The sequence below is a fragment of the Staurois parvus genome, unplaced genomic scaffold (assembly GCF_062004578.1).
Source record: "Staurois parvus isolate SC_StPar_1 unplaced genomic scaffold, SC_StPar_1.0 ptg001692l, whole genome shotgun sequence".
In the NCBI taxonomy this organism is placed as follows: Eukaryota; Metazoa; Chordata; class Amphibia; order Anura; family Ranidae; genus Staurois; species Staurois parvus.
Window position 1 is genome coordinate 124088 of NW_028319488.1, and position 288358 is coordinate 412445.

General features: G+C 44.7%; 3 protein-coding genes and 1 pseudogene across 4 annotated transcripts in view; all 4 read left to right on the forward strand.

Moving 5' to 3' along the window:
- Positions 1 to 48667, forward strand: part of LOC149434728 (interferon-induced very large GTPase 1-like) — an 83149-nt gene extending 34482 nt beyond the window's left edge. For both annotated transcript variants that reach the window (XM_089663463.1, XM_089663464.1), the window contains exons 3-4: positions 22608 to 22897; positions 41295 to 48667. In XM_089663463.1, coding sequence (XP_089519589.1) covers positions 22627 to 22897; positions 41295 to 46006 — 4983 coding nt within the window. In that variant the 5' untranslated portion in view covers positions 22608 to 22626 and the 3' untranslated portion in view covers positions 46007 to 48667. The remainder of the gene's footprint in view (positions 1 to 22607; positions 22898 to 41294) is intronic.
- Positions 48668 to 83825: 35158 nt separating this feature from the next.
- Positions 83826 to 202430, forward strand: LOC149434729 (interferon-induced very large GTPase 1-like). Its single transcript, XM_089663462.1, is given in 6 exon segments — positions 83826 to 84117; positions 86419 to 86675; positions 86677 to 90101; positions 90103 to 90815; positions 181401 to 182453; positions 202408 to 202430. Coding segments are annotated over 6 exon segments (5763 nt in total).
- Positions 202431 to 204587: 2157 nt separating this feature from the next.
- Positions 204588 to 209460, forward strand: LOC149434730 (up-regulator of cell proliferation pseudogene; annotated as a pseudogene).
- A 63439-nt stretch (positions 209461 to 272899) lies between these two features.
- On the forward strand, positions 272900 to 285599 carry LOC149434731 (interferon-induced very large GTPase 1-like). The gene is made up of 3 exons (XM_089663465.1): positions 272900 to 273202; positions 275421 to 275645; positions 278193 to 285599. Exons 1-3 carry the CDS (start codon positions 272911 to 272913, stop codon positions 282899 to 282901), a joined length of 5226 nt encoding a protein of 1741 aa, XP_089519591.1. The 5' UTR covers positions 272900 to 272910; the 3' UTR covers positions 282902 to 285599.
- Positions 285600 to 288358: the final 2759 nt, after the last annotated feature.

Genomic DNA, 288358 nt, shown 5'->3' on the forward strand with positions numbered 1-288358 from the left:
ATGTGTCGGGTAATGGGACTTGGCACGGGGGTGGCGGCTGAGGACACGGCGGAAAAAGAGGTGGTAGAGGCGGACATGTTTGCTGGACCAAGGACGTGCAAACGTGGAGGCAAAAGCGTCGTGACCTGTCCAAGTTGCTGGTGCGGCTGTGCCGGCACCACGTTCACCCAGTGGGCCGTAAATGACATATACTGTCCCTGACCGTAGTTACAGCTCCACACGTCGGCGCTGCCGTGCACTTTGGCAGAGACCGACATGCTCAAAGACTGGCCCACCATCTCTTCTACATGTGAATGCAGGGCTGGCACTGCCTTTATGGCAAAGAAATGACGGCTTGGCACTCTCCACCGCGGCGCGGCACAAGCCATCATTTCTCGGAAAGGTGCTGAGTCCACCAGTTGGAAAGGGAGGGACTGCAGCACCAGCAACTTGGACAGGAGGACGTTCAGCTTTTGCACCGTCGGGTGCGTGCTCGCAAACTGTTGTCTCTTGGAAACGGATTCCAAGAAAGACTGTTGACGGAATCCGAGAAGAGGAGTAGCAGGAGAAGGAGCATCTGAACGAGCGGAAGATGCCAACGAGCGACAACTCCCCTCAGCAGAGGTGTTGGAGCCTTGACTGGCTGATAGAGGGTGATTGACGACGTCGGGTGACGGAGCAAGTAACGGAGCGGGTGATGGAGCAGGGGCTGGGGCAGGCAGAACCCCCGTATCTTTATCACGGTTTTCCCAGGCCACCGAATGGTGACGCTGCATATGCTGATGCAACGCTGTAGTCCCAACATGGGCCCCCTGGCCACGCTTGCATTTCTGGCCACATAGTCGACATACGGCTACGTTTACTTCCTCGGGCGGCTTGACGAAAAATTGCCACACCACCGAGTAGGAAACTTTGCCCCCGCTACTCCTCACTGGCTGACTGCTACTTCCTCCGTGCACACCAGCACCACTACTGGCCGTGGTGGTAGGCTGCAGTGGAGCTGGTGCTCTACTCCGTGGACGTTTGGCTCCACTGACACTGATGCGACCCTGCTGCCTCCTGGGCAACCCACCGACTGTTTCGCTCGCTGCCAAGCTGGCACCCTCTTCTCCTGATGATGCGGAAGAAATTGCCTGATGACGACGAGGCAGCCAAGTGCGATCAACCTCCTCATCATCAAGTACGGTCTCCGCCTCACTACTAGCCCCCTCGGCTGCGTGTGGGTCAGGAGACAGACATGTCTCTAGACTGGCTACCGAGCCACTCTCCTCGCCAGTACTTGTTCGCCTGGCTGCTGAAAAGGCCGATGTCTCCCCCCGTTCCTGACCGCCCTCTGTTAGCTCTTCCTCACTGTACAGTGGGGCTGAGCCCACAGCATGCGATACTTCGCTTGGTGAGGGAACAGCAAAGGACAGGGGCAGGTAGAGGACATGTGATTTCAGTGGGCTTGCTCCCGGGCCATGCCAACTAACGGTTGTGTCTGACGTACCCACCGACCGTTGGCTGTAAGTGTCAGAGGTGACCTGGGAAGAGGAAGATGACCGAGCCAACCAATCAATGACGGCAGGGTTGTCGGTGGAGACACGACCGCTGGATGACACCGGGAGCACTGGCCTCTGGCTGCGAATAGTGCTGCCTCGACCCCTTCCTCTGCTGCCACGTCTGCTCGCTCCTAAAACATTGCCTCCTCTGCCACTCCTCTGCATGTTGTCTGACATACTCTTTAATTCAACGATTATGTGTCCCTGAGTAACAATTCTGTGTCTGTCCGAGTAACAATTCTGTGGCCCTAAGTAACAGTTCTGTGGCCCTCAGTAACAATTCTGTGTCCCTGATTAACGTTTATGTGGCCCTAAGTAACGGTTCTGTGGCCCTCAGTAACAATTCTGTGTCCCTGAGTAACAATTCTGTGTCTGTGCGAGTAACAATTCTGTGGCCCTAAGTAACGGTTCTGTGGCCCTCAGTAACAATTCTGTGTCCCTGATTAACGTTTCTGTGGCCCTCAGTAACAATTCTGTGTCCCTGATTAACGTTTATGTGGCCCTAAGTAACGGTTCTGTGGCCCTCAGTAACAATTCTGTGTCCCTCAAGAAACAATTCTGTGTCTGTCCCTGAGTAACAATTCTGTGGCCCTAAGTAATGGTTCTGTGGCCCTCAGTAACAATTCTGTGTCCCTGATTAACGTTTCTGTGGCCCCAAGTAACGGTTCTGTGGCCCTCAGTAACAATTCTGTGTCCCTGATTAACGTTTATGTGGCCCTAAGTAACGGTTCTGTGGCCCTCAGTAACAGTTTTGTGTCCCTGAGTAACAATTCTGTGTCTGTGCGAGTAACAATTCTGTGGCCCTAAGTAACAGTTCTGTGGCCCTCAGTAACAGTTCTGTGTCCCTGAGTAACAATTCTGTGTCTGTGCGAGTAACAATTCTGTGGCCCTAAGTAACAGTTCTGTGGCCCTCAGTAACAATTCTGTGTCCCTGAGTAACAATTCTGTGGCCCTCAGTAACAATTCTGTGTCCCTGTGTAACAATTCTGTGTCTGTGCGAGTAACAATTCTGTGGCCCTAAGTAACGGTTCTGTGGCCCTCAGTAACAATTCTGTGTCTGTGCGAGTAACAATTCTGTGGCCCTAAGTAACGGTTCTGTGGCCCTAAGTAACAATTCTGTGTCCCTCAAGAAACAATTCTGTGTCTGTCCCTGAGTAACAATTCTGTGGCCCTCAGTAACAATTCTGTGTCCCTGAGTAACAATTCTGTGTCTGTGCGAGTAACAATTCTGTGGCCCTCAGTAACAGTTCTGTGGCCCTCAGTAACAGTTCTGTGTCCCTGAGTAACAATTCTGTGTCTGTGCGAGTAACAATTCTGTGGCCCTAAGTAACAGTTCTGTGGCCCTCAGTAACAATTCTGTGTCCCTGATTAACGTTTCTGTGGCCCCAAGTAACGGTTCTGTGGCCCTCAGTAACAATTCTGTGTCCCTGATTAACGTTTATGTGGCCCTAAGTAACGGTTCTGTGGACCTCAGTAACAATTCTGTGTCCCTGAGTAACAATTCTGTGTCTGTGCGAGTAACAATTCTGTGGCCCTAAGTAACAGTTCTGTGGCCCTCAGTAACAGTTCTGTGTCCCTGAGTAACAATTCTGTGGCCCTAAGTAACAGTTCTGTGGCCCTCAGTAACAATTCTGTGTCCCTGAGTAACAATTCTGTGGCCCTAAGTAACGGTTCTGTGGCCCTCAGTAACAATTCTGTGTCCCTCAAGAAACAATTCTGTGTCTGTCCCTGATTAACGTTTCTGTGGCCCCAAGTAACGGTTCTGTGGCCCTCAGTAACAATTCTGTGTCCCTGATTAACGTTTATGTGGCCCTAAGTAACGGTTCTGTGGCCCTCAGTAACAGTTCTGTGTCCCTGAGTAACAATTATGTGTCTGTGCGAGTAACAATTCTGTGGCCCTAAGTAACAGTACTGTGGCCCTCAGTAACAGTTCTGTGTCCCTGAGTAACAATTCTGTGTCTGTGCGAGTAACAATTCTGTGGCCCTAAGTAACAGTTCTGTGGCCCTCAGTAACAGTTTTGTGTCCCTGAGTAACAATTCTGTGTCTGTGCGAGTAACAATTCTGTGGCCCTAAGTAACAGTTCTGTGGCCCTCAGTAACAGTTCTGTGTCCCTGAGTAACAATTCTGTGTCTGTGCGAGTAACAATTCTGTGGCCCTAAGTAACAGTTCTGTGGCCCTCAGTAACAGTTCTGTGTCCCTGAGTAACAATTCTGTGTCTGTGCGAGTAACAATTATGTGGCCCTAAGTAACAGTTCTGTGGCCCTCAGTAACAATTCTGTGTCCCTGAGTAACAATTCTGTGGCCCTAAGTAACGGTTCTGTGGCCATCAGTAACAATTCTGTGTCCCTGTGTAACAATTCTGTGTCTGTGCGAGTAACAATTCTGTGGCCCTAAGTAACAGTTCTGTGGCCCTCAGTAACAATTCTGTGTCCCTGAGTAACAATTATGTGTCTGTGCGAGTAACAATTCTGTGGCCCTAAGTAACGGTTCTGTGGCCCTCAGTAACAGTTCTGTGTCCCTGAGTAACAATTCTGTGTCTGTGCGAGTAACAATTCTGTGGCCCTAAGTAACAATTCTGTGGCCCTCAGTAACAGTTCTGTGTCCCTGAGTAACAATTCTGTGTCTGTGCGAGTAACAATTCTGTGGCCCTAAGTAACAATTCTGTGGCCCTAAGTAACAGTTCTGTGGCCCTCAGTAACAATTCTGTGTCCCTGAGTAACAATTCTGTGGCCCTAAGTAACGGTTCTGTGGCCCTCAGTAACAATTCTGTGTCTGTGCGAGTAACAATTCTGTGGCCCTAAGTAACAGTTCTGTGGCCCTCAGTAACAATTCTGTGTCCCTGAGTAACAATTATGTGGCCCTCAGTAACAATTCTGTGTCCCTGTGTAACAATTCTGTGTCTGTGCGAGTAACAATTCTGTGCCCCTAAGTAACAATTCTGTGTCCCTCAAGAAACAATTCTGTGTCTGTCCCTGAGTAACAATTCTGTGGCCCTCAGTAACAATTCTGTGTCCCTGAGTAACAATTCTGTGTCTGTGCGAGTAACAATTCTGTGGCCCTAAGTAACAGTTCTATGGCCCTCAGTAACAGTTCTGTGTCCCTGAGTAACAATTCTGTGTCTGTGCGAGTAACAATTCTGTGGCCCTAAGTAACAGTTCTGTGGCCCTCAGTAACAGTTCTGTGGCCCTCAGTAACAATTCTGTGTCCCTGATTAACGTTTCTGTGGCCCCAAGTAACGGTTCTGTGGCCCTCAGTAACAATTCTGTGTCCCTGAGTAACAATTCTGTGTCTGTGCGAGTAACAGTTCTGTGGCCCTAAGTAACAGTTCTGTGGCCCTCAGTAACAGTTCTGTGGCCCTCAGTAACAGTTCTGTGTCCCTGAGTAACAATTCTGTGTCCCTGAGTAACAATTCTGTGGCCCTAAGTAACGGTTCTGTGGCCCTCAGTAACAATTCTGTGTCCCTCAAGAAACAATTCTGTGTCTGTCCCTGAGTAACAATTCTGTGGCCCTAAGTAACGGTTCTGTGGCCCTCAGTAACAATTCTGTGTCCCTGAATAACGTTTATGTGGCCCCAAGTAACAGTTCTGTGGCCCTCAGTAACAGTTCTGTGTCCCTGAGTAACAATTCTGTGTCTGTGCGAGTAACAATTCTGTGGCCCTAAGTAACAGTTCTGTGGCCCTCAGTAACAGTTTTGTGTCCCTGAGTAACAATTCTGTGTCTGTGCGAGTAACAATTCTGTGGCCCTAAGTAACAGTTCTGTGGCCCTCAGTAACAGTTCTGTGTCCCTGAGTAACAATTCTATGTCTGTGCGAGTAACAATTCTGTGGCCCTAAGTAACAGTTCTGTGGCCCTCAGTAACAGTTCTGTGTCCCTGAGTAACAATTCTGTGTCTGTGCGAGTAACAATTCTGTGGCCCTAAGTAACAGTTCTGTGGCCCTCAGTAACAGTTCTGTGTCCCTGAGTAACAATTCTGTGTCTGTGCGAGTAACAATTCTGTGGCCCTAAGTAACAGTTCTGTGGACCTCAGTAACAATTCTGTGTCCCTGAGTAACAATTCTGTGGCCCTAAGTAACAGTTCTGTGGCCCTCAGTAACAGTTCTGTGGCCCTCAGTAACAGTTCTGTGGCCCTCAGTAACAATTCTGTGTCCCTGAGTAACAATTCTGTGTCTGTGCGAGTAACAATTCTGTGGCCCTAAGTAACAGTTCTGTGGCCCTCAGTAACAATTCTGTGTCCCTGAGTAACAATTCTGTGTCTGTGCGAGTAACAATTCTGTGGCCCTAAGTAACAGTTCTGTGTCCCTGAGTAACAATTCTGTGTCCCTGAGTAACAATTCTGTGTCTGTGCGAGTAACAATTCTGTGGCCCTAAGTAACAGTTCTGTGGCCCTCAGTAACAGTTCTTTGTCCCTGAGTAACAATTCTGTGGCCCTCAGTAACAGTTCTGTGGCCCTCAGTAACAGTTCTGTGTCCTTGAGTAACAATTCTGTGTCTGTGCGAGTAACAATTCTGTGGCCCTAAGTAACAGTTCTGTGGCCCTCAGTAACAATTCTGTGTCCCTGAGTAACAATTCTGTGTCTGTGCGAGTAACAATTCTGTGGCCCTAAGTAACAGTTCTGTGGCCCTCAGTAACAGTTCTGTGTCCCTGAGTAACAATTCTGTGTCTGTGCGAGTAACAATTCTGTGGCCCTAAGTAACAGTTCTGTGGCCCTCAGTAACAGTTCTGTGGCCCTCAGTAACAGTTCTGTGTCCCTGAGTAACAATTCTGTGGCCCTAAGTAACAGTTCTGTGGCCCTCAGTAACAATTCTGTGTCCCTGAGTAACAATTCTGTGTCTGTGCGAGTAACAATTCTGTGGCCCTAAGTAACAGTTCTGTGGCCCTCAGTAACAGTTCTGTGTCCCTGAGTAACAATTCTGTGTCTGTGCGAGTAACAATTCTGTGGCCCTAAGTAACAGTTCTGTGGCCCTCAGTAACAGTTCTGTGTCCCTGAGTAACAATTCTGTGTCTGTGCGAGTAACAATTCTGTGGCCCTCAGTAACAGTTCTGTGTCCCTGAGTAACAATTCTGTGTCTGTGCGAGTAACAATTCTGTGGCCCTCAGTAACAATTCTGTGTCCCTGAGTAACAATTCTGTGGCCCTAAGTAACGGTTCTGTGGCCCTCAGTAACAATTCTGTGTCCCTGTGTAACAATTCTGTGTCTGTGCGAGTAACAATTCTGTGGCCCTAAGTAACAGTTCTGTGGCCCTCAGTAACAATTCTGTGTCTGTCCCTGAGTAACAATTCTGTGGCCCTAACTAAAGTTTCTGTGGCCCTAAGTAACAATTCTCTGGCACTCAGTAACAATTCTGTCTGTCCCTGAGTAACAATTCTGTGGCCCTAATAACGTTTCTGTGGCCCTAAGTAACAATTCTCTGGCACTCAGTAACAATTCTGTCTGTCCCTGAGTAACAATTCTGTGGCCCTAATAACGTTTCTGTGGCCCTAAGTAACAATTCTCTGGCACTCAGTAACAATTCTGTCTGTCCCTGAGTAACAATTCTGTGGCCCTAACTAGCGTTTCTTTGTCCCTAAGTAACGATTCTGTGGCCCTCATTAACAATTCTGTGTCCCTGAGTAATGGTTCTCTGTCCCCAAGTAACGTTTGTCTGTCCCCAAGTATCGTTTCTGTGGCCCTAACTCTGTCCCTAATACAGAGCGGTCTGCCTCTGTTCAATGACTGCAGGCAAATGAAGAATTCCAAAATGGCCGCTATTTATAGCTCGACCATTACACAGTGCTGGCTGGCTGGCTGCTGATTGGCTGATGCGATCACATGTCATTGAGGAATGCATTATGGGTCAGCGCGCCTTGTCTGCGCGCCTTCCTAGACATCCCCGCTCCGTTGCCTCACATGTCCGCCGCCATTTTCTGAAAAAATTTTCCGATATTCGACTCAAATTCCACTTCGGCTACTTCGATTCGCTCATCTCTAATCATCACACCTGAGAAGTTGATTCATTGCATCTGCTCCCAGAGCAAAAAGGGTTTTTTGCTGATCTAGAGATTGATCAGCATGGAGCTCTGGTGAGTTACCCATCTTTACTTTGGTGGTGGATTTTGGCACAATTTCTTTGAGAGCACCTGAATTTGAAAAGGATTTGTTTGGACATTTGAAGAAATTCAAAATTGGACAATTTTTATATTCACAATATTTCATTATTTAAATTACTTATGCACTAAAAAATAGTTTTGCACATAATTTTGAGATTTTTTGATATTAATTGAGAATAGATATATATATCTTTTGCACTAATGTTTCTACACTAAATTAGGAATAGTTTGTGGTTTTAGCGCATTCCTTCATTTAAGTTATAGCACTAAGAAATGTATTTGGTTTCTTTGAGGTGGAATTGCTGCTTTAAAGTATTAAGGGTGTGGCGCTTTTATTACATTTGTGATCCTATTCTAACTGAACCCAGAGCAGTTTGGCTCATCACTAACTAAATTCTATAGAGTAGGGCTTGGTACCCAACAAGACAGTATATCCATACAGGTTATAGTAAGAAAGAGCAGAAAGCAATCAAAAGCCCTCACTCTGGTTAATGCACAATACCATAAGAACGTCTTAGAACAGAAAGTATTCATATATCTCAATCCATCACTTATCCCAAAATTAAAAGGACTATTTTTCATACTAGACAGTGGAAAGAGCCATTCAATATATACAATTTGTGATAAATGATTCTATAATATTTGGTTATATTTGCACTATACACCCATGGCTCTAGATGTACGTTTGTCCTATAGGGTTACATAGTTGATCTTGCTGAAAAAAGACAAAAAGTCTATTCAGTTCAAAAAAAAAAAACTTATATAGTCCACTGTGCTTCATTAAGTCCAGGGTCAACGCAGCCGTCTATCAGGAGATTTTGGAGCACTTCATGCTTCCTTCCACAGTCGAGCTTTATTGGGATGCTGACTTCATTTTCCAGCAGGACTTGGCACCTCCCACACTGCCAAAAGCACCAAAACCTCTTTCAATGACCGTGGGATTACTGTGCTTGATTGGCCAGCAAACTCACCTGACCTGAACCCCATAGAGAATCTATGGGGCATTGTCAAGAGAAAGATGAGAGACATGAGACCGAACAATGCAGAAGAGCTGAAGGGCGCTATTGAAGCATCCTGGTCTTCCATAACACCTCAGCAGTGCCACAGGTTGATAGCTTCCATGCCACGCCGCATTGAGGCAGTAATTGCTGCAAAAGGGGCCCAAACCAAGTACTGAGTACATATGCAGCTTCTACTTTTCAGAGGTCCGATATTGTTCTATGTACAATCCTTGTTTTATTGATTGCATGGAATATTCTCATTTTCTGAGATTGTGGATTTGGGGTTTTCATGAGCTGTAAGCCATAATCATCACAATGATGACAAATCACGGCTTGAACTATCTTGCTTTGCATGTAATGAGTCTATCTCATATATTAGTGTCACCTTTTAAGTTGCTGCACTGAAATAAATGAACTTTTGCACCAGATTCTAATTTTTCGAGTTTCACCTGTATACCCACAATTGATCCAGAGGAAGGCAAAAAACCCAGCAAAGCAAGATCCAATTTCCTACTGCAGGGCAAAAAAATTCTTCCTGATCCCCCAAGAGGCAATCAGATATTTCCTGGATCAACTTTACCTATGAATGTTATATTCTGTGTATCTAGGAAACAATCCAGGACTTTTTTTTAAAGTAATCCACTGAGCTGGCCAGAACCAAGTCTTGCGAGAGTCTATTGCACATTTTCACAGCTCTTACTGTGAAGAGACCTTTCTGTATTTGGAGATCACATTTCTTTTCCTCCAGACATAGAGAATTCCTCCTTGTCCTCTGTGATGACCTCAGGGTGAATAACTCTACACCAAGTTCACTATATGAAACACTGATTTATTTATACATGGTGATCATATCCCCCTTATATATTATACATGCAGATCATATCCCCCCTTATGTATTATACATGGAGATCATATCCCCCTTATGTATTATACATGGAGATCATATCCCCCCTTATGTATTATACATGGAGATCATATCCCCCTTATGTATTATACATGGTGATCATATCCCCCCTTATGTATTATACATGGAGATTATATCCCCCCTCATGTATTATACATGGTGATCATATTCCCCTTATGTATTATACATGGAGATCATATCCCCCTTATGTATTATACATGGAGATCATAACCCCCCTTATGTATTATACATGGAGATCATATCCCCCCTTATGTATTATACATGGAGATCATATCCCCCCTTATGTATTATACATGGAGATCATATCCCCCCTTATGTATTATACATGGTGATCATATCCCCCTTATGTATTATACATGGAAATCTTATCCCCCTTATGTATTATACATGGAGATCATATCCCCCTTATGTATTATACATGGAGATCATATCCCCCCTTATGTATTATACATGGAGATCATATCCCCCCTTATGTATTATACATGGAGATCATATCCCCCCTTATGTATTATACATGGAGATCATATCCCCCCTTATGTATTATACATGGAGATCATATCCCCCCTTATGTATTATACATGGTGATCATATCCCCCCTTATGTATTATACATGGTGATCATATCCCCCCTTATGTATTATACATGGTGATCATATCCCCCCTTATGTATTATACATGGAGATTATATCCCTCCTCATGTATTATACATGGTGATCATATCCCCCCCTTATGTATTATACATGGAGATCATATCCCCCTTATGTATTATACATGGAGATCATATCCCCCGCTTATGTATTATACATGGAGATCATATCCCCCCCTTATGTATTATACATGGAGATCATATCCCCCTTATGTATTATACATGGTGATCATATCCCCCCCTTATGTATTATACATGGAGATCATATCCCCCCCTTATGTATTATACATGGAGATCATATCCCCCCCTTATGTATTATACATGGTGATCATATCCCCCCCCCCCTTATGTATTATACATGGTTATCATATCCCCCCCCCTTATGTATTATACATGGTTATCATATCCCCCCCCCTTATGTATTATACATGGTTATCATATCCCCCCCCCCTTATGTATTATACATGGTTATCATATCCCCCCCCTTATGTATTATACATGGTTATCATATCCCCTCCCTTATGTATTATACATGGTTATCATACCCCCCCTTATGTATTACACATGGAGATCATATCCCCCTTATGTATTATACATGGAGATCATATCCCCCCTTATGTATTACACATGGAGATCATATCCCCCTTATGTATTACACATGGAGATCATATCCCCCCTTATGTATTACACATGGTGATCATATCCCCCCTTATGTATTATACATGGAGATCATATCCCCCCTTATGTATTATACATGGAGATCATATCCCCCCTTATGTATTATACATGGAGATCATATCCCCCTTATGTATTATACATGGAGATAATATCCCCCTTATGTATTATACATGGAGATCATATCCCCCTTATGTATTATACATGGAGATAATATCCCCCTTATGTATTATACATGGAGATCATATCCCCCCCTTATGTATTATACATGGAGATCATATCCCCCTTATGTATTATACATGGAGATAATATCCCCCTTATGTATTATACATGGAGATCATATCCCCCCTTATGTATTATACATGGAGATCATATCCCCCTCCCTTATGTATTATACATGGAGATCATATCCCCCTCCCTTATGTATTATACATGGAGATCATATCCCCCCCCCCCTTATGTATTATACATGGAGATCATATCCCCCCCCCTTTGTATTATACATAGTTATCATATCCCCCCCCTTATGTATTATACATGGTTATCATATCCCCCCCCTTATGTATTATACATGGTTATCATATCCCCCCCCTTATGTATTATACATGGAGATCATATCCCCCCCCTTATGTATTATACATGGAGATCATATCCCCCCCCGTATGTATTATACATGGTTATCATATCCCCCCTTATGTATTATACATGGTTATCATATCCCCCCCTTATGTATTATACATGGAGATCATATCCCCCTCCCTTATGTATTATACATGGAGATCATATCCCCCCCCCCTTATGTATTATACATGGAGATCATATCCCCCCTTATGTATTATACATGGAGATCATATCCCCCCTTATGTATTATACATGGTGATCATAGCCCCCTTATGTATTATACATGGAGATCATATCCCCCCCCTTATGTATTATACATGGAGATCATATCCCCCTTATGTATTATACATGGAGATCATATCCCCCTTATGTATTATACATGGTGATCATATCCCCCTTATGTATTATACATGGAGATCATATCCCCCCTTATGTATTATACATGGAGATCATATCCCCCTTATGTATTATACATGGAGATCATATCCCCCCTTATGAATTATACATAGAGATCATATCCCCCTTATGTATTATACATGGAGATCATATCCCCCCTTATGTATTATACATGGAGATCATATCCCCCCCCTTATGTATTATACATGGAGATCATATCCCCCCTTATGTATTATACATGGAGATCATATCCCCCCTTATGTATTATACATGGAGATCATATCCCCCCTTATGTATTATACATGGAGATCATATCCCCCCTTATGTATTATACATGGAGATCATATCCCCCCTCTTATGTATTATACATGGAGATCATATCCCCCTCCCCTTATGTATTATGCATGGTGATCATATCCCCCTTATGTATTATACATGGAGATTAGAGATGAGCGAATCGAACATGACGAAGAGGAATTTGTTTCGAAGATTTGGAAATATTCGATTCGCGACGAATCAGAAGATTAGCAAACTTCGGATGCACGAATCTAATTTTCCCAAAAATGGCGGCGACATGTGTGGCGACGGATCGGGGATCTCTGGGAAGGCGCGCAGACAAGGCGCGCTGACCCATAATGCATTCATTCATGACATGTGATCGCATTAGCCAATCAGCAGCCAGCCAGCCAGCACTGTGTAATGGTGGAGCTATAAATCGCGGCCATCTTAGAATTCTCCATTAGCCTCCGGTCATTCAAGAGAGACAGACCTGTGTGTATGAAGGGACAGAGTTAGGGCCACAGAGACTTTAGGGCCACAGAATCGTTACTCAGGGACACAGAATCGTTACTCAGGGACACAGAATCGTTACTCAGGGACACAGAATCGTTACTCAGGGACACAGAATCGTTACTCAGGGCCACAGCTATCAAAGAATCGAAAATTTAAAGTGACATACACCCTTTTTTTTTTTGGTGGCTGTCGTGCACAGTTGGTGCTGCAGTTTGCCGATTGTGCAAAATAAACTGACTTTCTGCTTCACAACCACTATTGTACGTTCAAAGAGTTAGATCCATTTACACGCCGGGTGGCGGTAATATTTTTTGGGTGATTAGTGCATTCCAGTGACATAAACGTACAGTTTCCAGCCAACGGCAAGCTGCAATTGACCGATTGTGCTAAATAAACTGACTTTCTGCTTCACAACCACTATTGTACGTTCAAAGAGTTAAATCCATTTACACGCCGGCTGGCGGTAATATTTTTTGGGTGATTAGTGCATTCCAGTGACATAAACGTACAGTTTCCAGCCAACGGCAAGCTGCAATTGACCGATTGTGCTAAATAAACTGACTTTCTGCTTCACAACCACTACTGTACGTTCAAAGAGTTAAATCAATATACACGCCGGGTGGCGGTAGTATTTTTTGGGTGATTAGTGCATTCCAGTGACAGAAACGTACAGTTTCCAGCCAACGGCAAGCTGCAATTGACCGATTGTGCTAAATAAACTGACTTTCTGCTTCACAACCACTATTGTACGTTCAAAGAGTTAGATCCATTTACACGCCGGGTGGCGGTAATATTTTTTGGGTGATTAGTGCATTCCAGTGACATAAACGTACAGTTTCCAGCCAACGGCAAGCTGCAATTGACCGATTGTGCTAAATAAACTAACTTTCTGCTTCACAACCACTATTGTACGTTCAAAGAGTTAAATCCATATACACGCCGGGTGGCGGTAATATTTTTTGGGTGATTAGTGCATTCCAGTGACATAAACGTACAGTTTCCAGCCAACGGCAAGCTGCAATTGACCGATTGTGCAAAATAAACTGACTTTCTGCTTCACAACCACTATTGTACGTTCAAAGAGTTAGATCCATTTACACGCCGGGTGGCGGTAATATTTTTTGGGTGATTAGTGCATTCCAGTGACATAAACGTACAGTTTCCAGCCAACGGCAAGCTGCAATTGACCGATTGTGCTAAATAAACTGACTTTCTGCTTCACAACCACTATTGTACGTTCAAAGAGTTAGATCCATTTACATGCCGGGTGGCGGTAATATTTTTTGGGTGATTAGTGCATTCCAGTGACATAAACGTACAGTTTCCAGCCAACGGCAAGCTGCAATTGACCGATTGTGCTAAATAAACTGACTTTCTGCTTCACAACCACTATTGTACGTTCAAAGAGTTAAATCCATTTACACGCCGGCTGGCGGTAATATTTTTTGGGTGATTAGTGCATTCCAGTGACATAAACGTACAGTTTCCAGCCAACGGCAAGCTGCAATTGACCGATTGTGCTAAATAAACTGACTTTCTGCTTCACAATCACTATTGTACGTTCAAAGAGTTAAATCCGGTTTTATTTTTGGGGTGCTTATTGAATTAAAGAGTATGTCAGACAACACGCAGAGGAGTGGCAGAGGAGGCAATGTTTCAGGAGCGAGCAGACGTGGCAGCAGAGGAAGGGGTCGAGGCAGCACTAGTCGCAGCCAGAGGCCAGTGCTCCCGGTGTCATCCAGCGGTCGTGTCTCCACCGACAACCCTGCCGTCATCGATTGGTTGACTCGGTCGTCTTCCTCTTCCCAGGTCACCTCTGACACCTACAGCCAACGGTCGGTGGGTACGTCAGACACAATCGTTAGTTGGCATGGCCCGGGAGCAAGCCCACTGAAATCACGTGTCCTCGACCTGCCCCTGTCCTTTGGTGTTCCCTCACCAAGCGAAGTATCGCATGCTGTGGGCTCAGCCCCACTGTACAGTGAGGAAGAGCTAACAGAGGGCGGTCAGGAACGGGGGGAGACATCCGCCTCTTCAGCAGCCAGGCGAAGAAGTACTGGCAAGGAGAGTGGCTCGGTAGCCGGTCTAGAGACAGGTCTGTCTCCTGACCCACACGCAGCCGAGGGGGCTAGTAGTGACGCGGAGACCCTAATTGATGATGATGAGGCTGATCGCACTTGGCAGCCTCGTCGTCATCAGGCTATTGCTTCCGCATCATCAGGAGAAGAGGGTGCCAGCTTGCCAGCGAGCAAAACAGTCGGTGGGTTGCCCAGGAGGCAGCAGGGTCGCAGCAGTGTCAGTGGAGGCAAACGACCACGGAGTAGAGCACCAGCTCCACTGCAGCCTACCACCACGGCCAGTAGTGGTGCCGGTGTGCATGGAGGAAGTAGCAGTCAGCCAGTGAGGAGTAGCGGGGGCAAAGTTTCCTACTCGGTGGTGTGGCAATTTTTCGTCAAGCTGCCCGAGGAAGTAAACGTAGCCGTATGTCGACTATGTGGCCAGAAAGTCAAGCGTGGCCAGGGGGCCCATGTTGGGACTACAGCGTTGCGTCAGCATATGCAGCGTCGCCATTCGGTGGCCTGGGAAAACCGTGATAAAGATACGGCGGTTCTGCCTGCCCCAGCCCCCGCTCCATCACCCGCTCCGTTACTTGCTCCGTCACCCGACGTCAATCGCCCTCTATCAGCCAGTCAAGGCTCCAACACCTCTGCTGAGGGGAGTTGTCGCTCGTTGGCATCTTCCGCTCGTTCAGATGCTCCTTCTCCTGCTACTCCTCTTCACGGATTCCGTCAGCAGTCTTTCTTGGAATCCGTTTCCAAGAGACAACAGTTTGCGAGCACGCACCCGACGGTGCAAAAGCTGAACGTCCTCCTGTCCAAGTTGCTGGTGCTGCAGTCCCTCCCTTTCCAAGTGGTGGACTCAGCACCTTTCCGAGAAATGATGGCTTGTGCCGAGCCGCGGTGGAGAGTGCCAAGCCGGCATTTCTTCGCCAAAAAGGCAGTGCCAGCCCTGCATTCACATGTAGAAGAGATGGTGGGCCAGTCTTTGAGCATGTCGGTCTCTGCCAAAGTGCACGGCAGCGCCGACGTGTGGAGCTGTAACTACGGTCAGGGACAGTACATGTCATTTACGGCCCACTGGGTGAACGTGGTGCCGGCACAGCCGCACCAGCAACTTGGACAGGTCACGCCGCTTTTGCCTCCACGTTTGCACGTCCTTGGTCCAGCAAAGATGTCCGCCTCTACCACCTTTTCTTCCGCCGTGTCCTCAGCCGCCACCCCCGTGCCAAGTCCCATTACCCGACCGGCATATCACATGTGCAGGGCGCAACGGTGTCACGCTGTGCTGCACCTGGTATGCCTTGGCGAACGTAGTCACACAGGGGAGGAACTTCTGAGTGTAATGAACAGAGAAATCGACAGATGGCTGTCTCCGCGCAAACTGAAAATCGGAACCATGTTGACCGACAACGGAAAGAACATGGTGTCTGCTCTGCGTCAAGGAAGGTTGTGCCATGCGCCATGCATGGCTCACGTGTTCAATCTGGTTGTCAAGCGGTTCCTAAAATCCACCATCCCACTGCAAGACATCCTTAAAATGTCACGTAAACTTTGCATGCATTTCAGCCATTCCTACACCGCAAAGCACACCCTCCTTGAGCTGCAGCGGCAGAACGGAATTCCACAGCATCGCCTGATCTGCGACGTTGCAACAAGGTGGAATTCAACCCTACATATGTTAGACCGCCTTTACAAACAGCGAAAGGCCATCACCGATTTCCTGATGTTACAAGCGGATAAAGGTACTCCCCTGTGTAACTTCGATGTCAGCCATTGGCAGCTCATGCGTGACACCTGCCGCTTGCTCAGGCCCTTTGAGGAGGCCACGCTATTCGTGAGTCGGCAGGACTATGGGATGAACGACGTCATTCCTCTGTTGCACGTCCTGGAACAAATTCTGTTAACAATGGCTGGTCAGGGTGCGGTAGACGTGGTGCACAGATCTCAACGCCACATGACCCCTGTGGGGGCAGGACAGGAAGAAGAGGAGGAGGTAGAGGAGGACATTGGTGCTCAGGAATTATTGAGTGAAATGGGTGGTTTTTCCACTCAGCGGACAGGAGTGGAGGAGCAGGAGCATCTGGTAGAGGAGGAGGAGGAGACAGAGGACCCAGACGCACCGTGGCAGTATGCTGTGGAGATGGAGGCAGGGAGTCCCTCGCATTCCTTGGCACAAATGGCCCATAGCATGCTCGGTTGCTTGCGTAGTGACAGCCGAATAATAACCATCAGACAGAGGGATGACTTTTGGCTGTCCACCTTGTTGGACCCTCGCTACCGTTCAAAAATGGTGGCCTTTTTCACACCTGCTGAGAGGGAGGCCAAAATAAAGTACTATAAAAACCACCTATGTAGTCAGTTGGTCTCTGCCTTTCTGTGCCAACGTCCATCCTCAGACACTGTGGGCCCTGTGCGCTCGCGTTCCGCTGCCATGGCAGCAGGGGAGGGGTGGGGTGGTAGGAGCAGTGGCAGCTCCACCAGCAGCGGCTGCCTCAGTCTGCAGTCGATGATGAGTAGCTTTCTTCACCAGCGCAGTGAGGAAACTACTAACCAGCCGCAGCAGCAGCAGCATCAGGTGGACCTGGAGCAGGACCTCAAACAACAGGCTTGGGCCTACTTGGACAGCACCCTGCCAACCGAGGTAGACAATCCCCTTGACTACTGGGCAACGAAACTTGACCTTTGGCCCCAACTAGCTGAATTTGCCCTTGAAAGGCTGTCATGCCCAGCCAGTAGTGTGGCATCGGAGCGCGTGTTTAGTGCGGCAGGAGGTATTGTAACTCCGCGGAGGACACGACTGTCCACCCAAAGTGTGGAGAGACTCACGTTTGTGAAAATGAATCAGGCGTGGATTAGTCTGGATTTCAAACCACCAGTTCCTGACACAACTGACTAAATCCGCCATGAATCATGCCCCAAACATGTTATTAGGGACAAATGGAAGACCTCCACCTGATCCGTACATTTGTATATATATTTTATTGAGAGGCTGCTGGTCGGCCGACTCATGTTTTGCACATTTTTAATGACTTATACTCTGCAGGTCGGGCCCCTCATGAATTGGGGTTTGTTTGGGGCATGATTCATGGCGGATTTAGTCAGTTGTGTCAGGAACTGGTGGTTTGAAATCCAGACTAATCCACGCCTGATTCATTTTCACAAACGTGAGTCTCTCCACACTTTGGGTGGACAGTCGTGTCCTCCGCGGAGTTACAATACCTCCTGCCGCACTAAACACGCGCTCCGATGCCACGCTACTGGCCGGGCATGACAGCCTCTCAAGGGCAAATTCAGCTAGTTAGGGCCAAAGGTCAAGTTTCGTTGCCCAGTAGTCAAGGGGATTGTCTACCTCGGTTGGCAGGGTGCTGTCCAAGTAGGCCCAAGCCTGTTGTTTGAGGTCCTGCTCCAGGTCCACCTGATGCTGCTGCTGCGTCTGGTTAGTAGTTTCCTCACTGCGCTGGTGAAGAAAGCTACTCATCATCGACTGCAGACTGAGGCAGCCGCTGCTGGTGGAGCTGCCATTGCTCCTACCACCCCACCCCTCCCCTGCTGCCATGGCAGCGGAACGCGAGCGCACAGGGCCCACAGTGTCGGAGGATGGACGTTGGCGCAGAAAGGCAGAGACCAACTGACTACATAGGTCTTATGGATGGAAGTACGTCGGTATATGATCTTCTTCGCACCCACGGCATTACCTCATAAAATTTCTGCATTGCATCTGCAATCACAACGCTGACTTCCCGGATCGCCACTCAGCCATTGGACTCTTGATAGTCGTCTCCCCACGCTGCTGCTGGGGGGACTTTTTAACATAGGCCTCTGTATGGCCTTCAATTTTAGCTGCTTACGCTCCGCCACTCTGCCATGGGCCCCTGTACCGCCTCCTCATGCTGCTGCCAGGCCCGTAATCTGTCATGGGCCCCTGTACCGCCTCCTCATGCTGCTGCCAGGTCCAGAGTGTGTCATGGGTCCCTGTACGGCCTCCCATTGCTGCTGTCTCCATCGCCACACTCTGCCATGTGCCACTTTCAGGTCTCCTCACACTGCTGGTGGGTTCCATTTTGTCATAGGGTGCTGTATGGCCTCCCATTGCTGCTGCCTCCACCGCCACCCTGCACCATGTGCCTCTGTCGTCTGCTCACGCTGCTGACGGCTTCCACTTTTTAACCGAGGCCTGTGTTTGGCTTCCGAATACTGCTGCATCCACCGCCACCCTGCGCCATGTGTCTCTGTCGTCTGCTCACGCTGCTGACGGCTTCCGCTTTTTAACCTAGGCCTGTGTATGGCTTCCGAATACTGCTGCCTCCACCGCCACCCTGCGCCATGTGCCACTTTCAGGTCTCCTTACACTGTTGGTGGGTTCCATTTTGTGATAGGGTGCTGTATGGCCTTCCATTGCTGCTGCCTCCACCGCCACCCTGTGCCATGTGCCTCTGTCGTCTGCTCACGCTGCTGACGGCTTTCGCTTTTTAACCGAGGCCTGTGTTTGGCTTCCGAATACTGCTGCATCCACCGCCACCCTGCGCCATGTGTCTCTGTCGTCTGCTCACGCTGCTGACGGCTTCCGCTTTTTAACCGAGGCCTGTGTATGGCTTCCGAATACTGCTGCCTCCACCGCCACCCTGCGCCATGTGCCTCTGTCGTCTGCTCACGCTGCTGACGGCTTCCGCTTTTTAAACTAGTCCTGTGTATGTCTTCCGAATACTGCTGCCTCCACCGCCACCCTGCGCCATGTGCCACTTTCAGGTCTCCTTACACTGTTGGTGGGTTCCATTTTGTGATAGGGTGCTGTATGGCCTTCCATTGCTGCTGCCTCCACCGCCACCCTGCGCCATGTGCCTCTGTCGTCTGCTCACGCTGCTGACGGCTTCTGCTTTTTAACCGAGGCCTGTGTTTGGCTTCCGAATACTGCTGCATCCACCGCCACCCTGCGCCATGTGTCTCTGTCGTCTGCTCACGCTGCTGACGGCTTCCGCTTTTTAACCTAGGCCTGTGTATGGCCTTCAATTGAAGCTGCTTCTGCTCCGCCACTCTGCCATTGGACTCTTGATAGTCGTCTCCCCACGCTGCTGCTGGGGGGACTTTTTAACATAGGCCTCTGTATGGCCTTCAATTTTAGCTGCTTACGCTCCGCCACTCTGCCATGGGCCCCTGTACCGCCTCCTCATGCTGCTGCCAGGCCCGTAATCTGCCATGGGCCCCCGTACCGACTCCTCATGCTGCTGCCAGGCCCGTAATCTGTCATGGGCCCCTGTACCGCCTCCTCATGCTGCTGCCAGGTCCAGAGTGTGTCATGGGTCCCTGTACGGCCTCCCATTGCTGCTGTCTCCATCGCCACACTCTGCCATGTGCCACTTTCAGGTCTCCTCACACTGCTGGTGGGTTCCATTTTGTCCTAGGGTGCTGTATGGCCTCCCATTGCTGCTGCCTCCACCGCCACACTGTGGCTCCACACTCTGGTTTTGGCCCCGTGACTGCCCAAATGAGTGAAGTGTGCGGTGATTCTAAGATCGACGGCACTCATCTGCATGTCATACTGACTGACAGTATTATTTCTCTTCCCCAGCAGACTCCAAGGGCATTTAAATTAAAGGTACAGTGTTCTGCACTAATATAAAGGCTCTCTGAAGCCTAGAAACACCCTTTTTATAAGTTAAATTTGCAGCGAATATATTCGCCTCGAATCAAATTTATTCCGCGAATTCGGCGAATCAGCCAAATCGAATTTTTGAATAATTCGCTCATCTCTAATGGAGATCATATCCCCCCTTATGTATTATACATGGAGATCATATCCCCCTTATGTATTATACATGGAGATCATATCCCCCCCTTATGTATTATACATGAAGATCATATCCTCTCTTAATATCCTCTATAGAGAATTCAGTTCCCCTAATCTTTCCTCATAGCTGATCTCCTCCATGCCTCTTATCAGTTTGGTTGCCCTTCTCTGTACTATCTCCAGTTCTCCAATGTTCTTTTTGTGAATTGGAGCCCAAAACTGAACTGCATATTCCAGATGAGGTCTTACTAATGATTTGTACCGGGGGGGGGGGGGGGGTAATATCATCTCTCTCTGGAGTTTATACCTCTCCTAATACAAGAGAGAATTTTGCTCACTTTAGAAAATGCAGCTTTGCATTGCATGCCATTATTAAGCTTGTGATTTACCAGAACCCCCAGATCCTTCTCCACCATTGACCCCCCAGTTGTACCCCTCCTAGTATGTATGATGCGTATTCTTAGCCCCCAACTGCAGAACCTTACATTTATCAACATTAAACCTCATTGGCCCCATAGTCCCCCAATTACACAGAGCATTGAGGTCGGCTTGTAAGTTGGAGACATCCTGTAAGGACGTTATTCCCCGGCACAGCTTGGTGTCATCTGCAAAGACTGAAATGGGATTTATAATCCCAGACCCTATATTGTTTGTAAATATATTAAAAAGTAAGGGTCCCAACACTGAACCTTGGGGTACCCCACTAATAACACTGAACCTTGGGGTACCCCACTGACAACCCTAGACTATACAGAGTATGAATCATTAACCACTACTCTCTGAATACCATCTTTTAGCCAGTTTTATATCCATTTACATTCAGATTTTTCCAGCCTGTAGACTTTACCTTACACATTAGCTGGGTGGGAAACTGTGTCAAATGCTTTTGCAAAATCCAAGTATACCACATCCACCGCCACCCCTCTGTCCAAGTATACCACGTCCACCGTCACCCCTCTGTCCAAGTATACCACGTCCACCGCCACCCCTCTGTCCAAGTATACCACGTCCACCGTCACCCCTCTGTCCAAGTATACCACGTCCACCGCCACCCCTCTGTCCAAGTATACCACGTCCACCGCCACCCCTCTGTCCAAGTATACCACGTCCACCGCCACCCCTCTGTCCAAGTATACCACGTCCACCGCCACCCCTCTGTCCAAGTATACCACGTCCACCGCCACCCCTCTGTCCAAGTATACCACGTCCACCGCCACCCCTCTGTCCAAGTATACCACGTCCACCGCCACCCCTCTGTCCAAGTATACCACGTTCACCGTCACCCCTCTGTCCAAGTATACCACGTCCACCGTCACCCCTCTGTCCAAGTATACCACGTCCACAGCCACCCCTCTGTCCAAGTATACCATGCCCACAGGCACTCCTCTATCCAAGGTTTTCCTCACCTCCTCATAAAAAGAAATCAGATTTGTTTGACAACGTCTGTCTTTCATGAATCCATGCTGGCTGTTGCTTAAAAGAACCATCTGAATGGCTCCGCCTACTTTCCTGAAATTAGGAATAATGCCTTGTGACTGTTTAAGAAGTCTTTACTGAGCTATGCACTGATTAGAATGAATGTAAAAGTGTGAAAATTACATCAGATTTAAAATCCACGTATAGGCCAAACTTTGTTTTATTTCTTGGATAGAAAAATGGAGGATTAAAAATTTTAGGGTTTTTTTCGTGTTTCTTCCCTTTCAGGTAGATATCCCTTAAATTCCTGTCCTCGGAGCAAAAACAGGAAGTGAGTGAAAATTCCTACCAAGTCACAGTTATTCCCCTTTTTTTACAGTTGTCACCAGAACAGATGACCCTCATTGGAAGATTAATTAGCACCTTTTGTTCCTGTGATAATTTAAAAATCTTTTGACTCCCCCTCAATTTAAAGGGTGACTCTCCATAGTGGGGACACAGATCGCAATAAAAACCCAGCAAAGGGCCCAACCTTTCCTTACACCATCCAAAATTGTTTTGCATTTACATACACTTTACAGGTATAATAGGGTCAATTGTGTGATCATCAAAAAATACACTATATGTTCAGTTAAAAATTAATAGTTGCAGAATAATTATCTATGTTATTTATTTCTTTTTAGATTTTGAAACCAAGGAATCATGACTTCTGCCACAGATGCCACAAAGATGATAAAACGTCTTAGATGGAAATTAACAAAAGTGTTTGAGGAGGACGCAGACGGTTTCTGTGATGAGATGGGATCTCAAGGCTTCATAACCCTGGGTGAGATGATTCAACTTCAACATGATGAAGATCCAGGAGGGAGAGTTGAAACATTGATGAGCATTATAGTTCAGAAAAAAGAACTCTGTCAGAAATTTCTGTGTCATCTTGAGAATCTGATCCCCAGATTTCCAGCACTGAGTGAAAGTAAGTTATCTGAGCTATAGGAGTATTTTAGGCTGGGGGATCTCATCCTACCTATCCCACCGCACCTTCAGTTCACTTACAATTCTACTTCCTCTTCTTTTCTCCATTTGGGTCCCCCAAGGTGTTGTCTTATCATTTGAGGTCCACACAGAAATAGTTCATAAGACAAATCTGTTGTCTTCTAACAATGATGGAGGACGTATGACCCATGTATATTTATAAATGTACTTTTCCCGCAGCAACTAACAGTTCTTTTCCAGAGAGATGCATTTAATCAGTTCAGCAACAGTTCATAAGACAAAAGTACAGACAAGTCAGATGACAGGATACTTGGAATATTCATGAAATTATTAGAAACCGTCAGAGAACCCCTTTCTCCTGTGACATTTTATCAAAAAGAAGCTTCCTTAATGCACATTTTTCCCATGTACAATGGCAAGCACTCTGATTGGCCACTTTTAGGAGCCCCTTTGATCTTCTGGGTGACAGGTAATGCCTTTTGGGGTTGGACAGATGCAGTCATAATTCTAATCAAAGTTGTTCAGATATTTCCTAAACTGCATTCTTTTACTATTAATTAGATAAGCAAGTTACCCTTTGAAGAATGCTAATTATCATACTTAACCAATTCAATACCGGGCACTTTTACCCCTTCCTGCCCAGGCCATTTTTCAGGTTTCAGCGCTCTCACACTTTGAATGACAATTGCGCGGTCATGCAACATTGTACCCAAACTAAAATTTAATAATTTTCTTCACACAACTAGAGCTTTCTTTTGGTGGTATTTAATCACCGCTGGGGTTTTTATTTTTTGCTAAATTAACAAAAAAAGACTGAAAATTTAAAAAAAAAAACAACAAGTTTTTCTTTGGTTCTGTTATAAAAGTTTACAAATAAATAATTGTTCTTCATAAATTTAGGCCGAGATGTATTCTGCTACATGTCTTTGGTGAAAATAACCCAAAATAGGATGTATTATTTCGTTTGTAAGAAAGTTATAGAGTTCACAGACTATGGTATAGATCTGAATATTGATCAATCCTGAAGTACTGACAGCCAATCTAATTTCCTGAGGTCCAAGAAAGTCAGAATAGTACAGATATCCCCAAATGACCCCTTTTTGCAGAGTAGACAGTCCGACGTACTTCATAAGAGGAATGGCGAGTTTTTTGAAGTTGTATTTTTTTTGTCATAATTTTTCGGAAAATGAAAAAATGAAGAAAATTATTTTCACAATTTTTTTTTTTTTGTACATACTGTCACCAGTTCAGTACAGCGTCATCATATAACTGGCATAGCGGCATAACTGGCATAGCGGTGATCAGGGACACTGACTGGTGACAGTATTGAAAATATATATATTTTTTAATTTATTACATTTTTTTTCTTTTTAAGATTTTTTTTTTTTCACATTTCACTATGACCAAAGTAGTATGTTACCATAGTAACATTGTACTACTTTGGGGAAGTGATCAGTATTTTTCTTTTTTTTTTTACACAATTTGCTTATAGCAAAGAATTACTTTGCTATAAGCAAGTATTTACCTGAATTATGAATGAATGAATTGACATTGATTCATTCAGGGCTTTTTTTTTTTTTTTTTGTGCTTAGCTGTGATTTGGCCACAGCTAATCACATGACATGTGCATGTGATCGCTGTGACCATTCACAGCTACAGTTGCAAGAAAAAGTATGTGAACGCCTTAGGATTACGTGGAATTTTGCATGAATTGGGCATACAATGTGCTCTGAACGTCATCTAAGTCACAACAATAGAAGAACACAGTCTGCTGAACATAATACTACACAAACATTAGATGTTGCCATGGTTTAATTGCACATAACATGTAAACATTCACAGTGCAGGGAGGAAAAAGTATGTGAGGCCCTAGCTTAATGACTTCTCCCAGAGCTAATTGGAGCCAGGAGTGAGCCAACCTTGACTCCAATCAGTGTGATGATATTGGATGTGTTGCTGACAGCTGTCCTGCCCTTAAAAAACACACACCTGTTTTGGGTTTACTGGTTTCAAGAAGCACTGTCCGATGTGAACCATCCCTCGCAGAAAAGAGCTCTCAGAAGACCTACGATCAAGAATTGTTGACTTGCATGAAGCTGGAAAGGGTTACAAAAGTATCTCCAAAAGCCTTGATGTTCATGTGTCTACGGTAAGACAGACTGTCTACAAATGGAGAAAGTTTAGCACTGTTGCTACTCTCCCTAGGCGTGGACGTCCTGTAAAAATGACTGCAAGAGCACAGCGCAGAATGCTGCATGAGGTAAAGAAGAATCCCAGAGTGTCAGCTAAAGACCTACAGAAATCTCTGGCACATGCTAACATTTTTGTTGACACATCTACAATAAGGAAAACATTAAACAAGAATGGAGTACATGGGAGGACACCACGGAGGAAGCCATTGCTGTCCAAAAAGAATATTGCAGCACGTTTGAAGTTTGCAAAAGAGCACCTGGATGTTCCACAGCACTACTGGCAAAATATAGTGGACAGATGAAACCAAGATTGAGTTGTTTGGGAAGAACACACAACACTATGTGTGGAGAAAAAAAGGCACAGCACACCAACATCAAAACCTCATCCCCACTGTGAAACATGGCGGAGGGAGCATCGTGGTTTGGGGCTGCTTTGCTGCCTTAGGGCCTGGACGGATTGTTGTCATTGATGGGAAAATGAATTCCAGAGTTTATCAAGACATTTTGCAGGAAAACGTACGACCATCTGTCCGCCAACTGAAGCTCCGCAGAGGATGGGTGATGCAACAGGACAATGACCCAAAGCATACAAGTAATTCAACAAAACAATGGCTGCAACAGCACAGAATACGCCTTCTGGAGTGGCCCAGTCAGAGTCCTGACCTCAACCCCATTGCAATGCTGTGGCATGACCTTAAGAGAGCGATTCACACCAGACATCCCAAGAATATTGCTACACTGAAACAGTTTTGTGAAGAGGAGTGGTCCAAAATGACTCCAGATCGTTGTGCAGGTCTGATCTGTAACTACAGGAAACGTTTGGTTGAGGTTATTGCTGCCAAAGGAGGGTCAACCAGTTATTAAATCCAAAGGTTCACATACTTTTTCCTCCCTGCACTGTGAATGTTTACATGTTATGTGTGTAGCGATACCCCCGAAGGGGCTGCTTAAGTTTGTTTACTCCGCCACTCTGCCTCTCAACCCCAAGAACTGTCTCAGCCCCAACTGACACCCCTGACAATAGTGTAAGTACAAGGACCAATGAAAAGCACACACGGTATAATAAACACAGAGATCAGCTTTACTGTAAGACCTCTATGGGAAGTAATAAACAATAACAACAGGTATACGTTCGGTGACAAGAGATCAGCAAATACTGTGACTGAAAGCAATATAGCTCACTTTTACACTGTCTGCTTTCAGGGGATTCCAACCGTGAATAACCCCAAGAGCAGAGGAAACACATGGCAAACTGAAAGTGGGTTTACCTCCTCTACATAGATTCAGCTCTATGATGTCCAAGCAGGAGGAGAGCAGAAGGATGACTCTCTGTGGTGTCAGACTTCTCCCTTCTAACCCCTGACACCACAAGCCCAATAGGCCAACACTGCGCCCAACTGATGCTTCATAGCTGCTTTCCAAGGTAGAGCTATTCCCTCCCACACCATGCAATATAGAGGCCTGAATACGCATGCGCGTGCACGTATGGCACCAGTAACTTCAGTCTCTTAGTAACAGGATGAATGTTGGGATCTTCAGCGAGACTCTTTCATTGGTGCACTTACACTCCTATGGTAAAGTATCATTGTAATCCTGTGACAGTATTTGTATAGCAAAGCAAACACTGTGTCTGTATAGCAGAGCCATCTACATAACCCAGTGCCTGGTGAGTATGGGAGAAGTGTCATGTCTCTGTGTGCCGTGTTCCTGCATCTGACAGTGGGAAAAATCCCTCTCACCAGATCCTGTGACAAAGGCCCAAACCATCGTCCTGGAAATGACCGGCTCCTGTGGTCACCTCACGATGAGCACTTCACACTGTCAGGGTGGGCACTGTACTGTAGACCACTTCTCTCAGTTTGGATGTTCCCTTGGCTGATGCAGATAACTCAGCATGCAGTGCACTGCCCAAAAGCACGTCTTTGCCAGGTCCAATCTCTCTGCTGCCACATGCAGTCTCTTTTCCTCAGGAGAAACCCCCAAGATCCCTCCCTTCACTCTCCTCTCCCTAAGCATGATGGCTTTCGTAGTTCTTTTGTAATTCTATCTCCATATCAGCCTATAAGGCTGTTTCTGTTCAAGACTACATCGTCCACAATGCTTTGCAGCTGCACTTCCTGTTTGACAGAGTCCTTGTCATTGGCTCCTTTTAATGGCTCTTATAATTGGCTCTCTCTCTCTATTACAGTCTGAGAGGAGAAAGGGGGGGGGCTGAAATCCCTCACTGCTTTGTCTGTGTCAGGGCAAGTGTCAGGTTACACAGGAGAGACCAGTCAGCAGATCACAGCCATGAGACAGGATTAATCTCTCCTGCTATATGTGCAATTAAACCATGGCAACGTCTAATGTTTGTGTAGTATTATGTTCAGCAGACTGTGTTCTTCTATTGTTGTGACTTAGATGACGTTCAGAGCACATTTTATGCCCAATTCATGCAAAACTCCACGGAATCCCAAGGGGTTCACATACTTTTTCTTGTAACTGTAGACACTAGTATACAATGGATGGCATGAATGAAGCCATCCATTGTATACAACTGTCATGTGACCAGCTGTGATTGGTCACAGCAGATCACATGGTACCGGTAACTGGGGCCGGTACTCAGATCTGTCATCGGCCGTGTCCGAGGTGCACGGCCGGTGACAGATCGCGCCGCTGCGCAGCTCTGCAAGCATGCAGACTGAGCATGCCTGGGAGCACACCATATAGCGTACATCCTGAAATCTACAGCATTTTTCCGGCCGCCAAACGGCTATTGGCCAGGCGGCTAATGGTTAATACCCCTTTTAGCAGATGTTGACCAACTCTATTCAAGTCTGACTGAGCTATCTGCATTTTATCACCCTTGCAAATTTGCAAATTACCTACTTTGAGATGTAACAAGTTGGCCCCTGAATGTCCAGGTTATCTTGCATAAAATTAACATAGCAAAGGGTTCTTGGCTGCTTTTGTTGTGTAAAATACATCTAGCTCAGTCATATTCTGGCTTGGTCAATAACATGACAATACACAACATAAAATATATATATACACACACACACAATTACAATATTTCTACATATTCCCCCACTTGAATCTGTTTTTACTCAAAACCGATTCATAAATAGTGAACATATATTATCAACTAGAAGGGTTGCATTGTGATTTGAGGTATTGAATGGCTCATATATAAAATATGAAATTGAAACCGGTTACATCTCTCTAAACCAGCCTCTAAAATATCCCCGTGATTACTGGAGTGATAACTTTCACTCACCCTCTTATAAATTTTAAAGAAAGCCTCCCAAAGTAATATATTCTCAATTTACCGTATTTTTTGCTCCATAAGACGCACTTTTTCCCCCAAAAAAGGGGGGAAAATGTCAGTGCGTCTTATGGAGCGAATATAAAGCGGCCGGTCCGGTATTTCCGCCGCCACCATGTCAGAATACCGGGCGGACCGCTCAGTTGTTCTCTGCGGCAGGAACTCACCTGTTTCTCAGTCCAGCGCTGTAGTCTTCCCGCCTCGGCATCTGTGACAGCTGGGTGCCCACTGCGCATGCACGAGAAGTGCTGCTCTTTGTGAATGGTCCGGCACCTTCTGGGACACATGACAGGTCCCAGGAGACGACGGGGCCATTCACAAAGAGCAGCGCTTCTCGCACATGCGCAGTGGGCACCCGGCGCCCAAAGTATGGGAAGGAGAGCTCTGCGGAAGTGTCAGTCAGGTACCCGCTCCCCCTCTGTCCCTAAAGGTCCGCAGTCTCTGGTCATCTCCTGTACTGTGTCCGCAGTCTCTGGTCATGCCCTGTACTGTCTGCAGTCTCTGGTCATCTCCTGTACTGTGTCCGCAGTCTCTGATCATCCCCTGTACTGTGTCCGCAGTCTCTGGTCATCTCCTGTACTGTGTCCGCAGTCTCTGGTCATCTCCTGTACTATGTCCACAGTCTCTGGTCATCTCCTGTACTGTCCGCAGTTTCTGGTCATCTCCTGTACTGTGTCCGCAGTCTCTGATCATCCCCTGTACTGTGTCCGCAGTCTCTGAGCATCCCCTGTACTGTGTCCGCAGTCTCTGGTCATCCCCTGTACTGTGTCCGCAGTCTCTGGTCATCCCCTGTACTGTCCGCAGTCTCTGGTCATCCCCTGTACTGTGTCCGCAGTCTCTGGTCATCCCCTGTACTGTGTCCGCAGTCTCTGGTCATCCCCTGTACTGTGTCCGCAGTCTCTGGTCATTCCCTGTACTGTGGCCGCAGTCTCTGGTCATCCCCTGTACTGTGTCCGCAGTCTCTGGTCATCCCCTGTACTGTGTCCGCAGTCTCTGGTCATCCCCTGTACTGTGTCCGCAGTCTCTGGTCATCCCCTGTACTGTGTCCGCAGTCTCTGGTCATCCCCTGTACTGTGTCCGCAGTCTCTGGTCATCCCCTGTACTGTGTCCGCAGTCTCTGGTCATCCCCTGTACTGTGTCCGCAGTCTCTGGTCATCCCCTGCACTGTGTCCGCAGTCTCTGGTCATCCCCTGTACTGTCCGCAGTCTCTGGTCATCCCCTGTACTGTGTCCGCAGTCTCTGGTCATCCCCTGTACTGTGTCCGCAGTCTCTGGTCATCCCCTGTACTGTGTCCGCAGTCTCTGGTCATTCCCTGTACTGTGGCCGCAGTCTCTGGTCATCCCCTGTACTGTGTCCGCAGTCTCTGGTCATCCCCTGTACTGTGTCCGCAGTCTCTGGTCATCCCCTGTACTGTGTCCGCAGTCTCTGGTCATCCCCTGTACTGTGTCCGCAGTCTCTGGTCATCCCCTGCACTGTGTCCGCAGTCTCTGGTCATCCCCTGTACTGTGTCCGCAGTCTCTGGTCATCCCCTGTACTGTGTCCGCAGTCTCTGGTCATTCCCTGTACTGTGTCCGCAGTCTCTGGTCATTCCCTGTACTGTGGCCGCAGTCTCTGGTCATCTCCTGTACTGTGTCTGCAGTCCATTGGTTCAGAATATTTTTTTAATTGTTTTTCTTCTTTAAAACTTAGGTGTGTCTTATGGAGCGAAAAATACGGTATTCTGCCCAGTCTGAGCATCCTTGTGCAAATACTCACATCCCATAAGTTATGCAAAGCCATTTTGTAGCATCTCACCTCGGGAATTACATATATACAGATGGTACAGGATATACAGGTTTTAAAATGATTATCAGGTTTGAATGTCTTTCTCTGGTTTTAAGACAAAAAAACTAAAGATAAAAGATAATGAAAATAAGGAGAAAAAAAATGATGGTCTTGATAAGTTCATTAGTTTAAAGTCTTTGTAATTCATGTACTGTATGTTGGTATCAACACAACAGAGCTTTTCATGGCATCCTGTTCTTCACTTGCAAATGAGCATTTCCAGTCACACAGATTCACATGTCTCCAACATCTGAAAGACAATAACTTCTCAAAGGTTCAGTAACCAAGTCCTTAAACATTGTGCTTGAAGATAAAACAAAGTCTTACTTTAAAAACAAAAACCCAACTGAATGCGGCTTTCAACCTTTTCTCTCTATTCTCATTAAGAGCAAAGAGCATGCAGTATAACTTATTAAACCAGCCATAGTACATTTACTGCAAAATCACGTAAATAAAAATATATATATTTTTAATTTAGGGTAGGGGGCAAACGACTGGCCTACCCATGCCACCGATCGAGGCCGCAGGTGTCAATCATTGGGTCCCAGCAGGTGATTACCAGTCGGAACCCGGAAATTGCCAGCAAACACTGACAGGGAGCACGGCTGCAGTGTTTACACTGCAGCTCTCCTCTCTGTCAGTTTGATCACACTGATCCGGAACGCTGAGCAGAGCCGTCCGGATCAGTGTGTTACTGTGAAGTACACCCCCCCCCCCGCCCCTAGTGAAACACTCCCCTCACACAGTTAACCCTTTGCTTGCCTTTTAATGTTAACCCCTTCCTCCTCAGTGCCATTAGTACAGTGTCAGTGTTTTTTTTGCACTGATCACTGTATTTGGTGTCACTGGGGATGTCAGTGACCCCAAGTCAGTCCCCCCCCAGTGTCAGAATGTCCACCGCAGTCCTGCCATAAGTCACTGATCGCCACTATTATTAGTATTAAAAATGCTATAACTTTCATGTAAACCAATTAATTTACACGGATTGGAATTTTTTTAAGCAAAGACATGGAGCAGAATACATTTTGGCCTAAATTTATGATGAAATTTTATTTTTTTATTGGACATGTTTTATAGCAAAAAGTCCAAATTATTGTTTTTTTTTTCTCCAAATTGTCAGTCCTTTTTTTATAGCACGAAAAATAAAAAACGCACAGGCGATCAAATACCACCGAAAAAAAGCTCAATTCGTGTGAAAAAAACGTAAATTTAATTTGGGTGCAGCGTTGCATGACCACGCAATTGTCAGTTAAAGTAAAATAGCTTCCTGACCGCCCTATAGTAGAAATACTGCTACAGGGCGGCATGGGTACACAAAATCATTCATATATACACGTGATTCGCGCTCCCGTTGTTCACACACCCCTCCCAGATGGCATCAGTTTGCCCATCAGTACACCAGTCATCACATTTAACCCCTTGATTTCCAGGAAGACGCTCATAAACAATAAACCTCCATTGCTAGTATAGAGTCTGAACAGGTCAATATCTTTAATCAGATCAGCACTATACCAGTGTTCACATTAGTATAGCGTCCCCAAAAATGCAGCGTTAGCGGGATCAGCACCGGCACCTGCCAGCACCTGCGTTTAGCCCCTACGCTTACTCCCCCCCACCACTTCTCCTCCAGCAAGTGCAGTGTCAGTAGGTCACTGTCACTTGATACATTGCACACAAAACCGCAGTGTTCGCAGAATCAGGCCTGATCTCTGCTAGCACATGCCGGTAAATTTTGATGACTCTCATATGCAGCAGAGAGCCAGTACTAGTGCCTCACTACCTTTTGGTGAACGGGCGAGCACCAGCAGCCTAGTACATCCTGGTCTTTCACATACCAGCACTGCAGTATGACTTGGTGACGTCGCGAGTCCCATAAGTGCAGTACAAGCTGGTGCGATGGCGAGCTAAAGTATTGTCCCACAACCACCAAGAATTCACACACAGGCCCATAGAGCACCTTGTGTCCTTCCAGATGTGCTTGCAAATCCCAATTGGCAGCCCACAAATTCTTCAGCACCCGTACTTCCCCCATTCACTGCCCAACCCAGAATTCAGGCGGAAACAGCAAATTTAACTACTCCTCTTGATTTTTTGGAGCTGTTTTTCACGGAAGATCTGTGTGCATTGATTGTGGATCAAACCAGTTAATATGCACAACAATTTATGGCCAACCCAAATTCAAACCTTGCCAGACCATTCGCATAGAAATCCATTGCGGTTTACGAATTTACATTTTTTATGGGCCCAACCCTCAATATAGGCATTACTATAAAAAATTAATTGCGGTTGTATTGGTCCACAGACCCGATTCTTCATATCCCGTGTTCTCTGCTGCCATGGCCAGGCATAGATATGAGAGTATAATGTGTTTTATGCATTTCAGGGGTGACCCTGAATTTGACCGGCTCCACAAAATTCAGCCCCTCGTAAATCACCTTACCCAAAAATTTGCAGATGTCTATGCTCCCCAGCAAAACATCTGCGTTGCTGTGTCCCTCATTAATCTTTCTGGGCACCTTGCATTCAAACAATTTCTCCCCAGCAAGCGTGCCAGATATGGGGTCAAGATGTAGAAGACCTGTGAGAGGGCAACAGGCTATACTTGTAAGTATAGGATTTACAAGGGAAAAGATAATCACGTGGAGCCCCCCGGATGCCCAGACTACATGGGGAGCAGTGGCAAGATAGCTTGGGACTTGGTGTCATCCTTTTTCCATACGGGGTACCACTTATACGTGGACAATTTTTATTCAAGCGTGCCACTATTTAGACGTTTGTACAATCTTGGAACTGGCGCATGTGGCACCGCGTGACCTAATGTGTGCCCACCATTAGAAGTGGGTGGATGTAGGGCAGTATATTCTAATGGTGGGCATACCACACACTTTTCCTGGCAGAGATTTATTCTCTTTTTTTTATTCAGCCCACAGGCTGCATACAAAAATAAAAAAAAGAACGTAGCATATATAACCAACAAGGATCAGCGACGTCACTGGACTTTGAATGGCTATACCAGGATGATGCCTACAGCTGCAGGCATCATCCTGGTGTTGTTTTTTTCAGCGAGCGATCGGCTTTCATGTAAAAGCAATCCTTTTGGCTAATTAGCTGCAGAATTTCTTTTACAAGCAGCAGGATATGATGCCCCCCTCCCCCGCTGCCTTCCACAGCCTTCTCGGGCAGTCCTGTTCCATCGGGGGAACCTGAAAATCCAGCAGGTGTTTCTGCCAGCTGACCATAGAGCTGATTGGAGACCAGAATGGTGCCAATCTCTATAGTCTGAGAAATTGGAAGCTACAAGCATTTCATCACTGCAGTTTTGCAGGATATAAACAGCGCTATTTGTAAATTGGGAAAGCGTCTGATCACACTGATTTTGGTTTGATTAGATAATGTAAGGGCAGAGGAGATATCTAGAGTCTGATAGACCCCAGATTTCTCAAAAAAGAATATATGACATTGCCCATTGAATTTATAGGGGATATTTGCATTCCTGGTGATACCTTTAAAAGTGATAAAAAAAATAAAATGGAAAGGACAGTGTAAAATTAATTTAAGATAATCCAAATAACTAAAAAAAAAAATTACCCTCCCCCCACCCGCACACCTCTGTGCGCGAGTGTTGACCCTGTACCGGTATGTGACCAGCGGTTGCACCGTGCCTGTGAGGTATCACCGCGAATGTCAGATCAAGGGCAGTAATTCTAACACTAAACTTCCTCTGTAAATCTAAAATGGTAGCTTTTAAAGGCATTTAAACGTTGCCTATGGATATTAAAAACATATGCAGTTTTTCGCCATTGCACGGGGCATGCACAGTTTTACAGCATGTCATGTTTGGTATCTATTTACTCGGCATACCATCATCTTTTATATTTTACCAAGTAATTGGCCAATATGTGCATTAAAAGTAAAAAAATGTATTTAAAAAAATGCATTTGCCAAATCGCTGCGCGAGTACTGTGTAACATAAAAACATTGCAGCACCCACCATTATATTCACTAGGGTGTTTGCTTTAAAAATTTATAAATAGTGTTTGGGGGTGTAAATTAATTTCCTAGCAAAAAATACTGATTTTTTTTATGTTAGCAAAAAGTGTCAGAAAAGGCTTGATCTTTTTTTACAAAGAATTTTATTATAGAATAGGAAACAGCAGAGAATCATTCAAAAATAGATGCAATGAACAGCAGGAATATAACATACAAAGGATTTGATGAGTAATACAGAATATGTACTTATGAAAATAAACTGTGTACACAAGTGCTGTGTGTGTGTGTGTGTGTGTGTGTGTGTGTGTGTGTGTGTGTGTGTGTGTGTGTGTATATATATATATATATATATATATATATATATATATATATATAAACAAAAAAGGAGAAAACACAATAAATTGCAGAAATGATAGACATTTAGAGACCAATAACGTAATAAACTCTAAGGAAAAATTGTTACTGTATCAGCATACAGAATGCGAGAAAGATAGGAGATGGCGCCTCTCTGAATACAGATAGGTACTTAACACGCAGGGCTCTCAAAGGAGTCCAGCATATGGATGTAATGTTGCTGGTACTCAAAGCAGAAATCACAATCAGCATAAATAGCATAAAAAACAGACTAGACAAAAGGAAAGAGAGGAGCGAAGAGAAAGAAGACAGACAAACAACAAAAAAAAAACAAAGAAAAGGGCTCCAGGGGGACCTCAGCAGAGAAGAAAAAATAAACTGATATGTAAATTTTATATTGACAAAAGGGACTGGTCGAATCTCGACGATTGAGCTATATCAAGCCAAGGACGCCATGTCTGTAAAAATTTTGTGTGGATGTCTAACAGTATAGCTGTCAGCTTTTCGTTGACCATTATAAAGTTCATCCAGTTTTTGACAGCCTCGAAGCTGAGGAGGGGAGTCTTCCAAGCCCTTGCGATCGTCAGGTTGGTGGCCATGATTAGGTGCGATGCCAGCTGCCGTTCGGGATGAAGTAGGCCCACTAATGGTTTAAATAAAAGCGCTTCGTACGGGTTGCGCTTAATGTCTGTGTGAAACATAATGCGGAGAAGGGCGTAAACTCTGATCCACAATCTGCACACTTTGGGGCAAGTCCACCAAATATGGACCATAGTACCCATTTGTTGACAACCCCGAAAGCAAGTCGGGGAATATGTGGGGATAAAATGAGCCAGATGCGCAGGCGTGTAATACCATCTATAAAGAACCTTATATGCATTTTCTAGAATGATAACATTCCTAGAACAAATAGATAATGCTTGGGTCATGGACCGCCAATCCTGCTGATCTAGAGTACCCCCGAGTTCCGACTGCCAACGCTATTGATAAGAATGGACTGGAGGAATTCTATGAGAAAGAATGGACTGGAGGAATTCTATGAGAAATAATAGAGTAGACCAGGGAGATTAAGCCTGGAGCATGGAGTCTATGTCTACATTGACTTTCAAAGGGGGTCAACCTGTAGGGTCCCGAATGTGTCTGTATTAATGTATTGATAAAGTGGAGGAGTTGAAGGTATCCAAAATGTTCCCACAATGGGATATTGTAAGAAGAGCGCAGAGTTTCAAAGGTGAGTATCTGAGTAGGAGAGAGCATGGAATGTATATCATGGAAGCCATTTGCTTGCCACCAAGCAAACTGTCCAGGATTGTCACGACCTGGGGGGAATAATGGGTTGTGTAGCAACCGTAGTAACAGTAAATGGGCAGAAATGAGGTCAGCTGAATATTTAATAGAATCCCAAAGATGAAGCGTTAGCATCAGCATCGGACTAAGGGATGAGGGTCGATGAGTAGAAAGAAGCCATGGCAAAGAAAAGAGTGGAATCGGGTGGGAGTCCATCAAGTCTACAGTAGCCCACAAGGGAAAATGATGAGATGCATGGAGATGGGCTAAAGGGGCAATATTGGCCACCAGATAGTAAGACCGAACATAGATAACTTGTGTTGGGAACCAGCTACATCTATTCCCTTAATATCAGGATGCATATGAATGGCTTCTGCCAAAGGTTCCAAAGCCAAGATAAATAGTATGGGAGAAAGTGGGCAACCTTGTCTAGTTCCCCTGCCAATCGGAAACGTTGAGGACTCAAAACCATAATATTTGAGCTTTGCTTGAGGAAATCCAAACGCAAGAACGAGGCACCAAAGCCAAAATGATGAAGGATCGACATGAGATAAGACCAGGACAAGGTGTCAAAGGCCTTGATATCTAGAGATAGGAGCATCATAACAATTTTGCGAGTATGGGCCAAATGTTGTAACTGTATAATGTGTCTGTGGGGGACGAAACCCACCTGGTCCTTCTTAATCAGGTGAGACAGAAAAGAATTCAAACAAGTGGCTAAGATCTTAGTGAGGATTTTCATGTCAATGTTAATAATAGAAATTGGTCTGTAATTTGCCCAAGAGGAATGGTCTCGATCCGGTTTGGGAATCATAACCACATTAGCAGTCAAAGAGTCAGGGGAAAAGTTCGAACCTCCCTTGACCACATTGAACATAGCGGCAAGGTGAGGGGCAAGCACATCAGCCAATTTTTTGTAACATAAAGCAGTGTATCCATCTGGACCTGGGCTTTTGCCCGTCTTCAGATCTGCGAAAAGGCTTGATCTTCAGGTGGTTAGAAGAGTGAGTGATGTGTGGCATAAACCTCTAATGCTGGCTATAAAATTCCCCCACCCCCCAAAACTACCCCTTTTTGGAAAGTAGACACCCCAAACTATTTGCTGAGAGGCATGTTGAATCAATAGATGAATTTCTTTTTTTACCACAAGTTTTTGGAAAATGACAATTTTTTTTTTTTTACACAAAATTGTCACTTAAATGATTTATTGCTCACACATGCCATGGGTATATGTGGAATTACTCCCCAAAATACATTCTGCTACTTTTCCCGAGTATGGGGGTACCACATGTGAGAGACGTTTTGGCAGTTTAGCCAAGTACAGGACCCCAAAATCCAATAAGAACCTTCAGGCTTTTAAAGGGATTTATTTCCTCATTACACTTCCTGACTATCTATCACAGGTTTCCTGGGACAGCTGATAGCCTCCCATGGCTTTCAATACCATTTCTACGCTGCTGAAACCCAAATCTATCCCTCTACCCCTCAGCTCACAACATCAGTCTCCTCACACATCACTAAATTACTGACCAATATATCAGACTGGATGTCACACCACTTCCTAAAACTCAATCTATGCAAAACCAAGCTCATAATATTTCCTCCCCTGTGTGCCTCTTCCCCTGACTTTTTTTGTCAAGATCAATGACCCAGCTATTACCTGTCGCTGCAAGCCAGGGGACAAGGTGTAATCCTGGACTCTGAATTCTCCTTTTAAGCCCCACATCCAATCACTTTCCAAAGCTTATTGTCTCAACTAGAGATGAGCGAATTATTCAAAAATTCGATTCGGCTGATTCGCCGAATTTCAGGAAGAAATTTGATTTGATGCAAATTTATTCGCTACGAAGTTAACTTATAAAAAGGGTTTCTAGGCTTCAGAGAGCCTTTAAATTAGTGCAGAACACTGTACCTTTAATTTAAATGCCCTTGGAGATGAGGAAGGAGAAGGAGAAGGATGAGAAGAAGGAGAAGGATGAGAAGAGGGAGAAGGATGAGAAGAAGGAGAAGGATGAGAAGAAGGAGAAGGATGAGAAGAAGGAGAAGGATGAGAAGAAGGAGAAGGATGAGAAGAAGGAGAAGGATGAGAAGATGGAGAAGGAGAAGGATGAGAAGATGGAGAAGGAGAAGGATGAGAAGATGGAGAAGGAGAAGGATGAGAAGAAGGAGAAGGAGAAGGATGAGAAGAAGGAGAAGGAGAAGGATGAGAAGGAGAAGGATGAGAAGAAGGAGAAGAAGGATGAGAAGAAGGAGAAGGAGAAGAAGGATGAGAAGAAGGAGAAGGATGAGAAGATGGAGAAGGATGAGAAGAAGGAGAAGGAGAAGGATGAGAAGAAGGAGAAGGATGAGAAGAAGAAGGATGAGAAGAAGGAGAAGGAGAAGGATGAGAGGAAGGAGAAGGATGAGAAGAAGGAGAAGGAGAAGGATGAGAAGAAGGAGAAGGATGAGAAGATGGAGAAGGAGAAGGATGAGAAGAAGGAGAAGGAGAAGGATGAGAAGAAGGAGAAGGATGAGAAGAAGGAGAAGGAGAAGGATGAGAAGAAGGAGAAGGATGAGAAGAATGAGAAGATGGAGAAGGAGAAGGATGAGAAGAAGGAGAAGGAGAAGGATGAGAAGAAGAAGGATGAGAAGGAGAAGGAGAAGGATGAGAAGAAGGAGAAGGAGAAGGATGAGAAGAAGGAGAAGGAGAAGGATGAGAAGAAGGAGAAGGATGAGAAGAAGGAGAAGGAGAAGGATGAGAAGAAGGAGAAGGAGAAGGATGAGAAGAAGGAGAAGGAGAAGGATGAGAAGAAGGAGAAGGAGAAGGATGAGAAGAAGGAGAAGGATGAGAAGAAGGAGAAGGATGAGAAGATGGAGAAGGATGAGAAGAAGGAGAAGGATGAGAAGAAGGAGAAGGATGAGAAGAAGGAGAAGGATGAGAAGAAGGAGAAGGATGAGAAGAAGGAGAAGAAGGATGAGAAGAAGGAGAAGAAGGATGAGAAGGAGAAGGATGAGAAGAAGGAGAAGGATGAGAAGAAGGAGAAGGATGAGAAGAAGGAGAAGGATGAGAAGAAGGAGAAGGAGAAGGATGAGAAGAAGGAGAAGGAGAAGGATGAGAAGATGGAGAAGGAGAAGGATGAGAAGAAGGAGAAGGATGAGAAGAAGGAGAAGGAGAAGGATGAGAAGAAGGAGAAGGATGAGAAGATGGAGAAGGAGAAGGATGAGAAGATGGAGAAGGAGAAGGATGAGAAGAAGGAGAAGGAGAAGGATGAGAAGAAGGAGGAGAAGGATGAGAAGAAGGAGGAGAAGGATGAGAAGAAGGAGGAGAAGGATGAGAAGAAGGAGAAGAAGGATGAGAAGAAGGAGAAGGAGAAGGATGAGAAGAAGGAGAAGGAGAAGGATGAGAAGAAGGAGAAGGATGAGAAGATGGAGAAGGAGAAGGATGAGAAGTGGAATAAATAAATGGAAACAAATAGATACAATGTTTCAACCGCTGTATGGAGGGAATGTCAGAGAAGTGTCAGAAATAGCGGAGCTCTGCAGATACACTTATTGCCGGCTTGGAATTCTTCTTATTTTCATCCTACTTCTTCTTCTTCATCCTCATCCTCTTCTTCTTCTTCTGAGGATGAGGATGATGAAGAAGAAGAAGAAGAAGTAGGATGAAAATAAGAAGAATTCCAAGCCGGCAAAAAGTGTATCTGCAGAGCTCCTCTAAGTGTATCTGCAGAATAGAGGAGCTCTGCAGATACACTTTTTGCCGGCTTGGAATTCTTCTTATTTTCATCCTACTTCTTATTCTTCTTCTTCATCCTCATCCTCTTCTTCTTCTTCTGAGGATGAGGATGAAGAAGAAGAAGAAGAAGAAGTAGGATGAAAATAAGAAGAATTCCAAACCGGCAAAAAGTGTATCTGCAGAGCTCCGCTAAGTGTATCTGCAGAGCTCCTCTATTTCTGACAGTTCTCTGACTTTCACATTTACAGCGGTTGAAACATTGTATCTGTTTCCGAATAAAAACATCTGTATCCTAAATGGAAACAAATAGATACAATGTTTCAACCGCTGTACATGTGAAGGAACTGTCAGAGAACTGTCAGAAATAGCGGAGCTCTCTGCAGGGACACTTTTGCCGGCTGATCGGGAAAAATCCGATTCGCGCACCCGAAGTAGGCTAATATTCGGATTCGACGCGAATCGAATTTTTCCTGAAATTCGTATCGAATTCCACTTCGCCTGGTTCGATTCGCTCATCTCTAGTCTCAACCTCCGAAACATTTCAGAAATATACCCCTTCCTAACCAATGACATCACAAAGCTCCTAAACCACTCCCTGGACATCTCGACTACTGCAACTTCTTTCTCATTGGATTACCTTTACATAAGCTAGCCCCCCTTCAGTCTATCATGAATGCTGCTGCCAGACTCATCCACCTTACCCAACCCTTCAGTGTCTGCCATCCCTCTCTGCCAATCCCTCCACTGGCTTCCACTCACCCCAAAAAATAAATTCAAAATACTAACAACAGCTTACAAAGCCAACCACAACTCGGCCCCCAGCTTCATCACCAACCTAATCTCAGAATACCAACCAAATCGCACTCTTCGTTCCTCCCAACGCCTCATGCTCTCAACTCCCTTTTTGCCTCCTCCAATGCTTGTCTGCAGGACTTCTCCTGAGCCTCTCCCATCCTATGGAATTCCCTATCCCAATCTGTCCAACTCTCTTGCTGTGACCACGTTTAGATGATCCCTGAAAACATTTCTCTTCAGAGCCTATCCTGCCTCCACCTAACAACTGTACTTTTATTTTCTCCATCAGCTCATCCCCCACAGTTATTACCTTTTGTATCACTTGACCCCCCTTTTAGATTGTGAGCTCTAACTAGCAGGGCCCTCTGATTCCTACTGCATGAAATTGTATTGTCACTGTCAACACTGACACCTCCAGCACTAAATGTATGGGGGGGGGGTCTATTGCTGCTGGCTTTGGGGGAACTATTGTATTGCTTTTCTTGATATCATTAATAAATTCCATACAAATTACTTAGCACCACAAAATGATACTTGGCTCTGTATTCTCTAAAAGGAGCGGTACTGGGAGGTTAGTAGGGGGTGGAACCAAGGGACGGTGCTCAGAGGTGGGGGAGGGCGGAGACAAGAAGTGACTCAGAAGGGGGGCATTTCTGCACCTATTTCATGAGAAAAAAAGCTCCGGTAACTGTACTGTCTGCCCTCATGTTGTAAAGTGCTGCACAGACTGTTGGCGCAATATAAATCCTGTATAATAATAATTCACTAAGAATTAAGCACTTCATGCATTTTTGCCTTAGAATAACTCATGGGCTATTTATCTCACAAGCAGTCAATTCACTAAAACATGATATACTGTATACTGGTAATGCTTAACATAAGGTTATATATTAAAAACATTCTTCTCTTTTTACAGATAAATTGAAGATTTTCCAGGAACTTCTTGCCAGATTAAATATGAAGCATTTAAATGATTCCAAACTGACATTGAAACACATCCTAGAAATCGGAGCAGAGACTCTGAGTGACGTCCATCCCCAGACCATTCAAGATGTTCCGTGGCATTTTTTGAGAAAGCTGATGGCCTTGAACAGAACTGCATTTAATACTCAGTATGGAAAAGATACACAAATAATCAATTCAATTGAAAACATGTTTGAGTCAATGTCTGAAGGGGAAAGTAGTTCAATGGAATCCATTCACCCCCTGGATGTCCTCTGTGCTCTCCTCCATTGTTCAGACAGTTTTCTACAACAAGAGATTGTTTCTAAATTGTCCATGTGTCAGTTTGCTGTCCCACTCCTTCTCCCTGCTGCTGATGGGTCACACTGCACCCTCATGCTTTGGGCAATGAGGGACATTGTGAAGAAGTGGAGACCTCAGTCACTAGCTGACAGTAAAGGGTTCAATGAGGAAAATGTGGTGAATATTTCCATGCCTATTTTCTCCTTCATCAGACTGGGTAACAACAAACTATCCAAATCTAAAATCCTGAATCAAGTTCTTAATCCAGCCCAACAACACCAACACTTCTTCATACATGATGACATGGAGGGAGGAAATATTGAGAGGAAAATATCTGATGGCCTTGTGGAAATGTCCTGGTATTTTCCCTGTGGGAAGTCTGATGTTTTCCCAGAACCCATCGCAGTGACCAACCTACGAGGGGACCTGGAGACCAACATGAATCAATTCACATTTCTGACTCGAGTCTCATCAGCTGTATTTATATTCATTGAAAGTATTTCTGAAATACAATTCAGATTGTTATCATCCTTCAGTGACACTGACTCCCAGTTTTATTTTATTGTTACTCCAGAAAAGGGGAAAAAATTAAGAAAGGAGACCTCAAAGCACATAACAAATCTAACGACAATTTTAAAGATGAGTGCAACAAATATTATTCTGAAAACCAGCACAGACAATGATGCAGCACTGGTGAAAAAAATTCAGAATGGAATTGAGAGTGTTTTTAAAAATAGTCAGAAAAAAAGACAAAACCTGTGTAGTGCTACAAATATAACTGTAGGACTTCATATCGTTGTTGATGAGAATTCCGCTGAATGTCAGAAAGCAAAAGTAAATGCAAATAAAATTACTTCAGAAATAAAAGATGTGGAAGGGTATAAAAAGGAAACATTGAAATTACAGGGAGATCTGTGGAAGGAATTGTCTAAAGTAGAAAAAGAAATTTGCAGAATGGCGAAACAAGGGGAAAAAGATGCACAAAAATATCAATCTGAGCTCAAACAACAGATCAGATCACTCCATGAAAAACAATACAAACATGACATTCCTGTAGGCATAGTGTATTTTACTGCAGCAATTACTGACCTCTCCAAGTCTGAAAAACATTTTTTCTTGAAATGGATGAAATTTGCACTGGACTCAGTTGCAAGAAATAACACTTCAAAGTTGCAGGCTAAATACAAGGCAAAATGTAACAGTAAATCAGATACTTCAGAACTTAAGCAGCTGGATAAAAAGATTTCAGACAGTTCTTTAGGAATAGAACATTTCCTACGTGAACTGGGACAGTTTTATGAGGCTGAGTATTCCACAGTTGTTAACAAACAGAATAATGAAGCCACAAGACAATTCACCAAACTCCCAGGAATTGCTGCTGATCTCCTACTAGATGGGTTCCCGTTAGAGTTGATTGATGGTGACGCCTCTAATATTCCTTTACAGTGGATAACTGATGTTCTGACTGAGTTAGACAATAAGACAGGAGGACAATGCAAAATGAGAGTAATCACAGTGCTGGGAGTGCAGAGTACAGGGAAGTCCACCCTTCTGAACACCATGTTTGGTCTGCAGTTCCCGGTGGCCAGTGGACGATGCACACGAGGAGCCTTCATGACTCTTCTGAAAGTAAAAGAGAACTTTCAAGAGGAGCTGGACTGTCACTTCATCTTGGTGATTGACACTGAGGGGCTGAAAGCTCCAGAGTTGGCCTCTTTGGAGGATAGCCATGAACATGACAATGAACTGGCCACACTGGTGGTGGGGCTGAGTGATATCACCATCATCAACATGGCCATGGAGAACACATCAGAAATGAAGGATATTTTACAGATTGTGGTCCATGCTTTTCTTCGGATGAAAGAAATTGGGAAGAAGCCCAGCTGTCAGTTTGTACATCAGAATGTGAGTGATGTATCTGCTCATGAAAAGAACATGAGAGACAGGAAGAAATTTCTAGAACAACTAGATGAAATGACAAAAGTAGCTGCAAATATGGAGAAGAAACATGGAATTACCTGTTTCAGTGATGTGATGGATTATGATCCTGAGAAACACAACTGGTACATTCCTGGACTGTGGCAAGGGGACCCACCAATGGCTCCGGTAAACTTTGGCTACAGTGAAAATGTTTATGAGTTAAAGAAATATTTGCTGGGATTTTTAAAATCTCAAAACTCTAACAAAATTCAATGCAAAATCCCCAAATTCGGCGCATGGATAAAAAGTTTGTGGAGCTCAGTGAAACATGAGAAATTCATCTTCAGTTTCAGAAACAGTCTGGTGGCAGAAGCTTATACCAAGCTGTCTATGCAATACTCTCTGTGGGATTGGAAATTCACCAAAACGATCCATAGCTGGATGATCACCAAAGAAACTTACATCAGAAATCAATCTGCAGCCAGTCTCACTGCTGAGATGTACTTGCAGTTTAAAGATGATCTTCAGAGATTACTGTCAGAAGAGGAAGATGCAATGCTGAAGCTGCTGAAAAAATATTTTGACAGCAAATGTGAGAATGTTCATCTCATTGAACGATACAAAGAGCATTTCTTCTTAAGTGTGAGATTCCTGAAGAAAGAACTGGAAAGGAATGCGATTAATAAACTCAATGAGGCCATTTCAATCCAGAAAGGCAAATTCAAGATTCTGGATATTCAGAAGACATCTCAGGAAGTGATAGAGAAAGAAATAACAAATCTCCTAAAAAACTGCAGAGAAAGAAATTGTGAACTTGGTGACATGGAGGCAAAGCAAGAATTTGAAGAGATGTGGAAGAAAACCCTCTCTGATTTACAAATAGAGGAACTGACAAGACGTAACATTGGACAAATGATTCTTCAGCAGCTTAAGAATGAAATGGGTGTAAAGGGAGGCGGTATTAATGAAAACCTAACCAGTGTGATGAGCTTTGATGACTATGGGATCAATCCATTTGTTCCTGACAAAAGCCACGTTGAAAGGGTAATTTTTTCCTCACATCGCAATGTATTCTATATGAGTCAGGCACACCTGGACAAGATAGAAGGTCTTGTAATGACTTTGCTAGATATGTGTAACTTGTACATCAAAGAGAAGGCAGGCACCACAGGGGATTATGATGATACTTACTTTCAGGAGTTGCTACACTTTATCAATGATAAACTCCAAGACAAAACTACTCAAAAATATCACCTTTCTCCTAAGTTTGAGCTAGATGTAAAACTTTTTATCTTTGGAATAGCATCTAGAGCATTTCAGGGCATACATGACAGGTTCATTCAAGAAAATGACCCCAAAATTTGCCTTGAAAAATTAAAACCTCGATATTTGGCCACATTTGAGAGTATATTCCATGAGAAAGATGAGTGTCAGATTCGGGCAAAAAAATTCTGTGAGCTCTGCCTGAAGCCGGCGCTAACTGATTATATTCTGCGACATCTCGGCAAGGAAATCATTGACATCATTCTATATAGTTCTGATGGCCATATATTTAGTAGCAGAAGTGATTTTCAGTTAACTGTGCTGGAGGACTTACTGAAGAAAAAAGACTTTAAACAATATAATTCCTACATTAATGATTATAAGACCTTTTTGAAAGACTGGATCTCTCAGTACATTACTGAGAAATACCGGAATCCAGCAACGCTAAAACCCTTAGAAGAAAAAATGTTATCTCCAATTACTGAAAAAATTGAAGAAGTCCTGAAGAGCGAGGAATGTGTGAAAACAGAAACCATTGTAACATTTCTGGAAAGTTTCTGCAAGTCACTAGACAAAGAAATAGTGATCTCACAGAATGAAATGACAGTGATTACTTTCCACAATACAGCAAATGTCAGCCAGTTCTCTGAGGCCATTCTTTACTATCTTCCCAGCATAATGGAGCCCATTTTATCAGATACAGAATTGTTGGACATTGAACACCTTCTCTCCACAGTCACACTGAAGCCTCAGGAGGAATTGATGCATAAAGTGATTGGTTGCGGTAAGCAGTGTCCATTCTGTAAAGTCCCCTGTGAGAATGCTGGAGGTGATCACCAGGAGCACGCTGCATCCCTCCATAGACCCCAGGGACTGGGAAGATACAGATGGGTCAAAGATGAGACTTTAGTCACTGACATCTGTTCCACTTCTGTGGTATCTAACACTAGATTTAGAAATTCTGACACAGAAGGAAAATATCACCCATACAAAGACTATCGTACATACTATCCAGATTGGCTAATTCAGCCTGACGCCAGCTTCAAATCCTCAGATTACTGGAAATACATTTTTGTTTATTTTAACAAGGACTTTGCAGATGAATATTCTGCAAAACCAGCTGAACTTCCAAAAGACTGGATGGAAATCACAGAAGAACAGGCTCTTGCAAGTTTACAGGAATCTTTTACAATCAAATGAAAATGACATGACTGTATTTGTGCCATCACTCACATATACAATATATATGTTGGTTTTGAACATTACTGATTTATTTTTCTGAATATAGTTTTAGTATGGTGACTCTCATTAGCCTGAGGCTGCATTCACATTTGAGCGATTTGTAGCTTTGGAGCTCCAAGCTCCAAAAACACTCAAATAAAAAATCAATTGTTCTCTATGGTGCCTGTTCACTCCTGATTGCATGGACAGGCACCATAGGGAACAATTGATTTTTAAGTTTGAGCATTTTTGGAGCTTCACGTTTCAGGCTTTAAATCACCCAATTGTGAATGCAGCTTAAGATCTTCATTTTTATACTTTGACATTTGCACCAAAAAAAGTCTCCTGCAATTAGAAAGGGCGATGCTATTGAACAAAAAATAAAAAATCTGGTATGGGAATATCATTATTATTATAGAGGATTTATATGCCAACAGTTTGCTCAGTGCTTTACAACATGAGGGCAGGCAGTACAGTTACAATACAATTTAATACAGTAGGAATCAGAGAGCCCTGCTCCTTAGAGCTGACAATCTAAAACAATATGGCTGGATTGTGTGCATTGAGGCTGCATTCAGGTCATTGTGATGCATTAATGCGTGTGTGTTGATGCACTTTATGCCACGTGTTAATGTGCATTGTATTAAGGCAGCACTTTCATTTGAATGAGCTCCCTAGTGAACCAGAATGCACCAAACATGGATATGATCTTTTTTGTAATGCAGGACACCACAACACATGGTAGTACATTACTGTGTATTGCAGTGCAGTACAATGTAAGTCCATCAGCAAGTTGGGCTAGGAAGACATTCCAAATGATTAGCACTGCATGGCACCAACATGGACCCCACCACTGCCACTCTCCATCTGCCTAAGCAATGCCAGACCCTGCCATTAGTTCTCTCACTGGTTCTGTAAGTGTCCTCCTCCTTCCGGCAATCTTGGTCTCTGCCAGTCTCTCTCTCTCCTCTCAGGACTGGACCTGCTCACTCCATCCTGCCTTGTCCTCCCAGGAGCCTCTGATGGGTCAGTCCATTCTTGCTCACCAGGTCCCATCTTCTGGTAAATGCCTTGTTTGCCTGGCGCCATATACGCCACTGATTACCACAACGCCACAGCGTGGATGAACCCCAAGTTCCAAGAGCCTTGTGAATACTGCATTGCATTGTGGAGGAGAGCATTAAGATCTAAGGAGTCATTCTAATTGTTCTACCAGTTGTAACAACCACCCCAAATGTTTGCACATTTTAATAGCTACCGTACAAAAATGAGAAAGAAAAATGACCAGGAAAGCAATGACCAAGGAAAACATTCTATGCAAAAGGATCTTACATACACCCTTACAACATACAATCTTCCATCACCCAACACCACCTATCTGATAACCATAGTGCCATGTCAGTGTGGAGTTCTTTTCTCACTTCAAAAAACACAAAATGATCCATGTGATCTGCTGAAGAGTCTCTTTTTTTGTACAAGCAGGTGATTTTAGTATGAAATATTTTATGGCTTTTGCTTACTTAAAAGCTTCATAATTAAACTGAAAAAAAAAAAACATCTATCAGGTTTAACCTCCGACTAAAAACCAAGCACCTTACATCTTCACAAAGATTACTTGATGTAGACAATGGAAAAAATCATCACATGCAAAGAACAGATCCCTTCCAAATCCCTAGTTTTGAGTTGTCAATGGAACAGGAATAGAAAGGAGTCATTCAAGGTGACACTTTTTTCAGGAACAGCCATCTCATTTTGCAGAGTTTCTTCATTTCCTGTTGTGTCCATGAGGAAGGATGTGAAAGTGGACCTCCATAATGCGGAAGGAATGGCCAAAAAAAACCTTACATGGATTTGAACGCTATAGTAATACTGTTTTCCACTTGATTATATGGAACATTTTCATGTTTACACAAGGTGTTCATACGCTTTTAGCCCATTAAAATCAACATTAGTCTTTCATAAATCCATACTATCATTAATGTTACTCATTTCTAGCTAGCTTCCATTTATGAAATTATTTTATACCACATCTTATAAATGTCTCTTATCAATGCTGCAGATATCGTTCCAACACGGGAAGCAAATATTACAGCTCTATGCTTACAGCGCCTTTTAAAAAATGATACAATGATGGCTTTACATCAGTCTATTGATGCTGTATCATTCATTTATAAGTGTGTAAATGGCTACGAAGACTTAGAAATGATCAAGCTTAGCAATTCTAGGACTCATGAATGCAAACATTCTGGTCTAGGTACATCAATCACAATTATTTTGTGTAGTTGTTTCTGCACTATATGACTGTTAAGCCACAGCGGAGCATTTGTCTTTGTGCCAGAGACGTCATCATACTTTATATCAGTACCACCATTTTCCTTTTGATCACTGAGACCTTCAATGAAATTGATCTCCTTTGTCTGTAATGAAAAGTCCAGCATTGTAATTTTTCAAATATTTGTATTTTGTTATATTTTTTGTAATGGTATTGGCTAACGATCATTAGCAATGTGCCTTCCATGTTACGCTTTTTCCAGCCTGATTTCCCTATGCTATTTTTTCTAATCTGTGTATCTGTGGAACTTGTGGAATAATAAAAGTTTTTAGAAAGTGTTCACAATAAATGGATTTGGAACCTTCTAATTGATGTCGGGTCATTTGTTTGCAATTTTAACTCCTTATCTATGTGCTGAAGTGCGCTTCTGAAAACGGGTAATTACGGAACGCTATTCATTTATAATGCAGTTATGTAGTCAATAAAAGAAAGCATTTAATTAAGTTTAATTCACAAAGCTGACTGTTGGATTTTAGATACATATAATACTTCTTTTAGTGTCTTGAGGCGATTATGAATGAAAGAGCCATTGAAATAAAAAATGAAGTGTGATTTTATTCTATCACACAATGGTGTAAAATAACAATGTAAAGCGTATTATGAACAGTTCCATGTAGATAAAACTACTGTAGAAATATCAAGCAAGAGTTTAAAGAAAATGTCACCATTTATGTCATAAATGTCCGGCCATGTGCTGTTCTGTCCTTCAGGCTCTCCTTGTCTCGAGACTTTGTGAAGAAACTGGAAATAGACGGAAGCGACGATCTTGTGGTCAGAATACACCTGTTGGATCTTCTCAGAAAGTCCTAGACGTGTGTGTGTGTGTGTCAGAGTGTCAGTGTTAGCGTGTGAGTGTGTATGAAAGAGTGTCCTTGTGTCCGAAGTCTCATGGTCTTTTATGAAGCAAATTTACGTCATAGCTTGAGATCTGTAGACCTTTTATGGAAATCAATACTGCTAACAAAGCAATATCATAGAAGACAGGGGACGCTATATATATATATATATATGATGTTTGATGGACAGGTACAGATGCTGATATACATTATACTGTAAGCCGATGATGTAACCTCAGCTATTCATATGACAATATAACTTAAGAATGTATCTTTACAACATATCAATGTATAATCACTAATTTATATATGTATCAATGTTAGAAACATATACTAAAAACACACAGCTACTATTAAAATACATAATGTAATAGTAAGTCTATAATGAGTACTCCTAATACCCTTGACATATTACTACCAGAGACTTTTAACCAGCTATGCCTAAATATAGTCTTCAGCTGGTTTAGCTGGTCTCAGCTAACTTACCCATATCTTTTCAGTCTCAGCTATATCTGAAGAATTGTAATACTATCATTTGTCAAAAGGCCATTCACACATATTAATATTAATTATGATTAATCATAAAAACCAAATATTTTGCAAGCTTGCCATCAATATAAGTGCCGAATCATAAATTTGATTTCTTACACTGACGCAACAGGATAAAGATACTTATTTTCAAATAAATGACAGTTATTTTTATTTGAGTCTAATAATATTTGAAAACAAGACATGCTGCTAAAATAATTATTCTTATCCTTATGTTAAAACATAATAAATTGAGTTTCATGTATTTTACACGCAACTAGTTTCATTAATATTATTATCATCACTTTTGTTTAGTTGTTTTATTGCGGGGGTTTCCTAGGTGCTGACTATATGTTATATTGTTAGTGTTCTTTTCTTCAGGGGAATAAGTAAATATTCTAGCTGCCAGGATAGTTAATTTTGTGGATTATTTAAAGTGTTTTACATATTTTTTCTTGTTTTTTTTTTGCAGTGAGGATTAACATGACGGAGGTTTTTGATTTTGTCAGAAATAGAGAAGTCAATTTGAGTGATGTGTTTAATGTTGAAGTGAGGGAAACTCACAATAATTTAAAGGGTGCTTTTAGGAATGTAGGACATGCTATGGAGAATCAAGTCTCTGTGAAGCAGCACAGTGGCTAAATGGTTAGCACTTCCGCCTGGCAGTACTCAGGTTGTTGGTGAGAATCCCAGCCATGGCATCTCCTGCCTGGACTTTTCATGTTCTCACTGTGCTTGTGTAGGTTTCCTTCGGGTACTCCAGTTTCCTCCCACACTCCAAAGACATGCTGGTAGGTGAATTGGCTCCTGTCTAAATTGTCCCTAGTATGTGTATGTATGAATGTGAGTTAGGGACCTAAGATTGTACGCCCCTTGAGGGTTAGGGACTGATGTGAATCTACAATATACAGTATATGTAAAGCGCTGTGTAAATTGACAGCGCTATATAAGTACCTGGAAAAAAAAATAAGTCCATTTATGGTGGGGCAGAGTCACATTGGAAAGATATTTTGCAAAAAGTATCACACCTACACTCCCTTGTGGAATGGAAAGAATTTTTTAGTACCTGTTAGAAGGAGAAGTTATTACAACTACTTATCCAGAAGAAAAATAGAAAATTGAATAAAGTGGAAAGTAATATCAAAGAATTCAAAGAAAAAATTAAAACTGTTTAAGGATTTGCAATAGTATTTGGAATCCGAACAGTTGCAGGAACATCCTACTAAAAGGACCTAGAAGTTAAGAAAAATAAGAAACTGAAAGGACTGGTCTTGGGGAGGATTGGCAGGTCAGGTGAGTATTTCTTCGTTGTCCTCTCCCCTAGAACAGAAAAGCATTTAACTAATGCAGTGTGGACACAGCCCCACTGCATGGGCAATAAAATATTTTTCCCAGATTTCTGCTAATGACTATAAAACAAGGACGGTATACAGGTGACAAGCAAATAAGGTGGAAATTTGTAATTCAGAAGTCTTCCCCCAAGGGGAATATTTCATTGGGGAATAGTTCTGTAAAAATAGGTTCCAGAGAGCTTCAGCCCATTTATGAGAACATTGAAACAATTAACATTAATCAACAGAGTAATTTGAGAGATAGTCCCATTACTAACAGAAATAGAATTGGGTCTTCTGGATACAATGTTCTAATCTACAACAGGAACATAAATAAGAGAGAAGAGGGCATCACCATCTAAGTGTAGATGATTATCTATCATGATTATCGTTACAACCATCATCATCATCATCTGAGGTGTCAGTGTGGAATAAATTGTGGTGACTAAAGCCCAATAGCAGAGATCGCCAAGGGAAGCTTCTGGAAATGCCTAAAAGCAGAGATCGCCAAGGGAAGCTCCTGGGGATATGCAGAGTTGCACCAGTAAGCGGCTGTGGGATGGGTGGCAGCAGACATATGAATAAATAATGGATTGGTGCCGCGTTACTCAGTGCATAAATGAATAATAAATGGACATATAAATTAAAATATAAATTAATATAAATAATAATAAATGGACATATAAATAAATAACATAATAAATAAATAATAATAAATAATAATAAATGGACATATAAATTAAAAAATAAATTAATATAAATAATAATAATAAATATAAATTAATCTACCCCGCACCCAAATGTGGAGATAAAGAACTGCTGAAAACAACAGGTGCAAAATCGTGACCAGAACAATTAGACAAACAATATATTAATATAGAGCATCTACATAACACAAAGTGTAATCAAATGACCAGTGATAAGCAGGTGGATATGTGATCAAAAAATATATATATATACTAATGTAATGAACTTAATAGTAGCACAATGTGACGCAATATATGCGTCCCAAAACTGAATATGGTGTAAAAGTCCCAAAATGAAGAGCACAGTGAATCTTCAGCACAAGCTGTGAACCATCCAGTGATCACTGCAAACAATCAATCCTCCACCAGCTAGCGTGCACACTCACCTTCAGACTGCGACCAGCACGGGGTCATAGGGCATACATTTCAGTCAAACAATGATCTCAATGTGTATTGCCCTCTATAGTAATCAAAGGACTCCTCTCAGGTGAAAATGGCGAGCACTCGCAGGCATAACTCAGATGTCCTTACAAGGATATGGCCATAGAACTCTCTCATCTCCAGTATCCTCACATGGAATATTTAAACAAAAAAGACATCCCATAGTGTAGTAAGTCAAAACGTTTATTGTAAAAAGCACACAAAATGACTACTCACATTTTAAAAACGGGGCCCGCAGACCCATACAGGCAAAGAAAACTGCAACAAACTGCAGAAAAGGTGTATGTTCTTGGGAGTACCAAGATGGCGGCTGCCATCCGTACCAGAAATGACGTCACCACGCTTCTGTCCTGCGCATTGCGTCACGAATCACGTGACTTCCTCAGGGCTCGGAAGGTGGTGATAGAAGGCTCCATAAATAAAGAGCCCACAGCTGAAACTTAGGCGGCCATTTTCTTGGAGTCCAAGAAGGAAGACTTCAGACTAAAAAAAACATCGCTACCCAGAGAGAAAAAAAATGAGCATGGAGAGCAAATGTAAATTCTATGATAGATCTGACTGCCGTGGTGCATATATCCCACAAAGGGGGACATGGTCAGACCCAAGTAAAATCTAGACATAATAAAATAATACAATAATACCACAATAAATGTACATGAAACCCCCAGATGGACAAGGAAGGAGGGTGAAAAATATGAGCCAGTTTCCTTAAAAAATAAAATTATAAATAAAATTATGAATCCACATAAACTACATGAAAACATATATTGATCAATATATAAAGTGCATGATGATGGAATGATTATAGATAAAAGCTGCAGGGGGTACCTACATAGATGAGAGTGAATATGAGAGTGAATATGGCCATAAAGACAGAAACCCCCTAAAAGACAGACACCATGAAGGAGAAAGTAATAATAAACTGCGGAGAAAAAAATATAAAAATAAAAATACCAAAGGAAATAAAAATAAAATAAAAATAAAGGGGAAAGTAGCAAGCTAATGGATCACTGATGAAACAATTAATGTCAAACTCAATATTAAGTCCTAAGGGGGCCAAGGTTTCCATAGTATAAATTCACCATGATTCAGCCTAACTCAGAACCCGAATCTTATTGTTACCACTTCAATCCCCCAAAAAGACAAAGAAGGGGGATCCTTATGATGAGTGGCAAAATGTTTTGAAAGACTATGTTTGGGATAACCTTTTTTTAATGTTTTGAACATGTTCCCTCAGTCTTTTCCATAGTGGTCTTTTAGTTCTCCCAATATATTGTAAGCTACAGGAGCATTGGAGAGCATAAACTACTCCCACTGATCTACACGTGATAAAGTTCATGATTTTGAATTCTGACCCATTAGTATGTGACATAAAAGTATTCCTTTGGACATTCCGGCCTTTGGTCGCTACACAGGCATAACACCGTTTACATGGAAAAAAAATTCCTATTTAAAAAAGTGACCTGTTTATTTTTCTTTGGGGGGTCCACCACATTTTTTACCAATTTGACCCTTAAGTTAGGGGCCTGCCTATAGACAAACTTGGGTTGGGCTGGTAGAACCTCTTTCAGTTGTCTATCTGCCCTAAGTAATGGCCAATATCTTTTAAAGATTTTATCATCTTATGATGTGCATTATAATCCACAATGATAGGCATTTGGTCCCAAAGTCCATCCTCCTTCTTCCTATCTTCGATTAAACTTTTCCGGTCAAGTTTCATTACCTCTTGTATTACTTTCTCAATAGAACTAAGTTGATAACCTTTCTTAACGAAGCATCCTCCTATTAATTTGGCTTGATTTTGGAAATCATCTTCATAGAACGCAGTTTCGTCGTAACCAAAAAAAAGGTCTTTTCGGAATATTCAGTAACCATGGTAGGTGATGGCAACTGTCAAAATGTAACAATTTCTGTTTTTTTTGGTTAGACCGCCATTTCTCAATAGGATCTCAAGGTCGAGAAAATTGATCTTCATCTCATCAACAACCCAGGAAAAATGAATGTTCTTAATATTTGTATTGAGGCAATTCAAAAATTCCTCCAGTTCGGCTTTTTCTCCTTCCCAGACTATGATCACGTCATCAATGTAACATTTAAAAAGCTTTAATTCATTTGGAGGGTTATTATAAATAGTTTCCTGTTCCCAAAGGGACATAAAAAGATTAGCCAGACTGGGAGCAAAATGTGTTCCCATGGCAATTCCCTTAATGTGTCGATAATAGTCTTGATTATGCCAAAAATAGTTGTGTTTCAGTCAATATTCCAGACATTCCAGCAAATTTTTTCTTTGGGTCCATTGTAAATTTCCCAACTCTCTCATGGCCCAACTTGCAGCCTCAATGGCATCCTGATGCTCAATAATGGTGTATAGTAAGGCCACATCGGCAGTAACTATAAAAATCGATTGGGGGCCTTGTGACGATCGCGGCGTCAGACCCCAGCCCTCCTCACCAAGCTCGTGACCGAAGGACTAGCCAATCTAAAACCGAGATGTCACGTGCGTAACAATGCCACGCCCAGCTGCACCCTGCACAAAGATTTTCCAGCTCACTGGACTACAATCGATGTACCGGCAGCCTGAGAGCGATTGTTACTGGGTCAGGTTAATTATGCAATTAACCCCTCACACTGCCACCACCTCCTTTTTATACAGAGAAAGAGGAAGCTCGGCAATATCAGCAATAACACTATGAAGGTTGAAATAATCGTCTGTATACCACTGTCACCGCAGGCAGGTTATACAGAGGGTTAAACACACACAGTAGCGCTCTTCAGGAGCAGGAATTCGTAATTTGCATTAAAGAGCTTTAGAAACAGTTCAACACTTTCAGAAAGTAAGATTTATTACTAAAAGGTCAAAAGGGTGCAATAAAAATATTTACAGAAAAAGATGTAGCCAATATATATATATATATATATATAAATATACAGAGAACAATAGCACAGCAAAGAGATAACAGAAAGGAATTTAGAGGGTTAAAGTACTTGCCAGTTAGCCTTGGTTTATGCAGCTTCAAGTTTCATAAGCCAAAAGGATTTTTCTTGTCTCCCACTGTCAGTTTCTATGTTAAAATAGGAGACTCTTCCACTCCCCTTAACTCAGCTTAGCTTTTCTAGTATCTCCACCGGGTGCCTCCCTGGAGCAGTAAAGCAATTGTCTCCTTTTGGGGAGGGAGGTGTAGGTGGAGCCCTAAGTTATGACTGGAAACTCTCATAGCTGCTATTATGATTCATAACTTATTCTCGGGGCATTTGGCAGCCTGGGCACTAGTATATTAACACTCAGCAGCATCTGCGGAATGGTTAGAGATGAAACATGTCATATACACTTGAATGGTTCAGGAGATATACTTTCCTGCCCTCCTATATATGCCAGCTAGGGGGTGTAAAATATCAGGAAACTTGGATCAAAGTGCCCAATCTGAATATATGCCTGGTTTTTATAAAGTCTCTCATATTCCAAGATATGAAATCATAGGGGAAAATGGATGTTGAATGTGGTGTCTAGTTTATTACTTCTCTGGAATGTCTTTGAACTCCTGTGAAGGACTTGGTTTACGCTTATCCCAGATTGCACAGCTACTAGACAGCTAGGCCCCAGCTCCGTTGGGGGTTCTATAGCTCTGGAGCTCTCCTGCTGTGCTTTGGCTGCCTGTGACCTCTGTCATCACCCAGACCACTTGTCACTCCACAGCGAGGGAGGGGGGTGATTGGAGGAGGCAGCCTGCTTTGGGAGTGAGAAATTGTACAACATGGAAAATTCTTAACAAAATGGAGGTCCGCATCCATCTCTGTGGGCACGATTGCTACAGGCCTAACTGCAGGTCGTCAAGTAGTTGTATGAGACGTTTGGTATCTCTAAAATAGGATCTAGTCGTCTGTACCAAAGGCTGTAAGAAATAGTCAATATATTGGCCTAACCTCGCTGCTACCCACTGAAACCCATTAACAATGGGCCAACATGGTGGTTTAAGACTATCTTTGTGTATCTTAGGTAGCATGTAAATAACCGCAACAAGTGTCTAGGACCAGATACCTAGATTCCTTATCATTAAGGACCTTCTTTTTCCACTCCTATTTTTATTGGGTGATACAACCCCTTCTTATATTTAGTGATAGGATTAGTCAATCTTTCATAAGTATTCGTATCCAGCAATTGATCTTGTAGTTCCTTCAGATAATATTCCTTAGATAGAATCACAATCCTCCCACCTTTGTCAGCTGGCCGAATTACAATATCCTTTCTTTTCTCCAGTCTCTTCATACCAATCTCCATCCCCTTATTCTGTGTAATCTGAGCAGACTCAGATCCTGAGTAACCATCCTCCTGAAAACTTCTACATAGCCGTTATCACTAATCTGAGGATTAAACAAGGATTTTTTCCAAAAACTAGTGTGTTATATTCCTATGGGAGATGTACTCGATCTAACAGCTCTCCCTTCAGGCTGATTCGAAGTGTATTTCTTAATATTCAATTTCCTAACATATTTCTGTAGGTCCACATATACATCAAATTTATTAGCAGGCTTCTTGGGGGCACATTTTAAACCTTTGTCGAACACCTTCAACTCTTCTTTGGTCAAGGATACCCCACTTAGGTTGAAGACCCTTTCACCAATCACTCTCTTTCTCTTGTTTCTTCCTCCCGCCTCTGCACCCCTGCTCTGTTTGGACTTCTTTTTCTCCATCCTTCTCTCTCCAGGGTTCTCTCCTGTTTCCCTCTGTCTAAAAAACCCCTCTGGTAGTGATCATATGGGGCTCCATAGTCTTCTCTCAACTGTTCATAGCTATTGTAAGTCGGCACAGGACTCCTCCATCCAAAACTCACTTATCCATGTCTTTATAGACCTTGCTTTGTGCACTGGTGCACAGTCATGTTGGAACAGGAAGGGACCATCCCCAAATTGTTCCCAAAAAGCTGGGAGCTTGAAATTGTCCAAAATATCACCTTAAGAGTTCCCTTCACTGAACTAAGGAGTCAAGTCCAACCCCTAAAAAACATCCCCACACCATAACCCCCCTCCACCAAACTTTACACTTGGCACAATGCAGTCAGCCAAGTACCGTTCTCCTGGCCACCGCCAAACCCAGACACGTCCATCGGTTTGCCAGACAGAGAAGCGTGAATGGTCACTTCAGAGAATATGTCTCCACTGCTCTAGAGTCCAGTGGCGGCGTGCTTTACACCACGGCATCCGACGCTTTGCATTGCACTTGGTGATGTAAGGCTTGGATGCAGCTGCTCGGCCATGGAAACCCATTCCATGAAGCTCTCTACGCACTGTTGTTGTGCTAATTTGAAGGCCACACCAAGTTTGGAGGTCTTTAGCTATTGACTCTGCAGACAGTTGGCAATAGGGGACCATGGGACCTCTGTGTCCTCACCCACACTCAAACCACACCCAAAAAAGCCTATGAAAAGGTACCAGGGGCATCTCATGGGGCCCCCTACTGACCCCGGGCCCTTGGGCAGTGCCTGAGTTCCCAAATGGTCAGTCCGCCCCTGTGCCCGTTCTATCTACCCGATCTATTATGGACAAAAATTCCCCCTCACTCGTTGTTGACCCATAATTCATTTGTTGCCCACTCATTGATGCTTTGTCCCTTTATAAACTTAAATAAAATCTTGTCTCCTCTGTCTCACCGGGTTCATCATTTTTTGGAGACCCAAATTTTGTCACGGCATTTTCATCTCCACAGGCATTCCGCTGGTGATATGATCGATCCTTTTTCAGATTATCTGATTTTCAAAGAGGAGGGTCTCATATCGCTTTTGAGACATTATGTACACTTTTCGATATCCCACTCCTCGAATACTATCATTATCAGCAAATAAGACTTTTTTTTATTCACATTTTGGCTTGATACCTTTGTCACCGATTCCATTTTTTTAATGTATTAGCTGTGACCCTAGAGGTAGGGGTCTTATTTCAGATTTGTATCTATCTTTCCTTCACCCACCTTGTATAGACAGAAATGGGAGGCTGATAGAAGTGTCACCGTAACTGAAGAGGACTGGGATTCCATGGTGGATAACATAAGTAAGAGCTCTAGATCTCTTTCTGTCCGTGAGACAGCCCTTAGAGCAGGCATGTCCAAAGTCCGGCCCGCGGGCCATTTACGGCCCGGGGGTTGGTTTAATACGGCCCTCCAACAGCCCTCCCTGCTCTGTGTAATGTGGCCCTCCCACGGCCCTCCCTTCTATGGCAGACAGTCTTCTGCTTGAGAGCAGAGGGCAGTGCGCATGCCTGACTGCGGCGCGTTCTCCCTGGTCTGTGTAAATGCGGCTGTCGCACGGCCCTCCCTTCTGTGGCAGACAGTCTTCTGCTTGAGAGCAGTGCGCATGCGTGACTGCGCCGCGCTGGGAGCGACAGAGGGCGGTGACGTCAGGGCCGGGCTTCCAGCGTGAAGTGTGTTTCTCTTCCCCTCCCGGCTGCCGAGCAGAGACTTCAGCTCCAGCTGCCTTTTTCACCCTTCACATTAGTGCAGGTAAGTTTTTTTTAAATTTATTTTCAATACATTGTGAAAACTCAGCTGTCAGTTGATCTTAATGTTATGAAATGAAAAGTATGTCGTTTGCAATTAACTTGGCATAAAATAATTTATTTGCATTTAATTGTAATGGTTCAAAGAATGTTCGGAAAAATGTTCGGCCCTCCACCATGTTCACTTCATCCAATCTGGCCCTCTTTGAAAAAAGTTTGGACACCCCTGCCTTAGAGTATTAACCCGTTGGTATTATACCCCCTCTAGACTGCATGTCATGTTTCCAGGAATGTCCCACCTTTTGCTTCCAGGGTTGTGGCCTTGCTGGTACCCTTGTGCATATATTTTGGGCCTGTCCAAGCCTTTAATGGGTATGGCACAAAGTCTCTGAAGTGGCCTCTGCTGTGGCAGACGCCCTGGTGCATCTGTCTATGCAGTGTTGCCTACTGGGAGCCATGTCTCAGGATTACAGACTGAAGCTATGAGGCTAATCTACATTGGAAATCACCTTCATTGGAAATCACCCACGGTACCATTGGCCTCAGTTCTACGAAGAATGAATGCGATGATACTCAAGGAACAAATTCATTATATGTTACTGGATAGGATGCATGTATTTGACAGAAAATAAGATGTTTGGAAAACTCAGACATTTACTATCTGACCAATGAATACTCATGGTTTAATTGATAGTGTCTCTCTGTTGGAACCCTCATTGGTCTGCCTACCTTCCTACCTACCTTGTTCATGTACTTAATTTTTATGTCTTACATGATTGTACCTTACTGGAATGAATATTACAGACGTGCCTGTTTCTGTTGTACATTCTATGTGATATGGGGTAGCTCGGGAATGATCGCCAGCCAGTTTGATAAAAGCAAAACAGTTCATTTATTTGGTTCATGAAAAAACAAAAAACAGCTTACTTCAACAAAAGTCCATAAACAGTCCCAAAAGCTGGTTTCAGAAGCTAAATCATAAGTTCACCACAATCTCAGTCCCATACAGGGGGTAGGCTCCCCCATACAAGGGTGCCAGGCAGGCCGCATTAGGGGATCAACAGCCCATGTCTCAGTTTGTCCAGGAGCTTCCACTTGCCTCAAAGCCTGTGAGTCTCTCTCTCTCCGCTTCTTTCACACACCTGCCAATTTCCCTCTGCTGCCATTTAAGCCATTTAAGCCTCCCTCACCTGGGATTTAACCCCCTTGGGACCAAAGGTCTCTGCAATGGTCTCCCTTAAAGAGACCACGCCGCAAATATCGGGGAAATGTACCTACCATCCAGGACAAACTCCTGGTGTCCTGTACATCTATATAAGGCTGTTATGATGTTCTTGCAGCCTATTTCTTATAAATAAAAATGTTTGTAAAAAGAAAAAAGAAATCTCTATCCTTCATGACAAATTAGCTAAAAGCCATTATACGCCCCATTTAACACATATGACCCGTGTTACAGGACCTTTCAAATGCAATCATCAAATGTAACCTCTGCCCCTGGGTCAATTCAGGTACATCATTTTCTTTACCTAATGGGAAGATCTTCCGTCCCAAATTTTATGTGGATTGTAATACAGAGGGTGTTGTATATCCTATGACCTGCAAATGTGGGGCGTTTTATGTTGGCAAGACCGTTAGGAAGTTACGACAAAGATTAAATAATAATATTTATTATTCTGTCAATGGGAAAATGACTACTCCAATCAGCAGGCATCTTGATCTATACCACAGATTTGACATCACTATGGTTCCATTCATGGTAGTGGAAGTTATCCCCAAGGATCCCAGAGGTGCTAATTGGGATAAACGCATGTTACAAAAAAGTGTTATGGATTGAACACTTAAATGCAATACACCCTCCGGGCATTAATGAAACACTGTCTTACAAACCATTTCTGTAATATAAAAATCCCTGCTGGGTAGAATGTCATATGTTGGGGGCATATGCAGTATTTCCTTCATTAGGATGTTATTGTAGTTTAGTCTCTTATGGGCACAGCTATGTTTACATTCTTTTCTGCCTGACTAGTACCCGTCCATTCTTGTCTACAGGGCTGTGATATATTTGAGTATGTACCATTGAATCTGATTGATACAACCTTAATGATTCTGGAACATGTATATCTATTTCTGCCTATTTTTGTCTATTTTGATTTATTGTCTGTATTAGTACATAGCACAAGGATGTGGATGAGTGGCGTTTGGTCGCTGCATGCAGGCCCTTTGACCAATGGGCGGCTGGTGGCATTGGTCCTTGTGGTATTGCATGGGGGCTCAGCTTTGCTGTGGTATGCCCAATATGGCCACCATGTGTCACCAGCTAGCATGCTCTCCACCATGAATTTGGCCAGGCCCAGGGGCATCACACGTCATCTTCGAAGGCGCTGACATCCTGGGTTGGGATCCCTTCATAGGGAGGGGTGAAACACAGACCATGTTAGCATGGCGTCCACAGCCCATAGGAGGCCCAGAGGCTCATATACCCAGTAAACCTTCAATAATAAGCAGGAATATGATATCCTAAATGCACAATAGGATACTGATTCATGTTACCTACCAGTGTTTACCCAAGAGGTATTGATTCTTTTATAGACAACTAGACAGCTGGGGGCTTGCAGCGTACTACATAGGAGAGCCCAGTTATGCGATATATATACCCTATTTTGGAAGGAACACAGTTCAGTTATGTGGACAACAGCAGGGGGTCAATTGAGCCTTTTGTGCTCTTTGCTATCACCTTGTGAGGTAAGGTTCCCCTTGTTTCTCCCCCTCTACCTTCTCCTTTTATTCGTTGAGCTAATAAAAATGGGGGTGAAGTTTACATGTCGTTGAGGCTTATTTATCTGTCTTATAACCTCTTGTTACAGAATAACATACATGTGATAGTGGCCTCCCGAGATTGTATGAAGGTGTAGGTCATTAGGCCTGATTATATATATATATATACACCCAGTGGGGAGGTGAGTACTCTGTTACTATGGGAATGTAGTAGTGTATACTTACTCAGTTAAGGGGACATTTGCCCCCCCCCCCCAAAAAAAAAAAAGTTTTAAATGAACTCTTATACAGTGATGTAGCAATATATTGCCCTGATTTATGCTATTTCCCTCAGATAGCCGGGCTTCATCCCCCCTTTTACTAACATACAGTATATGTGTATATTAAATGCCACTTTAGGGTTCCACTGGAGAAGAGAAGGGAGGAGGACAGCTGGAGGAGATGAGGTGGGGGGCCGCTGGAGTAGACGAGGAGGGGGACAGCTGGAGGAGATGAGGGAGGGGGTCACTGGAGGAGATGAGGGAGGGGGCTGCTGGAGTAGACGAGGAGGGGGACAGCTGGAGGAGATGAGGGAGGGGGTCACTGGAGGAGATGAGGTAGGGGGCCGCTGGAGTAGACGAGGAGGGGGACAGCTGGAGGTGATGAGGGAGGGGGTTGCTGGAGGAGATACGAGAGGGACAGCTGGAGGAGATAGGGAGGGGGCCACTGGAGGAGATGAGGGAGGGGGCTGCTGGAGGAGACAGGAGGGGGGGCCGCTGGAGAAGATGATGGAGTGGGCCACTGGAGGAGATAAGGAGGGGGGGGGCGGCTGCGGTGGGAGGTGTTGCCCTGCCTCCTCTCCTATCCAAATATAGTCCGGGCCTGCCTATGGCCATAGAGGTAATTGAACACTTGAATCCAATTATTTGAAGGGACGTCCCAATACTTTTGGCAATATAGTGTATTGTTGCATAGAACATTTTTTTTGTGGCCTGTTGTGTGTATTGTACCATTGGAGGTATATAAGTCCCATTTTATAAAACTGTTATACACATATACTATGACAGGGATGATACATCCAGGGGCTTGATTTGTTGCAACATCCCACCCCCACATATAATATACACCCTTTATCTTCAATGTATGGGTACTGCTATGGGAAGTAAACTGGCACCCCAGCATGCAAACTTATTAATGGCTGACCTGGAGGACAAATTCCTGAACAGCATACAACAAAAGCCATACAGATACTATCGCTATAATGATGATATTTTCATCATATGGATCATATGAAGAAAATCTAAAACAATTTTACTCATCAAGTAACACCTTTCCCCCATTAATCAAACTACAAATGGACCATTCAAACACCCATCAGCTTCCCAGACACCCCAGTATACATCAGGGATGACAATCTTCACACCTCAATATACAGGAAACCCACCGACAGATGCAACTATCTCCATAGTTCCAGTTTTCACCCCCAACATACTAAACGGGCCTCATACACAGCCAGGCCATCCGATACCACCGAATATGCTCCAGAAGACAGAGATAAACATCTCAGAACACTAGTAGACTCCTTCCATAAGGAGGGTTGCAAGGACAAAACCATCGAAACCATAAAAGAGGATGAAACTCTGAAAGAAATATTCCAGCAACCCCCAATACTGGCCTTCAGACAACCCCCCAACCCAACACATAGACTAATCAGCATGAAACGTCATTCTTATTCATATAATGGAAGCCAACCCTGCAACAAAAAACAATGCAACCTGTGCAACCAAATCTATCAAATAAAAAGTGTCACACACACACAAAAGGAACCTTCAATATCTCCGGATCATACAGCTGCACCTCCAGTAATGTTGTGTACCTCATCCAATGCAAAAAATGCAGCAAAGGATCTTATGTTGGTGAAGGACAGAAGCTACAAACAAGAATGAACTTACATACAGGGGACACACCATCAAGGAGCATAATGAAGATAGGTTCTGCACACCTGTGGGACATCATTTCTCACAACTGGACCACATTATGGAAGACCTTAAAGGGTAATTCCACTTTTGTGGGAAAAAAGCAAATAAAAAAATATTATAGCGTATACAATTGCGAAAAGCAGGGCTTTTTTCAGCGGTTCCGGCACCTCCAACTCTGAATGTATTTAATGGCAAGGGGTTCTGGGGTGTGCTGGAAGGGCTATTGATGCTGGCTGCTGGGGGATCTGTTGTCACTGGAGAGAATCCAGGTTTGCATTGTGATCTATTGTTTCTGGGGATCTATTGTTGCTGGGAGGTCTATTGTTGCTGGGGGGTCTATTGCTGCTGGGGGGTCTATTGTTGCTGGGGGGTCTATTGTTACTGGTGGGAGGTATATTGTTGCTGGGGGTCTATTGTTGCTGGTGGGAGGTATATTGTTGCTGGTGGGAGGTCTATTGTTGCTGGTGGAGAGTCTATTGTTGCTGGCTGCTGGAGAGTTCAGGCTGGCTTCTGAGAGATCTGTTCCTGCTGCTGGGGTCCGTTGTTGCTGGGGTGATATTTTGTTGTGTTGTGTCTATTATTGCTTGCGGGGGATCATTTGTTGCTGAGGGGGCGTCAATTTTTGCTGGAAGGGGTCTACTGCTGAGGGAGGAGTCTATTGTTGCTGGTTGCTAGAGAGTCTGTTGATGCTGGATTCTGAGAGATCTGTTGCTGCTACTGGGGGTCTATTGTTGCTGGGGTTCTATTTTGTATATCTCTTGTTTCTGGGTGAGAGTCTATTGCTGCTGGCTTTGGAGAAACTGCTTTCTGTTTATCATTAACAGATTCTATGCACATTACTTATCTCCACAAAATAATTCTTGGCTCTGTATTCTCTAAAAGCAGCAGTACTGGGAGGAAGGTAGGGGGGTGGAACCAAGAGACAGTGCTTGAAGGTGGGTGGGGGTAGGGGGGGTGGGGGCGGAGACAAGACGTGGCTTAGAAGAGGGAGGTTCCCGTACTTATTCTCTGAGAAAAAAAATCCCTGGTGACAAGTCATATTTTAGCTGAATGTGATTACAAATGACTTTTCCTTTTCAATCTGCAGCTCTGTAATTTTCTGTAAAATGCAATATGGCGACCTGGAGGTGATCTGTACACAGATGGTGTAAACGCTCCCAGAAATGTCATTTCCTGCTCGTGTGATTGGCTCACTGATTTTCCCAGAAGTCTGCACTAGGATACAAGTCAGATTTCAGACATCCCCTGCAACAAAAAGTTCATTTTTTGGTGATATACTCCCAGTGAAATATCACATCTAATAAGATGCAGACCCTGCCACTTTCCTCATTACAGCCCCGCAGTGCAACAGCTGATTGATAATTAGCAAACCACTTCCATTCCATTCACTCAGCACATGGACACAGACAAACACAAGTCTTTCTTCAGAATAACAAAAGGTAGGAATCTGATGCAAAGTTTGTTACAATCCCTGCAATGTACAGAGATCACCCAGAGGGAAATGTTTTTGCTCAACAAAAGTGAAGTTACACTTTTTAATGTCTTAGTTCTTAAATGGAATTTTAAAACTATTCAGGAAAGGAAAACTTCTGAATTAAAGCCAAGTACACACAAATTGGTGAAAAATACCGCTTTTGAAGTGATCGTATGATAATAATCGGTATTATTAGTACACAACTTTCGAGAGCTGATCACAACAGTTTACCAAAATTATCTAAAGGGACAAAAACCAAAAATGTTCTCCTACAATACAGTATATTAGAGGAGCGAAACTACGCATGCTCAGAAGTAAAAGAATTACAATACATGACATCTCTTCTGAAGGTGTATTCTGTCGTAGGAGAATTTCCATAAGTCGAGTAACCTCTTCATTTTCAATATGATATTCTCATTCTCAGGCGTAACTCCATTCCGCCACCTCCGGCACTGGCCCTGTGCTCACCAATATCTACTGTCGTCTATAAACACAGGAGCACGTTTTTCTCGTACTGCTGCCTAATGCATGGAAGCTGATGCCCCAGGGGTGATCATTGGCCAGTGGGGAAGAGGTGGAGCTGGGGATGAGTGCGCTTGGTGCAATGTGTGGAGGATAGGAACCAACACTGGAGTTACTATAGAGGGGGGCCGGCTGGTGACACCTGTGTGTTGCAAAGCTAGCTAACCATATGACGGCAGTGGAGGGTGCAGAGGTGAGATGCAACACCTGACTGCAGCTTAACTTCCCCCTCCCACATCCCCCCTCCCCTTCCACTGCCCTCGTATGGTTAGCTAGCTTTGCAAAACACAGATGTCATCAGCCAGCCCCCCCTCTATAGTAACCCTCATGCACAACTGCCTGCAGCTCACCTTTGCACCCCCTGTCCACAGCTCACCTCTGCACCCCCTGTCCACACCTCACCTCTGCACCCCCTGTCCACACCTCACCTCTGCACCCCCTGTCCACAGCTCACCTCTGCACCCCCTGTCCACAGCTCACCTCTGCACCCCCTGTCCACACCTCACCTCTGCACCCCCTGTCCACACCTCACCTCTGCACCCTGCCATCCACAGCTCCTCTCTACACTTCCCTCCATAGCTTACCTCTGAACCTCCCATCCATAGCTCACCTCTGCACCCCCTGTCCACACCTCACCTTTGCAACCTCTGTCCACACCTCACCTTTGCACCCCCTGTCCACACCTCACCTTTGCACCCCCTGTCAACAGTTCACCTCTGCACCCTGCCATCCACAGCTCATCTTTTTATTTATTTCAGGTACTTATATAGCGCCATCAATTTACAAAGCACTTTACATATATATTGTACATTCACATCAGTCCCTAATCCTCAAGGGGCGTACAATCTAAGGTCCCTAACTCACATTCATACACATACTAGGGCCAATTAAGACAGGAACCAATTCACCTTTGCCTTTGGAGTGTGGGAGGAAACCCGAGTACTCGGAGGAGGAAACCCATGCATGCACAGGGAGAACATGCAAACTCCATGCAGGTGGTGCCGTGGTTGTGATTTGAACGACCCTAGCACTGCCAGGCAAAAGTGCTAACAATTTAGCCACTGTGCTGCTCATCTTTCCACTTCCCTCCACAACTTACCTCTGCACCCTCATCTACAGCTGTATGCACTTCACCTCTGCACCCCCATTCCACAGCTCACCAATGCACTCTCTGTCCACAACTTACCTCTGAACCTCCCATCTGTAGCTCACCTTTGCACTCCCCTGTCTGCAGCTCAACTCTGCATCAGGGATTTGGGGCCAGGAGATGCAGAGGTGAGCTTAGTTGGGGCCAGGGGATGCAGAGGTGAGTTTAGTTGGGGCCAGGGTTGCAAAGGTGAGCTGTGTACAGTGGGTGTAGAGGTGAGCTGTGGGCAGGGGGTGCAAAGGAGTGCTGTGAGCAGGGGGTGCAGAGGTGAGCTATGGACAGGGGGTGCAGAGGTGAGCTGCAGACAGTTGTGGATGGAGATGCAGAGGTAAGTTGTGGATGGGAAATATAGAGATGAGCTGTGTACAGGGGGTGAAAAGTTGAAGTTGAAACAGAGGGTGCGGAGGTGAGCTGAGACAGTTGTGGATGGCAGTGCAGAGGTGAGCTGTAGACAGCGGGTACAGAGGTGAGCTGTGGGCAGGAGGTGCAGAGATGAGCTGTGGGCAGAGGATGTAGAGGTGAGCTGCAGATCGTTGTGGATGGAGATACAGAGGTACGTTATAGACAGGAAATATAGAGATGAGCTGTGTACAGGGGGTGAAAAGTTGAAGTTGGAACAGAGGGTGCAGAGGTGAGCTGAGACAGTTGTAGATGGCAGTGCAGTGGTAGATTGTGGATGGGAAATGAAGAGATGAGCTGTGGATGGGAAAGCAGAGTGAGCTGTGGATGACGTGGTGCAGAGGTGAGCTTTGGACTGGAGTTTAGTGGTGGGCTTTGGTCAAGGGTGCAGGGGTCACTTGTGGACAGAGGGGTGCAGAGGTAAGTTTTGGAGGGTGTAGTGCAGAGGTGAACTTTGGGTAGGGTACAGAGGGGAACTTTTAGATAGGGGTGCAGACATGAGCTTTGTCCAGGGGAAGAGGTGAGTTGTGGACTTCTAAACTCTGCATTCTGTGTTATGGAATCCTGGTTTTATTTAACAATGCCCCTTCAAAACCCTCAACTGCGCAATTTGGCCACAGCCACCCTATGATGTAGCGTGCACGATGCGCTGCATTGCTACTTTCCCCCGCGTGTGGGAACAAGTTGGCGGGCCAGTGCCTGCACCTATTTTCTGAGAAAAAAAGCCCTGCGTAAATCTAAACCTGGATATTGTGTAATTTCTTACTCAATATCTAACAGTTTTACAACCTACTCTGTGACTTTCTAGCTAACCCAACCCCCCAAACCCCCCCCCATCCCCCCCGCAGTCTCTTTCTCATTGTCTTACCATAACATTCTGCTAAAACTTTGTGTATTAATACTGCTTGGACATTGAAGAAGGGGGTACACCCCAAAAACTCCCTGAAAAATTGTATGTTGGTGCAAATAAAAAAAGTGTCACCAACAGCACCCAACTGTTCCTGTGACAAGTGCACTAATAGGGCACATTTTTATATTTAAAATGATAACGTGTAGTATAGTAGAGCGAGAGATAATGAAAGTGAAAGCAGCATTCAGCATTCTTTTCATTTATTGTAAACTGTTTGAATCCTGGAAAACCTGCCCTGCCCAGCTCCCTTTATAGGTCTGGTAAAACCTGATTGCAGTATCAGCCCCGAGCAGACAACCAAGACACTGCGGAGAGCAAACAGGTCACATTCCTGGAGTAGGAGGTAGGTACCCTGAAGGGATACGTACTAAGACTAGAACAGATAGGATATGGAGTAGCCGTTCCATGGCATCCAATCAGCTTCCAGTTTTCTATTTTAAAAACTTAATTGAGCGGCCTGGAGATAGATGCTGATTAGTTATAAGTGATACATTGTAATTAATTATCAGCTCCACCCCCTGTGAAGGATACATTGAGAGGAATTCAAATTGGAACAGCTGTGCATGGCAACCAATTGGCTTCTATCTTCAGCTTGTCCAGTTAATCTTTGAAAATGAAATCTAGAAGTTGTTCCAGATTCAGTAAATTCTGCAATATATTTTGTATGATTATGTAGCGCTGTAATGCTGTAGTATATTGCTTACATTTAGTATGTTAGGATCAGGGGCGGACTGACAACTCATGGGGCCCCCGGGCAATAGGGGATCATGGGGTCCCTGTGTCCTTGCCCAAACTCAAAAAAGCCTATGAAAAAGGTAGCAGGGGCATCTCATGGGGCCCCCTACTGACCCTGGGCCCTCGGGCAACGCCCGAGTTTCCAAATGGTCAGTCCGCTCCTGGTTAGGATGTGATGCAAGCCTACATGTGCTGAGCAGAGAGATTGTTCAGCGTAACATATTGTTACAATGTATAGAATTCTCATTTTCTATAGAAATTATCCTGACGTCTGCCCATGTGTTGTCAGGAACACAGATCATACAAACAATCACTTTGGGAAAAAAAATCGGAAATGTATAAGAGATATAAAAAAGTATATACAGCTAGAGCAGATAGAATGACAAGGATACATCATCCTGATAAATACACCATGAAATAAATAACAAGAAGCAAAAGAAGGAAAGGAAAGGCCTTTAGGCATAGTAACAAAACATTTTTGTGTTAAAGGGAGGAAACAGAACAGAAGACATTTTAAATGGGTGAAAATCCGAATATATATATATATATTTAATACACAAACACGTATAGTATGGAGGAGAATAAACAAGTTTGTTTTTAGACATGCACAGTGGTTTAAGGGTCAATGACTGGAGGAGGAGTACATTGTATGGGCGGCACCTGCAGCTCTTTTTGATAAAGGTTGTTGGTACAAAGTTCAATAGAGGAGCCGAAAACTGCACAGGTGTGGAGAGAATGTTGTTTCATGATGGCGGAATGGGAGAAGGGCGGGGCAGAGAGGTCTTCAACTGCTGAGAAGTCAATAAACTGCCATTATGACTATGTAGGGATTGTATTTAGCTCAAAAACCCATTTGGTTTAATTTTTGGAATATATATATATATTTACCATGGTGAGAATCCCTGGGTACTCAAACAGAGTTTCTTTTCATTCCCCCTAAAGGTATCACAACCCAAACAATAGAGACACTCATCTGCCTTCCAGGACTCATCCCTGGCATCCTGTACAGCAGTCAGTGACCCCTACCGATTGATTGAAAGCTGTTATAGCCATTTAGCAGTTAAAGCTAGCCATACACTGCTAGATATCTCTTGTTCATTATCAAGGGCGGAACAAGAGAAATCACTTGGTCTCCTCCTTTCATAATAAACAACACAGATGGAGGAATCTCCTGCAGGCAATTGTACTCTGACAGCCGCACCTTCACATCTAAATACCTGAACAGTGACTGCATCTGATTGAATTTAGTCACTGCTATTTAGTCAAGAGATTTCTGCCTGACTCCTTTTATTTTTATCAAGGTGGAATTACCCAACAGGGCCACCCACAGCTCAAATCTTAGTTGATTTAGCAAGAATTTGCCAAAATGACAGCAGTATATGGATAGCCTTAGACAGGAACCTCCTGCAATTATAACTGACACTTTGACTGAACTATTTGGTCTATTATAGGATGTGAAAGAGTAACGGATATCCTGGCAGGATCAACAAATAATACAATGATATGACAGACCTCGTAAAAACAAACACAGCAGTGTTAATTCTATTGACAGTCTATATAATATTTGCCTTTTTTAAATTTTCTCAGAGTTCAACTTTATCACCAATAACACAAGGTTTGGGGGATCATTTGAAAATGTTTAACAGACTAATTTTTGCTTGTAACAGACTCATTTTAGATGGAAATCTGACCTGGGCAGAAAATGGCTGATACATGACGATAGATTCCCAAAGCATTTTGGGTTGAATAAAGAAAGGGCACAGATGAATATGGTCCCTGCTTTCAGTCTGGCTTTATCTAAATGAAACTTTTTTTTAATCATAGAGAACCTTTATTGAACATTTGGAAGCATACAGGTTTCACAAATTCTCAAAACATAGCACCCACTACATCAAGTCATATAAAAGTAAATAATTACAATACAATGTCCAGCACTATATAGCCTGAGGCAAATCCAGGGCCTTCAGTGTTAACTTCAATGGGCCCACCAGTGGGCCGAAAGAGCAGGTATGAGAATGGTCCCACAGCGTGTTAACAGCTACATAATATACCTCGATTATGGATATAAAAACAATATTGCAAATGTCAACCTTCCCCAATATCGTGTTCATGACTAGGTCAACCGGAGCCAAACTAGGAATGTCAAGCCACCTCTCCAAACTCTGTTAAATTGAGCAAAGCTTCCTCTGTGTTCATAGATAACCCGCTCATGTCAAAGTGGTAAACATATGCGTAAGCCATTCCTTAAAGGAGGGAGGGGAAGCACTTTTCCAGTGGAGTAGTATAACTTTACGTGCCTGGAATACGGCCCTAGAAACAGCTTCCCTAATAAAGGAATCCGGAACAATATCTTCTAGAATACCCAATATAGATCACTTGGGGTTAGGGGGAATACCTGTGCAGTTTAGGGCATCTCCACAACATATGTATTAGATCCCCATAATCTCTACTAGGACAAGCTGGATCAGACAGAAGTCCCACCTTAAACAATTTAACCGGGGTGTAATGAACTCACAGCAGAATATACAATTGTGTCAGTCTCTTAGATATATTTAAATTCCAATAATTTCATATTGAACATTTTTTCAAATAACAGGTAACACTAATGAACAATGTCCTGTCAAAAATGATAGATTACAGGACAACGCAAATAGCAAAGGTTATCGACCATAGAACACTGAACAGGAGATTAAGAACTCTGTAGAGTAGCTATTGGGCCATCTAGACCAAGGTCCACAACCCTTATCTGCCGTATATAGGGGGCTGGCACAGTGGTAGAGAGGGGAAGAGGGAAGGAAGCCGGGAGAGGGGAAGATAGGAAATGTAGTGAGAGGGAAAAGGAAAGAACCACTTTTCATGGAACTGAATTACTTAATTGTCATTTAAGACAGGACAAATATTGTAAAACACATAAAAATTTATCATAATTCACACTGATAGACAAGGAGAGGATGAAAGGAATAGAAAAAGGAGAATAGGAAAGGAGGAGAGGGTCACGTTGGGAGACATTAAGGCACAGAAATATATTGAATCCACGGGTCCCAAGTTTTGTCAAATTTTCTAGTATTATTGTGTAGTATACAGGTGAGTTTGTCAATAATCATAATCCAGTTCAATTTATTCTTACCATAGTCAAGCAGGATAACCGATTTCTTCCAATGTCTAGCTATAGTTATTCTCGCTGCCAACAACATTTAGGTGATCAATTTATGGGAGTTTCTGGGAATATTATCCGGGAATTTATGAAAGAGGGCTGTCTCCAGGGATCTGCAAATATTTACCCCCATCAATGAATTGATGAAATTAAACATGCAAATCCAAAATCTGGTTGCTATCGAACATTGCCACCAGATGTGATACATAGAACCCGCCTAGTTGCAACGCCGGAAACATATTGCAGAAGCAAATGGATACATTCTCGCAGTTCAAGAAGGGACCAAGGACCATCTTAACAACGTTTTATAATTTGCTTCAATTAGGGTAGTATTGAAGGAAACTTTAAATAGTCAGGGCAATGTCTTGACATTCCAATAGGTCATAATTGATATTCAGGTCCTGTTCCCAATGCTCCATATAGAGAAGCTTACAGTTCATCAGATCAGTGAGGAGACCACACACTATGGAGACACGGCCTCTAGGGAAATCCCTATTCTGACAGGAGAGTTCAAAATTAGTAAGGGCGGTTCATCCAATAAAGTAAGCTTCGAGGGAATAAATGAATCAATCTGATTATATTTGAAGATTTCGACAGCGGGCATTTGCAACTTATCTTTAGAATACTGTAAAGAGTGCATTTGGTCACCCTTAAGGTAGTCACCTATCTGCAACAATCCTTTATTGATCCACCATTGAGAAGGGGCAAGTACTAAACTAGGTACAAATTCAGGGTTACAAAAGATTGGAGCGAAGAGTGTATGTAGAGATGCCAATGATTTGTGATGGCATACTCTGTCCCAGACTGTCAAAGAATGCAACAAAGTAGGCCATAGTATAGGAGGGTGTGATCGATTAGGAAGCCAAAGTAATGAGCCGACTGCTAGGGAATAGCAGAAAAGAGCTTTGATAGAAACCCAGAGAGGGGTAGGTCATTTAGTAGCGGGTAGTCCAGCTGAGCAATTTGAGTGGCTTGGAAATATGCATGAAGATTAGGAAGGCCAATCCCACCTCGTGGTTTAGAGGCATAAAATGTCTTTTGGTTCATCCAAGGTCTTCTATTGTTCCAAACAAATTGGAGAACCTCAGCTTGTAAATGTTGCATCTCCCATCTAGGAATTGGTATCAGCAAGGTTCTAAAATAAAATAAAATATATATAATACATATATATAATACATATATATATCCCAGCGCCCAAAGACAAAACCTGAGTGATTATGCAGTTGTGCAACAGTGAAAAACACCAATAAATAACATCAGAAAAAACAGCGCAAAACCAAAATTTCCAAATATATATTATATGAGTGAACAAACACAAAATCAAATGTCCATGTGAAGAAAAGTCCTTATTCCCATTGAATTCAGTGTGTAAATTATTCAAAATATGCTGCCACCTTCCACCACGTGCAAAATAATATCAACCGCACTCACCAGATGGAGGTGAGTAATGAGCCTTATAGGATATAAGGGATCCTATACCCCCTCTAAACAAGATCAAATCTTCTTTTTCACCCTTTATGGGTATATATCGCCTCCACTTTATTGCTCCATGAATTCCTCAATAGTGCAGAGAAAAAGAAACTACATAGTGTAATACTGCCAAATTCACATTAAATAAAAAGATAAAGTCAGGCCACTCACATGGTCAAATATAATCAAAAGCCTTGTTTAATAGCCTAGATGGCTTAAAAATATCCAAATTCCACAGTAAAAAATAGGGATCTCATGCTTCTGTTGGATTGCAGAGAATGAACAGCCTTCCACCCCTAAGATGGCCGCTTGGAACGTTCCCCTCGGCGTGCGTTCCAAACACCGGAAGTGACGTAGACCAAAATGACGGTGGACCGGAAGTGCGTCAACGCGTTTCGCCCCACCCACAGGGCGTTCTCGAGAAGCAGCCTGATGAGCCTCCTGCAGCTGCAGCTGTTACAAAATCCCAGCATTGTGGAGCGGGAGGAATGGCAGGGTGCACTCCTCTTCTGTGTGACCTGTCCTGCTGTCATTGCTGCTGAACTCACAGCAGGAAAAAGGGCGGGAGGAATCACAGGGTGGACGGCTCTTCTGAATGTACTCTCCTGCCGCAGTTGAACTCACAGCAGGAAAGAGGGTGGGAGGAATGGCAGGGTGGACTCCTCTTCTGTGTGACCTGTCCTGCTGCCTCTGCTGTTGAAGTCACAGTAGTGAAGAAAGCGGGAGGAATGGCAGGGTGGACTCCTCTTCTGAGTGTACTTGTTGCTGCTGCCGCTGAACTCACTACAGGGAGGAGGGCGGGAGGCACTGAACGTCTTCAGGGGGAGTGGCAGCTGCCCAACCTTTATTATTAACAAGTGGGTCACTCGTCTTTTACCAAGAACAGTTGGGCAGCTCCCATCCTCAGTGCAGACCTTCCATGCCTCCCGCCCTCCTCCCTGTAGTGAGTTCAGCAGCAGCGACAAGCACACTCAGAAGAGGAGTCCACCCTGCCATTCCTCCCACTTTCTTCCCTACTGTGACTTCAACAGCAGTGACGGCAGGTCAGGTCACACAGAAGAGGAGTCCAGCCTGCCATTTTTCCCACCCTCCACCCTGAAGTGAGTTTAGCAGAGGCAGAGACGGCGACAAGTACATTCAGAAGAGGATTCCACTCTGCCATTCCTCCTGCCCTGCACACTATTGAGTCAAGGTAGGGGGAAGATTAAGGGAGGGCTTTGATGTCAGAGGGGGGGGCTGTGATTTGGGGGGCTGTGAAGTGAGGGGGGGGCTGTAAAATAGGGGGCCATGAGGGGGGAGATGTGATGTGGCGGGCAGTAAGAGGGGAGAGCCGTGATTTGGGGGGCTGTGAAGTGAGGGGGGGGCTGTAAAATGGGGGGCCATGAGGGGGGAGATGTGATGTGCGGGGCAGTAAGAGGGGGGAGCTGTGAAATGGGGTGTAATTGGGGGGAGCTGTAATACTGGGGGCTGTGATATGAAGGAGAAGCTCTGATATGGGAGGGGGCTGTGATATGATATTGGGGGCTGTTTGTGATAAGGGGGAGCTATGATATAGTAGGCTGTAATGCGGGGAGCTGCAATGTGAGAAGGGGGGGCTGTGATGTGAAAGAGGGAGCTGTGAGTTGGAGGGGCTGTGATGTAAGGGGGAGCTGTGATGTGAGAAGGGGCAGCTCTGATATGGGGGTCTCTGATGTAAGGGGGGGCTGTGATGTGAGAGGGGGTGCTCTGATATGGGGGGCTGTGATGTAAGAGGGAGATGTGATATGGGGGGCTTTGATGTAAGAAGAAGCTGTGATATGGGGGGGCTGTGATGTGAGGGGGGAACTGTGATATGGGGGAGGTTGTGATGTAAGGAGAAGATATGATATGGAGGGGCTGTGATGTGAGAAGGAAACTGTGATATGGGGGACTGTGATGTAAGGGGGAGCTGTGGTATGGGGGCCTATGAAGTAAGGGGGAGATGTGATATTGGGGGGCTGTGATGTGAGAGGGGTGAGCTGTGATATGGGGGGCTGTGATTTAAGGGGGAGCTGTGATGTGTGAGGGGGGACCTGTGATATGGGGGGCTGGTATGTGAGAGGGGGGAGCTATGATATGCAGGGTCTGTGGTGTGAGGAGGGGGACTGTGATTGAAAGGGGGGGACTGTGATGTGGGGATTCTGATTGCAAGGATTGTGATGTAAGCAGGGCTTTAATGTTGGGGGGCTCTGATGGGAGAATTGTGATGTAAGGGGGGCTGTGATGGGAAAGCCGCGAGTCACAGAAGAAAAATGAGATTCCGGACCTCCGTGAATTTTAATTCAGTATCCCTGCAATAAAACAAGAAACGTAGGACCAAATCTGAAGGCCTGGCTAAGGTAGTAAACAAATACTCCCAAGTTAAGCCTTATGAAGGTCTATAAAGAGAAGCATAAGTTCCCTTGAGAGAGGAGCATCCCAGTGAGAGCAGACAACTGAGACCAGAGTGATAGACTGGCGAATCTGATCCAATGTTTGATGACCCACGATGAAACCCGACTGGTCCTTATGAATATACTGCATCAAAAAGGAATGAAGGTGCAAAGCCAGAAGTTTTGTTAGAATTTTCAGGTCACAATTAATTAATAAAATGGGGGAATGATTGTGAACATCAGTAGAGTCTTTATTAGGTTTGGGAATGACACTGATAATGCTTTTTTCTAGTCTGAAGGAATCACACCCTCCTCTCTTAAAGAATTAAAATAAAGAGTCATATGGGGGAGAAGGTGTTTGGAAAAAGTTTTATAATAGTTATTTGGAAGACCGTCGGGGCCCGATTTATGTGATGATATCAATTTAATGACTTTACTAAGCTCTGCATCAGTAACAGGTTGCTCTGTAAGTTCTCTATGGGCCTAGGTGAGTGATGAAAGACGCAAAATCTCCAGAAAATTTTGAATTGAGGAAGGCACAACAGGCTGAGGTTGACCCTATAGCGTAGCATAAAAGTCATGAAATTCCTGAAGGATCTTCTGAGGATCTTGTGTGATATGACTCCCTGTTAGCCTAAGTTAGGGGTAAGTTTATGTGCTGAAAGGGAACCCGGTCTATCCCGCCATGTGAAAATTTATGATTCATCCATAGTAGCTGTTTTTCTGCTTTTGTGGTGAGACAGGTTAAGTTCTAAATGAACATGCTCTACTTTAAATAATAGGTCTAAATTACCCCCTAAATAGCCCTTAACTAAAAGGAATCGCCCTTGCTTGTCCTTTACCACTTTAGTTTCAGTGAACGGTAGCCGTCTGGAAAGACAAAGCGAAGCTCCTAGCTTTTTTTCAGAAGCATTAGCAAAATAACAGACTGGAAAATCTCTATGGATATACCTCAGTGTGAAAGAAGGAGCAAAATGTGTTTCCTGCAGAGCAACAATATCAGTTCGGAGGGACTTGTAGTGGGAAACATTTTTTAGAAGCTTAGAAGGGGAACCTAACCCTTGAACATTATGGGAAAGCAATTGGGCCGTGCCACTATGGTGTCTTAAGGGAGCCATGGAAAGCAAGCGATATAGTTATAATTAGACAAACTCACCCACCAGCTCATGATATTGAGTATCCAAGATCTTGGGAGTCCTGGGTTGACCCTCAAATAGAGATAGTAAAAATGATTAAGAAAGTAACAGAGGCAGAAAAAAGGAAACAAGAGATGCCGAAGCAGAGGAATGGCCAGCGTCCAACCAACTAACAAAAAGTAGTATATAACAAATATCTGAGACACAAGGTCAAGGGATGGAAGAGTCTCCACCAAGACCAAGTAATGGGGAGAGCCTTTCGATTAGGGAGAGCGCATAGACTCTTCCCGGCACCTCGGGGTCCACATGAAGCATACATAAGAGGCTAACGATGTGTGCGTTCACCTTTGCATGGTGGGATGGGGCACTTTAAAATGTTCTAAATTATTTAATTATTTATTTTGTGTTATTTTTTCCCCTGCCGCTTTTTTTTTTTTTAAATCACCTTTGTTGCAGTCACAAGAAATGTAAACATCCCCTGTGACAGCAATAGGCATATGACAGGTACTCTTTATGGAGAGATCTGGGGTTTATAAGAACCCAGATCCCTTCTCTGCCCTTAAAGGCATTTGATTACACCAAGATCGGTGTGATTAAATGCCTTTCATTTTAAAAAATGGTGCCATTTACAACGTTTAAGGTCATTGCTTCCAGTTCCCTATATCATAGAGACAAACAGAGCAGTTCTGGTCTTTCTTCATCTCTATGAAGCACCGGCTGGTCTGTTCGGTGTCTGGTGGGATGGGACAGCCTGATGGAGCCGTGGAAGGAGGCTGACGGGGGGCATCCCCTCCTGCTGATTTTAAAAGCAGTCCAGCAGCTAGTACTTTCCCTCCACTCTTTAATTCTCTCATGCTATACACACCTGCAAACCCTCCACCATTCATTAGAAATGGTCCTAATCTAATGGTCCTAGGTAGATTAGGACCATTTCTATTGAATGGAGGAGGGTTTGCAGGTGTGGATAGCAAGAGAGAATTAAAGAGTGGAGGGAAAGGAAGTACAAGACCTCTGGAGGACAAATCCATCCATCCTGATCAAATACAGGGATCAGCAAGCCTAAGAGATCAAAAAATTGAATTACTACAACTTGCAACTCATCATTCCTGGAATTAAAACTACCATTGGAAAATACCTCATCTGTCCATTTTAGGACAAAAAGCTGTTTTAGCCTAATTTTCAGTTAGGCTAAAATTAAAGTGAGCGCATAAGAAAATTATATCCAGTTTTTCAGAATATAATCACGGAGTGAACACAGTATTGGATTTTATGTTAATAATTGGACATTTTTTGGATTTGATTTCAATATTTTTTATATATTTTATATATTTTTATAAAGTATAAATGTATCACAATCACATGCTGATATTTATATTGCTTATATCATTTGCTTATTCCATTATATAGTTTATGTCTTTTGTGGAGCACATATTAAACTTTATAAACACAATTTATTCAGTGGAGTGCGGCACACAATTATTATTTAAATTTATTTATACACACAATTATTATTTAAATTTATTTATACACACAATTATTATTTAAATTTATTTATACACACAATTATTATTTAAATTTATTTATACACACAATTATTATTTAAATTTATTTATACACACAATTATATGAGTTAGTGTTAAGTGTCAGTGAACCACGTTTGTTTTAAGTATAGTAATTTTACTTAATTAATTATTTAATTAATTAATGCACTACAATTACTTATCATAGTAGCTCACAAGCACCCATATATATTTTAAGAGCATAAAGTCATCACTGCCTTTGCCGGTGATGCTGGATCTGCTTTCTCAAGACCAATTTTGCCATTCAGACCCCAAAAGACGTATATTTGATGGCATGAAGTTAAAAGACGGAGGCTGCTAAGTCAGGGATGCTCAGGGGAGGTAGTGGCTACCTTGCTTTAAGCCAAAAAGATCTCCATGAATAAGACCACAGAATTTGGACAACATTTTGTAGATCTTATGGAGCAAAAAGCCTGGAATCCTTTAACGCTGGAAGCAGGCAAGGTTCTGTAATTCTAAAGACTGGGGCTAGACAAGTACCTAGGTTCAAATATGTTAAAAGTTCAAGTTTCAACCTTGTCCACACTTACAGTAGTTAAATTGTCCCTTAACCCTTTAGTGATGCAATTCATAAAGGCTTGCATGAAGTTAAGACCTCCCAGAAAGCATTGTTCCCATATGGAGATTTACCTCTGGTCCTTGAAGCTCTATAAAAACCTCCTTTCTATGCTATAGAAATGGCTACACTCTGAAATCTAACCCTGAAGACTGAGTTTCTGGTTGCCCCAACCATTGCGAAAAGGGGTTTCAGAGCTGCAGGTTTTTGTACCCGAGGAGCCTCACCTAACATTCTACTCAGACAGAATAGTTATAAAACCTTCAGAAAGTTTTATACCTAGTTTTCTTTTTCATTCCACTTTAACCATGTAGTCAATTTACCATCTTTCCTTGGATGTTGGCTTAACTCTGAAGGACTACTTGGCAACCACCTCTTCAGTTAGGCAAGCTGAAAATCTGCTCTTGGTGCCACATGGCTTAAGGAAAGGACAGTCAACATCCCGTACACGTACAATCGCCACCTGGACAACATGGTCCTCCTGAAACACCTTTATTACGCATTATAAGGTGGACCGATAAGCTCAAGACAGTATAATTTGTAAAATCTTATGCTACTGATCATTAAAAAAAAATTGTCTTCCTTGCACTGATGAGGTAACTCTCAGTGTATGTTGCCGTGATGCACTAGAAAGATGGCAATGGTATATTCATCTTTCCATAATTTTCCTTTCCTGGTGCATCTTTATGGCAGTATACGGACCCTTGCCCTATTGGTGTTAGTCACATAGAATGCTGCAGGTAGAATAAGCCTCAAACCTAACCTATAGCTAACTAGTCTGACCAGATGGAGGGGGCTGAGCTACAATTCAGTGTATACTGCCATAAAAATACATCAGGAAATGAAAATTATGGAAAGGTGAGTATACGATTTTCCATTTTTTGCATAAGTACATGTTCCCCAGGGCAGTGCCCACCCTGTGCTTTTTTTTTTTTTTACACACCCTTGTCTATTAGCCTGAAAAATTGGAATTTTTTTATTTGACAGATTCAGCTCCTATTGATTTCACTAGGTTTCAGGTTCAGCATCCAAACTTCTTTGAAGTTCAACAAACCCTGTTCTAACTGAACACAGAGCAGTTTGGCTCATCACTAACTAAATTCTATAGAGTAGGGCTTGGTACCCAACAAGACAGTATATCCATACAGGTTATAGTAAGAAGGAGCCAAAGCAATCAAAAGCCCTCACTCTAATTAATGCACAATACCATAAGAACATCTTAGAACAGAAAGTATTCATATATCTCAATCCATCACTTATCCCAAAATTAAAAGGACTAATTTTCATTCTAGACAGTGGTAGGAGCCATTCAATATATACAATTTGTGATCACTGATTCTATAATATTTGGTTATATTTGCACTATGCACCCGTGGTTCTAGATGTATGTTTGGCCTATGGGGGTTACATAGTTACATAATTAATCTTGCCAAAAAAGACAAAAGTCCATCCAGTTCAACAAAAAAAAACAATTTCTAATCTTATACCCACAACTGATCCAGAGGAAGGCAAAAAAAAAACAAGCAAAGCAAGATCCAATTTGCTCCTGCACGGGAAGAAAATCCTTCCAGATCCCCCAAGAGGCAATCGGATATTCCCTGGATCAACTTTCCCTATAAATGTTATATCCAGTTATATTCTGTGTATCCAAGAAAGAATCCAGGACTTTCCTACAGCAATCCACTGAGCTGGCCACAACCAACCCCTGAGGGAATCTATTCCACATTCTCACAGCTCTTACTGTGAAGAAACCTTTCTGTGTTTGGAGATTAAATCTCTTTTCCTCCAGACATAAAGAGCGCCCCCTTGTCCTCTGTGATGATCTCAGGGTGAATAACTACACCGAGTTCACTATATGAACCAATGATGTATTTATACATGGAGATCATATCCCCCCTTATGTATTATACATGGAGATCATATCCCTCTTATGTATTATACATGGAGATCATATCCCCCCTTATGTATTATACATGGAGATCATATCCCCCTTATGTATTATACATGGAGATCATATCCCCCCTTATGTATTATACATGGAGATCATATCCCCCCCTTATGTATTATACATGGAGATCATATCCCCCTTATGTATTATACATGGAGATCATATCCCCCCCTTATGTATTATACATGGAGATCATATCCCCCTTATGTATTATACATGGAGATCATATCCCCCCTTATGTATTATACATGGAGGTCATATCCCCCTTATGTATTATACATGGAGATCATATCCCCCCTTATGTATTATACATGGAGATCATATCCCCCCTTATGTATTATACATGGAGATCATATCCCCCCTTATGTATTATACATGGAGATCATATCCCCCCTTATGTATTATACATGGAGATCATATCCCCCCTTATGTACTATACATGGAGATCATATCCCCCCTTATGTATTATACATGGAGATCATATCCCCCCTTATGTATTATACATAGAGATCATATCCCTCCCTTATGTATTATACATGGAGATCATATCCCTCCCTTATGTATTATACATGGAGATCATATCCCCCCTTATGTATTATACATGGAGATCATATCCCCCCCTTATGTATTATATATGGAGATCATATCCCTCCCTTATGTATTATACATGGAGATCATATCCCCTCTTATATATTATACATGGAGATCATATCCCCCTTATGTATTATACATGGAGATCATATCCCTCCCTTATGTATTATACATGGAGATCATATCCCCCTTATGTATTATACATGGAGATCATATCCCCCCTTATGTATTATACATGGAGATCATATCCCCTCTTATATATTATACATGGAGATCATATCCCCCCTTATGTATTATACATGGAGATCATATCCCCCCTTATGTATTATACATGGAGATCATATCCCCCTTATGTATTATACATGGAGATCATATCCCCCTTATGTATTAAACATGGAGATCATACCCCCCCCTTATGTATTATACATTGAGATCATATCCCCCTTATGTATTATACATGTAGATCATATCCCCCCTTATGTATTATACATGGAGATCATATCCCCCCTTATGTATTATACATGGAGATCATATCCCCCCCTTATGTATTACACATGGAGATCATATCCCCCCTTATGTATTACACATGGAGATCATATCCCCCCTTATGTATTACACATGGAGATCATATCCCCCCTTATGTATTACACATGGAGATCATATCCCCCCTTATGTATTACACATGGAGATCATATCCCCCCTTATGTATTATACATGGAGATCATATCCCCCCTTATGTATTATACATGGAGATCATACCCCCCCTTATGTATTATACATGGAGATCATATCCCCCTTATGTATTATACATGGAGGTCATATCCCCCCTTATATATTATACATGGAGATCATATCCCCCCTTATGTAGTTATGTTCCAAGACTTTAGACTTTACCTTACACATTAGCCGTGTGTGGGGAACTGTGTCAAACACGTTTGCAAAATCCAAGTATACTACGTCTATTGCCACCCTTCTGTCCAAGTATACCACGTCCACCGCCACCCCTCTGTCCAAGTGTACCACGTCCACAACCACCCCTCTGTCCAAGTATACCACATCCACCGCCACCCCTCTGTCCAAGTGTGCCACGTCCACCGCCACCCCTATGTCCAAGTATACCACGTCCACCCCCACGCCTCTGTCCAAGTATACCATGTCCACAGCCACCCCTCTGTCCAAGTATACCATGTCCACAGCCACCCCTATGTCCAAGTATACCATGTCCACAGCCACCCCTCTGTCCAAGTATACCATGTCCACTGCCACCCCTATGTCCAAGTATACCACGTCCACCCCCACGCCTCTGTCCCAGTATACCACGTCCACAGCCACCCCTCTGTCCAAGTATACCATGTCCACAGCCACCCCTCTGTCCAAGTATAATATGTCCACAGCCACCCCTCTGTCCAAGTATACCACGTCCACCCCCACCGCTCTACCCCAGTATACCGCGTCCACAGCTACCCCTCTGTCCAAGAATACCATGTCCACCGCCACCCCTCTGTCCAAGTATACCACGTCCACAGCCACCCCTCTGTCCCAGTATACCGCGTCCACAGCCACCCCTCTGTCCAAGTATACCACGTCCACCACCACCCCTCTGTCCATGTATACCATGTCCACCGCCACCCCTCTGTCCAAGGTTTTGCTCACCTTCTCATAAAAATAAATCAGATTTGTTTGACAACTTCTGTCTTTCATGAATCCATGCTGTCTGTTGCTGAATGGCTCCGCCCACTGCCCTGAAACTAGGAATAATGCCTTCTGTCTGTTTAAGAAGACTTTACTGAGCTTTGCACTGATTAGTACGAAAGTAAAAGTGTGAAAATTAAATCACAGATTTAAAATCCCTGTATAGGCCAAACTTTGTTTTATTTCTTGGCTAGAAAAAGGGAGGAGTAAAAAATTCAGATGAGTTTTTTTTTTTTGTGTTTCTGCCCCATCAGGTAGAAATCCCTTAAATTCCTGTCCCCGGAGCCACAACAGGAGGTGAGTGAAAATTCCTACAAAGTGAGAGGAATTCCCCTTTTATACAGTTGCCACCTGAATAAATGACCCTCATTGGAAGATTAATTTTCATCTCTTGTTCCTGTGACAATTTAAAAATCTTTTGACTCCCCCTCACTTTAAAGGATGAATCTCCACAGTGGGGACACAGATAGCAATAGAAACCCAGCAAAGGGCCCAACCCTTCCTTACACCATCCAAAATTGTTTTGCATTTACATACACTTTACAGGTAAAATATAGTAAATTGTGTGATCATCAAAAAATACACTATATGTTCAGTTAAAAATGAAGTCGCAGAATAACTGTCTTTGTTATTTATTTTTAGATTCTGAAACAAAGAAATCATGACTTCTGCCACAGATGCCACAAAGATGATAAAACATCTTAGATGGAAATTAATAGAAGTGTTTGAGGAGGACACAGAGGGTTTCTGTGATGAGCTACGATCTCAAGGCCTCATAACCGCGGATGAGATGATTCAACTTCAACATGATGAAGATCCAAGAGGGAGAGTTGAAAAAATGATGAGCATTATAGTTCAGAAAGAAGAACACTGTCAGAAATTCCTGTGTCATCTTGAGAACATGATCCCCAGATTTCCAGCACTGAGTGACCTGTCCCACCACTTTCCAGAAAGTAAGTTATCTGAGCTATAGAAGTATTTTAGGCTGGGGGATCTCATCCTACCTATCCCACCGTACCTTCAGTGTCACTTACAATTCTACTTCCTCTTCTCCTTTTCTTTTTTCCGGATGAGTCTCCCAAGGTTCTGTTTTTGGTTCTATTCTCAATCTACTCCTCCTCCCTGGGTCAGCCTTCCATGGCTTTCAATACCATTTCTATGCTGATGAAACCCAAATCTATCCCTCTACCCCTCAGCTCACAACATCAGTCTCCTCACGCATCACTAAATTACTGACCAACATATCAGACTGGATGTCACATCACTTCCTCAAACTCAATCTATCCAAAACCAAGATCATAATATTTCCTCCCCCGCGTGTCCTTTCCCCTGACTTTTTTTGTCAAGATCAATGACCTAGCTACTAATCTGTCCCTGCAAGCCAGGGTACAAGGTGTAATCCTGGACTCTGAACTTTCCTTTTGGCCCCACATCCAATCACTTTTCAAAGTTTATTGCCTCAACCTCCAAAACATTTCAGAAATATACCCCTTCCTAACCAATGACATCACAAAGCTCCTAATCCACTCCCTGGACATCTCTTGCCTTGACTACTGCAACTTCCTCCTCCTTGGATTACCTTTACATAGGCTAGCCCCCCTTCAGCCCATCATGAATGCTGCTGCCAGACTCATCCACCTTACCAACTATTCAGTGTCTGCCACCCTCTCTGCCAATCCCTCCATTGGCTTCCGCTCACCCAAAAAAATTAAATTCAAAATACTAACAGCTTACAAAGCCATCCACAACTCGGCCCCCAGCTACATCACCAACCTGGTCTCAGAATATCAACCAAATCACACTCTTCGTCCCTCCCAACACCTCCTGCTCTCTATCTCCCTTTTTGCCTCCTCCCATGCTTGTCTCCAGGACTTCTCCTGAGCCTCTCCCATCCTATGGAATTCCCTACACCAATCTGTCCAGCTATCTCCTACTGTGACCACTTTTTGATGATCCCTGAAAACATTTCTCTTCAGAGCTTATCCTGCCTCCACCTAACAACTGCACTTTTATTTTCTCCATCAGCCCGTCCCCCACAGTTATTACCTTTTGTATCACTTGATCCTCCCCTTTTAGATTGTGAGCTCTAATGAGCCGGGCCCTCTGATTCCTACTGCATGAAATTGTATTGTAACTATCAGGGCTTTTTTTCCCGCAGGGGAACGCTGACACCTCCAGCACTAAATGTATGTGATGGCAAGGGGTGATGGGGTGTGCTGGAAGGTCTATTGATGTTGGCTGCTGGGGGATCTATTTTTGCATGGAGGTCTATTGTTGCTAAGGGGGGGAGGTTCTATTGCTTCTGGCTTTGGGAGAATTATTGTATTGCTTATCTTGTTATCATTAATAAATTCCATACAAAGTACTTAGCACCATAAAATTATACTTGGCTCTGTATTCTCTAAAAGGAGCAGTACTGGGAGGTGGGTAGGGGGTGGAACCAAGGGACAGTGCTTGGAGGTGGGGGAAGGCGGAGACAAGAAGTGACTCAGAAGGGGGGCGTTTCTGCACCTATTTTATGAGAAAAAAAACCTCCGGTAACTGTACTGTCTGCCCTCATGTTGTAAAGTGTTGAACAAACTGTTGGTGCAATATAAATCCTGTATAATAATAATTCACTAAGAATTAAGCATTTCATGCATTTTTGCCTTAGAATAGCTCATGATGTAGTCAATTTAATAAAAACATGTTATATTTTAAGAATGAGTTAGATGTTTCTATTTTGCAATATTTAGCACTTCATTTAGTATTATTTTTTGTTGCTTTATCTCAATTTTTATAACATTGTACAACAGTGAGTAGAATGTATTTTGCGGTTTTTTCCATGTGTATTTGGCCATGCATTTTTGCCCATGCGTTTTTGATGTGTTTTGCAGGCTTTTTTAAGGATTTTTTTCAAACTGGACAGATTAAAATGCAAAAAGCATCAAAATCGTATCAAAAACACATAAAAAACACACTACATGCATTTCTGCAGTGTCTATTGTACCAAAACGCAGCGCTTTGCGTTTAAAAAAGTCCCTGCACTTTTCCAAAAAAGGCACAGGTGAAAACTCGAAGATGTGAATGTGTCCCATAGGAGATCATGTTAAATGGACTGCAGTGCGTTTCTGCAAAATGCAAAATGCACTGCAAAACACTTAGGTGTGAACCTAGACTGTTGTATTTATTGTTTTATTTATTGTATTAAACTATTTATACCAGTAATGATTAACATAAGGATATATATTAAAAACATTTTACTCTTTTAACAGATAAATTGAAGATTTTCCAGGAACTTCTTGTCAGATTAAATATGGAGCATTTAAATAATTCCAAACTGACATTGAGTAACATCCTAGAAATCGGAGCAGAGACTCTGAGTGATGTCCATCCCCAGACCATTCAAGATGTTCCGTGGCATTTTTTGAGGAAGCTGATGGCCATGAACAGAGCTGCATTTAATACTCAGTATGGACAAGATACACAAATAATCAATTCCACTGAAAACATGTTTGAGTCAATGATTGAAGGGGTGTAGTTCAATTGAATCCATTCACCCCCTGGATGTCCTCTGTGCTCTCCTCCATTGTTCAGACAGTTTTCTACAACAAGAGATTGTATCTAAATTGTCCATGTGCCAGTTTGCCGTCCCACTCCTTCTCCCTGCTGCTGATGGGTCACACTGCACCCTCATGCTTTGGGCAAAGAGGGACATTTTGAAGAAGTGGAGACCTCAGTCACTGACTGATAGGAAAGGGTTCAGTGAGGAAAATGTGGTGAATATTTCCATGCCTATTTTCTCCTTCATCAGACTGGGTGACACCAAACTATCCAAATCTAAAATCCTGAATCAAGTTCTTAATCCAGCCCAACAACACCAAAACTTCTTCATACACGATGATATGGAGGGAGGAAATATCGAGAGGAAAATATCTGATGGCCTTGTGGAAATGTCCTGGTATTTTCCCTGTGGTAAGTCTGATGTTTTCCCAGAACCCATTGCAGTGACCAACCTACGAGGAGACCTGGAGACCAACATGAACCAATTCACATTTCTGACTCGAGTCTCATCAGCTGTATTTATATTCATTGAAAGTATTTCTCAGATACAATTCAGATTGTTATCATCCTTCAGTAACACTGACTCACAGTTTTATTTTATTGTTACTCCAGAAAAGGGGAAAAAAATAAGTAAGGAGACCTCAAAGCACATAACAAATCTAATGACAATTTTACAGATGAGTGCAACAAATATTATTCTGAAAACCAGCACAGACAATGATGCAGCACTGGTGACAAAAATTCAGAATGGCATTGAGAATGCTTTAAAAAACAGTCAGAAAGAAAGACGAAACCTGTGTAGTGCTACAAATATAACTGAAGGACTTCATATATTTGTTGATGAGAATTCCGCTGAATGTCAGAAAGCAAAAGCAATTGCAAATAATATTACTTCAGTAATAAAAAATGTGGAAGGGTATAAAAAGGAAACATTGAAATTACAGGGAGATCTGTGGAAGGAATTGTCTAAAGTAGAAAAAGAAATTTGCAGAATGACGAGACAAGGGGGAAAAGATGCACAAGAATATCAATCTGAGCTCAAACAACAGATCAGATCACTCCATGAAAAACAATACAAACATGACATTCCTGTAGGCATAGTGCATTTTACTGAAGCAATTACTGACCTCTCCAAGGCTGAAAAACATTATTTCTTGAAATGGATGAAATTTGAACTGGATTCAATTGTAAGAAATAACATTTCCTTGTTGCAGTCTGAATACAAGGCAAAATGTAACAGTAAATCATATACTTCAGAACTTAAGCAGCTGGATCAGAGAATCTCAGACAGTTCTTTAGGAATAGAACATTTCCTACGTGAGCTGGGACAGTTGTATGAGGCTGAGTATTCCACAGTTGTTAACAAACAGAATAATAAAACCACAAGACAATTCACCAAACTTCCAGGAATTGCTGCTGATCTCCTATTAGATGGGTTCCCCTTAGAGTTGATTGATGGTAACGCCTCTAATATTCCATTACAGTGGATAACTGATGTTCTGACTGAGCTAGACAATAAGACAGGAGGACAATGCAAAATGAGAGTAATCACAGTGCTGGGAGTGCAGAGTACAGGGAAGTCCACCCTTCTGAACACCATGTTTGGTCTGCAGTTCCCGGTGGCCAGTGGACGATGCACACGAGGAGCCTTCATGACTCTCCTGAAAGTAAAAGAGAACTTCCAAGAGGAGCTGGGCTGTCACTTCATCTTGGTGATTGACACTGAGCCGCTGAAAGCTCCAGAGTTGGCCTCTTTGGAGGACAGCTATGAACATGACTATGAACTGGCCACACTGGTGGTGGGGTTGAGTGATATCACCATCATCAACATGGCCATGGAGAACCCATCAGAAATGAAGGATATTTTACAGATTGTGGTCCATGCTTTTCTTCGGATGAAAGAAATCAGGAAGAAGCCCAGCTGTCAGTTTGTACATCAGAATGTCAGTGATGTATCTGCTCATGAAAAGAACATGAGAGACAGGAAGAAATTTCTAGAACAACTTGATGAAATTACAAAAGTAGCTGCAAATATGGAGAATAAACATGGAATTACCTGTTTCAGTGATGTGATGGATTATGATCCCGAGAAACACAACTGGTACATTCCTGGACTGTGGCAAGGGGTTCCACCAATGGCTCCAGTAAACTTTGGCTACAGTGAAAATGTTTATGAATTAAAGAAATATTTGCTGGAATTTTTAAAATCTCCAAATTCTAATAGAATTGAATGCAAAATCCCTGACTTCGTCACATGGATAAAAAGTTTGTGGAGCTCAGTGAAACATGAGAAATTCACCTTCAGTTTCAGAAACAGTCTGGTGGCAGAAGATTATACCAAGCTGTCTATGCAATACTCCCAGTGGGAATGGGACTTCACCAAAAAGATCCATAGCTGGATGATCACCAAAGAAACTTACATCAGAAATCAATCCTCAGCCAGTCTCAGTGATGAGATGTACATGCAGTTTAAAGTTGATCTTCAGAGATTACTGTCAGAAGAGGAATATACAATGCTGAAGCTACTGGAAATGTATTTTGACAGCAAATGTGAGAATGTTCATCTCATTGAACGATACAAAGAGGATTTCTTCATAAGTGTGAGATTCCTGAAGAAAGAACTGGAAAGGAAAGCGCTTAATACACTCAATGAGGCAGTTTCAATCCAGAAAGGCAAATTCAAGATTCCTGATATTCAGAAGACATCTCAGAAACTGATCGAGAAAGAAATAACAAATCTCCTAAAAAACTGCAGAGAAAGGAATTGTGAACTTGGTGACATGGAGGCAAAGCAAGAATTTGAAGAGATGTGGAAGAAAACCCTCTCTGATTTACAAATAGAGGAACTGACAAGACGTAACATCGGACAAATGATTCTTCATCAGATTAAGAATGAAATGGGTGTAAAGGGAGGCGGTATTAATGAAGATCTAATCAGTGTGATGAGCTTGGATGACTATGGGATCAATCCATTTGTTCCTGACAAAAGCCACGTTGAAAAGACTTTTTTTTCCTCATATCGCAATGTATTCTTTATAAGTCAGGCATACCTGGACAAGATAGAAGGTCTTGCAATGACTTTAATAGATATGTGTGACACATACATCAAAGAGAAGGCAGGCACCACAGGGGATTATGATGATACTTACTTTCAGGAATTGCTACACATGATCAATTATAAACTCAAAGACAAAACTACTCACAAATGTCACTTTTCTCCCAAGTTTGAGTTAGATGTAAAACTTTTTATCTTTGGAAGAGCATCTAGAGCATTTCAGGGCATACATGACAGGTTCATTCAAGGAAACGACCCCAAAATTTGCCTTGAAAAATTAAAACCTCAATATTTGGCCACATTTAAGAGCATATTCCATGAGAAAGATGAATGTCAGAGCACTAACTGATCATATTCTGTGACATCTCGGCAAGGAAATCATTAATGACATTTTACAAAGTTCTGAAAGTCATATATTTAGCAGCAGAAGTGCATTTCAGTTAACTGTGCTTGAGGGCCTGCTGAAGAAAAAAGAATTTGAATGCTTTTTGTTGTACATTAATCATTAGAAGACCTTTGTGAAAGGCTGGATCCGTCATTACATTATTGAAAAATATCAGAGTCCAGAAACTCTAAACTCCTTCGTAGAAAAGCTTTTATCTCCAATCATTGAAAAAATTGAAGAAGTCCTGAAGAGTGAGGAATGTGTGAAATCAGAGACCATTGTGACATTTCTGGAAAGTTTCTGCAAGTCACTAGACAAAGAAATAGTGATCTCACAGAATAAAATGACAATGATTACTTTCCACAACACAGCAAATGGCAGCCAGTTCTCTGAGGACATTATTTTCTATCTTCCCAGCAAAATGGAGCAAATTTTATCAGACGCAGAATTGTCAGACATTGAACGCCTTCTCTCCAGAGTCACACTAAAGCCTCAGGAGGAATTGTTGAAGAAAGTGATTGGCTGGGATAAGCAGTGTCCATTCTGTAATGTCCCCTGTGAGAATGCTGGTGGTGATCACAAGGAGTACGCTGCATCTCTCCATAGACCTCAGGGACCGGGAGGATACAGATGGGACAAAGATGAAACTTTAGTCAATGACATCTGTGGTCACTATATCCGCTCTCCCCAGACCCCGCATTCTCTATATCCGCTCTCCCCAGACCCCGCATTCACTATATCCGCTCTCCCCGGACCCCGCATTCACTATATCCGCTCTCCCCAGACCCCGCATTCACTATATCCGCTCTCCCCGGACCCCGCATTCACTATATCCGCTCTCCCCAGACCCTGCATTCACTATATCCGCTCTCCTCGGACCCTGCATTCACTATATTGGGTCACCCCGGATCCTGCATTCACTATATCCGCTCCCCGGACCCCGCACTCACTATATCCGCTCTCCTCGGACCCCGCATTCACTATATCCGCTCTCCTCGGACCCTGCATTCACTATATCCGCTCTCCTCGGACCCTGCATTCGCTATATCCACTCTCCCCGGACCCTGCATTCACTATATCCGCTCCCCGGACCCCGCATTCACTATATCCGCTCTCCTCGGACCCTGCATTCACTATATCCGCTCTCCTCGGACCCTGCATTCGCTATATCCACTCTCCCCGGACCCTGCATTCACTATATCCGCTCCCCGGACCCCGCATTCACTATATCCGCTCTCCCCGGACCCTGCATTCACTATATCCGCTCTCCCCGGACCCCGCATTCACTATATCCGCTCTCCCCGGACCCTGCATTCACTATATCCGCTCCCCGGACCCCGCATTCACTATATCCGCTCTCCTCGGACCCTGCATTCACTATATCCACTCTCCCCGGACCCCGCATTCGCTATATCCACTCTCCCCGGACCCAGCATTCACTATATCTGCTCTCCCCGGACCCCGCATTCACTATATCCGCTCTCCCCGGACCCAGCATTCACTATATCCGCTCTCCCCGGACCCAGCATTCACTATATCCGCTCTCCCCGGACCCAGCATTCACTATATCCGCTCTCCCCGGACCCCGCATTCACTATATCCGCTCTCCCCGGACCCAGCATTCACTATATCCGCTCTCCCCGGACCCCGCATTCACTATATCCGCTCTCCCCGGACCCTGCATTCACTATATCTGCTCTCTTCAGACCCCGCATTGACTATATCCACTCTCCCCGGACCCCGCATTCACTATATCCGCTCTCCCCGGACCCTGCATTCACTATATCCACTCTCCTCGGACCCCGCATTCACTATATCCGCTCTCCCCGGACCCGGCATTCACTATATCTGCTCTCCCCAGACCCTGCATTCACTATATCCGCTCTCCCCGGACCCCGCTTTCACTATATCCGCTCTCCCTGGACCCCACATTCACTATATCCGCTCTCCCCGGACCCTGCATTCACTCTATCCACTCTCCCCGGACCCTGCATTCACTATATCCGCTCTCCCCGGACCCCGCATTCACTATATATGGTCTCCTCAGACCTTTCATTCACCAAATCCGCTCTCCCCGGACCCCGCATTCACTATATCTGGTCTCCCCAGACCTTTCATTCACCAAATCCGCTCTCCCCGGACCCTGCATTCACTATATTTGGTCTCTCCAGACCTTTCATTCACTAAATCCGCTCTCCCCGGACCTCGCATTCACTATATTTGGTCTCCCCAGACCTTTCATTCACTAAATCCGCTCTCCCCGGACCCTGCATTCATTATATCCGGTCTCCCTGGACCCTGCATTCACTATATCCACTCTCCTCGGACCCCGCATTCACTATATCCGCTCTCCTCGGACCCCGCATTCACTATATCTGCTCTCCCCGGACCCTGCATTCACTATATATGGTCTCCCTGGACCCTGCATTCACTATATCCGCTCTCCCACAGTACACAGAACACGGAAATGCAATTATTTTAGTAAATATAAACTGCTAAATACCATTTCACATCAGCAGTATATAGCGGTCTTGTAGCAATACACACTAAACTGAGCATGTGCAGAGTGTCTCCACACAATATGTCTTATCAGGGGAACACTGAAAGAAGGGGAGGATCAGAAAAGACAGGACCAAACAGCATTTGTACACAATGCAGAGGATTAACCCCTTAGGTTCCACAGTGAGTATAACAAGCACGCTTTACTGCATCTACAGACTGATTGTACTGTTGGGGGTTTAGTAACACTTGAAGCATTAATCGCTCTGAATTGCACCTATATTATTATTATTATTATTATACAGGATTTATAAAGCGCCAACAGTTTACGCAGTGCTTTACAACATGAGGGCAGACAGGACAAACACAATACAAATAATACAGGAGGATTCAGGGGCCCGGCTCGTTAGAGCTGATAATCTAAGAGATGCATAATATGCCTTTCTGTGCATTGTGACAATGTATGCCGTAACTGTCGTATTACCGCAGGGCACCAGTGTGGACGGGACCTGACTTCTAAGAGTCTTGTGACCACAGGCTGCTTTGTGGAGGAGAGCATTAGGATTAGAGATGAGCGAATCGAACATGACGAAGTGGAATTCGTTCCGAAGATTTGGAAAAATTCGATTCGCGACGAATCCGAAGATTAGCAAACTTCGGATGCACGAATTTTCCCAAAAATGGCAGCGACATGTGTGGCGACGGAGAAAATGGACAGAGAAGATGGGGCGGGGATCTCTGGGAAGGCGCGCAGACAAGGCGCGCTGACCCATAATGCATTCATGACATGTGATCGCATTAGCCAATCAGCAGCCAGCCAGCACTGTGTAATGGTGGAGCTATAAATCGCGGCCATCTTAGAATTCTCCATTAGCCTCCGGTCATTCAAGAGAGACAAACCTGTGTGTATTAAGGGACAGAGTTAGGGCCACAGAGACTTTAGGGCCACAGAATCGTTACTCAGGGACACAGAATCGTTACTCAGGGACACAGTGTCTCTGTCGTCTGCTCACGCTGCTGACGGCTTCCGCTTTTTAACCTAGGCCTGTGTATGGCTTCAGAATACTGCTGCCTACACCGCCACCCTGCGCCATGTGCCTCTGTCGTCTGCTCACGCTGCTGCCAGGTCCATACTGATTCATGGCCCCCTGTACCGGCTCCTCATGAACGTGGTTCAGCGGGTTTGCATCACTTAACGGCAAATCGTTGACAAACGCTGGGACGTTCAGTGTTGTGCGCATTAAGCCAGACACCAAAGGGCAGCACAGACCTGTTATTACTCGCTCAAGCATGGCTGAACAAAACCAGTCTCTACCACAAATTGGACCCAGACCTGCCCAGGGTCTCGTAAGTAGATTGCACGGAGGAGTAGAGTTCGTTATTGGAATTAACTGTGAGGGACTTTTAAACCTAGGCCTGTGTATGGCCTTCAATTGAAGCTGCTTCTGCTCCGCCACTCTGCCATTGGACTCTTGATAGTCGTCTCCCCACGCTGCTGCTGGGGGGACTTTTTAACATAGGCCTCTGTATGGCCTTCAATTTTAGCTGCTTACGCTCCGCCACTCTGCCATGGGCCCCTGTACCGCCTCCTCATGCTGCTGCCAGGCCCGTAATCTGCCACGGGCCCCCGTACCGACTCCTCATGCTGCTGCCAGGCCCGTAATCTGTCATGGGCCCCTGTACCGCCTCCTCATGCTGCTGCCAGGTCCAGAGTGTGTCATGGGTCCCTGTACGGCCTCCCATTGCTGCTGTCTCCATCGCCACACTCTGCCATGTGCCACTTTCAGGTCTCCTCACACTGCTGGTGGGTTCCATTTTGTCATAGGGTGCTGTATGGCCTCCCATTGCTGCTGCCTCCACCGCCACACTGTGGCTCCACACTCTGATTTTGGCCCCGTGACTGCCCAAATGAGTGAAGTGTGCGGTGATTCTAAGATCGACGGCACTCATCTGCATGTCATACTGACTGACAGTATTATTTCTCTTCCCCAGCAGACTCCAAGGGCATTTAAATTAAAGGTACAGTGTTCTGCACTAATATAAAGGCTCTCTGAAGCCTAGAAACACCCTTTTTATAAGTTAAATTCGCAGCGAATATATTCGGCTCGAAGCGAATTTATTCGGCGAATTCGGCGAATCAGCCGAACCAAATTTTTGAATAATTCGCTCATCTATAATTAGGATCTAAGGAGTTGTTTTACCTATCATAACAACTACCCAGGGGCGGACTGACAACTCATGGGGCCCTCAGGCAATAGGGGAACATGGGGCCCCTGTGTCCTTGCCCAAACTCAAAAAAGCCTATGAAAAAGGTACCAGGAGCATCTCGTGGGGCCCCCTACTGACCCCGGGCCCTCAGGCAGTGCCAGAGTTTCCAAATGGTCAGTCCGCCCCTGCAACTACCCCAAACTTTTGTTCATAGTTACTGTACAAAAATGAGAAAGGGAAATGGCCAGGGAAGCAATGACCAAGGAATAAATTCTTAATGAAAAGGAAGCTCACATACAGTATGAACCCCATCACCAAACACTGCCTATCCAAAAGCCATAGCACAGTGCCAGTGTGGGGTCCCTCTCTAATTTCAAGCAATAAAAAATGATCACGATTGATGAAATAATTCATGTGATCTGCTGAAGAGTCATTTCTTTGGTACAAGCAGGTCAATTTAATATGTAATATTTTATTATTTTTGATTATTTAAAAGTTCCATAATTAGGCTGAAAAAGTGATGTATAAAATGGACAAAAAGAAAGCAAAAGCAAATAAAAACGTGCAAAGAAGATCCGTTCCTGATCCTTAAGTAAGCAATCTTTTATACTTTTTTTTTTCAGGATGACAACCCTTTTTTTCCAAACTACTGATTTCAGTAAACGTAGCTCCTGAAGAAACCGTTCTATACAGTAAGGGGCACTGTATAGCTTGAAATTAAACTTTTCCTCCAATCAAAAGGGGGGATAATTCATGTCACATGGCCATTTAAAGGGCATCTAAGATCTAATGCCAAAACCTTTTTTTTTTTTGAGTTAGCAACTCCATCATTAGAAGATTATTTGTCCTAGTGACAACCGGCATTGGGCCTGAAATTGAGGAAAAATCCAAAATTTGAGTTGTCAATGTAACAAAATAGAAAGGAAGTCATTCAAGTTGACACTTTTTGCAGCAACCCCCATCTCATTTCACAGTGAATTCCATCATGAGGAAGGAAGTGAAATTCTCACTAACAGGATATAAATGACCAAAAAAAAAATATGGTAGGTTTTAACCATTTCCTACTCTATACAAAACTCAGAAGTGGCTTTATATATACTTAAAAGTAAGTGTTTTTCACTTGATTTTGTGCGACATTTTTATATTTAGGTGTTTAGTTATCCAACATCAGTTTTTCATAAATCCATACTATAATTTGTGATATTCAGTTCTAGCTAGCCTCCATTTATGAAATGATTTTCTACCACATCTTGTACTGTTTATGACCATTACCATCTCCTCACATATCTCTCCCACATTGGGAGTAAAATCTATAGCTCTATACTTACAGCACCTTTTAAAAATTGCTAACATGATGGCTCTACGTCAGTCTATTGATACCATATCAGTCATTTACAAATGTTTAACAAATGGAAAGAAAGTCTTAGAAATGACCGAGCTTAACTCTTCCACAACTCATGGATGTAAAACGTTCTGAGAACATCAGTCACAATTATTCTGTGTAGTTGTTTCTGAACTTTATCACTGTGAGGTCACAGCAGAGCATTGACCATCATCACCCTTTATAGTACCAGTACCAGCATTGTCCTGAAATGAAATGATATCCTGTGTCTCCAGTGAACTGCCAAGCACTGACATTTTTCAATGTTTTATTCTTTTAATCTGATTTGTCTTACTGTCTCTAGCAAAGTGCCTTCCATGTAAAATTTGTGTAAGCCTAATTTCCTATGCAATTTTCCAGTCTTTGTAACTGTTGAACAATTTATTATTACTTCAAAGTGAATATGTTTTTGCATTATTATTTGTATTATACGTATCCCTGAATAATTCCTTAATACTGCACTTGTTACCCCGAGCAATACATCATGCAATGTGTTCACAATAAATTGATATGGAGCCTTCTAATTAATGTCGGGTCTTTTGTTTACAATTTGAACTCCTTATCTGTGTGCTGAAATGTGCCCCCCCCCCCCCCAAATGGGGGTAATTAGTCGCTTCCCGGCCGCCCTATAGCAGAAATACTGCTACAGAAAGGAACGGGTGTGCAAAATCACATATATATATATATATATATGTGTGATTTTGCATTTCCGGGTAAGGGGCGTGCAAGAGTTACAAGGATCTCCTACGGGGATGAGGACTGTTTTGTTTACTAACAGCCCTCCTCACTGTCAGCTCGGACACACTGCACAACACAGCCATCCAGAGCAGTGTGCTTACAGTGAGCATCAACACACCGCCCCATGGTAAAACACTCCCAGCACACAGTTAACCCATTGATCACCCCTCATGTTAACCGCTTCCTGCCCAGTGCCATTAGTACAGTGTCAGTGCTTTTTTCTAGCACTGATCACTGTATTGGTGTTGCTGGGGATGTCAGTGACACCAAGCCAGTTCCCTTCAGTGTAAGAATGTCTGTCCCACAGTCCCACTATAAGTCGCTGATTGCTGCCATTACTAGTAAAAATAATTTTAAAAAAATCCCAGTATATATACTGCCATTTGTAAACGCTATACCTTTCACGTAAACCAATTAATTTACACATATTGGGATTTGTTTTTAGCAAAGATGTCACAGAATACATTTTGGCATAAAGTTATGACAAAATTAGATTTTTAAAATTTTTTTACTGGACATGTTTAATAGCAAAAAGTCAAAAATATTGTTTTTTTCTCAAACTTGTCAGGCTTTTCTTTTATAGCACGAAAAATAAAAAAAAACACAGGCAATCACATACCACCAAAAGAAAGGTCTATTCATGGGAATAAAAGGACGTAAATTTAATTTGGGTGCAGCGTTGCATGACCATGCAATTGTCAGCTAAAGTTAAGCAGTGCTGTAATGCAAACTATGGCCTGGTCAGGAAGGGGGGGCAATCCTCTGGAGGGCGAGGGGTTAGAACACTGTTCGTTTATAAAGAACACCATGTAATGTAATTACTGTATGTGGTCAATAGAAGAAAGCATTTATTTGTGTTTAATTCACAAAGCTGACATATCAGGATAGGGATAAGTATTTCCAAAAACGTGACAGTTATTTCTATCCAATACTTTTGGAGTCAAATCCAACTCACAATATGACATATTCCTGATTCGCCACCAATTGTTGGAGATCCAATCAAAAAAATTGCAAGCCAGATTAGCAAAATGGCAACAGTGACCTAAGAGATCTGAGAGACTTAATTGGTTATCAGGGTTTCTTATGAAGGCAATCTGACAAAATGCACACTGGTACACCTAGAATCCAGGCCGTGGAGTTCCTGGCAATAAGAAGTGACTACGCAATACAGGGGAACTACCTAAATGGCCAACAAAGGAGTTAGATGTATTTTACATGCAACTAGTTTAAGTACCTGACTTTGTCTTAATAGCCTCCTGTAACCCCTTCTAGAGCACCAGTCAGACTGTGAGAGGAAGGGCAGCACTGCAAACCAATCAGGTAAAGCCACTCATACTTGTATTGATGGTTAATACGCTTACAGAAAAAGAATGAAGAATGAGTAGAGGGATGAGCTCATTTATGCACTGCTGCTCCTTCACTGCCCAGTCAGCAGGCTGAGGGTGTCTCTGACCAGTGTCCTTGATTACACTGTTCTACTGCTGCAGTGGTTGACGATCAGGCTACGCTGTCTGGCAAGGGTACCTGATCCACAAGACTGGTTGCACTAAACTGCAAATTTATTAGCAAGTTGCCACCCTTGGTGTCACGGTCTGGGATCAGGCTCAGATGCCAGTAGCTATAGTAGTGGAAAAGTTCACACAGACAATAGCAGCACAAACAGGTCCTCCTGGCACACGGGCTCACCTGAACTGTGTGGTCTAAGCACTAGCTGGTCATCACCAAGGCACCTGATGGTGGATATGGGTTTTGCTGCATACTAGTACCAGGTTACAGTCCTCAGTATCACCTCACCAGGAAGTGAACAAGCCAGGGTCCAATAGTAGATGCAACAAGTAGGGATTAAGAAGATGTGTAGTCAGTAAACAAGCCAGAGGTTGCTAACAAGTGGTTGCAGGTTGGGATCAAGCAGAAGCATAGTCAAGGAATAAGCCAAAGTCAGTACCAAGTGGTAATGAAGATAGAGACAACAGCAGGAGCTTAACCTCCCTAGCGGTATTCCCGAGTGTAGCTCGGGGTAAAATGTCAGTACCAAAAGCTGTAACCCCGAACTACACTCGGGTTTACCATGCGGCGTTGCTCAGGGAGTCCCTGCAGAGCTTACCTTGTCCTTCGCTCCCACGATGTGTCCCCTGCAGCGTCCCCGGCCATCTCCTCCGGCCGATGCCGGCATTCGGCTTCCGTGTTCCGGTCCCTGTGACGTCGGGATGTACGGGCGCAGGCGGCGGCAGGAAATTTGAAAATTTTAAAAAATGTCATTTTTTTCCAAACAAATTTTACATAGCAAAACATTGCTGTTTCAACCCATTTCACATACATTTTGTCCCGAGTGCTTTGTCCGACGCCCTGCCTGCATTTTGCGTGTTCTTTCTGCCTGGAAACTGAGAAAAGTCCATGGCATCCAAAAAGCGTCCCTTTAGGTCAAAAGCGGTTTTAGACCGGCTAGAGAACAGCGATAGTAAATCAGAACCACTTGCAGAATTGAGTGATAATGATTCGTGGGGGAAATTCCTCATCAGACACTGAAAATGATTCTGCGACTGAGCTCAGTGATGTGCGAACTTGGCGCTATATTTCACATTTCAGTGTTTTTGGTTTGATTAGATTATTGAATTAAATGTATTATTATATTATTATTTTTTATGATTATTTATAGAGATGAGCGAATCGAAGTAGCCGAAGTGGAATTCGAGTCGAATATCGGAAAAATTTTGATTCGTGCCGAATCCGAAAAATAGCCTAATTCGGACGCGCGAATCGAAATTTTTCAGAAAATGGCGGCTGACATGTGCGGCGACGGAGCGGGGATGTCTGGGAAGGCGCGCAGACAAGGCGCGCTGACCCATAATGCATTCCTCAACGACATGTGATCGCATCAGCCAATCAGCAGCCAGCCAGCCAGCACTGTGTAATGGTCAAGCTATAAATAGCGGCCATTTTGGAATTCTTCATTTGCCTGCAGTCATTGAACAGAGGCAGACCGCTCTGTACTAGGGACAGGGACAGAGTTAGGGCCACAGAAACGATACTTGGGGACAGAGAAAAGTTACTTAGGGACAGAGAACCATTACTCAGGGACACAGAATTGTTAATGAGGGCCACAGAATCGTTACTTAGGGACAAAGAAACGCTAGTTAGGGCCACAGAATTCATACTCAGGGACAGACAGAATTGTTACTGAGTGCCAGAGAATTGTTACTTAGGGCCACAGAAACGTTATTAGGGCCACAGAATTGTTACTCAGGGACAGACAGAATTGTTACTGAGTGCCAGAGAATTGTTACTCAGGGACAGACAGAATTGTTACTGAGTGCCAGAGAATTGTTACTTAGGGCCACAGAAACTTTAGTTAGGGCCACAGAATTGTTACTCGCACAGACACAGAATTGTTACTCGCACAGACACAGAATTGTTACTGAGGGCCACAGAACTGTTACTTAGGGCCACAGAATTGTTACTCGCACAGACACAGAATTGTTACTCAGGGCCACAGAACTGTTACTGAGGGCCACAGAACTGTTACTTAGGGCCACAGAATTGTTACTCGCACAGACACAGAATTGTTACTGAGGGCCACAGAACTGTTACTTAGGGCCACAGAATTGTTACTCGCACAGACACAGAATTGTTACTCAGGGCCACAGAACTGTTACTGAGGGCCACAGAACTGTTACTTAGGGCCACAGAATTGTTACTCGCACAGACACAGAATTGTTACTCGCACAGACACAGAATTGTTACTGAGGGCCACAGAACTGTTACTTAGGGCCACAGAATTGTTACTCGCACAGACACAGAATTGTTACTCAGGGCCACAGAACTGTTACTGAGGGCCACAGAACTGTTACTTAGGGCCACAGAATTGTTACTCGCACAGACACAGAATTGTTACTCAGGGCCACAGAACTGTTACTGAGGGCCACAGAACTGTTACTTAGGGCCACAGAATTGTTACTCGCACAGACACAGAATTGTTACTCAGGGACACAGAATTGTTACTGAGGGCCACATAACCGTTACTTAGGGCCACATAAACGTTAATCAGGGACACAGAATTGTTACTGAGGGCCACAGAACCGTTACTTGGGGCCACAGAAACGTTAATCAGGGACGCAGAATTGTTACTGAGGGCCACAGAACTGTTACTTAGGGCCACAGAATTGTTACTCGCACAGACACAGAATTGTTACTCGCACAGACACAGAACTGTTACTGAGGGCCACAGAACTGTTACTTAGGGCCACAGAATTGTTACTCGCACAGACACAGAATTGTTACTCAGGGACACATAATCGTTGAATTAAAGAGTATGTCAGACAACATGCAGAGGAGTGGCAGAGGAGGCAATGTTTTAGGAGCGAGCAGACGTGGCAGCAGAGGAAGGGGTCGAGGCAGCACTATTTGCAGCCAGAGGCCAGTGCTCCCGGTGTCATCCAGCGGTCGTGTCTCCACCGACAACCCTGCCGTCATTGATTGGTTGGCTCGGTCGTCTTCCTCTTCCCAGGTCACCTCTGACACCTACAGCCAACGGTCGGTGGGTACGTCAGACACAACCGTTAGTTGGCATGGCCCGGGAGCAAGCCCACTGAAATCACATGTCCTCTACCTGCCCCTGTCCTTTGCTGTTCCCTCACCAAGCGAAGTATCACATGCTGTGGGCTCAGCCCCACTGTACAGTGAGGAAGAGCTAACAGAGGGCGGTCAGGAACGGGGGGAGACATCGGCCTTTTCAGCAGCCAGGCGAACAAGTACTGGCGAGGAGAGTGGCTCGGTAGCCGGTCTAGAGACAGGTCTGTCTCCTGACCCAGACGCAGCCGAGGGGGCTAGTAGTGAGGCGGAGACCGTACTTGATGATGAGGAGGTTGATCGCACTTGGCTGCCTCGTCGTCATCAGGCAATTTCTTCCGCATCATCAGGAGAAGAGGGTGCCAGCTTGGCAGCGAGCGAAACAGTCGGTGGGTTGCCCAGGAGGCAGCAGGGTCGCATCAGTGTCAGTGGAGCCAAACGGCCACGGAGTAGAGCACCAGCTCCACTGCAGCCTACCACCACGGCCAGTAGTGGTGCCGGTGCGCACGGAGGAAGTAGCAGTCAGCCAGTGAGGAGTAGCGGGGGCAAAGTTTCCTACTCGGTGGTGTGGCAATTTTTCGTCAAGCCGCCCGAGGAAGTAAACGTAGCCGTCTGTCGACTATGTGGCCAGAAATGCAAGCGTGGCCAGGGGGCCCATGTTGGGACTACAGCGTTGCGTCAGGATATGCAGCGTCACCATTCGGTGGCCTGGGAAAACCGTGATAAAGATACGGCGGTTCTGCCTGCCCCAGCCCCCGCTCCATCACCCGCTCCGTTACTTGCTCCGTCACCCGACGTCGTCAATCACCCTCTATCAGCCAGTCAAGGCTCCAACACCTCTGCTGAGGGGAGTTGTCGCTCGTTGGCATCTTCCGCTCGTTCAGATGCTCCTTCTCCTGCTACTCCTCTTCTCGGATTCCGTCAACAGTCTTTCTTGGAATCCGTTTCCAAGAGACAACAGTTTGCGAGCACGCACCCGACGGTGCAAAAGCTGAACGTCCTCCTGTCCAAGTTGCTGGTGCTGCAGTCCCTCCCTTTCCAACTGGTGGACTCAGCACCTTTCCGAGAAATGATGGCTTGTGCCGCGCCGCGGTGGAGAGTGCCAAGCCGTCATTTCTTCGCCATAAAGGCAGTGCCAGCCCTGCATTCACATGTAGAAGAGATGGTGGGCCAGTCTTTGAGCATGTCGGTCTCTGCCAAAGTGCACGGCAGCGCCGACGTGTGGAGCTGTAACTACGGTCAGGGACAGTATATGTCATTTACGGCCCACTGGGTGAACGTGGTGCCGGCACAGCCGCACCAGCAACTTGGACAGGTCACGACGCTTTTGCCTCCACGTTTGCACGTCCTTGGTCCAGCAAACATGTCCGCCTCTACCACCTCTTTTTCCGCCGTGTCCTCAGCCGCCACCCCCGTGCCAAGTCCCATTACCCGACCGGCATATCACATGTGCAGGGCGCAACGGTGTCACGCTGTGCTGCACCTGGTATGCCTTGGCGAACGTAGTCACACAGGGGAGGAACTTCTGAGTGTAATGAACAGAGAAATTGACAGATGCCTGTCTCCGCGCAAACTGAAAATCGGAACCATGTTGACCGACAACGGAAAGAACATGGTGTCTGCTCTGCGTCAAGGAAGGTTGTGCCATGCGCCATGCATGGCTCACGTGTTCAATCTGGTTGTCAAGCGGTTCCTAAAATCCACCATCCCACTGCAAGACATCCTTAAAATGTCACGTAAACTGTGCATGCATTTCAGCCTTTCCTACACCGCAAAGAACACCCTCATTGAGCTACAGCGGCAGAACGGAATTCCACAGCATCGCCTGATCTGCGACGTTGCAACAAGGTGGAATTCAACCCTACACATGTTAGACCGCCTTTACGAGCAGCGAAAGGCCATCACCGATTTCCTGATGTTACAAGCGGATAAAGGTACTCCCCTGTGTAACTTAGATGTCAGCCATTGGCAGCTGATGCGTGACACCTGCCGCTTGCTCAGGCCCTTTGAGGAGGCCACGCTATTCGTGAGTCGGCAGGACTATGGGATGAACGACGTCATTCCTCTGTTGCACGTCCTGGAACAAATGCTGTTAACAATGGCTGGTCAGGGTGCGGTAGACGTGGCGCACAGATCTCAACGCCACATGACCCCTGTGGGGCCAGGACAGGAAGAAGAGGAGGAGGTAGAGGAGGACATTTGTGCTCAGGAATTATTGAGTGAAATGGGTGGTTTTTCCACTCAGCGGACAGGAGTGGAGGAGCAGGAGCATCTGGGAGAGGAGGAGGAGGAGGAGACAGAGGACCCAGACGCACCGTGGCAGTATGCTGTGTAGATGGAGGCAGGGAGTCCCTCGCATTCCTTGGCGCAAATGGCCCATAGCATGCTCGGTTGCTTGCGTAGCGACAGCCGAATAATAACCATCAGACAGAGGGATGACTTTTGGCTGTCCACCTTGTTGGACCCTCGCTATCGTTCCAAAATGGTGGCCTTTTTCACACCTGCTGAGAGGGAGGCCAAAATTACGTACTATAAAAACCACCTATGTAGTCAGTTGGTCTCTGCCTTTGTGCGCCAACGTCCATCCTCAGACACTGTGGGCCCTGTGCGCTCGCGTTCCGCTGCCATGGCAGCAGGGGAGGGGTGGGGTGGTAGGAGCAGTGGCAGCTCCACCAGCAGCGGCTGCCTCAGTCTGCAGTCGATGATGAGTAGCTTTCTTCACCAGCGCAGTGAGGAAACTACTAACCAGCCGCAGCAGCAGCAGCAGCATCAGGTGGACCTGGAGCAGGAGCTCAAACAACAGGCTTGGGCCTACTTGGACAGCACCCTGCCAACCGAGGTAGACAATCCCCTTGACTACTGGGCAACGAAACTTGACCTTTGGCCCCAACTAGCTGAATTTGCCCTTGAAAGGCTGTCATGCCCGGCCAGTAGCGTGGCATCGGAGCGCGTGTTTAGTGCGGCAGGAGGTATTGTAACTCCGCGGAGGACACGACTGTCCACCCAAAGTGTGGAGAGACTCACGTTTGTGAAAATGAATCAGGCGTGGATTAGTCTGGATTTCAAACCACCAGTTCCTGATACAACTGACTAAATCCGCCATGAATCATGCCCCTGCCATGTGCCACTTTCAGGTCTCCTCACACACTGCTGTTGTGTTGAATTTTTTGAAATAGGGTGCTGGCTGATTACGGGCCTCCCATAGCTGCTGCCAGGCCCCTAATCTGCCATGGGCCCCTATATACCGCCTCCTCATGCTGCTGCCAAGTCCAGAGTCTCTCATGGGTCCCTGTACGGCCTCCCATTGCTGCTGTTTCCATCGCCACACTCTGCCATGTGCCACATTCAGGTCTCTTCACACTGCTGTTGTGTTGAATTTTTTGACATAGGGTGCTGGCTGATTACGGGCCTCCCATAGCTGCTGCCAGGCCCCTAATCTGCCATGGGCCCCTATACCGCCTCCTCATGCTGCTGCCAAGTCCAGAGTCTCTCATGGGTCCCTGTACGGCCTCCCATTGCTGCTGTTTCCATCGCCACACTCTGCCATGTGCCACATTCAGGTCTCTTCACACTGCTGTTGTGTTGAATTTTTTGACATAGGGTGCTGGCTGATTACGGTCCTCCCATAGCTGCTGCCAGGCCCCTAATCTGCCATGGGCCCCTATATACCGCCTCCTCATGCTGCTGCCAAGTCCAGAGTCTCTCATGGGTCCCTGTACGGCCTCCCATTGCTGCTGTTTCCATCGCCACACTCTGCCATGTGCCACATTCAGGTCTCTTCACACTGCTGTTGTGTTGAATTTTTTGACATAGGGTGCTGGCTGATTACGGGCCTCCCATAGCTGCAGCCAGGCCCCTAATCTGCCATGGGCCCCTATATACCACCTCCTCATGCTGCTGCCAAGTCCAGAGTCTCTCATGGGTCCCTGTACGGCCTCCCATTGCTGCTGTTTCCATCGCCACACTCTGCCATGTGCCACATTCAGGTCTCTTCACACTGCTGTTGTGTTGAATTTTTTGACATAGGGTGCTGGCTGATTATGGGCCTCCCATAGCTGCTGCCAGGCCCCTAATCTGCCATGGGCCCCTATATACCGCCTCCTCATGCTGCTGCCAAGTCCAGAGTCTCTCATGGGTCCCTGTACGGCCTCCCATTGCTGCTGTTTCCATCGCCACACTCTGCCATGTGCCACATTCAGGTCTCTTCACACTGCTGTTGTGTTGAATTTTTTGACATAGGGTGCTGGCTGATTACGGGCCTCCCATAGCTGCTGCCAGGCCCCTAATCTGCCATGGGCCCCCGTACCGACTCCTCATGCTGTGACGTTGCAACAAGGTGTAATTCAACCCTACATATGTTAGACCGCCTTTACTAACAGCGAAAGGCCATCACCGATTTCCTGATGTTAAAAGCGGATAAAGGTACTCCCTGTGTAACTTAGATGTCAGCCATTGGCAGCTCATGGGTGACACCTGCGCTTGCTCAGGCCCTTTGAGGAGGCCACGCTATTCGTGAGTCGGCAGGACTATGGGATGAACGAGGTCAAATCTGCCATGGGCCCCCGTACCGCCTGGTCACACTGCTGCTGAGCCCACAGTGTGACCTGGGTCCCTGTACCGCCTCCCATTGCTTCCACTCTGCCATGTGCCACTTTGAGGTCTCCTCACACTCCTGTGCTTTTCCATTTTGACATAGGTTGCTGGCAGATTACAGGCCTCCCATAGGTGCCGCCAGGCCCCATATCGGCCAGGGGCCCCCGTACCTCCTGGTCACGCTGCTGCTGGGCCCACAGTGTGACCTGGGTCCCTGTACGGCCTCCCATTGCTTCCACTCTGCCATGTGCCACTTTGAGGTCTCCTCACACTCCTGTGCTTTTCCATTTTGACATAGGTTGCTGGCAGATTACAGGCCTTCCATAGGTGCCGCCAGGCCCCATATCGGCCATGGGCCCCCGTACCGCCTGGTCACGCTGCTGCTGAGCCCACAGTGTGACCTGGGTCCCTGTACGGCCTCCCATTGCTTCCACTCTGCCATGTGCCACTTTGAGGTCTCCTTACACTCCTGCGGTTTTCCATTTTGTCATAGGTTGCTGGCAGATTAGCGGCCTTCCATAGGTGCCGCCAGGCCCCATATCGGCCAGGGGCCCCCGTACCTCCTGGTCACGCTGCTGCTGGTCCCACAGTGTGACCTGGGTCCCTGTACGGCCTCCCATTGCTTCCACTCTGCCATGTGCCACTTTGAAATCTCCTCACACTCCTGCGGTTGTCCATTTTGACATAGGTTGCTGGCAGATTACAGGCCTTCTATAGGTTCCGCCAGGCCCCATATCGGCCATGGGCCCCCGTACCGCCTGGTCACGCTGCTGCTGGGCCCACAGTGTGACCTGGGTCCCTGTACGGCCTCCCATTGCTTTCACTCTGCCATGTGCCACTTTGAAATCTCCTCACACTCCTGCGGTTGTCCATTTTGTCATAGGTTGCTGGCAGATTACAGGCCTTCCATTGGTGCCGCCAGGCCCCATATCGGCCATGGGCCCCCGTACCGCCTGGTCACGCTGCTGCTGGTCCCACAGTGTGACCTGGGTCCCTGTACGGCCTCCCATTGCTTCCACTCTGCCATGTGCCACTTTGAAATCTCCTCACACTCCTGCGGTTGTCCATTTTGTCATAGGTTGCTGGCAGATTACAGGCCTTCCATTGGTGCCGCCAGGCCCCATATCGGCCATGGGCCCCCGTACCGCCTGGTCACGCTGCTGCTGGGCCCACAGTGTGACCTGGGTCCCTGTACGGCCTCCCATTGCTTCCACTCTGCCATGTGCCACTTTGAAATCTCCTCACACTCCTGCGGTTGTCCATTTTGTCATAGGTTGCTGGCAGATTACAGGCCTTCCATTGGTGCCGCCAGGCCCCATATCGGCCATGGGCCCCCGTACCGCCTGGTCACGCTGCTGCTGGTCCCACAGTGTGACCTGGGTCCCTGTACGGCCTCCCATTGCTTCCACTCTGCCATGTGCCACTTTGAAATCTCCTCACACTCCTGCGGTTGTCCATTTTGTCATAGGTTGCTGGCAGATTACAGGCCTTCCATTGGTGCCGCCAGGCCCCATATCGGCCATGGGCCCCCGTACCGCCTGGTCACGCTGCTGCTGGTCCCACAGTGTGACCTGGGTCCCTGTACCGCCTCCCATTGCTTCCACTCTGCCATGTGCCACTTTGAAATCTCCTCACACCCCTGCGGTTGTCCATTTTGTCATAGGTTGCTGGCAGATTACAGGCCTTCCATTGGTGCCGCCAGGCCCCATATCGGCCATGGGCCCCCGTACCGCCTGGTCACGCTGCTGCTGGTCCCACAGTGTGACCTGGGTCCCTGTACGGCCTCCCATTGCTTCCACTCTGCCATGTGCCACTTTGAAATCTCCTCACACTCCTGCGGTTGTCCATTTTGTCATAGGTTGCTGGCAGATTACAGGCCTTCCATTGGTGCCGCCAGGCCCCATATCGGCCATGGGCCCCCGTACCGCCTGGTCACGCTGCTGCTGGTCCCACAGTGTGACCTGGGTCCCTGTACGGCCTCCCATTGCTTCCACTCTGCCATGTGCCACTTTGAAATCTCCTCACACCCCTGCGGTTGTCCAATTTGTCATAGGTTGCTGGCAGATTACAGGCCTTCCATTGGTGCCGCCAGGCCCCATATCGGCCATGGGCCCCCGTACCGCCTGGTCACGCTGCTGCTGGTCCCACAGTGTGACCTGGGTCCCTGTACGGCCTCCCATTGCTTCCACTCTGCCATGTGCCACTTTGAAATCTCCTCACACCCCTGCGGTTGTCCATTTTGTCATAGGTTGCTGGCAGATTACAGGCCTTCCATTGGTGCCGCCAGGCCCCATATCGGCCATGGGCCCCCGTACCGCCTGGTCACGCTGCTGCTGGGCCCACAGTGTGACCTGGGTCCCTGTACGGCCTCCCATTGCTGCTGCCAGGAGCCAGCAGGGTCGCAGCTGTGTCAGTGGAGGCAAACGGCCACGGAGTAGAGCAGCAGCTCCACTGCAGCCTACCACCACAGCCAGTAGTGGTGACGGTGTGCACGGAGGAAGTAGCAGTCAGCCAGTGAGGAGTAGCGGGTGCAAAGTTTCCTACTTGGCGGTGTGGCAAGTTTTCGTCAAGCCGCCCGAGGAAGTAAACGTAGCCTAATGTCGACTATGTGGCCAGAAAGTCAAGCGTGGCCAGGGGGCCCATGTTGGGACTACAGCGTTGCGTCAGCATATGCAGCGTCGCCATTCGGTGGCCTGGGAAAAACGTGATAAAGATACGGCGGTTCTGCCTGCCCCAGCCCAGGGTTCCATTTTGTCATAGGGTGCTGGCAGATTAGCGGCCTTCCATAGGTGCCGCCAGGCCCCATATCGGCCAGGGGCCCCCGTACCTCCTGGTCACGCTGCTGCTGAGCCCACAGTGTGACCTGGGTCCCTGTACGGCCTCCCATTGCTTCCACTCTGCCATGTGCCACTTTGAGGTCTCCTCACACTCCAGTGCTTTTCCATTTTGACATAGGTTGCTGGCAGATTAGCGGCCTTCCATAGGTGCCGCCAGGCCCCATATCGGCCAGGGGCCCCCGTACCTCCTGGTCACGCTGCTGCTGGGCCCACAGTGTGACCTGGGTCCCTGTACGGCCTCCCATTGCTTCCACTCTGCCATGTGCCACTTTGAGGTCTCCTCACACTCCTGTGCTTTTCCATTTTGACATAGGTTGCTGGCAGATTACAGGCCTTCCATAGGTGCCGCCAGGCCCCATATCGGCCATGGGCCCCCGTACCGCCTGGTCACGCTGCTGCTGAGCCCACAGTGTGACCTGGGTCCCTGTACGGCCTCCCATTGCTTCCACTCTGCCATGTGCCACTTTGAGGTCTCCTCACACTCCTGTGCTTTTCCATTTTGACATAGGTTGCTGGCAGATTACAGGCCTTCCATAGGTGCCGCCAGGCCCCATATCGGCCATGGGCCCCCGTACCGCCTGGTCACGCTGCTGCTGAGCCCACAGTGTGACCTGGGTCCCTGTACGGCCTCCCATTGCTTCCACTCTGCCATGTGCCACTTTGAGGTCTCCTTACACTCCTGCGGTTTTCCATTTTGTCATAGGTTGCTGGCAGATTAGCGGCCTTCCATAGGTGCCGCCAGGCCCCATATCGGCCAGGGGCCCCCGTACCTCCTGGTCACGCTGCTGCTGGGCCCACAGTGTGACCTGGGTCCCTGTACGGCCTCCCATTGCTTCCACTCTGCTATGTGCCACTTTGAGGTCTCCTTACACTCCTGCGGTTTTCCATTTTGTCATAGGTTGCTGGCAGATTAGCGGCCTTCCATAGGTGCCGCCAGGCCCCATATCGGCCAGGGGCCCCCGTACCTCCTGGTCACGCTGCTGCTGGGCCCACAGTGTGACCTGGGTCCCTGTACGGCCTCCCATTGCTTCCACTCTGCCATGTGCCACTTTGAGGTCTCCTTACACTCCTGCGGTTTTCCATTTTGTCATAGGTTGCTGGCAGATTAGCGGCCTTCCATAGGTGCCGCCAGGCCCCATATCGGCCAGGGGCCCCCGTACCTCCTGGTCACGCTGCTGCTGAGCCCACAGTGTGACCTGGGTCCCTGTACGGCCTCCCATTGCTTCCACTCTGCCATGTGCCACTTTGAGGTCTCCTCACACTCCTGTGCTTTTCCATTTTGACATAGGTTGCTGGCAGATTAGCGGCCTCCATAGGTGCCGCCAGGCCCCATATCGGCCAGGGGCCCCCGTACCTCCTGGTCACGCTGCTGCTGGGCCCACAGTGTGACCTGGGTCCCTGTACGGCCTCCCATTGCTTCCACTCTGCCATGTGCCACTTTGAGGTCTCCTCACACTCCTGTGCTTTTCCATTTTGACATAGGTTGCTGGCAGATTACAGGCCTTCCATAGGTGCCGCCAGGCCCCATATCGGCCATGGGCCCCCGTACCGCCTGGTCACGCTGCTGCTGAGCCCACAGTGTGACCTGGGTCCCTGTACGGCCTCCCATTGCTTCCACTCTGCCATGTGCCACTTTGAGGTCTCCTTACACTCTTGCGGTTTTCCATTTTGTCATAGGTTGCTGGCAGATTAGCGGCCTTCCATAGGTGCCGCCAGGCCCCATATCGGCCAGGGGCCCCCGTACCTCCTGGTCACGCTGCTGCTGGGCCCACAGTTTGACCTGGGTCCCTGTACGGCCTCCCATTGCTTCCACTCTGCCATGTGCCACTTTGAGGTCTCCTCACACTCCTGTGCTTTTCCATTTTGACATAGGTTGCTGGCAGATTACAGGCCTTCCATAGGTGCCGCCAGGCCCCATATCGGCCATGGGCCCCCGTACCGCCTGGTCACGCTGCTGCTGAGCCCACAGTGTGACCTGGGTCCCTGTACGGCCTCCCATTGCTTCCACTCTGCCATGTGCCACTTTGAGGTCTCCTTACACTCCTGCGGTTTTCCATTTTGTCATAGGTTGCTGGCAGATTAGCGGCCTTCCATAGGTGCCGCCAGGCCCCATATCGGCCAGGGGCCCCCGTACCTCCTGGTCACGCTGCTGCTGGGCCCACAGTGTGACCTGGGTCCCTGTACGGCCTCCCATTGCTTCCACTCTGCCATGTGCCACTTTGAGGTCTCCTTACACTCCTGCGGTTTTCCATTTTGTCATAGGTTGCTGGCAGATTAGCGGCCTTCCATAGGTGCCGCCAGGCCCCATATCGGCCAGGGGCCCCCGTACCTCCTGGTCACGCTGCTGCTGGGCCCACAGTGTGACCTGGGTCCCTGTACGGCCTCCCATTGCTTCCACTCTGCCATGTGCCACTTTGAGGTCTCCTTACACTCCTGCGGTTTTCCATTTTGTCATAGGTTGCTGGCAGATTAGCGGCCTTCCATAGGTGCCGCCAGGCCCCATATCGGCCAGGGGCCCCCGTACCTCCTGGTCACGCTGCTGCTGAGCCCACAGTGTGACCTGGGTCCCTGTACGGCCTCCCATTGCTTCCACTCTGCCATGTGCCACTTTGAGGTCTCCTCACACTCCTGTGCTTTTCCATTTTGACATAGGTTGCTGGCAGATTAGCGGCCTCCATAGGTGCCGCCAGGCCCCATATCGGCCAGGGGCCCCCGTACCTCCTGGTCACGCTGCTGCTGGGCCCACAGTGTGACCTGGGTCCCTGTACGGCCTCCCATTGCTTCCACTCTGCCATGTGCCACTTTGAGGTCTCCTCACACTCCTGTGCTTTTCCATTTTGACATAGGTTGCTGGCAGATTACAGGCCTTCCATAGGTTCCGCCAGGCCCCATATCGGCCATGGGCCCCCGTACCGCCTGGTCACGCTGCTGCTGAGCCCACAGTGTGACCTGGGTCCCTGTACGGCCTCCCATTGCTTCCACTCTGCCATGTGCCACTTTGAGGTCTCCTTACACTCCTGCGGTTTTCCATTTTGTCATAGGTTGCTGGCAGATTAGCGGCCTTCCATAGGTGCCACCAGGCCCCATATCGGCCAGGGGCCCCCATACCTCCTGGTCACGCTGCTGCTGGGCCCACAGTGTGACCTGGGTCCCTGTACGGCCTCCCATTGCTTCCACTCTGCCATGTGCCACTTTGAGGTCTCCTTACACTCCTGCGGTTTTCCATTTTGTCATAGGTTGCTGGCAGATTACAGGCCTTCCATAGGTTCCGCCAGGCCCCATATCGGCCATGGGCCCCCGTACCGCCTGGTCACGCTGCTGCTGAGCCCACAGTGTGACCTGGGTCCCTGTACGGCCTCCCATTGCTTCCACTCTGCCATGTGCCACTTTGAGGTCTCCTTACACTCCTGCGGTTTTCCATTTTGTCATAGGTTGCTGGCAGATTAGCGGCCTTCCATAGGTGCCACCAGGCCCCATATCGGCCAGGGGCCCCCATACCTCCTGGTCACGCTGCTGCTGGGCCCACAGTGTGACCTGGGTCCCTGTACGGCCTCCCATTGCTTCCACTCTGCCATGTGCCACTTTGAGGTCTCCTTACACTCCTGCGGTTTTCCATTTTGTCATAGGTTGCTGGCAGATTACAGGCCTTCCATAGGTTCCGCCAGGCCCCATATCGGCCATGGGCCCCCGTACCGCCTGGTCACGCTGCTGCTGCTGGGCCCACAGTGTGACCTGGGTCCCTGTACCGCCTCCCATTGCTCCCACTCTGCCATGTGCCACTTTCAGGTCTCCTCACACTCCTGCTGGTTTCCATTTTGTCATAGGTTGCTGTATGGCCTCCCATTGCTGCTGGCTCCACCGCCACACTGTGGCTCCAAACACTGGTTTTGGCCCCGTGACTGGCCAAATGAGTGAAGTGTGCGGTGATTCTAAGATCGACGGCACTCATCTGCATGTCATACTGACTGAGAGTATTATTTCTCTTCCCCAGCAGACTCCAAGGGCATTTAAATTAAAGGTACAGTGTTCTGCACTAATATTAAGTCTCTCTGAAGCCTAGAAACACCCTTTTTTAAGTTAAATTCACAGCGAATTTATTCGACTCGAATCGAATATTGTCCACGAATTCGCCGAATCAGTCGAATCGAATTTTTCATTTCTTCGCTCATCTCTAATTATTTATTAAATTATAATTTATGATTTTGTGTTTCAAATTTTATCATATCCGGGATGTTTACTAGACTCTTGTTCAGACAGATTTCAGTGAGTTATTCCTAAAAATTACAGCCTACAATAAAAAAACTACATATTTCCATGCAAAATAATGGTACCGCTTTCAGCACCAAAAATCTGAAATAATCATATCACCAGGGAGGTTAAGGAGCAAGATAAGTGAAAAACCAAGTTCATGGAGAGGAGCAAGGAGTTCAAGGTTCAAGGAAACTAAACAGAAAGCAAGGTTGTCCAAGGGATCATCAAGTGAAATGTCCAGTTCAGTTGACACAATAAGAAGAGCTAATGCCAGGCGCAACAGAAATCTTGGGTTCAGATCTGGATCTTGACACTTGGACAGGAAATATGCTACTGGAAGGATTGAAAAGCAAGGATGAAGTTTGGATTTACCAATATTGTGCCTTTGAGATTCATGAACCTAGCAATTTATGTGCAGATTTGCCCAAGGTAACCTTTTAAACCACAATGCACTGCATGGCCTTTAAACTATGTCTAGCAGGCTTAGAAGGACCTGGGTGCTTTTCATTAAGTAAGCCCCCTAACTATAAAAAGGGGGAACAGAACAGAAATGATGTCAGTATATTGGAAGCTGTTGTAGGGAAAGCTGACAAACAGCATAGGGAGAGATTAGTAAACAGTTAGTAAACTGATTTCTGCTTGTTATCTGTTTTAGCATTCAACCCCTTTGCTGCCTTTTTTTAAGAGAAAATTTTATTGGGTTTTTACAGGGTATACATAACAGTGACAAAGCAACTATGACACCAATGTAACATCGAAATATCATCAAAAATTGGTCAGTAGAGTAAAATGGGATGATCGTAAAGAAAGAGATGAGAAAATAGCATGTTTGTAGAGAGAAGACCTAATAAGCCAGAGAGTAGAATTGGATGATTGGGATATATACAGGTGTCAGTCGTTATTCATTGTTAACAAACCACAAAAAAGGGGGGGGGGGTGATGAGAGAAGAGACAATCATAGTTAGAGAAACTGAGGCTAACTAAGGGGGCAGGGAGGGGATGGAGTAGAAAAATTAAGAGTGTGAGGGGAGAGGATGAGAAGTAGGTGTAATGGTTGAAGAGGTTCAGTGATGAAAAATAGTGATAAGAGATTGTTGAAGGGCTGTGTGCATTGGAGTAAATGGAAAAGCTAGGAGATGGAGATGTTGTGCAGGGACCAATTGAGGCCATAGAAAGGTGGTAGAAAGAGATAACAGAGAGGAGAGAAGAAGAAAAGAAGAGAGGGAAGTCAGTGATCTCGGGTTCCACCAAAGGTAAAGTGGAATGATGGATATGCCACACTACAGTTGCTGGATATAGGCTTCTGTAAGCTAGTGAGAGCCTAGTGTATATACAAACCTAAAGTAAGAGGTTAATCAAAGAGTCAAGACATAGATGGGGAAAAAGGTAGAGTAGGGGCGTAAAGAAGCGGAGAGGGAGCAAGTATGGTAGAAACAGTTCCATATAACAGCATAGCTATCAACCCCACAAATAAATAATCATGTATACCATGGCTCCGATGACTCGGGGCTCGTGGGAGATTACAATGAATGGCTCAATAGGCTAGAATTCTGGAGAAAGAATGTCTGCTCTGGTGCGGACATGGTTCCTCTGATGTAAGATTCCTATTTACACAGATAAAGGGACTCTTTTGAGGAAGTCGGGGAAGAGATTAGATCAAGTCTGTCAAGATGTAAAAGATAGTTGAGCTCTTGTTTGCTGTCTGATAGAGTAGGAGGGCAGTTGGAGATCCATTTTCAGAGAATAGCCCATCTTGCTATTAGTAGACATATGGATATCCAAGGTTTATTATTTCTGAAAGAGGATGTTTGAGAGGAGAAGAGACCAATGGCTGGTTGATCCATGTATCCGAAAAGAAGAGTTAGCGGGTGAATGGGGAGTTGAAAAGCAGTGATGATAGATATGAAGTTGACTACTTGTTTCCAGAATGTGGCGATATTAGGGCAGTGCCAAAATCTATGGTGTAGAGAAGGTTTTTGCTTTCCACAGAGCGGGCAAGTAGACAGAGCCGGGTCATTTCTTGAGTATTGACAGGGCATGTAGGCACGATGTAGGATCTTGAGTTGTTGTTCACGCCAGAATTCGTTGTGGTTGAAGGCACATGTGGAGTTAAAGCCTGATAGTAAGTGTTCAGCTGTAAATGCATTGTCGAAATCTTTGACCCAGGATTTTGCAGCATTGTAAGGGTTTGGCGTACAATAGGTTCAAAGGTCTGAATATGGTTGATCTTGTATATTTTCGAGAGTTCGCCAAGACATCCAGAAACGTGGTATGAAATCTATTTGATGTGTGTAACGGAATTGACATAGTTCCTTACTTGAAGAATATAGAAGAAGTGGTATGTTGGTAATCCATAGGTTTGCAGAATTTTATTGAGAGGTATTGGGGAACCCGTAGAGGTGTCAAACAGGCGTTGTACCAGAGTTAAATTTGGATTTGACCAGGTTACGTAAGCATCATAGGATTGCGGGGGAGGGAAAGAGGGGTTATGATGAATAGGTAGAAAGCGAGACAGCCACGGAGAGATCCCCAGTTTACACCTGACTTCCCTCCATGTAATAAGGGTGTCGCGGAGAAGCGAATTGTATTTTAGGTGAGGCGGGAGAGAGTTGACATTGGAGTGTAATAGGGCTGTGAGATCGTAAGGGTGTGCTATTGCAGATTCGATGTGGTAGTTGCAATATTTGGAAGAGTGAGTGAGCCAGTCTAGACCTACACGTAGCAAGCAGGAGAGATTGTAGACACGCACGTTTGGGAGTCCAGTCCTTCGCTTCGTGGTAGAAATAATTTGGCGAGCGCAATACAGAGATGTTTGGTTCTCCATAAAAATTTAGAAAGTGCCCGATTTAATTTATTTATGTCGCTGTGTTTGAGAAGAAGAGGTATGGTTTGGAGTGGATAGAGAAGTTTTGGGAAGCTTACCATCTTAAACAGATGTGATCTGCCCAAAAGTGAAAGCAGTAATTCCCTCCACATCTCCAGTTCCTCAATGATTTTAGCAATCTTTGGCGTATAATTAAGCGTGTATAGAGAAGAAGCTAATTTCCCTATTTTTATGCCTAGATATGTGATATGTTTATGAGCAATTTAAAGATCGAGTTTTGAGTCCATAACGGAGGGCATGTTTGAATTAATGGAAGCACCTAACTTTTTGAAAAATTTATTCGGAGTCCTGAGCACAGGCAGAAGGAGGAGAAAATATGCTGTATGTATGTCAAGTCTAGAGATGGGTGAGAAGTAAAAATTAGAATATCATCTGCGAATAAGGCAAGTCTCAATTCCTGTTGACCAATTGTGATGCTATGGAGTTCAGAGTGAAATAACAGAAAGCGTGGCTAATCTCACTTTATTATAGGATTCCTGATTGTATTTCACCACTAGTCTGATTGAATTCACAATCCCTGGTCAGTACTGTTCCCTTACCTCTCATAATCTTTAGGACCAGTTCACACTACATGTGTTTCAGTTGCTTTTTCGGCATCACAAACGCACAGAAAGAAGGTTATATGGTTGTCAATGTCATAATCCACATCAGCGCTTGCATTTTCAGTGCATTGCAGGTGCTGTAAACAAAGTTGACCACGCTGCATTGTTTCTGCACAGAACTGTACTGGAACACATTGAAACGTCCTTGAATGTACTAAAACGCACATGTCCCTAATTAAATTGAATAAAAAGAAAGTAGAAAAAACTAACTGGAAGGAATACAAAAATGCAATGCAACGTGTCCAAAACGCATCCAAAATGTACTGGAACACACTAAACATGCATGCCAAAAGGGCATGCAAAAACGCATCAGGAACACATCTAGACTGTTTATATAATGTGAACTGGCCCTTAGGACTTGTTCACACCATTGGTGGTGCAGAAACGCATGCAAGAACACACATTTTCCAGCACAGCAAAGAAATGCAATGCCCTTTGCAGATGTGCACGGTTAGGTGCAACACACTTTTAAAATAATATGCCTGCAGTATTTTTGCATGTTCCCACACATTAGGCAGGCCATTGAAATTAACGAGCTGAGGAAAAAAACAAAAGTAAAAAATGCCCCATTCACATGGGTCCTCTGGCCTGTACAGCATGAATTGTTTATGTGGCTAGAGCCACCTGTTACACTATGGAGACACAGCAGCTGTATGAACACAGGTTTTAATCTGACAGGTGTGAAGGCGTGGGGAAGTGGCCCTGAATGCTCACTGTCTGTGTTCAGGGCTGTACACCTGCACCCATATGCTTGTCAAATTAGGACCTGCAGCAATTCCATAGTGTAACATAGGTTGTCTGCAAACGGCGATAGCCACAAAAACAAACCACTGACTCCCACTCTACAGGCCACAGCACCCATGAGCCCCAAAACCTCAATTACACACACAGCTTTATTTATGAACTCAGTACAGTTTTATCATTTAGATTTCACAGGAATATGGTTGGGATTATGTCCAATAATAATGTTTTTAGTGTATTTTTACCATAAATATAATTTGCATATTTTCTCTGGCGGTGGGGGGCTGTCAGGTATGCTGTACGGGGCCCCATGATATCTAACAGTGGCCCTGGGTGTATGCTTGTGTCTGTGCCACCTGTATAGTTAGGAAGAACCTTGAACCTCTGCTATATACCTCAATGGATCTAGGAATTGGACATGTTTTCAAGTGAAAATACAGCTATTATTAGTAATGTTTCCCCAGTAAATGAGGATCAGCTCCTCGGTGGAGAACAGCGATCTCGCCATGTCCAGATGTGGTCTGGAATTCCACAAAAACAATTCAAAAAACTAAAAAATAGACTTGCAAATTACCACTAAACTCTCCTAACTACACTCCCATCCACTACCACCCCCCACTACCACTTCCGGGTGTGTACAAAAGTCCTTCCGCAAACGTCATGACGTATTTCCACTATGACAGCTGCTCTAGCGCCTCCAACAACCGTCTTGGCGTTTATTTGTGCACCATAGCAATTTTACATGCGGCTCCATTGTGTATATGACATTCGCAAATATATGTTTGCAGTTCTATTGTGGATTTGGCATTGGTGAATGTATGCTTGCAGCTATACTGTGTATATGACATTGGTGAATGTATGCTTGCAGCTATACTGTGTGTATATGACATTGGCGAAAATATATTTGCCAGTAAAGGCCCCAAGTCAACATAAATTGGGGGCCCAATTTAATACTGTTAAGAGGATTGTAGAAAAAGAATAGCTAGCTGCACATTGAACACGACCTATTCATTGGTACATAACATGGTCTTGTGGTGCAATAGGGGGCTTTTGGTTTGTTAGTTTGGACATACTTGCACATGTGCGCTCTAACAAGGAAGATTTGGGCATATTATATAACTAGCAAAAATAAGTATTAGGGGTGCGAGTACATTTCAGGTACTTATATAGCGCTGTCAATTTACGCAGCACTTTACATATAGATGTGGTAAATTCACATCAGTCCCTAACCCTCAAGGGGCGTACTAAGAGCCCTAACTTACATTCATACATATACTAGGGCCAATTTTGACAGGATCCAATTAACCTACCAGCATGTGTTTAGAGTGTGGAAGGAAACCGGAGTACCCGGAGAAACACATGCACAGGGAGAACATGCAAACTCCAGGCAGGAGGTGCTGTGGCTGAGATTTGAACCAACAACCCTAAGGCTACCAGGTGGAAGTGCTAACCTTTAGCCACTGTGCAACATTCAACTAGAATATGAAATAATCCCCCCAAAAAATACATAGTACAAATGTTTATTGATCAAATACACATTCCACATTTATTCGGACAGCAACAAAAAGCTACATTCAATATCTTGGTGTAAAAAAAACAAAACACAGGATTGATGTTGCTGAAATAGAATGGTCCTGCTCATAAGAGCTTACAGTCTAAAAGATTATACTTATAATGAACTGTGCTTTCACAGGTTACAGCAGGAAACAAACAGTTAATACAAATCATGTATTAGGATTATCTATCCACAAAACAAGCTGCAGATCAAAATATCAATATAAAAATACATACTTATATCAATAAATACCAGCGCAAACCCACATAATAAATTGCATCACCCAACCCATTAAATTAATAATTAATAAATAACAAACTTAAAAAACTGTGACACAAAACCACTTTTGTGTTATTGAAATAGTAATGAAAAAATAAATAAATGATTTTAGAATTAATAAGTCCAGTGACAAAAAAAATCCCAAAGTAACAGTCCCGTGACAAAATTAATTATATTGTAATTTCATTGGATTCTTCCATGCCTTTGATACCTTCACCATCCACCAGTGCAAAACCAACATTAACCGCACTCACCAGATAATGGTGAGTCAAACGCCTTTCAGGGATATTAAGGGCTCCTGGACCCCCTTTACTTTGTATAAGACCTCCAAATAATGCCTCCTCTCGGATATGGATACCTCTTCTGGTTACTCCTCTCACCGAATCCCCCAGGGAAAATCAGGAAGAAGAAAAGACCATAGTGTGATACCGTAGTGGTTTCCAATCAAAAGAATTTCTCCAGACCACTCACATTTTAGCAGGATATAACCCGCATTTTATTGGAACAAAACAATCTTTCTTTAAAAACGATCTATTTTTCATATACAGCTACTTTTGTATAGAGACCCCACAGCCTGGTATACAGCAGGATGACAGACCTCAGATGCAGACTCATCCACTATGCAAAGATGGCCCCTTGGAACGCACCGCTCGGCGTGCGTTCCACTCACCGGAAATGACGTCAGACGCCGGAACAGGCAACCGGAAGTGCGTCAAGGCGTTTCGCCCCACCCACAGGGCATTATCAAGACACTCTTTTCCTCTGCCAAGCCGTTTATAAAGCAGTGGGAGATCCCTCCCACTAATTACCCTGGACACAAAACTATCCATCACCGCCATCCCTCTGTATACCCATGTGAGGTCCCCTCACAACAAAGACAAATACATTTGTATTAAAAACCATACTTTTATCCATAACCTTATGTCTTCTACCCCTAGACATAAAGGTAGAGACAGGGAATTACGATACATTAATTATTAAAATAAAAATATCAATATAAAAATAAAAATAAGTAATAATAATTAAATTAAAATAAAAATAAAAAATATATATAAATAAATTAAAAATGAAAATAAAAATAAAAATATAAAAATAAAAATAAAATAAAATAAAAATAAAATAAAATAAAATAAAAATAAAATAAAATAAAAAATAAAAATAATAAAAATAAAAATAATAATAAAAATAAATTAAAATAAAATAAAAAGGAAAATAAATTAAAAAAGGAAAAATGAAAATAAATTCCAAAATTATATATAATATAAAAATATAAAAATACAAATCACCTAATCATGAAAAAGCACTTCGGACATTAACTATATTTTACCAATTGGACAAAAAACAGTTTATATCAATATCTACATTCAACCCATTAAGATACAATGTACCCATCTGGTATATCCACTTCGTTTCATTTTGAGAAACATTTATTACCATATTTCCCCCTCTCCAAGGGGCCTCTACTCTATCTATCCCACAAAATTTCAATCTCTATTATGATATTTTCTAAAATGGTATGACAAACTATGATGTTTAAATCCCTTCTTTATGTTTCTAATATGTTCTCCCAATCTGGTGGCAAGTTTTCTCGTTGTTCTCCCTATATACTGGAGTTTGCAAGAGCACTCCAACAAATAGGTGACATGCGTACTGTCACATGATATAAACTTTTTGATCTTATGGGATGCACCATTAAAACAGGATTGAAAATCCTTATAATGCCTTTTACTGTCCCCTTTCAAGGATCTGCAGGCCAAACATCTCCCACACTTGAAAAAACCAGCCCTATCTAAAAATGTGACCACTTTCCTAGGTACATCTGGAACATTTTTTACAAGTCGCGTTCTTAAAGTTGGTGGTTTTCTATAAATAAACAATGGTTTCATAGGTAGCACTTTCCTCAGAGTTTCATCCCTTATTAGAATTGGCCAATATTTTTTAATGATGTTTTCAACCAATTTATAATGCTTAGAATATCCTGTAATGAAAGCCAAATCTCCTAACTTCTTTTCATTTACTTTTTTCTTTAAGAGTTCTTCTCTACTAATCTTTCTAACCTGTTCCAATGAAGCAGCCAGAATTTCTTCTCCATAGCCTTTTTCCCTAAACCTTTGCAATAACAACTCAGATTGCTCCAAGAAAACACCTTCATCATCACAATTACGTTTAATCCTAGTAAGTTGACTCTTAGGGATGGATTTTAGCCAATTTCTATGATGACAACTAAAATTTGGGATGTATCCATTCCTATCAACTTGCTTGAAATATGTTTGGTGTAAAACCTATCATCTTTCTTATAAATTGTCAGATCCAAAAAATCTACTGCCTCTTCACTAATATTTTTGGTAAATGATATATTGAAAGAGTTATTCCCCATCTCTTGAATAAACTCCTCCAATGTTTCTCTTGTACCTTTCCAAATTATAATAATATCATCGATAAATCTTCTATAAACTAGCAACTCTGTAGTTCTTCTCTTGAAAATGGCTTCACTTTCCCATCTACTCATGAACAAATTCGCCACTGATGGTGCGTATTTGGCCCCCATGGCCACACCCCTTGCTTGCCTATAATATTTTCCAGAGTACCAAAAGTAATTATGTGACATAGCTAAATTTAAACTATTAAGTATAAATTCAGTTTGCTGTGATTTCAAACCTGCTTTAGCCTCTAAGGCCCACTTAACTGCTCCTAGTGCATCCGCATGTCTTATATTAGTATACAGGGAGTTTATATCCACACTAGCCATCACACATCTCCCCTCTTCCCTAATTCCCCTAATCAGATTGATCAGATCACCACTGTCCCTCAGATATGCTGGAAACATAGAAACTAGAGGCTGCAGAAACTTATCCACATATTCACCCAGTCTGCAAAACAAAGAATCTATCCCACTAATAATGGGTCTCCCGGGGGGTTTAGTAAGATCTTTGTGGATTTTTGGTAATTGATAGATCACTGGTATTATTGGGGCAGATGGTACCAAATATTTAATCTCCTTTTTGTTAAGTATTCCTCTTTTACCATCCTCTTTGATATGTTTTATTAACAGATTCTTATATTTATTGGTAGGGTTACCCCTTAACAACTCATATGTTTCAACATCATCTACCAATCTACTTAATTCTGTATAGTAATCTACCTTATTTAGTACCACCAAGCCACCACCCTTGTCTGCCGGCCTTATAACGATATTTTTATTTTCCTCCAGTTTTTTTATACCAGTTACTAAATCCTGTTTCCTCCTCATAAAGGGAATGGATAAATCCTCCAGATCATATTCCACCATTTTTTTAAAGGTTTCTACACAACAATTATTAGCAATTTTCGGATTAAACACAGATTTATTCTTCAACTGTGTATGCAGAAAATTTTCCTCTCCCTTTTCACTGTTATACTCAAAATTCTTGTCATTTCTATTAGTCCAATACTTCTTTAAATTTACTTTCCTCACAAACTTATGTAAATCAATATAAGTTTCCAATTTATTAAGTTTTTTGTCCGGTGCGTATTTCAATCCTAATGCTAAAACTTTCAACTCTTCTTCATTTAAAACAAAATCACTCAAATTAAAGATCCCTTGATTTAGGCTGACCTCTTTCTTTTTCCTTTTCCCCCCTCTGCATCCCCTCCTTTTTGCCAGAAGGGGTCCTGTTGGTTCATAGGAGGTCTCCACCCTCCTCCCCCTCTCCTGGGTGGATAGAAAGGTTCTCCTCTTCCCCTCATCTGAAATGACCCCCTTCCTCCTCCCCCCCTCCATGGGGGTCCCCCATACCCCCCCTCTGAAAATCCTCCCTCATTGGTGGATATCCATAATCATGAGGTACTAGGGTGCCCCAATTATTAAAAGGTTCAAACCTATTGAATAATGGTACATTATATTTTGGTGTCCCATTTTGATTTTGTTCCTTACTTTTCATAGGGGATTTTCTTTTACCCTGAGGGGATTTATTTTTAACCATAGGTGATTTCCCTGTCGTCCTCTCATTTCCTATTCCTGGTGAGGAGCTCCTAGATTCACTATTAATACTCGTGACATCTTCTTGCCATTTGTAAACATTATTGGCTTTATAGTCCTGCATATCTCGATAATATTTTTTAATTTTCTTTTTCTGTGTATCTTCATCCACTTTTTTAACATATTCCTGAATTTGTTTAACCTTATCTCCAAACTCACTGGAATTACTGAAAGGTGTCATTTTATCTTTTAATTCCTGAATTCTTTCATCCAACAACTTTAGTTTCCTTTTCCTTCTCTGTACAATAAGTTCCATTAATTTCATTTCCACATTATTAAAAAAAGAGAACCATTCCTCATCCAATTCCTTATTCATCAAACCATCATTAGGTCCCACCTCCCACCTTAGCCTCCTAGGCGTGATCCTCTCTTTTATATATTTTTCAAGAGTGGCCACATCCCACCATGCTCTAATTTGTTTATCCAATGAATTCTTAAGGTGCCTAAAATCTTTAGTTAAATCCATATGCTCATAGTTTTGTGAAAAAACATCCTCTATATTAACCCTTTTCTGAGATGCAAAATTAAAAATATCCATGGCTGCTAAGTTTCAAAAGTGATACCACCTCAAATTTGTAAAAAAGAAAAAACCTCAGCGCCCAGGACTCTCTTATTACACACACAATTCCCCGTGAGATGCTGCTGTACACAGGTGCAAAAACCAAAAAAACTTATATCAATAAATACCAGCGCAAACCCACATAATAAATTGCATCACCCAACCCATTAAATTAATAATTAATAAATAACAAACTTAAAAAACTGTGACACAAAACCACTTTTGTGTTATTGAAATAGTAATGAAAAAATAAATAAATGATTTTAGAATTAATAAGTCCAGTGACAAAAAAAATCCCAAAGTAACAGTCCCGTGACAAAATTAATTATATTGTAATTTCATTGGATTCTTCCGTGCCTTTGATACCTTCACCATCCACCAGTGCAAAACCAACATTAACCGCACTCACCAGATAATGGTGAGTCAAACGCCTTTCAGTTATATTAAGGGCTCCTGGACCCCCTTTACTTTGTATAAGACCTCCAAATAATGCCTCCTCTCGGATATGGATACCTCTTCTGGTTACTCCTCTCACCGAATCCCCCAGGGAAAATCAGGAAGAAGAAAAGACCATAGTGTGATACCGTAGTGGTTTCCAATCAAAAGAATTTCTCCAGACCACTCACATTTTAGCAGGATATAACCCGCATTTTATTGGAACAAAACGATCTTTCTTTAAAAACGATCTATTTTTCATATACAGCTACTTTTGTATAGAGACCCCACAGCCTGGTATACAGCAGGATGACAGACCTCAGATGCAGACTCATCCACTATGCAAAGATGGCCCCTTGGAACGCACCGCTCGGCGTGCGTTCCACTCACCGGAAATGACGTCAGACGCCGGAACAGGCAACCGGAAGTGCGTCAACGCGTTATCAAGACGCTCTTTTCCTCTGCCAAGCCGTTTATAAAGCAGTGGGAGATCCCTCCCACTAATTACCCTGGACACAAAACTATCCATCACCGCCATCCCTCTGTATACCCATGTGAGGTCCCCTCACAACAAAGACAAATACATTTGTATTAAAAACCATACTTTTATCCATAACCTTATGTCTTCTACCCCTAGACATAAAGGTAGAGACAGGGAATTACGATACATTAATTATTAAAATAAAAATATCAATATAAAAATAAAAATAAGTAATAATAATTAAATGAAAATAAAAATAAAAAAAATATATATATAAATAAATAAAAATGAAAATAAAAATAAAAATATAAAAATAAAAATAAAATAAAAATAAAATAAAATAAAAATAAAATAAAAATAAAATAAAAATAAAATAAAAAATAAAAATAAAAATAATAATAAAAATAAAATAAATTAAAATAAAATAAAAAGGAAAATAAATTAAAAAAGGAAATATGAAAATAAATTCCAAAATTATATATAATATAAAAATATAAAAATACAAATCACCTAATCATGAAAACGCACTTCGGACATTAACTATATTTTACCAATTGGACAAAAAACAGTTTATATCAATATCTACATTCAACCCATTAGGATACAATGTACCCATCTGGTATATCCACTTCGTTTCATTTTGAGAAACATTTATTACCATATTTCCCCCTCTCCAAGGGGCCTCTACTCTATCTATCCCACAAAATTTCAACGATGCCGGATCTCTATTATGATATTTTCTAAAATGGTATGACAAACTATGATGTTTAAATCCCTTCTTTATGTTTCTAATATGTTCTCCCAATCTGGTGGCAAGTTTTCTCGTTGTTCTCCCTATATACTGGAGTTTGCAAGAGCACTCCAACAAATAGGTGACATGCGTACTGTCACATGATATAAACTTTTTGATCTTATGGGATGCACCATTAAAACAGGATTGAAAATCCTTATAATGCCTTTTACATACATGCCAAAATAACACCTCCCACCTCCCCAAATCCCCCACATATACATTTCTCACCATGTTTGTCTGAAAACTGCATTTCAGTCTAAATAAAGCAAACTTGGAAGAGCAGAGCAATGGACATGTGTTAGGATTACAATGCAAAGATAATAAACACAATCAATGTACAATAACACACAAACACCTTAGAAGGAAGAACATGCAAAACATTTACAGCCCACATCAAAACACAGCGTGAGTGTGGTCTGGGGCAATTCACCACAATATCTCTTCCTCCTCAAACCACCACAGACAAGGACTTGCAGAAATAATGTGCCTGTACAAGGCAAAAATCAGCCCCAACTGCATCTCCTTATATAAGGTAGGCCACACCCACCACTGTCATTCATTTGGTCAGAGAAAGTGTTTACACCTGATGAATCCTCATCCCACCTGCGTTAACCCTTGGTATACAGGCCCCACAAATCAGAGTCAGAAAGAAAGCCACAGTGAAGTGTACCTGTGCAGCATACAACAGAACATTGAACAGGAATGTGAAAGGCAACCCTATTGGCAATATTTCTTGGCCCTATGGGCACAATTCACTCCAGATTATCGCATAAGTTAAGGCAGTCACATGACCACATCTCGCATGCAATACTGAAAATGTCAATTCACATTTGCTAGTATGCGGCATTTCCCATAAATCGGAAAAACAGTCAGGAAATCAAACATACAAAAAGCCTTACACTGCGGTCACATCAAAGCCGATTTAGAAATTGTGCGACGTACAGTGAAGATGCTGATTTCCTTGCGATTTGCAAGACATCTGACACAGATATCTATGCAAATCGTCACAAAAGTAGGACATGTACTACTTTAGAAATCAGTGTCGGAAACGCACCCATGTGACTGCTCTAATAGCAGACAATAGGGTGCGACTTGACATACAATTTTCAAGTCGCATGCCATGCAAATCGCATGCCAAGTCGCATCCAGGGTGCACGATTTCAGGTGCAATTTGGGAATTGAAATTGTACCTAATATCCGATCTAATGAATGTGGATGTGAGTGTCTTAACGTAAGCGATTGGTGCAGCACAATTTCAAAAGTAGTTCTCGTCTAACTTTTTCAGCATTTTGTAGTAATTTCACATATAGACTACAATAGAAATCGCAATGCAAAACACAATTGAAAACACAATAACTCATTGGTAAATCTACAGAAAACACGGTAAAATTGCCAACAAAAAGCACAATTTTAAATCACATCTAGTGTGAACCAAGCAGGCAATTCAACAAAGGAAATAAATCTTTGAAGGCATGCGGTATCTGCATGCTCAGATAAGGGTCTGTTATGGATTTGTGGGGGGGGACTCCATGCCATTATTTATTTTTTTTTTAATCCATTTCTTTCACTCACACTTCTCATGGTTTAACAAACTTTCCCAAAAGGAGGTGGAGTGCAAACCAGCATTATCCAATCAATCATTAGTTCAGGCCCTTATCTCATCCCATCATTTGACATTCACATAAGGTGCTACTTTAAAGGTGTTTGAACAGACAAGGCCTCATTCTAATTCATATTCTAGGGATCATTTAAACAGAAAGCAAAGATGCTGCCACCAGCACATGTATCTTAGGGTAGTCACACAGAGATCATGCAAATTCATTGCTGTGGTTGGGATTCAAACAAACAACCCTAGCGTTGTGAGACAGCAGTGCTAACCACTAATCCACAGAGCTGTTGAACACTAATCCTGCCTGTATTTCTGTGGTATGAATCAACCCTAAGTCCCTGGGCAAGGTCAGTGTAACTAGCCAGATATCTCCAATGTGACACAAATGTTGTGCTATGTTGCAAATTCAGATGTATGTTGGTTCTATGTATCCCAATACAAAGGATTGCAATACTAATACAGGCGTACCTCGGTTTACCAATGCCTCGGTTAACGGAATTTTCGGTTTACGAATGATAATCCATTGAAAATAATGCCTCGGTTTACACAATTGTTAATAATTTTTTTCGCAATACAAAGTGTATGTCGGCGCCGATTTTCAAATGCAAATGCCGCCTTTTTTTTTTCTTCACTATAGTTCACAAGCTTAGAAGTCACTTTCCCCGAAGTTACAGAAAACTTTGTATCTTTTAATAAACTCAAAGTAAACATTGTTTCCTTTAGGGATATAAATTCCAAGAAAACTTTCTCTTTTAGCTGGGGGAAGTGACAGGTGAATTTCTGAGCTATAGTTAAGAGAAAAAAGGGAAAATTACATTTAAAAACCAGCACCATAATAAATAAAAAACTGCATGGGGTCCCCCCTCCCATCCACACCAAGTCCTTCGGGTCTGGTATGGATATTAAGGGGTAACTCCACGCTGAAATTAAATAAAAAACAGCTTGGGGATCCCCCCTAACCTATTTAAGAACTGTCAGCTAGCTTTATTTTCACAAGGCTGGAAGCCTCCGACGGGAGCGGAACTTTTTTTTTTTCTTTTTTCGGTTCGCCGCTGTTGTGATTGACGTTGGATCTACTTCGGGGGACATTGTTTTAATAAAGGACTTGTCAAAGACCCTGTACTGTGTTTTTTTTACACCACACTTTGTTTTTTTGTGAATGAGTCACGGGACCATGTACCGCAGACTCATTCACGTAGGGGGGGGGCAGGGATCTGGGGCCCCACTTGTTAAAAGGGGCTTCCAGATTCTGATAAGCCCCCCGCCCGCAGACCCCCACAACCACCGGCCAGGGTTGTGGGGAAGAGGCCCTTGTCCCCATCGACATGGGGACAAGGTGCTTTGGGGGTAGGAGCCCCCCCTGCCCCAAAGCACCCTCCCATGTTGAGGGCATGTGGCCTGGTATGGTTCAAGGGGGGGGGGGGCGATCGCTCTTCCCCCCCTTTCCTGACCTGCCGGGCTGCATGCTCAGAAAAGGGTCTGGTACGGATATTGAGGGGGACCCACGCTGTTTTTTTTTTTTAAATGTCAGCGTGGAGTTCCCCCTTAATATCCATACCAGACCTGAAGGGCTTGGTATGGATGAGAGGGGGGACCCACGCTGTTTTTTTTTTCTATTGCGGGCCTTTATTTTTACATTCAGCTGTCAAAATAGATATTATCTAGACCTTCAAAATAAGTAAAATCATTACAGAAATAATTATAAAGGATAAGAAACAAAAATAGAATCACTAGAACTAAGGAAATCAAATTAGAATACATAAAGATATGCCGAGTGCTGTTTGTTAAACAGAGGAGACGCGACCGAGTGCCGGCTGTCAGAGGACTCCACACACAGGAGACGCGACCGAGTGCCGGCTGTCAGAGGACTCCACACCCAGGAGACGCGACCGAGTGCCGGCTGTCAGAGGACTCCACACACAGGAGACGTGACCGAGTCCCGGCTGTCAGAGGACTCCACACACAGGAGACGCCACCGAGTGCCGGCTGTCAGAGGACTCCACACACAGGAGACGTGACCGAGTGCCGGCTGTCAGAGGACTCCACACACAGGAGACGTGACCGAGTGCCGGCTGTCAGAGGAATCCACACACAGGAGACGTGACCGAGTGCCGGCTGTCAGAGGAATCCACACACAGGAGACGCGACCGAGTGCCGGCTGTCAGAGGAATCCACACACAGGAGACGCGACCGAGTGCCGGCTGTCAGAGGAATCCACACTGAGATTTACTATTGAGCAGTGGCTAAAAAGCAAGCGCCTGCAGAGGACGTCTAAAATGTGTTCTGCACATGCTCAGTTATATCGGCCAAATAAGCTGCACGGGCGTCTAGTTTTTTACTGTGTTGATTTGCTTTAAAAAAAACTATTTTTAACACATTCTTAATTTTTTTGGAAATAGCAGATATTGTTTAAAGTGAAGTCCTGATATTTGGCAAAGCAAATTTCTAAGTGAACATGTCTCTGCAGTGATTTTTCATGGTGTTAGACATGCCTCTTAGCAAGTCTGCTTTGTGAGTCTGATTCCAGGCGTGTGTCTCGTTAGTAAATTCGATTGGGTGTCCACTTATGGACGCTGCTCAATAGTAAATCTCGTTGCGGGGTAAAAGTAGACGGTCGCTCATAAAAAGTTGACGTTCGCCCACAAATATGCACCCAGGCTCAATAGTAAATCAGGGCCATCATGTCTCTTAAAAATACCTTGGAATGTTTGTTTTGCAAAATGTTTTGGGTGTTTCTATTGTCCTGGTGCTCCAAGGCCTCAAAAAATATGATAGGTAGTAAGGAAAATAGATGCCTAATTTATGCCCCTTGAAAGCTTGAAGGTGCTCCTTAAAGTTTGGGCCCCATTATGTGGCTAGGTTGTAAAAAAAAGTCTCACATATGTGGTATGACCATCCTTAGGATAACCGCTTGCTGCCCGCCCGCAATGTACTGCGGACAGGTGGCAGCTACAGGCAAAGCGATGTACAGGTACATTGCTCTGGCTGTACTAACACAGGGGGGCGCTGCACGCCCAAGCAGGCGCACAGCCCTCCCAACCCGTGACCGCTGTGCCACATTGTTAGCAAAGCTGATATGAAGCAATCTGATTCATAACAGCTCTCCTTCTCTTCCTGCTGAGCTGCAATTGGCACACAGCCCTCACATGTTACATGGGGCCAATCACAGCACCCTGTACCATGTGCCTAGCTCTAGCCAATCACAGATCACTATTATTTTGAACTTATTCACAGTTCAAAGCAAGCTTTATAATAATCAAAATAAAATCATCTTTATTGCTCCTGCAAAGCAAAATGTATAAAAAAAATAAATAAATAAAACAAATCCCTGATCTCCACCGCAGAGTAGTACAAAGTTACTATGGTAACATTGTACTTCTCTGATAAAAGTATTTAGAAAAAATAACAAAATGCAAAAAAAAGTAAAATAAAAAATATTGTATTGAGAATTTTTTTTTTTGAGGTTTTTTTTTTTACTTGTGCGGGTAAGCGACGGCTCTGGGCATAGAGACATACCCTTTCATCAATTTCTATTTCAGGGTGTGAATGCTCCTGTGCCCCTTCACTCCCTGTCGGTTCGGGGAGAGAAGAAAGAAAGAAAGAAAGAAAGAAAGAAAGAAAGAAAGAAAGAAAGAAAGAAAGAAAGAAAGGAGAAATGTATAGAAAGAAAGAAGGAAAGAGGTAAAGAAAAAAAGGGGAAAGAAAGGCGTATAGAAAGAGGGATGGAGGGAAAAAAGGAAAGAGGGAAAGAAGAAAAGAAAGAAAGGAGAGAAACAGGAGACAGAGAGAGGAGGAGAGAGAGAGAGAGAGAGAGAGAGAGAGAAAGCAAGAGGCAAAGAAAGAAAGAGGGAAAGAAAGAAGAAAGGAGAGAAAGAAGGAAAAAGGGCCACTGGAGGAGATGAGGGAGGGGGCCACTGGAGGAGATGAGGGGGGGGGGGTGCTGGAGGAGATGAGGAGAGGGGCAGCTGGAGGAGATGAGGTAAGGGGCCGCTGAAGGAGATATGGAGGAGGGCCCCTGGAGGAGATGAGGCGGGAGCCACTGGAGGAGAAAAGGATGGGGACAGCTGGAGGAGATGAGGGAGGGGTCTGCTAGAGGAGAGAGGAGGGGGTCAGCTGGAGGAGATGAGGGAGGGGGTCGCTGGAGGTGATAAGGAGAGGGACAGCTAGAGGAGGTGAGGGAGGGGGCCACTGGAGGAGATGAGGAGGGGGACATCTGGGAGGAGATGAGGGAGCGGGCCTCTGGAGGAGATGAGGAGGGGGGCCACTGGAGGAGAGGAGGGAGGGGGCCGCTGGAGGAGATGAGGAGGGGAACAGCTGGAGGAGATGAGGGAGGGGGTCGCTGGAGGTGATAAGGAGAGGGACAGCTAGAGGAGGTGAAGGAGGGGGCCACTGGAGGAGATGAGGAGGGGGACATCTGGGAGGAGATGAGGGAGCGGGCCGCTGGAGGAGAGAGGAGAGGGACAGCTAGAGGAGGTGAGGGAGGGGGCCACTGGAGGAGATGAGGAGGGGGACATCTGGGAGGAGAAGAGGGAGCGGGCCGCTGAAGGAGAGGAGGGAGGGGGCCGCTGGAGGAGATGAGGAGGGGGACAGCTGGAGTAGATGAGTGAGGGGGCTACTGGAGGAGATGAGGGGGGGGGCCACTGGAGGAGATGAGGAGGGGGGCGACTGGAGATGAGGGAGGGGGGGCGGCCATGGGGGGAGCATACAGGAGCCAACTGCATGCAGGAGATGGATAGGGGAGGCAACTGGGTGGCACATAGAGGAACCGAGAACTGCACGGTCCTCTAAGGGCCGCCCAGCTGCTTCTACTATCCAAGCGGCCCCAGCCCACCTGGCAAATGCCCGGTGTGCCCTATGGCAAGTCCAGGCATGTATGGCCATGGAGGTGATTGGAACACTTGAATCCAATTATTTGAAGGGGTGTTCCAATACTTTTGGCAATATAGTGTATTTTTGCATAGAACATTTTTTTGTGGTCTATTGTGTGTATTGTACCATTGGAGGTATATACAAAGTCCCATTTTATGAAACTGTTAAACACATATACTATGACAGGGATGATACCTCCAGGGGCTTGATTTGTTGCAATATCCCACCCCCACATATTATTATTATTATACAGTATTTATATAGCGCCAAAGGGTTTGCTCAGCGCTGTACATTAGCGGGGGGGGGGGGGGGGGACAGAACATGAGACAAGACAGTAACAATACAATACACGAGGGGTTCGAGGGTCCTGCTCTTTCGAGCTTACAATCTAGGAGGGAGGGGAAAGTGGCACAGGAGGAAATGGCTGTGGGGGATGGAGTGATGGGAGAAGTGGAGGAGATCAGTTGTTAGGTGAGGGTGGGGTAGGCTTCCGTGAAGAGATGGGGTTCAGGGTGAGCCTGAAGGTGAGGAAGGTAGGTGACAGGCTGATGGATTGGGGTAGGGAGTTCCAGAGGATGGGGGAAGTCCTGGAGAAGTCCTGCAATCGGGCGTGGGAGGAGGAGACCAGGGGGCTAGAGAGTAGGAGGTCCTGTGAGGAGCGGAGGGCACGGGTAGGGTGGTATTTGGGTATCAGGACGGTTATGTAGTTTGGGGCGGCGTTGTGAATGGCTTTGTAGGTCAGAGTTAGCAATTTGAATTTGATGCGTTGGGCAATCGGGAGCCAGTGGAGGGATTGGCAGAGGGGGGTGGCAGAAGTGGAGCGGTTGGTGAGGTGGATGAGTCTCGCCTGCTGAGCTCAGGATCGACTGGAGTGGAGATAGCGTTTGTTTGGGTAGGCTGGTGAGAAGGGAGTTGCAGTAGTGCAGGCGTGAGATGATGAGGGAGTGTACGAGTTGTTTGGTAGTGTCTGGGGTGAGGAATGTACTTATCTTGGAGATGTTGTGGAGGTGGAGCCTGCATGACCTTGATAGTGATTGGACGTGAGGTTGGAAGGAAAGGTTTGAGTCCACGGTGACACCCAGGACTTTGGCATGTGGGGAGGGAGTGATGGTGGCATTGCTAGCAGTGATGGAGAGGATGGGGGGGGGGGCGGGCTGGGGGGAAGACCAGGAGCTTGGTTTTGGACAGGTTTAATTTGAGGAAATGGAGCTACATCCAGTCTGATATGTCGTTCAGGAGGTGGGCGATGCGGGCGGAGAGTGAGGGGGTGAGGTGGGGGGTGGAGAGGTAAATTTGTGTGTCGTCGGCATAGAGGTGATAATTGAAGCCGTGGGAGTGTATTAGTTTGCCAAGGGAGGAGGTGTAGATGGAGAAGAGGAGGGGTCCGAGGACGGAGCCTTGGGGGACTCCGACAGAGAGGGGGAGAGAGGGGGAGGTGGCAGTGTTATAGGTGACGCTGAAGGAGCATTGGGATAGGCAGGAGGAGAACCAGGAGAGAGCAGCATCCCTGATGCCAAGGGAGTGCAGTTTAGTAAGGAGGAGAGGGTGGTCAACTGTGTCGAAGGCCACGGAGAGGTCAAGGAGCAGGAGGACTAAGTAATGGCCATTAGCTTTGGCGGTTAGCAGGTCATTGGTGATTTTAAGTAGGGTGGTTTCGGTGGAGTGTAGGGGACAGAAGCCAGACTGTAGTGGATCAAGGAGGTTGTTGTCAGTGAGGTGGGCGCTTAGGTGATTGTAGGCCAGGCGCTCAAGGAGCTTGGAAGTGAGTGGTAGCAGGGAGATGGGTCTAAGGTTGTTTAGGTCAGTGGGGTCAAGGGAGGGTTTTTTGAGTATGGGGGTGATGTGCGCGTGCTTTAGAGGGGAGGGGAAAGTGCCAGTGGAGAGGGAGAGATTGAAGATGTGGTGAGGGAGCGAATGATGGAGGGGGGGTGACTGGAGGAGCTGTGAGGGGATGGGGTCCAGGGGGCAAGTGGTGAGGCGGGCTTCAGGGAAGACCTTAGCGACTTCCTCAGTGGTAGCTGGGCTGAAGGAGCAGAGCGTTGGGGAGGTGATAGTGTGCGGGGCGTGGGCGTTAGGTGTAGTGAGGGGTAGTGCGGCTATGAGGTCGGGAGAGGGGAGGGTTGAGGGAATGATGGAGGGAGTGGGGCTAGGTGGAGAGGTAGATTGTGAGTTGACAATGTCCTTACGGATTGCGTCAATCTTGTTTTGGAAGTGAGTGGCAATCTCGTGGCCGGTGAGGTGCTGGGTGGGGGTGGGGGGGGGGAGAGAGCAGGGATTTGAAAGTGGAGAAGAGCCAGCGAGGACAGGTGGAGAAGGTGTTGATAAGGATTACGAAATAGGCTTGCTTGGCGGCGTGGAGGGAGGTGGTGTAGGTGAGGAAGGCGGCTTTGTAGAGGGAGAACGCGCGAGGAGATCTGGTTTTGCGCCATAAGCGCTCCAGCGCACGACTGCGTCATTTGAGACATTTCGTGTGGTCATTTTGCCAGGGTTGAAGCGGTCGGGATATGATATCATGCGTGGTTAGGGGTGCCAGGGAGTCGAGGGCAGCCGACAGTGAGTCGTTGTACACGGTAGTGGCCAGGTCAGGGCATGACAGAGGGAGGATACTGTCGTACAGACAGTCAGCTGCCGGGTGGAGATGGGCCGTGTTCAGAATGCGGGTGGTGGTATGACGCTTTGGGGGGGGGGGAGTTAAGGGAGGGGGAGATGGAGAATGTGAGGAGGTGGTGGTCAGAGAGGGGGAAGGGGGTGTTAGTGAAGTCGTGGGGGTGCAGAGGTGGGAGAAAACGAGGTCCAGGGTGTTTCCATTGGTGTGGGTGGAAGACTGTGTGTGCTGTGTGAGCACGAAGGAGGAGGTTAGGAGGAGGAGTTGGGAAGTAGCCGGGTTGTTGGCGTTGATGGGGATGTTGAAGTCCCCAAGGATGATGGTCGGTAGCTCGGAGGAGAGGAAGAAGGGAAGCCAGGTGGCAAATTCGTCTAGGAAGAGGGATGCAGAACCAGGAGGCTGATAGATTACCGCAATCCTCAGGGGGGCGGGAGAGAAGAGCCGGATGCAGTGGGCCTCGAAGGAGGAGAAGGATAGGGAGGGGGGGTTAGGGAGGACCTGGAGGGTGCTCAGCGGTGGCAGGAGCATACCGACCCCACCGCCTCTGCGGCCGCTCGGTCTGGGTGAGTGGGTCCAGACGAGGCCTCCATAGGAGAGTGCTGCAGGGGAGGTGGAGTCAGTGGCTTGGATCCAGGTTTTAGTGACCGCTAGGAGGTTGAGGGAGTGGGAGACAAAGAGGTCGTGGATGGCGGTGAGCTTGTTGCAAACCGAATGGGTGTTCAGGAGTGCAACCAAGATAGGAGGGGTGGATGCGGGGAGGAGGGGGAGAGATATGAGGTTGAGTAGGTTGCGGCGGCTGGCGGGAGTAGGGGGGTGCCGAGAGGGGGAGTGGGGAGGTGGGGGGCCAAGGTTTGGGGAGATGTCCCCGGCGGTTAGGAGAAGGGTGAGGAAGGTGGCATGGGAACGGCATGTGCAGGGGCGTGTGGGTCTGTTGGTGGTGGTGTGTGGGTCGGTGGGGGATTGGAGTATCAGGAGGTGGTGGTGAGAGCCATAGAGGGGAGAAGGAAGAAGTGAAGGTGCAATGTAGAGCTGTTTTGAGGGAGTAGGGGGGTAGAGGGAGGCGAGTTTGGGAATGGAGGAGAGGAGAACGAGGAGGAGGAGTGCAGGTGGCATGTTAGGGTGAGCGGAGTGCTGGTCGGGTTGGGGAGGAGGGAGGTTTCAGTCAGGACGTAAGGATGCGGAGAGTCTGTTATGCCATGACGGAGTTCATCAGTGTCCATCTGTAGGAGGGGAGTAAGAATGGTCGGCGGCTGGGTCCGCGGCTGGCTGGTTGCAGTCTGTGGATGCTGTAGGCCGGCATCCGTGGGTGTTGTGGCACGGTGTCGGTGGGTACAGTGGTTCGGCGACTGAACGAGCCGTGGGGCGCGGTGTTTGGAGGTGTTGTAGGCCCGGCATCAGGGGGTGCTGGAGGCCCGGCGTCAGGAGGTGTTGAGGGCTCGGCGTCGGGAGGTGCAGAGGGCCAGGCGTCGGGAGGTGTTGGGGGCCCGGCGTCAGAAGGTGCTGAGGGCCCGTCATCAGGAGGTGCTGAAGGCCCAGCGTCAGGGGGTGCTGAAGGCCCGGTGTCAGGGGGGTGCTGAGGGCCCGGCGTCAGGGGGTGCTGAAGGCCCGGTGGCAGGAGGTGATGAAGGCCCGGCGTCAGGAGGTGCTAAAGGCCCGGCGGCTGGAGGTGGTGTAGGCCGACGTCTGGAGGTGGTGTGGGCCGATGTCTGGAGGTGGAATGGGCTTAGGCGTTGGTGGGCGGGGATGGAGCGGGGCTTAGGGCTGTGTGGTGGCAGGGGCACGGCTGAGTGGAGCACGGTGGGGAGCAGATGTGGCAGCAGTGGATTACCCACTCGGGGCCGATGGCGGCTTACCCTCTCCGTGCCCGTGGGGGTGGTTGCTGCTTTCTTCTATTTGTAAGTAGGGGAGATGGTGGTGGCGTCATGGATCAGGCGTTGGGAGGCTTGGGCCGCAGGGGACAGGGAGTCCAGTACCCCTCCTGGGTGAGGCAGGACCTCCGGAGCGGCTGGTGAGGGTACCGACGGGGCGAGGTCGGTGGTGGTGTCCCCTCTGGGGCGTCCCTTCAGGTGCAGGGCGTTTCGGTCGGCCGGGGTCCTCCGCGGTTTACAGCAGCCGGCAGGAAAGGCCGCGGCTTCAGGGGCTATGGTAGGCTGCAAGTCACAGGGGCTCTGCCAGAGGGACAGAGCACCCAGCGCCCCTTCTGCGCGTTCGGGGGGACCGTCGGGTGATGTTCCGGAGCCTGGAGCGGGGCGTCTCGGCGACGGTGCTCGGCCCTCCGCGGTTCTCCGTGGTCCGCCACGGCCGGTAGGAAAGGCCGCGGCTTCAGGGGTCGTGGTAGGCTGCGAGTCACCGGATCTCCGCCGGAGGGACAGAGCACCGGAGGGCGGGGTGGTGGGCTTACGGTCCCTGGTGGGGTGGTGGGCTTGCAATCCCAGGTGGGCTGGTGGGTTTGCGATCCCTGGTGGGATGGTGGGCTTGCAATCCCTGGTGGGATAGTGGCCTATAGTCCCTGGTGGTGGTTTGCAGTCCCTGGTGGGTAGTAGGTGCCCCTGTTAGTGTCCCTGGTGGCTAGCGGTGTTATGGAGGCTGGGCTCCCTGGTGGGTAGTAGGTGCCCCTGATAGTGTACCTGGTGTCCCGGAAGATAAAAGATGTATATAATATATACCTTTTATCTTCAATGTATGGGTACTGCTATGGGAAGTAAACAGGAACCCCAGTATACAAACTTATTAATGGCTGACCTGGAGGACAAATTCTTGAACAGCATACAACAAAAGCCATACAGATACTATTGCTATAATGATGATATTTTCATCATACGGATCATATGAAGAAAATCTAAAACAATTTTACTCATCAAGTAACACCTTTCCCCCATTAATCAAACTACAAATGGAACATTCAAACACCCATCAGCTTCCTAGACACCTCGGTATACATCAGGGATAATACACTTCACACCTCAATATAAGGAAACCCACCGACAGATGCAACTATCTCCATAGTTCCAGTTTTCACCCCCAACATACTAAACGGGCCTCATACACAGCCAGGTCATCCGATACCACCGAATATGCTCCGACCCAGAAGACAGAGATAAACATCTCAGAACACTAGCAGACTCCTTCCATAAGGAGGGTTGTAAGGACAAAACCATCAACACCGGCATAAACACCTGAAGAGAACATCTCCTCTAATACAAAGAGAAAAAAAACAAATGGCCGTGTACTTCTAGTAACCACACACAATCCAACAATAAAAGGGATAAGAAAGATTTACAACCCACCATAACAGAGGATGAAACTCTGAAAGAAATATTCCAACAACCCCCAATACTGGCCTTCAGATAACCCCCCAACCCAACACATAGACTAATAAACAGGAAACTTCATTCTTATTCATATAATGGAAGCCAACCCTGCAACAAAAAACGATGCAACCTGTGCAACCAAATCTATCCAATAAAAAGTGTCACACACACACAAAAGGGACCTTCAGTATCACCGGATCATACAACTCCACCTCCAGTAATGTTGTGTACCTCATCCAGTGCAAAAAATGCAGCAAAGGATCTTATGTTGGTAAAGGACAGAAGCTACATACAAGGATGAACTTACATACAGGGGGCACACCATCAAGGAGCATAAGGAAGATAGGTTCTGCACACCTGTGGGACATCATTTCTCACAACCGGACCACATTATGGAAGACCTTAAAGGGTAACTCCACTTTTGTGGGAAAAACAGCAAATTAAAAAAAAAAATATAGCGTGTACAATTGTGAAAATCAGGGCTTATTTTCAGCCATTTCGGCACCTCCAACTCTGAATGTATTTAATGGCAAGGGGTTCTGGGGTGTGCTGGAAGGGCTATTGATGCTGGCTGCTGGGGGATCTGTTGTCACTGGAGGGAATCCATTTTTGCATTATGATCTATTGTTTCTGGGGGATCTGTTGTTGCTGGTGGGAGGTCTATTGTTGCTGGTGGGGAGTCTATTGTTGCTGGTGGGGGGTCTATTGTTGATGGCTGCTGGAGAGATCAGGCTGGCGTCTGAGAGATCTGTTCCTGCTGCTGGGGGTCTGTTGTTGCTGGGGTAATATTTTGTTGTGTTGTGTCTTTTATTGCTTGCAGGGGATCCTTTGTTGCTGAGGGGGTGTCAATTTTTGCTGGAAGGGGTCTACTGCTGAGGTAGGGGTATATTGTTGCTGGCTGCTGGAGAGTCTGTTGATGATGGCTTCTGAGAGATCTGTTGTTGCTACTGGGGGTCTATTGTTGCTGGGGATATATTTTGTATATCTATTGTTTCTGGGTGAGAGTCTATTGCTGCTGGCTTTGGAGAAGCGACTTTCTGTTTATCATTAACAGATTCTATGCACATTACTTATCTCCACAAAATAATTCTTGGCTCTGTATTCTCTAAAAGCAGCAGTACTGGGAGGTGGGTAGGGGGTGGAACCAAGAGACAGTGCTTGAAGGTGGGTGGGGGTGGGGGTGGGGGCGGAGACAATACGTGGCTTAGAAGAGGGAGGTTCCCGTACTTATTCTCTGAGAAAAAATCCCTGGTGACAGGTCATATTTTAGCTGAATGTTATTACAAATGACTTTTCCTTTTCAATCTGCAGCTCTGTAATTTTCTGTAAAATGCAATATGGCGACCTGGAGGTGATCTGTACACAGATGGTGTAAAATCCCTCAGAAATGTCATTTCCTGCTCGTGTGATTGGCTCACTGATTTTCCCAGAAGTCTGCACTAGGATACAAGTCAGATTTCAGACATCCCCTGCAACAAAAATTTCATTTTTTGGTGATATACTCCCAGTGGAATATCACATCTAATAAGATGCAGACCCTGCCACTTTCCTCATTACAGCCCCGCAGTGCAACAGCTGATTGATAATTAGCAAACCACTTCCATTCCCATGCACTCAGCACATGGACACAGACAAACACAAGTCTTTCTTCAGAATAACAAAAGGTAGGAATCTGATGCAAAGTTTGTTACAATCCCTGCAATGTACAGAGATCACCCAGAGAGGGAAATGTTTTTGCTCAACAAAAGTGAAGTTACACTTTTTAATGTCTTAGTTCTTAAATGGAATTTTAAAACTATTCAGGAAAGGAAAACTTCTGAACTAAAGCCAAGTCCACACAAATTGGTGAAAAATACCGCTTTTGAAGTGATCGTATGATAATAATCGGATTATTAGTACACAACTTTCGAGAGCTGATCACAACAGTGTATCCAAAATTATCTAAAGGGACAAAAACCAAAACTGTTCTCCTACAATACAGTATATTAGAGGAGCAAAACTACGCATGCTCAGAAGTAAAAGAATTACAATACATGACATCTCTTCTGAAGGTGTATTCTGTCGTAGGAGAATTTCCATAAGTCGAGTAACCTCTTCATTTTCAATATGATATTCTCATTCTCAGGCGTAACTCCATTCCGCCACCTCCGGCACTGGCCCTGTGCTCACCAATATCTACTGTCGTCTATAAACACAGAAGCACGTTTTTCTCGTACTGCTGCCTAATGCATGGAAGCCGATGCCCCAGGGGTGATCACCGGCCAGTGGGGAAGAGGCGGAGCAGGGGATGAGTGCGCTTGGTGCAATGTGTGGGAGGATAGGAACCAAAACTGGAGTTACTATAGAGGGGGGCCGGCTGGTGACACCTGTGTGTTGCAAAGCTAGCTAACCATATGACGGCAGTGGAGGGTGCAGAGGTGAGATGCAACACCTGACTGCAGCTTAACTTTGCACATCCCCCCTTCCCTTCCACTGCCCTCGTATGGTTAGCTAGCTTTGCAAAACACAGATGTCATCAGCCAGCCCCCCCTCTATAGTAACCCTCATGCACAATTGCCTGCAGCTCACCTTTGCACCCCCTGTCCACAGCTCACCTCTGCACCCCCTGTCCACAGCTCACCTCTGCAGCCCCTGTCCACAGCTCACCTCTGCACCCCCTGTCCACAGCTCACCTCTGCACCCCCTGTCCACACCTCACCTCTGCACCCCCTGTCCACACCTCACCTCACCTCTGCACCCTGCCATCCACAGCTCCTCTCTACACTTCCCTCCATAGCTTACCTCTGAACCTCCCATCCATAGCTCACCTCTGCACCCCCTGTCCACACCTCACCTTTGCAACCTCTGTCCACACCTCACCTTTGCAACCTCTGTCCACACCTCACCTTTGCACCCCCTGTCCACACCTCACCTTTGCACCCCCTGTCAACAGTTCACCTCTGCACCCTGCCATCCACAGCTCATCTTTTTATTTATTTCAGGTACTTATATAGCGCCTTCAATTTACAAAGCACTTTACATATATATTGTACATTCACATCAGTCCCTAATCCTCAAGGGGCGTACAATCTAAGGTCCCTAACTCACATTCATACATACACATACTAGGGCCAATTAAGACAGGAACCAATTCACTTTTGCCTTTGGAGTGTGGGAGGAAACCCGAGTACTCGGAGGAAACCCATGCATGCACAGGGAGAACATGCAAACTCCAGGCAGGTGGTGCCGTAGTTGTGATTTGAACGACCCTAGCACTGCCAGCCAAAAGTGCTAACAATTTAGCCACTGTGCTGCTCATCTTTCCACTTCCCTCCACAACTTACCTCTGGACCCTCATCCACAACTGTATGCACTTCACCTCTGCACCCCCATTCCACAGCTCACCAATGCACTCTCTGTCCACAACTTACCTCTGAACCTCCCATCTGTAGCTCAACTCTGCATCAGGGATTTGGGGTCAGGAGATGCAGAGGTGAGCTTAGTTGGGGCCAGGGGATGCAGAGGTGAGCTTAGTTGGGGCCAGGGGTGCAAAGGTGAGCTGTGTACAGTGGGTGTAGAGGTGAGCTGTGGGCAGGGGGTGCAGAGGTGTGCTGTGAGCAGGGGGTGCAGAGGTGAGCTATGGACAATGGGTGCAGAGGTGAGCTGCAGACAGTTGTGGATGGAGATGCAGAGGTAAGTTGTGGATGGGAAATATAGAGATGAGCTGTGTACAGGGGGTGAAAAGTTGAAGTTGAAACAGAGGGTGCGGAGGTGAGCTGAGACAGTTGTGGATGGCAGTGCAGAGGTGAGCTGTAGACAGCGGGTACAGAGGTGAGCTGTGGGCAGGAGGTGCAGAGATGAGCTGTGGGCAGAGGATGTAGAGGTGAGCTGCAGATCGTTGTGGATGGAGATACAGAGGTACGTTATAGACAGGAAATATAGAGATGAGCTGTGTACAGGGGGTGAAAAGTTGAAGTTGGAACAGAGGGTGCAGAGGTGAGCTGAGACAGTTGTAGATGGCAGTGCAGTGGTAGATTGTGGATGGGAAATGAAGAGATGAGCTGTGGATGGGAAAGCAGAGTGAGCTGTGGATGACGTGGTGCAGAGGTGAGCTTTGGACTGGAGTTTAGTGGTGGGCTTTGGTCAAGGGTGCAGGGGTCACTTGTGGACAGAGGGGTGCAGAGGTAAGTTTTGGAGGGTGTAGTGCAGAGGTGAACTTTGGGTAGGGTACAGAGGGGAACTTTTAGATAGGGGTGCAGACATGAGCTTTGTCCAGGGGAAGAGGTGAGTTGTGGACTTCTAAACTCTGCATTCTGTGTTATGGAATCCTGGTTTTATTTAACAATGCCCCTTCAAAACCCTCAACTGCGCAATTTGGCCACAGCCACCCTATGATGTAGCGTGCATGATGCGCTGCATTGCTACTTTCCCCCGCGTGTGGGAACAAGTTGGCGGGCTAGTGCCTGCACCTATTTTCTGAGAAAAAAAGCCCTGCGTAAATCTAAACCTGGATATTGTGTAATTTCTTACTCAATATCTAACAGTTTTACAACCTACTCTGTGACTTTCTAGCTAACCCAACCCCCCAAACCCCCCCCCCATCCCCCCCGCAGTCTCTTTCTCATTGTCTTACCATAACATTCTGCTAAAACTTTGTGTATTAATACTGCTTGGACATTGAAGAAGGGGGTACACCCCAAAAACTCCCTGAAAAATTGTATGTTGGTGCAAATAAAAAAAGTGTCACCAACAGCACCCAACTGTTCCTGTGGCAAGTGCACTAATAGGGCACATTTTTATATTTAAAATGATAACGTGTAGTATAGTAGAGCGAGAATAATGAAAGTGAAAGCAGCATTCAGCATTCTTATCATTTATTGTAAACTGTTTGAATCCAGGAAAACCTGCCCTGCCCAGCTCCCTTTATAGGTCTGGTAAAACCTGATTGCAGTATCAGCCCTGAGCAGACAACCAAGACACTGCGGAGAGCAAACAGGTCACATTCCTGGAGTAGGAGGTAGGTACCCCGAAGGGATACGTACTAAGACTAGAACAGATAGGATATGGAGTAGCTGTCCATGGCATCCAATCAGCTTCCAGTTTTCTATTTTCAAAACTTAATTGAGCGGCCTGGAGATAGATGCTGATTAGTTATAAGTGATACATTGTAATTAATTATCAGCTCCACCCCCTGTGAAGGATACATTGAGATGAATTCAAATTGGAGCAGCTGTGCATGGCAACCAATTGGCTTCTATCTTCAGCTTGTCCAGTTAATCTTTGAAAATGAAATCTAGAAGTTGTTCCAGATTCAGTAAATTCTGCAATATATTTTGTATGATTATGTAGCGCTGTAATCCTGTAGTATATTGCTTACATTTAGTATGTTAGGATCAGGGGCGGACTGACAACTCATGGGGCCCCCGGGCAATAGGGGATCATGGGGCTCCTGTGTCCCTGCCCAAACTCAAAAAAGCCTATGAAAAAGGTAGCAGGGGCATCTCATGGGGCCCCCTACTGACCCTGGGCCCTCGGGCAACACCCGAGTTTCCAAATGGTCAGTCCGCCCCTGGTTAGGATGTGATGCAAGCCTACATGTGTTGAGCAGAGAGATTGTACAGCGTAACATATTGTTACAATGTATAGAATTCTCATTTTCTATAGAAATTAGCCTGACGTCTGCCCATGTGTTGTCAGGAACACAGATCATACAAACAATCACTTTGGGGAAAAAGTCTGAAATGTATAAGAGATATAAAAAAAGTATATACAGCTAGAGCAGATAGAATGACAAGGATACATCCTCCTGATAAATACACCATGAAATAAATAACAAGAAGCAAAAGAAGGAAAGGAAAGGCCTTTAGGCATAGTAACAAAACATTTTTTTGTTAAAGGGAGGAAACAGAACAGAAGACATTTTAAATGGGTGAAAATCCGAATATATATATATATATTTAATACACAAACATATACAGTATGGAGGAGAATAAACAAGTTTGTTTTTAAACATGCAGAGTGGTTTAAGGGTCAATGACTGGAGGAGGAGTACATTGTATGGGCGGCACCTGCAGCTCACTTTGATAAAGGTTGTTGGTACAAAGTTCAATAGAGGAGCCGAAAACTGCACAGGTGTGGAGAGAATGTTGTTTCATGATGGCAGAATGGGAGAAGGGCGGGGCAGAGAGGTCTTCAACTGCTGAGAAGTCAATAAACTGCCATTATGACTGTGTAGGGATTGTATTTAGCTCAAAAACCCATTTGGTTTAATTTTTGGAATATATATATATATATACCATGGTGAGAATCCCTGGGTACTCAGAGTTTCTTTTCATTCCCCTTAAAGGTACCACCAGCCAAACAATAGAGACACACATCTGCCTTCCAGGACCCATCCCTGGCATCCTGTACAGCAGTCAGTGACCCCTACTGATTGATTGAAAGCTGTTATAGCCATTTAGCAGATAAAGCTAGCCATACACTGCTAGATATCTCTTGTTCATTATCAAGGGCGGAACAAGAGAAATCACTTGATCTCCTCCCTTCATAATAAACAACACAGATGGAGGAATCTCCTGCTGGCTAATGAATTCTGACAGCCGCACCTTCACAGCTATCTAAATACCTGAACACTGACTGCCTCTGATTGAATTTAGTCACTGCTATGTCAAGAGATTTCTGCCTGACTCCTTTTATTTTTTATCAAGGTGGAATTACCCAACAGAGCCACCCACAGCTCAAATCTTAGTTGATTTATCAAGAATTTGCCAAAATGACAGCAATATATGGATAGCCTTAGACAGGAACCTCCTGTAATTATAACTGACACTTTGACTGGACTATTCGGTCTATTATAGGATGCGAAAGAGTAATGGATATCCTGGCAGGATCAACAAATAATACAATGATATGACAGACCTCGTAAAAACAAACACAGCAATGTTAATTCTATTGACAGTCTATATAATATTTGTCTTTTTTAAATTTTCTCAGAGTTCTACTTTATCACCAATAACACATGGTTTGGGGGATCGTTTGAAAATGTTTAACAGACTAATTTTTGCTTGTAACAGACTCATTTTAAATGGAAATTTGACCTGGGTAGAAAATGGTTGATACATGACAATAGATTCCCAAAGCATTTTGGGTTGAATAAAGAAAGGGCACAGACGAATATGGTCCCTGCTTTCAGTCTGGCTTTATCTAAATGAAACTTTTTTTTAATCATAGAGAACCTTTATTGAACATTTGGAAGCATACAGGTTTCACAAATTCTCAAAATATAGCACCCACTACATCAAGTCATATACAGTTGTGTTCAAAATAATAGCAGTGTGATGAAAAAAGTGAATAAAGCTCAAAATCCTTTTAATAGCTTTTATTTCCATCCACACAAATGCATTGGGAACACGACACATTCTATTCCAAATCACAACATGAAGAAAAATATATCAAATTTGTGTTGTTCCTCTAAAAAAATTGAAGAAAAGTGAATATTAGACGGCTCAAAAAAATCGCAGTGTTTGTATTCTTCTTTACAAACTCAAACATTCACTATATAAACTGAGAAATGTTTGAAGATTTTGCTTTCCTTTGAATGACTTCATGAATATTTGGTTGTAGTCGCACTGTTTCTGACAACTGCTGTACATCTGTGTTGCATGGAGTCACCCAACTTCTGGCCCCTGTGATCAGGTATTCCAGCCCAGGATGATTGGACCACATTCCACAGTTCTTCTCTATTTCTTGGTTTTGCCTCAGAAACTGCATTTTTGATGTCACCCCACAAGTTTTCTATTGGATTAAGATCCGGGGATTGGGCTGGCCACTCCATAACGTCCATCTTGTTGGTCTGGAACCAAGATGTTGCGCATTTACTGGTGTGTTTGGGGTCGTTGTCTTGTTGGAACACCCATTTCAAGGGCATTTCCTCTTCAGCATAAGGCAGCATGACCTCTTCAAGTATTCTGATGTATTCAAACTGATCCATGATCCCTGGTATGTGATAAATAGGCCCAACACCGTAGTATGAGAAACATCCCCATATCATGATGCTTGCACCACCATGCTTCACTGTCTTCACAGTGTACTGTGGCTTGAATTCAGTGTTTGGGGGTCGTCTGACAAACTGTCTCCGCCCACTAGACCCAAAAAGAACAATCTTACTTTCATCAGTCCACAAAATTTCTCTTTAGGCCAGTCAATGTGCTCTTTGGCAGATTGTAACCTCTTCAGCACACGTCTTTTTTCCAACAGTGGGACTTTGCGGGGACTTCTTGCAGATAGCTTGGCTTCACATAGGCGTCTTCTAATTGTAACAGTCCTCACAGGGAATGCCACACCTTCTTTCATCTTCCTGGAGCTGATTGTTGGCTGAGTCCGCGCCATTTTGGCTATTCTTCTATCCATTCCAATGGTAGTTTTTCGCTTTCTTCCACGTCTTTCAGGTTTTGGTTGCCATTTTAAAGCATTTGTGATCATTTTAGCTGAGCAGCTGATCATTTTCTGCACTTCTTTATATGTTTTCCCCTCTCCAATCAACTTTTTAATCAAGGTACGCTGTTCTTCTGAACAATGTCTGGAACAACCCATTTTCCTCAGAATTTCAGAGAGAAATGCACTGTAACCAGCATGTCCAACATTTGCTGCCTTCCTTCCTTAAATAAGGGCAATCATTGCCACCTGTTTTTCAAAGAATGAATGACCTCACTAATAGAACTCCACACTGCTATTATTTTGAACACGCCCCTTTCAATGAGTGATTCAATGACACAGAATCAGCAGCATGCATGTCATGACTGTTGGGTCTGTTGGATTTCTATTACTCCACTACACCTGCTAAAAAATTATTTGCCATGTAGAAATATCATTTCTACCAAAAACAGTGATTGATCCGGTTAGTGATGTCTGACTGCTATTATTTTGAACATAACTGTATAAGTAAAAAATTACAATACAATGTCCAGCACTATATAGCCTGAGGGAAATCCAGGGCCTTCAGTGTTAAGTTCAATGGGCCCACCAGTGGGCCAAAAAAGCAGGTATGAGAATGGTCCCACAGCGTGTTAACAGCTACATAATATACCTCGATTACGGATATAAAAACAATATTGCAAATGTCAACCTACCCCAGTGTTTCTCAACTCCAGTCCTCATGCACCCCCAACAGGTCATGTTTTCAGGATTTCCCTCAGATGAAACAGCTGTGGTAATTACTAAGGCAGTGAAACTGATCAAATCACCTGTGCAAAATAATGGAAATCCTGAAAACATGACCTGTTGGGGGTCCATGAGGACTGGAGTTGAGAAACACTGACCTACCCCAATATCGTGTTCATGACTAGGTCAACCGGAGCCAAACTAGGAATGTCAAGCCAACCTCCCCAAACTCTGTTAAATTGAGCAAAGCTTCCTCTGTGTTCATAGATAACCCGCTCATGTCAAAGTGGTAAACATATGTGTAAGCCATTCCTTAAAGGAGGGAGGGGAAGCACTTTTCCAGTGGAGTAGTATGGCTTTACATGCCTGGAATAGGGTCTTAGAAACAGCTTCCCTAATACAGGAATCCGGAATAATATCTTCTAGAATAACCAATATACATCACTTGGGGTCAGAGGGAATACCTGTGCAGCTTAGGGCATCTCCAAAACATATGTATTAGATCCCCATATTCTCTACTAGGACAAGCTGGATCAGACAGAAGTCCCACCTTAAACAATTTAACCGGGGTGTAATGAACTCACAGCAGAATATACAATTGTGTCAGTCTCTGAGATATATTTAAATTCCAATAATTTCTTACTGAACATTTTTTTCAAATAACAAGTAACACTAATGAACAATGTCCTGTCAAAAATTATAGATTATAGGACAACGCAAATAGCAACGTTTATCGACCATAGAACACTGAACAGGAGATTAAGAATAGGGGACTGGCACATTGGTAGGGAGGGGAAGAGGGAAGGAAGCCGGGAGAGGGGAAGATAGGAATTTAGTGGGAGGGAAAAGGCAAGAACCACTGTTCATGGACCTGAATTACTTAATTGTCATTTAAGACAGGACAAATATTGTAAAACACATAAATCATAATTCACACTAATAGACAAGGAGAGGATGAAAGGAATAGAAAAAGGAGAATAGGAAAGGAGGAGAGGGTCACGTTGGGAGACATTAAGGCACAGAAATATATTGAATCCACGGGTCCCAAGCTTTGTCCAATTTTCTAGTATTATTGTGTAGTATACAGGTGGGTTTGTCAATAATCATAATCCAGTTCAATTTATTCTTACCATAGTCAAGCAGGATAACCGATTGCTTCCAATGTCTAGCTATAGTTATTCTCACTGCCAACAACATTTAGGTGGTCAATTTATGGGACTTTCTGGGAACATTATCTGGGAATTTATAAAAGAGGGCTGTCTCCAGGGATCTGCAAATATTTACCCCGTCACTGAATTGATGAAATTAAACATGCAAATCCAAAATTTGGTTGCTATCAAACATTGCCATCAGATGTGATACATAGAACCCGCCTAGTTGCAACGCTAGAAACATATTGCAGAAGCAAATGGATACATTCTCGCAGTCCAAGTAGGGACCAAGGACCATCTTAACAACATTTTATAATTTGCTTCAATTAGGGTAGTATTGAAGGAAACTTTAAACTCTCAGGGCAATATCTTTATATTCCGATAGGTCATAATTGACATTAAGGTCCTGTTCCCAATGCTCCATATAGAGAAGCTTACAGTTCATCAGATCAGTGAGGAGACCATACATTATGGAGACATGGCCTCTAGGGAAATCCCTATTCTGACAGGAGAGTTCAAAATTAGTAAGAGTGGTTCATCCAATAAAGTAAGCTTCGAGGGAATAAATGAATCAATCTGATTATATTTGAAGATTTCGACAGCAGGCATTTGCAACTTATCTTTAGAATACTGTAAAGAGTGCATTTGGTCACCCTTAAGGTAGTCACCTATCTGCAACAATCCTTTATTGATCCACCATTGAGAAGGGGCAAGTACCAAAACTGGGTGCAAATTCAGGGTTACAAAAGAATGGAGCGAAGTGTATATGTAGAGATGCCAATGATTTGCGATGGCATACTCTGTCCCAGACTGTCAAAGAATGCAACAAAGTAGGCCATAGTATAGGAGAGTGTGATCAATTAGGAAGCCAAAGTAATGAGCCGACTGCTAGGGGGTAGCAGAAAAGAGCTTTGATAGAAACCCAGAGAGGGGTAGGTCATTTAGTAGTGGGTAGGCCAGCTGAGCAATTTGAGCGGCTTGGAAATATGCATGAAGGTTAGGAAGGCCAATCCCACCTTGTGGTTTAGAGGCATAAAATGTCTTTTGGTTAATCCGAGGTCTTCTATTGTTCCAAACAAAGTGGAGAACCTCAGCTTGTAGATGTTGCATCTCCCATCTCGGAATTGGTATTGGCAAGGTTCTAAATAATATAGCAAAAAATATAATTTTAATCGAGTTGAGTCTGCCAGACCAGGAGAAGGAGTAGTCAGTCCAATGGCAAAGATCATCTTTAAGTTTTGTAAAGAGGGGAGGGTAATTAGCTTGATAGAGGGTCTCAACTGAAGCGGTTAAGTGAATTCCTAAATAGGGTAAAGAGTTACTTGCCCATTGAAAGTCATCAGCATTTCTGAGCTGCTGTTCTACAGAAATGGGTAGGGAAATGTTAAGGGTAGTCGTTTTTTGGGAGTTTAGGGACAGCCCAGTAAGAGCAGAAAATTGACGCAACAGAGACAATAAGTTAGTTACAATGATCAAAGGGGAGGAATATACATAAGGACATCATCAGCAAATAGGGCACATTTATGCTCCTGTTGTCCACAATGGATGTCATGGATTTGAGGATGGGAATGGATTGCCATAACTAAGGGTTCGATCACCATTGTGAAGAGCAATGTGGAAACTGGACAACTCTGTCTAGTGCTGCATCAAATTGGGAACACAAGGGATCTATAACCTCTAATGGAAACTTGAGCCGAGGGATTATCATATAGCAAATGCAATAAAGCAGGTGCCACTAAATGGTGGACCGCGGTGTGGACACGGACCGAGTGACAGTCCTGTCCGCACCACGACTGTACCACTTAGCAGTCTGATGGACTCCTCTCCTCCTGCAGCTGTTAAAAATCCCAGCATTGTAGAGGGTGGGAGGAATGGCAGGGTGGATGCCTCTTCTGTGTGACCTGTCCTGCTGTCATTGCTGCTGAACTCACAGCAGGAAAAAGGGCATGAGGAATCACAGGGTGGAAGCCTCTTCTGAATGTACTCTCCTGCCGCAGTTGAACTTACAGCAGGAAAGAGGGTGGGAGGAATGGCAGGGTGGTCTCCTCTTCTGTGTGACCTGTCCTTCTGCCACTGCTGTTGAAGTCACAGTAGTGAAGAAAGCGGGAGGAATGGCAGAGTGGGCTCCTCTTCTGAGTGTACTTGTTGCTGCTGCCGCTGAACTCACTGCAGGGAGGAGGGCGGGAGGCAGTGAACGTCTTCAGGGGGAGTGGCAGCTGCCCAACCTTTATTATTAACAAGTGGGTCACTCGTCGTTTACCAAGAACAGTTGGGCAGCTCCCGCCCTCAGTGCAGACCTTCCATGCCTCCCGCCCTCCTCCCTGTAGTGAGTTCAGCAGCGGCAGCGACAAGCACACTCAGAAGAGGAGTCCACCCTGCCATTCCTCCCACTTTCTCCCCTACTGTGACTTCAACAGCAGTGGCGGCAGGTCAGGTCACACAGAAGAGGAGTCCACCCTGCCATTCTTCCCACCCTCCTCCCTGTAGTGAGTTTAGCAGAGGCAGCGACGGCGACAAGTACATTCATAAGAGGATTCCACTTTGCCATTCCTCCTGCTCTGCACACTATTGAGTCAAGGTAGGGGGAAGATTAGGGGAGGGCTTTGATGTCATAGGGGGAGCTGTGATTTGGGGGGGTGTGAAGTGAGGGGGGCTGTAAAATGGGGGGCCATGAGGGGGGAGATGTGATGTGGGGGGCAGTAAGAGGGGGGAGCTGTGAAATGGGGTGTAATTTGGGGGAGCTGTAATACTGGGGGCTGTGATGTGAAGGAGAAGCTCTGATATGGGAGGGGGCTGTGATATGATATGGGGGGCTGTGGTGTGATAAGGGGGAGCTATGATATAGTGGGCTGTAATGCGGGGAGCTGCGATGTGAGAAGGGGGGTTGTGATGTGAAAGAGGGAGCTGTGAGTTGGATGACTGTGATATAAGGGGGAGCTGTGATGTGAGAAGGGGCAGCTCTGATATGGGGGTCTCTGATGTAAGGGGGGGGCTGTGATGTGAGAGGGGGGGCTCTGATATGGGGGGCTGTGATGTAAGAGGGAGATGCAATATGGGGAGCTTTGATGTAAGAAGAAGCTGTGATATGGGGGGGCTGTGATGTGAGGGGGGAACTGTGATATGGGCGGGGGGTTGTGATGTAAGGAGAAGATATGATATGGAGGGGCTATGATGTGAGAAGGAAACTGTGATATGGGGGACTGTGATGTAAGGGGGAGCTGTGGTATGGGGGCCTATGAAGTAAGGGGGAGATGTGATATGGGGGGGCTGTGATGTGAGAGGGGTGAGCTGTGATATGGGGGGCTGGGATGTGAGAGGGGGGAGCTATGATATGCAGGGTCTGTGGTGTGAGGAGGGGGAATGTGATTGAAAGGGGGCTGTGATGTCAGGAGGGGGGGACTGTGATGTGGGGATTCTGATTGCAAGGATTGTGATGTAAGCAGGGCTTTAATGTTGGGGGGCTCTGATGGGAGAATTGTGATGTAAGGGGGGCTGTGATGGGAAAGCCGTGAGTCATAGAAGAAAAATGAGATTCCGGACCTTTTAATTCAGAATCCCTGCAATAAAGCAAGAAACGTAGGACCAAATCTGAAGGCCTGGCTAAGGTAGTAAACAAATACTCCCAAGTTAAGCCTTATGAAGGTCTATAAAGAGAAGCATAAGTTCCCTTGAGAGAGGAGCATCCCAGTGAGAGCAGACAACTGAGACCAGAGTGATAGACTGGCGAATCTGATCCAATGTTTGATGACCCACGATGAAACCCGACTGGTCCTTATGAATATACTGCATCGAAAAGGAATGAAGGTGCAAAGCCAGAAGTTTCGTTAGAATTTTCAAGTCACAATTAATTAATAAAATGGGGCAATGATTGTGAACATCAGTAGAGTCTTTATTAGGTTTGGGAATGACACTGATAATGCTTTGTTCTTGTCTGAAGGAATCACACCCTCCTCTCTTAAAGAATTAAAATAAAGAGTCATATGGGGGAGAAGGTGTTTGGAAAAAGTTTTATAATAGTTATTTGGAAGACCGTTGGGGCCCAGAGATTTATGTGACAATATCAGTTTAATGACTTTACTAAGCTCTGCGTCAGTAACAGGTTGCTCTGTAAGTTCTCTATGGGCCTAGGTGAGGGATGGAAGAGGCAAAATCTCCAGAAAATTTTGAATTGAGGAAGGCTCAACAGGCTGGGGTTGACCATATAGCGTAGCATAAAAGTCATGAAATTCCTGAAGGATCTTCTGAGGATCTTGTGTGATATGACTCCCCGTGAGCCTAAGTTAGGGGTAAGTTTATGTGCTAAAAGGGAACCTGGTCTATCCCACCATGTGAAAATTTATGATTCATCCAAAGTATCTGTTTTTCTGCTTTTGTGGTGAGACGGAAGTTAAGTTCTAAATGAACTTGCTCTACTTTAAATAATAGGTCTTAATTACCCCCTAAATAGCCCTTAACTAAAAGGAATCGCCCTTCCTTGTCCCTTACCACTTTAGTTTCAGTGAACGGTAGCCGTCTGGAAAGACAAAGTGAAGCTCCTAGCTTTTTTTCAGAAACATTAGCAAAATAACAGACTGGAATATCTTTATGGATATACCTCAGTGTGAAAGAAGGAGCAAAATGTGTTTCCTGCAGAGCAACAATATCAGTTCGGAGGGACTTGTAGTGGGAAACATTTTTTAGAAGCTTAGAAGGGGAACCTAACCCTTGAACATTATGGGAAAGCTATTGGGCCGTGGCACTATGATATCTTAAGGTAGACATGGAAAGCAAGCGATATAGTTATAATTAGACAAACTCACCCACCAGCTCGTGATATTGAGTATCCAAGATCTTGGGAGTCCTGGGTTGACCCTCAAATAGAGATAGTAAAAATGATTAAGAAAGTAACAGAGGCAGAAAAAATGAAACAAGAGATGCCGAAGCCAAGGAATGGCCAGCGTCCAACCAACTAACAAAAAGTAGTATATAAGAAATATCTGAGACACAAGGTCAAGGGATGGAAGAGTCTCCACCGAGACCAAGTAATGGGGAGAGCCTTTCGATTAGGGAGAGTGCATAGACTCTTCCCGGGCACCTCGGGGTCCACATGAAGCATTTATAAGAGGCTCCCAAAACCACAGAATCATTATTCATAATATAAACAATTTAAACCAGAAAAAAGTAGAGGACGACACTGCTGGGGTACAAAGTACTTCAGAGAAAAAAAAAAACATTTCAAAATGTGCGAAGGCCAATGTCCTATGTTGGAACCACTGATAAATGAGTCATGAACAGGAAATAGAGTCCTCAAGGCACTCGGTCTGGGGTTGCAGGTTTCTTCCTTGAGAAGGAGGACCTAAGGGGTGAGAGTGGCAGAGGAGGTCCGTTAGCTTTGGATTGGTTCCGTGAAGAGGGGCTGAGGGAAATGAAGCCCAAGTTCAGCAACATTTTTTCTCCTTTAAAAAATGTGAAAAAGGAGTAGGATTTGCCTTTGTAGATAAATTGTAGTCGAAATGGGTAATTCTATCTGAAGCGGATATCCCTCTGGATTAGGTGTTAGAGTAATGGTTTGAAGGCTCTCCATTTTTGAATGGTTGCTTGAGAGATGTCAGTGAAGACTTGGATCTTGTAACCATCCACTCCCAATCTGGATGCTCTAAGCGTATCGCATCACCGCTTTCTTTACCCTGAAGAAGTGGGGCTTTACAATAACATCCTGAGGAGGTCCATCTGGCTTTAAAGGGACTAAGGCTCTGTGCATACAATCTATTTCCAGATGGATTTCATCAATAGCCAGTACCGCAGAATGCATAAGGGAATGGGCGATGGAAGCAAAATCTTTTACCGTTTCAGGAAGTTCTCTAATGTGAACGTTGTACCACCTAGCACGATTCTCGAGATCATCTATTTTGTTGTAAGCTTCTTCTAGGCAATCTTGCAGGTCGGCAATATGTTAGAATTTTGAGTCATTGTTTGGATGGTATCATCAACTTTAGATTCAATATTCTCCAGTCGATTTCCTAGCTCCCTAAAGTCCTGTTTCAGGTCAGAGGCAAACTTAGTGGTAGCTTTATCTAGTTCCCTCTGAAGTAAATCAGCAAAACGGGATAAGTATGGAGTCCCCTGAATAGTGTAGAGACACAGACGGAGAAGTAGGAGAATCCTCTGGTCCATCATGTGCTTGATCATGACTACTGGTTTATAGAAGCGGTAATCGAGCGCTGGGAACAACAATATATAAGCTGCTAGCATAAAAGGCAACCTCTAAAACCCAATATAAGAAACATAAATATGTAAATATGCAGCGCTAATAATTAGAATAAAATCAAATAAATAAAAGATTGCACAATATCATATTACAGTAACTGAGTCCATTAGTAGTGGTACAGTAAAGTGTGTATGTGCAAACGTTCATAAATCCGCAATAGAGGAAAATCTGTGACTCTTGTGCTCGTGAAGATGGACAAACATTGCACTAACCAGATAGCGCAATTTTTGCGCATGGAGCAAATAAGACCTGCTCCTGGTGCTCTGGACTTGTAATACCATAAGGATAGGTGTCATCAGCGTGTAGGCCACTAGGTGTCATCCATCTAGGTATACCCTCTAGTCTTCAAATATGCCAATCACAGCCACCAGGGGGAGGATCACACACCAATCCAGGTCACAGAGAACTTTCAAAAATGGGCTCCCAAGGAAATGACGAGCCCAGAGAAAGCTTCCAATAGTGTAGTAGGTCTTTAATTCACAAAAATCCAGCATATACAGATTAAACAAGAACTTACATCCGGATCCAATATGGCCACCGGGTGTCATTCAGGATGGTCTTGCGATGTATGCACAGTAGTCAGGGGCACCTCTCTAACGCGTTTCGTGTCCTTACACTTCCTCAGAGGGACTCACAAGCACTCATGAGGAAGTGTAAGGACACGAAACGCATTAGGGAGGTCTATAAGAACCCAGATCCCTTCTCTGCCCTTAAAGGCATTTGATCACACCAAGATCGGAGTGATTAAATGCCTTTCATTTTAAAAACTGGAAGTGATGTAAGGTCATTGCTTCCAGTTCCCTATATCATAGAGACAAACAGAGCAGTTCTGGTCTTTCTTCATCTCTATGAAGTGCCAGGTGGTCTGTTCGGTGTCTGGTGGGATGGGACAGCCTGATGGAGCCATGGAAGGAGGTTGGAGGGGGGGCATCCCCTCCTGCTGATTTTAAAAGCAGTCCAGCAGCTAGTACTTTCCCTCCACTCTTTAATTCTCTCATGCTATACATACCTGCAAACCATCCACCATTCATTAGAAATGGTCCTAATATAATGGTCCTAGGTAGATTAGGACCATTTCTATTGAATGGAGGAGGGTTTGCAGGTGTGGATAGCATGAGAGAATTAAAGAGTGGAGGGAAAGGAAGTATAAGACCTTTGGAGGACAAATCCATCCATCCTGATCAAATACAGGGATCAGCAAGCCTAAGAGACCCCAGGTGGGAAAATTGAATTACTACAACTTGCAACTCATCATTCCTGGAAGTAAAATCTACCATTGGAAAACACCTCATCTGTCCCTTTTAGGACAAAAAGCTGTTTTAGCCTAATTTTCAGTTAGGCTAAAATTAAGGTGAGCACATAAGAAAATTATATCCAGTTTTTCAGAATATAATCACGGAGTGAACACAGTATTGGATTTTATTTCAATATTTTTTATATATTTTTATAAAGTATAAATGTATCACAATCACATGCTGATATTTATATTGCTTATTTCATTTATACGTTTGCTTATTCTATTATATAGTTTATGTCTTTTGTGGATCACATAAGATTGAGCACATATTGCACTTTATAAACACAATTTATTCAGTGGAGTGCGGCACACAATTATTATTTAAATTTATTTATACACACAATTATACTTATCATAGTAGCTCACAAGCACCCATATATATTTTAAGAGCATAAAGTCATCACTGCCTATGCCGGTGATGCTGGATCTGCTTTCTCAAGACCAATTTTGCCATTCAGACCCCAAAAGATGTATATTTGATGGCATGAAGTTAAAAGATGGAGGCTGCTAAGTCAGGGATACTCAGGGGAGGTAGTGGCTACCTTGCTTTAAGCCAAAAAGATCTCCATGAATAAGACCACAGAATTTGGACAACATTTTGTAGATCTTATGGAGCAAAAAGCCTGGAATCCTTTAATGCTGGAAGCAGCCAAGGTTCTGCAATTCTAAAGACTGGGGCTGAACAAGGGCCTAGGTTCAAATATGTTAAAAGTTCAAGTTTCAACCTTGTCCACACTTACAGGAGTTAAATTGTCCCTTAACCCTTTAGTGATGCAATTCATAAAGGCTTGCATCAAGTTAAGACCTCCCAGAAAGCATTGTTCCCATATGGAGATTTACCTCTGGTCCTTGAAGCTCTATAAAAACCTCCTTTCTATGCTATAGAAATGGCTACACTCTGAAATCTAACCCTGAAGACTGAGTTTCTGGTTGCCCCAACCATTGCGAAAAGGGGTTTCAGAGCTGCAGGCTTTTGTACCCGAGGAGCCTCACCTAACATTCTACTCAGACAGAATAGTTATAAAACCTTCAGAAAGTTTTATACCTAGTTTTCTTTTTCATTCCACTTTAACCATGTAGTCAATTTACCATCTTTCCTTGGATGTTGGCTTAACTCTGAAGGCCTACTTGGCAACCACCTCTTCAGTTAGGCAAGCTGAAAATCTGCTCTTGGTGCCACATGGCTTAAGGAAAGGACAGTCAACATCCCGTACATGTACAATCACCACCTGGACAACATGGTCCTCCTGAAACACCTTTATTACGCATTATAAGGTGGACCGATAAGCTCAAGACAGTATAATTTGTAAAATCTTATGCTACTGATCATTAAAAAAAAATTGTCTTCCTTGCACTGATGAGGTAACTCTCAGTGTATGTTGCCGTGATGCACTAGAAAGTTGACAATGGTATATTCATCTTTCCATAATTTTCCTTTCCTGGTGCATCTTTATGGCAGTATACGGACCCTTGCCCTATTGGTGTTAGTCACATAGAATGCTGCAGGTAGAATAAGCCTCAAACCTAACCTATAGCTAACTAGTCTGACCAGATGGAGGGGGCGGAGCTACAACTCAGTGTATGCTGCCATGAAAATACATCAGGAAATGAAAATTATGGAAAGGTGAGTATACAATTTTCCATTTTTTGCATAAGTACATGTTCCCCAGGGCAGTGCCCACCCTGTGCTTTTTTTTTTTTTTACACACCCTTGTCTATTACCTGAAAAATTGGAATTTTTTTATTTGACAGATTCAGCTCCTATTGATTTCACTAGGTTTCAGGTTCAGCATTCAAACTTCTTTGAAGTTCACCAAACCCTGTTCTAACTGAACACAGAGCAGTTTGGCTCATCACTAACTAAATTCTATAGAGTAGGGCTTGGTACCCAACAAGACAGTATATCCATACAAGTTATAGTAAGAAGGAGCCAAAGCAATCAAAAGCTCTCACTCTAGTTAATGCACAATACTAGAGATGAGCGAAGTATTCAAAAATTCGGTTCGACTGATTCGGCGAATTTGTGGAAATAATTTGATTCGAGTCGAATATATTCGCTGTGAATTTAACTTATAAAAGGGTGTTTCTAGGCTTCAGAGAGCCTTTATATTAGTGCAGAACACTGTACCTTTAATTTAAATGCCCTTGGAGTCTGCTGGGGAAGAGAAATAATACTGTCAGTCAGTATAACATGCAGATGAGTGCCGTCAATCTTAGAATCACCGCACACTTCACTCATTTGGGCAGTCACGGGGCCAAAACCAGAGTTTGGAGCCACAGTGTGGCGGTGGAGGCAGCAGCAATGGGAGGCCATACAGCACCCTATGACAAAATGGAACCCAGCAGCAGTGTGAGGAGACCTGAAAGTGGCACATGGCAGAGTGTGGCGATGGAGACAGCAGCAATGGGAGGCCGTACAGGGACCCATGACACACTGTGGACCTGGCAGCAGCGTGAGGAGGCGATACAGGGGCCCATGGCAGATTAGGGGCCTGGCCGCAGCTATGGAAGACGCCCGTAATCTGCCAGCAACCTATGACAAAATGGAACCCACCAGCAGTGTGAGGAGACCTGAAAGTGGCACATGGCAGAGTGTGGCGATGGAGACAGCAGCAATGGGAGGCCGTACAGGGACCCATGACACACTGTGGACCTAGCAGCAGCGTGAGGAGGCGGTACGGGGGCCCATGGCAGATTTGGGGCCTGGCAGCACCTATGGGAGGCCTGTAATCTGCCAGCAACCTATGACAAAATGGAAACCAGCAGGAGTGTGAGGAGAGCTGAAAGTGGCACATGGCAGAGTGTGGCGATGGAGACAGCAGCAATGGGAGGCGGTACAGGGAACCATGACACACTGTGGACCTAGCAGCAGCGTGAGGAGGCGGTACGGGGGCCCATGGCAGATTTTGGGCCTGGCAGCAGCTATGGGAGGCCTGTAATCTGCCAGCAACCTATGACAAAATGGAACCCAGCAGGAGTGTGAGGAGAGCTGAAAGTGGCACATGGCAGAGTGTGGCGATGGAGACAGCAGCAATGGGAGGCAGTACAGGGACCCATGACACACTGTGGACCTAGCAGCAGCGTGAGGAGGCGGTACGGGGGCCCATGGCAGATTTGGGGCCTGGCAGCACCTATGGGAGGCCTGTAATCTGCCAGCAACCTATGACAAAATGGAAACCAGCAGGAGTGTGAGGAGACCTGAAAGTGGCACATGGCAGAGTGTGGCGATGGAGACAGCAGCAATGGGAGGTGGTACAGGGAACCATGACACACTGTGGACCTAGCAGCAGCGTTAGGAGGCGGTACGGGGGCCCATGGCAGATTTTGGGCCTGGCAGCAGCTATGGGAGGCCTGTAATCTGCCAGCAACCTATGACAAAATGGAACCCAGCAGGAGTGTGAGGACACCTGAAAGTGGCACATGGCATGACACTGTGGACCTAGCAGCAGCGTGAGGAGGCGGTACGGGGGCCCATGGCAGATTTGGGGCCTGGCAGCACCTATGGGAGGCCTGTAATCTGCCAGCAACCTATGACAAAATGGAAACCAGCAGGAGTGTGAGGAGACCTGAAAGTGGCACATGGCAGAGTGTGGCGATGGAGACAGCAGCAATGGGAGGTGGTACAGGGACCCATGACACACTGTGGACCTAGCAGCAGCGTGAGGAGGCGGTACGGGGGCCCATGGCAGATTTGGGGCCTGGCAACAGCTATGGGAGGCCTGTAATCTGCCAGCAACCTATGACAAAATGGAAACCAGCAGGAGTGTGAGGAGAGCTGAAAGTGGCACATGGCAGAGTGTGGCGATGGAGACAGCAGCAATGGGAGGCGGTACAGGGAACCATGATACACTGTGGACCTAGCAGCAGCGTGAGGAGGCGGTACGGGGGCCCATGGCAGATTTTGGGCCTGGCAGCAGCTATGGGAGGCCTGTAATCTGCCAGCATCCTATGACAAAATGGAACCCAGCAGGAGTGTGAGGACACCTGAAAGTGGCACATGGCATGACACTGTGGACCTAGCAGCAGCGTGAGGAGGCGGTACGGGGGCCCATGGCAGATTTGGGGCCTGGACGCAGCAATGTGAGGCCTGTAATCTGCCAGCATCCTATGACAAAATGGAACCCAGCAGGAGTGTGAGGAGACCTGAAAGGGACACATGGCATGACACACTGCGGACCTGGCAGTAGCGTGAGGAGGCGGTACAGGGGCCCATGGCACATTAGGGGCCTGGCCGCAGCAATGGGAGACGCCCGTAATCTGCCAGCATCCTATGACAAAATGGAACCCAGCAGGAGTGTGAGGACACCTGAAAGTGGCACATGGCAGAGTGTGGCGTTGGAGACAGCAGCAATGGGAGGCCGTACAGGGACCCATGAGACACTGTGGACCTTGCAGCAGCGTGAGGAGGCGGTACAGGGGCACATGGCAGATTAGGGGCCTGGACGCAGCAATGTGAGGCCTGTAATCTGCCAGCATCCTATGACAAAATGGAACCCAGCAGGAGTGTGAGGAGACCTGAAAGTGGCACATAGCATGACACTGTGGACCTGGCAGTAGCGTGAGGAGGCGGTACAGGGGCCCATGGCACATTAGGGGCCTGGCCGCAGCAATGGGAGACGCCCGTAATCTGCCAGCATCCTATGACAAAATGGAACCCAGCAGGAGTGTGAGGACACCTGAAAGTGGCACATGGCATGACACTGTGGACCTGGCAGTAGCGTGAGGAGGCGGTACGGGGGCCCATGGCAGATTAGGGGCCTGGACGCAGCAATGTGAGGCCTGTAATCTGCCAACATCCTATGACAAAATGGAACCCAGCAGGAGTGTGAGGAGACCTGAAAGTGACACATGGCATGACACACTGCGGACCTGGCAGTAGCGTGAGGAGGCGGTACAGGGGCCCATGGCACATTAGGGGCCTGGCCGCAGCAATGGGAGACGCCCGTAATCTGCCAGCATCCTATGACAAAATGGAACCCAGCAGGAGTGTGAGGACACCTGAAAGTGGCACATGGCATGACACTGTGGACCTGGCAGTAGCGTGAGGAGGCGGTACGGGGGCCCATGGCAGATTAGGGGCCTGGACGCAGCAATGTGAGGCCTGTAATCTGCCAGCATCCTATGACAAAATGGAATCCAGCAGGAGTGTGAGGACACCTGAAAGTGGCACATGGCAGAGTGTGGCGTTGGAGACAGCAGCAATGGGAGGCCGTACAGGGACCCATGAGACACTGTGGACCTTGCAGCAGCGTGAGGAGGCGGTACAGGGGCACATGGCAGATTAGGGGCCTGGACGCAGCAATGTGAGGCCTGTAATCTGCCAGCATCCTATGACAAAATGGAACCCAGCAGGAGTGTGAGGAGACCTGAAAGTGGCACATAGCATGACACTGTGGACCTGGCAGTAGCGTGAGGAGGCGGTACAGGGGCCCATGGCACATAAGGGGCCTGGCCGCAGCAATGGGAGACGCCCGTAATCTGCCAGCATCCTATGACAAAATGGAACCCAGCAGGAGTGTGAGGACACCTGAAAGTGGCACATGGCATGACACTGTGGACCTGGCAGTAGCGTGAGGAGGCGGTACGGGGGCCCATGGCAGATTAGGGGCCTGGACGCAGCAATGTGAGGCCTGTAATCTGCCAACATCCTATGACAAAATGGAACCCAGCAGGAGTGTGAGGAGACCTGAAAGTGACACATGGCATGACACACTGCGGACCTGGCAGTAGCGTGAGGAGGCGGTACAGGGGCCCATGGCACATTAGGGGCCTGGCCGCAGCAATGGGAGACGCCCGTAATCTGCCAGCATCCTATGACAAAATGGAACCCAGCAGGAGTGTGAGGACACCTGAAAGTGGCACATGGCATGACACTGTGGACCTGGCAGTAGCGTGAGGAGGCGGTACGGGGGCCCATGGCAGATTAGGGGCCTGGACGCAGCAATGTGAGGCCTGTAATCTGCCAGCATCCTATGACAAAATGGAATCCAGCAGGAGTGTGAGGACACCTGAAAGTGGCACATGGCAGAGTGTGGCGTTGGAGACAGCAGCAATGGGAGGCGGTACAGGGACCCATGAGACACTGTGGACCTTGCAGCAGCGTGAGGAGGCGGTACAGGGGCACATGGCAGATTAGGGGCCTGGCAGCAGCTATGGGAGGCCTGTAATCTGCCAGCATCCTATGACAAAATGGAATCCAGCAGGAGTGTGAGGACACCTGAAAGTGGCACATGGCATGACACTGTGGACCTGGCAGTAGCGTGAGGAGGCGGTACAGGGGCCCATGGCAGATTAGGGGCCTGGCCGCAGCAATGTGAGGCAGTAATCTGCCAGCACCCTATGACAAAATGGAACACAGCAGCAGTGTGAGGAGACCTGAAAGTGGCACATGGCATGACACACTGTGGACCTTGCAGCAGCGTGAGGAGGCGGTAAAGGGGCACATGGCAGATTAGGGGCCTGGCAGCAGCTATGGGAGGCCTGTAATCTGCCAGCATCCTATGACAAAATGTAATCCAGCAGGAGTGTGAGGACACCTGAAAGTGGCACATGGCATGACACTGCGGACCTGGCAGTAGCGTGAGGAGGCGGTACGGGGGCCCATGGCAGATTAGGGGCCTGGCCGCAGCAATGTGAGGCATGTAATCTGCCAGCACCCTATGACAAAATGGAACACAGCAGCAGTGTGAGGAGACCTGAAAGTGGCACATGGCATGACACACTGCGGACCTGGCAGTAGCGTGAGGAGGCGGTACGGGGGCCCATGGCAGATTAGGGGCCTGGCCGCAGCAATGTGAGGCACGTAATCTGCCAGCACCCTATGACAAAATGGAACACAGCAGCAGTGTGAGGAGACCTGAAAGTGGCACATGGCATGACACACTGCGGACCTGGCAGTAGCGTGTGGAGGCGGTACGGGGGCCCATGGCAGATTAGGGGCCTGGCCGCAGCAATGTGAGGCACGTAATCTGCCAGCACCTATGAAAAAATGGAACACAGCAGCAGTGTGAGGAGACCTGAAAGTGGCACATGGCATGACACACTGCGGACCTGGCAGTAGCGTGAGGAGGCGGTACGGGGGCCCATGGCAGATTAGGGGCCTGGCCGCAGCAATGTGAGGCCCGTAATCTGCCAGCACCCTATGACAAAATGGAACACAGCAGCAGTGTGAGGAGACCTGAAAGTGGCACATGGCATGAAACACTATGGACCTGGCAGTAGCGTGAAGAGGCGGTACAGGGGCCCATGGCACATTAGGGGCCAGGCAGCAGCTATGGGAGGCCCGTAATCTGCCAGCACCCTATGACAAAATGGAACACAGCAGCAGTGTGAGGAGACCTGAAAGTGGCACATGGCATGACACACTGTGGACCTGTCAGTAGCGTGAGGAGGCGGTACGGGGGCCCATGGCAGATTAGGGGCCTGGCCACAGCAATGTGAGGCACGTAATCTGACAGCACCCTATGACAAAATGGAACACAGCAGCAGTGTGAGGAGACCTGAAAGTGGCACATGGCATGACACACTGCGGACCTGGCAGTAGCGTGAGGAGGCGGTACGGGGGCCCATGGCAGATTAGGGGCCTGGCCGCAGCTATGAGAGGCCCGTAATCTGCCAGCACCCTATGACAAAATGGAACACAGCAGCAGTGTGAGGAGACCTGAAAGTGGCACATGTTTGGGGCATGATTCATGGCGGATTTAGTCAGTTGTGTCAGGAACTGGTGGTTTGAAATCCAGACTAATCCACGCCTGATTCATTTTCACAAACGTGAGTCTCTCCACACTTTGGGTGGACAGTCGTGTCCTCCGCGGAGTTACAATACCTCCTGCCGCACTAAACACGCGCTCCGATGCCACGCTACTGGCCGGGCATGACAGCCTTTCAAGGGCAAATTCAGCTAGTTGGGGCCAAAGGTCAAGTTTCGTTGCCCAGTAGTCAAGGGGATTGTCTACCTCGGTTGGCAGGGTGCTGTCCAAGTAGGCCCAAGCCTGTTGTTTGAGCTCCTGCTCCAGGTCCACCTGATGCTGCTGCTGCTGCTGCGGCTGGTTAGTAGTTTCCTCACTGCGCTGGCGAAGAAAGCTACTCATCATCGACTGCAGACTGAGGCAGCCGCTGCTGGTGGAGCTGCCAGTGCTCCTACCACCCCACCCCTCCCCTGCTGCCATGGCAGCGGAACGCGAGCGCACAGGGCCCACAGTGTCTGAGGATGGACGTTGGCGCAGAAAGGCAGAGACCAACTGACTACATAGGTGGTTTTTATAGTACGTAATTTTGGCCTCCCTCTCAGCAGGTGTGAAAAAGGCCACCATTTTGGAACGGTAGCGAGGGTCCAACAAGGTGGACAGCCAAAAGTCATCCCTCTGTCTGATGGTTATTATTCGGCTGTCGCTACGCAAGCAACCGAGCATGCTATGGGCCATTTGTGCCGAGGAATGCGAGGGACTCCCTGCCTCCATCTCCACAGCATACTGCCACGGTGCGTCTGGGTCCTCTGTCTCCTCCTCCTCCTCCTCTACCAGATGCTCCTGCTCCTCCACTCCTGTCCGCTGAGTGGAAAAACCACCCATTTCACTCAATAATTCCTGAGCACAAATGTCCTCCTCTACCTCCTCCTCTTCTTCCTGTCCTGCCCCCACAGGGGTCATGTGGCGTTGAGATCTGTGCGCCACGTCTACCGCACCCTGACCAGCCATTGTTAACAGCATTTGTTCCAGGACGTGCAACAGAGGAATGACCTCGTTCATCCCATAGTCCTGCCGACTCACGAATAGCGTGGCCTCCTCAAAGGGCCTGAGCAAGCGGCAGGTGTCACGCATGAGCTGCCAATGGCTGACATCGTAGTTACACAGGGGAGTACCTTTATCCGCTTGTAACATCAGGAAATCGGTGATGGCCTTTCGCTGTTCGTAAAGGCGGTCTAACATGTGTAGGGTTGAATTCCACCTTGTTGCAACGTTGCAGATCAGGCGATGCTGTGGAATTCCGTTCTGCAGCTGCAGCTCAAGGAGGGTGTGCTTTGTGGTGTAGGAATGGCTGAAATGCATGCAAAGTTTACGTGACATTTTAAGGATGTCTTGCAGTGGGATGGTGGATTTTAGGAACCGCTTGACAACCAGATTGAACACGTGAGCCATGCATGGCGCATGGCACAACCTTCCTTGACGCAGAGCAGACACCATGTTCTTTCCGTTGTCGGTCAACATGGTTCCGATTTTCAGTTTGCGCGGAGACAGCCATCTGTCGATTTCTCTGTTCATTACACTCAGAAGTTCCTCCCCTGTGTGACTACGTTCGCCAAGGCATACCAGGTGCAGCACAGCCTGACACCGTTGCGCCCTGCACATGTGATATGCCGGTCGGGTAATGGGACTTGGCACGGGGGTGGCGACTGAGGACACGGCGGAAGAAGAGGTGGTAGAGGCGGACATCTTTGCTGGACCAAGGACGTGCAAACGTGGAGGCAAAAGCGTCGTGACCTGTCCAAGTTGCTGGTGTGGCTGTGCCGGCACCACGTTCACCCAGTGTGCCGTAAATGACATGTACTGTCCCTGACCGTAGTTACAGCTCCACACGTCGGCGCTGCCGTGCACTTTGGCAGAGACCGACATGCTCAAAGACTGGCCCACCATCTCTTCTACATGTGAATGCAGGGCTGGCACTGCCTTTTTGGCGAAGAAATGACGGCTTGGCACTCTCCACCGTGGCGCGGCACAAGCCATCATTTCTCGGAAAGGTGCTGAGTCCACCACTTGGAAAGGGAGGGACTGCAGCACCAGCAACTTGGACAGGAGGACGTTCAGCTTTTGCACCGTCGGGTGCGTGCTCGCAAACTGTTGTCTCTTGGAAACGGATTCCAAGAAAGACTGCTGACGGAATCCGTGAAGAGGAGTAGCAGGAGAAGGAGCATCTGAACGAGCGGAAGATGCCAACGAGCGACAACTCCCCTCAGCAGAGGTGTTGGAGCCTTGACTGGCTGATAGAGGGCGATTGACGTCGGGTGACGGAGCAAGTAACGGAGCGGGTGATGGAGCGGGGGCTGGGGCAGGCAGAACCGCTGTATCTTTATCACGGTTTTCCCAGGCCACCAAATGGCGACGCTGCATATGCTGACGCAACGCTGTAGTCCCAACATGGGCCCCCTGGCCACGCTTGACTTTCTGGCCACATAGTCGACATACGGCTACGTTTACTTCCTCGGGCGGCTTGACGAAAAATTGCCACACCGCCGAGTAGGAAACTTTGCCCCGCTACTCCTCACTGGCTGACTGCTACTTCCTCCGTGCACACCGGCACCACTACTGGCCGTGGTGGTAGGCTGCAGTGGAGCTGGTGCTCTACTCCGTGGCCGTTTGCCTCCACTGACACTGTTGCGACCCTGCTGCCTCCTGGGCAACCCACCGACTGTTTTGCTCGCTGCCAAGCTGGCACCCTCTTCTCCTGATTATGCGGAAGAAATTGCCTGATGACGACGAGGCTGCCAAGTGCGATCAACCTCCTCATCATCAAGTAGGGTCTCCGCCTCACTACTAGCCCCCTCGGATGCGTCTGGGTCAGGAGACAGACCTGTCTCTAGACCGGCTACCGAGCCACTCTCCTCGCCAGTACTTATTCGCCTGGCTGCTGAAGAGGCGGATGTCTCCCCCCGTTCCTGACCGCCCTCTGTTAGCTCTTCCTCACTGTACAGGATACTTCGCTTGGTGAGGGAACAGCAAAGGACAGGGGCAGGTAGAGGACACGTGATTTCAGTGGGCTTGCTACCGGGCCATGGCAACTAACGGTTGTGTCTGACGTACACACCGACCGTTGGCTGTAGGTGTCAGAGGTGACCTGGGAAGAGGAAGACGACCGAGCCAACCAATCGATGACGGCAGGGTTGTCGGTGGAGACACGACCGCTAGATGGCACCGGGAGCACTGGCCTCTGGCTGCGACTAGTGCTGCCTCGACCCCTTCCTCTGCTGCAACGTCTGCTCGCTCCTAAAACATTGCCTCCTCTGCCACTCCTCTGCATGTTGTCTGACATACTCTTTAATTCAACGATTGTGTGTCCCTGAGTAACAATTCTGTGTCCCTGAGCAACAATTCTGTGTCCCTGAGTAACAATTCTGTGTCCCTGAGTAACAATTCTGTGTCCCTCAGTAACACTTCTGTGTCCCTCAGTAACACTTCTGTGTCCCTCAGTAACAATTCTGTGTCCCTCAGTAACAATTCTGTGTCTGTCCCTGAGTAACAATTCTGTGTCTGTCCCTGAGTAATAATTCTGTGTCCCTCAGTAACAATTCTGTGTCCCTGAGTAACAATTCTCTGTCCCTGAGTAACAATTCTGTGTCCCTCAGTAACAATTCTGTGTCTGTCCCTGAGTAACAATTCTGTGTCCCTGAGTAACAATGCTGTGTCCCTCAGTAACAATTCTGTGTCCCTCAGTAACAATTCTGTGTCCCTCAGTAACAATTCTGTGTCCCTCAGTAACAATTCTGTGTCTGTCCCTGAGTAACAGTTCTGTGTCCCTGAGTAACAGTTCTGTGTCCCTGAGTAACAATTCTGTGTCTCTCAGTAACAATTCTGTGTCCCTGAGTAACAATTCTGTGTCCCTGAGTAACAGTTCTGTGTCCCTGAGTAAAAGTTCTGTGTCTCTGAGTAACAATTATGTGTCCCTGAGTAACAATTCTGTGTCCCTCAGTAACAATTCTGTGTTTGTCCCTGAGTAACGATTCTGTGTCCCTGAGTAACAATTCTGTGTCTGTCCCTGAGTAACGATTCTGTGTCCCTGAGTAACATTTCTGTGTCCCTCAGTAACAATTCTGTGTCCCTCAGTAACAATTCTGTGTCCCTCAGTAACAATTCTGTGTCTGTCCCTGAGTAACAATTCTGTGTCTGTCCCTGAGTAACAATTATGTGTCCCTCAGTAACAATTCTGTGTCCCTTAGTAACAATTCTGTGTCCCTCAGTAACAATTCTGTGTCCCTTAGTAACAATTCTGTGTCCCTCAGTAACAATTCTGTGTCCCTCAGTAACAATTCTGTCTGTCCCTGAGTAACAGTTCTGTGTCCCTGAGTAACAGTTCTGTGTCCCTGAGTAACAGTTCTGTGTCCCGCAGTAACAATTCTGTGTCCCTCAGTAACAATTCTGTGTCTGTCCCTGAGTAACAATTCTGTGTCTGTCCCTGAGTAACAATTCTGTGTCCCTTAGTAACAATTCTGTGTCCCTCAGTAACAATTCTGTGTCTGTCCCTGAGTAACAATTATGTGTCCCTGAGTATTAATTCTGTGTTCCTGAGTAACAATTCTGTGACCCTCAGTAATTCTGTGTCCCTGAGTAACAATTATGTGTCCCTCAGTAACAATTCTGTGTCCCTTAGTAACAATTCTGTGTCCCTCAGTAACAATTCTGTGTCTGTCCCTGAGTAACAATTATGTGTCCCTGAGTATTAATTCTGTGTTCCTGAGTAACAATTCTGTGACCCTCAGTAATTCTGTGTCCCTGAGTAACAATTATGTGTCCCTCAGTAACAATTCTGTGTCCCTGAGTAACAATTATGTGTCCCTCAGTAACAATTATGTGTCCCTCAGTAACAATTCTGTGTCTGTCCCTGAGTAACAGTTCTGTGTCCCTGAGTAACAGTTCTGTGTCCCTGAGTAACCGTTCTGTGTCCCTCAGTAACAATTCTGTGTCACTCAGTAACAATTCTGTGTCACTCAGTAACAATTCTGTGTCTGTCCCTGAGTAACAATTCTGTGTCCCTCAGTAACAATTCTGTGTCCCTCAGTAACAATTCTGTGTCTGTCCCTGAGTAACAATTCTGTGTCCCTGAGTAACAATTCTGTGTCCCTGAGTAACAATTCTGTGTTCCTGAGTAAAAATTCTGTGTCCCTCATTAATTCTGTGTCCCTGAGTAACAATTATGTGTCCCTCAGTAACAATTCTGTGTCCCTCAGTAACAATTCTGTGTCTGTCCCTGAGTAACAATTCTGTGTCTGTCCCTCAGTAACAATTCTGTGTCCCTCAGTAACAATTCTGTGTCCCTCAGTAACAATTCTGTGTCCCTCAGTAACAATTCTGTGTCCCTCAGTAACAATTCTGTCTGTCCCTGAGTAACAGTTCTGTGTCCCTGAGTAACAGTTCTGTGTCCCTGAGTAACAATTCTGTCTGTCCCTGAGTAACAGTTCTGTGTCCCTGAGTAACAGTTCTGTGTCCCTCAGTAACAATTCTGTGTCCCTCAGTAACAATTATGTGTCCCTCAGTAACAATTCTGTGTCTGTCCCTGAGTAACAATTCTGTGTTCCTGAGTAACAATTATGTGTCCCTCAGTAATTCTGTGTCCCTGAGTAACAATTCTGTGTCCCTCAGTAACAATTCTGTGTCCCTGAGTAACAATTCTGTGTCCCTCAGTAACAATTCTGTGTCTGTCCCTGAGTAACAGTTCTGTGTCCCTGAGTAACAATTCTGTGTCCCTCAGTAACACTTCTGTGTCCCTCAGTAACAATTCTGTGTCCCTCAGTAACAATTCTGTGTCCCTCAGTAACAATTCTGTGTCTGTCTCTGAGTAACAATTCTGTGTCTGTCCCTGAGTAATAATTCTGTGTCCCTCAGTAACAATTCTGTGTCCCTGAGTAACAATTCTCTGTCCCTGAGTAACAATTCTGTGTCTGTCCCTGAGTAACAATTCTGTGTCCCTGAGTAACAATGCTGTGTCCCTCAGTAACAATTCTGTGTCCCTCAGTAACAATTCTGTGTCCCTCAGTAACAATTCTGTGTCTGTCCCTGAGTAACAGTTCTGTCTCCCTGAGTAACAGTTCTGTGTCCCTGAGTAACAATTATGTGTCCCTGAGTAACAATTCTGTGTCCCTCAGTAACAATTCTGTGTCCCTCAGTAACAATTCTGTGTCCCTCAGTAACAATTCTGTGTCCCTGAGTAACAATTATGTGTCCCTCAGTAACAATTCTGTGTCCCTCAGTAACAATTCTGTGTCCCTCAGTAACAATTCTGTGTCCCTCGGTAACAATTCTGTCTGTCCCTGAGTAACAGTTCTGTGTCCCTGAGTAACAGTTCTGTGTCCCTCAGTAACAATTCTGTGTCCCTCAGTAACAATTCTGTGTCCCTCAGTAACAATTCTGTGTCTGTCCCTGCGTAACAATTCTGTGTCTGTCCCTGAGAAACAATTCTGTGTCCCTCAGTAACAATTCTGTGTCCCTCAGTAACAATTCTGTGTCCCTCAGTAATTCTGTGTCCCTCAGTAACAATTCTGTGTCCCTCAGTAACAATTCTGTGTCCCTCAGTAACAATTCTGTGTCTGTCCCTGCGTAACAATTCTGTGTCTGTCCCTGAGAAACAATTCTGTGTCCCTCAGTAACAATTCTGTGTCCCTCAGTAACAATTATGTGTCTGTCCCTGAGTAACAGTTCTGTGTCTGTCCCTGAGTAACAATTCTGTGTCCCTTAGTAACAATTCTGTGTCCCTCAGTAACAATTCTGTGTCTGTCCCTGAGTAACAGTTCTGTGTCCCTGAGTAACAGTTCTGTGTCTGTCCCTGAGTAACAATTCTGTGTCCCTCTGTAACAGTTCTGTGTCCCTCAGTAACAATTCTGTGTCCCTCAGTAACAATTCTGTGTCTGTCCCTGAGTAACGATTCTGTGTCCCTGAGTAACAATTCTGTGTCCCTCAGTAACAATTCTGTGTCCCTCAGTAAGAATTCTGTGTCCCTCAGTAACAATTCTGTGTCCCTCAGTAACAATTCTGTCTGTCCCTGAGTAACAGTTTTGTGTCCCTGAGTAACAGTTCTGTGTCCCTCAGTAACAATTCTGTGTCCCTCAGTAACAATTATGTGTCCCTCAGTAACAATTCTGTGTCTGTCCCTGAGTAACAATTCTGTGTTCCTGAGTAACAATTATGTGTCCCTCAGTAATTCTGTGTCCCTGAGTAACAATTCTGTGTCCCTCAGTAACAATTCTGTGTCTGTCCCTGAGTAACAGTTCTGTGTCCCTGAGTAACAATTCTGTGTCCCTCAGTAACAATTCTGTGTCCCTCAGTAACAATTATGTGTCCCTCAGTAACAATTCTGTGTCTGTCCCTGAGTAACAATTCTGTGTTCCTGAGTAACAATTATGTGTCCCTCAGTAATTCTGTGTCCCTGAGTAACAATTCTGTGTCCCTCAGTAACAATTCTGTGTCCCTCAGTAACAATTCTGTGTCCCTCAGTAACAATTCTGTGTCTGTCCCTGAGTAACAGTTCTGTCTCCCTGAGTAACAGTTCTGTGTCCCTGAGTAACAATTATGTGTCCCTGAGTAACAATTCTGTGTCCCTCAGTAACAATTCTGTGTCCCTCAGTAACAATTCTGTGCCTGTCCCTGAGTAACAATTCTGTGTCTGTTCCTTAGTAACAATTCTGTGTCCCTCAGTAACAATTCTGTGTCCCTCAGTAACAATTCTGTGTCCCTCAGTAACAATTCTGTGTCTGTCCCTGAGTAACAATTCTGTGTCCCTCAGTAACAATTTTGTGTCCCTCAGTAACAATTCTGTGTCCCTGAGTAACAATTCTGTGTCCCTGAGTAACAATTCTGTGTCTGTCCCTGAGTAACAGTTCTGTGTCCCTGAGTAACAGTTCTGTGTCCCTGAGTAACAGTTCTGTGTCCCACAGTAACAATTCTGTGTCCCTCAGTAACAATTCTGTGTCCCTCAGTAATTCTGTGTCCCTCAGTAACAATTCTGTGTCCCTCAGTAACAATTCTGTGTCCCTCAGTAACAATTCTGTGTCTGTCCCTGCGTAACAATTCTGTGTCTGTCCCTGAGAAACAATTCTGTGTCCCTCAGTAACAATTCTGTGTCCCTCAGTAACAATTCTGTGTCTGTCCCTGAGTAACAGTTCTGTGTCTGTCCCTGAGTAACAATTCTGTGTCCCTTAGTAACAATTCTGTGTCCCTCAGTAACAATTCTGTGTCTGTCCCTGAGTAACAATTCTGTGTCTGTCCCTGAGTAACAATTCTGTGTCCCTCAGTAACAATTCTGTGTCCCTCAGTAACAATTCTGTGTCCCTCAGTAACAATTCTGTGTCTGTCCCTGAGTAACAATTCTGTGTCCCTGAGTAACAATTCTGTGTCCCTGAGTAACAATTCTGTGTCCCTCAGTAACAATTTTGTGTCCCTCAGTAACATTTCTGTGTCCCTGAGTAACAATTCTGTGTCTGTCCCTGAGTAACAGTTCTGTGTCCCTGAGTAACAGTTCTGTGTCCCTGAGTAACAGTTCTGTGTCCCACAGTAACAATTCTGTGTCCCTCAGTAATTCTGTATCCCTCAGTAACAATTCTGTGTCCCTCAGTAACAATTCTGTGTCCCTCAGTAACAATTCTGTGTCTGTCCCTGCGTAACAATTCTGTGTCTGTCCCTGAGAAACAATTCTGTGTCCCTCAGTAACAATTCTGTGTCCCTCAGTAACAATTATGTGTCTGTCCCTGAGTAACAGTTCTGTGTCTGTCCCTGAGTAACAATTCTGTGTCCCTTAGTAACAATTCTGTGTCCCTCAGTAACTATTCTGTGTCTGTCCCTGAGTAACAGTTCTGTGTCCCTGAGTAACAATTCTGTGTCCCTCTGTAACAATTCTGTGTCCCTCAGTAACAATTCTGTTTCCCTCAGTAACAATTCTGTGTCTGTCCTTGAGTAACGATTCTGTGTTCCTGAGTAACAATTCTGTGACCCTCAGTAATTCTGTGTCCCTGAGTAACAATTCTGTGTCCCTCAGTAACAATTCTGTGTCCCTGAGTAACAATTATGTGTCCCTCAGTAACAATTCTGTGTCCCTCAGTAACAATTCTGTGTCTGTCCCTGAGTAACAATTCTGTGTCCCTGAGTAACAATTCTGTGTCCCTGAGTAACAATTCTGTGTTCCTGAGTAAAAATTCTGTGTCCCTCAGTAATTATGTGTCCCTGAGTAACAATTATGTGTCCCTCAGTAACAATTCTGTGTCCCTCAGTAACAATTCTGTGTCCCTCAGTAACAATTCTGTGTCTGTCCCTCAGTAACAATTCTGTGTCCCTGAGTTACAATTATGTGTCCCTCAGTAACAATGTTGTGTCCCTCAGTAACAATTCTGTGTCCCTGAGTAACAATTCTGTGTCCCTCAGTAACAATTCTGTGTCCCTCAGTAACAATTCTGTGTCTGTCCCTGAGTAACAGTTCTGTGTCCCTGAGCAACGATTCTGTGTCCCTGATTAACAGTTCTGTGTCCCTCAGTAACAATTCTGTGTCCCTCAGTAACAATTCTGTGTCCCTCAGTAATTCTGTGTCCCTCAGTAACAATTCTGTGTCCCTCAGTAACAATTCTGTGTCTGTCCCTGCGTAACAATTCTGTGTCTGTCCCTGCGTAACAATTCTGTGTCTGTCCCTGAGAAACAATTCTGTGTCCCTCAGTAACAATTCTGTGTCCCTCAGTAACAATTATGTGTCTGTCCCTGAGTAACAGTTCTGTGTCTGTCCCTGAGTAACAATTCTGTGTCCCTTAGTAACAATTCTGTGTCCCTCAGTAACAATTCTGTGTCTGTCCCTGAGTAACAGTTCTGTGTCCCTGAGTAACAGTTCTGTGTCTGTCCCTGAGTAACAATTCTGTGTCCCTCTGTAACAGTTCTGTGTCCCTCAGTAACAATTCTGTGTCCCTCAGTAACAATTCTGTGTCTGTCCCTGAGTAACGATTCTGTGTCCCTGAGTAACAATTCTGTGTCCCTCAGTAACAATTCTGTGTCCCTCAGTAAGAATTCTGTGTCCCTCAGTAACAATTCTGTGTCCCTCAGTAACAATTCTGTCTGTCCCTGAGTAACAGTTTTGTGTCCCTGAGTAACAGTTCTGTGTCCCTCAGTAACAATTCTGTGTCCCTCAGTAACAATTATGTGTCCCTCAGTAACAATTCTGTGTCTGTCCCTGAGTAACAATTCTGTGTTCCTGAGTAACAATTATGTGTCCCTCAGTAATTCTGTGTCCCTGAGTAACAATTCTGTGTCCCTCAGTAACAATTCTGTGTCTGTCCCTGAGTAACAGTTCTGTGTCCCTGAGTAACAATTCTGTGTCCCTCAGTAACAATTCTGTGTCCCTCAGTAACAATTATGTGTCCCTCAGTAACAATTCTGTGTCTGTCCCTGAGTAACAATTCTGTGTTCCTGAGTAACAATTATGTGTCCCTCAGTAATTCTGTGTCCCTGAGTAACAATTCTGTGTCCCTCAGTAACAATTCTGTGTCCCTGAGTAACAATTCTGTGTCCCTCAGTAACAATTCTGTGTCTGTCCCTGAGTAACAGTTCTGTGTCCCTGAGTAACAATTCTGTGTCCCTCAGTAACACTTCTGTGTCCCTCAGTAACAATTCTGTGTCCCTCAGTAACAATTCTGTGTCCCTCAGTAACAATTCTGTGTCTGTCTCTGAGTAACAATTCTGTGTCTGTCCCTGAGTAATAATTCTGTGTCCCTCAGTAACAATTCTGTGTCCCTGAGTAACAATTCTCTGTCCCTGAGTAACAATTCTGTGTCTGTCCCTGAGTAACAATTCTGTGTCCCTGAGTAACAATGCTGTGTCCCTCAGTAACAATTCTGTGTCCCTCAGTAACAATTCTGTGTCCCTCAGTAACAATTCTGTGTCTGTCCCTGAGTAACAGTTCTGTCTCCCTGAGTAACAGTTCTGTGTCCCTGAGTAACAATTATGTGTCCCTGAGTAACAATTCTGTGTCCCTCAGTAACAATTCTGTGTCCCTCAGTAACAATTCTGTGTCCCTCAGTAACAATTCTGTGTCCCTGAGTAACAATTATGTGTCCCTCAGTAACAATTCTGTGTCCCTCAGTAACAATTCTGTGTCCCTCAGTAACAATTCTGTGTCCCTCGGTAACAATTCTGTCTGTCCCTGAGTAACAGTTCTGTGTCCCTCAGTAACAATTCTGTGTCCCTCAGTAACAATTCTGTGTCCCTCAGTAACAATTCTGTGTCTGTCCCTGCGTAACAATTCTGTGTCTGTCCCTGAGAAACAATTCTGTGTCCCTCAGTAACAATTCTGTGTCCCTCAGTAACAATTCTGTGTCCCTCAGTAATTCTGTGTCCCTCAGTAACAATTCTGTGTCCCTCAGTAACAATTCTGTGTCCCTCAGTAACAATTCTGTGTCTGTCCCTGCGTAACAATTCTGTGTCTGTCCCTGAGAAACAATTCTGTGTCCCTCAGTAACAATTCTGTGTCCCTCAGTAACAATTATGTGTCTGTCCCTGAGTAACAGTTCTGTGTCTGTCCCTGAGTAACAATTCTGTGTCCCTTAGTAACAATTCTGTGTCCCTCAGTAACAATTCTGTGTCTGTCCCTGAGTAACAGTTCTGTGTCCCTGAGTAACAGTTCTGTGTCTGTCCCTGAGTAACAATTCTGTGTCCCTCTGTAACAGTTCTGTGTCCCTCAGTAACAATTCTGTGTCCCTCAGTAACAATTCTGTGTCTGTCCCTGAGTAACGATTCTGTGTCCCTGAGTAACAATTCTGTGTCCCTCAGTAACAATTCTGTGTCCCTCAGTAAGAATTCTGTGTCCCTCAGTAACAATTCTGTGTCCCTCAGTAACAATTCTGTCTGTCCCTGAGTAACAGTTTTGTGTCCCTGAGTAACAGTTCTGTGTCCCTCAGTAACAATTCTGTGTCCCTCAGTAACAATTATGTGTCCCTCAGTAACAATTCTGTGTCTGTCCCTGAGTAACAATTCTGTGTTCCTGAGTAACAATTATGTGTCCCTCAGTAATTCTGTGTCCCTGAGTAACAATTCTGTGTCCCTCAGTAACAATTCTGTGTCTGTCCCTGAGTAACAGTTCTGTGTCCCTGAGTAACAATTCTGTGTCCCTCAGTAACAATTCTGTGTCCCTCAGTAACAATTATGTGTCCCTCAGTAACAATTCTGTGTCTGTCCCTGAGTAACAATTCTGTGTTCCTGAGTAACAATTATGTGTCCCTCAGTAATTCTGTGTCCCTGAGTAACAATTCTGTGTCCCTCAGTAACAATTCTGTGTCCCTGAGTAACAATTCTGTGTCCCTCAGTAACAATTCTGTGTCTGTCCCTGAGTAACAGTTCTGTGTCCCTGAGTAACAATTCTGTGTCCCTCAGTAACACTTCTGTGTCCCTCAGTAACAATTCTGTGTCCCTCAGTAACAATTCTGTGTCCCTCAGTAACAATTCTGTGTCTGTCTCTGAGTAACAATTCTGTGTCTGTCCCTGAGTAATAATTCTGTGTCCCTCAGTAACAATTCTGTGTCCCTGAGTAACAATTCTCTGTCCCTGAGTAACAATTCTGTGTCTGTCCCTGAGTAACAATTCTGTGTCCCTGAGTAACAATGCTGTGTCCCTCAGTAACAATTCTGTGTCCCTCAGTAACAATTCTGTGTCCCTCAGTAACAATTCTGTGTCTGTCCCTGAGTAACAGTTCTGTCTCCCTGAGTAACAGTTCTGTGTCCCTGAGTAACAATTATGTGTCCCTGAGTAACAATTCTGTGTCCCTCAGTAACAATTCTGTGTCCCTCAGTAACAATTCTGTGTCCCTCAGTAACAATTCTGTGTCCCTGAGTAACAATTATGTGTCCCTCAGTAACAATTCTGTGTCCCTCAGTAACAATTCTGTGTCCCTCAGTAACAATTCTGTGTCCCTCGGTAACAATTCTGTCTGTCCCTGAGTAACAGTTCTGTGTCCCTGAGTAACAGTTCTGTGTCCCTCAGTAACAATTCTGTGTCCCTCAGTAACAATTCTGTGTCCCTCAGTAACAATTCTGTGTCTGTCCCTGCGTAACAATTCTGTGTCTGTCCCTGAGAAACAATTCTGTGTCCCTCAGTAACAATTCTGTGTCCCTCAGTAACAATTCTGTGTCTGTCCCTGAGTAACAGTTCTGTGTCTGTCCCTGAGTAACAATTCTGTGTCCCTTAGTAACAATTCTGTGTCCCTCAGTAACTATTCTGTGTCTGTCCCTGAGTAACAGTTCTGTGTCCCTGAGTAACAATTCTGTGTCCCTCTGTAACAGTTCTGTGTCCCTCAGTAACAATTCTGTTTCCCTCAGTAACAATTCTGTGTCTGTCCTTGAGTAACGATTCTGTGTTCCTGAGTAACAATTCTGTGACCCTCAGTAATTCTGTGTCCCTGAGTAACAATTCTGTGTCCCTCAGTAACAATTCTGTGTCCCTGAGTAACAATTATGTGTCCCTCAGTAACAATTCTGTGTCTGTCCCTGAGTAACAATTCTGTGTCCCTGAGTAACAATTCTGTGTCCCTGAGTAACAATTCTGTGTTCCTGAGTAAAAATTCTGTGTCCCTCAGTAATTCTGTGTCCCTGAGTAACAATTATGTGTCCCTCAGTAACAATTCTGTGTCCCTCAGTAACAATTCTGTGTCCCTCAGTAACAATTCTGTGTCTGTCCCTGAGTAACAATTCTGTGTCCCTGAGTTACAATTATGTGTCCCTCAGTAACAATTTTGTGTCCCTCAGTAACAATTCTGTGTCCCTGAGTAACAATTCTGTGTCCCTCAGTAACAATTCTGTGTCCCTCAGTAACAATTCTGTGTCTGTCCCTGAGTAACAGTTCTGTGTCCCTGAGTAACGATTCTGTGTCCCTGATTAACAGTTCTGTGTCCCTGAGTAACAGTTCTGTGTCCCTCAGTAACAATTCTGTGTCCCTCAGTAACAATTCTGTGTCCCTCAGTAATTCTGTGTCCCTCAGTAACAATTCTGTGTCCCTCAGTAACAATTCTGTGTCTGTCCCTGCGTAACAATTCTGTGTCTGTCCCTGAGAAACAATTCTGTGTCCCTCAGTAACAATTCTGTGTCCCTCAGTAACAATTATGTGTCTGTCCCTGAGTAACAGTTCTGTGTCTGTCCCTGAGTAACAATTCTGTGTCCCTTAGTAACAATTCTGTGTCCCTCAGTAACAATACTGTGTCTGTCCCTGAGTAACAGTTCTGTGTCCCTGAGTAACAGTTCTGTGTCTGTCCCTGAGTAACAATTCTGTGTCCCTCTGTAACAGTTCTGTGTCCCTCAGTAACAATTCTGTGTCCCTCAGTAACAATTCTGTGTCTGTCCCTGAGTAACGATTCTGTGTCCCTGAGTAACAATTCTGTGTCCCTCAGTAACAATTCTGTCTGTCCCTGAGTAACAGTTCTGTGTCCCTGAGTAACAGTTTTGTGTCCCTGAGTAACAGTTCTGTGTCCCTCAGTAACAATTCTGTGTCCCTCAGTAACAATTCTGTGTCCCTCAGTAACAATTCTGTGTCTGTCCCTGAGTAACAATTCTGTGTCTGTCCCTCAGTAACAATTCTGTGTCCCTCAGTAACAATTCTGTGTCCCTCAGTAACAATTCTGTGTCCCTCAGTAACAATTCTGTGTCCCTCAGTAACAATTCTGTCTGTCCCTGAGTAACAGTTCTGTGTCCCTGAGTAACAGTTCTGTGTCCCTGAGTAACAATTCTGTCTGTCCCTGAGTAACAGTTCTGTGTCCCTGAGTAACAGTTCTGTGTCCCTCAGTAACAATTCTGTGTCCCTCAGTAACAATTATGTGTCCCTCAGTAACAATTCTGTGTCTGTCCCTGAGTAACAATTCTGTGTTCCTGAGTAACAATTATGTGTCCCTCAGTAATTCTGTGTCCCTGAGTAACAATTCTGTGTCCCTCAGTAACAATTCTGTGTCCCTGAGTAACAATTCTGTGTCCCTCAGTAACAATTCTGTGTCTGTCCCTGAGTAACAGTTCTGTGTCCCTGAGTAACAATTCTGTGTCCCTCAGTAACAATTATGTGTCCCTCAGTAACAATTATGTGTCCCTCAGTAACAATTCTGTGTCTGTCCCTGAGTAACAATTCTGTGTTCCTGAGTAACAATTATGTGTCCCTCAGTAATTCTGTGTCCCTGAGTAACAATTCTGTGTCCCTCAGTAACAATTCTGTGTCCCTGAGTAACAATTCTGTGTCCCTCAGTAACAATTCTGTGTCTGTCCCTGAATAACAGTTCTGTGTCCCTGAGTAACAATTCTGTGTCCCTCAGTAACACTTCTGTGTCCCTCAGTAACAATTCTGTGTCCCTCAGTAACAATTCTGTGTCCCTCAGTAACAATTCTGTGTCTGTCTCTGAGTAACAATTCTGTGTCTGTCCCTGAGTAATAATTCTGTGTCCCTCAGTAACAATTCTGTGTCCCTGAGTAACAATTCTCTGTCCCTGAGTAACAATTCTGTGTCCCTCAGTAACAATTCTGTGTCTGTCCCTGAGTAACAGTTCTGTGTCCCTGAGTAACAGTTCTGTCTCCCTGAGTAACAGTTCTGTGTCCCTGAGTAACAATTCTGTGTCCCTGAGTAACAATTCTGTGTCCCTCAGTAACAATTCTGTGTCCCTCAGTAACAATTCTGTGTCCCTCAGTAACAATTCTGTGTCCCTGAGTAACAATTATGTGTCCCTCAGTAACAATTCTGTGTCCCTCAGTAACAATTCTGTGTCCCTCAGTAACAATTCTGTGTCCCTCGGTAACAATTCTGTCTGTCCCTGAGTAACAGTTCTGTGTCCCTGAGTAACAGTTCTGTGTCCCTCAGTAACAATTCTGTGTCCCTCAGTAACAATTCTGTGTCCCTCAGTAACAATTCTGTGTCTGTCCCTGAGTAACAATTCTGTGTCTGTCCCTGAGTAACAATTCTCTGTCCCTCAGTAACAATTCTGTGTCCCTCAGCAACAATTCTGTGTCCCTCAGCAACAATTCTGTGTCCCTCAGTAACAATTCTGTGTCCCTCAGTAACAATTCTGTCTGTCCCTGAGTAACAGTTCTGTGTCCCTGAGTAACAGTTCTGTGTCCCTCAGTAACAATTCTGTGTCCCTCAGTAACAATTCTGTGTCTGTCCCTGAGTAACAATTCTGTGTCTGTCCCTGAGTAACAATTCTGTGTCTGTCCCTGAGTAACAATTCTGTGTCCCTCAGTAACAATTCTGTGTCCCTCAGTAACAATTCTGTGTCTGTCCCTGAGTAACAATTCTGTGTCCCTGAGTAACAATTCTGTTTCCCTGAGTAACAATTCTGTGTTCCTGAGTAACAATTCTGTGTCCCTCAGTAATTCTGTGTCCCTGAGTAACAATTCTGTGTCCCTGAGTAACAATTCTGTGTCCCTCAGTAACAATTCTGTGTCCCTCAGTAACAATTCTTTGTCTGTCCCTGAGTAACAGTTCTGTGTCCCTGAGTAACAGTTCTGTGTCCCTGAGTAACCGTTCTGTGTCACTCAGTAACAATTCTGTTTCCCTCAGTAACAATTCTGTGTCACTCAGTAACAATTATGTGTCTGTCCCTGAGTAACAATTCTGTGTCTGTCCCTGAGTAACAATTCTGTCTCCCTCAGTAACAATTCTGTGTCCCTCAGTAACAATTCTGTGTCTGTCCCTCAGTAACAATTCTGTGTCCCTGAGTAACAATTCTGTGTCCCTGAGTAACAATTCTGTGTTCCTGAGTAAAAATTCTGTGTCCCTCAGTAATTCTGTGTCCCTGAGTAACAATTCTGTGTCCCTGAGTAACAATTCTGTGTCCCTCAGTAACAATTCTGTGTCCCTCAGTAACAATTCTGTGTCCCTGAGTAACAATTCTGTGTCCCTGAGTAACAATTCTGTGTCCCTCAGTAACAATTCTGTGTCCCTGAGTAACAATTATGTGTCTGTCCCTGAGTAACAGTTCTGTGTCCCTGAGTAACAATTCTGTGTCCCTGAGTAACAATTCTGTGTTCCTGAGTAACAGTTCTGTGTCCCTCAGTAACAATTCTGTGTCCCTCAGTAACAATTCTGTGTCCCTCAGTAACAATTCTGTGTCTGTCCCTGCGTAACAATTCTGTGTCTGTCCCTGCGTAACAATTCTGTGTCCCTCAGTAACAATTCTGTGTCCCTCAGTAACAATTCTGTGTCTGTCCCTGAGTAACAGTTCTGTGTCTGTCCCTGAGTAACAATTCTGTGTCCCTTAGTAACAATTCTGTGTCCCTCAGTAACTATTCTGTGTCTGTCCCTGAGTAACAGTTCTGTGTCCCTGAGTAACAATTCTGTGTCCCTGAGTAACAATTCTGTGTCCCTCTGTAACAGTTCTGTGTCCCTCAGTAACAATTCTGTTTCCCTCAGTAACAATTCTGTGTCTGTCCTTGAGTAACGATTCTGTGTCCCTGAGTAACAATTCTGTGTCCCTGAGTAACAATTCTGTGTCCCTCAGTAACAATTCTGTGTCCCTCAGTAACAATTCTGTGTCCCTCAGTAACAATTCTGTCTGTCCCTGAGTAACAGTTCTGTGTCCCTGAGTAACAGTTTTGTGTCCTTGAGTAACAGTTCTGTGTCCCTCAGTAACAATTATGTGTCCCTCAGTAACTATTCTGTGTCCCTCAGTAACAATTCTGTGTCTGTCCCTGAGTAACAATTCTGTGTCTGTCCCTGAGTAACAATTCTGTGTCCCTCAGTAACAATTCTGTGTCCCTCAGTAACAATTCTGTGTCCCTCAGTAACAATTCTGTCTGTCCCTGGGTAACAGTTCTGTGTCCCTGAGTAACAGTTCTGTGTCCCTGAGTAACAGTTCTGTGTCCCTCAGTAACAATTCTGTGTCCCTCAGTAACAATTCTGTGTCTGTCCCTGAGTAACAATTCATGTAGCTTTCCTGCAAAAAGCCATCCATTATACCCTCACACATAATTACTTCTCCTTTCACGGGAACTTCTACAGACAAATTAGAGGCACGGCTATGGGAGCCAGATTTGCCCCCAGCTATGCAAACCTCTTCATGGGGTATTGGGAGGAGGAATCAATTTGGAACAACAACCCATATCGGGGCAATCTGGCCCTGTACGCCAGATATATAGACGATATCTTAATCATCTGGCAAGGGTCAGACGAGGATCTGGATGGGTTTCTTGCACACTGCCAAAATAACTCCTTTGGAATCGGCTTCACACATGTGGTGGATGCCAACAGTCTGGTGTTCCTAGATCTTGAACTACGGACAGACTCTGATGGCAACATCTGCTCTAAAACGCATTTTAAGCCTAGCGCAGGCAATTCCTACTTGCACGCTAGTAGCCATCACCACCCCAAATGGATCCGTAATGTCCCTTTTGGTCAGTACTGCAGGTTAAGGAGAACATGCACCACCAGAGGTGATTATGAGGAACAGAGCGCCATCTTGAGGACCAAGTTCCTTGAAAAAGGCTACAGTGAGGTCCACATCGAGGAAGCATACCAGAAGTATTGGGGCCAATATGAAGAGAGTCCACTGCATATACCACACACAGCTGCCAAAAAAGCCACTAAAGACCCCATCAATAGATTTAATAACCAGGTCAGGTTTTGCACCAGGTTCAATACTAAAGCCTTCGACATACAGCGAAGCATCCAAAAGCATTGGAAAATTCTTAAGCAGGACCCAGTTCTTGGTCAGAGCCTTGCCCCCAGACCCGAAATTGTGTTCAGGAAACCAAGGGATCTCAGGAGTCACATAGCACCCAGTAGAATTAAGAAGCCTCCTGCTGGTGCCAGGAATACGGTCAATCCTTGGTCTGCCCTGTTTGATCAAAGCGGCAGTTTCAAATGCGGTGTGAGCAATTGTGGAACCTGCAAATACATGTGCCACAGAAAGAAAGAGGTGGCTGCCACCAATGGCCGTACATATAAGATTAAGCAGTTCATCAACTGTGGTACTTCTTTTGTGATCTATGGGCTCATCTGTCCCTGTGGCCTCCTATATGTTGGCCGAACCATGCGCCCCTTGAGGGTCAGGTTTGGCGAACACAAATGTAACATCATTAATTACAAGGAGAGCAATAAAGGCAAAAACAAATATTCCGTACCACGGCACTTTCAGGAGGCACACAGTGGTGACCCATCAGGCATGAAAGTATTTGGGATTGAATCCATCACAGGAGATTCAGATGGTGGAAGAAAATTCCAAAGACTATGTAAGAGGGAGACCTATTGGATCTTCACTCTGGGTTCCCTCTCACCCACTGGGCCTAATGAAGATCTTGAGATACATGGGGTCATCCACTGACTCCCCGTTATGCATAGGTACCTTCTGCTGAGCTGCACATGTTCCCTAGAGTCCTACTCTCATCCTTTTTGTCTCTCTCCCAAACCCCCTCTTTTTTTTTTTTTTTTTTCCTCTCTCCCCCCCCCCTCTTTAGTGCTAGTTCCATCATTTCCCTTGTGACCTATAGTGGGTACACCATCCACTACAGATGTATGCTTTAGATATATTCATTTTCATCAGCTATGATTACTATAGTATCATCAGTATAGCTACCATTACCCTGCATCCTTACACATTAGGTTGCTCACTTCATATTTATTGTGTCACCCTTAGGCGCTTGCGTATGACCGCATTCCCATGCGCTTGTGTCTATGGGTCATTCATTGGTCACCCATTTTTTAATTCAGTTTCCATATGTGTGTGTGGGTTTATGTATGTATGTACAGACATGTTTTTTACTAAAAAGCAGTTGCTCATGTGGATGTGTTACATGTTGTCCAGTGAGCTCTCTTCGAGCACTGCTTTCTCATCCTGCAAGTGCTTGTTTCATAGCGCCTTTGACATTTTTATATAGTTCTTATATATAACACATATACATCTTTTGTACATTTTTTATATAATTATTCATTTTTCTCTTTTCCTATATATTTATATTTCTTATGCTTTCATGTCTATGCATGCACACGTATACCATACACTATACCAATTTTACCAGATATTATACTATATTGTAACAATACTTATTTAATTTTATTTTATTTAAACTTTGTGAGCCATATTAAGAAGTTTTTTGTAACGTTTTATATCAACATTTATGTTTTACTAGTGATTTATCTCCTTTGTTCTTGTATATAGTATTGCATATGCATATCCATCCCTGGTGCACTACATGGCCACACATGCCTACGTCTCATCATATGACTATACTGGAATGAGAGGCACACACCCTGTAGGCTGCATCTCTATGAATTAATAAGTGTCTCTGCTGGGTTTCAGATCTACTCTCTATATTAAATCCATGTCCCATGGTTGTCTATGGCAAGCAGAGCACTAGGCAGCTTCGTAGCATTGCTCATCCATCCATCCATTTATTTAAAGGCGAGCAGTGCAGTGCATCACCAGGGAAGGATTTTTATTATTTTTTATATATGTGTAATTTTCCATTTATTTATTTATTTTCCACTGTGCACACTTCTTATGGTTCATATGATTTTATGATTGTCACTAGTTTCAATGGTTTTATTTGTGCGTGTATATGTATGTATATATATATATGTATGTATATGTATGTATATATATATATATATATATATATATGTGTATGTATTTTTTATAGACCTTTCGTGTTTACTTACACTATGTCGATTGCCCCTGTGACTCCTCCACCTGCACAGGGGAGTGTCCAGGATGGCCCATGTGACCTTTGGTTTAACTAGTAGTGAGCATATAAAAGAGGGAGCAGACATTTGGTCAGTTGGCTCTGAGGAAGAGGCAAGTCCTCGAAACGCGTCAGCCTTTTGGATGTCTAAACTCCCTATTGCGGACTGTTACTCAGCGCGGTGTTGATCCAGCTGTTCTTTTATGACGTGCCTTGACTATATTGTCGTTTGTGAGTACAATACCTACTTTATTTTTTATTAAACATTTTTTATGGTAATGCACTAGGCCTGTGCGCCCTCTTTTTGTTCTTTCCCCATTCAGTAACAATTCTGTGTCTGTCCCTGAGTAACGTTTCTGTGGCCCTAAGTAACGTTTCTGTGGCCCTAAGTAACGTTTCTGTGGCCCTAAGGAACGTTTCTGTGGCCCTAAGTAACGTTTCTGTGGCCCTAAGTAACGATTCTGTGGCCCTAAGTAACGTTTCTGTGGCCCTAAGTAACGTTTCTGTGGCCCTAAGTAACGTTTCTGTGGCCCTAAGTAACGATTCTGTGGCCCTAAGTAACGTTTCTGTGGCCCTAAGTAACGTTTCTGTTGCCCTAAGTAACGGTTCTGTGGCCCTAAGTAACGTTTCTGTGTCCCTAAGTAACGTTTCTGTGGCCCTAAGTAACGTTTCTCTGTCCCTAAGTAACGTTTCTGTGGCCCTAAGTAACGTTTCTCTGTCCCTAAGTAACGTTTCTGTGGCCTTAAGTAACGTTTCTCTGTCCCTAAGTAACGTTTCTGTGGCCCTAAGTAACGTTTCTCTTTCCCTAAGTAACGTTTCTGTGGCCCTAACTCTGTCCCTAATACAGAGAGGTCTGCCTCTCTTGAATGACCGGAGGCAAATGCAGAATTCTAAAATGGCCGCCATTTATAGCTCGACCATTACACAGTGCTGGCTGGCTGGCTGCTGATTGGCTAATGCGATCACATGTCATTAATGAATGCATTATGGGTCAGCGCGCCTTGTCTGCGCGCCTTCCCAGACATCCCCGCTCTGTCGCCGCACATGTCGCCGCCATTTTAGGAAAAATTTCGATTCGCGCATCCGAAGTATGCTAATTTTCGGATTCGGCGCGAATCGAAATTTTTCCAATATTCGAAACGAATTCCACTTCGCCTACTTCGATTCGCTCATCTCTACACAATACCATAAGAACATCTTAGAACAGAAAGTATTCATATATCTCAATCCATCACTTATCCCAAAATTAAAGGACTAATTTTCATTCTAGACAGTGGTAGGAGCCATTCAATATATACAATTTGTGATCACTGATTCTATAATATTTGGTTATATTTGCACTATACACCTGTGGTTCTAGATTTATGTTTGGCCTATGGGGGTTACATAGTTACATAATTAATTAGAGATGAGCGAATCGAACTAGGCGAACCGGAATTCGAGTCGAATTTCAGGAAATATTCGATTCGTGTCGAAACCGAAATTTTGCCTACTTCGGGTGCGCGAATCGAACATTTCCCGATCAGCCGGCAAAAGTGTCCCTGCAGTGAGCTCCGCTATTTCTGACAGTTCTCTGACAGAAGGAACACATGTTTAGCGGTTGAAACATTGTATCTATTAGTTTCCATTTAGGATACAGATGTTTCAACCACTGTACATGTGAAGAAGTTGTGAGAGAACTGTCAGAAATAGAGGAACTCTGCACATACACTTTTTGCCGGCTTGGAATTATTCTTCTTTTCATCCTACTTCTTCTTCATCCTCAGAAGAGGATGAGGATGAGGATGAGGATGAGGATGAGGAAGAAGAAGAAGAAGAAGAAGAAGAAGAAGAAGAAGAAGAAGTAGTAGGATGAAAAGAAGAATAATTCCAAGCCGGCAAAAAGTGTATGTGCAGAGTTCCTCTATTTCTGACAGTTCTCTCACAGCTTCTTCACATGTACAGCGGTTGAAACATCTGTATCCTAAATGGAAACTAATAGATACAAATTGTATCTATTAGTTTCCATTTAGGATACAGATGTTTCAACCGCTGTACATGTGAAGAAGCTGTGAGAGAACTGTCAGAAATAGAGGAACTCTGCACATACACTTTTTGCCGGCTTGGAATTCTTCTTCTTCTTCTTCTTCTTCCTCTTCCTCTTCCTCTTCCTCTTCCTCATCTTCTTCTGAGGATGAAGAAGAAGAAGAAGAAGTAGGATGAAAAGAAGAATAATTCCAAGCCGGCAAAAAGTGTATGTGCAGAGTTCCTCTATTCTGCAGATACACTTAGAGGAGCTCTGCAGATACACTTAGAGGAGCTCTGCACATACACTTTTTGCCGGCTTGGAATTAATCTTATTTTCATCCTACTTCTTCTTCTTCTTCTTCTTCTTCTTCATCCTCATCCTCATCCTCAGAAGAAGAAGAGGATGAGGATGATGAAGAAGAAGAAGAAGTAGGATGAAAATAAGAATAATTCCAAACCGGAAAAAAGTGTATGTGCAGAGCTCCTCTAAGTGTATCTGCAGAGCTCCTCTAAGTATATCTGCAGAATAGAGGAACTCTGCACATACACTTTTTGCCGGAAACCGCTGTATGGAGTGAATGTCCCAGAACTGTCAGAAATAGACTATTTCTGACAGTTCTGGGACATTCACTCCATACAGCTGTTTCAACCGCTGTATGGAGGGAATGTCATAGAACTGTCAGAAATAGACTATTAATGACAGTTCTGGGACTGTCCTTCCATACAGCGGTTGAAACATTGTATGTATTTGTTTCCATAAATGGATCCATTTATGGAAACAAATACATACAATGTTTCAACCGCTGTATGGAAGGACAGTCCCAGAACTGTCATTAATAGTCTATTTCTGACAGTTCCATGACATTCCCTCCATACAGCGGTTGAAACCGCTGTATGGAGTGAATGTCCCAGAACTGTCAGAAATAGACAGAAACTGTCACAGAACTGTCCTTCTTCTCATCCTTCTCCTTCTTCTCATCCTTCTTCTCATCCTTCTCCTTCTTCTCATCCTTCTCCTTCTTCTCATCCTTCTCCTTCTGCTCATCCTTCTCCTTCTTCTCATCCTTCTCCTTCTGCTCATCCTTCTTCTCATCCTTCTCCTTCTCCTTCTTCTCATCCTTCTCCTTCTTCTCATCCTTCTTCTTCTGCTTCTCCTTCTCCTTCTTCTCATCCTTCTCCTTCTTCTCATCCTTCTCCTTCTTCTCATCCTTCTCCTTCTCCTTCTTCTCATCTCTCTCCTTCTCCTCATCCTTCTCCTTCTTCTCATCCTTCTCCTTTTCCTTCTTCTCATCCTTCTCCTTTTCCTTCTTCTCATCCTTCTCCTTTTCCTTCTTCTCATCCTTCTCCTTTTCCTTCTTCTCATCCTTCTCCTTTTCCTTCTTCTCATCCTTCTCCTTCTCCTTCTTCTCATCCTTCTCCTTCTCCTTCTTCTCATCCTTATCCTTGTTCTCATCCTTCTCCTTCTCCTTCTTCTCCTTCTCCTTGTTCTCATCCTTCTCCTTCTCCTTCTTCTCATCCTTCTCCTTCTTCTCATCCTTCTCCTTCTCCTTCTTCTCATCCTTCTCCTTCTTCTCATCCTTCTCCTTCTTCTCATCCTTCTCCTTCTCCTTCTTCTCATTCTTCTTCTTCTCATCCTTCTCCTTCTCCTTCTTCTCATCCTTCTCCTTCTTCTCATCCTTCTCCTTCTTCTCATCCTTCTCCTTCTTCTCATCCTTCTCCTTCTCCTTCTTCTCATCCTTCTCCTTCTTCTCATCCTTCTCCTTCTTCTCATCCTTCTCCTTCTCCTTCTTCTCATCCTTCTCCTTCTTCTCATCCTTCTCCTTCTTCTCATCATTCTCCTTCTTCTCATCCTTCTCCTTCTTCTCATCCTTCTTCTTCTTTTCATCCTTCTCCTTCTCCTTCTTCTCATCCTTCTTCTTCTCATCCTTCTCCTTCTCCTTCTCATCCTTCTCCTTCTCCTTCTTCTCATCCTTCTCCTTCTCCTTCTTCTCATCCTTCTCCTTCTTCTCATCCTTCTCCTTCTTCTCATCCTTCTCCTTCTCCTTCTTCTCCTTCTCCTTCTTCTCATCCTTCTCCTTCTCCTTCTTCTCATCCTTCTCCTCATCCTTCTCCTTCTTCTCATCCTTCTTCTTCTTCTCATCCTTCTCCTTCTCCTTCTTCTCATCCTTCTTCTTCTCATCCTTCTCCTTCTTCTCATCCTTCTCCTTCTTCTCATCCTTCTCCTTCTTCTCATCCTTCTCCTTCTCCTTCTCCTTCTTCTCATCCTTCTCCTTCTTCTCATCCTTCTCCTTCTCCTTCTTCTCATCCTTCTCCTTCTTCTCATCCTTCTCCTTCTCCTTCTTCTCATCCTTCTTCTTCTCATCCTTCTCCTTCTTCTCATCCTTCTCATCCTTCTTCTTCTCATCCTTCTCCTTCTTCTCATCCTTCTCCTTCTTCTCATCCTTCTCCTTCTCCTTCTTCTCATCCTTCTCCTTCTCCTTCTTCTCATCCTTCTCCTTCTTCTCATCCTTCTCCTTCTTCTCATCCTTCTCCTTCTCCTCATCCTTCTCCTTCTTCTCATCCTTCTCCTTCTCCTTCTTCTCATCATTCTCCTTCTTCTCATCCTTCTCCTTCTTCTCATCCTTCTTCTTCTCATCCTTCTCCTTCTTCTTCTCATCCTTCTTCTTCTCATCCTTCTTCTTCTCATCCTTCTCCTTCTTCTCATCCTTCTCCTTCTCCTTCTTCTCATCCTTCTCCTTCTTCTCATCCTTCTCCTTCTTCTCATCCTTCTCCTTCTCCTTCTTCTCATCCTTCTTCTTCTCATCCTTCTCCTTCTTCTCATCCTTCTCCTTCTTCTCATCCTTCTCCTTCTCCTTCTTCTCATCCTTCTCCTTCTCCTTCTTCTCATCCTTCTCCTTCTCCTTCTTCTCATCCTTCTCATCCTTCTTCTTCTCATCCTTCTCCTTCTTCTCATCCTTCTCCTTCTTCTCATCCTTCTCCTTCTTCTCATCCTTCTCCTTCTTCTCATCCTTCTCCTTCTTCTCATCCTTCTCCTTCTTCTCATCCTTCTCCTTCTTATCATCCTTCTCCTTCTTCTCATCATTCTCCTTCTTCTCATCCTTCTCCTTCTTCTCATCCTTCTTCTTCTTTTCATCCTTCTCCTTCTTCTTCTCATCCTTCTCCTTCTTCTCATCCTTCTCCTTCTCCTTCTTCTCATCCTTCTCCTTCTCCTTCTTCTCATCCTTCTCCTTCTTCTCATCCTTCTCCTTCTTCTCATCCTTCTCCTTCTTCTCCTTCTCATCCTTCTTCTTCTTATCCTTCTCCTTCTTCTCATCCTTCTCCTTCTTCTCATCCTTCTCCTTCTCCTTCTCCTTCCTCATCTCCAAGGGCATTTAAATTAAAGGTACAGTGTTCTGCACTAATTTAAAGGCTCTCTGAAGCCTAGAAACCCTTTAAATAAGTCATCTTTGTAGCGGAGAAATTCGCATCGAATCGAATTTCACACTGGAATTCGCCGAATCAGCCGAATCAAATTTTTCATTTCTTCGCTCATCTCTATAATTAATCTTGCCAAAAAAGACAAAAGTCCATCCAGTTCAACAAAAAAAAACAATTTCTAATCTTATACCCACAACTGATCCAGAGGAAGGCAAAAAAAAAAACAAGCAAAGCAAGATCCAATTTGCTCCTGCACGGGAAGAAAATCCTTCCAGATCCCCCGAGAGGCAATCGGATATTCCCTGGATCAACTTTCCCTATAAATGTTATATCTAGAGATGAGCGAATCGAACATGACGAAGTGGAATTCGTTCCGAAGATTTGGAAAAATTCGATTCGCGACGAATCCGAAGATTAGCACACTTCGGATGCACAAATCGAATTTTCCCAAAAATGGCGGCGACATGTGTGGCGACGGAGCGGGGATCTCTGGGAAGGCGCGCAGACAAGGCGCGCTGACCCATAATGCATTCATTCATGACATGTGATCGCATTAGCCAATCAGCAGCCAGCCAGCCAGCACTGTGTAATGGTGGAGCTATAAATCGCGGCCATCTTAGAATTCTCCATTAGCCTCCGGTCATTCAAGAGAGACAGACCTGTGTGTATGAAGGGACAGAGTTAGGGCCACAGAGACTTTAGGGCCACAGAATCGTTACTCAGGGACACAGAATCGTTACTCAGGGACACAGAATTTTTACTCAGGGACACAGAATCGTTACTCAGGGACACAGAATCGTTACTCAGGGACACAGAATTGTTACTCAGGGATACAGATTTGTTACTCAGGGACACAGAATTGTTACTCGGGGACACAGAATTGTTACTCGGGGACACAGAATCGTTACTCGGGGACACAGAATCGTTACTCGGGGACACAGAATCGTTACTCGGGGACACAGAATCGTTACTCAGGGACACAGAATCGTTACTCAGGGACACAGAATTGTTACTCAGGGACACAGAATCGTTACTCAGGGACACAGAATCGTTACTTAGGGCCACAGCTATCAAAGAATCGAAAATTTAAAGTGACATACACCCTTTTTTTTTTTGGTGGCTGTCGTGCACAGTTGGTGCTGCAGTTTGCCGATTGTGCAAAATAAACTGACTTTCTGCTTCACAACCACTATTGTACATCCAAAGAGTTAAAACCATTTACACGCCGGCTGGCGGTAATATTTTTTGGGTGATTAGTGCATTCCAGTGACAGAAACGTAAAGTTTCCAGCCAACGGCAAGCTGCAATTGACCGATTGTGTACAATAAACTGACTTTCTGCTTCACAACCACTATTGTACGTTCAAAGAGTTAGATCCATTTACACGCCGGGTGGCGGTAATATTTTTTGGGTGATTAGTGCATTCCAGTGACATAAACGTACAGTTTCCAGCCAACGGCAAGCTGCAATTGACCGATTGTGCTAAATAAACTGACTTTCTGCTTCACAACCACTATTGTACGTTCAAAGAGTTAGATCCATTTACACGCCGGGTGGCGGTAATATTTTTTGGGTGATTAGTGCATTCCAGTGACATAAACGTACAGTTTCCAGCCAACGGCAAGCTGCAATTGACCGATTGTGCTAAATAAACTGATTTTCTGCTTCACAACCACTATTGTACGTTCAAAGAGTTAAATCCATTTACACGCCGGGTGGCGGTAATATTTTTTGGGTGATTAGTGCATTCCAGTGACATAAACGTACAGTTTCCAGCCAACGGCAAGCTGCAATTGACCGATTGTGTACAATAAACTGACTTTCTGCTTCACAACCACTATTGTACGTTCAAAGAGTTAAATCCATATACACGCCGGGTGGCGGTAATATTTTTTGGGTGATTAGTGCATTCCAGTGACAGAAACGTACAGTTTCCAGCCAACGGCAAGCTGCAATTGACCGATTGTGCTAAATAAACTGACTTTCTGCTTCACAACCACTATTGTACGTTCAAAGAGTTAAATCCGGTTTTATTTTTGGGGTGCTTATTGAATTAAAGAGTATGTCAGACAACACGCAGAGGAGTGGCAGAGGAGGCAATGTTTCAGGAGCGAGCAGACGTGGCAGCAGAGGAAGGGGTCGAGGCAGCACTAGTCGCAGCCAGAGGCCAGTGCTCCCGGTGTCATCCAGCGGTCGTGTCTCCACCGACAACCCTGCCGTCATCGATTGGTTGACTCGGTCGTCTTCCTCTTCCCAGGTCACCTCTGACACCTACAGCCAACGGTCGGTGGGTACGTCAGACACAACCGTTAGTTGGCATGGCCCGGGACCAAGCCCACTGAAATCACGTGTCCTCTACCTGCCCCTGTCCTTTGCTGTTCCCTCACCAAGCGAAGTATCGCATGCTGTGGGCTCAGCCCCACTGTACAGTGAGGAAGAGCTAACAGAGGGCGGTCAGGAACGGGGGGAGACATCCGCCTCTTCAGCAGCCAGGCGAAGAAGTACTGGCGAGGAGAGTGGCTCGGTAGCCGGTCTAGAGACAGGTCTGTCTCCTGACCCACACGCAGCCGAGGGGGCTAGTAGTGACGCGGAGACCCTAATTGATGATGATGAGGCTGATCGCACTTGGCAGCCTCGTCGTCATCAGGCTATTGCTTCCGCATCATCAGGAGAAGAGGGTGCCAGCTTGCCAGCGAGCAAAACAGTCGGTGGGTTGCCCAGGAGGCAGCAGGGTCGCAGCAGTGTCAGTGGAGCCAAACGGCCACGGAGTAGAGCACCAGCTCCTCTGCAGCCTACCACCACGGCCAGTAGTGGTGCCGGTGTGCACGGAGGAAGTAGCAGTCAGCCAGTGAGGAGTAGCGGGGGGCAAAGTTTCCTACTCGGCGGTGTGGCAATTTTTCGTCAAGCCGCCCGAGGAAGTAAACGTAGCCGTATGTCGACTATGTGGCCAGAAAGTCAAGCGTGGCCAGGGGGCCAATGTTGGGACTACAGCGTTGCGTCAGCATATGCAGCGTCGCCATTCGGTGGCCAGGGAAAACGGTGATAAAGATACGGCGGTTCTGCCTGCCCCAGCCCCCGCTCCATCACCCGCTCCGTTACTTGCTCCGTTACCCGACGTCAATCGCCCTTTATCAGCCAGTCAAGGCTCCAACACCTCTGCTGAGGGGAGTTGTCGCTCGTTGGCATCTTCCGCTCATTCAGATGCTCCTTCTCCTGCTACTCCTCTTCACGGATTCCGTCAGCAGTCTTTCTTGGAATCCGTTTCCAAGAGACAACAGTTTGCGAGCACGCACCCGACGGTGCAAAAGCTGAACGTCCTCCTGTCCAAGTTGCTGGTGCTGCAGTCCCTCCCTTTCCAAGTGGTGGACTCAGCACCTCTCTGAGAAATGATGGCTTGTGCCGCGCCGCGGTGGAGAGTGCCAAGCCGGCATTTCTTCGCCAAAAAGGCAGTGCCAGCCCTGCATTCACATGTAGAAGAGATGGTGGGCCAGTCTTTGAGCATGTCGGTCTCTGCCAAAGTGCACGGCAGCGCCGATGTGTGGAGCTGTAACTACGGTCAGGGACAGTACATGTCATTTACGGCCCACTGGGTGAACGTGGTGCTGGCACAGCCGCACCAGCAACTTGGACAGGTCACGCCGCTTTTGCCTCCACGTTTGCACGTCCTTGGTCCAGCAAAGATGTCCGCCTCTACCACCTCTTCTTCCGCCGTGTCCTCAGCCGCCACCCCCGTGCCAAGTCCCATTACCCGACCGGCATATCACATGTGCAGGGCGCAACGGTGTCACGCTGTGCTGCACCTGGTATGCCTTGGCGAATGTAGTCACACAGGGGAGGAACTTCTGAGTGTAATGAACAGAGAAATCGACAGATGGCTGTCTCCGCGCAAACTGAAAATCGGAACCATGTTGACCGACAACGGAAAGAACATGGTGTCTGCTCTGCGTCAAGGAAGGTTGTGCCATGCGCTATGCATGGCTCACGTGTTCAATCTGGTTGTCAAGCGGTTCCTAAAATCCACCATCCCACTGCAAGACATCCTTAAAATGTCACGTAAACTTTGCATGCATTTCAGCCATTCCTACACTGCAAAGCACACCCTCCTTGAGCTGCAGCGGCAGAACGGAATTCCACAGCATCGCCTGATCTGCGACGTTGCAACAAGGTGGAATTCAACCCTACATATGTTAGACCGCCTTTACGAACAGCGAAAGGCCATCACCGATTTCCTGATGTTACAAGCGGATAAAGGTACTCCCCTGTGTAACTTAGATGTCAGCCATTGGCAGCTCATGCGTGACACCTGCCGCTTGCTCAGGCCCTTTGAGGAGGCCACGCTATTCGTGAGTCGGCAGGACTATGGGATGAACAACGTCATTCCTCTGTTGCACGTCCTGGAACAAATGCTGTTAACAATGGCTGGTCAGGGTGCGGTAGACGTGGCGCACAGATCTCAATGCCACATGACCCCTGTGGGGGCAGGACAGGAAGAAGAGGAGGAGGTAGAGGAGGACATTGGTGCTCAGGAATTATCGAGTGAAATGGGTGGTTTTTCCACTCAGCGGACAGGAGTGGAGGAGCAGGAGCATCTGGTAGAGGAGGAGGAGGAGACAGAGGACCCAGACGCACCGTGGCAGTATGCTGTGGAGATGGAGGCAGGGAGTCCCTCGCATTCCTTGGCACAAATGGCCCATAGCATGCTCGGTTGCTTGCGTAGCGACAGCCGAATAATAACCATCAGACAGAGGGATGACTTTTGGCTGTCCACCTTGTTGGACCCTCGCTACCGTTCAAAAATGGTGGCCTTTTTCACACCTGCTGAGAGGGAGGCCAAAATAACGTACTATTAAAACCACCTATGTAGTCAGTTGGTCTCTGCCTTTCTGCGCCAACGTCCATCCTCAGACACTGTGGGCCCTGTGCGCTCGCGTTCCGCTGCCATGGCAGCAGGGGAGGGGTGGGGTGGTAGGAGCAGTGGCAGCTCCACCAGCAGCGGCTGCCTCAGTTTGCAGTCGATGATGAGTAGCTTTCTTCACCAGCGCAGTGAGGAAACTACTAACCAGCCGCAGCAGCAGCAGCATCAGGTGGACCTGGAGCAGGAGCTCAAACAACAGGCTTGGGCCTACTTGGACAGCACCCTGCCAACCGAGGTAGACAATCCCCTTGACTACTGGGCAACGAAACTTGACCTTTGGCCCCAACTAGCTGAATTTGCCCTTGAAAGGCTGTCATGCCCGGCCAGTAGCGTGGCATCGGAGCGCGTGTTTAGTGCGGCAGGAGGTATTGTAACTCCGCGGAGGACACGACTGTCCACCCAAAGTGTGGAGAGACTCACGTTTGTGAAAATGAATCAGGCATGGATTAGTCTGGATTTCAAACCACCAGTTCCTGACACAACTGACTAAATCCGCCATGAATCATGCCCCAAACATGTTATTATTTTTAACATAGGCCTCTGTATGGCCTTCAATTTAAGCTGCTTACGCTTCGCCACTCTGCCATGGGCCCCTGTACCGCCTCCTCATGCTGCTGCCAGGCCCGTAATCTGCCATGGGCCCCCGTACCGACTCCTCATGCTGCTGCCAGGCCCGTAATCTGTCATGGGCCCCTGTACCGCCTCCTCTTGCTGCTGCCAGGTCCAGAGTGTGTCATGGGTCCCTGTACGGCCTCCCATTGCTGCTGACTTCATCGCCACACTCTGCCATGTGCAACTTTCAGGTCTCCTTACACTGTTGGTGGGTTCCATTTTGTGATAGGGTGCTGTATGGCCTTCCATTGCTGCTGCCTCCACCGCCACCCTGCGCCATGTGCCTCTGTTGTCTGCTCACGCTGCTGACGGCTTCCGCTTTTTAACCGAGGCCTGTGTTTGGCTTCCGAATACTGCTGCATCCACCGCCACCCTGCGCCATATGTCTCTGTCGTCTGCTCACGCTGCTGACGGCTTCTGCTTTTTAACCTAGGCCTGTGTATGGCTTCAGAATAATGCTGCCTACACCGCCACCCTGCGCCATGTGCCTCTGTCGTCTGCTCACGCTTCTGCCAGGTCCATACTGATTCATGGCCCCCTGTACCGGCTCCTCATGAACGTGGCTCAGCGGGTTTGCATCACTTAACGGCAAATCGTTGACAAACGCTGGGACGTTCAGTGTTGTGCGCATTAAGCCAGACACCAAAGGGCAGCACAGACCTGTTATTACTCGCTCAAGCATGGCTGAACAAAACCAGTCTCTACCACAAATTGGACCCAGACCTGCCCAGGGTCTCGTAAGTAGATTGCACGGAGGAGTAGAGTTCGTTATTGGAATTAACTGTGAGGGACTTTTAAACCTAGGCATGTGTATGGCCTTCAATTGAAGCTGCTTCTGCTCCGCCACTCTGCCATTGGACTCTTGATAGTCGACGACTATCAAGAGTCCAATGGCAGAGTGGCGGAGCAGAAGCAGCTTCAATTGAAGGCCATACACATGCCTAGGTTTAAAAGTCCCTCACAGTTAATTCCAATAACGAACTCTACTCCTCCGTGCAATCTACTTACGAGACCCTGGGCAGGTCTGGGTCCAATTTGTGGTAGAGACTGGTTTTGTTCAGCCATGCTTGAGCGAGTAATAACAGGTCTGTGCTGCCCTTTGGTGTCTGGCTTAATGCGCACAACACTGAACGTCCCAGCGTTTGTCAACGATTTGCCGTTAAGTGATGCAAACCCGCTGAACCACGTTCATGAGGAGCCTGTACAGGGGGCCATGAATCAGTATGGACCTGGCAGCAGCGTGAGCAGACGACAGAGGCACATGGCGCAGGGTGGCGGTGTAGGCAGCATTATTCTGAAGCCATACACAGGCCTAGGTTAAAAAGCGGAAGCCGTCAGCAGCGTGAGCAGACGACAGAGACACATGGCGCAGGGTGGCGGTGGATGCAGCAGTATTCGGAAGCCAAACACAGGCCTCGGTTAAAAAGCGGAAGCGGTCAGCAGCGTGAGCAGACGACAGAGTCACATGGCGCAGGGTGGCGGTGGAGGCAGCAGCAATGGAAGGCCATACAGCACCCTATCACAAAATGGAACCCACCAACAGTGTAAGGAGACCTGAAAGTGGCACACGGCAGAGTCTGGCGATGAAGTCAGCAGCAATCGAGGCCGTACAGGGACCCATGACACACTCTGGACCTGGCAGCAGCAAGAGGAGGCGGTACAGGGGCCCATGGCAGAGTGGCGAAGCGTAAGCAGCTTAAATTGAAGGCCATACAGAGGCCTATGTTAAAAAGTCCCCCCAGCAGCAGCGTGGGGAGACGACTATTAGTCGTCTCCCCACGCTGCTGCTGGGGGGACTTTTTAACATAGGCCTCTGTATGGCCTTCAATTGTAGCTGCTTACGCTCCGCCACTCTGCCATGGGCCCCTGTACCGCCTCCTCATGCTGCTGCCAGGCCCGTAATCTGCCATGGGCCCCCGTACCGACTCCTCATGCTGCTGCCAGGCCCGTAATCTGTCATGGGCCCCTGTACCGCCTCCTCATGCTGCTGCCAGGTCCAGAGTGTGTCATGGGTCCCTGCACGGCCTCCCATTGCTGCTGTCTCCATCGCCACACTCTGCCATGTGCCACTTTCAGGTCTCCTTCCACTGTTGGTGGGTTCCATTTTGTGATAGGGTGCTGTATGGCCTTCCATTGCTGCTGCCTCCACCGCCACCCTGCGCCATGTGCCTCTGTCGTCTGCTCACGCTGCTGACGGCTTCCGCTTTTTAACCGAGGCCTGTGTTTGGCTTTCGAATACTGCTGCATCCACCGCCACCCTGCGCCATGTGTCTCTGTCGTCTGCTCACGCTGCTGACGGCTTCCGCTTTTTAACCTAGGCCTGTGTATGGCTTCCGAATACTGCTGCCTCCACCGCCACCCTGCGCCATGTGCCTCTGTCGTCTGCTCACGCTGCTGACGGCTTCCGCTTTTTAAACTAGTCCTGTGTATGTCTTCCGAATACTGCTGCCTCCACCGCCACCCTGCGCCATGTGCCACTTTCAGGTCTCCTTACACTGTTGGTGGGTTCCATTTTGTGATAGGGTGCTGTATGGCCTTCCATTGCTGCTGCCTCCACCGCCACCCTGCGCCATGTGCCTCTGTCGTCTGCTCACGCTGCTGACCACTTCCGCTTTTTAACCGAGGCCTGTGTTTGGCTTCCGAATACTGCTGCATCCACCGCCACCCTGCGCTATGTGTCTCTGTCGTCTGCTCACGCTGCTGACGGCTTCCGCTTTTTAACCTAGGCCTGTGTATGGCCTTTAATTGAAGCTGCTTCTGCTCCGCCACTCTGCCATTGGACTCTTGATAGTCGTCTCCCCACGCTGCTGCTGGGGGGACTTTTTAACATAGGCCTCTGTATGGCCTTCAATTTTAGCTGCTTACGCTCCGCCACTCTGCCATGGGCCCCTGTACCGCCTCCTCATGCTGCTGCCAGGCCCGTAATCTGCCATGGGCCCCCGTACCGACTCCTCATGCTGCTGTCAGGCCCGTAATCTGTCATGGGCCCCTGTACCGCCTCCTTATGCTGCTGCCAGGTCCAGAGTGTGTCATGGGTCCCTGTACGGCCTCCCATTGCTGCTGTCTCCATCGCCACACTCTGCCATGTGCCACTTTCAGGTCTCCTCACACTGCTGGTGGGTTCCATTTTGTCATAGGGTGCTGTATGGCCTCCCATTGCTGCTGCCTCCACCGCCACACTGTGGCTCCACACTCTGGTTTTGGCCCCGTGACTGCCCAAATGAGTGAAGTGTGCGGTGATTCTAAGATCGACGGCACTCATCTGCATGTCATACTGACTGACAGTATTATTTCTCTTCCCCAGCAGACTCCAAGGGCATTTAAATTAAAGGTACAGTGTTCTGCACTAATATAAAGGCTCTCTGAAGCCTAGAAACACCCTTTTTATAAGTTAAATTTGCGGCGAATATATTCGGATCGAATCAAATTTTTTCGGCGAATTCGGCGAATCAGCCGAACCGAATTATTGAATAATTCGCTCATCTCTAGTTATATCCAGTTATATTCTGTGTATCCAAGAAAGAATCCAGGACTTTCCTACAGCAATCCACTGAGCTGGCCACAACCAACCCCTGAGGGAATCTATTCCACATTCTCACAGCTCTTACTGTGAAGAAACCTTTCTGTGTTTGGAGATTAAATCTCTTTTCCTCCAGACATAAAGAGCGCCCCCTTGTCCTCTGTGATGATCTCAGGGTGAATAACTACACCGAGTTCACTATATGAACCAATGATGTATTTATACATGGAGATCATATCCCCCTTATATATTATACATGGAGATCATATCCCCCCCCTTATGTATTATACATGGAGATCATATCCCCCTTATGTATTATACATGGAGATCATATCCCCCCTTATGTATTATACATGGAGATCATATCCCCCCTTATGTATTATACATGGAGATCATATCCCCCCCTTATGTATTATACATGGAGATCATATCACCCCTTATGTATTATACATGGAGATCATATCCCCCCTTATGTATTATACATGGAGATCATATCCCCCCTTATGTATTATACATGGAGATCATATCCCCCCCTTATGTATTATACATGGAGATCATATCCCTCCCTTATGTATTATACTTGGAGATCATATCCCCTCATATATTATACATGGAGATCATATCCCCCCTTATGTATTATACATGGAGATCATATCCCCCCTTATGTATTATACATGGTGACCATATCCCCTTATGTATTATACATGGAGATCATATCCCCCCTTATGTATTATACATGGAGATCATATCCCCCCTTATGTATTATACATGGAGATCATATCCCTCCCTTATGTATTATACATGGAGATCATATCCCCCCTTTTGTATTATACATGGAGATCATATCCCCCCTTATGTATTATACATGGAGATCATATCCCCCCTTATGTATTATACATGGAGATCATATCCCTCCCTTATGTATTATACATGGAGATCATATCCCCCCTTATGTATTATACATGGAGATCATATCCCCCCTTATGTATTATACATGGAGATCATATCCCCCCTTATGTATTATACATTGAGATCATATCCCCCCTTATGTATTATACATGGAGATCATATCCCCCCCTTATGTATTATACATGAAGATCATATCCCCCTTATGTATTATACATGGAGATCATATCCCCCTTATGTATTATACATGGAGATCATACCCCCCCTTATGTATTATACATGAAGATCATACCCCCCCCTTATGTATTATACATGGAGATCATATCCCCCTTATGTATTATACATGGAGATCATATCCCCCCTTATGTATTATACATGGAGATCATATCCCCCCTTATGTATTATACTTGGAGATCATATCCCCCCTTATGTATTATACATGGAGATCATATCCCCCTTATGTATTATACATGGAGATCATATCCCCCTTATGTATTATACATGGAGATCATATCCCCCTTATGTATTATACATGGAGATCATATCCCCCTTATGTATTATACATGGAGATCATATCCCCCCTTAATCTCCTCTTCTCAGTAGAGAATAAATTCAGTTCCTCTAATCTTTCCTCATAGCTGAGCTTCTCCATGCCTCTTATCAGTTTGGTTGCCCTTCTCTGTACTTCCTCCAGTTCCCCAATGTTCTTTATGTGAATTGGTGCCCAAAACTGAACTGCATATTCCAGATGAGGTCTTACTAAGGATTTGTACCCGGGGGAGGGGCGGGCGAATGATATCTCTCTCTCTCTGGAGTCTATACTCTTTGGAGATTTTGCTCGCTTTAGAACCCGCAGCTTGACATTGCTGCCATTATTAAGCTTGTGATCTACGAGAACCCCCAGATCCTTCTCCACCATTGATTCCCCCAGTTGTACCCTCCTTCCCCCAGTATGTATGACGCATGCATATTCTTAGCCCCCAACTGCAGAACCTTACATTTATCAACATTAAACCTCATTGGTCACATAGTCCCCCAATTACACAGAGCATTGAGGTCGGCTTGTAAATTGGAGACATCCTGTAAGGACGTTATTCTACAGCACAGCTTGGTGTCATCTGCAAAGACTGAAATGGGATTTATAATCTCAGACCCCATATCATTTAAATGTATTAAAAAGTAAGGGTCCCAACACTGAACCTTGGGGTACACCACTGATAACACTGAACCCTGGGGTACCCCACTGATGACCCCAGACCATTCAGAGTATAAATCATTAACCACTACTCTCTGAATACAATCTTTTGGTCAGTTTTCTAACCATTTACATTCGGATTGTTCCAAGACTTTAGACTTTACCTTTACACATTAGCCGCGTGTGGGGAACTGTGTCAAACACGTTTGCAAAATCCAAGTATACTACGTCTATTGCCACCCTTCTGTCCAAGTATACCACGTCCACCGCCACCCCTCTGTCCAAGTGTACCACGTCCACAACCACCCCTATGTCCAAGTATACCACATCCACCGCCACCCCTCTGTCCAAGTGTACCACGTCCACCACCACCCCTCTGTCCAAGTATACCACGTCCACTGCCACCCCTATGTCCAAGTATACCACGTCCACCCCCACGCCTCTGTCCCAGTATACCGCGTCCACAGCCACCCCTCTGTCCAAGTATACCATGTCCACAGCCACCCCTCTGTCCAAGTATACCATGTCCACAGCCACCCCTCTGTCCAAGTATACCATGTCCACTGCCACCCCTATGTCCAAGTATACCACGTCCACCCCCACGCCTCTGTCCCAGTATACCGCGTCCACAGCCACCCCTCTGTCCAAGTATACCATGTCCACAGCCACCCCTCTGTCCAAGTATAATATGCCCACAGCCACCCCTCTGTCCAAGTATACCACGTCCACCCCCACCCCTCTATCCCAGTATACCGCGTCCACAGCTACCCCTCTGTCCAAGAATACCATGTCCACCGCCACCCCTCTGTCCAAGTATACCACGTCCACCGCCACCCCTCTGTCCAAGTATACCATGTCCACAGCCACCCCTCTGTCCCAGTATACCGCGTCCACAGCCACCCCTCTGTCCAAGTATACCACGTCCACCACCACCCCTCTGTCCATGTATACCATGTCCACCGCCACCCCTCTGTCCAAGGTTTTGCTCACCTTCTCATAAAAATAAATCAGATTTGTTTGACAACTTCTGTCTTTCATGAATCCATGCTGTCTGTTGCTGAATGGCTCCGCCCACTGCCCTCAAACGAGGAATAATGCCTTCTGTCTGTTTAAGAAGACTTTACTGAGCTTTGCACTGATTAGTACGAAAGTAAAAGTGTGAAAATTACATCACAGATTTAAAATCCTTGTATAGGCCAAACTTTGTTTTATTTCTTGGCTAGAAAAAGGGAGTAAAAAATTCAGATGAGTTTTTTTTTTGCTGTGTTTCTGCCCCATCAGGTAGATATCCCTTAAATTCCTGTCCCCGGAGCCACAACAGGAGGTGAGTGAAAATTCCTACAAAGTGAGAGGAATTCCCCTTTTATACAGTTGCCACCTGAATAAATGACCCGCATTGGAAGATTAATTCTCATCTCTTGTTCCTGTGACAATTTAAAAATCTTTAGACTCCCCCCTCACTGTAAAGGATGAATCTCCACAGTGGGGACACAGATAGCAATAGAAACCCAGCAAAGGGCCTAACCCTTCCTTACACCATCCAAAATTGTTTTGCATTTACATACACTTTACAGGTAAAATATAGTAAATTGTGTGATCATCAAAAAATACACTATATGTTCAGTTAAAAATTAATAGTCGCAGAATAACTGTCTTTGTTATTTATTTTTAGATTCTGAAACAAAGAAATCATGACTTCTACCACAGATGCCACAAAGAGGATAAAACATCTTAGATGGAAATTAATAGAAGTGTTTGAGGAGGACACAGAGGGTTTCAGTGATGAGATGGGATCTCAAGGCCTTATAACCCTGGATGAGATGATTCAACTTCAACATGATGGAGATCCAAGAGGGAGAGTTGAAAAAATGATGAGCATTATAGATCAGAAAGAAGAACACTGTCAGAAATTCCTGTGTCATCTTGAGAACATGATCCCCAGATTTCCAGCACTGAGTGACCTGTCCCACCACTTTCCAGAAAGTAAGTTATCTGAACTATAGAAGTATTTTAGGCTGGGGGATCTCATCCTACCTATCCCACCGCACCTTCAGTGTCACTTACAATTCTACTTCCTCTTCTCCTTTTCTTTTCTCCGTATGAGTCTCCCAAGGTTCTGTTTTTGGTTCTATTCTCAATCTACTTCTCCTCCCTGGGTCAGCCTTCCATGGCTTTCAATACCATTTCTATGCTGATGAAACCCAAATCTATCCCTCTACACCTCAGCTCACAACATCAGTCTCCTCACGCATCACTAAATTACTGACCAACATATCAGACTGGATGTCACATCACTTCCTCAAACTCAATCTATCCAAAACCAAGATCATAATATTTCCTCCTCCGCGTGTCCTTTCCCCTGACTTTTTTGTCAAGATCAATGACCTAGCTACTAATCTGTCCCTGCAAGCCAGGGTACAAGGTGTAATCCTGGACTCTGAACTTTCCTTTTGGCCCCACATCCAATCACTTTTCACTTGTCTCCAGGACTTCTCCTGACCCTCTCCTATCCTATGGAATTCCCTACCCCAATCTGTCCAGCTATCTCCTACTGTGACCACTTTTTGATGATCCCTGAAAACATTTCTCTTCAAAACTTATCCTGCCTCCACCTAACAACTGCACTTTTATTTTCTCCATCAGCTCATTCCCCACAGTTATTACCTTTTGTATCACTTGATCCTCCCCTTTTAGATTGTGAGCTCTAATGAGCCGGGCCCTCTGATTCCTACTGCATGAAATTGTATTGTAACTGTCAGGGCTTTTTTTCCCGCAGGGGAACACTGACACCTCCAGCACTAAATGTATGTGATGGCAAGGGGTGGTGTGCTGGAAGGTCTATTGATATTGGCTGCTGGGGGATCTATTTTTGCATGGAGGTTTATTGTTGCTAAGGGGGGGAGGTTCTATTGCTTCTGGCTTTGGGGGAATTATTGTATTGCTTTTCTTGTTATCATTAATAAATTCCATAAAAAGTGCTTAGCACCACAAAATGATACTTGGCTCTGTATTCTGTAAACGGAGTGGTACTGGGAGGTGGGTGGAACCAAGGGACGGTGCTTGGAGGTGGGGGAGGGCGGAGACAAGAAGTGACTCAGAAGGGGGGCGTTTCTGCACCTATTTTATGAGAAAAAAAAGCCCCGGTAACTGTACTGTCTGCCCTCATGTTGTAAAGTGCTGCACAGACTGTTGGTGCAATATAAATCCTGTATAATAATAATTCACTAAGAACTAAGCATTTCATGCATTTTTGCCTTAGAATAACTCATGAGGTATTTATCTCACAAGCAGTCAATTTAATAAAAACACGTTATATTTTAAGAATGAGTTAGATGTTTCTATTTTGCAATATTTAGCACTTCATTTAGTATTATTTTTTGTTGCTTTATCTCAATTTTTGTCACATTGTACAACAGTGAGTGGAATGTATTTTGCGGTTTTTCCCATGTGTTTTTTCCCATGCATTTTTGATGTGTTTTGCAGGGGTTTTTTTTAGGATTTTTTTCAAACTGGGCAGATTAAAATGCAAAAAGCATCAAAATTGTGTCAAAAACACAAAAAAAAACCACTACATGCATTTCTGCAGTGTCTATTGTACCAAAATGCAGTGCTTTGCGTTTTAAAAAGTCCCTGGCCTTTTCCAAAAAAGGCACCAGGTGTAAACTCGAAGATGTGAATGTGTCCCATAGGAGATCATATTAAATGGACTGCAGTGCGTTTCTAAAAAATGCAAAATGCACCACAAAACACTTAGGTGTGAACCTAGACTGTTGTATTTATTGTTTTAAACTATTTATACCAGTAATGCTTAACATAAGGTTATATATTAAAAACATTTTGCTCTTTTTACAGATAAATTGAAGATTTTCCAGGAACTTCTTGTCAGATTAAATATGGAGCATTTAAATGATTCCAAAATGACATTGAAACACATCCTAGAAATTGGAGCAGAGACTCTGAGTGATGTCCATCCCCAGACCATTCAAGATGTTCCGTGGCATTTTTTGAGGAAGCTGATGGCCTTGAACAGAGCTGCACTTATTACTCAGTATGGACAAGATACACAAATAATCAGTTCCACTGATAACATGTTTGAGTCAATGTCTGAAGGGGAAAGTAGGTCAATTGAATCTATTCACCCCCTGGATGTCCTCTGTGCTCTCCTCCATTGTTCAGACAGTTTTCTACAACAAGAGATTGTATCTAAATTGTCCATGTGTCAGTTTGCCATCCCTCTCCTTCTCCCTGCTGGTGATGGGTCAAACTGCACCCTCATGCTTTGGGCAATGAGGGACATTGTGAAGAAGTGGAGACCTCAGTCAATGACTGATAGGAAAGGGTTCAATGAGGAAAATGTGGTGAATATTTCCATGCCTATTTTCTCCTTCATCAGACTGGGTGACACCAAACTATCCAAATCTAAAATCCTGAATCAAGTTCTTAATCCAGCCCAACAACACCAAAACTTCTTCATACACGATGATATGGAGGGAGGAAATATCGAGAGGAAAATATCTGATGGCCTTGTGGAAATGTCCTGGTATTTTCCCTGTGGTAAGTCTGATGTTTTCCCAGAACCCATTGCAGTGACCAGCCTACGAGGAGACCTGGAGACCAACATGAACCAATTCACATTTCTGACTCGAGTCTCACCAGCTGTATTTATATTCATTGAAAGTATTTCTGAGATACAATTCAGACTTTTATCATCCTTCACTAACACTGACACTCAGTTTTATTTTATTGTTACTCCAGAAAAGGGGAAAAAAATAAGTAAGGAGACCACAAAGCACATAAAAAATCTAATGACATCGTTAAAGATGAGTAAAACAAATATTATTCTGAAAACCAGCACAGACAATGATGCAGCATTGGTGAAAAAAATTCAGAATTGCATTGAGAGTATTTTTAAAAATAGTCAGAAAGAAAGACGAAACCTGTGTAGTGCTACAAATAAAACTGAAGGACTTCATATCTTTGTTGATGAGAATTTTGCTGAATGTCAGAAAGCAAAAGTAAATGCAAATAAAGTTACTTCAGTAATAAAAGATGTGGAAGGGTATAAAAAGGAAACATTGAAATTACAGGGAAATCTGTGGAAGGAATTGTCTAAAGTAGAAAAAGAAATTTGCAGAATGGCGAAACAAGGGGAAAAAGATGCACAAAAATATCAATCTGAGCTCAAAGAACATCTCAATTCACTCCATGAAAAACAATACCAACATGACATTCCTGTAGGCATAGTGTATTTTACTGAAGCAATTACTGACCTCTCCAAGGCTGAAAAACATTATTTCTTGAAATGGATGAAATTTGAACTGGATTCAGTTGCAAGAAATAACACTTCATTGTTGCAGGCTGAATACAAGGCAAAATGTAACAGTAAATCAGATACTTCAGAACTTAAGCAGCTGGATAAGAAGATTTCAGACAGTTCTTTAGGAATAGAACATTTCCTACGTGAGCTGGGACAGTTTTATGAGGCTGAGTATTCCACAGTTGTTAACAAACAGAATAATAAAACCACAAGACAATTCACCAAACTTCCTGGAATTGCTGCTGATCTCCTACTAGATGGGTTACCCTTAGAGTTGATTGATGGTGACGCCTCTAATATTCCATTACAGTGGATAACTGATGTCCTGACTGAGCTAGACAATAAGACAGGAGGACAATGCAAAATGAGAGTAATCACAGTGCTGGGAGTGCAGAGTACAGGGAAGTCCACCCTTCTGAACACCATGTTTGGTCTGCAGTTCCCGGTGGCCAGTGGACGATGTACACGAGGAGCCTTCATGACTCTTCTGAAAGTAAAAGAGAACTTCCAAGAGGAGCTGGGCTGTCACTTCATCTTGGTGATTGACACTGAGGGGCTGAAAGCTCCAGAGTTGGCTTCTTTGGAGGAAAGCCATGAACATGACAATGAACTGGCCACTCTGGTGGTGGGGTTGAGTGATATTACCATCATCAACATGGCCATGGAAAACACATCAGAAATGAAGGATATTTTACAGATTGTGGTCCATGCTTTTCTTCGGATGAAAGAAATTGGGAAGAAACCCAGCTGTCAGTTTGTACACCAGAATGTGAGTGATGTGTCTGCTTATGAAAAGAACATGAGAGACAGGAAGAAATTTCTGGAACAACTTGATGAAATGACAAAAGTAGCTGCAAATATGGAGAAGAAAAGTGGAATTACCTGTTTCAGTGATGTGATGGATTATGATCCTGAGAAACACAACTGGTACATTCCTGGACTGTGGCAAGGAGATCCACCAATGGCTCCGGTAAACTTTGGCTATAGTGAAAATGTTTATGAATTAAAGAAATATTTGCTGGGATTTTTAAAATCTCCAAACTCTAAAAGAATTCAATGCAAAATCCCCGACTTCGTCACATGGATAAAAAGTTTGTGGAGCTCAGTGAAACATGAGAAATTCATCTTCAGTTTCAGAAACAGTCTGGTGGCAGAAGCGTATACCAAGCTGTCTGTGCAATACTCTCTGTGGGAATGGGACTTCACCAAAAAGATCCATAGCTGGATGATCACCAAAGAAACTTACATCAGAAATCAATCTGCAGCCAGTCTCAGTGCTGAGATGTGCATGCAGTTTAAAGATGATATTCAGAGAATACTGTTAGAAGAGCAAGATGCAATGCTGAAGCTACTAGAAAAATACTTTGACAGCAAATGTGAGAATGTTCATCTCATTGAACGATACAAAGAGGATTTCTTCATAAGTGTGAGATTCCTGAAGAAAGAACTGGAAAGGAATTCGCTTAATAAACTCAATGAGGCAGTTTTCATCCAGAAAGGCAAATTCAAGATTTCGTATATTCAGAAGACATCTCAGGAACTGATCGAGAAAGAAATAACAAATCTCCTAAAAAACTGCAGAGAAAGAAATTGTGAACTTGGTGACATGGAGGCAAAGCAAGAATTTGAAGAGATGTGGAAGAAAACCCTCTCTGATTTACAAATAGAGGAGCTGACAAGACGTAACATTGGACAAATGATTCTTCATCAGATTAAGAATGAAATGGGTGTAAAGGGAGGCGGTATTAATGAAAACCTAACCAGTGTGATGAGCTTGGATGACTATGGGATCAATCCATTTGTTCCTGACAAAAGACACATTGAAAGGACATTTCTTTCCTCAAATCGCAATGTATTTTATACGAGTCAGGCACACCTGGACAATATAGAAGGCCTTGCAATGACTTTGATAGATATGTGTGACACATACATCAAAGAGAAGGCAGGCACCACAGGGGATTATGATGATACTTATTTTCAGGAGTTGCTACACATGATCAATGATAAACTCAAAGACAAAACTACTCAAAAATGTTACTTTTCTCCCAAGTTTGAGCTAGATGTAAAACTTTTTATCTTTGGAAAGTCATCTAGAGCATTTCAGGGCTTACATGACAGCTTCCGTCAAGAAAATGACCCCAAAATTTGCCTTGAAAAATTAAAACCTCAATATTTGGCCACATTTGAGAGCATATTCCATGAAAAAGATGAGTGCCAGAGCAGGGCCAAAAAATTTTGTGAGCTCTGCCTGAAGCCGGCTCTAACTGATTATATTCTGCGACATCTCGGCAAAGAAATCATTGACATCATTCTACAAAGTTCTGACTGTCAAATATTTAGCAGTAGAAGTGCTTTTCAGTTAACTGTGCTGGAGGACTTACTGAAGAAAAAAGAATTTAAACAATATAATTCCTACATTAATGATTATAAGACCTTTTTGAAAGACTGGATCTGTCAGTACATTACTGAGAAATATCAGAATCCAGAAACTCTAAAACCCTTAGAAGAAAAAATTTTATCTCCAGTCATTGAAAAAATTGAAGAAGTCCTGAAGAGTGAGGAATGTGTGAAAAAAGAAACCATTGTGACATTTCTTGAAAGTTTCTGCAAGTCACTAGACAAAGAAATAGTGATCTCACAGAATGAAATGACAGTGATCACTTTCCACAATACAGCAAATGGCAGCCTGTTCTCTGAGGCCATTCTTTACTATCTTCCCAGCATAATGGAGCCCATTTTATCAGACACAGAATTGTTGAACATTGAACGCCTTCTCTCCAGAGTCACACTGAAGCCTCAGGAGGAATTGTTGAAGAAAGTGATTGGTTGCGGTAATCAATGTCCATTCTGTAAAGTCCCCTGTGAGAATGCTGGTGGGGATCATAAGGAGCACGCTGCATCTCTCCATAGACCCCGGGGACTGGGAAGATACAGATGGGTCAAAGATGAGACTTTAGTCACTGGCATCTGTTCCACTGCTGTGGTATCTAACAATACATTTAGAAATTCTGACACAGAAGGAGAATATCACCCATACAAAGACTATCGTAAATACTATCCAGATTGGCTAATTCAGCCTGACGCCAGCCTCAAATCCTCAGATTACTGGAAATACATTTTTGTACTTTTTAATGATGATTTTGCACGGAGATATTCTGCAAAACCAGCTGAACTTCCAAAAGACTGGATGGAAATCACAGAAGAACAGGCTCTTGCAAGTTTACAGGAATCTTTTAAAATCAAATGAAAATGACATGACTGTATTTGTGTCATCACTCACATATACAATATATATGTTGGTTTTGAACATTACAGATTTATTTTTCTGAGTATAGTTTTAGTATGGTGACTCTCATTAGCCTGAGGCTGCATTCACATTTGAGCGATTTGTAGCTTTGAAGCTCCAAGCTCCAAAAACACTCAAATAAAAAATCAATTGTTCTCTATGGTGTTCAATCTTGATAGCACAAAGAGGCACCATAGGGAACAACTGATTTTTTAAGTTTGAGCATTGTTGGAGCTTTGAGTTTCAGGCTTCAAATCACTCAATTGTGAATGTAGCTTAAGATCCTCATCTTTATACTCTGATATCTGCACCAAAAAAGTCTCCTGCAATTAGAAAGGACTGATGCCGTTGAACAAAAAAGAAAAAAAATTGGTATGGGAATATTATTAGTATTATTAGTATTATAGAGGATTTATATGCCAACAGTTTGCTCAGTGCTTTACATAATGAAGATAGACATTACCGTTACAATACAATTTAATACAGTAGGAATCAGAGGGCCCTGCTCGTTAGAGCTGACAATCTAAAACAATATGTTCTACAAGTTGTAACAACCACCCCAAAAGTTTGCATATTTTAGTAGCTACTGTACAAAAATGAGAAAGAAAAATGACCAGAGAAGCAATGACCAAGAAAAAACATTCTAATGCAAAAGGATCTTACATACAGTACAATCCTCCATCACCAGACACCGCCTGTCCAATAGCCAAAGTGCCATGTCAGTTTGGAGTTCTTTTCTGACTTCAAAAAATACAAAATGATCCATGTGATCTGCTGAAGAGTATTTTTTTTATAGAAGCAGGTGATTTTAGTATGACATATTTTATGGCTTTTGCTTACTTAAAAGCTTCATAATTAAACTGAAAAAAAAAACATCTATCAGGTTTAACCTCTAACTAAAACCAAGCACCTTACATCTTCACAAAGATTACTTGATGTAGACAATGGAAAAAATCATCACATGCAAAGAGCAGATCCCTTCCAAATCCCTGATTTTGAGTGGTCAATGGAACAGGAATAGAAAGGAGTCATTCAAGGTGACACTTTTTGCAGGAACAGCCATCTCATTTTGCAGAGTTTCTTCATTTCCTGTTGTGTCCATGAGGAAGGACGTGAAAGTGGATCTCCATAATGCCAAAGGAATGGCCAAAAAAAAAACCTTATATGGATTTGAACCCTATAGTAACAATGTTTTCCACTTGATTATATGGGACATTTTCATGTTTACACAAGGTGTTCATATGTTTTTGGCCCATTAAAATCAACATTAGTCTTTCATAAATCCATACTATCATTTATGTTACTCATTTCTAGATAGCTTCCATTTATGAAATTATTTTATACCACATCTTATAAATGTCTCTTATCAATGCTGCAGATATCGTTCCAACACGGGAAGCAAATATTACAGCTCTATGCTTACAGCGCCTTTTAAAAAATGATACAATGATGGCTTTACATCAGTCTATTGATGCTGCATCATTCATTTATAAGTGTGTAAATGGCAACGAAGACTTAGAAATGATCAAGCTTAGCAAATCTAGGACTCATGAATGCAAACATTCTGGTCTAGGTACATCAATCACAATTATTTTGTGTAGTTGTTTCTGCACTATATGACTGTTAAGCCACAGCGGAGCATTTGTCTTTGTGCCAGAGACGTCATCATACTTTATATCAGTACCACCATTTTCCTTTTGATCACTGAGACATTCAATGAAATTGATCTCCTTTGTCTGTAATGAAAAGTCCAGCATTGTAATTTTTTAAATATTTGTATTTTGTTATAATTTTTTGTAATGGTATTGGCTTACTATCATTAGCAATGTGCCTTCCATGTTACGCTTTTTCCAGCCTGATTTCCCTATGCTATTTTTTCTAATCTGTGTATCTGAGGAAATTGTGGAACAATAAAATTTTTTAGAAAGTGTTCACAATAAATGGATTTGGAACCTTCTAATTGATGTCGAATCTTTTGTTTGCAGTTTTAACTCCTTATCTATGTGCTGAAGTGCGCTTTTGAAAACGGGTAATTACGGAACGCTATTCATTTATAAAGAATGCAGCTATGTAGTCAATAAAAGAAATCATTTAATTAGGTTAAATTCACAAAGCTGACACAACAGGATAAAGATACTTATTTTCAAATAAGTGACAGTTATTTTTGAGTCTAATAATATTTGAAAACAAGTCATGCTGCTAAAATAATTATTCTTATCCTTATGTGAAAGCTTAGTAAATTGAGTTTCATGTATTTTACACACAACTAGTTTCATTAATATTATTATCATCACTTTTGTTTAGTTGTTTTATTGCGGGGGTTTCCTAGGTGCTGACTATATATTGTATTGTTAGTGTTCTTTTTTTCAGGGGAATAAGTAAATATTCTAGCTGCCAGGATAGTTAATCTTGTGGATTATTTAAAGTGTTTTACATATTTTTTCTTGTTTTTTTTTTGCAGTGAGGATTAACATGATGGAGGTTTTTGGTTTTGTCAGAAATAGAGAAGTCAATTTGAGTGATGTGTTTAATGTTGAAGTGAGGAAAACTCACAATAATTTAAAGGGTGCTTTTAGGAATGTAGGACATGCTATGGAGAATCAAGTCCATTTATGGTGGGGCATAGTCACATTGGAAAGATATTTTGCAAAAAGTATCACACCTACACTCTCTTGTGGAATGGAAAGAATTTTTTAGTACCTGTTAGAAGGAGAAGTTATTACAACTACTTATCCAGAAGAAAAATAGAAAATTGGATAAAGTGGAAAGTAATATCAAAGAATTCAAAGAAAAAATTAAAACTGTTTAAGGATTTGCAATAGTATTTGGAATCCGAACAGTTGCAGGAACATCCTACTAAAAAGGACCTAGAAGTTAAGAAAAATAAGAAACTGAAAGGACTGGTCTTGGGGAGGATTGGCAGGTCAGGTGAGTATTTCTTCGTTGTCCTCTCCCCTAGAACAGAAAAGCATTTAACTAATGCAGTGTGGACACAGCCCCACTGCACGGGTAATAAAATATTTTTCCCAGATTTCTGCTAATGACTATAAAACAAGGACGGTATACAGGTGGCAAGCAAATAAGGTGGAAATTTGTAATTCAGAAGTCTTCCCCCAAGGGGAATATTTCATTGGGGAATAGTTCTGTAAAAATAGGTTCCAGAGAGCTTCAGCCCATTTATGAGAACAAAGAAACAATTAATATTAATCAACAGAGTAATTTGAGAGATAGTCCCATTACTAACAGAAATAGAATTGGGTCTTCTGGATACAATGTTCTAATCTACAACAGGAACATAAATAAGAGAGAAGAGGGCGTCACCATCTAAGTGTAGATGATTATCTATCATGATTATCGTTACAACCATCATCATCATCATCTGAGGTGTCAGTGTGGAATAAATTGTGGTGACTAAAGCCCAATAGCAGAGATCGCCAAGGGAAGCTTCTGGAAATGCCTAAAAGCAGAGATCGCCAAGGGAAGCTCCTGGGGATATGCAGAGTTGCACCAGTAAGCGGCTGTGGGATGGGTGGCAGCAGACATATGAATAAATAATGGATTGGTGCCGCGTTACTCAGTGCATAAATGAATAATAAATGGACATATAAATTAAAATATAAATTAATATAAATAATAATAAATGGACATATAAATAAATAACATAATAAATAAATAATAATAAATAATAATAAATGGACATATAAATTAAAATATAAATTAATATAAATAATAATAATAAATATAAATTAATCTACCCCGCACCCAAATGTGGAGATAAAGAACTGCTGAAAACAACAGGTGCAAAATCGTGACCAGAACAATTAGACAAACAATATATTAATATAGAGCACCTACATAACACAAAGTGTAATCAAATGACCAGTGATAAGCAGGTGGATATGTGATCAAAAAATATATATATATACTAATGTAATGAACTTAATAGTAGCACAATGTGACGCAATATATGCGTCCCAAAACTGAATATGGTGTAAAAGTCCCAAAATGAAGAGCACAGTGAATCTTCAGCACAAGCTGTGAACCATCCAGTGATCACTGCAAACAATCAATCCTCCACCAGCTAGCGTGCACACTCACCTTCAGACTGCGACCAGCACGGGGTCATAGGGCATACATTTCAGGCAAACAATGATCTCAATGTGTATTGCCCTCTATAGTAATCAAAGGACTCCTCTTAGGTAAAAATGGCGAGCACTCGCAGGCGTAACTCAGATGTCCTTACAAGGATATGGCCATAGAACTCTCTCATCTCCAGTATCCTCACATGGAAGATTTAAACAAAAAAGACATCCCATAGTGTAGTAAGTCAAAACATTTATTGTAAAAAGCACACAAAATGACTACTCACATTTTAAAAACGGGGCCCGCAGACCCATACAGGCAAGGAAAACTGCAACAAACTGCAGAAAAGGTGTATGTTCTTGGGAGTACCAAGATGGCGGCTGCCATCCGTACCGGAAATGACGTCACCACGTTTCTGTCCTACGCATTGCGTCACGAGTCATGTGACTTCCTCAGGGCTCGGAAGGTGGTGATAGAAGGCTCCATAAATAAAGAGCCCACAGCTGAAACTTAGTCGGCCATTTTCTTGGAGTCCAAGAAGAAAGACTTCAGACTAAAAAAAACATCGCTACCCAGAAGAAAAAAAATGAGCATGGAGAGCAAATGTAAATTCTATGACAGATCTGACTGCCGTGGTGCATATATCCCACAAAGGGGGACATGATCAGACCCAAGTAAAATCTAGACATAATAAAATAATACAATAATACCACAATAAATGCACATGAAACCCCCAGATGGACAAGGAAGGAGGGTGAAAAATATGAGCCAGTTTCCTTAAAAAATAAAATTATAAATAAAATTATGAATCCACATAAACTACATGAAAACATATATTGATCAATATATAAAGTGCATGATGATGGAATGATTATAGATAAAAGCTGCAGGGGGTACCTACATAGATGAGAGTGAATATGCCCATAAAGACAGAAACCCCCTAAAAAACAGACACCATGAAGGAGAAAGTAATAATTAATTGTGGAGAAAAAAATATAAAAATAAAAATACCAATGGAAATAAAAATAAAATAAAGGAGAAAGTAGCAAGCTAATAGATCACTGATGAAACAATTAATGTTAAACTCAATATTAAGTCCTAAGGGGACCAAGGTTTCCATAGTATAAATTCACCATGATTCAGCCTAACTCAGAACCCGAATCTTATTGTTACCACTCCAATCCCCCAAAAAGACAAAGAAGGGGGATCCTTATGATGAGTGGCAAAATGTTTTGAAAGACTATGTTTGGGATAACCTTTTTTAATGTTTTGAACATGTTCCCTCAGTCTTTTCCATAGTGGTCTTTTAGTTCTCCCAATATATTGTAATCTACAGGAGCATTGGAGAGCATAAACCACTCCCACTGATCTACACGTGATAAAGTTCTTGATTTTGAATTCTGACCCATTAGTATGTGACATAAAAGTATTCCTTTTGACATTCCGGCCTTTGGTCGCTACACAGGCATAACACCATTTACATGGAAAAAAAATTCCTATTTAAAAAAGTGACTTGTTTATTTTTCTTTGGGGGGTCCACCACATTTTTTACCAATTTGACCCTTAAGTTAGGGGCCTGCCTATAGACAAACTTGGGTTGGGCTGGTAGAACCTCTTTCAATTGTCTATCTGCCCTAAGTAATGGCCAATATCTTTTAAAGATTTTATCATCTTATGATGTGCATTATAATCCACAATGATAGGTACAGTATTTGGTCCCAAAGTCCATCCTCCTTCCTATCTTCGATTAAACTTTTCTGGTCAAGTTTCATTACCTCTTGTATTACTTTCTCAATAGAACTAAGTTGATAACCTTTCTTAACGAAGCATCCTCCTATTAATTTGGCTTGATTTTGGAAATCATCTTAGAATGCAGTTTCGTCGTAACCAAAAAAAATGTATTTTCGGAATATTCAGTAACCATGGTAGGTGATGGCAACTGTCAAAAGGAATGTAACAATTTCTGTCCATTGTTTTGAAGTACGTTTTTTTGGTTAGACCGCCATTTCTCCATAGGATCTCAAGGTCGAGAAAATTGATCTTCATCTCATCAACAACCCAGGAAAAATGAATGTTCTTAATATTTGTATTGAGGCAATTCAAAAATTCCTCCAGTTCGGCTTTTTCTCCTTCCCAGACTATGATCACGTCATCAATGTAACGTTTAAAAATCTTTAATTCATTTGGAGGGTTATTATAAATAGTTTCCTGTTCCCAAAGGGACATAAAAAGATTAGCCAGACTGGGAGCAAAATGTGTTCCCATGGCAATTCCCTTAATGTGTCGATAGTAGTCTTGATTATGCCAAAAATAGTTGTGTTTCAGTCAATATTCCAGACATTCCAGCAAATGTTTTTTTTGGGTCCATTGTAAATTTCCCAACTCTCTCATGGCCCAACTTGCAGCCTCAATGGCATCCTGATGCTCAATAATGGTGTATAGTAAGGCCACATCGGCAGTAACTATAAAAATCGATTGGGGGCCTTGTGACGATCGCGGCGTCAGACCCCAGCCCTCCTCACCAAGCTCGTGACCGAAGGACTAGCCAATCTAAAACCGAGATGTCACGTGCGTAACAATGCCACGCCCAGCTGCACCCTGCACAAAGATTTTCCAGCTCACTGGACTACAATCGATGTACCGGCAGCCTGAGAGCGATTGTTACTGGGTCAGGTTAATTATGCAATTAACCCCTCACACTGCCACCACCTCCTTTTTATACAGAGAAAGAGGAAACTCGGCAATATCAGCAATAACACTATGAAGGTTGAAATAATTGTCTGTATACCACTGTCACCGCAGGCAGGTTATACAGAGGGTTAAACACACACAGTAGCGCTCTTCAGGAGCAGGAATTCGTAATTTGCATTAAAGAGCTTTAGAAACAGTTCAACACTTTCAGAAAGTAAGATTTATTACTAAAAGGTCAAAAGGGTGCAATAAAAATATTTACAGAAAAAGATGTAGCCAATATATATATATATATAAATATACAGAGAACAATAGCACAGCAAAGAGATAACAGAAAGGAATTTAGAGGGTTAAAGTACTTGCCAGTTAGCCTTGGTTTATGCAGCTTCAAGTTTCATAAGCCAAAAGGATTTTTCTTGTCTCCCACTCTCAGTTTCTATGTTAAAATAGGAGACTCTTCCACTCCCCTTAACTCAGCTTAGCTTTTCTAGTATCTCCACCGGGTGCCTCCCTGGAGCAGTAAAGCAATTGTCTCCTTTTGGGGAGGGAGGTGTAGGTGGAGCCCTAAGTTATGACTGGAAACTCTCGTTGCTGCTATTATGATTCATAACTTATTCTCGGGGCATTTGGCAGCCTGGGCACTAGTATATTAATACTCAGCAGCATCTGCGGAATGGTTAGAGATGAAACATGTCATATACACTTGAATGGTTCAGGAGATATACTTTCCTGCCCTCCTATATATGCCAGCTAGGGGGTGTAAAATATCAGGAAACTTGGATCAAAGTGCCCAATCTGAATATATGCCTGGTTTTTATAAAGTCTCTCATATTCCAAGATATGAAATCATAGGGGAAAATGGATGTTGAATGTGGTGTCTAGTTTATTACTTCTCTGGAATGTCTTTGAACTCCTGTGAAGGACTTGGTTTACGCTTATCCCAAATTGCACAGCTACTAGACAGCTAGGCCCCAGCTCCGTTGGGGGTTCTATAGCTCTGGAGCTCTCCTGCTGTGCTTTGGCTGCCTGTGACCTCTGTCATCACCCAGACCACTTGTCACTCCACAGCGAGGGAGGGGGGTGATTGGAGGAGGCATCTTGCTTTGGGAGTGAGAAATGGTACAACATGGAAAATTCTTAACAAAATGGAGGTCCGCATCCATCTCTGTTGGCACGATTGCTACAGGCCTAACTGCAGGTCGTCAAGTAGTTGTATGAGACGTTTGGTATCTCTAAAATAGGATCTAGTCGTCTGTACCAAAGGCTGTAAGAAATAGTCAATATATTGGCCTAACCTCGCTCCTACCGACTGAATCCCATTAACAATGGGCCAACATGGTGGTTTAAGACTATTTTTGTGTATCTTAGGTAGCATGTAAATAACCGCAACAAGTGTCTAGGACCAGATACCTAGATTCCTTATCATTAAGGACCTTCTTTTTCCACTCCTATTTTTATTGGATGATACAACCCCTTCTTATATTTAGTGGTAGGATTAGTCAATCTTTCATAAGTATCCGTATCCAGCAATTGATCTTGTAGTTCCTTCAGATAATATTCCTTAGATAGAACCACAATCCTCCCACCTTTGTCAGCTGGCCGAATTACAATATCCTTTCTTTTCTCCAGTCTCTTCATACCAATCTCCATCCCCTTATTCTGTGTAATCTGAGCAGACTCAGATCCTGAGTAACCATCCTCCTGAAAACTTCTACATAGCCGTTATCACTAATCTGAGAATTAAACAAGGACTTTTTCTAAAAACTAGTGTGTTATATTCCTATGGGAGATGTACTCGATCTAATAGCTCTCCCTTCAGGCTGATTCGAAGTGTATTTCTTAACTACCTGCCGACCGCAGATAGCCGAATGACGGCTGCACTGCGGCCGGCCAGTTCTGGGTGGACGTCATATGACGTCCTCCCAGAACGCGCTCTCCTGCGCGCCCCCAGAGGGCGCGCACCCGGCGATCTCCGTGATCGCTGTGTCCTACGGACACAGCTGATCACGTGATGTGGTAAAAGGCCAATCACAGCGGCCTTTTACCACGTGATCAGCGGTGTCCAATGACACGCTGATCACAGGGAAATGCAAGTGCCGGTTCTTGGCTGCACTTTCCTCACGCTGTCAGATCGTGAGGAAAGTACTGCCGAGAACCGGCAGTTGTCAGAGCGGGGATCGGCACCGATCATCAGGGCACTGATGATCAGTGCCCTGATGATCGGTGCCCAGCAGTGACACCCGCAAGTTCCGCCCAGCAGTGCGCCCACTAGCTCCGCCCACCCGTGCCCAGCAGTGCCCCCACCTGTGCCCAGCAGTGCACCCACCTGTGCCACTCTGCAGTGCCACCTACTTGTGCCCAGAAGTGCCACCTACATGTGCCCAGCAGTGCCACCCACCTGTGCCCACCCACCTGTGCCCACCAGTGCCACCCACCTGTGCCCACCAGTGCCACCCACCTGTGCCCACCCACCAGTGCTGCCCACCAGTGCCACCCACCAGTGCAGCCCAGCAGTGCTGCCAGTCAGTGCCACCAGTCAGTGCCCAGGGGTTGTGCCAGTCAGTGCCGCCAGTCAGTGCCCAGCAGTGATGCCAGTCAGTGCCGTCTATCAGTACCCATAATCAGTGTCACCTATCAGTGCCGCCTATCAGTGCTGCATATCAGTGCCGCCTATCCGTGACCCCTAATTAGTGCTGTCTATCAGTGCCGCCTATCCGTGCCACCTCATTAGTACTGCCTATCAGTGCCCTTTAGTGCTGCCTATCAGTGCCGCCTATCAGTGCCCATCAGTGCTGCCTCATCAATGCACATCAGTGAAGGAGAAAAAATACCTGTTTGAAAAATTTTATAAAAGAAACAAATAAACTTTTTTTTTTTTTCAAATTTTTTGCACTTTTTTTATTTATAGCGCAAAACGTAAAGCGCCCAGTGGCGATTAAATACCACCAAAAGAAAGCTCTATTTGTGAGAAAAAAATTATCAAAATTTCATATGGGTACAATGTTGCATGACCGCGCAATTGTCAATCAAAGTGCGGCAGCACTGAAAGCTGAAAATTGGCCTGGTAAGGAAGGGGGTATAAGTGCCCGGTAGGCAAGTGGTTAATATTCAATTTCCTAACATATTTCTGTAGGTCCACATATACATCAAATTTATTATCAGGCTTCTTGGGGGCACATTTTAAACCTGTGTTGAACACCTTCAACTCTTCTTTGGTCAAGGATACCCCACTTAGGTTGAAGACCCTTTCACCAATCACTCTCTTTCTCTTGTTTCTTCCTCCCGCCTCTGCACCCCCTGCTCTGTTTGGACTTCTTTTTCTCCATCCTTCTCTCTCCAGGGTTCTCTCCTGTTTCTCTCTGTCTAAAAAATCCCTCTGGTAGTTATCATATGGGGCTCCTTAGTCTTCTCTCAACTGTTCATAGCTATTGTAAGTCAGCACAGGACTCCTCCACCCCAAACTCACTCCTCCATGTCTTTATAGACCTTGCTTTGTGCACTGGTGCACAGTCATGTTGGAACAGGAAGGGACCATCCCCAAATTGTTCCCAAAAAGCTGGGAGCTTGAAATTGTCCAAAATATCACCTTAAGAGTTCCCTTCACTGAACTAAGGAGTCAAGTCCAACCCCTGAAAAACATCCCCACACCATAATCCCCCTCCACCAAACTTTACACTTGGCACAATGCAGTCAGGCAAGTACCGTTCTCCTGGCCACCGCCAAACCCAGACACTTCCATAGGATTGCCAGACAGAGAAGCGTGATTGGTCACTCCAGAGAACATGTCTCCACTGCTCTAGAGTCCAGTGGCGGCGTGCTCTACACCACGGCATCCGACGCTTTGCATTGCACTTGGTGATGTAAGGCTTGGATGCAGCTGCTCAGCCATAGAAACCCATTCCATGAAGCTCTCTACGCACTGTTGTTGGGCTCATCTGAAGGCCACACCAAGTTTGGAGGTCTTTAGCTATTAAATCTGCAGACAGTTGGCAATAGGGGACCATGGGACCCCTGTGTCCTCACCCACACTCAAACCACACCCAAAAAAGCCTATGAAAAGGTACCAGGGGCATCTCATGGGGCCCCCTACTGACCCCGGGCCCTTGGGCAGTGCCTGAGTTCCCAAATGGTCAGTCCGCCCCTGTGCCCGTTCTATCTACCCGATCTATTATGGACAAAAATTCCCCCTCACTCGTTGTTGACCCATAATTCAATTGTTGCCCACTCATTGATGCTTTGTCCCTTTATAAACTTAAATAAAATCTTGTCTCCTCTGTCTCACCGGGTTCATCATTTTTTGGAGACCCAAATTTTGTCACAGCATTTTCATCTCCACAGGCATTCCGCTGGTGGTATGATCGATCCTTTTTCAGATTATCTGATTTTCAAAGAGGAGGGTCTCATATCGCTTTTGAGACAATATGTACACTTTTCGATATCCCACTCCTCGAATACTATCATTATCAGCAAATAAGACCTTTTTTTATTCACATTTTGGCTTGATACCTTTGTCACCGATTCCATTTTTTTAATGTATTAGCTGTGACCCTAGAGGTAGGAATCTTATTTCAGATTTGTATCTATCTTTCCTTCATCCACCTTGTATAGACAGAAATGGGAGGCTGATAGAAGTGTCACCTTAACTGAAGAGGACTGGGATTCCATGGTGGATAACATAAGTAAGAGCTCTAGATCTCTTTCTGTCCGTGAGACAGCCCTTAGAGTATTAACCCGTTGGTATTATACCCCCTCTAGACTGCATATTATGTTTCCAGGAATGTCCCACCTTTTGCTTCCAGGGTTGTGGCCTTGCTGGTACCCTTGTGCATATATTTTGGGCCTGTCCAAGCCTTTAATGGGTATGGCACCAAGTCTCTGAAGTAGCCTCTGCTGTGGCAGATGCCCTGGTGCATCTGTCTATGCAGTGTTGCCTACTGGGAGCCCATGTCTCAGGATTACAGACTGAAGCTATGAGGCTAATCTACACCATCTGTGTTTCTACCCTATGGGCCATTGCCCTTCATTGGAAATCACCCACGGTACCATTGGCCTCAGTTCTACGAAGAATGAATGGGATGATACTCAAGGAACAAATTCATTATATGTTACTGGATAGGATGCATGTATTTGACAGAAAATAAGATGTTTGGAAAACTCAGACATTTACTATCTGACCAATGAATACTCATGGTTTAATTGATAGTGTCTCTCTGTTGGAACCCTCATTGGTCTGCCTACCTTCCTACCTACCTTGTTCATGTACTTACTTTTTATGTCTTACATGATTGTACCTTACTGGAATGAATATTACAGACGTGCCTGTTTCTGTTGTACATTCTATGTGATATGGGGTAGCTCGGGAATGATCGCTAGCCAGTTTGATAAAAGCAAAACAGTTCATTTATTTGGTGCATGAAAAAACAAAAGACAGCTTACTTCAACAAAAGTCTATAAACAGTCCCAAAAGCTGGTTTCAGAAGCTAAATCATAAGTTCACCACAATCTTCAGTCCCATACAGGGGGGTAGGCTCCTCCATACAAGGGTGCCAGGCAGGCCGCATTAACAGCCCATGTCTCAGTTTGTCCAGGAGCTTCCACTTGCCTCACAGCCTGTGAGTCTCTCTCTCTCCGCTTCTTTCACACACCTGCCAATTTCCCTCTGCTGCCATTTAAGCCTCCCTCACCTGGGATTTAACCCCCTTGGGACCAAAGTCCTGGTAGGCTCTGCAATGGTCTCCCTTAAAGAGACCACGCCGCAAATATCGGGGAAATGTATCTACCATCCAGGACAAACTCCTGGTGTCCTGTACATCTATATAAGGCTGTTATGATGTTCTTGCAGCCTATTTCTTATAAATAAAAATGTTTGTAAAAAGAAATCTCTATCCTTCATGACAAATTAGCTAAAAGCCATTATACGCCCCATTTAACACATATACGACCCGTGTTACAGGACCTTTCAAATGCAATCATCAAATGTAACCTCTGCCCCTGGGTCAATTCAGGTACATCATTTTCTTTACCTAATGGGAAGATCTTCCGTCCCAAATTTTATGTGGATTGTAATACAGAGGGTGTTGTATATCCTATGACCTGCAAATGTGGGGCGTTTTATGTTGGCAAGACCGTTAGGAAGTTACGACAAAGATTAAATAATAATATTTATTATTCTGTCAATGGGAAAATGACTACTCCAATCAGCAGGCATCTTGATCTATACCACAGATTTTACATCACTATGGTTCTATTCATGGTAGTGGAAGTTATCCCCAAGGATCCCAGAGGTGCTAATTGGGATAAACGCATATTACAAAAAAGTGTTATGGATTGAACACTTAAATGCAATACACCCTCCGGGCATTAATGAAACACTGTCTTACAAACCATTTCTGTAATATAAAAATCCCTGCTGGGTAGAATGTCATATGTTGGGGGCATATGCAGTATTTCCTTCATTAGGATGTTATTGTAGTTTAGTCACTTATGGGCACAGCTATGTTTACATTCTTTTCTGCCTGACTAGTACCCGTCCATTCTTACAGGGCTGTGATATATTTGAGTATGTACCATTGAATCTGATTGATACAACCTTAATGATTCTGGAACATGTATATCTATTTCTGCCTATTTTTGTCTATTTTGATTTATTGTCTGTATTAGTACATAGCACAAGGATGTGGATGAGTGGCGTTTGGTCGCTGCATGCAGGCCCTTTGACCAATGGGCGGCTGGTGGCATTGGTCCTTGTGGTATTGCATGGGGGCTCAGCTTTGCTGTGGTATGCCCAATATGGCCACCATGTGTCGCCAGCTAGCATGCTCTCCACCATGAATTTGGTGGTGGTATGGGTATGATCATACTCAGCCAGGCCCAGGGGCATCACACGTCATCTCCGAAGGCGCTGACATCCTGGGTTGGGATCTCTTCATAGGGAGGGGTAGAACACAGACCATGTTAGCATGGCATCCACAGCCCATAGGAGGCCCAGAGGCTCATATACCCAGTAAACCTTCAATAATAAGCAGGAATATGATATCCTAAATGCACAATAGGATACTGATTCATGTTACCTACCAGTGTTTACCCAAGAGGTATTGATTCTTTTATAGACAACTAGATAGCTGGGGGCTTGCAGCCTACTACATAGGAGAGCCCAGTTATGCGATATATATACCCTATTTTGGAAGGAACACAGTTCAGTTATGTGGCCAACAGCAGGGGGTCAATTGAGCCTTTTGTGCTCTTTACTATCACCTTGTGAGGTAAGGTTCCCCTTGTTTCTCCCCCTCTACCTTCTCCTTTTATTTGTTGAGCTAATAAAAATGGGGGTGAAGTTTACATGTCGTTGAGGCTTATTTATCTGTCTTATAACCTCTTGTTACAGAATAACATACATGTGATACTGGCCTCCCGAGATTGTATGAAGGTGTAGGTCATTAGGCCTGATTTTATATATATATATATATATATATACATACACCCAGTGGGGAGGTGAGTACTCTGTTACTATGGGAATGTAGTAGTGTATACTTACTCAGTTAAGGGGACATTTGCCCCCCCCCCCCCAAAAAAAAAAAGTTTTAAATGAACTCTTATACAGTGATGTACCAATATATTGCCCTGATTTATGCTATTTCCTTCAGATAGCCGGGCTTCATCCCCCCTTTTACTAACATACAGTATATGTGTATATTAAATGCCACTTTAGGGTTCCGCTGGAGAAGAGAAGGGAGGAGGACAGCTGGAGGAGATGAGGTGGGGGGCCGCTGGAGTAGACGAGGAGGGGGACAGCTGGAGGAGATGAGGGAGGGGGTCACTGGAGGAGATGAGGGAGGGGGCTGCTGGAGTACACGAGGAGGGGGACAGCTGGAGGAGATGAGGGAGGGGGTCACTGGAGGAGATAGGAGAGGGACAGCTGGAGGAAATAGGGAGGGGGACAATGGAGGAGATGAGGGAGGGGGCTGCTGGAGGAGACAGGAGGCGGGGCCGCTGGAGGAGATGAGGGAGGGGGCCACTGGAGGAGATAAGGAGGGGGGGCAGCTGCGGTGGGAGGTGTTGCCCTGCCTCCTCTCCTATCCAAATATAGTCCGGACCTGCCTATGGCCATAGAGGTAATTGAACACTTGAATCCAATTATTTGAAGGGACGTCCCAATACTTTTGGCAATATAGTGTATTGTTGCATAGAACATTTTTTTTGTGGCCTATTGTGTGTATTGTACCATTGGAGGTATATACAAAGTCCCATTTTATAAAACTGTTATACACATATACTATGACAGGGATGATACATCCAGAGGCTTGATTTGTTGCAACATCCCACCCCCACATATAATATACACCCTTTATCTTCAATGTATGGGTACTGCTATGGGAAGTAAACTGGCACCCCAGCATGCAAACTTATTAATGGCTGACCTGGAGGACAAATTCCTGAACAGCATACAACAAAAGCCATACAGATACTATCACTATAATGATGATATTTTCATCATATGGATCATATGAAGAACATCTAAAACAATTTTACTCATCAAGCAACACCTTTCCCCCATTAATCAAACTACAAATGCAGCATTCAAACACCCATCAGCTTCCTAGGCAGCCTGGTATACATCAGGAATGACAAGCTTCCCACCTCAATATACAGGACACCCACCTACAGATGCAACTATCTCCATAGTTCCAGTTTTCACCCCCAACATACTAAACGGGCCATCATACACAGCCAGGCCATCCGATACCACCGAATATGCTCCGACCCAGAAGACAGAGATAAACATCTCAGAACACCAATAGACTCCTTCCATAAGGAGGGTTTCAAGGACAGAACCGTCAACACCGGCATAAACACCCAAAGAGAACATCTCCTCTAATACAAAGAGAGAAAAAAAACAAATGACCTCATACCTCTAGTAACCACACACAGTCCAACACTAAAAGGGATAAGAAAGATTTACAACCCATCATAACAGAGGATGAAACTCTGAAAGGAATATTCCAGCAACCCCCAATACTGGCCTTCAGACAACCCCCCAACCCAACACATAGACTAATCAGCAGGAAACTTCATTCTTATTCATATAATGGAAGCCAACCCTGCAACAAAAACGATGCAACCTGTGCAACCAAATCTATCCAATAAAAAGTGTCACACACACACAAAAGGAACCTTCAATATCACCGGATCATACAACTGCACCTCCAGTAATGTTGTGTACCTCATCCAGTGCAAAAAATGCAGCAAAGGATCTTATGTTGGTGAAGGACAGAAGCTACAAACAGGGGCGGACTGACAACTCATGGGGCCCCCGGGCAATAGGGGATCATGGGGCCCCTGTATGCTTGCCCAAACTCAAAAAAGCCTATGATAAAGGTACCAAGGGCATCTCATGGGACCCCCTACTGACCCCGGGCCCTCGGGCAGTGCCTGAGTTTCCAAATGGTCAGTCCGCCCCTGGTCACAAACAAGGATGAACTTACATACAGGGGACACACCATCAAGGAGCATAATGAAGATAGGTTCTGCACACCTGTGGGACATCATTTCTCACAACCGGACCACATTATGGAAGACCTTAAAGTGTAACTCCACTTTTGTGGGAAAAAAGCAAATTAAAAAAATAATATAGCGTATACAATTGCGAAAAGCAGGGCTTTTTTCAGCGGTTCTGGCACCTCCAACTCTAAATGTATTTAATGGCAAGGGGCTCTGGGGTGTGCTGGAAGGGCTATTGATGCTGGCTGCTGGGGGATCTGTTGTCACTGGAGAGAATCCAGGTTTGCATTGTGATCTATTGTTTCTGGGGATCTATTGTTGCTGGGAGGTCTATTGTTGCTGGGGGGTCTATTGCTGCTGGGTGGGTCTATTGTTGCTGGGGGTCTATTGTTGCTGGTGGGAGGTATATTGTTGCTGGGGGTCTATTGTTGCTGGTGGGAGGTCTATTGTTGCTGGTGGGAGGTCTATTGTTGCTGATAAAGGTCTATTGTTGCTGGTGGGAGGTCTATTGTTGCTGGGGGTCTATTGTTGCTGGTGGGGAGTCTATTGTTGCTGGTGGAGAATCTATTGTTGCTGGCTGCTGGAGAGTTCAGGCTGGCTTCTGAGAGATCTGTTCCTGCTGCTGGGGGTCCATTGTTGCTGGGGTGATATTTTGTTGTGTTGTGTCTATTATTGCTTGCGGGGGATCGTTTGTTGCTGAGGGGGCGTCAATTTTTGCTGGAAGGAGTCTACTGCTGAGGGAGGAGTCTATTGTTGTTGGTTGCTGGAGAGTCTGTTGATGCTGGATTCTGAGAGATCTGTTGCTGCTACTGGGGGTCTATTGTTGCTGGGGTTCTATTTTGTATATCTATTGTTTCTGGGTGAAAGTCTATTGCTGCTGGCTGTGGAGAAACTGCTTTCTGTTTATCATTAACAGATTCTATGCAAATGACTTCTCTCCACAAAATAATTCTTGGCTCTTTATTCTCTAAAAGCAGCAGTTCTGGGAGGTGGGTAGGGGGTGGAACCAAGAGACAGTGCTTGAAGGTGGGTGGGTTGGGGGGGGTGGGGGCGGAGACAAGACATGGCTTAGAAGAGGGAGGTTCCCGTACTTATTCTCTGAGGAAAAAATCCCTGGTGACAGGTCATATTTTAGCTGAATGTTATTACAAATGACTTTTCCTTTTCAATCTGCAGCTCTGTAAATTTCTGTAAAATGCAATATGGCGACCTGGAGGTGTTCTGTACACAGATGGTGTAAACCAGGCATGTCCAAAGTCCGGCCCGCGGGCCATTTACGGCCCGGGGGTCGGTTTAATACGGCCCTCCAACAGCCCTCCCTGCTCTGTGTAATGTGGCCCTCCCACGGCCCTCCCTTCTATGGCAGACAGTCTTCTGCTTGAGAGCAGAGGGCAGTGCGCATGCCTGACTGCGGCGCGTTCTCCCTGGTCTGTGTAAATGCGTCTGTCGCACGGCCCTCCCTTCTGTGGCAGACAGTCTTCTGCTTGAGAGCAGTGCGCATGCGTGACTGCGCCGCGCTGGGAGCGACAGAGGGCGGTGACGTCAGGGCCGGGCTTCCAGCGTGAAGTGTGTTTCTCTTCCCCTCCCGGCTGCCGAGCAGAAACTTCAGCTCCAGCTACCTTTTTCACCCTTCACATTAGTGCAGGTAAGTTTTTTTAAAATTTATTTTCAATACATTGTGAAAACTCAGCTGTCAGTTGATCTTAATGTTATGAAATGAAAAGTATGTCGTTTGCAATTAACTTGGCATAAAATAATTTATTTGCATTTAATTGTAATGGTTCAAAGAATGTTCGGGAAAAATGTTCGGCCCTCCACCATGTTCACTTCATCCAATCTGGCCCTCTTTGAAAAAAGTTTGGACACCCCTGGTGTAAACGCTCCCAGAAATGTCATTTCCTGCTCGTGTGATTGGCTCACTGATTTTCCAAGAAGTCTGCACTAGGATACAAGATTTCAGACATCCCCTGCAACAAAAATGTTTTTTGGTGAGAAAATTAGATGTGAAAAATCACATCTAATGAGATGCAGACCCTGCAACTTTCCTCATTACAGCCCTGCAGTGCAACAGCTGATTGATAATTATGAGACCACTTCCATTCCCATTCACTCAGCACATGGACACAGACAAACACAAGTCTTTCTTCAGAATAACAAAAGGTAGGAATCTGCAACAAAGCGTGTTACAATCCCTGCAATGTACAGAGATCACCCAGAGGGAAATGTTTTTTCTCAACAAAAGTAAAGTTACACTTTTTAATGTCTTAGTTCTTAAATGGAATTTTAAAACTATTCAGGAAAGGAAAACATAGGAACTAAAGCCAAGTCCACACAAATTGGTGAAAAAATACCGCTTTTGCAGTGATCGTATGATAATCAGGTTATTAGTACACAGCTTTCGAGAGCTGATCACAACAGTGTATCCAAAATTATCCAAAGGGACAAAAACAAAACATTTTCTCGTACGATTTTCATTGAATCAGGACAGTATTCGTTCCGAAAACAACTGGAGGAGTAAAACTACGCATGCCCAGAAGTAAAAGAATACATTACAATACATGACATCCCTTCTGAAGGTGTATTCTGTTGTAGGAGAGTTTCCATAAGTCGAGTAACCTCTTCATTTTCAATATGATATTCTCATTCTCAGGCTGAAGAATGATCGTTCTATTGGACACAAAAGATAATAGCCTAAATCCAGGGCTTTTTCTCAGCAGGAACGTGGTGGAACTCCATTCTGCCACCTCCGGCACTGGCCCAGTGCTCACCAATATCTACTGTCTCCTATAAACACAGAAGCGGTTTTTGTGTTTGCAAGTAACAGTCCCTCTTGTGAGGGGCATCTCCTCCTGCAGCCTAATGCATGGAAGCCGATGCCCCAGGGGTGATCACCAGCCAGTGGGGAAGAGGTGGAGCAGGGGATGAGTGCGCTTGGTGCAATGTGTGGGAGAATAGGAACCAAAACTGGAGCTGGTGACACCTGTGTGTTGCAAAGCTAGCTAACCATATGAGAGCAGTGGAGGGTGCAGAGGTGAGATGCAAATCTTGACTGCAGCTTACCATTGCACATCCCCCCTCCCCTTCCCCCGCCCTCGTATAGGTAGCTAGCTTTGCAAAACACAGATGTCATCAGCCGGACCCCCTCTATAGTAATCTTCATGCATATGTGTGTGTATGTATGTATATGTATGTGTGTGTGTGTATAAATATATATATATATATATACAGCTAAAAAAAAAAATGAAAGGAAGACTTTGAAAACCCATCAGATCTCAATAGAGAAAAATCTCCTGCTGGATCTTTATACTGACATGGACGGGGTGATGGGTGAGGAACGTAAGGACGCCCCATCATTTGGTGGAAATGAAAATGATCGACCTACAGAGGACTGAATTCAAAGACAACCCGAAAATCAAAGTGACAAAAATGATGCAGCAGGCGAGTCCATTTTGCTAAAATGTCATTGCAGCAACTCAGAATGGTCCTCAGTAGTTTGTATGCCCCTCACATGCTTGTATGCATGCCTGACAACGTCGGGGGAGGCTCCTAATGAGAGGGTGGATGGTGTCCTGGGGGATTTCCTCCCAGATCTGGACCAGGGAATCACTGAGCTCCTGGACAGTCTGAGGTGCAACCTGGCGGCGCCGGATGGACCAAAACATGACATCCCAGAGGTGTTCTATTGGATTTAGGGCAGGTGAGCATGAGGGCGATGTTATCAATGTTATCAATTCCTTCATCCACCAAGAACTGCCAGCAAACTCTCACCACATGAAGCCAGGCATTGTCGTGCACCAGGAGGAACGCAGAAACCACTGCACCAGTGTAGGGTCTGACAATGGGTCCAAGGATTTCATCCCCATACCTAATGGCAGTCAGGGTGCCATTGTCTAGCCTGTAGAGGTCTGTGTGTCTCTCCATGGAGATGCCCCCCCAGACCATCACTGACCCACCACCAAAACAGTCATGCTGAATGATGTTACAGGCAGCAGAACATTCTCCACGGCTTCTCCAGACCCTTTCACGTCTGTCACATGTGCTCAGGGTGAACATGCTCTCATCTGTGAAAAGCACAGGGCGCCAGTGGCGGACCCGTCAATTCTGGTGTTCAATGGCAAATGCCAATCGAGCTCTATGGTGCCGGGCAGTGAGCACAGGGGCCACTAGAGGACGTCGGGCCCTCAGGCCACCCTCATGAAGTCTGTTTCTGATTGTTTGGTCAGAGACATTCACACCAGTGGCCTGCTGGAGGTCATTTTGTAGGGCTCTGGCAGCGCTCATCCTGTTCCTCCTTGCACAAAGGAGCAGATACCGGTCCTGCTGATGAGTTAAGGACCTTCTACGGCCCTGTCCAGCTCTCCTAGAGTAACTGCCTGTCTCCTGGAATCTGCTCCATGCTCTTGAGCCTGTGCTGGGAGACACAGCAAACCTTCTGTCAATGGCATGTAATGATGTGCCATCCTGGAGCAGTTGGACTGCTTGTGCATCTTCAGTTGGGTCCAGGTATTACCTCATGCTACCAGTAGTGACACTGATCCGAGCCAAATGCAAAACTAGTGAAAAACAGTCAGAAAATATGAGTAGGTAAAAAAATGTCAGTGGCCTCCACCTGTTAAACCATTCCTGTTTTGGGGGTTGTCTCATTGTTGCTCATCTAGTGCACCTGTTGTTAATTTCATTACCACCAAAGCAGCTGAAACTGATTAACAACCCCCTCTGCTACTTACCTGACCAGATCAATATCCAAGGAGTTTCACTGATATGATTCTATACTCTGATTAAAACATGCTCCTTTACTTTTTTTGAGATTTTATATACACACACACACTATTGCCAAAGGTACTGGGACGCCTGCCTTTACACACACATGAGCTTTAATGGCTCCCCAGTCTTAATCCGTAGGGTTCAATATTGAGTTGGCCCCGCCCTTTGCAGCTAGAACAGCTTCACCTCATCTGGGAAGGCCGTCCACAAGGTTTAGGAGGGTGTCTATGGGAAGGATTGACCATTCTTCCAGAAGTGGATTTGGAACAGGAAGGGGCCATCCCCAAACTGTTCCCACAAAGTTGGGAGCATGAAATTGTCCAAAATGTCTTGGTATGCTGATGCCTTACGAGTTCTCTTCACTGGAACTAGGGGGCCAAGCCCAACCCCTGAAAAACATCCCCACACCATAATCCCCCCTCCACCAAACTTTACACTTGGCACAACTGCCTGCAGCTCACCTTTGCATCCCCTGTCCACAGCTCACCTCTGCACCCTGCCACCCACAGCTCATCACCACACTTCCCTCCATAGCTTACCTCTGCACCCCCTGTTCACACCTCACCTTTGCACCCCCCGTCCACAGTTCACCTCTGCACCCTGCCATCCACAGCTCATCTATTTATTTATTTATTTCAGGTACTTATATAGTGCCGTCAATTTACGTAGCGCTTTACACATATATTGTACGTTCACATCAGTCCCTAACCCTCAAGGGGTGTACAATCTAAGGTCCCTAACTCACATTCATACATACACATACTAGGGCCAATTTAGACAGGAACCAATTCACCTCCCAGCATGTTTTTGGAGTGTGGGAGGCAACCAGAGTACCCAGAGGAAACCCACACAGGCACAGGGAGAACATGCAAACTCCAGGCAGGTGGTGCCATAGTTGGGATTTGAACGACCCTAGCACTGCCAGGCGAAAGTGCTAACCATTTAGCCACTGTGCTGCTCATCTCTACACTTCCCTCCACAACTTACCTCTGCACCCTCATCTACAACTGTATGCACTTCACCTCTGCACCCCCATTCCACAGCTTACCAATGCACTCTCTGTCCACAGCTTACCTCTGAACCTCCCATATGTAGCTCACCTTTGCACCCCCCTGTCTGCAGCTCACCTCTGCATCAGGGGATGTGGGGCCAGAGGATGCAGAGATGAGCTTAGTTGGGGCCAGGGGATGCAGAGGGGAGCTTAGCTGAGGCCAGGGGATGCAGAGGGGAGCTTAGTTGGGGCCAGGGGTGCAAAGGTGAGCTGTGCACAGGGGTGCAGAGGTGAGCTGTGGGCAGGGAGTGCAGAGGTGAGCTGTGGGCAGGGGGTGGAGAGGTGAGCTGTGGACAGGGGGTGCAGAGGTGAGCTGTGGGCAGGGAGTGCAGAGGTGAGCTGTGGACAGGGGGTGCAGAGGTGAGCTGTGGACAGGGGATGCAGAGGTGAGCTTAGTTGGGGCCAGGGGTGCAAAGGTGAGCTGTGCACAGGGGTGCAGAGGTGAGCTGTGGGCAGGGAGTGCAGAGGTGAGCTGTGGACAGGGGGTGCAGAGGTGAGCTGTGGGCAGGGGGTGGAGAGGTGAGCTGTGGACAGCTGTGGATGGGGATGCAGAGATAAGTTGTAAAGAGATGAGCTGTGTACAGGGGGTGAAAAGGTGAAGTTGGAACAGAGGGTGCGGAGGTGAGCTGAGACAGTTGTGGATGATGGAGGTAGGTTGTGGATGGGAAGTGAAGAGATGAGCTGTGGATGATGTGATGTAGAGGTGAGCTTTGGACTGGAGTTTAGTGGTGGGCTTTGGACAAGGGTGCAGATGTCAGTTGTGGACAGAGGGGTGAAGAGGGGGAAAGTAATTTTTGGATTTCAAACTGGCCTGTTGTGAGATATGCACTCCTGGACCCTGCACTTTGTAAGTAGTGCACTTCTAAACTCTGCATTCTGTGTTATGGAATCCTGGTTTTATTTAACAATACTCCTTTAAAACCCTCCACTGTGCACTTTGGCCACAGCCACCCTATGATGTAGCATGCACGATGCACTGCATTGCTGCTTTCCCCCAAAAAACTTGTCCTGGAAAATTGTATGTTGGTGCAAATAAAAAAAGTATCACCAAAAGCACCCAATTGTTCCTGTGGCAAGTGCACTAATAGGGCACATTTTTATATTAAATATGATAAAGTGTAGTATAGTAGAGTGAAAGATAATGAAAGTGAATGCAGCATTCAGCATTCTTTTCATTTACTGTAAATTGTTTGAATCCAGGAAAACCTGTCCTGCCAAACTCCCTTTATACGTCTGGTAAAACCTGATCACATTATCAGCACCGAGGAGACAACCAAGGAACTGCTGAGAGCAAACACATTCATGGAGTAGGAGGTAGGTACCCCGAAAGGATACTTACTAAGACTGGAGCAGATAGGATATGGAGTAGCTGTCCATGGCAACCAATCAGTTTCCATTTTTCTATTTTCAAAACTTAATTGAGTGGGCTGGAGATAGAGGCTGATTAGTTATAAGTGATACATTGTAATTAATTATCAGCTCCGCCCCCTGTGAAGGATACTAGGAGAGGAATTAAGACTGGAGCAGCTGTGCATGGCAACCAATTGGCTTCTATCTTCAGCTTGTCCAGTTAATCTTTGAAAATGAAATCTAGAAGTTGTTCCAGATTCAGTAAACTCTGCAATATATTTTGTATGATTATGTAGCGCTGTAATCCTGTAGTATGTTGCTTACATTTAGTATGTTAGGATGTGATGTAAGTCTTCATGTGCTGAGCAGAGAGATTGTTCAGCGTAACATATTGTACAATGTATAGAATTCTCATTTTCTATAGAAATTAGCCTGACGTCTGCCCATGTGTTGTCAGGAACACAGATCATACAAACAATCACTTTGGGAAAAAAACATCTTAAATGTATCAGAGATATAAAAAAGTATATACAGCTAGAAGATAGAATGACAAGGATACATCATCCTGATAAATACACCATGAAATAAGTAACAAGAAGCAAAGACGGAAAAGGGAAGGCATTTAGGCATAGTAACAAAATATTTTTGTGTTAAAGGGAGGAAACAGAACAGAAGACATTTAAAATGTGTGAAAATCCAATATATATATATATATATATATATACATAAATAATACACAACTACATATGGTATGGACACGTACGAAATAAACAAGTTTGTTTTAAAAAATGCACAGTGGTTTAAGGGTTAATGACTGGAGGAGGAGTACATTGTATGGGCGGCACCTGCAGCTCTCTTTGATAAAGGTTGTTGGTACAAAGTTCAATAGAGGAGCCGAAAACTGCACAGGTGTGGAGAGAATGTTGTTTCATGATGGCGGCATGGGAGAAGGGCGGGGCAGAGAGGTCTTCAACTGCTGAGAAGTCAATAAACTGCCATTATGACTGTGTAGGGATTGTATTTAGCTCAAAAATCCATTTAGATTCATTTTTTGGCAAAAAAAAAAATATATATATATATATATACAGCTAAAAAAAATGAAAGGAATACTTTGAAAGCACATCAGATCTCAATGGGGAAAAATCTCCTGCTATATCTCTATACTGATATGGATGGGGCAATGTGTTAGAAATGTAAGGACGCCCCATCCTTTGATGGAAATGAAAATGATCGACCTACAGAGGACTGAAATCAAAGACACCGCAAAAATCAAAGTGAAAAAATTATGCAGCAGGCGAGTCCATTTTGCTAAAATACCTAATGGCAGTCAGGGTGCCATTGTCTAGCCCAGCAATGGGCAAACTACGGCCCGCGGGCCGTATACGGCCCGGCGGACCTTTTAATCCGGCCCGCGGAGCTAGGCTCCCGCAAGGCCAGTGGTCGGCAAGCTGCAGCTCTTTACAAATTTAGATGCGGCTCTCCTGTGTGCCGGGCGCCCGCTCCCCTCCCTCCTCTCGGGCGGGCGGGCGGCCTCCCCTCCCCTCCTCTCGGATGGCCGCCCCCTCCCTCCTCTCGGGCGTCAGGACTCTGCAGCTGTCAGGAAGTAGGCGGGGAAGCCAGGATGTAGGCGGGGCAGCGTGAGGAACTCTTTTCCTCTCACAGTCCTCCCTGAAGACCAGAACGGCGCGGGAATACGAGAGGAACGCGCGGAGCAAAGGTAAGTGAATTGACACAGGGGGGACTTACTATATGGGGGACTTACTATATGGGGAATGAATTACTATATGGGGGACTTACTATATGGGGAATGAATTACTATATGGGGGACTTACTATATGGGGGATGAATTACTATATGGGGGGGGACTTACTATATGGGGGATGAATTACTATATGGAGGACTTACTATATGGGGAATGAATTACTATATGGGGGATGAATTACTATATGGAGGACTTACTATATGGGGAATGAATTACTATATGGAGGACTTACTATAGGGGGAATGAATTACTATATGGGGGACTTACTATATGGGGAATGAATTACTATATGGGGGATGAATTAATATGGGGGATGAATTACTATATGGGGGATGAATTACTATATGGGGGACTTACTATATGGGGGATGAATTACTATATGGAGGACTTACTATATGGGGGATGAATTACTATATGGAGGACTTACTATAGGGGGAATGAATTACTATATGGGGGACTTACTATATGGGGAATGAATTACTATATGGGGGATGAATTAATATGGGGGATGAATTACTATATGGGGGATGAATTACTATATGGGGGATGAATTGCTATATGGGGGATGAATTACTATATGGGGGATGAATTGCTATATGGGGGATGAATTACTATGGGGGACGAATTACTATATGGGGGACGAATTACTATATGGGGGATGAATTACTATATGGGGGGATGAATTACTATATGGGGGATGAATTACTATATGGGGGATGAATTACTATGCTTACTATGGGGGAATATTACTATACTTACTATGGATGACACATACACATCATTCATCTACTCTTGGTCCGGCCCCCGGGTCCAATATATGAACCCATTGCGGCCCTCAAGTCAAAAAATTTGCCCACCCCTGGTCTAGCCTGTAGAGGTCTGTGCATCCCTCCATGGATATACCTCCCCAGACCATCACTGACCCACCACCAAAACAGTCATGCTGAATGATGTTACAGGCAGCAGAACATTCTCCACGGCTTCTCCAGACCCTTTCACGTCTGTCACATGTGCTCAGGGTGAACCTGCTCTCATCTGTGAAAAGCACAGGGTGCCAGTGGTGGACCGGCCAATTCTGGTGTTCAATGGGAAATGCCAATTGAGCTCTATGGTGCCGGGCAGTGAGCACAGGGGCCACTAGAGGACGTCGAGCCCTCAGGCCACCCTCATGAAGTCTGTTTCTGATTGTTTGGTCAGAGACATTCACACCAGTGACCTGCTGGAGGTCATTTTGTAGGGCTCTGGCAGCGCTCATCCTTTTCCTCCTCGCACAAAGGAGCAAATACCGGTCCTGCTGATGAGTTAAGGACCTTCTACGGCCCTGTCCAGCTCTCCTAGAGTAACTGCCTGTCTCCTGGAATCTCCTCCATGCTCTTTAGACTGTGTTGGGAGACATAGAAAACCTTCTGTTAATGACACGTATTGATGTGCCATCCTGGAGCAGTTGGACTGCTTGTGCATCCTCGGTTGGGTCCATGTATCTCATGCTACCAGTAGTGACACTGACCCTAGCCAAAAACTAGTTAAAAACAGTCATAAAATATGAGTAGGGAAAAAAAATGTCAGTGGCCTCCACCTGTTAAACCATTCCTGTCTTGGGGGTCATCTCATTGTTGCCCATCTAGTGCACCTGTTGTTAATTTCATTACCACCAAAGCAGCTGAAACTAATTAACAACCCCCTCTGCTACTTACCTGACCAGATCAATTTCCCAGGAGTTTCATTGATATGATGCTATACTCTGATTAAAACATGCTCCTTTAATTTTTTTGAGCAATATATATGTATATACAGTATATATATATATATATATAAAAAATAAATAATATATATATATATATAAATATACACACATACACATTATTGCCAAAGGTATTGGGCCGCCTGCCTTTGCACACACATGAACTTTAATGGCCCCCCAGTCTTAGTCCGTAGGGTTCAATATTGAATTGGCCCCGCCCTTTGCAGCTATAACAGCTTCACCTCATCTGGGAAGGCCGTCCACAAGGTTTAGGAGGGTGTCTATGGGAAGATTTGACCATTCTTCCAAAAGTGCATTTGCAACAGGAAGGGGCCATCCTTAAACTTTTCCAACAAAGATGGGAGCATGAAATTGTCCAAAATGTCTTGGTATGCTGATGCCTTAAGAGTTCTCTTCACTGGAACTAAGGGGCCAAGTCCAACCCCTGAAAAACAACCCCCACCATAATCCCCCCTCCACCAAACTTTACACTTGGCACAATGTAGTCAGGCAAGTACCGTTATCCTGGCAACCGCCAAACCCAGACACATCCATCGAATTGCCAGACAGAGAAGCGTGATTGGTCACTCCAGAGAATACGTCTCCTCTGCTCTAGAGTCCAGTGGTGGCGTGCTTTACACCACGGCATCCGATGCTTTGCACCACTGTACTCAATGCTTTGCATTGCACTTGGTGATGTAAGGCTTGGATGCAGCTGCTCGGCCATGGAAACCCATTCCATGAAGCTCTCTACGCACTGTTGTTGTGCTAATCTGAAGGCCACACCAAGTTTGGAGGTCTTTAGCTATTGACTCTGCAGACAGTTGGCGACTTCTGCGCACTGTGCGCTTCAGCATGCGCTGACCCCGCCCTGTCATGTGACGTGGCCTACCACTTGGTGGCTGAGTTGCTGTTGTTCCCAGTGGCTTCCACTTTGTTATAATCCCACTAACAGTTGAGCGTGGAATATTTAGTAGCCAGGAAATGTCACGGATGGACTTATTGCCCAGGTGGCCACCTATCACGGGACCACGCTTGGAGTCACTGAGCTCCTGAGAGCGACCCATTCTTTCACCAATGTTTGTAGAAGCAGTCTGCATGCCTAGGGGATGGATTGTATACACCTGTGTCCATGGAGGGGATTGGAACACCTAAATCATATGATTTGGACGGTGGGCCCCATACTTCTGGCAATATAGTTTGTGTGTGTGTGTATATATATATATATATATATATATATATATATATGTATATATATACAGTCATGGCCGAAATTGTTGGCACCCTTGATATTTCTCCAGGAAATCATGTATTTCTCACGAAACGTATTGCATTAACACATGTTTTGCTATACACATGTTTATTCCCTTTGTGTGTATTGGGACAAAACAAAAAAAGGGAGGAAAGAAAGCAAATTCGACATAATGTCACACAAACCTCCAAAAATGGGCTGGACAAAAGTATTGGCACCCTTTCACAACTGCGGATAAATAAGAATGTTACAAGCATGTGATGCTCCTTTAAACTCACCTGGGGCAAGTAACAGGTGTGGGCAATATAGAAATCACACCTGAAAGCAGATAAAAAGGAGAGACGTTCACTTAACCTTTGCATTGTGTGTCTGTCTGTGCCACACTAAGCATGGACAACAGAAAGAGGAGACGAGAACTGTCTGAGGACCTGAGAACCAAAATTGTGGCAAAATATCAACAATCTCAAGGTTACAAGTCCATCTCCAGAGAACTAGATTTGCCTTTGTCCACAGTGCGCAACATTATCAAGAAGTTTGCAACCCATGGCACTGTAGCTAATCTCCCTGGTCGTGGACGGATGAGGAAAATTGATGAAAGATTGCAACGCAGAATAGTCCGGATGGTGGATAAGCAGCCCCAAACATGTTCCAAAGACATTCAAGCTGTCCTGCAGGCTCAGGGAGCATCAGTGTCAGCGCGAACTATCCGTCGACATTTAAATGAAATGAAACGCTATGGCAGGAGACCCAGGAGGACCCCACTGCTGACACAGAGACATAAAAAAGCAAGACTACAGTTTGCCAAAATGTACTTGAGTAAGCCAAAAGCCTTCTGGGAAAACGTCTTGTGGACAGATGAGACCAAGATAGAGCTTTTCGGTAAAGCACATCATTCTACTGTTTACCGAAAACGGAATGAGGCCTACAAAGAACAAAACACAGTACCTACGGTAAAATATGGTGGAGGTTCAATGATGTTTTGGGGTTGTTTTGCTGCCTCTGGCACTGGGTGCCTTGACTGTGTGCAAGGCATCATGAAATCTGAGGATTACCAAAGGATTTTGGGTCGCACTGTAGGGCCCAGTGTCAGAAAGCTGGGTTTGCGTCCAAGATCCTGGGTCTTCCAGCAGGACAATGACCCCAAACATACGTCAAAAAGCACTCAGAAATGGATGGCAAAGAAGCGCTGGAGAGTTCTGAAGTGGCCAGCAATGAGCCCAGATCTAAATCCCATTGAACACCTGTGGAGAGATCTTAAAATTGCTGTTGGGAAAAGGTGTCCTTCCAATAAGAGAGACCTGGAGCTGTTTGCAAAGGAAGAGTGGTCCAAAATTCCGGGTGAGAGGTGTCAGAAGCTTATTGATGGTTATAGGAAGCGACTGATTTCAGTTATGTTTTCCAAAGGGTGTGCAACCAAATATTAAGTTAAGGGTGCCAATACTTTTGTCCAGCCCATTTTTGGGGTTTTGTGTGACATTATGTCATATTTGCTTTTCTGCCTCTGTTTTATATTTGTTCCAATACATACAAAGGGAATAAACATGTGTATAGCAAAACATGTGTTAATGCAATACCTTTTTTGTGTGAAATACTTGATTTTCAGGAAAAATATCAAGGGTGCCAACAATTTCGGCCATGACTGTATTTATATTTATTTATTATATCATTTTCACCCCAGTCTTGCCCGACTGTCTCTATTCTCCAAAACATTGTAACATTCAGGCTGTGGTTATGGAATTCCTTATAGTGTTTAGACGGTGGATTACTTTCACTCCCCTTTAAAATATTGCAGAAATGCTCCCTAATACGAATCCTTAGTTCTCGTTCGGTTTCTACGAATATAAATCTTTTGATAAGGTCATTGTATAGTCTAGATAATTACTATATTGTTACAAGAAACTCAATGAAGTTGTGTAAATAGCTCTATTTTTGCTTTTTTTTGCAGTACAAAGGTTTTTTTTGTATCTTTGTGTGAATAAATGTTTAACAAATATCTAACAACCCTGCCAGTTTCTGCTCACTCTGAGACATTTTTTAACCACTTTTTAAATATTTTGCATACATTATAATCTGCATTTTTTTCTGTAACCCCCCCCCCCCCCCCCCAAAAAAAATATATTTTTTGAAAGCAGAGACCCTAGAGAATAAACCGCTGATAGTTGCAATTTTTTATGTACCATAATACAAAGGGCGTCCAAGTCAAACTGGGAACTTTGAGTTTATATAATAAAAGAACAAATTTCAAGTGGAAACTGCACTTATTTTTCGACATACTCCCCTGCTACATTTATACACTTATCCCAGCTTTTACAGTTGTGCTCAGAAGTTTGCATCCCCTGGCAGAAATTGTGAAATTTTGGCATTGATATCGAAAATATGACTGGTCATGCCAAAAAATGCTCTTTTATTGAAGGACGATGATCATATGAAGCCATTTATTTTTTAATAGTTGTTTGGCTCCTTTTTAAATAATAATGATAACTGAAATCACCCAAATGGCCCGGATAAAAAGTTTACATACCCTGGAATGTTGGGCCTTGGTACAGACACACAAGGGGACACACACGGGTTAAAATGCCAATTAGAGGTTAATGTCCCCCATCTGTGGCTTTTTAAATTGCAATTAGTGTCAGTGTATAAATAGTCAATGAGTTTGTTAGCTCTTACATGGAAGCACTGACTAGGCTAGATACTGAGCCATGGGGATCAGAAAAGAACTGTCAAAAGTCCTGCATAATAAGGTAATGGAACTTTATAAAGATGGAAAAGGACATAAAAAAATATCCAAAGCCTTGAATATGCCAATCAGTACTGTTAAATCACCTATTAAGAAGTGGAAAATTCTGGGATGTTTTGATACCAAGCCAAGGTCAGGTACACCAAGAAAGATTGCAGCCATAACTGCCAGAGGAATTGTTTGTGATACAAAGGGTACCCCCCCCCCCCCCCCACAGATACCCACAAGAAAAATACAGGCTGCTCTGGAAAAAGACAGTGTGTGTCAGGGCCTGGACTTGAACCTGGGACTTCTATTGTGTCAGGCAGTAACTCTTCTCACTGACCTACCTGGAATGCTGGACAGCTCCCTTGAAAATTGTTTGGATGATCCTGCCTTGGCCCTGTTTGTCTTGAACCTTGAACTCCTTGCTCCTCCCATGAACTTCCTATAAAAGCCATGTCCATGAACTTCCTCCTTACCAGATTATTGTGCCTTCCCAGCCAATATCTAGCGCATCCTTACTGCTGCCGGCTATATCATTTGTGACCGACTTTTGGCTTGTGACTGACTTTGCTTTTGTCTTATCCCTAAACTGTTTGATCCGCTCTTGATTTCCAGCTTTCTCATTCCCTGGTGGGGTGATCCTGAGATCTGCGACCTGGTATTAACACGCAGCCAAATCCATCTCCACCATTAGGAGCTCTGGTGAAGACTGGTGGATACTTAGACCCCGCACCTCAGGTGAGCCTGCGTCATTCCCAGGGTGACCCGCTGGTGTACCTATCCTGCTGGTTTCAGGTAAGCCTTACAACTGCTGTAGCAATTGGCCTCTGAACCTGACCTAGACCGTGACAATGTGGTTGTTTTGAAGGAGTACAATACGGTGTTACTTGAACAAAAATGAGCTGCCTGGTGGAGGTGCCAGAAAGAAGCTTTTACTGCATCAATGACACAAAAAGGCCCGGTTAAGCATGTCAAGGTGTTGTCAGGCATATTTTAACCAGGTTTTTTGTGGCATTGGTGCAGTAAAAGCTTCTTTCACAATTTCACAGGGTATGCAAACTTTTGAGCACAACTGTAACTAATGCCTGGATAGATTTGACATAGAATGATTTGTCAGGATGCCTGAACCATCCTCGGACAGCCGGCTTCACTTCATAATCAGTGCTGCAATGAAAGATGCTTCTCTTGTCGAATTTCACTGCAGGTTATGCATCGATTACACTGTTCAACAGGTAAAAAGTTTTGGGCATAAAATTAGCTTATCTTACATAATTTTGGGGTGCTGAAAACAAAAATGACCCTAAAAAATGTTGATTGGCTCTAGTTTCCATGATATATTCACCCATCTAATGACGTAAGCCATTCAAAATTATGATGCAACTTCAGCTGCATATTGCACAATTGATACTGGTGACTAGAGATGAGCGAAGAAATGAAAAATTCGATTCGACTGATTCGGCGAATTCGTGGACAATATTCGATTCGAGTCGAATAAATTCGCTGTGAATTTAACTTAAAAAAGGGTGTTTCTAGGCTTCAGAGAGACTTAATATTAGTGCAGAACACTGTACCTTTAATTTCAATGCCCTTGGAGTCTGCTGGGGAAGAGAAATAATACTGTCTGTCAGTATGACATGCAGATGAGTGCCGTCGATCTTAGAATCACTGCACACTTCACTACTTTGGCCAGTCACGGGGCCAAAACCAGTGTTTGGAGCCACAGTGTGGCGGTGGAGGCAGCAGCAATGGGAGGCCATACAGCAACCTATGACAAAATGGAAACCAGCAGGAGCGTGAGGAGACCTGAAAGTGGCACATGGCAGAGTGGGAGCAATGGGAGGCCGTACAGGGACCCAGGTCACACTGTGGGCCCAGCAGCAGCGTGACCAGGCGGTACGGGGGCCCATGGCCGATATGGGGCTTGGTGGCACCTATGGAAGGCCTGTAATCTGCCAGCAACCTATGACAAAATGGACAACCGCAGGAGTGTGAGGAGATTTCAAAGTGGCACATGGCAGAGTGGAAGCAATGGGAGGACGTACAGGGACCCAGGTCACACTGTGGGCTTAGCAGCAGCGTGACCAGGAGGTACGGGGGCCCATGGCCGATATGGGGCCTGGCGGCACCTATGGGAGGCCGCTAATCTGCCAGCAACCTATGACAAAATGGACAACCGCAGGAGTGTGAAGAGATTTCAAAGTGGCACATGGCAGAGTGGAAGCAATGGGAGGCCGTACAGGGACCCAGGTCACACTGTGGGCCCAGCAGCAGCGTGACCAGGCGGTACGGGGGCCCATGGCCGATATGGGGCCTGGCGGCACCTATGGGAGGCCGCTAATCTGCCAGCAACCTATGACAAAATGGACAACCGCAGGAGTGTGAGGAGATTTCAAAGAGGTACATGGCAGAGTGGAAGCAATGGGAGGCCGTACAGGGACCCAGGTCACACTGTGGGACCAGCATCAGCGTGAACAGGCGGTACGGGGGCCCATGGCCGATTTGACCTCATTGATCCCATAGTCCTGCCGACTCACGAATAGCGTGGCCTCCTCAAAGGGCCTGAGCAAGCGCAGGTGTCACACATGAGCTGACAATGACTGACATCTAAGTTACACAGGGAGTACCTTTATCCGCTTTTAACATCAGGAAATCTGTGATGGCCTTTAGCTGTTCGTAAAGGCAGTCTAACATATGTAGGGTTGAATTACACCTTCTTGCAACGTCACAGCATGAGGAGTCGGTACGGGGGCCCATGGCAGATTACATGTCTGGCAGCAGCAATGGGAGGCCCGTAATCTGCCAGCACCCTATGTCAAAAAATTAAACACACCAGCAGTGTGAAGAGACCTGAAAGTGGCACATGGCAGCAGAGTGTGGCGATGGAGACAGCAGCAATGGGAGGCCGTACAGGGACCCATGAGAGACTCTGGACTTGGCAGCAGCATGAGGAGGCGGTATATAGGGGCCCATGGCATATTAGGGGCCTGGCAGCAGCTATGTGAGGCCCGTTATCTTGCAGCACCCTATGTCAAAAAATTAAACACACCAGCAGTGTGAAGAGACCTGAAAGTGGCACATGGCATGAGAGACTCTGGACCTGGCAGCAGCAGGAGGAGGCGGTATAGGGGCCCATGGCTGATTAGGGGCCTGGCAGCAGCTATGTGAGGCCCGTAATCTGCCAGCACCCTATGTCAAAAAATTCAACACAACTAAAGTGTGAAGAGACCTGAAAGTGGCACATGGCAGCAGAGTGTGGCGATGGAGACAGCAGCAATGGGAGGCCGTACAGGGACCCATGAGAGACTCTAGACTTGGCAGCAGCATGAGGAGGCGGTATATAGGGGCCCATGGCAGATTAGGGGCCTGGCAGCAGCTATGTGAGGCCCGTAATCTGCCTGCACCCTATGTCAAAAAATTAAACACACCAGCAGTGTGAAGAGACCTGAAAGTGGCACATTGCATGAGAGACTCTGGACCTGGCAGCAGCAGGAGGAGGCGGTATAGGGGCCCATGGCTGATTAGGGGCCTGGCAGCAGCTATGTGAGGCCCGTTATCTTGCAGCACCCTATGTCAAAAAATTCAACACACCAGCAGTGTGAAGAGACCTGAAAGTGGCACATGGCATGAGAGACTCTGGACCTGGCAGCAGCAGGAGGAGGCGGTATAGGGGCCCATGGCTGATTAGGGGCCTGGCAGCAGCTATGTGAGGCCCGTTATCTTGCAGCACCCTATGTCAAAAAATTCAACACACCAGCAGTGTGAAGAGACCTGAAAGTGGCACATGGCAGCAGAGTGTGGCGATGGAGACAGCAGCAATGGGAGGCCGTACAGGGACCCATGAGAGACTCTGGACTTGGCAGCAGCATGAGGAGGCGGTATATAGGGGCCCATGGCAGATTAGGGGCCTGGCAGCAGCTATGTGAGGCCCGTAATCTGCCAGCACCCTATGTCAAAAAATTCAACACAACTAAAGTGTGAAGAGACCTGAAAGTGGCACATGGCAGCAGAGTGTGGCGATGGAGACAGCAGCAATGGGAGGCCGTACAGGGACCCATGAGAGACTCTAGACTTGGCAGCAGCATGAGGAGGCGGTATATAGGGGCCCATGGCAGATTAGGGGCCTGGCAGCAGCTATGTGAGGCCCGTTATCTTGCAGCACCCTATGTCAAAAAATTAAACACACCAGCAGTGTGAAGAGACCTGAAAGTGGCACATGGCATGAGAGACTCTGGACCTGGCAGCAGCAGGAGGAGGCGGTATAGGGGCCCATGGCTGATTAGGGGCCTGGCAGCAGCTATGTGAGGCCCGTTATCTTGCAGCACCCTATGTCAAAAAATTTAACACACCAGCAGTGTGAAGAGACCTGAAAGTGGCACATGGCAGCAGAGTGTGGCGATGGAGACAGCAGCAATGGGAGGCCGTACAGGGACCCATGAGAGACTCTGGACTTGGCAGCAGCATGAGGAGGCGGTATATAGGGGCCCATGGCAGATTAGGGGCCTGGCAGCAGCTATGTGAGGCCCGTAATCTGCCTGCACCCTATGTCAAAAAATTCAACACACCAGCAGTGTGAAGAGACCTGAAAGTGGCACATGGCATGAGAGACTCTGGACCTGGCAGCAGCAGGAGGAGGCGGTATAGGGGCCCATGGCTGATTAGGGGCCTGGCAGCAGCTATGTGAGGCCCGTTATCTTGCAGCACCCTATGTCAAAAAATTCAACACACCAGCAGTGTGAAGAGACCTGAAAGTGGCACATGGCAGCAGAGTGTGGCGATGGAGACAGCAGCAATGGGAGGCCGTACAGGGACCCATGAGAGACTCTGGACTTGGCAGCAGCATGAGGAGGCGGTATATAGGGGCCCATGGCAGATTAGGGGCCTGGCAGCAGCTATGTGAGGCCCGTAATCTGCCTGCACCCTATGTCAAAAAATTCAACACACCAGCAGTGTGAAGAGACCTGAAAGTGGCACATGGCATGAGAGACTCTGGACCTGGCAGCAGCAGGAGGAGGCGGTATAGGGGCCCATGGCTGATTAGGGGCCTGGCAGCAGCTATGTGAGGCCCGTTATCTTGCAGCACCCTATGTCAAAAAATTCAACACACCAGCAGTGTGAAGAGACCTGAAAGTGGCACATGGCAGCAGAGTGTGGCGATGGAGACAGCAGCAATGGGAGGCCGTACAGGGACCCATGAGAGACTCTGGACTTGGCAGCAGCATGAGGAGGCGGTATATAGGGGCCCATGGCAGATTAGGGGCCTGGCAGCAGCTATGTGAGGCCCGTAATCTGCCAGCACCCTATGTCAAAAAATTCAACACAACTAAAGTGTGAAGAGACCTGAAAGTGGCACATGGCAGCAGAGTGTGGCGATGGAGACAGCAGCAATGGGAGGCCGTACAGGGACCCATGAGAGACTCTAGACTTGGCAGCAGCATGAGGAGGTGGTATATAGGGGCCCATGGCAGATTAGGGGCCTGGCAGCAGCTATGTGAGGCCCGTTATCTTGCAGCACCCTATGTCAAAAAATTAAACACACCAGCAGTGTGAAGAGACCTGAAAGTGGCACATGGCATGAGAGACTCTGGACCTGGCAGCAGCAGGAGGAGGCGGTATAGGGGCCCATGGCTGATTAGGGGCCTGGCAGCAGCTATGTAAGGCCCGTTATCTTGCAGCACCCTATGTCAAAAAATTTAACACACCAGCAGTGTGAAGAGACCTGAAAGTGGCACATGGCAGCAGAGTGTGGCGATGGAGACAGCAGCAATGGGAGGCCGTACAGGGACCCATGAGAGACTCTGGACTTGGCAGCAGCATGAGGAGGCGGTATATAGGGGCCCATGGCAGATTAGGGGCCTGGCAGCAGCTATGTGAGGCCCGTAATCTGCCTGCACCCTATGTCAAAAAATTAAACACACCAGCAGTGTGAAGAGACCTGAAAGTGGCACATGGCAGCAGAGTGTGGTGATGGAGACAGCAGCAATGGGAGGCCGTACAGGGACCCATGAGAGACTCTGGACCTAGCAGCAGCATGAGGAGGCGTTATATAGGGGCCTATGGCAGATTAGGGGCCTGGCAGCAGCTATAGGAGGCCCGTAATCTGCCAGCACCCTATGTCAAAAAATTCAACACACCAGCAGTGTGAGGAGACCTGAAAGTGGCACATGTTTGAGGCATGATTCATGGCGGATTTAGTCAGTTGTGTCAGGAACTGGTGGTTTGAAATCCAGACTAATCCACGCCTGATTCATTTTCACAAACGTGAGTCTCTCCACACTTTGGGTGGACAGTCGTGTCCTCCGCGGAGTTACAATACCTCCTGCCGCACTAAACACGCGCTCCGATGCCACGCTACTGGCCGGGCATGACAGCCTTTCAAGGGCAAATTCAGCTAGTTGGGGCCAAAGGTCAAGTTTCGTTGCCCAGTAGTCAAGGGGATTGTCTACCTCGGTTGGCAGGGTGCTGTCCAAGTAGGCCCAAGCCTGTTGTTTGAGCTCCTGCTCCAGGTCCACCTGATGCTGCTGCTGCTGCTGCGGCTGGTTCGTAGTTTCCTCACTGCGCTGGTGAAGAAAGCTACTCATCATCGACTGCAGACTGAGGCAGCCGCTGCTGGTGGAGCTGCCACTGCTCCTACCACCCCACCCCTCCCCTGCTGCCATGCCAGCGGAACGCGAGCGCACAGGGCCCACAGTGTCTGAGGATGGACGTTGGCGCACAAAGGCAGAGACCAACTGACTACATAGGTGGTTTTTATAGTACGTAATTTTGGCCTCCCTCTCAGCAGGTGTGAAAAAGGCCACCATTTTGGACCGGTAGCGAGGGTCCAACAAGGTGGACAGCCAAAAGTCATCCCTCTGTCTGATGGTTATTATTCGGCTGTCGCTACGCAAGCAACCGAGCATGCTATGGGCCATTTGTGCCAAGGAATGCGAGGGACTCCCTGCCTCCATCTCCACAGCATACTGCCACGGTGCGTCTGGGTCCTCTGTCTCCTCCTCCTCCTCCTCTACCAGATGCTCCTGCTCCTCCACTCCTGTCCGCTGAGTGGAAAAACCACCCATTTCACTCAATAATTCCTGAGCACAAATGTCCTCCTCTACCTCCTCCTCTTCTTCCTGTCCTGCCCCCACAGGGGTCATGTGGCGTTGACATCTGTGCGCCACGTCTACCGCACCCTGACCAGCCATTGTTAACAGCATTTGTTCCAGGACGTGCAACAGAGGAATGACGTCGTTCATCCCATAGTCCTGCCGACTCACGAATAGCGTGGCCTCCTCAAAGGGCCTGAGCAAGCGGCAGGTGTCACGCATGAGCTGCCAATGGCTGACATCGAAGTTACACAGGGGAGTACCTTTATCCGCTTGTAACATCAGGAAATCGGTGATGGCCTTTCGCTGCTCGTAAAGGCGGTCTAACATGTGTAGGGTTGAATTCCACCTTGTTGCAACGTCGCAGATCAGGCGATGCTGTGGAATTCCGTTCTGCCGCTGCAGCTCAATGAGGGTGTTCTTTGCGGTGTAGGAATGGCTGAAATGCATGCACAGTTTACGTGACATTTTAAGGATGTCTTGCAGTGGGATGGTGGATTTTAGGAACCGCTTGACAACCAGATTGAACACGTGAGCCATGCATGGCGCATGGCACAACCTTCCTTGACGCAGAGCAGACACCATGTTCTTTCCGTTGTCGGTCAACATGGTTCCGATTTTTAGTTTGCGCGGAGACAGCCATCTGTCGATTTCTCTGTTCATTACACTCAGCAGTTCCTCCCCTGTGTGACTACGTTCGCCAAGGCATACCAGGTGCAGCACAGCGTGACACCGTTGCGCCCTGCACATGTGATATGCCGGTCGGGTAATGGGACTTGGCACGGGGGTGGCGGCTGAGGACACGGCGGAAAAAGAGGTGGTAGAGGTGGACATGCTTGCTGGACCAAGGACGTGCAAACGTGGAGGCAAAAGCGTCGTGACCTGTCCAAGTTGCTGGTGCGGCTGTGCCGGCACCACGTTCACCCAGTGGGCCGTAAATGACATGTACTGTCCCTGACCGTAGTTACAGCTCCACACGTCGGCGCTGCCGTGCACTTTGGCAGAGACCGACATGCTCAAAGACTGGCCCACCATCTCTTCTACATGTGAATGCAGGGCTGGCACTGCCTTTTGGGCAAAGAAATGACGGCTTGGCACTCTCCACCGCGGCGCGGCACAAGCCATCATTTCTCGGAAAGGTGCTGAGTCCACCAGTTGGAAAGGGAGGGACTGCAGCACCAGCAACTTGGACAGGAGGACGTTCAGCTTTTGCACCGTCGGGTGCGTGCTCGAAAACTGTTGTCTCTTGGATACGGATTCCAAGAAAGACTGTTGACGGAATCCGAGAAGAGGAGTAGCAGGAGAAGGAGCATCTGAACGAGCGGAAGATGCCAATGAGCGACAACTCCCCTCAGCAGAGGTGTTGGAGCCTTGACTGGCTGATAGAGGGCGATTGACGACGTCGGGTGACGGAGCAAGTAACGGAGCGGGTGATGGAGCGGGGGCTGGGGCAGGCAGAACCGCCGTGTCTTTATCACGGTTTTCCCAGGCCACCGAATGGTGACGCTGCATATGCTGACGCAACGCTGTAGTCCCAACATGGGCCCCCTGGCCACGCTTGCATTTCTGGCCACATAGTCGACATACGGCTACGTTTACTTCCTCGGGCGGCTTGACGAAAAATTGCCACACCACCGAGTAGGAAACTTTGCCCCCGCTACTCTTCACTGGCTGACTGCTACTTCCTCCGTGCGCACCGGCACCACTACTGGCCGTGGTGGTAGGCTGCAGTGGAGCTGGTGCTCTACTCCGTGGACGTTTGGCTCCACTGACACTGATGCGACCCTGCTGCCTCCTGGCCAACCCACCGACTGTTTCGCTCGCTGCCAAGCTGGCACCCTCTTCTCCTGATGATGCGGAAGAAATTTCCTGATGACGACGAGGCAGCCAAGTGCGATCAACCTCCTCATCATCAAGTACGGTCTCCGCCTCACTACTAGCCCCCTCGGCTGCGTCTGGGTCAGGAGACAGACCTGTCTCTAGACCGGCTACCGAGCCACTCTCCTCGCCAGTACTTGTTCGCTTGGCTGCTGAAAAGGCCGATGTCTCCCCCCGTTCCTGACCGCCCTCTGTTAGCTCTTCCTCACTGTACAGTGGGGCTGAGCCCACAGCATGCGATACTTCGCTTGGTGAGGGAACAGCAAAGGACAGGGGCAGGTAGAGGACACGTGATTTCAGTGGGCTTGCTCCCGGGCCATGCCAACTAACGGTTGTGTCTGACGTACCCACCGACCGTTGGCTGTAGGTGTCAGAGGTGACCTGGGAAGAGGAAGACGACCGAGCCAACCAATCAATGACGGCAGGGTTGTCGGTGGAGACACGACCGCTGGATGACACCGGGAGCACTGGCCTCTGGCTGCGAATACTGCTGCCTCGACCCCTTCCTCTGCTGCCACGTCTGCTCGCTCCTAAAACATTGCCTCCTCTGCCACTCCTCTGCATGTTGTCTGACATACTATTTAATTCAACGATTAGGTGTCCCTGAGTAACAATTCTCTGGCACTCAGTAACAATTCTGTCTGTCCCTGAGTATGAATTCTGTGGCCCTGAGTAACAATTGTGTGTCTGTGCAAGTAACAATTCTGTGTCTGTGCAAGTAACAATTTTGTGTCTGTGAGAGTAACAATTCTCTGGCACTCAGTAACAATTCTGTCTGTCCCTGAGTAACAATTCTCTGGCACTCAGTAACAATTCTGTCTGTCCCTGAGTATGAATTCTGTGGCCCTGAGTAAGAATTCTCTGGCACTCAGTAACAATTCTGTCTGTCCCTGAGTATGAATTCTGTGGCCCTGAGTAACAATTGTGTGTCTGTGCAAGTAACAATTCTGTGTCTGTGCAAGTAACAATTTTGTGTCTGTGAGAGTAACAATTCTCTGGCACTCAGTAACAATTCTGTCTGTCCCTGAGTAACAATTCTCTGGCACTCAGTAACAATTCTGTCTGTCCCTGAGTATGAATTCTGTGGCCCTGAGTAACAATTGTGTGTCTGTGCAAGTAACAATTCTGTGTCTGTGCAAGTAACAATTTTGTGTCTGTGAGAGTAACAATTCTCTGGCACTCAGTAACAATTCTGTCTGTCCCTGAGTAACAATTCTCTGGCACTCAGTAACAATTCTGTCTGTCCCTGAGTATGAATTCTGTGGCCCTGAGTAACAATTGTGTGTCTGTGCAAGTAACAATTCTGTGTCTGTGCAAGTAACAATTTTGTGTCTGTGAGAGTAACAATTCTCTGGCACTCAGTAACAATTCTGTCTGTCCCTGAGTATGAATTCTGTGGCCCTGAGTAACAATTGTGTGTCTGTGCAAGTAACAATTCTGTGTCTGTGCAAGTAACAATTTTGTGTCTGTGAGAGTAACAATTCTCTGGCACTCAGTAACAATTCTGTCTGTCCCTGAGTAACAATTCTCTGGCACTCAGTAACAATTCTGTCTGTCCCTGAGTAACAATTCTCTGGCACTCAGTAACAATTCTGTCTGTCCCTGAGTATGAATTCTGTGGCCCTGAGTAACAATTGTGTGTCTGTGCAAGTAACAATTCTGTGTCTGTGCAAGTAACAATTTTGTGTCTGTGAGAGTAACAATTCTCTGGCACTCAGTAACAATTCTGTCTGTCCCTGAGTATGAATTCTGTGGCCCTGAGTAACAATTGTGTGTCTGTGCAAGTAACAATTCTGTGTCTGTGCAAGTAACAATTTTGTGTCTGTGCGAGTAACAATTCTCTGGCACTCAGTAACAATTCTGTCTGTCCCTGAGTAACAATTCTCTGGCACTCAGTAACAATTCTGTCTGTCCCTGAGTATGAATTCTGTGGCCCTGAGTAACAATTGTGTGTCTGTGCAAGTAACAATTGTGTGTCTGTGCAAGTAACAATTTTGTGTCTGTGAGAGTAACAATTCTCTGGCACTCAGTAACAATTCTGTCTGTCCCTGAGTAACAATTCTCTGGCACTCAGTAACAATTCTGTCTGTCCCTGAGTATGAATTCTGTGGCCCTGAGTAACAATTGTGTGTCTGTGCAAGTAACAATTCTGTGTCTGTGCAAGTAACAATTTTGTGTCTGTGAGAGTAACAATTCTCTGGCACTCAGTAACAATTCTGTCTGTCCCTGAGTAACAATTCTCTGGCACTCAGTAACAATTCTGTCTGTCCCTGAGTAACAATTCTCTGGCACTCAGTAACAATTCTGTCTGTCCCTGAGTAACAATTCTCTGGCACTCAGTAACAATTCTGTCTGTCCCTGAGTAACAATTCTCTGGCACTCAGTAACAATTCTGTCTGTCCCTGAGTAACAATTCTCTGGCACTCAGTAACAATTCTGTCTGTCCCTGAGTATGAATTCTGTGGCCCTGAGTAAGAATTCTTTGGCACTCAGTAACAATTCTGTCTGTCCCTGAGTATGAATTCTGTGGCCCTGAGTAACAATTGTGTGTCTGCGCAAGTAACAATTCTGTGTCTGTGCAAGTAACAATTTTGTGTCTGTGAGAGTAACAATTCTCTGGCACTCAGTAACAATTCTGTCTGTCCCTGAGTAACAATTCTCTGGCACTCAGTAACAATTCTGTCTGTCCCTGAGTATGAATTCTGTGGCCCTGAGTAAGAATTCTCTGGCACTCAGTAACAATTCTGTCTGTCCCTGAGTATGAATTCTGTGGCCCTGAGTAACAATTGTGTGTCTGTGCAAGTAACAATTCTGTGTCTGTGCAAGTAACAATTTTGTGTCTGTGAGAGTAACAATTCTCTGGCACTCAGTAACAATTCTGTCTGTCCCTGAGTATGAATTCTGTGGCCCTGAGTAACAATTGTGTGTCTGTGCAAGTAACAATTCTGTGTCTGTGCAAGTAACAATTTTGTGTCTGTGAGAGTAACAATTCTCTGGCACTCAGTAACAATTCTGTCTGTCCCTTAGTATGAATTCTGTGGCCCTGAGTAACAATTGTGTGTCTGTGCAAGTAACAATTGTGTGTCTGTGCAAGTAACAATTTTGTGTCTGTGAGAGTAACAATTCTCTGGCACTCAGTAACAATTCTGTCTGTCCCTGAGTATGAATTCTGTGGCCCTGAGTAACAATTGTGTGTCTGTGCAAGTAACAATTCTGTGTCTGTGCAAGTAACAATTTTGTGTCTGTGAGAGTAACAATTCTCTGGCACTCAGTAACAATTCTGTCTGTCCCTGAGTAACAATTCTCTGGCACTCAGTAACAATTCTGTCTGTCCCTGAGTAAGAATTCTCTGGCACTCAGTAACAATTCTGTCTGTCCCTGAGTAACAATTCTGTCTGTCCCTGAGTATGAATTCTGTGGCCCTGAGTAAGAATTCTCTGGCACTCAGTAACAATTCTGTCTGTCCCTGAGTAACAATTCTGTCTGTCCCTGAGTATGAATTCTGTGGCCCTGAGTAACAATTCTCTGGCACTCAGTAACAATTCTGTCTGTCCCTGAGTAAAAATTCTGTGGCCCTAATAACGTTTCTGTGGCCCTAAGTAACAATTCTCTGGCACTGAGTGAAAATTCTGTCTGTCCCTGAGTATGAATTCTGTGGCCCTAACTAGCGTTTCTTTGTCCCTAAATAACGATTCTGTGGCCCTCATTAACAAGTCTGTGTCCCTGAGTAATGGTTCTCTGTCCCTAAGTAACTTCTCTCTGTCCCCAATTCTCGTTTCTGTGGCCCTAACTCTGTCCCTGTCCCTAGTACAGAGCGGTCTGCCTCTGTTCAATGACTGCAGGCAAATGAAGATTTCCAAAATGGCCGCTATATATACCTCGACCATTACACAGTGCTGGCTGGCTGGCTGCTGATTGGCTGATGCGATCACATGTCGTTGAGGAATGCATTATGGGGCAGCGCGCCTTGTCTGCGCGCCTTCCCAGACATCCCCGCTCCGTCGCCGCACATGTCAGCCGCCATTTTCGGAAAAATTTCGATTCGCGCGTCCGAATTAGGCTGTTTTTCGGATTCGGCACGAATCGAAATTTTTCCGATATTCGACTCGAATTCCACTTTGGATACTTCGATTCGCTCATCTCTACTGGTGACCAATAGAAAATTGCATGTATACTGAGATGATGCAATATTAGCCTTTAATTGCATCACTTCACTGCATAAAAGCTGCAGTATCTGTAGCTGATTGTAGTTCGTCTTTACATTTCGTTTTATGCTTATATAGGCTACTCAGTAATGCCTCGAACTTGTGTGAATAAAGCAGATAATTTCTGCTATATCTGCGGTGAAATAACTTTTATCTCACAAAAAAGGAGGATAACAGGAATGATTAAGAAAGCCTACAACTTGTATTTTGGCTGCAAGATAGGAGACCAGGACAAGAGCTGGGCACCACATATATGCTGCAATTCTTGTGGGACGGCACTGGAGCAATGGTTGAATGGAAAATAGGCATCTATGCCTTTCGCTGTGCCAATGATTTGGAGAGAGCCAACAGATCATGTTAGTAATTGTTACTTTTGTATGGGGCCTCCAATTGTAAAAGGGCTAAATAAGAAGAAAAAGTTATCTGTGCACTATCCAAATATTCCATCGGCAATACGTCCAGTTCCTCATGGAGAGGGGCTACCAATTCCTAAAGCACCAGAATCCTTCGTGGTTGAGTCAAGTGAGGAAGAACCTGAAGCGTGTAGTCACGTGCAGTTGTAAGAGATAGCCCTTTCCTCGAATACAAGAGAAAAGCCAAGAGAAGCAAAACCGACACAAACTGAAGACAAAACTAGTGAGAATCCTAAGTATTAAAATGATTCAACTTAGCTTATGGCTATAATTTTTCTTGGTAATCCTATGCAATATATTATGCCATTTAGGCTTTGTTATGTAGTCAATATCACTTGCTTTATATTTGTGGAAAGACATCTATCTATATAATTATTGTGCATTATGTAGTCATTACGCCTATAGTAGAAAACTTTCCGTTTACAGAAAAACTAGAGCCAATTGACAAATTTCATTGTTATATTTGAACTCAGAATGTGAAATTCATTAAGAAATGGATCCTTTTGTTTCCAAAACTGGCAAAAAATAAAAATTTGTTGAACAGTGTTATCCAAGATCAGGCGTTCCATGCACTGAATGTTTACAGGAATGACTACTGTGGGCTGGGAACCATCATATATATAAAAATGCAGCGCTACAGGATATATATACAAGGGGATTCTACAGGATATATATACACATGCGTATATTTTTACGCTGTCTGGTTAGTGTAAATTTTTACCATTTGCACTAGGAATCACGGAGCACTTCTTTCACTGGACTGTGTTTTATCATCACTTTCTTTAAGCGCTGCATTTTTATATATATGAATTGTGGGACTTTATATGCGTTTTCCTTTATGTTCAGCTGCTGCCACTATTGTTGAGCGCTTACTGTATATTTTATCCCATATGGGAACCATCATAGCTGGGATCATCACTGACAGATGTACGGCCATCTTTGAAATATTTACACCATTCTAGCCTCTTACTGCAGCTGAGCGTCTCTTCACCGTAGTGTTCTTGAAGTCTTCTGTAGATATCAGCGGGTTTTATGCCTTCAATCACAAGAAACTTCATCACCACACGCTGTTCCATGCACACACTAACACCGCCGTCTGCCATCTTGATTACTGGTCTCTGGACTGGCCCGTGACATGTGCGCCCCCTATCAGTAATAGTAGAAATTCTGAAGGACCCTCTGCACACTGGTATATACCCTTTCAAGCAGACTATGCAATAAATAGGGATATTTAGTTCACACATATTGCAATACATGCTTAAGCTTGCCAACTGCGTCAAAGTAACCTAGTAATAGGACACATTTGTCACTTACTACTGCATGTAGTACCGCCACGCCAGCATCCCTTTTTTATACCTGGAAAATTAAAAGTCCCGGTCTGACTTGAACGTCCCTCGTATTTGCACTGTTATTTATCAAATACATATTTTCAGGAAAAAGTACACTAAAATTAATTTTAGTGCAAACAAACACCAATATTATAGCTAAATTTTTGATAATAAAAAAGATGGAGTTGCGTCACATTATTCGGTCCTATGTAGTACAATATAAGGGGGAGTCTAGATCACCAGCCGGCCATACTGGTAAATGCAAACAGTCTTTTATTTTCAAAATAGGCCAAACAAAATGGATTTCTTCAGCAAAACAAAACAGTCCATCAGCTTCTGCTGTAAATCAAACCTTTGGCTCACAACCAGCAAAGCCTTGTCCCACCACATACTTCAAGTCCCTTCCTGCCCCGGGGGGTCCATGAATGTTGCAAGAGCTCAGCAGAAATGTCTCACTAACAAGACCATCTACAATCCTCACACAACTGTGTTCTGCTCCACTCAACACCTCACAAGCATCTGCTGATTTCTTCTTGTCCCTTTCATCCCATTTTATTGGCAGGTTAACCCATTCAGGCCCAACGTCAGGGTTGGAGGCCCTTTCTATTCCAAAAGCTCTCCGAGCCTCTGAATTTCAGATCCCATTAAGTACCTGATAATACTGTGAAAGCTGCAGATCAGCTTTCTCTCTCTATTGGATCACCTAGGAACCCCTCATTCTGCATGGGTGAGAGTCCCTGGGTACTCAAAGGAAGCTTATTTTCATTCCCCTTAAAGGGTCCACAACCCAAACAATGGAGACACTCATCCAGGACTCATCCCTTGCATCCTGTACAGCTGTCGGTGACCCCTACTGATTGATTGAAAGCTGTTATAGCCATTTAGCAGTTAAAGCTAACCATACACTGCTAGATATCTCTTGTTCATTATCAAGGGCGGAACAAGAGAAATCACTTGATCTCCTCCTTTCATAATAAACAACACAGATGGAGGAATCTCCTGCAGGCTATTGTACTCTGACAGCCGCACCTTCACAGCTATCTAAATACCTGAACATTGCCTGCATCTGATTGAATTTAGTCACTGCTATGTCAAGAATTTTCTTCCTGACTCTTTTTATTTTAATCAAGGTGGAATTACCCAACAGGGCCACCCACAGCTCAAATTTTTAATTTATTTAGCAAAAATGTGCCAAATTGACAGCAGTATATGGATAGCCTTAGACAGGAACCTCCTGTAATTATAACTGACACTTTGACTGGACTATTCGGTCAATTCTAGGATACGAAAGAGTAACGGATATCCTGGCAGGATCAACAAATAATATGATGATATTACAGGCGTCTGGTTTGGGGGATCGTTTGAAAATGTTTAACAGACTAATTTTAACTGGAAATCTGACCTGGGGAGAAAATGGTTGATACATAACAATAGATTCCCAAAGCATTTTGGGTTGAATAAAGAAAGGGCACAGAAGAATATGGTCCATGCTTTCAGTCTGACTTTATCTAAATGAAACTTTTTTTAATCATAGAGAACCTTTATTGAACATTTGGAAGCATACAGGTTCCACACATTCTCAAAACATAGCACCCACTACATCAAGTCACATAAAAGTAAATAATTACAATACAAGCACTATACAATACAATACAATACAATACAATACAAGCACTATATAGCCTGAGGTAGATCTGGGGCCTTCAGTGTTAAGTCTGATGGGCCCACCAGTGGGCCGAAAGAGCAGGTAAGAGAATGGTCCCACAGCGTGTTCACAGCTACATAATATACCTCGATTATGGATATAAAAACAATATTGCAGATGTCAACCTAAATCAATATCGTGTTCACGACTAGGTCAACCGGAGCCAAACTAGGAATGTCAAGCCAACCTCCCCAAACTCTGTAAATTTAGGAAAGCATCCTCTGTGTTCATAGATAACCCGCTCATGTCAAAGTGGTAAACATACGCGTACACCATTCATTAAGGGAGGGAGGGGAAGCACTTTTCCAGTGGAGTAGTATGGCTTTATGTGCCTGGAATACGGCCCTAGAAACAGCTTCCCTAATACAGGAATCCAGAATAATATCTTCTAGAATACCCAATATACGTTGCTTGGGGTCAGAGGGAATACCTGTGCAGCTTAGGGCATCTCCACAACATATGTATTAGATCCCCATAATCTCTACTAGGACAAGCTGGATCAGACAGAAGTCCCACCTTAAACAATTTAACTGGGGTGTAATGAACTTGCAGCAGAATATACAATTTTGTCAGTCTCCGAGATATATTTAAATTCCAATAATTTCTTATTGAACATGTTTTTTTTTTTATTTTCAAATATCAAGTAATACTAAACAATGTCCTGTCAAAAATTATAGATTACAGGACAACAACGCAAATAGCAACATTTATCGACCATAGAACACTGAACATGAGATTAAGGACTCTGTAGAGTAGCTATTGGGCCATCTAGACCAAGGTCCACAACTCTTATCTGCCGTATATAGGGGACTGGCACAGTGGTAGAGGGGGGAAAAGGGAAGGAAGCCGGGAGAGGGGAAGATAGGAAATGTAGTGGGAGGGAAAAGGCAAGAACCACTGTTCATGGACCTGAATTACTTACTTGTCATTTAAAATAGGAAAAATATTGTAAAACACATAAAAATTGATCATAATTCACACTAATAGACAAGGAGAGGATGAAAGGAATAGAAAACTAATAAGAAAGGAGGAGAGGGTCACGTTGGGAGGCATTAAAGCACAGAAATATATTGAATCCACGGGTCCCAAGTTTTGTCACATTTTCCAGTATTATTGTGTAGTATACAGGTGGGTTTGTCAATAATCCAGTTCAATTTATTCTTACCATAGTCAAGCAGGATAACCGATTGCTTCTAATGTCTAACTATAGTTATTCTCGCTGCCAATAACATTTAGGTGATCAATTTATGGGACTTTCTGGGAATATTATCCGGGAATTTATGAAAGAGGGCTGTCTCCAGGGATCTGCAAATATTTAATCCCATCACCGAATTGGTGAAATTAAACATGCAAATCCAAAATCTGGTTGCTATCGAACATTGCCACCAGATGTGATACATAGAACCCGCCTGGCTGCAATGCCGAAAACATATTGCAGAAGCAAATGGATACATCCTTGCAGTCTGAGTAGGAACCATGTACCATCTTAACAACGTTTTATAATTTACTTCAATTAGAGTAGTATTGAAGGAAACTTTAAACGGTTAGGGCAATATCTCAACATTCCAATAGGTCAATTGATATTCAGGTTCTGTTCCCAATGCTTCATATAGAGAAGCTTGCAGTTCATCAGATCAGTGAGGAGACCACACACTATGGAGACACGGCCTCTAGGGAAATCCCTATTCTGACAGGAGAGTTCAAAATTAGTAAGGGTGGTTCATCCAATAAAGTAAGCTTTGAACGAATAAATGAATCAATCTGATTATAGTTGACGATTTCGACAGCGGACATTTGCAACTTATCTTTAGAATACTGTAAAGAGAGTATTTGGGCACCCTTAAGGTAGTTGCCTATCAGCAACAATCCTTTATTGATCCACCATTGAGAAGGGTCAAGTACTAAACTAGGTACAAATGCAGGATTACAAAAGATTGGAGGGAAGAGTGTATGTAGAGATGCTAATGATTTGCGATGGCATACTCTGTCCCAAACTGTCAAAGAATGCAACAAAGTAGGCCATAGTATAGGAGGGTGTGATCGATTAGGAAGCCAAAGTAATGAGCCGACTGCTAGGGGGTGGCAAGAAAAAGCTTTAATAGAAACCCAGGGGTGGGTAGGTCCTTTTAGTAGTGGTGTAGGCCAGCTGAGCAATTTGAGTGGTTTGGAAATATGCATGAAGATTAGGAAGGCCAATCCCACCTCATGGTTTAGAGGCATAAAATGTCTTTTGGTTCATCCGAGGTCTTCTATTGTTCCAAACAAAGTGGAGAACCTCAGCTTGTAGATGTTGCATCTCCCATCTTGGAACTGGTATTGGCAAGATTCTAAAATAATATAGCAAAAAATATAATTTTAATCGAGTTGACTCTGCCAAAGCAGGACAAGGAATAGTCAGTCCAAAGAGGGGAGGGTAATTGGCTTGATAGAGGGTCTTGACTGATGCTGTTAAGTGGATTTCTAAATAGGGTAAAGAGTTACTTGCCCATAGAAGGTTATAAGCATTTCTGAGCTGCCGTTCTACAGAAATGAGTAAGAAAATGTTTAGGGCTGTCGTTTTTTAGGAGTTTAGGGACAGCACAGTAAGAGCAGAAAATTGACCCAACAGAGACAGTAAGTTAGGTACAGTGATCAAAGGGGAGGAATATACATAAGGACATCATCTGCAAATAGGACATACTTATGCTCCTGTTGTCCACAATGGATGTCATGGATTTGAGGATGGGAATGGATTGCCATAGCTAAGGGTTCGATCGCCAGAGTGAAGAGCAATGGGTAAAGTGGACAGCCCTGCCTAGTGCCGTATCAAATTGGGAACACAAGGGATCTATAACCTCTAATGGAAACTTGAGCCGAGGGATTATCATATAACAAATGCAATAAAGCAGGTGTCACTAAATGATGGACTGTGGTGTGGACCCAAACAAATTGACAGTCCTGTCCGGACCACGACTGTACCACTTAGCAGCCTGATGTACTCCTCCTCCTTCTCCTGCAGCTGTTAAAAATCCCAGCATTGTGGAGGGTGGGAGGAATGGCAGGGTGGACTCCTCTTCTGTGTGACCTGTCCTGCCGCCACTGCTGCTGAACTCACAGCAGGAAAAGGTGGGAGGAATCACAGGGTGGATGCCTCTTCTGAATGTACTCTCCTGCCACCGTTGACCTCAAAGCAGGAAAGCGGGTGGGAGGAATGGCAGGGTGGACTCCTCTTCTGTGTGACCTGTCCTGCCGCCACTGCTGTTGAAGTCACAGTAGGGAAGAGAGCGGGAGGAATGGCAGGGTGAACTCCTCCTCTGAGTATTCTCGTCGCTGCTGAACTCACTGCAGGGAGGAGGGCGGGAGGCACGGAACATCTACAGGGAGAGTGGCAACTGCCCAACCTTTACTAACAAGTGGGTCACTCACCTTTTGCCAAGAATAGTTGGGCAGCTCCCGCCCTCAGTGCAGACCTTCCATGCCTCCCGCCCTCCTCCCTGTAGTGAGTTCAGTGGCAGCAGTGACAAGTACACTCAGAAGAGGAGTTCACCCTGCCATTCCTCCCGCTTTCTTCCCTACTGTGACTTCAACAGCAGTGGCGGCAGTACAGGTCAGACAGAAGAGGAGTCCATCATGCCATTCTTCCCACCCTCCTCCCTGCAGTGATTTTAGTTGAGACGGCGACAAGTACATTCAGAATAGGATTGCACTCTGCAATTCCTTCTGCCCTGCACACTACTGAGTTAAGGTAGGGGGAAGATTAGGAAGGGCTTTGATGTCAGAGGGGGGCTGTGAAGTGAGGGGGGGGCTGTAAAATGGGGGACCATGAGGGGGGAGATGTGATGTGGGGGGCAGTAAGAGGCGGGAGCTGTGAAATGGGGGCTGTGATGTGAGAGAAGCTCTGATATGGGGGGGGGGCTGTGGTGTGATAAGGGGGAGCTATGATATAGTGGGCTGTGCTGCAGGGAGCTGAGATGTGAGAAGTGGGAGGGCTGTGATGTGAGAGAGGGAGCTGTGAGTTGGATGGGCTGTGATGTAAGGGGGAGCTGTGATGTGAGAAGGGGCAGCTCTGATATGGGGGTCTCTGATGTCATATACTTTAGATTTGGCAGAGATCAACCCTTTGCAAGATTTTTTAATTCTGGAGGACCGTTGGATAAAGAGGCCTCTAACATAGGCTTGCGGGCTGACCAATTAATAGCAATCCCTATACTCCACTGAAATTGCCCTACTAAAACTCGCTAATGAATTACTAACTGCTAAAACCAATGGCCACTACTCTATACTCTTACTACTCAGTGGCTTTTGATACTGTTGGCCACCCCCCCCCCCCTCAAAACTCCACTCTCTTGGCCTCCGAGACTCCTACCTATCGCTGCACTCCTTCAGCGTTCCCTATAACCCTGTCTCCTTCTCTCCACTTCCTCTTTCTGTAGGGGTCTCTCAAGGTTCTGTCCTTGAGGTTCTTTCTTCTCCATCTACACCTTCCTTGGTTACTTGGTAAACTACCACGGCTTTAAGTACCATCTCTGTGCTGATGTCACAAATCTATCTTTCTACTCCTCACCTCACCCCTTCAGTCTCCTTTCACATTACTAACCTACTAAGCAACATATCAGCATGGATGCCACTCCACTTCCTCAAACTAAATCTCTCTAAAACGGATCTCATACGATTCCCTCCAGCCCATGCCCCGTGCCCTGACTTCTCCATCCAAGATTAATATTACAGCCATCAGTCCCTCCACTCATGCCAGGGTACTAGGTGTATTCTTGGACTCCCATCTGTCCTTTCAGCCCCAAATCCAATCACTGTCCAAATCTTGTAGACTTCACCTCTGCAACATCTCCAAGATACGCCCCTTTTTGGCCACTGAAACCACTAAGCAACTTATTCACTCCCTTGTTATCTCTCGCCTTGACTATTGTAATTTCCTCCTCATTGGCCGACCTCATCGCAGGCTATCCCCTCTTCAGTCTATCATGAATGCTGCTGCCAGACTCATCCACCTTACCAACCATTCCATATATGCCACCCTTCTCTGTCAATCCCTCCACTGGCTTCCCATTGCCAAATGTATAAAATTCAAAACATTAACAATAACATATAAAGCCATTTATAACTCTGCCCCAAATTACATCACCAATCTTGTCTCCAAATATCACCCTAACTGTCCTCTACGCTCCTCCTGCTCTCTAGCTCCCTTGTCTCCTCCTCCAATGCTTGTCTCCAGGACTTCTCCAGAGCCTCCCCCACCCTTTGGAACTCTCTACCCCAATCTATCCGACTATCACCTACGCTGCCCACTTTTAGGCGATCTCCAAAAACCTATCTCTTCAGGGAAGCCTATCCTGCCCTCAGCTAATAACGGAATCTTATATTCCTCCTTTCAGTTCTTCCCCCACAGTTATTACCTTTTGTACCACCAAACGAAAACCAATATTTCCTGACCCAGAAGAAAAGAAAACTTTCACCCTTGAAAGTAATATAATGTGTGAAATCTTTTCTCAACGACACTCTACCCAGTCCTAATATCTACACCTCAAAAAATTGATTAAGTAAATAAATTCATAATTAAAAAATAAACCATAAATTCATAAAGTCCCAAAAATGTCTCTGAAATCTCCAAATGTACAAATCACTTTCTTTTCCACCTCCAAATCACATCGTGTTATGCTGTATATGATACTCCAACGTGTTGTATTCCAACGTTCTTGTACCTCAAAAAAAATAAACTAAAAATAGTGTATTACCTTTTACAAACAAACGCTTGTGCAAAAATAAATGTGTCATGCACACTCTTACCCTCTTGCTGTAAATCAGAAGACATTTAAGATTCCTTAATGCCACAAGGTAAACTTCCTACGAGGTGCGTCTTCCTCTCAGGAGTAAGCAATGGGGTCCCTTTTTCTTCATACAGTCATAGATCACAAATACCGAGGTCCCCGTTCCTCGCGGGGAAATAGGAGCAGACTCAGTGGAGTAAAAGGTAATACACACTTTTATTCAGTAAACTTACATCTTAGAATATACCGTCCATCCTCTCTCTCGTCCATTCGCTGTTGTGAGTGATTCAAAAAATGGCCGCGCTGCTCCTTCCGGCTACAGCGTCTGACGTCACGACCCTGACGCGTTTCGTCACTTCCGACTTTTTCACAAGGGATCCCTTGTATTGTATATGTTGACTTGCCCATGTAAAAAAATGTAAAACTAAAAGGCAGCTTAAAGTACAAATAGGTGAACTCTTTAGAGACATCAAATCGGATGATCCCGAGAGTAATTTAGCTCAACATTATGCAAAATACCATGGAGGTAAATTAGAGGGTACTAAAGTCAAAGGAAATTATGCACTTAATTTCCCGCAGAGGAGAGGTGATTTTGATAGAGAACTTTTGAAACGTGAAAAACACTGGATATATAAACTTTGGATATACAGTATACACTGGATAAGTATTTCTGCAAAAATAAATTAATATGGAGATTTGCAATGTAATTCTGCCTTTTTCCCATTTTTGGTGATTCAAATAGTTAAGAACTCCATTATAATGACACTGTTTAAACATAAGAATATTTTTCCCACTGTGGAGCCAGGTATCTGAATATTTATTTATTTTCTATGACCAGTCTTTTTGTCCTTCATTATTTTAGTTCTTTTAGCCAATGAGTTAATTTGCCACCAGCTGATTTACATATATGGGCGGTCACAAGACTAATATAAATAATGCATGTGAGATAGGCATTTCATTGGTCCTGACGAAGCTGAGTAAGATAAGCCTATCGGCGAAACGTGTTGACCTCACACGTCAGTTATGTCACTTCTGGTCAGACGCATTGGCACCATACAGGTAGTCCTGCAGGGGATGAGGTAATACACGCCGGCATTTGGTGTTCACCAGGCTGCACGAGTACCAGGATAGGAGCAGAGCCCGCCTGCTTCTGGTCCCGTTGGTGGCGGCTGTCTCCGGGACCACAGGCGATTATCCTGATGAGAGAGACTCTGCAAGAATATCACCTAAGGCATGGGTGGTGAGTGATACACAGCATATCTAAAAGGAAACACAGTGCATCAATGCCATTGCCTTTCTATTTAAAGTGACAAACTTACTGGCTTTCAATATGTCACTTATTTATTGCAGGATGGGGATATCCTGTTACACAACTTTAAAGGTGCACAGCACCCTATCTTTATTACCAAGCACGGATGCTCCTGTATTCTACATCACAGTATTATCATAAAGGAGGTATTTAGCCCGCATGTAGCGGTGAAGAACCCCTTTACACATTGGCAGGGCCCTGCCATTTCTACTACATTGTGGAAGTTATATGGTGACATTACCATGGCTACTAAGTTCATCTTATCAAGTATTGTGGACATGACTGTTGTGGTTTGAAATCTCACCACCTTTAATTGCCTCATTAAGCCTACTATGACTATTACCTGATCTGGTCATTACCCAGCTAGTAGTTGTGGAGGTAGGTTGTCAACATATCTCTCCTCAGCTATTCCCTACTTGTTTAGGTTATTTACTGGGCTATCGAATCCATTGTCTTTGGTACTTATGGACAGCAATAATACTGCATTTTTATATTCAGCCATTTGGTACAATTTTTTGAAACACCCCCTACATGGTGGTGTAACCACTGTGTCAGTGCTGCATATATATTAGACCAGGGGTGGGCAAACTTTTTGACTTGAGGGCCGCAATGGGTTCATATATTGGACCCGGGGGCCGGACCAAGAGTAGATGAATGATGTGTATGTGTCATCCATAGTAAGTATAGTAATATTCCCCCATAGTAAGCATAGTAATTCATCCCCCATAGTAATTCATCCCCCATAGTAATTAATCCCCCATATAGTAATTCATCCCCCATATAGTAATTCATCCCCCATATAGTAATTCATCCCCCATATAGTAATTCATCCCCCATAGTAATTCATCCCCCATATAGTAATTCATCCCCCATATAGTAATTCATCCCCCCTATAGTAATTCATCCCCCATATTAATTCATCCCTCATATAGTATTTCATCCCCCATAGTACTATTCCTCCCAAGTAGTAAGCCAAGTCCCCCCTGTGTCAATTTACTTACCTTTGCTCCGTGCGTTCCTCTCACCGTGTTCCCGCACCGTTCCGGTCTTCAGGGCGGACTGTGAGAGGAGCCTAGCTCCCCTCACGTTCGTCACGCTGCCCCGCCTACACACATCCTGACAGCCAATGTATCACGCTCCGCAGGCCGGATTAAAAGGTCCGCCGGGCCGTATACAGCCCGCGGGCCGTAGTTTGCCCATTGCTGTATTAGACCATGTGTCACTATATTTACAGCACTCTACAATTTAGACCGGTCATGACTGTGACGATCATGGCATCAGACCCCAGCCCTTCTCACCAAACTCGTGATCGAAGGACTAGCCAATCTAAAACTGCACTGTCACGTGCGTAACAATGCCACGCCCAGCTGCACCCTGCACAAAGATTTTGCAGCTAATGGACCACAATCGATGTACCTGCAGCCTGAGCGTGATTGTTACTGGGTCAGGTTAATTACGCAATTAACCCTTCATACTGCCACCGCCTGCTGTTTGTACAGAGAAAGAGGAAACTCGGCAATATCAACAATAATACTATGATGTTTGAATAATCGTCTGTATACCACTGTCACCGCAGGCAGGTTATACAGAGGTTTAAAACATACACAGTAGCACTTTTCAGAGGCAGGGGTTCTTAGTTTGCAATAAAGAGCTTTAGGAACAGTTCAACACTTTCAGAAAATAAGATTTATTACTAAAAGGTCAGAAGAGTGCAATAAAAATATTTACAGAAAAAGATGTAGCATATATATATATATATATATATATATATATATATATAAATATACAGAAAGCAATAGCACAGCAAAGAGATAACAGTAAAAAGTTTAGAGGGATAAAGTACTTGCCATCAGCCTTCGGTTAAGCAGATCAGGTTTCAGAGCCAAAAGGATGCTTAATCTCTCAACGTTGGTTCCGATGTTAAAAAAGGAGAAACTTCAACTTTTTTCAACTCAGCTTAGCTTAGCTTTTTCTAGGCACTCCACAGGGTGTATCCCTGAAGCAAAGAACCAATTGTCTCATTTGGGGAGGGGTGTTGGGCGGAGACCCAAACTAGAACCAAAAACTCTTGCAGTAGATGTCATGGTTCATAACTTATTCTCGGTGCATTTAGCAACCTTGCCACTAGTAGATTATTATGCAGACGCATCTGCTGAATGGTTAGATATGAAATATGACATATCTGCTTGAATGGTTCAGGAGATATAATTTTCTGCTCTCCTGTATATGCTAGCTAGGGGCTGTAATATACCAGGCGACTTGTCTTAAAATTAACCATCCAAATATGTGCTTCATGTTTATGTAATTATGTCCTATTTGCAGAAATAAAATTATATGGAAAAGTGAGATTTAAATGTAAGTCTGTTTTTACAACTCCCTGGAATGCATTTGAGCTCAGTGAAGGACTTGGTTTATGGCTTTACGATATCCCAGATTGAGAAGTTAACAGACATCTAGACCCCAGCTTGGTTGGAATTTTATAGCTCTGGAGCTCTCCCAATAGGGCCTGTTGCCTTTTTAACACAGACCACATTCCTGAGGGAGGGGGGAAAATTGGAGGAGGTTGCCTGATTTGGAAGAGAGAGATGAAAAAAAATGGAAGATTCTTAACAAGATGGATGACCGCGTCCATCTCGGTGTGCACGATTGCTACAATGACGTCTGTTTTTAATTGATTTTAGGTCATACTTTGATGTATTGTCTCATCTTGAGGTGATGGCTAACTGAGGTATTTACATGCGTTGTGTAATAAAGCATAATTTTTTGAGTAACTTTGAGTATCGCTTTCTGTCCATAATGTAACCACTCTTTCTGTGAATCTCTTTTCACATCCCCTCTTTTTTGATGTTTGGTTTTTGCGATACGCCCTATCTGTGAGCCTCTTGCTCCCTAATTTTACTACTTGCCAACCACCTCTTCAGTTAGGCAAGCTGAAAATCTGCTCTTGGTACCACATCGCTTAAGGACAGGCCAGTCAACATCCCGTACATGTACAATCGCCACCTGGACAACAATGGTCCTCCTGAAACACCTTCATTATGCATTAAAAGGGGGACCCTGATAAGCTCACGACAGTATAATTTGTAAAATCTGTGCAGACACATACTTATGCTACTAATCATTAAAAAAATTGCGTTCCTTGCACTGGTGAGGTAACTCTGTGTATGCTACTGTGATGCACCAGAAAAATGGCAATGGTATACTCATCTTTCCATAATTTTCTTTTCCTGGTGCATCTTCATGGCAGCATACAGACCCTTGCCCTATTGGTGATAGTCACATAGAATTCTGCAGGTAGAATAAGCCTCAAAACTATAGCTAACTAGTCTGATCAGATTGTTATAGAAAGGTGAATATACAATTTTCCACTTTTTGCATAAGTACATGTTCCCCAGGGCAGTGCCCACCCTGTGTTATTTTTTTTTTTTTACACATCCTTGTCTATTAGCCTGAAAAATGGGAATTTTTGATTTGACAGATTCGGCTCCTATTGATATCACTAGGGTTCAGGTTCAGCATCCAAACCTAAACCCTGTTCTAACTGAACCCAGAGCAGTTTGGATAATCACTAACTAAATTCTATAGAGTAGGGCTTGGTTCCAAACAAGACAGTATATCCATACAGGTTATAGTAAGAAGAGGCCAAAGCAATCAAAAGCCCTCACTCTGGTTAATGCACAATACCATAAGAACGTCTTACAACAGAAAGTATTCATATATCTCAATCCATCACTTATCCCAAAATTAAAAGGACTAGTTTTCATTCTAGACAGTGGTAGGAGCCATTCAATATATACAATTTGTGATCACTGATTCTATAATATTTGGTTATATTTGCACTCTACAACCATGGTTCTAGATGTACATTTGGCCTACGGGGTTACATAGTTACATGGTTAATATTGCTGAAAAAAAGTCAAAAGTCAATCCAGTTCAACAACAAAAAAACAATTTATAATCTTATATCCACAATTAATCCAGAGGAAGGCAAAAAAAAACCCAGCAAAGCACAATCCAATTTGCTCCTGCAGGGGAAACAATTCCTTCCTGATCTCCCGAGAGGCAATCGGATATTCCCTGGATCAACTTTCCCTATAAATGTTATATCCAGTTATATTCTGTGTATCCAAGAAACAATCCAGGACTTTCCTACAGCAATCCACTGAGCTGGCCACAACCTACTCTTGAGGGAGTCTATTCCACATTTTCACAGCTCTTACTGTGAAGAAACCTTTCTGTGTTTGGAGATCAAATTTCTTTTTCTCCAGACGTAAAGAGTGCCCCCTTGTCCTCTGTGATGACCTCAGGAGGAATAACTACACCGAGTTCACTATATGAACCACTGATCTATTTATACATGGTGATTATATCCCCCCTTATGTATTATACATGGTGATCATATCCCCCCCTTATGTATTATACATGGTGATTATATCCCCCCTTATGTATTATACATGGTGATCATATCCCCCCCTTATGTATTATACATGGAGATCATATCCCCCCTTATGTATCATACATGGAGATCATATCCCCCCTTATGTATTATACATGGTGATGATATCCCCCCTTATGTATTATACATGGAGATCATATCCCCCCTTATGTATTATACATGGAGATCATATCCCCCTTATGTATTATACATGGAGATCATATCCCCCCTTATGTATTATACATGGAGATCCTATCCCCCCTTATGTATTATACATGGAGATCCTATCCCCCCTTATGTATTATACATGGAGATCATATCCCCCTTATGTATTATACATGGAGATCATATCCCCCTTTATGTATTATACCTGGAGATCATATCCCCCCTCATGTATTATACATGGAGATCATATCCCCCCTCATGTATTATACATGGAGATCTTACCCCCCACGTATTATACATGGAGATCATATCCCCCCTTATGCATTATACATGGAGATCATATCCCCCCTTATGCATTATACATGGAGATCATATCCCCCCCCCCTTATGTATTATACATGGAGATCATATCACCCCCTTATGTATTATACATGGTGATTATATCCCCCCCTTATGTATTATACATGGTGATTATATCCCCCCTTATGTATTATACATGGTGATCATATCCCCCCCTTATGTATTATACATGGAGATCATATCCCCCCTTATGTATCATACATGGAGATCATATCCCCCCTTATGTATTATACATGGTGATGATATCCCCCCTTATGTATTATACATGGAGATCATATCCCCCCTTATGTATTATACATGGAGATCATATCCCCCTTATGTATTATACATGGAGATCATATCCCCCCTTATGTATTATACATGGAGAGCCTATCCCCCCTTATGTATTATACATGGAGATCCTATCCCCCCTTATGTATTATACATGGAGATCATATCCCCCTTATGTATTATACATGGAGATCATATCCCCCTTTATGTATTATACCTGGAGATCATATCCCCCCTCATGTATTATACATGGAGATCATATCCCCCCTCATGTATTATACATGGAGATCTTACCCCCCACGTATTATACATGGAGATCATATCCCCCCTTATGCATTATACATGGAGATCATATCCCCCCTTATGCATTATACATGGAGATCATATCCCCCCCCCTTATGTATTATACATGGAGATCATATCACCCCTTATGTATTATACATGGAGATCATATCACCCCTTATGTATTATACATGGAGATCATATCCCCCCTTATGTATTATACATGGAGATCATATCCCCCCCTTATATATTATACATGGAGATCATATCCCCCTTATGTATTATACATGGAGATCATATCCCCCTTATGTATTATACATGGAGATCATATCCCCCCTTATGTATTATACATGGAGATCATATCCCCCCCTTATATATTATACATGGAGATCATATCCCCCTTATGTATTATACATGGAGATCATATCCCCCTTATGTATTATACATGGAGATCATATCCCCCCTTATGTATTATACATGGAGATCATATGCCCCCTTATGTATTATAGATGGTGATCATATCCCCCTTATGTATTATAGATGGTGATCATATCCCCCTTATGTATTATAGATGGAGATCATATCCCCCCTTATGTATTATACATGGAGATCATATCCCCCTTATGTATTATACATGGAGATCATATCCCCCCTTATGTATTATACATGGAGATCATATCCCCCCTTATGTATCATACATGGAGATCATATCCCCCCTTATGTATTATACATGGTGATGATATCCCCCCTTATGTATTATACATGGAGATCATATCCCCCCTTATGTATTATACATGGAGATCATATCCCCCTTATGTATTATACATGGAGATCATATCCCCCTTATGTATTATACATGGAGATCATATCCCCCCTTATGTATTATACATGGAGATCATATCCCCCCCTTATATATTATACATGGAGATCATATCCCCCTTATGTATTATACATGGAGATCATATCCCCCCTTATGTATTATACATGGAGATCATATCCCCCCCTTATATATTATACATGGAGATCATATCCCCCTTATGTATTATACATGGAGATCATATCCCCCCTTATGTATTATACATGGAGATCATATCCCCCTTATGTATTATACATGGAGATCATATCCCCCCTTATGTATTATACATGGTGATCATATCCCCCCTTATGTATTATACATGGAGATCATATCCCCTCTTATGTATTATACATGGAGATCATATCCCCCTTATGTATTATACATGGAGATCATATCCCCCCTTATGTATTATACATGGTGATCATATCCCCCCTTATGTATTATACACGGTGATCATATCCCCCTTATGTATTATACATGGAGATCATATCCCCCCTTATATATTATACATGGAGATCATACCCCCCCTTATGTATTATACATGGAGATCATATCCCCCTTATGTATTATACATGGAGATCATATCCCCCCTTATGTATTATACATGGTGATCATATTCCCCCCTTATGTATTATACATGGAGATCATATCCCCCTTAATCTGCTCTTCTCAAGAGAGAATAAATTCAGTTCCTTCAATCTTTCCTCACTTTTGTGAATTGGTGAATATATATATATGTACTGATCAGCCATAACATTATGAACCCTGACAAGTAAAGTGAATAACATTGATTATCTCGTTACAATGACACCTGAAAGTGGGAGGGATATATTAATCAGTAAGTGAACATGTACCAGAAGCTTTAATCTTTCCTCATAGCTGATCTCCTCCATGCCTTGTATCAGTTTGGTTGCCCTTGAACTGAACTGCATATTCCAGATGAGGTGTTACTAATGATTTGTACTGGGGGGGGGGTGATATCTCTCTCTCTGGAGTCTATACCTCTCCTAATAAGAGAGGATTTTGCTTGCTTTAGAACCTGTAGCTTGGCATTGCTGCCATTATTAAGCTTGTGATCTACCAGAACCCCCTGATCCTTCTCCACCATTGATTCCCCCAATTAAACCCTCCCTAGTATGTATGATGCATATTCTTAGCCCCCAATTGCAGAACCTTACATTTATCAACATTAAACCTCATTGGCCACATAGTCCCCCAATTACACAGAGCATTGAGGTCGGCTTTTAAGTTGAAGACATCCTGTAAGGACGTTATTCCTGGCACAGCTTGGTGTCATCTGCAAGGACTGAAATGGGATTTTTAATCCCAGACTTTATATCATTTAAATGTATTAAAAAGTAAGGGTCCCAACACTGAACCTTGGGGTACACCACTGATGACACTGAACCTTGGGGTACACCACTGATGACACTGAACCTTGGGGTACACCACTGATGACCCCAGACCATTCAGAGTATGAATCATTAACAACTACTTTCTGAATATGATCTTTTGGTCAGTTTTCTAACCATTTACATACAGGTTTTCCAGCCCGTAGACTTTACCTTACACATTAGCCGTGTGTGGGGAACTGTGTCAAATGCTTTTGCAAAATCCAAGTATATCATGTCCACCGCCACTCCTCTGTCCTAGTATATCACGTCCACAGCCACCCCTCTGCCCAAGTATTCCACGTCCACAGCTACCCCTCTGTCCAAGTATACCACATCCACAGCCACCCCTCTGTCCAAGTATACCACGTCCACAGCCAACCCTATGTCCAAGTATACCACGTCCACAGCCACCCCTCTGTCCATGTATACCACGTCCACCGCCACCCCTCTGTCCAAGTATACCACGTCCACTGCAACCCCTCTGTCCATGTATACCAGGTCCACAGCCACCCCTCTGTCTAAGTATATCACATCCACTGCCACCCCTCTTTCCAAGGTTTTGCTCACCTTCTCATAAAAAGAAATCAGATTTGTTTGACAGCTTCTCTCTTTCATGAATCCATGCTGTCTTTTGCTGAATGGTTCCGCCCACTGCCCTGAAACAAGGAATAATGCCTTCTGTCTGTATAAGAAGACTTTACTGAGTTATGCACTGATTAGAATGAAAGTAAAAGTCTGAAAATTACATCACAGATTTAAAATGCTTGTATAGGCCAAACTTTGTTAAATCTCTTGGATAGAAAAAGGGAGGATTAAAAAATTCAGATGAGTTTCCTGTCCCCGGAGCCACAACAGGAGGTGAGTGAAAATTCCTACAAAGTGAGAGGAATTCCTCTTTTTTACAGTTGTTCCCTGAACAGATGACCCTCATTGGAAGATTAATTCTCATCTCTTGTTCCTTTGACAATTTAAAAATCTTTTGACTCCCCCCTCACTTTGAAGGTTGAATCTCCACAGTGGGGACACAGATAGCAATAGAAACCCAGCAAAGGGCTCAACCCTTCATCCACCTTCCATAATTGTTTTGCATTTAAATACACTTTACAGGTAAAATAGGTTTACCAAAAAATACACTATATTTCAGTTAAAAATGAATAGTCGCAGAATAACTGTCTATTTTATTTATTTTTAGATTCTGAAACTAGGAAATCATGACTTCTGGTACAGATGCCACAAAGATGATAAAACGTTTTAGATGGAAATTAATAGAAGTGTTTGAGGAGGACGCAGACGGTTTCTGTGATGAGCTGCGATCTCAAGGCCTCATAACCGCGGATGAGATGCTTCAACTTCAACAAGATGGAGATCCAAGAGGGAGAGTTGAAAAAATGATGAGCATTATAGTTCAGAAAGAAGAACACTGTCAGAAATTCCTGTGTCATCTTGAGGACATGATCCCCAGATTTCCAGCACTGAGTGACCTGTCCCACCACCTTCCAGAAAGTAAGTTATCTGAGCTATAGAAGTATTTTAGGCTGGGGGATCTCATCCTACCTATCCCACCGTACCTTCAGTGTCACTTACAATTCTACTTCCTCTTCTCCTCTTCTTTTCTCCATATGAGTCTCCCACGGTTCTGTTTTTGGTTCTATTCTCAATCTACGCCTCCTCCCTGGGTCAGTCTTCCATGGCTTTCAATACCATTTCTATGCTGATGAAACCCAAATCTATCCCTCTACACCTCAGCTCACAACATCAGTCTCCTCACACATCACTAAATTACTGACCAACATATCAGACTGGATATCACACCACTTCCTCAAACTCAATCTATCAAAAACCAAGCTCATAATATTTCCTCCCATGCGTGCCTCTTCGCTGACTTTTAGTCAAGATCACTGACTCAGCTATTAAACTGTCCTTGCATACCAGGGTACAAGGTGTGATCCTGGACTCTGAATTCTCCTTTCGGCCCCACATCCAATCACTTTCCAAAGTTTGTTGCCTCAACCTGTGCAACATTTCAGAAATATACCCCTTCCTAACCAATGACACCACAAAGCTCCCAATTCACTCCCTGGACATCTCAACTACTGCAACTTCCCCCTCATTGAATTACCTTTACATAGGCTAGCACCCCTTCAGTCCATCATGAATACTGCTGCCAGACTCATCCACCTTACCAACCGTTCAGTGTCTGCCACCCCTCTCTGCCAACCCCTCCACTGGCCTCCACTCAGTGTCCTCCACCCCTCTCTGCCAATCTCTCCATTGGCTTCCGCTCACCCAAAAAATTAATTCAAAATACTAACAACAGCTTACAAAGCCATCCACAACTCTGCCCCCAGCTACATCACCAACCTATCCTCAAAATACCAACCAAATCATTCTCTTCATTCCTCCCAACACCTCCAGATCTCTAGCTCCCTTGTCACCTTCTCCCATGCTTGTCTCCAGGACTTCTACTGAGCCTCTCCCATCCTATGGAATTCCCTACCCCAATTTGTCCAACTATCTCCTACTGTGACCACATTTAGACAATCCCTGAAAACATTTCTCTTCAGAGCCTATCCTGCCGCCACTTAACAACTGTACTTTTTATTTTCTCCATCAGCTCATCCCCCACAGTTATTACCTTTTTGTTTCACTTGACCTTCCCCTTTTAGATTGTAAGCTCTAAGGAGCAGAACCCTCTGATTCCTACTGCATGAAATTGTTTTGTAACTGTCAGGGCTTTTTTTCCACAAGGGAACGCTGGCACCTCCAGCACTAAATGTATGTGATGGCAAGGGGTGGTATGCTGGAAGGTCTATTGATGTTGGCTGCTGGGGGATCTATTTTTGCATGGAGGTCTATTGTTGCTAAGGGGGGGGTGTCTATTGCTGCTGGCTTTGGGGGAGGTATTGTTCTACTTTTCTTGATATCATTAACAAATTCCATACAAATTACTTAGCACCACAAAATGATACTTGGCTCTGTATTCTCTAAAAGGAGCGGTACTGAGAGGTGGGTAGGGGGTGGAACCAAGGGACGGTGCTCGGAGGTGGGGGAGGGCGGAGACAAGAAGTGACTCAGAAGGGGGGTGCTCCTGCACCTACTCTCTGAGAAAAAAAAGCCCCGGTAACTGTACTGTCTGCCCTCATGTTGTAAAGTGCTGCACAAACTGCTGGCACAATATAAATCCTGTATAATAATAATTCACTAAGAATTAAGCACTTCATGCATTTTTGCCTTAGAATAGCTCATGAGGTATTTATCTCACAAGCAGTCAATTCACTAAAACATGTTATATTTTAAGAATGAGTTAGATGTTTCTATTTTGCAATATTTAGCACTTCATTTATATTATTTTTTGTTGCTTTATCTCAATTTTTGTAACATTGTACAACAGGGAGTAGAAGGAAGACAAACTAAGATTTGTGAAACAAATTACTGACATTCCTGAGCCAACAGCATTGTATTCCCACACTGATATATTGTTATCTTAATGGTAAGGTACAAGACACAGGATGGATATCATAGACCCCGGCTATAGGCTGCTACCTTCGGGTGAATGGACACTGGCCAAGCTTTGCTGGACATACCCCCTGGGTGTCCCCCTATAACCCTAACCCACTCCATGAGTCCTCAGTTGTTCACTAGTGTCCGTAGGTGATGGACCTCTTCTTCTTCTTTACTGAGAAATTATTCTAAGGTTAACTAGTTTTTTACTGTATTTCAGATTCTTTATTCAACTCCTCACTGCCGGTAAAACCTTGGAAGCCATACCTAGGCCCTACGCTATGGGGACTGCCTGAAATGTTGCGTCAGGTACTGGATCCTGCTTGGGTGTTCTCCTTGGCACTCTGTGTAATGCATGTAGTCAGAGTTCTGTACAGACTCCTCTCAGGGTATGCCCACCATGACAGGCAAAAACTGGACTCAAAAGGGCCAGCAGCATGGTCAGGTAAGTCAGAGTCACACTGTTTATTGGATTGATACTGTAGCCCCACAGCAAGTAGGAGACACAATGAGGTTGATTTACTAAAACTGAAGAGTGCAGAATCTGGTGCAGCTGGGGAGCCAATCAGCTTCTAACTTCACTTTCACCCCTTTCCTGCCCAGGCCACTGTTCAGTTTTCAGCATTGTCACATTTTGAATGACAATTGTGCCGTCATGCAACACTGTACCCAAATGGAATTTTTATCATTTTGTTCACATAACTAAAGCTTTCTTTTGGTGGTATTTAATCACCACTGGAGTTTTTCATTTTTTTGCTAAATAAATGAAAAATGACCAGCAATTTAAAAAAAAAGGTTTTATAAAATATTGCAAATAAATAATCTTTCTTTGGTGAAAATAACCCAAATTAGTGTATATTATTTAGTCTGTAGGAAAGTTATAAAGTCCATAAACTATTGGATCTACATTATCTCTCAGAAGTGAGTACACCCGTCAGAATTGTGTCAATATTTGATTCTATCTTTTAATGTGACAACACTGAAGAAATTACACTTTGCTACAACGTGACGCAGCCAGTGTACAGCTTGTATAACATGGAAATTTGCTGTCCCCTCAAAATAACTCAACACACCGCCATTAATGTCTAAACCGCTGGCAACAAAAGTGAGTCCACCCCTAAGTGACCAGGTCCAAATTGGGCCCAATCAGCCATTTTCCCTCCCCAGGGTCATGTGACTCATTAGTGTTACAAGGTCTCAGGTGTGAATGGGGAGCAGGTGTGTTAAATTTGGTGTTATCGCTCTCACTCTCTCATACTGGTCACTGGAAGTTCAGCATGGCACCTCATGGCAAAGAACTCTCTGAGGATCTGAAAAAAAGAATTGTTGCTCTACATAAAAGATGGCCTAGGCTATAAGAAGATTGCCAAGACCCTGAAACTGAGCTGCAGCACCGTGGCCAAGATCATACAGAGGTTTAACAGGACAGGCTCTACTAAGAACAGGCCTTGCCATGGTCGACCAAAGAAGTTGAGTGCACGTGCTCAGTGTCATATGCAGAGGTTTTCTTTGGGAAATAGATGTATGAATGCTGCCAGTATTTCTGCAGAAGTTGAAGGGGTGGGGGGTCAGCCTGTCAGTTCTCAGACCATACGCCGCACACTTCATCAAATTAGTCTGCATGGCTGTCATCCCAGAAGGAAGCCTCTTCTAAAGATGATGCACAAGAAAGCCGCAAACAGTCTGCTAAAGACAAGCAGCCTAAGGAAATGGATTACTGGAACCATGTCCTGTTATCTGATGAGACCAAGGTCAACTTATTTGATTCAGATGGTGTCAAGCGTGTGTGACAGCAACCAGGTGAGGAGTACAAAAACAAGTGTGTCTTGCCTACAGTGAAGAATGGTGGTGGGAGTGTCATGGTCTGGGGCTGCATGAGTGCTGCAGGCACTGGGGGGCTACAGTTCATTAAGGGAACCATGAATGCCAACATGTACTGTGACATACTGAAGCAGAGAATGATCCCCTCCCTTCGGAGACTGGGCCGCAGGGCAGTATTTCACCATGATAACAATCCCAAAAACACCTCCAGGACCACCACTGCCTTGCTAGAGAAGCTGAGGGTAAAGGTGATGGACTAACCAAGCATGTCTCTGGATCTAAACTCTATTGAGTATCTGTGGGGTATCCTCAAACAGAAGTTGGAGGAGCGCAAGGTCTCTAACATCCACCAGCCCCGTGATGTCGTCATGGAGGAGTGGAAGAGGATTCCAGTGGCAACCTGTGAAACTCTGGTGAACTCCTTGCCCAAGAGGGTTAAGGCAGTGATGGAAAATAATGGCGGCCACACAAAACATTGACACTTTGGGCCCAATTTGGACATTGTTTGATTACTACAAATGTGCTCCTGATGTGTAGTTTGTGTGGTTTTTATGGAAAAATAGATGGGGGAGGTGTCTCAGTCCTGCATTTTATACCTTTTGTTTTCAGGACAGATAGCACTTCGAATTTCAAATTCAAATGCATTTACCCCAAATTGTAAAATACAAAATTATCTGATCATAAATATATCACATAAGTGGAATTTGTATGTAAAGGAGCAGAACGCGAAAGCTCAAAGTGAAAATATACACTTTAATTAGATGTTTTTTTTCCCCTTTTGAACTACATTAGAGGTAGAAATAATCTGCTGGAGGAAGTGGTTGTGGAAGGGGCAGAGTCTATCAGCAGGATATACAGAGGGTCACATGATACAAAGCAACAACCAATCCCAGAATATCAGGTGATCTGCAGACAACAGAGCAATTTATATTGTAAAGCGCTGCATAAACTGTTGGCGCTATGTAAATCCTGTATAATAATAAAAATAACAATGTACAGGGGTATGATCTGTGCTGGGATTGATCATTCCATTCATTTCTAGGGAAAAGAAAGTTGGAATTCAGCTTTAAGGTCAAAAACCGTTCAAATGCACATTTATTGTTTTAAACTATTTATACCAGTAATGCTTAACATAAGGTTATATATTAAAAACATTTTGCTCTTTTTACAGATAAATTGAAGATTTTCCATGAACTTCTTGTCAGATTAAATATGAAGCATTTAAATGATTCCAAACTGACGTTGAAACACATCCTAGAAATCAGAGCAGAGACTCTGAGTGATCTCCATCCCCAGACCATTCAAGATGTCCCGTGGCATTTTTTGAGAAAGCTGATGGCCATGAACAGAGCTGCATTTAATACTCAGTATGGACAAGATACACAAATAATCACTTCAATTGAAAACATGTTCGAGTCAATGTCTGAAGAGGAAAGTAGTTCAATTGTATCCATTCACCCCCTGGATGTCCTCTGTGCTCTCCTCCATTGTTCAGACAGTTTTCTACAACAAGAGATTGTATCTAAATTGTCCATGTGTCAGTTTGCCGTCCCTCTCCTTCTCCCTGCTGGTGACGGGTCACACTGCACCTTCATGCTTTGGGCAATGAGGGACATTGTGAGGAAGTGGAGACCTCAGTCACTGACTGATAGGAAAGGGTTCAATGAGGAAAATGTGGTGAATATTTCCATGCCTATTTTCTCCTTCATCAGACTGGGTGACACCAAATTATCCAAATCTAAAATCCTAAATCAAGTTCTTAATCCAGCCCAACAACACCAAAACTTCTTCATACACGATGATATGGAGGGAGGAAATATTGAAAGGAAAATATCCGATGGCCTTGTGGAAATGTCCTGGTATTTTCCCTGTGGTAAGTCTGATGTTTTCCCAGAACCCATTGCAGTGACCAACCTACGAGGAGACCTGGAGACCAATGTGAGCCAATTCACATTTCTGACTCAAGTCTCATCAGCTGTATTTATATTCATTGAAAGTATTTCTGAGATACAATTCAGACTGTTATCATCCTTCAGTGACACTGACACCCAGTTTTATTTTATTGTTGCTCCAGAAAAGGGTAAAAAAACAAGCAAGGAGACCTCAAAGCACATAAAAAATCTAATGACAATTTTAAAGATGAGTAAAACAAATATTATTCTGAAAACCAGCACAGATAATGATGCAGCACTGGTGAAAAAAATTCAGAATGGCATTGCGAGTGTTTTTATAAACAGTCAGGAAGAAAGACGAAACTTGTGTAGTGCTACAAATATAACTAAAGGACTTTATATCTTTGTTGATGAGGATTCTGCTGAATGTCAGAAAGCAAAAGTAAATGCAAATAAAATGACTTCAGTGATAAAAGATGTGGAAGGGTATAAAAAGGAAACATTGAAATTACAGGGAAATCTGTGGAAGGAATTGTCTAAAGTAGAAAAAGAAATTTGCAGAATGACGAGACAAGGGGGAAAAGATGCACAAAAATATCAATCTGAGCTCAAACAACAGATCAGATCACTCCATGAAAAACAATACAAACATGACATTCCTGTAGGCATAGTGTATTTTACTGAAGCAATTACTGACCTCTCCAAGGCTGAAAAACATTATTTCTTGAAATGGATGAAATTTGAACTGGATTCAGTTGCAAGAAATAACACTTCATTGTTGCAGGCTAAATACAAGGCAAAATGTAACAGTAAATCAGATACTTCAGAACTTAAGCAGCTGGATAAAAAGATCTCAGACAGTTCTTTAGGAATAGAACATTTCCTACGTGAGCTGGGACAGTTTTATGAGGCTGAGTATTCCATGGTTAATAAACAGAATAATAAAACCACAAGACGATTCACCAAACTTCCAGGAATTGCTGCTGATCTCCTACTAGATGGGTTCCCATTAGAGCTGATTGATGGTGACGCCTCTAATATTCCTCTACAGTGGATAACTGATGTTCTGACTGAGCTAGACAATAAGACAGGAGGACAATGCAAAATGAGAGTAATCACAGTGCTGGGAGTGCAGAGTACAGGGAAGTCCACCCTTCTGAACACCATGTTTGGTCTGCAGTTCCCGGTGGCCAGTGGACGATGTACACGAGGAGCCTTCATGACTCTTCTGAAAGTAAAAGAGAACTTCCAAGAGGAGCTGGGCTGTCATTTCATCTTGGTGATTGACACTGAGGGGCTGAAAGCTCCAGAGTTGGCCTCTTTGGAGGACAGCTATGAACATGACAATGAACTGGCCACACTGGTGGTGGGGTTGAGTGATATCACCATCATCAACATGGCCATGGAGAACACATCAGAAATGAAGGATATTTTACAGATTGTGGTCCATGCTTTTCTTCGGATGAAAAAAATTGGGAAGAAGCCCAGCTGTCAGTTTGTGCATCAGAATGTCAGTGATGTATCTGCTCATGCAAAGAACATGAGAGACAGGAAGAAATTTCTAGAACAACTTAATGAAATGACAAAAGTAGCTGCAAATATGGAGAAGAAACGTGGAATTACCTGTTTCAGTGATGTGATGGATTATGATCCCGAGAAACACAACTGGTACATTCCTGGACTGTGGCAAGGGGATCCACCAATGGCTCCGGTAAACTTTGGCTACAGTGAAAATGTTTATGAATTAAAGAAATATTTGCTAGAATTTTTAAAATCTCCAAATGCTAATAGAATTGAATGCAAAATCCCTGACTTCATCACATGGATAAAAAGTTTGTGGAGCTCAGTGAAACATGAGAAATTCATCTTCAGTTTCAGAAACAGTCTGGTGGCAGAAGCTTATACCAAGCTGTCTATGCAATACTCTCTGTGGGAATGGAACTTCACCAAAAAGATCCATAGCTGGATGATCACCAAAGAAACTTTCATCAGAAATCAATCTGCAGCCAGTCTCAGTGCTGAGATTTGCATGCAGTTTAAAGTTGATCTTCAGAGATTACTGTTAGAAGAGGAAAATAAAATGCTGAATCTACTGGAAGAATATTTTGACAGCAAATGTGAGAATGTTCATCTCATTGAGCGATACAAAGAGGATTTCTTCATAAGTGTGAGATTCCTGAAGAAAGAACTGGAAAGGAATTCGTTTAATAAACTCAATGAGGCAGTTTCAATCCAGAAAGGCAAATTCAAGATTTCGTATATTCAGAAGACATCTCAGGAACTGATTGAGAAAGAAATAACAAATCTCCTAAAAAACTGCAGAGAAAGAAATTGTGAACTTGGTGATAAGGAGGCAAAGCAAGAATTTGAAGAGATGTGGAAGAAAACCCTCTCTGATTTACAAATAGAAGGACTAACAAAACGTAACATTGGACGAATGATTCTTCATCAGCTTAAGAATGAAATGGGTGTAAAGGGAGGCGGTATTAATGAAAACCTAACCAATGTGATGAGCTTGGATTATTATGGGATCAATCCATTTGTTCCTGACAAAAGCTACATTGAAACGGCATTTCTTTCCTCATATCGCAATGTATTCTATATAAGTCAGGCATACCTGGACAAGATAGAAGGCCTTGCAATGACTTTGATAGACATGTGTGACACATACATAAAAGAGAAGGCAGGCACCACAGGGGATTATGATGATACTTACTTTCAGGAGTTGCTACACATGATCAATGATAAACTCAAAGACAAAACTACTCAAAAATGTCACTTTTCTCCCAAGTTTGAGCTAGATGTAAAACTTTTTATCTTTGGAATAGCATCTAGAGCATTTCAGGACTTACATGACAGGTTCATTCAAGAAAATGACCCCAAAATTTGCCTTGAAAGATTAAAACCTCAATATTTGGCCACATTTGAGAGCATATTCCATGAGAAAGATGAATGTCAGAGCAGGGCCAAAAAATTCTGTGAGCTCTGCCTGAAGCCGGCGCTAACTGATTATATTCTGCGACATCTCGGCAAAGAAATCATTGATAACATTCTACAAAGTTCTGACGGTCAAATATTTAGTAGTAGAAGTACTTTTCAGTTAACTGTGCTAGAGGACTTACTGAAGAAAAAAGAATTTAAACAATATAATTCCTACATTAATGATTATAAGACCTTTTTGAAAGACTGGATCTCTCAGTACATTACTAAGAAATACCAGAATAAAGCAACGCTAAAACCCTTAGAAGAAAAAGTTTTATCTCCAATCACTGAAAAAATTAAATATGTTCTGAAGAGTGTGGAATGTGTGAAAACAGAGACCATTGTGACATTTCTGGAAAGTTTCTGCAAGTCACTAGACAAAGAAATAGTGATCTCACAGAATGAAATGACAATGATCACTTTCCACAATACAGCAAATGTCAGCCAGTTCTCTGAGGACATTCTTTTCTATCTTCCCAGCATAATGGAGCCCATTTTATCAGATACAGAATTGTCAGACATTGAACGCCTTCTCTCCACAGTCACACTGAAGCCTCAGGAGGAATTGTTGAAGAAAGTGATTGGTTGCGGTAAGCAGTGTCCATTCTGTAAAGTCCCCTGTGAGAATGCTGGTGGTGATCACCAGGCGCACGCTGCATCTCTCCATAGACCTCAGGGACTGGGAAGATACAGATTGCTCGAAGATGAGACTTTAGTCACTGACATCTGCTCCACTGATGTGGTATCTAACGCTAGTTTTAGAAATTCTGACACAGATGGAAAATTTCACCCATATAAAGACTATCGTAAATACTATCCAGATTGGGTCATTCAGCCTGACCCCAGCCTCGAATCCTCAGATTACTGGAAATACATTTTTGTACGTTTTAACAAGGACTTTGCAGATGAATATTCTGCAAAACCAGCTAAACTTCCAAAAGACTGGACGGAAATCACAGAAGAACAGGCTCTTGCAAGTTTACAGGAATCTTTTACAATCAAATGAAAATGACATGACTGTAGTTATGTCATCACTCACATATACAATATATATGTTGGTTTGGAACATTACAGATTTATTTTTCTGAGTATAGTTTTAGTATGGTGACTCTCATTAGCCTGAGGCTGCATTCCCATTTGAGCGATTTGTAGCTATGATGCCTGTTTACAGCTGACCACATGAACGGGCACCATAGAGAACAATTGATTTTTTTAAGTTTGAGCGTTTTTGGAACTTCGAGTTTCAGGCTTCAAATCGCTCAAGTGTGAATGCAGCTTAAGATCCTCATTTTTATACTCTGACATCTGCACCAAAATGTCTCCTGCAATTAGAAAGGGCTGATGCCATTGAACAAAAAAGAAAAAATCTGGTATGGGAATATTATTAGTATTATAGAGGATTTAGGTGTCCATTTATGACACAGAGAATAGCTGCGATTCAACAGATCTCAGCTATTCTCTGGTCATTCACAGTTTATGACACTCAGGAGATCATGTCAGCCCTTCTCTGGAGATCTGTGTTCTCCCTCCAGATTCTCCAGCCCAGAGCTGGAGAATCAGAGGGACCGAAAACTAAGCAGAGATAGTTTACCTCTGTTTAGTAAACTGATCTTTTACTATAATCTCGCGAGATTATAGTAAAATTAGCCGTTTTCCAGAGTTTGTAGACCGTTCTCCAGCGTTTGGAGACTGTTCTCCCTTCCTTCGGAGAACTGCTTTATAAACTGCATTCACAGGAGAACTGAGCAGTGATCTATTACTGCTGATCCATAAACGGACACCTAAAATGCCAATAGTTTGCTCAGTGCTTTACAACATGAGGGCAGGCAGTACAGTTACAATACAATTTAATACAGTAGGAATCAGAGGGCCCTGCTCCTTAGAGCTGACAATCTAAAACAATATGGCTGGATTGTGTGCATTGAGGCTGCATTCAGGTTGTTGTCATGCATTATTGCGTGTGTGTTGATGCACGTTATGCCACGTGTTAATGTTCATTTGAATGAGCTCCCTAGTGAACCGGAATGCACCAAACATGGATATGAACTTTTTTGTAATGCAGGACGCCACAACACATGGTAGTACATTACTGTGTATTGCAGTGCAGTACAATGTAAGTCCATCAGCAAGTTGGCTTAGGAAGCCATTCCAAATGAATAGCACTGAATGGCACCAACATGGACCCCACCACTGCCACTCTCCATCTGCCTAACTGATGCCAGACCCTGCCATTAGTTCTCTCACTGGTTCTGCAAGTGTCCTCCTCCTCCTTCCGGCAATCTTGGTCTCTGCCAGTCTCTCTCTCTCCTCTCAGGACTGGACCTGCTTACTCCATACTGCCTTGTCCTCCCAGGAGCCTCTGATGGGTCAGTCCATTCTTGCTCACTAGGTTCCTTCTCCCGGTAAATGCCTTGTTTGCCTGGCGGCATATACGCCACTGATTACCACAATGCCACAGCGTGGATGAACCCCAAGTTCCAAGAGCCTTGTGAACACAGGATTGTATTATGGAGGAGAGCATTAAGATCTAAGGAGTCATTCTAATTGTTCTACCAATTGTAACAACCACCCCAAATGTTTGCATATTTTAATAGCTACTGTACAAAAATGAGAAAGAAAAATGACCAGGAAAGCAATGACCAAAGAAAAACATTCTAATGCAAAAGGATCTTACATACACCCTTACAACATACAATCTTCCATCACCCAACACCACCTATCTGATAACCATAGTGCCATGTCAGTGTGGAGTTCTTTTCTCACTTCAAAAAACACAAAATGATCCATGTGATCTGCTGAAGAGTCTTTTTTTGTACAAACAGGTGATTTTAGTATGAAATATTTTATGGCTTTTGCTTACTTAAAAGTTTCATAATTAAACTGAAAAAAAAAACATCTATCAGGTTTAACCTCCGACTAAAAACCAAGCACCTTACATCTTCACAAAGATTACTTGATGTAGACAATGGAAAAAATCATCACATGCAAAGAACAGATCCCTTCCAAATCCCTAGTTTTGAGTTGTCAATGGAACAGGAATAGAAAGGAGTCATTCAAGGTGACACTTTTTGCAGGAACAGCCATCTCATTTTTCAGTTTCTTCATTTCCTGTTGTGTCCATGAGGAAGCCGTGAAAGTGGATCTCCATAATGCAAAAGGAATGGCCAAAAAAAAAACACTTTAAATGGATTTGAACGCTATAATAATAATGTTTTCCACTTGATTATATGGGACATTTTCATGTTTACACAAGGTGTTCATACGCTTTTGGCCCATTAAAATCAACATTAGTCTTTCATAAATCTATACTATCATTTATGTTACTCATTTCTAGATAGCTTCCATCTATGAAATTATTTTATACCACATCTTATAAATGTCTCTTATCAATGCTGCAGATATCGTTCCAACACGGGAAGCAAATATTACAGCTCTATGCTTACAGCGCCTTTTAAAAAATGATACCGTGATGGCTTTACATCAGTCTATTGATGCTGTATCATTCATTTATAAGTGTGTAAATGGCAACGAAGACTTAGAAATGATCCGGCTTAGCAATTCTAGGACTCATGAATGCCAACATTCTGGTCTAGGTACATCAATCACAATTATTTTGTGTAGTTGTTTCTGAACTACAGTTGCAAGAAAAAGTATGTGAACCCCTTGGGATTCCGTGGAGTTTTGCATGAATTGGGCATAAAATGTGCTCTGAACGTCATCTAAGTCACAACCATAGAAGAACACAGTCTGCTGAACATAATACTACACAAACATTAGATGTTGCCATGGTTTAATTGCACATAACATGTAAACATTCACAGTGCAGGGAGGAAAAAGTATGTGAACCTTTGGACTTAATAACTGTTTGACCCTCCTTTGGCAGCAATAACCTCAACCAAACGTTTCCTGTAGTTGCAGATCAGACCTGCACAACGATCTGGAGTCATTTTGGACCACTCCTCTTCACAAAACTGTTTCAGTGTAGCAATATTCTTGGGATGTCTGGTGTGAATCGCTCTCTTAAGGTCATGCCACAGCATTTCAATCGGGTTGAGGTCAGGACTCTGACTGGGCCACTCCAGAAGGCGTATTCTGTGCTGTTGCAGCCATTGTTTTGTTGAATGACTTGTATGCTTTGGGTCATTGTCCTGTTGCATCACCCATCCTCTGCGGAGCTTCAGTTGGCGGACAGATGGTCGTACGTTTTCCTGCAAAATGTCTTGATAAACTCTGGAATTCATTTTCCCATCAATGACAACAATCCGTCCAGGCCCTGAGGCAGCAAAGCAGCCCCAAACCATGATGCTCCCTCCGCCATGTTTCACAGTGGGGATGAGGTTTTGATGTTGGTGTGCTGGGCCTTTTTTTCTCCACACATAGTGTTGTGTGTTCTTCCCAAACAACTCAATCTTGGTTTCATCTGTCCACAGTATATTTTGCCAGTAGTGCTGTGGAACATCCAGGTGCTCTTTTGCAAACTTCAAACGTGCTGCAATATTCTTTTTGGCCAGCAATGGCTTCCTCTGTAGTGTCCTCCCATGTACTCCATTCTTGTTTAATGTTTTCCTTTTTGTAGATGTGTCAACAAAAATGTTAGCATGTGCCAGAGATTTCTGTAGGTCTTTAGCTGACACTCTGGGATTCTTCTTTACCTCATGCAGCATTCTGCGCTGTGCTCTTGCAGTCATTTTTACAGGACGACCACGCCTAGGGAGAGTAGCAACAGTGCTAAACTTTCTCCATTTGTAGACAGTCTGTCTTACCGTGGACACATGAACATCAAGGCTTTTGGAGATACTTTTGTAACCCTTTCCAGCTTCATGCAAGTCAACAATTCTTGATCCTAGGCCTTCTGAGAGCTCTTTTCTGCGAGGCATGGTTCACATCAGACAGTGCTTCTTGAAACCAGTAAACCCAAAACAGGTGTGTGTTTTTTAAGGGCAGGACAGCTGTCAGCAACACATCCAATATCATCACACTGATTGGAGTCAAGGTTGGCTCACTCCTGGCTCCAATTAGCTCTGGGAGAAGTCATTAAGCTAGGGCCTCACATACTTTTTCCTCCCTGCACTGTGAATGTTTACATGTTATGTGCAATTAAACCATGGCAACATCTAATGTTTGTGTAGTATTATGTTCAGCAGACTGTGTTCTTCTATTGTTGTGACTTAGATGACGTTCAGAGCACATTTTATGCCCAATTCATGCAAAACTCCACGTAATCCCAAGGGGTTCACATACTTTTTCTTGCAACTGTATATGACTGTTAAGCCACAGCGGAGCATTTGTCTTTGTGCCAGAGACATCATCATACTTTATATCAGTACCACCATTTTCCTTTTGATCACTGAGACATTCAATGAAATTGATCTCCTTTGTCTGTAATGAAAAGTCCAGCATTGTAATTTTTCAAATATTTGTATTTTGTTATAATTTTTTGTAATGGTATTGGCTAACGATCATTAGCAATGTGCCTTCCATGTTACGCTTTTTCCAGCCTGATTTCCCTATGCTATTTTTTCTAACCTGTGTATCTGTGGAACAATGAAAATTATTTAGAAAGTGTTCACAATAAATGGATTTGGAACCTTCTAATTGATGTCGGGTCTTTTGTTTGCAATTTGAACTCCTTATCTACGTGCTGAAGTGCGCTTCTGAAAATGGGTAATTACGGAACGCTATTCATTTATAAAGAATGCAGCTATGTAGTCAATAAAAGAAAGCATTTAATTAGGTTTAATTCACAAAGCTGATGCAACAGGATAAAGATACTTATTTTCAAATAAGTGACAGTTATTTTTATTTGAGTCTAATAATATTTGAAAACAAGACATGCTGCTAAAATAATTATTCTTATCCGTATATTAGAGCATAGTAAATTGAGTTTCATGTATTTTACACACAACTAGTTTCATTAATATTATTATCATCACTTTTGTTTAGTTGTTTTATTGCGGGGGTTTCCTAGGTGCTGACTATATGTTGTATTGTTAGTGTTCTTTTCTTCAGGGGAATAAGTAAATATTCTAGCTGCCAGGATAGTTAATCTTGTGGATTATTTAAAGTGTTTTACATATTTTTTCTTGTTTTTTTTGCAGTGAGGATTAACATGACGGAGGTTTTTGGTTTTGTCAGAAATAGAGAAGTCAATTTGAGTGATGTGTTTAATGTTGAAGTGAGGGAAACTCAGAATAATTTAAAGGGTGCTTTTAGGAATGTAGGACATGCTATGGAGAATCAAGTCCATTTATGGTGGGGCATAGTCACATTGGAAAGATATTTTGCAGAAAGTATCACACCTACACTCTCTTGTGGAATGGAAAGAGTTTTTTAGTATCTGTTAGAAGGAGAAGTTATTACAACTACTTACCGTATATACTCGAGTATAAGCCAAGTTTTTCAGCACATTTTTTGTGCTGAAAAACGCCCCCCTCGGCTTATACTCGAGTCAACGTCTCCAGGT

Bases quoted from the DNA above. Each gene is read 5' to 3' on its own strand.
- LOC149434731 (XM_089663465.1), top strand. From the start codon at position 272,911: ATGACTTCTGGTACAGATGCCACAAAGATGATAAAACGTTTTAGATGG. The intron at 273,203-275,420 runs GTAAGTTATCTG...ACTGTATTTCAG, and splicing joins GTCCCACCACCTTCCAGAAA to ATTCTTTATTCAACTCCTCA. The intron at 275,646-278,192 runs GTAAGTCAGAGT...CTCTTTTTACAG, and splicing joins AGGGCCAGCAGCATGGTCAG to ATAAATTGAAGATTTTCCAT.